The following is a 288,358-nucleotide window of genomic DNA, read 5'->3' as shown; positions in this document are numbered from 1 at the left end:
GGTTCATTTATGATGCGATTGTGATCTGAACCAACTACCAGGTGTTTGTTTCAAGTTTGAGCCAAAAAAAAGGTCCCGCAACCATCTATGCTTTGAATTTTGGGATGTAGTAAAGTACTATAGATGTTTAAAGGGCAGGATGGGCTAACAGCTATCAGATTCCAACAAATTCTCCATGTTCTCTAGCCCAGAATACAGCACCTTCTTCCCATGTTTACTGATGTTGTTTCCTACCCAGAAAGCTTAAGTATAATTTCATATATGTGTTTGTTTTTTAAAACCTCCTTTTTATATTCTATTCTTAGGTCTCAGCATATGGCCGAGACCGGCACCTGAGCCTGATTCTGTTGGAGGTTTCTTCCTGTTAAAGGGAGTTTTTCCTTCCCACTGTTGCCAAAATGCTTGCTCATAGTGGGTCATATGATTGTTGGGATTTTCTCTGTATGTGTTATTGTAGGGTCTACCTTACAATATAAAGTTCCTTGAGGCGACTGTTGTTGTGATTTGGCGCTGTATAAATAAAATTAAAATTGAGGTCTCCTTGACAGAATTTGAAAATTCCTGTACATTTTTCTCATTATTGCCATGTAGCTATAAAAGAGCAACTGATTTTCTACCACAGTTGCTCCAAGGTAGTAACACTTCAGCCAGTTTAATTTAACTCTCCCTTTGCCGTACACTTATGTTCGGTGTTGATCACAACCACAGTAAAACATCAGAACTAGGAATGAAATGGAGAAAAGCAACTGTTCCTTTAGGTGCGGTGCTGATGATTACAAAAGTATACTGATTCACTATGACAGTTCACTGCCATAGATACATTTGGAAAATAAGGCATTGTACGTAACATCAGAAAGAAAACTAAGAAAAACAACAAAAGAAAACAAGGGATATATTCATTTACTAGGCACTGTAAAGCAAGAGAATATTACATGTGATTCGACATTTACTAACCAAGCTAAATCAAGCAAAGCATCAGCCCAAGATTTCTGATTTGACTAGAAGCATTAACATACACTATATTCATGCTTAGCTGATGAGAGAAGCTGAAATCTGAGATGTGTGATACCTCTACTAGCAGCCAATTCTTGAATGTTTTTCCTCTTCTCCTTTTTGTGTGTGTATGATTATAGCTCCATTACTGTGGGAAGTTTGTGAGAAGAGTGGGTGAGAAGCAGCTGCAGCAACTTCAAACTAGATGCTGAGACGCTCAAGTTAGAAAATAAAAAATAATTTCCAATTCCAAAAAACATGCAATTTCTTTGCTGCCCTACATGAAAGGAAATGCAACATTGGGATAATGGAGAAAAGTTGGTCCAAAGAGTAAAAGCTACTCACTAACAAGCCATGCTAAATATGGGTTTTTAATTGCTGTTTTTGGATTTGAATCTTCACAGTTAGTTGCTTTATCCACTTCCACATTAACAAAGCAGCAACAGCTGAAGGACATTAGTGTGACTCAGGGTAAAAAAAAAAACACATGGATGCAACATAGCAGTTATTTGTACTTAACAGGATCCAGTTTAAGCATTTTGGGTTAGCAGGGGAATGAAATCCTGTTTCCATTGTCCTCAGTCTAACTCCAGGTTCTCTGGAAGTTTCATCATGTATCCATTAAGCTGTGCAGTTCCTCAAAACTCACAACAGTGACGTAAAACAACACAGGCAGAGTGAGTCTGGGTCACTGAGTCTCTTTCTTTGTACTGCAGTTACTGTAAGCATGACTAAATCCCTACCAGAGAGATACCAACAGTGAGTCCCTTTGGCCTGTCTTTGCAGGAACAATTCCCCAAAGCCTCGTACTCCTCGCCGTAGGCCTCAGACATGTGTAATTAGGTGTAAAATACAGCTGTGTGGAAGGTAGGGTGGGCCTGGGCCATGGTAACACCAAAGGGAGTCGAGGCTCAGGGCCGTAGAGCCTTGAGCTGCCATTGCACAGAGACAATTAGGTCTAAATGAAAAATTGATTTCCACTCATACTGAATGGATGTTAAAACAAAGCACGTAATAAATACCGTCTGGTGACAGGCAGGAGTGCTGGCCGCAGCAGACGAAGCCCCTTGTTAGCCTCGGCAGCGCCAGGTTATCGATCGCCTGTGGTGACAAAGGCGACTCTAAACGAGACCGAGAAGATATATAATTCAATAAACATATCACAGGCCTTTAGATTGAACGTGGCAACATGAGCGTACGGGTGCCACCTTAAATGTCCGAGGTGGTTAGTCTGTTGGTGGACTCTTGACAATTGATAGAGAGAACATTGTGCTTAAATGGATCAAAATATTAAATTATGCACTAAGACTGTGGTGTGTTGTGCAATGCATGATGACATGTATGAAGCTCCGCTGAGACTTGCTGAGATGCAGTCGCAATTCTGACGCTCCTTCCTCTACTGAGCCTGTGTGAAACTGGGTAACGTGGTCAGTCCAAAAATAGTGTTAAGTCATGTTTTGATATCTTTTCCTAGTAAGCTTTAGTTTGAATTACATAAGATTATGTGAAATATTTCAACCCAGGAGGCTGTGGCTACACTATGGCATAAAAATTCAATATTCTACTTGTCATGTGAATTATTTTATACAAACCTTCCAAAACAATTTACTTTTGACATGTGTGGATTGGAAAAAGGGTTTCCGTTTCTGTTTGGGGTTAAAATTAATACTGGAATGTTTAACTGCGAGCTAATCCTAATCTTGATTAGGTCATATTTAATTTTTTGAATACTGCAGAAATTTTGAATTTCCAGGATAGAAATGCAAATTTAAGCTCGACATCTTTTCAGTAATATGGAAATTTGACTCTTTAACCTTGTTAGACCCAACCCATCAAAAAATAGCCAGAAAATTCAGATTTTTTGAAACTGAGATGTTTATTAACCCTTATAACAAAATTCACAAAACTCTTTTTGCTATATCATGCTGTGTATGATATATTTTGATTATATATTTTTTGTATCGTATTTGGTACATTGGGCGTTTTTGGCAACTTCTTGTTAAAAACAATGTCAATTTTAGACAAAAAAGGAGTTTTGTCCATAACATTTTGAAATTATGGCAAGTATTGATCATGTTGATGAGATAGAGGTCTCAGAAACTCATGTATCAAATATGATACAAAAGGCATTATAGGGTTAAATGACTGCATCACCTGTTTTTAAATGTGTACAGGGGAGTCTGAAGCACACTGTCAGTATGAGAGCAGGTTAATGTACAGTAAGTTTAATAAAACATGTCTTTGGGCTACATATATTTATTTTCAATGAGGAAAATCTAATTATGAATAAATATATTCATGTAAAGAGTTGGAGAGATAGTAAACATCTCATAGGCTTAGAAAACAATGTATGTTGAATAAAGGGGAAAATGAAGTCCGTGCAATGTAACCATTGTTTTATCAGGTGGCATTTCTGTTTAATTATTCACTTTATAGAAAGACTGTGTTGGTAAAACTGAACAGTCCTTTTTAGGAGCCATTTGCCAGTGACTTTGAGGATTTCTCCCTTGAAGTAGTGGCAGAAGAGTCTTGTAGCATTGCTACATCACTTTCTGTTCACTTAATATACCCCACTAAATCAAGTGAGCATAGATCTCCAAAAGAGACAGAAGGAAGGACAGAGACTGTGAGAAAGGAAACAGACTAGACAGACGCAAAGTAAAGGATGGACCAAATGGAGATGGCAAAGATATGATGGGAAAAGAGGTAATTAGACAATGAGAAGGAAAATTAAAGAGCCTGACTGAAAGGTTTAAAAACTCTATACAAAGGAAGTGAAAGAGCTTCTGAATAATATTATCACACAGCTGCCTGCGTGTCAAGCAGTGAAAGATTGAGTGACAAAAAAACAGAATAAAATAGTGCTTAAACATAAACACGACAAACTGTGAACATTTTAGAGTTTAATTAGATTTTGATGGAAATAAACCAAAGGAAGTTCTCAAACAATGAAAAAAATGATGGTCTCAGTGAAGCTGAGACTGCATTTGTTGGCACATTATATGAGACATAAAAAAGTAAACAACAAAAACAATAATAAGAAAATGATAGAAATCCCCAAAGCCTTAGAAACATCACCTCATAACAGAATATAGAAGGCTTTGTATCTGCAGCACATTCATGGACTTAATTGCATATTTTGTTCCTCCACTTTAATCTGCTCCGCAGTGACAGTGCAGACTTAATAAAATTTACCTTTTTTTAGGGGCCTTTCCTCTGTCAGTTTGTGTTTGCCGTATTTGCTGTTTCTTATTAATTTATCTATTTTTTTTTTTTTTTTTGGGGGGGGGGGGGCGCCATTATTAAATATGTATGTTTTATACACAACATAATACAATGACTTTAATGTTCTATTTCTGACACACTACATTACAAAGCTACTCAAGAATTATGAAGGTGTTTTAGTTATTCAAACATTTCTCAGAAGCAGGAATTAGGCCTCATTGACCTGAGCCATGCAACCAGTTTTTTTGGCTTGTGCTTGAAAGGTTCAAGAGGCACAGAATGAAAGTCAAAGGCAACAAATGCCAAGTGCTGGTGCAACCATTTTTAAAGCCAGTGCATACATATATTCAACTCCCTGAAACTGGATACAAACATTTTTCTGCACTTCCAAAAAAACGACTGGAGAATGTTTGAGATTTATTTCTGTGCATATGTGTTTTGTATTAAAAATATGCACCCACTGTTTAACTCCTGTGCATAAAGTTTGCACTTGCACTCAGTGTTTTGCCATCAACAAGCCTTGACCTGCCCTGTTAAAGTTATAACTGAACCACCTGTGAACCAGTGCAGAGGCAATGCTGTCAGTTCAACAGAAAAACAGGAATGTACTTAGATTTAGCTCCTTGACGAACTAGATTAACTAGCTGTCCCAACATGATTATTAGTAACCATGACATTTGCTTTCCTTATTTAGCTGAAGCTTTAGCTGTTGGTACAATGCTGTGAAAAAGTATTTGCCCTCTTCCCGATTACTTTTTTTTGGTTTTGCATATTTCTCACACATTTCTGATCATCTAACAGATTTTATTATTAGACAAAGGTAACCCAAGTAAATGTAAAATTCAGTTTTTTAAACATGATTTAAAAAAACCTACCTGATCCTATCTGAAAAAGTATTGCTCCCTAAAACATTTTTGTATTTTTGTCCATTTTGTCTCATTATTGAATTGTGAACACGAACTGAGGCAAATGATTACTGTAGTTTTTTTAATGTTCTGGATTCTTTTGTGACCTCCTGGTTGAATTGTTGAGTCCATTTGTAGGAACATTTCCATTTGGATCTCACCATGGGTCGGAGAAGTCTCAGATCCTTAAAAATGACTTTATTATCATTTCCAGACTGATAAATGTCTTTGTCAGATTTTTCAATTCATGATGCACCAAATATTTTTAGTTGGTGGCAGGTCTAAAACTGCAGGCAGGCAGGCCAGTTCAGCAAATGGACTCTTCTCCTACAAACAATGTGCTGTAATAAATGCAATATTATGGTTTAGCATTAAGCAGTATGCAGTTTGATTTAAATCCATTGGCGTATTTCCAGTAACATTTTGAGTTCACTTGGGAAATCAGAAGAGATGATCACTGACAAAAATGCTTTGGATTCATGCTCATCTTTTAAGTAATGATTAAAGGTCAGCAGCTGTGATAAGTAGGATAAGCAAAAGAATAAAGATTGCCGAACTGAAGTTACTTATATTAAATGAAGACGCCTTAAGCCTTATTATTATTCATTCATAATAATAACAGTATAAACATCTTCAAAAAACTTACAAGCATTGCAACATGTTAGCCACACTGTTTGTAACACTATGTACTTCTTTTGAACATTAATCCATAAATTTTTATGTCCTGTGCCAAGAGATGTTTGTCTAAATAAAAATACATTCTTCCTCTAAACACCACACTGTATTAATTATTAAAAGTTCTCCCACATGCCATCTCTTGGGATGACGAGTCCCACAGTAAACCTACATGACAGTTCATTCATTAATGAGCTGGGAGGGGGTGGAGGGAGAGTTCCCAGCACCAGTGGAAGAAGCCAGAAATGCCCTTGGGACTAAATGACAGTAATAGTGAGTATAGCATGTTTGTGACAGAGACTGACAGACAGAACCATTGTGCATGGGAGAATGTACAAGATGGAAAACCCAATGACAGTTGGTCGTTATCCTAAAATAAGGTATATTTCTTTCAGAAAAAACAAACTTATCATTAAACCATTTTTTACATGTTCAGAGTCCTCAGTTCAGGTTTTCCAAGCTTTCACTGCCCTTTGTTTTCAAAGCATAATGCCACTTTTGGTGCTGGTATCTAAACCAATAAATCTAATTGCTACCCAATGACAGTAATTTGAACCATGATGTTGATAGAACGCTGGATCACCATGTTCTTGCCAAAGATGAAAATCCTGCATGTGGTAATTTGAGTGAAATCCTATCGATGTTTCTTCTGTCCCTCTGAAGTGCCAGGAAATTGTCAAACACGGTGCTTGTACTGTATATGATTGCAGCGATGCCTGAAATTAATTATAAAAAGGTTTTGATGGTGTCATGGGAAAAGGTATTTGATGTTGTTTTGTGGTTCCCTGCGTCGCATAAGCTGAGTGGATCGCATCATGGTTACGCTGAGATGTGTCTGAACATGTTATTTTGTTACCCGCAGGGCCAAAGGGGTGGGGTACTCTTGGATTCTTGCTAAATTCTGATAATGTGGGACAGTGCACAAAACAGTTTCTCAAGAATTACGATGTTTATTCAAAGTTCAGTTATATTTTCGATTCCAAGGAATTACAGTATACTGTAAAGAAGTGTATATTAAGTATGTTAACAGACACGTCAAAAATACAAGCAAACAATTCTTTTGATTTGCACTAATCATGATAGCTGGATTGCAGCAGCAACATCTCTGGAGACAGGAAGAATCATGTAGGTAACATGTCACGTGTGTTAATAAAAAAGGATGATCACCTTTTTTGCTTTCAGATTTGAAGAGCCTCTTTAAATTCAAAGGGTCTTTGTCTACAATTCTATGTAATTATAACATCTTTCAAATTCTAAATGATACAGTTCTGGTGAGTAGTGGTGGAGCATGTGTTGCTGTTTAACATTTTGTTGGTAATATTAAAGATGTGAATCTTCAAATTCTACCCACTATGGCTAACTCTAAGTCATACCTCTTAAATAAAAAATAATTCAATTACAGCTGGGGTGGACAAGGCTAAGCATCAGGCTTTCAAATGAATTAAAAGTCTGTCTTGGTCTAATAACAAGACCAAGACCAAAATAATAATAACAAGCAGCCAGTCCCAGAATTATAAATGGTAAAACTCAAATACAAGAGTAAAAATCAAGTATTTTTATGGAAATAAAAGCTTTTTAATAGCCAAATATTTTATGAATTGAAAAAAAAAGCCTTCAGTTTGAATCTTTGCAGATAAGACAGAAACAATACATATAACTCTATATTTATGATGCAATAATACATCTTTCGAATAGAGAACTGACATCAACACTTTAAACTAAGAAATATAATGACACATATGAGGACACATTACTTTTAATTTCATCTCATTTGGTAAACTAAACACAAATTGTTCATTAGAAACTGGCTTCACTTTTCTTTGCTTTTTTTCCTTGCTGAAAGTCTTAACAGCGTATATTGCTTTGAAATGCTACTTCCCTTTGGTGGTTTCTTGGTGATATCATTTCATCAAGGAACTTACTGTGATTTGCATGACAAAGTTTTATCTGGACGGTGAGCTATTCCTTTCCAATAAATGTTTTTGTGTCAGTGCCAAAAAGTTGACGCAGCATTTTCAGTTTGAGGAACATTTCATTACTCATCCAAGTGACTTCTTCAGTCTTAGGTAACTGCAGATTGACCTAACCTTATAAACAGTACAGTTGAATCATTCAGCTGATTATTGACCGGTAGAGATTCAGCTTTTATGGCTCTCAAATGGCTCCTCATTCAGAGGCTTTTTATTTTACCCTAATTTAGCAATTATGAATGGTTTGTGTGTTGGAAGGCCATATTTTTATGCACTTACTACTAGGGTGAACATACATGAGATTAAGGCCTGATCAAAAGTTTAACATTTTTTGTTCTCCACCCATATGGAAAAGAAATAGTAAAAACTTATATGTGATTACTCATGAAAGTGGCCACTTTCATGAGTAAATCATATAAGGATTACATGATTTACTCATGAAAGTGGCCACTTTCTCATTACTTTCATACATTGTTTTAGTAAGTATCCAAAACATACAAGTTTCATTATATAATTTTTCAAGGGCTCTTAAATCTGTTTTCACTCTTATATGCTTTTCATACAAGTTTCACACAAGACAGATACAAACTTTATAAGATTTATATATATTTTTTCCATATGGGCAGAAAAGAAAAATTAAAATAGAAATGGGTTTAGCTTCAGACAGCTCCTTATTTTACAAATTCTACTCTGAGCTTTTCAGTCACCAATATCATTGACATGCAGGTCCTTTTCTGTTTTTGCTTGTTATTTCACTTTTTTTCGACCCACTTGCATTTATAGCCCCCCTCTGTCGCTCTGTATCATTACTCTCCCTGGCTTTTACATAAAGGTATGATCCTAGTCTGTCTTTGAGGATGAGGAGATTTAAAGCACTGCGTTGCCCAATGCCCGCTTTTGATGGGAGTGGGCTTTTGCTGTTCGCTACAAAAAATTATCTCTTACTGCTGGCTCGTTTATGAATCACACATCACTATTGATTGAACATCCTGCCAGAGATTACCCTGTGCAAGTTACACCTAGTCTGTAGGTATTTACCTCAATAAATACAGTCTACCTATGGTAAATGGACTGGTTCTTGTACAGTGGGGCAAAAAAGTATTTAGTCAGCCACCGATTGTGCAAGTTCCCCCACTTAAAATGATGACAGAGGTCAGTAATTTGCACCAGAGGTACACTTCAACTGTGAGAGACAGAATGTGAAAAAAAAATCCATGAATCCACATGGTAGGATTTGTAAAGAATTTATTCGTAAATCAGGGTGGAAAATAAGTATTTGGTCACCTCAAACATGGAAAATCTCTGGCCCTCACAGACCTGTAACGTCTTCTGTAAGAAGCTTTTCTGTCCCCCACTCGTTACCTGTATGAATGGGACCTGTTTGAACTCATCATCTGTATAAAAGACACCTGTCCACAGCCTCAAACAGTCAGACTCCAAACTCCGCCATGGCCAAGACCAAAGAGCTTTCGAAGGACACCAGGAAAAGTATTGTAGACCTGCACCAGACTGGGAAGAGTGAATCTACAATAGGCAAGCAGCTTGGTGTGAAAAAATCAACTGTGGGAGCAATCATCAGAAAATGGAAGACATACAAGACCACTGATAATCTCCCTCGATCTGGGGCTCCACGCAAGACCCGTGGGGTCAAAATGATCATGAGAACGGTGAGCAAAGATCCCAGAACCACACGGGGGGACCTGGTGAATGACCTGCAGAGAGCTGGGACCAAAGTAACAAAGGTCACCATCAGTAACACACTACAACGGCAGGGAATCAAATCCCGCAGTGCCAGACGTGTTCCGCTGCTGAAGCCAGTGCATGTCCAGGCCCGTCTGAAGTTTGCCAGAGAGCACATGGATGATACAGCAGAGGATTGGGAGAATGTCATGTGGTCAGATGAAACCAAAGTAGAACTTTTTGGTATAAACTCAACTCGTCGTGTTTGGAGGAAGAAGAATACTGAGTTGCATCCCAAGAACACCATACCTACTGTGAAGCATGGGGGTGGAAACATCATGCTATGGGGCTGTTTTTCTGCCAAGGGGACAGGACGACTGATCCGTGTTAAGGACAGAATGAATGGGGCCATGTATCGTGAGATTTTGAGCCAAAACCTCCTTCAATCAGTGAGAACTTTGAAGATGAAACGAGGCTGGGTCTTCCAACATGACAATGATCCAAAACACACCGCCCGGGCAACAAAGGAGTGGCTCCGTAAGAAGCATTTGAAAGTCCTGGAGTGGCCTAGCCAGTCTCCAGACCTCAACCCCATAGAAAATCTGTGGCGGGAGTTGAAAGTCCGTGTTGCTCGGTGACAGCCCCAAAACATCACTGCTCTCGAGAAGATCTGCATGGAGGAATGGGTCAAAATACCAGCTACTGTGTGTGCAAACCTGGTAAAGACCTATAGTAAACGTTTGACCTCTGTTATTGCCAACAAAGGTTATGTTACAAAGTATTGAGTTGTATTTTTGTTATTGACCAAATACTTATTTTCCACCCTGATTTACCAATAAATTCTTTACAAATCCTACCATGTGGATTCATGGATTTTTTTTTCACATTCTGTCTCTCACAGTTGTAGTGTACCTCTGGTGCAAATTACTGACCTGTGTCATCATTTTAGGTGGGGGAACTTGCACAATCGGTGGCTGACTAAATACTTTTTTGCCCCACTGTATATACCTTTTCCATTCTACTTGAGCACTCAAATTTCACACCATCCATGGTTTTGTTATGTTTCTGCCACTGACTGATTTCTATCTTACATTCACACATATCACCAATTAATTGGCCAGCAACCACGGATTGAACCACCAACCTTCCAGTTACTGGATGAGGTGCTACCTCCTGAGCTACAGCCATCCCGAGACACATTGTCAGCAGTTTTGTTACCTACAACATCTCTGAGTTCCTGGCTTCAGCAACTGAAAATACTGCATCCTTATAAACAAATCGATTTTCTTGATTTCCTCGCTTTGAGCATGCATCAAGACATTTATGTCAGTGCTTTGACTGGAAATTCAAGTTCCTTCTAGAATGTAAATAATGTATTAATGCGTCTGAGAGATATGCTGGTGTGTTTAATGATATCAATTCAACGTGTACTTTCTAATTTTGTGACAGACACAGAGTTTTCATTGTGCATAGGCTCAGTGTTCACTGTCTAATCACTGCCAGCAACTTCCTAAGCCAAAAGCAAACATGACTATCAGCTGATGCATTGTGGGTTTATGGCAGAATCACAGGTTCAGTCTATTCAACAGCATCAACTCTTTTACTGTTATAAAATATTCACATATCTTAAATATGCATTGCTAACACTGAAAGTCTGTTTTACTCTTTAGAACATATAGGTTGTCTGATACTTTTTTATCTTAATGATATTAACATTTCCATAAGGTCTTCTCAGTACATGAGCTTTCTGCCCAGGAAGCCCTGATCAGATATTGTGGCATTCCAGATTCAGATTTCTGCCAATAGAGATGAGCTTTTCATATTGATAACTTCTGAAGAAATGGAGGTAGATGCTGAATCCATATTCATTGTTTGCCAACTAAAAAAGTAAAAAGTAAAATTCAAGTTAAACTTCATTCTAAAAAAACTCATCCTACTATCTGGGGTCTGCAAAGACCCCAGAGGCATATTATTTTGTCACAGGTGGGTTTTTTATGACTTTGTCGGTCATTCAATTCCTAATTGTGTGACTCCATAGTTTTCTTCTTCTTCTTCTTTTATTTTTTGCTTAGATTAGTGCTTATTTAAAAACACAAATGCTTTTGGATCCCAGTCAGGGCACGACCTGGTCATGGCTCATATGAAAATGAGTGTTGATAAGGCAATTACCCTCCAAGGAGTAAAGGAAACACGTCCGCTGATGTGACTGTGCAGGACTCAGCTCAGGAAGGTCTACTCAACAAAGGTGTTACCTTTGTTCCTATATCACACGCAGGAAGGTAGCAACAGCATGAGGTAAATTCATTGCCTGCAGTGTCTAACTAGCTGTTGTTGGTTTCAGAAATAGCTGGTCCCTGTAAAGCCATAGTGGGAGCTTGCTTCACACTGCCAGTAGTACAGTAAGTCAGACTGGACAGACAGGGCTACCATTTGTCACTAATACTGTTCATAATATTTATGAACAGTATTGGACAAATGAAAAAAAAAATATATATGATAAGAATAAGAATTTCTTGTTTAGGGTTCATGATGTCATCTCTGCTTTTTGTATATGATGTGATTTTATATGTATTATTGTAGGGTCTACCTTGCAATATAAAGCACTTTGAGGCAACGATTATTGTGTTTTGGTGCTGTATAAAAATTAAATTGAATTGAACAGAATTGGTTCTGTTGATTCATGACTTCCAGCTTGAACTGGGGTGGCTTGCAGCTGAGTCTGAGTTGAGATGAGAAGTGAGATCTCCAAATCTGTGGCTGTGGTTCCCAAAAATAGGAAGACTGCCCGCTGCAGACCGGGGGCAAGTTGGAGCACCAAGTGAAGCTCAGGGTCTTGTTCATGAGTGAGGGGTGAGTAGAGCAGGAGAGTGACAGAAAGACTGGTGTGACTGGTGTATCTGCTGTGATGAGGACCTCCTAGGCGAAGTGTATTGGGCCTATCCTAGGAGAGGTGATGAGGTATATGAACCAATGACTTTCCTTACCATTACCCTCTCGTTTATTATCTTATATATATTTCTTTTTTAATTGTTCACTTAAAAGATCCCATGTTTTCTAACATCCATTCAGGCTAAGGGAAATATAAAAAATCTCTTATTTACATTACAGTTGTTTTGCTCTTAATTTTTATTGAAATTCATCCTTCCACTAGTAGTAAAAAAATGTGGAAGCTATGCAAATAGTCATAGACAGATGCAGGGAAGTTGGGGGAAAAAAGGAAAATTAAAAATATGACTATGTACATGCATGTGCTGTGGAAATGTAGGTTGCAGGACATGGAGAAGCACTGACAGCACCAGTAGAAGAGCCTGCAGCACTCTTTACATGAATTGGATCACCTCACAAGTCTGCACAAGAGAACCAGTTTACATAATCAAAGCCAGGGAAAGCCCTGAAGGGAGAAATAGATTTGTTTCACACAGTGCAAATGATCTGCTTCTTTTTTCCCCTTATAGCTGATCATAAATGTACCCAAAGCATTAATTTGTCGAGATGCTGATGAAGAGGTATTGTTTAGATGCCTTCAATTTTCATGAGAGGTTCGCTGGCTAAGAGCTTGACGTCTGAAATATTCAAAGCATAATATTTTGTATTCATTAATTATTACATAGTCATTTAGCCTTGTATAATATTATATGGGTTTTGGATTGTTGTTGCACTCGTATACTGTATCTCAGACCTTTGCATTAGTACACCGTGCACACTAGATACTAGGTACACTTGAGTGCATGCAAGTTATTGTTCTCCTAAATCTAACGCCAACTGATCACCTATCAGAAATAATACTTACAATATGGTAGCTTCTTCACTTTCTGACTTACAACTTGCCAAGCCCCTGACTGCACATAATATTGGATTTCACTATAAAAAACACAAATTAACATTCATAAACACTAAATTAAGTCGCAACAAATGTAGTTTCTGTACTATAGCTAATAACTATAGCCTCTGTTTCCTAACTCGCTTTCTCATCTGTTACACAGCCAAAAAGAATAAAGTGTTTTTGACCATTATACGAGGCCCCCACCATACAGATATTCATAGTGCACTGCATGTAGCATTACATTAATCAGCTATGAAATTAGAAACACTTTGATAGTACTCCAAATTGAATTTAAGTGCAACTAATTTGGAAAAAATGGAACAATTATGCAGTCTGCAGGTTAAATGATTCCACTACGGGCCAAGCATAACATTGAACTTTGTTAACAAAAGGAGGAACGGCAGATTGAGTAAGCCAAATCTCATGCATGTCAGAGAAGCTGTGGCATGTTAGCTCATGCAATGTACTTTTCTTCCCCACAGCAACACCTCCTCTAGAGTTTCTCAGGAACAAGCAGGCACAGACAGACAGACCCACATTACACCATTGTTAATAACAGAAGCTGGAATCAGGCCATGGGAAAAATAAATCTGTAACACTTTATTGTAGCTGTACACCTGCCAGCCAGCATGTGCATGATATAATCATTCTAATTCTTATAAAGGGCATGTCTGGTCCAGTTTGGTCTGCATGTCTCATGTAGTGTAAGCAAACAGGGAATTACCCTACCAAGGAATAAAGTATGATTTGGATAAGACAGACTTTATCTGTCTAAAAATGTTTAGTAGGTCTTTTACGGGAAAATATAGGGCTTTACAAAATTGCTCACAATTTCCCCCCAGAAAAGTGGTGAGGCTATTTAGCTTAAGCAGTTAAATGACTTTAGAAAAATGTCTTAAATGCTGTATGGTTCAACTGTAAAAATAAAGGGAATGTTCAATCTTAAAACATTTTATAATGTGCTTTTTTTCAAAATTGCTAAATTACTAACCAGATATTAATACACAAATACATTTTATTTCAAAGTAAAATGTGTAAATGTATAATAATATAACAATGGAATCGGTTTTACATTTACTCAGCATTTTGCAGAGCTTTCTGTGAGTGACAGGTGAATATAGGTTCCTGGCCTAAAACTTGTCAGTTAAATGCTGTCAAGTAGCCTCAGGCTTAGGTAATGTCTCTGCAGGCAGTTGAAGTAGTAGAGCGAGAGTTTGAGAGTTGTGCTTAAAAATGTTTTGCTTATGTTCACTGTCTTCTGAAACTTTCAGCACTATGGGTCATTTTTCTTTGATTCGAAAAAAACTAAGATATGTTTTCGCTCAGGTAATCACAATAGAACACTAAAAATAACATCAAAGAAACACCCAATTCAGGCAAACAAGGGATTTAAGCATGACTTCTTAGCCACTGATACATCCTATGTGAGTGCTGCTGTAGCCAAGAAGATGTTAGCGAAGTTAGTTAAATTATTATTGACCTCCTAACTCGCTTGCTTTTTGCCAGCACTGATTAGCTATTCACAGGCTTATGTTCTACTGAGATAACTTTGATTTCTCGTCACAAAATCTGGCATGAGATTAAGCAAGCAAAACTGTCTGTTAGGCAACACGGCAGGAGTGAGTCATAGGTATGAGAAACTTCATGGTTTGTCTCGCAGCAGAAATGCCTTGTTTATCAGACCTGATTGCTAAATACACATGCCTGTCACCGTTCAAAGCATAGAATCACAGGTGTTTGGATATGCATGACATACCACTGCAGTGACGTGACTGAACAGTTTGGGTGCTCATGAGAACAGTGTTTACCTTACTACGGGACCAACTCCGCCCAGGCTTAGCATAGGCATTCATTTTGAATGACTTCTTCGGATGTCTCTGTACCATCTTATTTTAGCATGTTTGACAATAACGTGCTCTTGCTCTTCCTTTTTTATGATCACACAGTAATTATGCTAATTGACAAGTTTAGGTGTTCTACTCACATGTCTGCTGGATTCTTGGAACTTTTTCTGATAATCTGAATATGAATTCTTAGTACTTCCCTGTTTACCACAGCTATGGAATGCTTTAGCAAGGTATTCAGCTCTTTCAGGTAGAAGCTTTCACAGTAGAACCTATTCATGGAAAAGTCTTGTTCAGGGCAAGTGTAGACGAACTGCAGAGGAGAGTGATGTTGTCACAAAACCACAAGTTTCAGCGGTGGAACATTTTGTTTTTCCCAATTCAGAGAATCCCCTCCTTAAATCTAAGTTGTCTGAGCAACGTCTTAATGAAAGTATGTATGTAGTAACTGCTGTGTCTTTAGAGGACATTGTGACTTCTTTAAACCACCTTCTTGCTATAAATAAATAAATGGTCAGATAAAGATAGCAAACCTGAAACTACATGTCAATGGTTTGATGTGAACTTTGCATGTACCTTCATTCATGTACAAAAATCCCTTTTGGTGATCCCCTGAATTTTTCACCTACTGACACCATCTTATCAAAAAGCTTTATGCTAAACTTAGATGGCCAGCATGGTGCGATAGCTGAATTAACTGATAACAATTGCATATCATCACTTTTAATGTTGTTATTTTGAACTGGTTAGTAAAGCGTGATTTTATCTACACATTCACTGTTATGGAAAAACAAATTGTTTCTTGCAACTTGACACATGGAAGTCAGTAAAGTGAGTTTTATTCCTTTTGCCCCTGTTTTGGGCTCACTGTTTAGATAAGCTATCCTTGCAAGCTAGTAGCTGACTTAGTCTGTATGCTATATAGCGCTTCATAGCTACTTATTTGTACCTTACTTCAATTTAGTTTAGGAAAAATAATAATAATTCATGCGCACAATTGTTTTTCTATAGTTCCATCAGCATGAGCCAACCCTTCCAACTAAAATGTAAATTGTCAAGGCAATATCTTACTGGATTTGCAGGGACCCATATACTTGTGCAATCCATGCAAAGAAACATACCTCAGTTTCTCAACTTTCTGAACTACAAATGGCTTATCATTACTTAAAAGGACACTAACCTTCAAAAAAGAGCCATCTTTATTTAAAAGCAGCAAAATTTAACAGAAAAAAATTGCTCATGCAATATCAAGTATTGTTCTGTCTCTGCATGTGTGCTTCTTTAGCTATGTAAAATTTCCCACGTTTATTTAATGTGGGGGGTTTTGTATAATTATTAATTAACCTTCGAACCTTTTGTGTTCCATGAATTCCATCAGCATAATGAGTTGAAATGAATCATAATAAGATAATTAGTGCCCTGCGGATGTCTTTCTGTAAAGTCAAGAGTTATGGAATTGTTTTACCGAAAACGAAAATCTGGGTTTTCCATATGGAGGAGAGCAGAAAACCCACACATTCAAAAGGAGAGGAACAGCAATTATGTATATTTTATTTTTGTGCATGTCTTGGTGTAATTGAGTGGGTGTGCACTTGTGCATGTTTTCTGTGCATGTGTGCATCTGATTCCTAATTGATCCATGCTGGCAGAGGCACCTGTAAGAGATCCATCTCCTCCACAGGCGAGGGGGCCAAGCTCTGCAGCATCTCCCACACAGATGGACCTCGCAGTGGGCGACTGTCCATGCATACTCCCTGGCCCCTCACCAACGGATGGTGTATCACAGTGGGAACATCGTCACACATCAATCCAAATAAAGGCCTGGACGGCCTTAGCGATGACATTTAGATGCTGTGTATTGTTGGGTGAGAAAGGCGGGAGGTTTCTTTGGTGTGTTTGTTTTGGCTTTGGCGAAACAAGACTCATGTGCCAGTAATACCTTTTTTTCCCCATTGTGGGAGGGACTGCATGTGTAATTTTGTTTCTGCATGCATGTCAGAGCAGAAAATGACAATCCAGTTATACATAAGCCACACAAAAAGAACTCTACTTTTTACTGTTACTTTTAGTTATTTGAAGTATGTATTACACGTTATCTTGCTACTCATTAAAATGCTTGGTGCAACTTGTAAACTCATCCTACCTTCTAGTTTTATAAGAAGATTTTATAATTAGGAAATTTATACATTGTCAGTGAAGTAATGAGTTTTTCAGTAATTTATAATACTGATACTTTTTATCACTAATGCTTATTTATATAATTATTATTTGATCCCGTGCTGAATTTCTAAGTTCGTTCACTTGTAGAGAGTCTGTAATTTATATGGTTATTATTGTTATTTTAACGAGGAGGAACAGAATATTAACTAAAAATATGTTTATGTTGCATAAGTTATAAATTGATTTGCATGTCATTGAGTGAAATAATTATTTGATCCCTTACAACCCAGCCAGAAGTCTGGCTCGCACAGATTGGCTAGGTTCCCGATCTGACACACAAATTACATTTAATCATCAATCAAGCACAGATAATTCTGATGTTAACTCATTACAGAGCACACCTGTCTAGAAGATGAGTTTCTAAAGTTTCCAACCTCTTTACCACCATGGGCTAGATCAAAGAGCTGTCAAACAATTATAGAGACAAGATTATAGACCTACACAAGGTTGGAATGGGCTACAAAACCATCAGCAAGAAGCTTGGCAAAGCTTTCTAACACATTATGCCATAATGGAGTGAAATTTTGTAGCACCTGCAAGGTCCCCCTGCTCAAGAAGACACATGTATAGGTTTGTTTAGGCTCGAGCATCTCAATGATTCAGACAGTGCTTGGGAGAAAGTGTTGTGTGATGAAACCAACACTGAGTTATTTGGTATCAAATTGATCTGCTGTTTTTGGAGGAAGAGAAAAGCAAAGAACACCATTCCCACAATCAAACATGGAGGTAGAAACATTATGCCTTGGGCTGTTTCTCTGCTAAAGGCAGAGGACAACTTCGCTGCAGTGAGGGGTCGTGTACCATAAAATCTGAGACCTCCTTCTCTCAGCCAGAATATATAAGATGGACAGTGTTGGTGAGTAACGGAATGCATGTACCAGCGTTACATATTTAAAATACAAAGCGTGAGTAGGGGAGACCGGGGATAGTTGTAACATTTTTGACATTTCTGTCTGTAAATTGGAGCTTTTTTAAGGTAGTGGATTCAAAATGTAATGCAAAGTATTTACATGTCTCGGCTATTAAATAGTGCAGCTATTTTCTCTGCAGCACAATTACCCATTGCATGGTATGGTCTCAAACACAAAGAGTGAAATGTTACAATTAACCCCATAGTCTGGGTTAGTTGTAACATATCCTGGGGTGAAATGTAACACAATGAAATAAGGGTACTAACAAAGCATTAACATATAATCTTTGTTTATTCAACACATGAATGCACTTAGAGCCATTTATGTAGCTGTGTGTGTGTGTGACAGAATGCAGAAATCTAGCTTTTGAACATATTCCAACCCCCCAAAAAAGACAAGTTATGGAATTTTCTGCAACTGAATATTTCATTAATTTTGATTGGTCTTCCTTGAGTTTGGCCTCATTGGCTCAGTGGGCATTATAACCTACAACTCTTGCACCAATTTTGAACATAACAATGAAGCTGAAAAAAATGTAGTTGTTCACCAGCATCGCAATTCCATTACTTTTTATCATGGCTTACCTTGGTGTGGTTTGCAAAGTGCTTCAGAAAGATGAGGAAATCTGTTTCTTGCACCCATCCTGACTTATTTCCACTACCAGTAATTCCTACTCGTCCATTTCTGACACAGTGGCCTGCATAATGTATGTGTGGGAACACAAACAGTGGAGGAATTGTGTTGCCAATGGCATTAACCACATATACAAATGTGACCAGTGAACCTCTCTCTGCTGATGTTGTTGCCCCAACTTGTTTAATATAAGTTAAAGTAATAGTGTGGTAAGTTGTAACATCTGCATTATTGTTACAACTAACCCAGACTGTTGCTGTTACAACTGACCCAGACTCCTATAGCCATGAACTAGCTAACATTACAGCCAACGGCTAAAACATTAGCACTAAAGACCTACACAGAATATATCCCCATAGACATACAAATAACACAATTTAATTTTGATGAGTTTAACTGAAAAGCAAATAATGCTATTAGAAACTGAAATAAAGTAGAAAAACTTACTTTTTGGCATACAAATTACTTTTTTTCATGTTAAATTGTCTGTGTTTGACAAAATGTGCTGATTTTTCACATGTGACAGCAGAACTGAATTGGGCATGCACAGGATGAGTCACATCATTTGAAACTTAGCCCTGATTGGAGAAATTGGAAGTGTTACAACTGACCCACGTTACAACTATCCCCGGTCTCCCCTAACTGTATTCCGTTACAGTTAACATTGAAATAGGTGATAATTAGAATATAGTTACTTTGTTGAAATAAATGGATTGCACAGCAGTCTTTTCCTGTTTCATATGTTAGGCTATCCCCTCTCTAATTTTGGTAATTCCATGCAGTGCTGGAAACCCAAACAAAAAATGCAATAAGAGGCTCTAATGTAAGCATCTTGTTAATGTTGATGGCGTCAGCTACACAATGGACCCGGAGCCAAAAGAGCCAGCAGTGCACGGGCAGGAATGCATTTCTTACTTGGAAATTCTGACATCGCTTCACATTTAAAGAAGAAAGGGATGAGCAAAATCTGACCGTGCAATGCAAACTCTGTTTGCCAGCAACCAAGCTGCTCTCAGCTTCAAAAGACTCCGCCTCCAACCTAAAGAAACATCTGGAAGTCAGTTCTTTTTCTAAAAGCTAATGTTGGCCTCATTGCAAAAAGTGCAGCCTTACCTAATGTCCATCCTACTGTGACTCATTTTATAGTAAGATTAAAAAATCTAGTTGGTATTGCTTTCAGAGCTGCACATGATTATTTGCAGCTAGCAGGTTGTTAATGCTATCCATCAAGTCAAACAGTCTGCAGTCTATGAACTAACCTCAGCTAACGCCAGCTAACAATGTTAGCTTGGTGGCAAGTAGCCTACAGTAATAGCAATAAATCACACAGCAATAGCACATTCATGTAGTTGTAAAAAACATGACAATATATCAAGTAATCCAAAGTATCAAGTTCAGAATACTGTACTCACATTTAGTAACTTAACAGAATATGCTACAAACTACATTTTGGGCCATGTATTCTGTAATCTTTAGTGTAATACATTTTAAAAGTAACCTTTTCAACACTGACAATTACCTAAAACATACCACGAATGACTGGCTATAGAAGAAGCACATTAAGGTCACTGAGTGGCCTAGCCAGTGTCCAGACAACACTCCCATCTATGGAAGGAGCTGAAGCTTGAACTTGCCAAGAAACCCAAAGGATTCAGAGAGATTCCTCTTTCTGTAAAGAGGTTTGGGCTAAACCTCTTTACAGAAAGAGGGGCAATCGTGGCTCAAAAGTTGGCAGTTCGTCTTGTAACCGTAAGGTTGCCGGTTCGAGCCCATTGGGCAAGACACTTTACCCTACCGCCTACTGGTGTTGGCCAGAGGGGCCGATGGCGCGATATGGCAGCCTCGCTTCTGTCAGTCTGTCCCAGGGCAGCTGTGGCTACAACTGTAGCTGCCTCCACCAAATTCAAATTCAAATTTTATTTGTCACGTACACAGTCATACACAGTACGATATGTAGTGAAATGCTTGGACAACTGCTCGTGACCTAAAGAAAACAAAAAAGGAAAAGGCTATGAATAAGATAGGAAATAAATATGAAAAATTAAAAAGGGTAAATTTAACTAAGAAGGAATAAAATATAAATTAAGGTTAAAAATGAAATAACTGTACAACACAAATTAGAATGAAGGGTAAATTTAACTGGGAAGAATAAGATAAAATATATAAATTAGAGTTGAAAATAAAATAACTGTACAACAAAATACACAATATAGAACTATATAAGAATGTATGAAGAAATCTAAATATAAATAAATATATACACAATAACAGCAGCTGTACAAGTATTAACCGGAAATGAAGAATATAGTGACCAGTGTTGTGCAAAAAAACAATGTGTGCAAAAACAATTTCCAGAAAGTCCAGTGTGTGTGTAAGAACCATATGTGTGGGTCAGTACTGTGTGGTGGTGTGATTGAGAGACCGTATCGCCTGCGGGAAGAAGCTCCTCCTCAGTGTTGGTCTTCAGGGAGCGGAATCGCTTTCCTGACCTCAACAGAGAGAACAGTCTGTTGTTGGGATGGCTGAGGTCCTTCACGATCTTCCTGGCCTTGGTCCAGCACCGCCTGCTGTAGATTGAGTGCAGGTCAGGGAGCTCGGAGCGGATGGTGCGCTCAGCTGACCGCACAACCCTCTGTAGAGCTCGTCTGTCCTGCATGGTGCTGTTCCCGAACCAGGTTAAGATGTTTCCCGCCAAGATGCTCTCTATGGTGCACGAGTAAAAGTTCCTGAGCACCTTGGAGGGCAGTTGGAAGTCTCTCAAGCGTCTGAGGTGGTAGAGACGCTGTCGGGCCTTTTTCACCACGGTGTTGATGTGACAGGACCATGACAGGTCCTGCGTGATGTGAACTCCGAGGTATTTGAAGCTGTCCACTCTCTCCACTGGGCACTCGTTGATGACGGGGGTCTGGTAGTTCCTCTCCTGCTTAGTGCTGAAGTCCACTATCAGCTCCTTTGTCTTACTGACGTTTAGAAGGAGGTTGTTCCTCTGGCACCAGTTCTCCAGATTCCTAATCTCCTTCAGGTAGGCCGTCTCGTTGTTATCAGAGATCAGGCCCACCACGACGGTGTCGTCAGCAAACTTGATGATGGTGGTGGAGCTGGTAGTGGAGTACAGCAGGGGGCTCAGAACACACCCCTGGGGGGCTCCAGTGCTGAGAGTGGTGGAGGCTGAGACATGTCCGCCCATCCTTACTGCCTGTGGTCTGCCAGTTAGGAAGTTGGAGATCCACTGACACATAGATGAGCTGAGTCCCAGATGCTCCAGCTTGGTGGTGAGTGTGGAGGGAATTATGGTGTTAAATGCAGAGCTGTAGTCTATGAAGAGCATTTTAACATAATTCCCCCTTCTAGTGTCCAAGTGAGTGAGTGATGTGTGGAGGAGATGAGAGATGGCATCGTCTGTGGAACGATTTGGACGGTAAGCGAACTGTAGTGGGTCCAGTGTGTCTGGTAGTGAAGAAATGATGAAGTCTCTGACCAGGCGTTCAAAGCACTTCATCACTACTGAGGTGAGGGCTACAGGGCGATAGTCATTGAGAGAAGCAGGGTGGGGTTTCTTCGGGACAGGAACAATGATGGACTCTTTGAAGCATGTGGGGATCACCGACTGAGATAAAGAGATGTTGAATATCTCAGTGAACACAGGAGCTAGCTGGTATGCGCAGTCTCTTAGGATACGACCTGGGATGCCGTCTGGTCCTGCTGCTTTCCTGGTGTTCACTCTTTTGAAGGCTCTCCTTACTTCATGCTCGGAGATGACGAGCACGTTTCCGGTGCTGGCAGTATCTTCCTGTCTGCAGCCGTTAGCGCCGCCAACACTAGCATTGTTGGAGACCTTAGCTGCAGCCTCGAAGCGAGCATAGAAAGTGTTCAGCTCGTCTGCCAGAGTCACGGCCGCGTTCGTCATACCGGTTGTTGGTGCTTTATAGTCCGTTATTGTCCTTAGTCCCCGCCACAGGCTCCTAGAGTCACTCTGTTGGAGTTGTGACTCTAGTTTCCTCCCGTAGCGCTGCTTCGCCTCTTTCACCAGTGTGTGAATGTGAGAGTGAATAAATAGTGGAATTGTACAGCGCTTTGAGGTTCTCGAAAAGCGCTATATAAATGCAATCAATTATTATTATTATTATTATTAAAATCCCTTCTGAAATGTCTGAAATCTAGGTGATCAACTACAAGAAACATTTTGTCTTTGTGCTTGCCAACAAGGGTTTCTCACCAAGAACTAAATCATGTTTTCATTGAGAGAATACTCATTCATTCACTTGCAATGTAATGTATAATGTTTCTGGATTTTTGGTTGATATTCTGCCTCTCTCCATTAAAATGAAAGTGCCATAAAAACAGAGACTGTTGATTTCTTTGTAAGTGAGCAAACATACAAATTCAAAATCATCAACTGTATGATTTATACTTGTGTCCCAATAACAGTAGAGAAAATGGAATTTAATTACTACTCAAAGAATTACTAGGATTTTTCTAGGATTGCAACTTGTCTCGCTGTCAGCTGTTACTTAAAAAGATTTTTATTAAAAAAAGAACAAAACAGAGGTCTTATTGAGTTGTATCTGAACAATACAAAAAGAATCAACTATGGCAATAGTGGCCACATAATCAACAAATGTGAAAATAACAGAAATCCCAATTTTAGATGTACTATATTATCAAGCTGTTTAACTTTCCGTCCAGTGTTGACAGATCGCTCCACTAAATAGGTCTTATTTACCCAACTCATCTTACTTACTGTAAACTAAAAAAAAAAAGATGTGGAAAATGTAATTGCAAGGTCTATTTTTCTGTTGATAGATGAAAACCACAAATAGAAACTGTATGATAATATTTTTTCATTGGGTTCCACATTTTCCACAGCACCACGCAGCTCACTTTATCATGGGTGGCCCCTGTGGAGATCAGATCCTGGGTATGATATCGTTATCCCACATACTTTCCTTTCAACCCTCTCCCGAATTATTATTTTATACAGGAAAACAGCATATAACACTCTGAAATACGCTGTAGATACTATTGCACACTATAGAGCAGATATATTATATTTACCTCATTAACTTTTATACCTTCACTCATAAAATTCAAGCTTACACCCCACGAAGCCGAGTCTTCTGCCACAACACAGCAGGGTAATATCGCCGTCCGTGAAGGAAATGTGAGAGATAATGAGGTAAATATTGGATTGCTGCACCCACAGAGTAGTTGTTTTGGAACAAATGACTTGAATTATAACAATAACACTGGTTTGAAAGTGGCTTTAATTTATTTGGAAATGTTATTTAACTGTCAGTTAGTCTGGGAAAAGACAGAGATGGTAATGCTCCTATTTGGTGATCTTAAGTTTTCCATAACTATTTCGATTACCACTTCATACTACTCTATCAAGACTATTGGATTCTGTGTATGAAATTATTTAAGGTGAAATTCAAAGGTTTCAGCAAAACAAAAACCTGCAAAGACAAACCTCAAGATTGCAGTAAGGCTTTCATATCCTCCTGCAGTGTGGCTGTTGGAACACATAAGGACACATAGCTATAAGAAGAAATAGGGGGAGCAAATTAAAAATACATGTGGCATGCGTGAGGGAGTGAATGAATGAGCCGCCTCCTGTTATGTAATGCTGTGTTGTGTTCTGCAAAATATTGAGAAACTGCTTGCTTGGCGCTTGGAGTCCGGGCTTGAGACATTTTGCTGAAGTAAGACTCTGGAGCAATGTCTGTGTTTGTGTGTGTGTGTGTGCTACAGCCTCCTGGTTCAGTCTTAACCTTCCTGCCTTCTTGGGACCTTTTTGTGCCACTGCTATGTGTTAAATGGCTGCCATTTCCACTGTGTTCAGTGGAATATAACCAAACTTGCCACAGGATAGTTTTTACCTGTCAATGTTAATATTCCAGTGTGAATTCCTTAAATCAGCCTAAAATGGCTGAGCAGCAGAAATCCCCACACCCATCACCCTGGGGACCATTTTCTGCCCATTGACTTCCATTATAAACGCTATTTTTCAACCCCAAATTATCATCATATGATTTTATTTTTTCTTCTTTTCTTGGATGTCAATGAAGACTCAGGGCCTTGAAGTTTTAATTTTTAAATTGCAAAAAAAATGCAAAAAAAATAATGGCAGGTCAAAATGTATGTTGGTGCCAATCTTTGGTCCATCTAAAGGCCTACTTATAATGACAATCACATATTACTTCAACTGGTTTTTTGTGGAAATATTTAGTTTCGTTTTTTGGTTTTTGGGGCTTATAACACAGGGCGCTCATGTAATAACACTGGGATTTGAAGGGTTAAAACAACGAAAATATAATTAAAACTTTACATGAATATTTCAGGGAGAAGTAGTTTTACAAGGTTGGCTAATTTAAAGTGGAATAAAATATGGATATATGGTCTTTTTATGGCGTGGCTGAGAATGGTCCCTAGGGTGATGGGTGTGAGTTTTTTAAAGGATGGCAGGAGGGTTAAAGATCCAGCCTGATCGAATAAACAGAAAACCTAAGTAAGACGAGAAAAAAAAGAAGGAAAGATGGGGAAAAAGAGAGAAAGAGCTCAGACCTTTGAAATGTCTCGCAAGTAAGTAAGGTGCAGAATAACTGCCAATACCAGAAAGAGAAAAACAGATTAAAAGGAACTGAGACAGAGAGTGACAAAAAGAAAGAAGGAGTGTTACGTAACTTTGTCCTCAGGAAGCTCTGCCAAAATTTGGCTGGGCTTGCCAGACTACTACGACGACAGAGATTTTCTCATGGAACAGATTAAACAGCTCAAGCGGGAAACCAGCAGATGTATGATGGATCCCAGTTCTACAAACTCCCATAAATTGCAGCGAAACACCTCAGTAGACGTTGTATATACTGCCTGGGGACTGAGATATGCCAGCACAGTGACAGTGTAGCAAGTACGACGGTTTTACTTACAAACTGCATGTTGAGATAAAAAGGAGAGGGGTCTTTATATCACCTGAGTTTTGATTATCTACAATTTTAAACCTTTTAGTCCATTTTTAAGCTCATTTACTATAGACTCCTACTTATCTGGTGATTTGCAAATACGCTCTGCATGTGTGTGTGTGTGTGTGTGTGTGTGTGTGTGTGTGTGTGTGTGTGTGTGTGTGTGTGTGTGTGTGTTTCTTCTCAGATGGATTTCAAGGAAAAAAGGCCTTTCATTCAGATTCCAAGAAAACATCAAATGGGCAAGTCTGGTTTTGACAGTGACTAAATAGGGAATACCAAAATAGCCAGTTCCTGATTTCTGGAGGATGTACAGTTGTAAAGCAGAATTAAAAAGGGAACTTTTAATTAAAAGTGGTAGCTTGGCCTGTTCCCAGTGTGTAAAAATGAAAGCAAGAATACAGGGGAAATGAAACCAAGGCCAGATAAGGTGCAAAACACAAAGCTGCAAGTGGGATCTGTGATTATGTCAAAACCAGTTCCAAACATCTATCTTTAAACAGGACAGGAATCTTTCAGCATACCAAAAGGACACTTTGCATGCATCTCTGCAGTGTCAATGGAATCTGACAAATGGCACTGGCAATAGCTGTCGCTATATGTTGACGACATGTTGAATATTTGTGGCAGCTAGCTCAACAACTGTAGTCAAATGTTTCAGTTGTCATTCCAGTATGTGGAAGAGCTGAACCTGGCATTAGAAACAAAATGGAAACTATTCACAAATTTTCTTGTGGATTAACTATTCATTCGCTTACCACAGTTTCTGAATATATATATGTAGTCTTTGTATGAATAAGCTAATTAACAATGAACTCTCAAGCCTTATGTAGTGTTATGTAGTGCATAATTGATGTTGTCTGAGCTTGTACGCAGATTTTCTCGTACATAGATTTCAAAGAAAACAGGCCTCTCACTCAGATTCCAAGAAGAAAGCCTTCATATGGGCAAGTCTGGTTTTCACTGCGACTAAATGGGGAAAACCTGAACACACAACTCCAGCTCATGATTCCAGGAGGACAAGATTTTTCAAAGAGGCATAAAAGAAGTGACATTTCATTCAGCATTAGAAAAAGTGGTGCCTTGCACCTCTGTCTGTTCCTAGTGTGTAAAGGTGAAAGTAAGAAAGGAGGGAAAATGAACATAATCAGCCAATACAGTGAAGTCAGATAAAGGGAAGGACACAAAGCTCACAAATATGACTTGAAGCATAGTCGCCAGTGGAACATAGTAATGTGCAAAAGTCCTGAGCCACCCCTCATTTGCTTATATTTTGGCAAAAACCCAGTCTCGAGCAGGAGTTCTAAAGAAATTAAAATGATTTAGGTGTATTGTGCAGCGTGTCCTTTAAAAATCTAACTAAACTGGACAAGTGAGTCTTCGCTTGGTTGAAAAAAGGAGAAATGCATATATCTACAACAGATCAAAAGTATCTGAAAGTCATGTCTGTAACAAATTAAAATATATATATATAAGCAAAGACCTGACACAAGACCTGAGAGATCTTCTGAGTCTTCAACTGATACATCTGCTGTTCACTGAGGCATCATCAGAAATAGTCTCAGTGGAAGGGTAGCTGTTAAAAAGCCATTCTTATAGAAGATAAAGAAGGAGAAAAGGCTGATGTATGCCAAATTACGCATGAACTGGACTCAAAATCAATGGCAGCAGCTCCCATGGAATATTTTTTTTTTAAGTGATGCCTTACATTCCCTAATTACTCCCTGGAGAGAGTAATTTGTTACACATCTCTCACAGTTTTGCAATACTCTATAATATAGCATGGAAAGCACTGTAAGATAATTACCAGTCTACTATACAGACCTGAGGCTACAGACCCCCACACTGGCACAAATTCCTATGCTAATGAGGACAAACACAAGCTTTTTCTTTTGCTGTTTAACTGTTAACACAAAGCCACAGCTATGCTGAAAACAAGCCCAAAAAGCACTTTACTGCCACAGCGATTTTACTGTCAAGACAGGTACAAGCACAAATGGAGGCCGCAGTGCTTGTCTTCAGTTGCCGTACACTCAGCTTGAATATCATGCTGGGTACTTTGTTAGTTTTGTGTTAGCATGCTGTCTGTGCAGATGCTTGAAAAGAGCCTACGTGTTAGCGGCAGAGGAGTTGATTCTGTCTCCGATGCAGTTTACAGTTTGCCACCACATTCTCATCCTTTCAAGTTGTACAAAAAAAATAATAATGTCCACATCTCCCCTCCTCAAAAGTTGTAAACTGTTCCACCAATTAACTCCTCCCTGGATGCAGCTAATTATAACTGGTGTGGAACTTTTTATCTGCATATTGTGCATGATTGACTAGCCTTTGTAACATAAGTAACAACTGCAACATGGTAATATGACTGTAATGTGATTCCTCAATATAGTATGCTAATGCACTATATTATTGCATTACAGAAAGGATGTGGTTTAAAAAGGTAAAACAGATTATGTAGGTTGTTAGTTAAAAATAAAGAGAGAGCTAATAAAAGTGGCAATTTACAGATGTTATTTTTAATTAAAGACTAATTTGAGGAGTAGGAAGTATGATGCAGCCTGGATGATGACTTGACATGAAATTTGCTTTGAGGTAATTCATTTGCCATTACTTTATAACAACAACAAAAAGAGAGTGACATTTAAAAGTTTCCTTAATGCTTCACACTTGCCAGATCATGCCGCTCAGTCATGTGTGCATTGCTCTCTACCACGAACAAGTCAGCGCTCTCATTTACTGCCTAATTGGGCTCTCAGGGATAATGGCTTATTTGTTTGTTTCTGTTTGACCGTGAGCAATCAACAGTCTGTGGATGTTAAGAGTGTGTGCTTTCATTCTCCATCGCTGTATCTGCATGACCGGCTTTGTGTATTTATGTGTGTTTGACACGGCCCCTTTCCTCAATGTTAATGTCATGTGAATGAGGCAGATCTATGGCAGGTGCAAGAACAGCTTGAGGCTTGTGTCATTAGCCCACCACCGGTGTCACTCTGTCCTGTGCTGATCCAGCCTGGCACCTTTCATCCACCACATGCTGCTCACACACTTTTTTTTATGAAAGTCTGTATTCCCTGCAAAATGATTTAATGCCTCAAAGTGCCAGTCTCTGTAACTGTTGACTGGTTATAAATGAACTAGAGGCAGATTCCGTGGCGCCTGCTCTTTTCTTTGTTTTTAGCCAAGATTCATTCAAGCCTGGAATAAACGGCACTTCTGTCAGTGTGATTTAATTGTGCGCTGCGAGAGGTTGCAAAAACACGCATAAATTATTGGTGACAAAATTAAAAAGAAGTAGGGGTTGAATAAAGGCAAAAACACTTTGTCCTCCAGATGTAAAAGAAAGTGAGATGAACCCAGTAGGTGTTGAAACGTGTCATCTCGAGCGTTTGACACTTTTGAATGTGTGAGAAAAACATGAGTGGAGGTTTCGGAGTGGACCCGGAATTGGGACAGAGTGACAGACTGCCCCGGTAAGCCTTTGGCACTGTCGTCATGCTGCATTGTGGGTAACACTGCATGACACAACCACAGGAGTCGGAAAATGAATTTTCCACTGTGGACGCATGGCTTTGGGGTGATTAACAAGGTAAATGTTACTCAATACTAATTAACACTTATTGAAGCCCTTTAATGTGAATTTAATGTGAATTGCCATGAATGTTTAATTCTTGATCAAAGGAGCAAAATGAAACACCTCAGTGACTCAGTGGTTTCATTTGAAACAATTCATATGCACGATTACTAATGTGGTAATAAATCCAAATAAACTATTTCTCATCTTGAAAAATGTAATCTCGATAAGTTCTGTGAATATATAGACATATGTTTAACCTTTTTCATATAGTAAAGCTTTGTACGTAGGCACCTGTATTTTCAAAGCTCTGGCTTGTCATTCATAAAGTTCTGCACAATCCAACTTGACTCCTGCTGTGACATACAAGCTCAGTGCGCTGCAGGCAAAGTGGAAGAAACACGCAAAACTTTTACATCAGCAATCGTAGTACACCACAGGGCAGAAGCATTACAAGGAAAGGTCATATGGATTTTTTCTTTAGAAAAGGTATTGCATACCTTGTCAACTATATTCACATATAAATTTAAAAAATAGTAAATGATACTTTGGAAGTGGAAATTACATATCAACTATTTGGAAGTAGAGATGCATAAAGCTTCTAATTTTCCCCTTTTTTTCTTGAGATCTTTGTCAAGATACCAAAACCAAGACATGAATGTTTTGGGTTTTTGGGTTTTAATTCAAAACAGTGGTGATACTGTGTAAATTCATCTAATAAAATTGAAATATTGGTGGTATTTTATATTCCATTCACATTTTGCCCATTGTGTAGCGATGGTTCAGCTGGGTCATTGCTGTGGTGTCTTCACTGAAAAAATCCAAAAAATTAGACAAGCAATTGGTACATCAACAGCAGATCCAGGATATGTACTGTGTCCACCAAAAAACTGTTTAAACACCATGAAACAGTTTCAACCTATTAACAGCAAAGACCTGGAGGACATCTTAGGTCAACTGAACTCCTCCTCCTGCTGTTTAGATGTCCTGCCAACAAGTTTTTTCAAAAAGGTCTCAAAGACTTTAGAGTCAGACCTGTTACAGATCGTCAACTTTTCCTTAATGTCAGGTGTGTTTCCAGAACCACTAAAAACTGCTGTAATCAAACCTATACTGAAAAAGGACAATCTTGACAAGACACAAATGAACAACTACAGGCCGATCTCAAATCTCCCGTTTTTAAGTAAGATCATTGAAAAAGCAGTTTCCCAACAGCTCAGTTACTTCTTAAAACAGAATAATTGCTACGATGCCTTCCAGTCAGGTTTTAGACAGAACCACAGCACTGAAACCGCTCTGACCAAAGTGTTTAATGACATATGTCTGAATACAGACAGTGGAAAAATGTCAGTCCTAGTTTTACTGGATCTCAGTGCAGCATTTGATACAGTTGACCACAACATATTACTCAAACGACTGGAGAACTGGACAGGTCTTTCAGGAACTGTACTAAACTGGTTCAAAACATACGTAGAAAACAGGAAATACTTTGTATCAATAGGTAACTTCACATCTGAGCAGACAAGTATCACATGTGGAGTTCCCCAAGGTTCCATCTTGGGACCCCTTCTGTTTAACATCTACATGCTCCCACTGGCACAGATTATAAACAACAACAAAATAAACTATCACAGCTATGCAGATGACACACAAATATATATCACAATGTCACCAGGAGACCGAGGCCCTGTACAGGCTCTTGGTAAATGCATTGAGGAAATCAATGACTGGTTGTGCCACAATTTTCTCCAGCTAAACAAAAACAAAACTGAGGTAATAGTCTTTGGCGCCAAAGAAAAACGATTACAGGTCACCAGAGAACTTCAATCTATACATCTAAAAACCACAAACCAGGCGAGAAATTTGGGTGTAGTGATGGATGCAGACCTAAACTTAGAAAAACACATTAAGACAATAACAAAGTCAGCTTACTATCACCTCAAGAATATATCAAGGATAAAAGATCTGATGTCTCAACAGGACCTGGAAAAACTAGTCCATGCATTCATCTTTAGTAGGCTTGATTACTGTAACAGCATCTTTACAGGTCTACCTAAAAAATCAGTCAGACAACTACAGCTCATTCAGAACTCTGCTGCTCGAGTCCTCACTAAGACCAAAAAAGTGGACCACATCAGTCCAGCTCTGAGGTCCTTACACTGGCTGCCTGTCCGTCAGAGGATAGACTTTAAAGTTCTGATGCTGGCCTATAAAGCTCTGAATGGTTTAGGACCAAAATACATCAATGACCTCCTGACCCAGTATGAACCATCCAGATCCCTCAGGTCATCTGGATCCGGTCTTTTATCAGTTCCCAGAGTCAGAACCAGACACGGAGAAGCTGCATTCAGCTTTTATGCTCCTTATATCTGGAACAAACTCCCAGAAAGCCTCAGATCAGCTGAAACACTCAGTTTATTTAAATCCAGGTTGAAGACTCACCTGTTCTCAGCTGCATTTGAATAAAGCACCAAATCCACACTTTAAGCTTAAATTTCAAAACTTACATTTAACTACTGATTTTATCTACTGTTCTGATTTTATCTGTTTTGATTTTATATACTGTTGTTTGTTTGTTTGTTAATTAGTTAGTTAGTTTATTTGCTTGTTTTATTCAATTTTAAATCATGCTTTTTATTTGTTCTTGTTTCTAATGTCTCTGTAAAGCACTTTGAATCACCTTGTTGTTGAATTGTGCTATACAAATAAACTTGCCTTGCCTTGCCTTGCCTAAAGTAGCTGAAACACAGCAGAGCTTGTTTGTTGGACTGAGTGGCTCTGGGGAGTGCCCTGCTGCCACACTGGTTGCCCCAGTATACACTGGCCACACACACACACACACACACACACACACACACACACACACACACACAGAGAGAACAACCTACACACAAGCCTATGATCACAGCGTTCATTGTCAGCGTGAACCAGGGTGGCACAAACAAACACAAATTGGTTACCATTCTTGCAAGCGATCAAACACACACAAAAAGACATGCACACAAAATGCTCCCATCTGTAATTGCATTGACATACCAGCCCACATACTGAGAAACACACACACACACACACAATCCCCTGAGCCCAATATAGAGTCCATTACTTCGGAATGCCACACTGCTTTCCTCAAGACACGAGATGCACTCAGACTTCGCCGAACCTGACTGGGGTGAGTCACACAGGGCTCCGAGAAACCGACATGATTGCCTAGTTACCCGTGTGGCTACAGCAACTACATGTTTAAGGACAGAGTGACTCACAAATGCCCAAGATTACCCTGGCATTATAACCCACAGCTTGTGTAAATACAGGACTGTTATTCCTACTGAGTTCTCTCATTCAGTGTTTGCAGCGGAGTGATTCATACAGTAACAACACGTGACCAGAAGAGTGCAACTGCTCTGAATGGGGAAAGCATGCATTTACAGCGGACTCGGGGGGGGGAATTCCCAGTTAAATGGATTGCCAACTTCACTCTGCAGTATTTGTGAATATTCTGTTTAGATTATAAGTTGCAAGGAGGTTGCTCAGAGAGCTTGGTGATCTGGCAAAACTCATAGCAATACTCATCAGTGACACATAAGATAAATAACCTTCTTCTTTATAAAACAGCATGGCTGATCAAGGATCATTATGTCTACAGTTTAGGAGATAAGGAGGAAATACCACCAGGAGGATTTTCAGTGATCAGGGCTTTTAATAGGAAACGCCAAGTCAGCATAAAACGTTGCATAACTGAGAACGTTGAGGAAATCTCCTGAGCAAAGCTTAGCTTCTATTTTAAAAGTATATCACTATCTGACAAGGCTTCAAAAGGTATTCATAATTAAAATTGAAAAGAAGGGTAAAAATCACATATTTGAAACTGCAAAGACATCAAAATCACTAGTGAGTCTATAAAAGGCCTTTAAACCTCGTCAAGGGAATCCAGCACTGTTAAGGACCTAACGGTTAACTCTTTCATTTATTCCCTTGAGCTAAGCTGTGTAAGTGTTTTTGCAATTTAAAAAAAAAAAAAAAAAAAAAAGAGAATCAATTAAATTGTGGTGCAAACACGTTTTCAGAAGGAGTAGTCTGTCAGCTATTAGTCCTCTTCCTCAACAACCACGAGAGAGAGATGCTTGAACTTTAAAAACTGGCATCTTCATGCTTTGCCATCCCAACATCTATATATATTTTAAGAAAAACCTATATGCAACACACTGGGGAAGTCAGGAAGCAAAGAGTAAATGAATGGGGGTAACTGTGTGGATGGCTTCATTTACATATATTTTGAATATGACAGAGGATCTGTTTCTTTTTTGCCACTGCTACAAGGCAGCTTTTCAATATTTGCACATTGTCAAGGGACTCCACGACATTGTGGAGATGCCATGTTGCTACCAAATGATTCAGTCATACTGCAAATGACGTTATAGGTAAGCAAAGGACATTTATGTTTTTTATTGTGATCACATTGTTATCAACAAAATAAAATACTTTTCTTTTTGATTTTTTTTTATCTTTTGGTGCTTATTTTCCTCACAAGATCTGTTTTGCTTTGCATAAAAGGCATTTAGACAGGATATGGAATACCTTTGGGTGGGGGATAACCTTTAGAGTGGGAAATCTAGGTTACAGTGGGAAGGAAGGGGTCACATTCCTGTTTGTTTTCATTATGGGATGGCAGGCGCAGTAGAAATCTGAATAGGGATGGGTCGTGCAAGGTCCTCTGGGGTCATTCCCTCCCATCATCACATTCGCAGCTGCTGGGGCAGGGCTGCGTGGGAGGATGAGGGCAGAAGGAAAGTCTCCCATGATGTACACTCCTCGAGCCTGTTGGACTTGGAGTTGAATGTGAAAGACGAGGTGGTTCTGTTCAATCCCGCTGAATGTAGTTGAGTTAAAGCACTGTTATGTGGCTGCCTGGCATGAATGAATGAGTTTCAAAAAAAGGAACATCAATGGTCAGCCAGACTTCCTTGCATAAACAAAGGTTTAAATAAAACTCAGCAGCTTGAATGCACTGCTTCTGTAGACTCCGCATATAGAACAAAAGTGGGGCTCTTAAGCTGATGATTACTTTTGCCTTATTTGAGGTGTGTTTAAGCAGCATACTCCAATACCTCATTTCACAAGGAAATATGAGACTCAAAGTAAATATATCCAATAAAAACAAATTTGACAAAACTGGGACAAAAGTCAACCAACTGGCATGTGTTCCTTTCATTGAGTATCTTTCCACACTATCCAGTGTCTCCAGATCGCTGCCATATCCTCCACTATTTGTTCGTGTCCTTTGCATTTCACATTGACAGGGGATACGGCTGCTTCCTTCCTCTCATGAGCAACAGGATGTGTGCTACTTGGACAGTACGTGCAAGTTTTTGTGACCTACAAATCATTTTTAGCTCTGATTCCAAGTGGAAATGCCGTCACAGGTGCTATATGCTGGTAAATAGCAATGAGTAATAACTCTTTGCAGTTATTTTAATTTGGCCACACTGGATCAGCCTATTTAAGGTCAGGTGAGGACACTCCAAAACCTTAATTTCTGTTGGTTGCTCTTTTCTAACCATGCAAAGGTGGACTTGCTGCTTGTTTCAGAGCACTGTCCTGCTGCATAACCCGAGTGAGCTTGAGCTTCAGGGTGGGGACTAATGGCTGGACATTCTCCTTCAGGATTTTCCAGTAGGGAACAGAACTCATGATTTCATCAATTATGGCAAATCGTAGAGGTCCTGAAGCGGCTAAGCAATCCCAAACCATCACGCTAACACCACCATGTTTGACGTTCTTTTTATGAAATGCTCTGTCACTTTTATCCCAGACATAATGGGAAAATACACTTTTTCCCTTAATAAATGAAAAATCATCAGCTGCGGTTTGCATTTACTCTGGTCGTCTTTGTCTAATATTAAGATTTGTCTGTTGAGCTGAAAAGTGTGAAAAGAAACGTTTCTTTACTTTTTCACAGCACTGAATGTCTCATTTCATCTAAGTGTCATTTTAAAATTGTGGTATTGTGCAAAAGTATCTTGTAAGGACTTACTTAGGTTTAAGTTGCTAAACTAATGTATCTCCAAGTGTCCGAACCATTAACATAATTCCTTTAACAAGAAAAGCAATGGTGCAGTACAATATAAGCCATTATGGAAAAACTGCATTTTTTTTTATTACGTTACCGGGATTAACAGGCCCTATGCATATCTCATTCATATGATTCAGTCGTAAATTCCCAAGGCACTGTTTAGTCATTTTAAAACCAGCTCTCATCTTTTTTTCTGCTTTGTCAGGTAGAGATTTTGATGATTCGACTCATTAATTCAAGCCCCTCGCTAAGTGCTGGACTGGTAATGGAGATGAGGAACCAAACTGTGCCCATCTTTGAAATCTGTGGCACTATACTGTGGAAATGTAGCTTCATTATGGCGCAACATGCACTTAACTAGTGTTATTATAGCTGTCCATTGGTTAATATGATGTAGAAAAGCAGTGAAAGGACAACGGAGGGTTTTTGACAGCATGTGATAATAATCTGTCGACAGCTTGAAAACATCTGAAGAGATTGTTCTCAGTGCCAATATATGACAATCAACAGGTGTGTTCTTCGGTTTTATTCAATCACAACCAAAAGTTGAGGTTACTATTCAATAATAAGTCGTTGTTTTAATTTTAGACCATCAATCACACGCAAGAGTTAAATTCATCGATTCATATCTCACATTTTTCTCTGGGTGAAGCTGCTGTCTTATTCCACCAAGGATCAGCGTTCAATTTATCTCACTCCTGCTACAATTCAACAGAGGTGATAAATCTCCAGAGCTAAAGCAAAAGCTAAAACAACTGACCTCAGCGCTCATTGATAAGGGCTGTGCTCCTCTAAACGGAAATCAATACTTTATCTTTTACATTTTTTACATCACACACATTTAGCTGATCGTGTGGAAGGGATGCTTCTTTTTGTTCAGAGATGCTGAATTCTTCAGTTTCACTTTATTTCAGCAAGAAGATACACCCAGCTCCCTAAAATTCAGGCACATATGTACAACTAAAACAATGCAAACAACTAAATTATATGATTTTTTTTTCTGCAAAGAAAAATGTCTTTGACAACCACATTTGTAATGCATACAGGGAACAAACTTGTGACACTTTGGCTCCTGGTTAGTCTTTTTGCCATTTGATCACCCTGCTGCTCTATCAAATCTACAACAAAAGTACAGTGTTCAACTAGAGGATGCTTTTCGCAAGAGACCAAACCACAGAAATTCTGCACACTTCACAGCATATTGGTCAAGGTAAAGTGAAGAATTGTGTTTCTATGGAGTAACCGGTCATGAGATGAAGATGACTCACAGTCAGCTGTTGCTGTTTCCTCCTCAGCACTCTGGCTGCCATCAGCTATTCCTGTAAATGGCCCTTTGATTACAGGTGTGTGCACACAAACACACAAATTCAGATATGCACAAACACACACGCACGCACACACAAACAAACGTATGCATGAATGCATTCACCGACAGAGACTGGAATAAGTGCATTCATGCACCAGCGAACAGTTTTGTACACAGGTCAACACTCCTGTTACAGCAAATGCATGATTCCATTTTAGCTGAGCTAGAGCCCTACAGGATTACTATCTGCATCATCTTCTCTATAAATACAAGAGAGTAGAACAAGATTACAGTCCATAAATTATTAGTTGCACACACTGAAGAGAATTATATAGGCAAGCACAAGGGACGGGTTCTCCATAAGTGCATCTAACTGTGATGTAATCACTGTAATCAGAATGATCGACATTGCAACATTTAATAGAAATTAATAGAAAAAATGCAGTAGAAAACTCTAACCTGCAGTTTTCAGGCATTTGCAGATAAATTTCACTGTAGAGAGTTAACATCAGTTCTTAATCCTCGCATAGCATAACTGTATTAAGTCGCATTGCTGCTTCAGAGGTGCCATGTTTTTTGCCGTGTTTTGTTCTTTGACATGGCACAACCTGAAACAATGTGTATTGTTCATTAAAATAAAGCTTTGTGTCTGTTTACACACACACAAGAACTTTAATTTTTTGAAAAAGCTTAGAGTTAGTTGACACTGAACCCTTAGTTATGTTGCTAAAAGCTCAGGCTGCTGGAAGACCTCACATAATGCACTCAGCACTTATTCTCCACTTCCACCTTTTCACTCCCGGTGTGTTTTTACACCTTTATTAAGCATCATTAACTTTTATCGACTCTCTAATTTTGTGTTTTATCTCATTTGTTGTATCTCTATGCTCTGGTTTTTGTTATCTCTTTTCTCTAAGGCAGATCCTGCTAGTGATGTCTTTTCTCCTTACCCTTGCTTAACGCTTGCTTAACCAGTATACTGTACAACATTTAGCATCTTGAGCTTACTGATGGTGTGAACTCTCAAAATATAAATAAAACTGACGTGACTTGAATTAAATTCAGTTCAGTTTAGTTAAACTGGTTCATGCTATGTGTTACCACAAGTCTTATATGTCAGTGAAAACAAGCTTTACAACTTAACGTTCGTTTTATGCCACTCAGATGATCATGACATGGAGTGCAGGACGTTTTATTTCTCAGCCGCCAAGCTATGCATTATGGTTGCCCAAGGGCACATGTGGCCTATTCTTTTAACAAAAACAAAAGAAGCTGTTCACTGCTCAGTCAAGTCATACAAGGTTTCCAAATGACATCACACACTAATTAGCACATCAATACATTTGCTACACCACTTCTGTTTTTCCCAAGCTTGTAGAAGGCTGAGTGTATTGCAATTCGTCGGACACTACAGTCTTTCAGGTCAGCATCAACTGCACTAATTTGTTTTCAAAATGCTTTGGGACTCCACACAGGACTCCTAATGGTTGGCAAAGTGTTTGGAGCTCTCGCTTGTCCCTTTTAAAAATGATGTCACCAGCAACAAATTTACCAACACTTGACAACATCGCACTTTTTCTCACTTAAAAGCTTTTCATATATGCCATGCAAGACATATAGGCACTCACCGTCCCTATACATTTATCTGAGTCTTTCCAGCACCCTTTTCATCACGTCTTCTCTCAGATCATTGTTTTAATGCTCCCCTGGGTTTCTTGAATTAAATCAGACGTTCCAAGAAATGGTTAACATACTGTAGTCATTTAAATCTGACCTCGATGTATGAGAAGAACATGTGATGTGATCCTTGAATGAGATAATGCAGAGTCATGGCTCACCTTATGTACAGCTGACAGGTGGACATAGCTGAAGCAGAATTATTTCACCATGAAAATCTCTGTCATTGTTGCTCACATTTTATTACACTTGGGTGTGTGTTTATTTATTATACCTTGTATTATTATTGTAAAACCATATTGTGTCATTTGTGTAATGTCCCAGACCATTGTGATGTAAAGAGAGCTAAGTCAGATGCATTTTTAGGATGGTTAGGCTCAGCTTTAGAAATAAGGTGAGGATTTTCCTTCACTTTGGGCGACAGCTGAGGTGATTTGGGCTTCTCACCAGGATGTCTCCTGGACTCCTTCCTTTGGAGGGTTTCCAGGAGCGCTCAACTAGTGGGTGGCCACGAGGGTAGACCCAGAACTCGTAAGAGGGCCATCTGGCCTTTAAGTTTCACAGGATGATTTATTTACCTCATTTTTCAGTTTCATTGTGAGAAGAAAAGGGGGAAGTGAGGTTATGTTGTTATAAAGCCATTGAGTCAGTACATGCAGAAGTTTAGAGAGGATGAATGAGTCAACAAAAACAACGAATGAACATTTTTTCACCTTCCGAATGACACACAGTTGTTGTTTTTTTGGTTCTTTTTCCATCATGAGGTCTCCCTAACCTCAAACGCATGTTTGTTATTGTGTAGCCATAATGATGAAGAAGTACTGTTTGCTTCCTGTTTAAAAATGAAAAGACCGTGCACTGTTTCATAACCTGATCAGGATGTTTATTAATGTTGCCATGACAATGGGAATCCCCTATGTTAACCTAAACCCTTCCCCAGACCTAAATTAACAAAGTTTTTTTTGTTTTGATTTCTTGATGCTGTTGTTTGTGTGTGTGTGTTGGGGGGAGGTCCAACATTACACCTACATTGTAATGTTGGACTGCTGGGAACTGAAAAGCTTGTTCAAAAGCACTTTAAGAGCAGGTGTTGAAAAAGGGAAGAGCATGTCTGTTCTATCTCCTCAGGATTTACAGCAGTACTCCCATGAGATATTTTTCTCTTCTAAACACAGCAACTGTGAAACAGAATTCCACTCCCTTTAATGACAGAGGTCTTATGATTCTGATTCATCCACAGTGCATCAAAACCCAAGATCAATAGGACATGTGATGTAATGAACCAATTAAATTAACTCTGCTTGTTTTGCTGCAGTCACTCCACAGACTTTTGCTTATTGTGCCTGCTCCCTGCTTTTACATACTGTACTTTTCTTTCACTATGAATATCTTTGCATTTTGATTAGACTCAAGTAAAAGGCAGTTGGGGTGCTACACACTAAATGTGTTAGCAAAATCAAGTCCCTCATGCATCCAAATTGTAATTCCACTAAATGGCATACATTTGTGAGACTATCAATCAAAACCGCAGACACAACATGTGCGGCTTCTAAATCATTGTCATTTGTTATTATGCTATCTGACTTTTCTTTCCTAATGGCAACAACAAAACTTTTTAGCCTAATTGCAGCCATGGATTTCTAATCAGGCACCAGACGCTGTTTGCAAATTAAGAACTGGCCATTATCTGCTGTGCATAGAATTTTAGGACAGCTAATTAAAAGTGAGTGACCACTTTTTGGCATGCTTTCCAAATGCAGGATTTCAATTGTGTGTAGTGGATGCAAAACAGGCAATGGGTTGTTTTCTCTGCTTGATTCCTGTCATTGTCTATGGTTAGACTTTTAAAAAAGACCTGACTTTGTGGCCTGTGTCATGTACTGGCTGCTTATTCAGTTTGCAGCATGTGGTATGAATACAAAGTTGTGTTCTTAGCTGTTAGCTGTGTTAAAAGAAATGGCAGCATGTCTTATTGTCAATAAAATTATGTGTAAAATAAAATAATAATTATGGTGTAGACTGAAAAAATGGAAAACCCTTTGTTTTACATGTGATGTGATATTTTTGATAAATCGTTTCTGAACCAGTATTGTTTGCATCGTTTACGTAATTGCAAACCTGCCCAGTGTCGGGTAGGAAAGCCATTGTATATGAAGTGTTGAGACATAGGACAGATAAATATTCAAATACACACAGGATAGATGGCGTGATAGTATCTGTGCTGCTTGCCTGCATGCTGTTTATGCCCAATATTTTGTTGCTATGGATTCATCCTAACACAGATCAGCATCCCACGTGCACTGCAGCCAAGATAACTCATGGCAACTGTAATTATATGACTCGTTTTCTTTGCATCAGCGTCCACCACACAGAACAAAAAATTGGCAGGAATCTGATTTGATGACATATCTACAGAGACGATAAATATAGACTTCATGCAGGAAGTGCTTTTTTTGTTTGTTTTTTATGACAGCAAAAGTGTCACTTTAAAACGTTGTGACTGTACTGCATTCTTGGGACAACAGAATAGAATAGCTCTTTATTGTCAATGTACAATAAAGGGAAAAACATGCTCCATACAAGCCACAACTGCAATAACTAATGCAAGTCAAATGAAAATAATAATAATTTCCCCTCAATGAAAATGCATTTCTAACATAATTTGTATCCCTTTTTCATGCTACATGCAAATGATACATGAATATATTCAGTCTGCAGACAAAATCTGCTTATGCTGTGCTGCTGATGGAAACAGCGGGTCCAAGCTGTATTTAACAGAGAGAAGTTGCTTACAGCAGCATATTAAAAACAAACTGTGCATCCTTGGTAAAACAAAACAGAAACCATATGTAATACCAGTTAATATATAGTACCTAAGTAGTATAAATCAGGTCACAGATACATACTCCAAGTAAGCGGTCCCTAACCTTTTTTGCGCCACGGACCGGTTTAATGTCAGACAATATTTTCACGGACTGGCCTTAAGGTGTCGTGGATAAACACAACAAAATAAAATGATATGACAAAGACAAAAACTGTGGTATTTTGTAAAGATAATAATTAACGCGAATTCACTGTGTAATTGTGTAACTTCACTAGCAGCGTCCTCCTGAAATGCGTCAACAACATTGAGAGTAACATCCTCCTCTCTGCCCCTTAATGCTCTCTGGTCGCTATGGTAACGTGTAACTATTTATTTCAAAATAAGACACACAACTACAACACGGGAAAAGACCCAGGGAAACAGAGTTAACGATAAAAACCCTGAAAACCATAAATCTCACACCCGAGCCTCAACTCTTGCAGCCTGGTACCAAATGACTCACGGACCAGTACGTGGCCCAGGGTTTGGGCACCACTGCTCTAAGGTACTGGTATTTCCCTACCATCACTTACATTAAATATGATGTTAATACACAAGTTTAATCATCTCTCTATTCCTTAGAGATATATGCTTTTCTTGCTTCTCTATTTTCTTCATAACATCATCATTACAATTTCATCCTCTGGTACACTACTCATGTCCAATAATCTATTTTTTACTCTTGTTCCTCACAGTGACCTCTGCTATTGTTTCTTTCCCTGTTCAGGCAAACTTTCCAGCCAATTAGCATTCTCTTCAATGCATAGCATCATTAGCATCAAGCTAGGCACTGTTAGCTTTTTAAGAAAATTGCGTTCAGATGTGTCTTTGCACCTTCATCCAGACAGCCACAAACTGCTTACAAGTGTTACATTTTTATTCTGTGGTAGCTTAGCTTTGATTAATTCCATTTTATATACAGTGCTGTGAAAATGTATTTGAAACCTTCCTCTTTCGTATCATTTGCGTATTTCTCACACTTACATGTTCCACACCATCAAACAAGTGTTTATTTTAGACAAGGATTTTTATTTTTATTTTTTTAAATGGGATTTTGTTCACGGTATTAAGGGAATAAAGCTAGCCAAACCTACTTGGCTGTATGTGGAAAAAGTAATTGTTTCAATTACTTGAAATAAAATCTTGAATTAACTATGATTAACCTAATTTTCTGGGAAGCTGAGCTCAATTTCATTATTTCACTGATCACTGCCAGACCTGCTCAATCAGTAAATCACTTAAACACAACCTGATAAATTAAAGCAGGCTAAACAAACTAATGTAAAGAAACTCAAGAACAGATTGGAAACAAGTCATTGACATAAATCAGGTGGACTGATGAGACAAAAGTTGAACTTTTTGGAAGGTTTGAGTCCAGAAACAGAATTTCATCAAAAGAACCTTGTGCTAGAGTCAAATATCATGATGGTAGTGTGATGGTTTGGGGCTGTTCTGCTGCTTCAGAACCTTGCCATATTGATTCTGTTGTCTAACAGAAAATCCTAAAGGAGAATTTCTGGCTATTAATTTGCACCCTAAAGCTCAAACTACTTGGATTAGCTGGATGTGTGTATGATTTGGCATGGCTTTAAACAGGCTGTTCATGCTTGAAAACCCCTCAATGTGGTTGAATTAAAACAATTTTGCAAAGAAGAGTGGGTCAAAATCCATCTGCAGAAAAAGTGAAAGATTCATTGCCAGTTACAACACACATTTTATTGCAGTTCTTGCTGTCAAGGGTGGCACATCAAGTCAATGAGTTTGGGGAGCAATTAGGGGGTAATTACTTTATCACATATAGCCTTTTATGTTATGTGGCAAATATGCAAAAAATAAGGACTCACGAAGGGGGCAAATACTTTTTTCACAGCATTGTAAATGCATCTGTTGTGTGGAAACCTTCTTGTAACTTTTATCGTGCACATTTTAAACATCTTGGTATATTTGAGCTGAGGGTAAAGAAATGGGCCATAGTTTCTCATCACTTAATATTTAAGAGGTCAGTCTCCCATTCTCTAACTTCATTTTTCATATACGCATAAAAACATATAATGTTATAAAATTATGTAATAATAATCAGAGTGTTCTGACTTTATGGTTTGTAACATTGTAAATTCTCTGTTGTCCCAATTTACAGCCTGAAAGTTTTGCAGTGATGCTTCCCTTTAGTCATGTATGTCATGACAGAGCACCCATCCTAGTCTTATCTGTCCATAAAACCCACAGACTCATGCGAAAATGTGATGCTGCTGAGTGCTGCAAATGTGGCCACAGCCGAGAGCTCAACAAAAGAGACTCCGCTGTGGAGGCGCTCGACCGGGCCGATGTGCCAGACAATGGCACTCTGTTCCAAACATGTTGTTTGTCACATCGCCTGCCTTTAACTTGTCAATGCCACTGTTGTTCTGCTTAACTTTAACTTAATCTCGCATCTTATGTAATTCAGTATGAATTTTTGCTCAAATTTACTGTATACAGTATTCTAGGCACTCATAATCTTAATGATAGCTCAGTGTTAGTCATAGTGTTTGGAGTGATAGAGGACACATTCAAAGTGATTTAAGTATCAGTTAACCTTATTTGCTGACAGGATATGAGGAATCTGACTCCCTACTTAACAAAATAAAAGTCAAATTCTTGCACAAGCTATAGTTTCTATCAACTGTATTTCAAAACGTGGAAATTATCACCTGTGGGACTTTTTTTAATGAACTGAGTTTTTATGCAAACAACATAATAAAGCATGAAGCATAGCACACAAGGAGGACATAAATCTCATCATATACCAACTTGTACATGTATTAACACAGATTAATATTCATGTTTCTTTGATCTCTGGGAGGAGAGATGTGGGAAAGCAAAGCAATTTACATTCAAAGGAGTGAAAGAGGTAAATATATTTCTGGGAGTGTGCCAGAATGTATTTATAACGTGTCATTTTAGAGTAGAGGTATATTGCCGTCTTGCATTAGGAACTCTCACCATGCACCATGGGTGGCAACACTGTTTTTAACCTGTTCTACTTTCCCCCTTCTAGAGGAAATAAGTTGATGCGGTTTTACAAGCAACTACAGTCATACACTTTTTTCCTGCAAAAGCAGTACGCTCTTAAGAGAGCCACAGGTGACTGACATTAAAACGCACACATCCGCACACAGCGCCTGCCAATGTGCATCATTCCCAGCAAAATCTAACCTGTCCCTCACGCTATGCCTCAAGCTGCTGCCACTACAATAACCCGCACAGCATTATGTGAATAATCATCTTTATGGCAACTCTATTATAACTTAATAGCTTATTAAATTGTCTACACTGTCACAGAGAGACTCATAATAATGCTCATGGATCTCTGGGCAGCCATGAAAAGATGAAGTCTATCACATTTGTTTCACAGAGCACAGAAATTGATCAGGTTCTTGATGATCCCCCCGAGTCTGCAGACGCGTCTGAATATTGTTGTCATGAACTTGCGTTTTACAGGCAGGAGAGCAATTTTCTTTACAGACTTACGCTCGTATGATTCATAGCGCAACTCGCCAAGAGAACGAGAGTAACTAGTGCGTGTGTGAGGAAATAAAGATAGCCATGTCTATTTAGAGACGGACGCTTTTCCAGAGTCGAATCAGTAGAAAACTCAACTTCCTCGTTGTGGTAAGACAAGAGTCTCGCTTATATACGGTTCTAAAAATAGCGCTGATTTAGTCCAATGGGAGCCAGAGAGGCTTCTAGCTCTGCACCAATCACGGCACACAGGATGACTCTGCTCTCGCTCGTTATTGGTCGGAAGTGGTCTGGTAGGCCTTTGTAAAGTTCCTGCAAGCCCATTGGTAGACGTGCCGTAACGTAATGTAATCACATGGGGGTGGGTTTGCCTGTAATTTTGAATCGGGGGGGAAGTTTACAGTGCGCTGACGGACTTTTGCAGAGTTCGGTGTTGTGCGCTCACGCTCAAAACCTCCACTGGAAGTGCACGACTCCAGACTAGTATACATGCAAATACAGCTAAGACTCCAGCTTCTCTCTGAACACATCAGGCTTCGTTTCCTCACAAGCTTGAATTCGCTTATCCTTGTGGCTAAATCTCAGGAGTGAAATGGATGTCATCCCTATGTGTAGCATCTTCCAGGAGCTCCAAATTGTGCACGACACTGGATACTTTTCAGCTTTACCATCTCTGGAAGAGTATTGGCAGCAGGTAGGCTGACGACTGATTCCAAACACTCGATTCCTCAGTTTGACAGATAGTGCCACAGGCTCATGTGTGAAGTGCCAGCAGAGTGCGTAATTTCCAGAAACTTGTTTTAAGTGACAGCTGCGCGCCGACTGGCAAATGTCAGAGTAGTTTCATGTAATGTGAGCGCGCGTTTGATTCAGTAATGCAGCTAATATAAATTTATTTCTCAAAACTTGGTTTGCCTCCGGTTATAGGGGAAATGGTGCAAGTTCCCCTCGTGACAGATCAGTATTTTTTTAGTATGTTTGTAAAAATGCAGACTTATTACGTGTCTTCTTTAGTTTTTTGGCGCATTTCATAAAATATGCTTTAAATTAGTTGTACTTTTACAGTATTTTCTGGTGCTACGGCGCGCGCACAGTTGTTCAGTGGTGGTTTGCTCGTATTGTGGACTCAGGCATGCAGGTTATACAGGCACATCGGTTTGTGATAAATGAAAAACACGCCGTGTTGCAGATTTAGCGAGTGAATGGCGAGCCGTGCGCCTTTGCGCGTATCTCCTCCTCCTGACTTTCTCTCTGCCTGCCGCTCACTCCCTCTTGCTGTCACACGGACCCACACATACAAATGAGAGTGACAGACTGTCAGAAAGAGAGAGAATAAGAGAGAGGCTGGTTTCTATTGAACCGTTGCTCGACCAGGCGGCCGCCTGGTTGACAAAACAGTGGAGTTTTACACTGGTAGTGACGGGAAGGGTACAAGTCGCTTCTTGCTCAGATTGGGAAATGAATTGGCCTTACTCTTCAGTCTTCGCTGTCTCCCCGTCTATCAGATATGGCCGGGCTTCATTCCAAGTCGCCCTCTCAGGCATTTAAAGCTCGCCTGGGATTTATCCAGCACTGCTGACAAGAAACATATGAAGTCAATGCCTTCTTTTTCATTCCCAAGACACGAAGATTTTCCCATGATAGTCCTCTTTTAGAGAATATGAATATATATATATATATATATATATATATATATATATATATATATATATATATATATATATATATATATATATATACACACACACACACACACACACACACATATACACACACGAAAGGTGTTTGTAGTTGCTGCCTGGTACCTGTGGTTTAATTTTATTCCATCTCATCCTCCATCTCTAGATAAGCTTTATTTATTCAGTATGGTATTATTATAATATTTTAAAAATGTTGTTGGTGAGATTTGTCGTTCTTCCTTTATTTTAGCGTTTTGTCAAGTGATGCTTGTGCTGCCTGTAACCAGATCAGCCAAAGAGGGATAGTCCCCTCTCGGATAGTTTCATTTTCATTTTGACCCTATAAACTTCCAAGCAACTAGGAAAATGTCAATTTCTCTCTAAGGGAATAAATAGTTTTAGGAGGAGTTTGGAAAAAGTCCGAAAAATGTATTTGTCCCATGACCTCTTGGATCCAGGTTTCCTCAAGCTTTGGCTGCCACTGTTCCAGTCAGTTCTGTTATAATAACATTTGGCTGTAATTTTATATTTGCTTCATTAGGAAACTGCACAGGCCTGTTTGTGGCCTTCGTATCTGGCCTGTGCTTGCTGACTGCAGAGGGTTAAGGAAGTGCTCTCTCACTTCCTTTTCACAGAAAACAGGCCCACAATCCACAGTGGCTGTTGCAGTATTCATGCCAGGCTTTTTATGAACCCCCATGAACCAGACCTCCCTCCACTCAGTCCCTGGTGTGCTATGTTATTTCTAGCAATGCCTCCAAATGCATTATTAAATCCACATTATGTTGAATAATTGATAGATTTAAAAGATCTACAAGCACTTCCCTAACCCAATGGGGGGCTCTGTAGCATATGTAAATTTCATGACCAACCTCTGCACACACCTACACACATTCAAACCATGCCTGCGTTCGTGGGTAAGAGCACCTTGTTCTTGCAGTCTCTCAGAAGGAAATGTGGTGCTTGTAATCCTCCCTGATATGGGCTCAGAGAACACACTTAGAGTGTACTTGACTATCCTCTGCATAGGACATTGTGTCTTACTTCATTCCTGCAGGCAGAGAAGAAACAGGGCTGGTGATGTTACAGTGTCACAGCATACCCCCTTTTTTGCTGCTGCTTAGAATAAATACAGTGCAGAGGAGAATACCGGAGTCTTGTGTTTCCTGTAAAAACAAATGGTCTTTTTTGGTGGTTTTAAGGACTTTCAGGTTGAATGTAAGAGTTCTGTTACACGCCTTTGGCTCTGTGCTCCATTGAACTCATTTCTATCTTGTCTTTCATCTACACAGACATGTCTCGAGCTGGAGAGATACCTCCAGAGCGAGCCTTACGTCTCAGCCACAGACCTTAAATTTGAGACCCAGGAAGACTTGTGGAGCAAGCTGCTGCTTGCCTGCGGGGACAAGTCAAGTGAGTCGGACCCAAAGATCACCCACATTAAGGAGGAGGAAGACAATCAGGATAGCCAGAACCATGATGCTGGTGGTTTCAACTCCGATGCCAGCAGCGAGGCCTCGGACAGCTCAGAGGAGCTCTCCCCTACCCTCGACTTCACCTCCAGCTCTTTAACTGATATTCTGGCCGACAACGGCGATGACGTGGCCTCTGGCATCATCAGCACACCACCATCCTCACCTGAGCTCGGCAAGGAGGGCTCTGTAGCCCAGACGTGGATTGGGATACAGACAGTGATGCATTCAACAGGGAAAATAAGGGCTGGGGGCATGGAGAGGAGCCTGGAAAGGTCAGGTCTGACCAGCGGGGAGGCATCACCTGACGGGAGGAGGCGTGTGCACAGGTGTCACTTCAACGGATGCAGGAAGGTGTACACCAAGAGCTCGCACCTCAAAGCACACCAGCGGACACACACAGGTAAACTGGCCTGACAGTGAGCCTTTCAAAAGTGACGATAGCCGAGCTGAAGCGCTGAGTTATTGCTCAAAGTTCTGAAAAAAATACTCCCACATACTTTGAATAGTTTGTCAGGAGGAATGCCCTCAACTATGACCTAATTCACACAGAGGAACGTGACTTCATGCAGGGCAAAGGGAGGCGGGGAGTGCGTGAGAGAGGGAGAGAGACGCGAAGGGGAGGGATGTTCTTTTGTGGCCGAGTAGCACCCAGAGGATGTGGATCCTGAAAACAAATCAACAGTTCTCAGATTTCACCATGGGAAAAGCTTCCGAAACTCGCTCATTTGCATACAACTTCCCAAAAAAGAGAGAGAGAGAGAGAGAGAGAGAGAGAGAGTGAAACATTATGGGAATCTGACATTTGCACTGTTTTGTTAGAGGCTCAAATGTGAGCAGTTTCCCTTGTCACCTTTGACCTCTGCCAGGCTGTTTACAGCTTGGCCCTCCATTAGCAGAGGAAGTCACATTCCTAGCATCGTTCTCCAGCCACGTTAGCCACATGGTTAATGATGGTTAATGGTCTGTAGGACCATTAGGAACAGTCTCTATTTTTTTCATGTAGCTCGCCCCCTGTTACATAAGCCTTCTACTCTAACAGCTTCTTACAGCTGCATACCACAGCTCTTGAGGCCCACAAGGCACGAGGTTGTTTTTCTATTCATCTTACAGTAGTCAGCCTAATCTGCTAACCACCTGCACAGGATCATATTTATTTTACCTCCTGTACTGTAAATATTGGCTGTATATCTGAGAAATTGTAGTTTAAAATATTCATATTATGATTTAGAAATTCTTAACTCTCTGGTAAACCTGCAGAGGCTGCTTGAATAGCTAAGTAAATGCAAGGTTCTGAACTCAGATGAAAAATGACATGGCTGGCTTTAATATTTTGCTTTTCTTTACGTTCATTCTTGTAGGCGAGAAGCCTTACAGGTGTTCATGGGAAGGCTGCGAGTGGCGCTTTGCACGAAGCGATGAACTCACCAGACACTTCAGGAAGCACACTGGAGCAAAGCCATTTAAATGCAGTCACTGCGACAGGTGAGATGGTTTTTATTGTCATATGTCACCATGATTAGTCACATTTTTTTTTTGTTACAATAGCAAATGCCTCTCAAAACAAAGTGCTGTAAATTAATTTAACCCCTCTTCATAAGAACTACTCCCCTTCTTTATATTTTGAGTGCCAAGCATTTCTTTACTGACAAAGAAAGCAGCAAATTAGTTTATCAAAATGACATGCTAGTGGGAGGGATGAATGAAGGTTAAGGATGAAAATGGTTGAGGTCAAGGGGGTGGATAAAAAGAGTTGAGTACAATGGATGGGAGGAGTGTGATGAGACTGAACAGCGTGAAGTTTGGGTCTCTTCTACCAGGGCGCTATTTAAAACATCAGCCAAACCCATACAGACTGGGATAAGGGACTAGGTGGAAGGGGGAGGCATGAGCCCATTCTTTCAATCTATCACGTGTTCATGTTATATAGCACAGAGAGTAAGAGTAGTATCCAATACCAAACAAGCAGAATAAAATTGGCTGCGTAGCCATAGGTACTTTAATCTAAATGGAATCCAACAAGCATCTTTGGTGGGTGAAAAAGAAGCTTTATATTGTTTGTTTCACTGGTTTCACATGTTAACAAACCACCCCAGGGTTCTTGTGTTGATTAGCGTCTCGGATGGATGTGTGAACATTCTCCTTCAATTAAAAATGAGATTTTTCATTTCCTTTCCCTTCATCTCCTGCAGCCGAAGTGATAGCTTTGTTTATTACAGTGTTTCGGGGTTTTTTTGGTCTATTAACTGATTCAGTTGAATTTAGAAGCATTTTACTTAGTCATTGTAGCCTAGTTAGTTGTTAATATAAGCAACTTATTACCTTCAACAAGTTATAGTCATTTGTTTAGTTCTTCAGTTTAGTGGCTGGATCTGATGTTTTTCTTCTCTTCTTAGGTGTTTCTCCCGTTCTGACCACCTGGCGCTGCACATGAAGAGGCACATCTAAGATGGTCTTCATGTTGAGAGCTCTGAGGGATGATTCGGGTTAATTGTCCTGACCTGTGGAGATCAGCGAGGCCGGTGTGTCCTGGGAGCGTTAACAGGGGCACCGTCGTGTTCCAGTCAGTGGAAAAACATGAAGCAACGCAGGCTATTATTTGCACCATAGTTAGTGCCTCCAACACCTCGCTGTGGTGATTGCTCTTGAAAGGCTTTTATGGAGGAGCAGGAGGGCAAAAAGAGACTCCAATATGGGAAAGATCTAGGCTGGAGAAGATGGGAAGAGACTCTTCTGTATGGTGTTCAACGCTTTATTCCTGGAGAAATTTGGGACTCCAGGGGTTGGGGTGCCATTCCTCCACTGACAGTGTGTTTGCCTGTGCGCATGGGGACTGTGAGTGCCTGCAACTGGATGCCTGTGCTGGCTTTATGGAGTGGATGGAGCTTGCATTGTGGAACTGCGAGTGAATGACATAGCAAGGGTGATGTTATACTCGGGAGGTTTATTTTTCTTTTTGAGGGAGGGTTATGTGTTGTCTCTCTAAGAATGAATGCAAGCAAAAAGTTCTGTCTGTCATGACTGATTCTGTCAGCTGTGGAGAGGAGTAGGGGGGTAGTTTAGTGGGGCTGATTGGATAGAGATTGCCCCCTTTCTGCCTGGAGGTGAAACTACAGCTCCCTGTCTAAAAATGGGAGGTTGTTTTGTTTAGTGCAGCTATTAAATGTGCAATGTATTACGTAGCCTGTCTCAAAACATACACGCTATAAAGCTCATTTTGTTTTCCACTGTGTAAGCTTTGTATCTTAAAAGGAAAAAAACAAAAACAACAACAATTGTGCACAGTTATTGCCATTATATCAGAAGTTGCATGGGATCTGGGGATGTGTTGCTCACCTTATAGGACAACAAAATTCCATTCAAGAGCAGCTACCTTCATAATACTCAGTATCATAGTATTGTACAAAACACATAAGGCAGTCATTTTGTTTTGCCATATTTTTCTTTCATTCTCTTTATAAGTTGGGGATACCACTGTTTGCAAATATTTTGATTGTGGGATTTTTCTTCCTTTTTCTTCACTTTTGCTTTTCTCTTTTGTTCTGTCTGTAAATGCACTGTTGACCTTACCGATGCCTTATGTAAGTGGCCTTGTCCTGTTGAATAGATCACTCTGTTATACATACACACATACACCAAATGACCATTGCGAATGCAGTTGTGCGTTATTGAATAGCTTTATAAAGGCTCTGATCCATACAGTTGCACCTTTTGCCCTTTTCCCTTGCGACAAACTCCTCTAAACTCTTGAATATTAAAACAAAAGTAACTATATCAGCTTCATAATGACTGCCATTTACACGTCTGTGTTAAATATATCATAGATATTTCAGAACTAAATCATAGTCTTCAAAATTATCCAGATCTGAGACAGAATTGTGGAGAACTTGGAAAAGCAATTCACTTTTATATTGATTTACTACTATGTAGTATACGATTGCGTGGATGCACTTCAGATTAACTGTAACTTGCTGTCAAAGGTACAGAGTCTTGGAAGCACGTTCTCATGAAATGTTGTGTGGTCAGCCACCGAGAGTGGCAAATCAAGATTTACTGCAAAGGCAACATTTACATTGGGTCCATTATGTCAAGCATATACTCTCAAAAGCAAAGGATGACTCATTTAAAGTAGGCTAATGACCACATTCTCAGTCACGAGAGTGGTTTGATATTGGATGTTTCGGGAAGTCTCACCTCCAAGGTGAGTCAGTGTCTTTACTCAGTTCTAGTTTTAACAGCCCACAATCTGACTTTACGGTACAAAAAACCAGTCCAACCAGTTCAGCTGAGCTGTGTTTCAGAGCTAGAGGTCTGTGCTGGTAACCTAAGCTGAGACAAGGACAAGCTGTTTGTACCAACTTCACTATGTTCATGTTTCAACATGGGTAACATGACTTCGTCACACTTCTCAGTGAGCTGAAACAAAAAAAATCAGATGAGCGCACAAGTGGATAATCTCATGGCCACTTTCTCCACTTGTAGAAATATTTTGGCGCCGCTTTATTATACACAAAAATTATGACAGATGGAACATTTTAGAAAGAACATTCATTCATTCATCAGTTACTTAATGTCTCACTTTGTCAACATCACAGGTAGCCTTGTTAAAACTCAACACGTCTCCGGTGAACCTGTTGAACATTCATTTGTCTGCAATGTTATTTTTGTTTTTACACTGAGAAACACAAAGACATGTTACATTGTAAACTACGAGAATTTTGTAAGGAAGCTTCTATTTTGAACAGGTGTGGGACCAAAAACAAGTGCAGTGTGTTGTTTCCAAATGTGAACGATAAAAGGCTAAAGAATTATTGTAAAATAGATGCACTCCATACTCCTTTCATTTGCTTCTGTAACATCTTTGTTTTGATTTTTGGGAAAAAAAATAATAAAGTCAGAAAAAAAAATGTACATTTTAAAATGACATCAGTATCGCCTAGACCCGTGGCCTATCATGTTTAATAGAGAAAAAAAAGAAGAAAACAAGTACTTTCAGACGTGAATTGTTCTGGAAACTTGAATTGTAATAATTTTGAATTCTGGTGTTCACTAAGTATTACGTTTTTTTATTTGCCATGTCATTTTTTCCCCAACTTGACCTGCAAAGATGCCCTATCTTTAGCTAGAGAATCTTTATTGGATAAACATGGAAAATATGAGGCTCTATTTTTGTTCATTTTATGGCATAATGAAATTTTTTCATTTGAAATTGTTTTGTAAAATAGTTTCTGTATGAATGTATTTTTTATTGGAAAATGGATAAAAAGACTATTGGTTCTACACGTGTGTTTTTTGTCTTCCATTATTATTATTATCATTTAGAGATGGACCGATCCGATATTACGTATCGGTATCGGTCCGATACTGACCTAAATTACTGGATCGGATATCGGAGAAAAATAAAAAATGTAATCCGATCCATTAAATATCACGAAAGCACCTCACAAAACTTGCAACACGCCGTAACTCACCTCAGAACGTATGCATCACGTGATAGAGCAGCTGTGGCATGCAGGACCTGTCGGTGGTCTGGATAGCATGTGGAGCTTCGCTAGCAACCTGGCATTTCATCTCCGACAAAGTTATCCCCGAGAGAAGTAAAGCAAGTGTGTAAGTCCATCTCTGAATGTTTGTAAAGCATTCCCACGTTAAGCTTAACAAGCGACTGCCTCTCGCTCTCCTGCTGCTACTTCAATCGTGAAACTGCTTAAATCAGCTGATCGGCTTTTCTGTCGCGAGTCTGTCTCTCGTTTGTTTTTGGTCCACTTTGCGCCAGAAAGAGCAAACCAGCGGCTGAACAACAGCAGCACGTTTAAGCTTGATAAGCTGTTGTTAGAATTTATTTAATATTAATTTCTACTCCAGGATCTTTTTCTACGTAGCTGACGGCTGGTAACTGTGCAGGGGCGGATCTAGCAAAGTTTAGCCAGGGGGGCCGATAGGGCATTAACTGGGAAAAGGGGGCACAAAGACATACTTTTCTTTCTTATTCTCATTTAAAATGTCTAGCTTTTAATAAATAATTATCTGACACCCAAAGTTCTAATTTGATGTAAAATGAATAGAAGTCAATTACTGTACATAGTGACTATTAAGTCTAATATATATACCCTAGTAAGCTATAGTACTTTTTACTTTGGGAAGGTACCATCTGTGCAGTCTGCAATTTTGTTGAAGAAAGATGTTGAATCTATTTAATATTTCTTGAAAAATAATTGATTTCTGTGCATTTTTTTTCACACTGCATCAAATTAAGGTTGATTACGTCGATTAAGCATCATGAGGTGGAGCGTGAGGGGTGGTTCCCTATTTTTTATTTATTTAATTTTGTTGTTGCTGGGAGTTGGAACCCTATTAGTTAGGTTGCTTAATATTTACGCTAAGTACTCTTTAAAATACCAGAATAGTGAGGATGGTGTAGGTCTAAGTTTATTAGATTGATCAGTATTGCTGAACTATGAAATATTTTTTTTGTATACAGGTATAACAGAATAGCTTTAGTGTAGTTGTTGTTTTAAACTTGAGTATGAACTTGCAGACTTGCAAAATGCAGCAAGATATTTTAAAAAACAGTTTTGTTGATTAAAAAACACTATATCGGATTCATATCGGTATCGGCAGATATCCAAATTTATGATATCGGTATCGGACATAAAAAAGTGGTATCGTGCCATCTCTATTATCATTATCAGAAAGAAAGCGTTTACTGGATATTCAGCAGTGAATATCCAGGTGAACTATCGCACCGGGTCACACTGGCAGGGTTTCCGTGACTATAACCAGGATAAGCGCTTTTTAAAAACTTTTTACATTAAAATTTGAATTCTTATTCCAGTGGTTGTCAAACCTAAGCAAAAACATTGCATGGTGTTTGTTTCATCCCTAACTGGGTAGTTTTAGCAAACATTGCACAGGTAAATCTGTTTGGGACCATTTTCAGAGACAGAAAAATAAACACTAGTGGTCAGTGAGCCTTTAGGGTAGCAGTGCGGATATATGTGGGAAGGTGCCTACAGCCTTTCCATGAACACATACACACTAATATGTGTATGTGTTCATGGAAATGAAGGAACCAGTCACCCAGGGCTCATTCATGTGCTTTAAATAGCTTTGGAGAACAATCTGCTTGTTGTATTATCAACTCTCTGACTATACTTTTTCCACATCCAATCGTCTATGTGCTCATCTTTTCAGCATGCCACAGTACTGTGTCCTGTGTTTTTTTGAATAGATCTGAATCCAAAAACAGCCACTGTAATGCTCTACAGCCTAATAACATATATATATATATAATGTGTGTGTGTGTGTGTGTGTGTGTGTGTGTGTGTGTGTGCGCGCACACGCGCACACACACACACACACACACACACACACACACACACCTTTGCAAAAGCTTTTAAAACTTCACAGTGCATGGCTTTTGGCTCACAGTGTCCCGGACACCAATATTTCAGTGCTTCAGACAAGATGAATGGCCCACGTATATTTCAATATAGGATCATAATTCTTTTGGTAGAAAATAATTATACCCATACAGCAACATTTTCATTCAGGTAGTAGCTGCAGTTTTCTTGCTTTACCACAACCATTCAATGTGCACCTTTTATTAAAAACCATTTACCTGTCACTCTTAAACTTTGCATGTGATGCTGTGCTTACGTTAGCCCAAAGATCTCTCTGTAGGTTGCAGGCATCATTGGCATTATACGTAAACTCTTCACTAGATTTTACTCCCAACTTTCCTTCAGTCCTTGTTTTATTTTGGGAATTGATGGAGCATTAAGGCCCTGGAATAATTTTCACATCACACAAGCAGATATGCCAGGCTTTAGATTCACATATCCGTAACACACAGAATATCAGCAGGCACATCTTTTAATTGCAAGTTTAGCAGGGCAATGATGTATGTATAAAGAATACTTCAAACAAGTAGCACACAAAGGCCAACTAGACTGGGACCTCGACTTCATTAATAGGCCAGCTTGATATCTCTGACCAAAATAAGGAAAGTTATGTTTGCATACATTTTACTGGTAATACTTGACATGATTTTGCTGTAATTTGTAAAAAATAAATAAATAAATAAATACAAATTAAAGAGATAGTTTTAATAAAATGTTGTTACACATCCCAGATCGCTAGTTTTTTGTTACTGATTTAAATGTAGGAATGTCAAATAAACATTTTGTGCTCAGTGAGGGTATAGGACTCACTTACATGTCATCATGTTCTCAGATCTCAGCAATCCCTGAGTACAATGTTAACATAGGGCATAAACGCTGTTAGTCATAAGCTGTAACAAATAGGAATTGTAATAAACTTCAAATAGTCTTCACGATTCAATACTTGATAGATAAGCAGCCAGGATACTTGTTGCATGTGAAAATTTGGAGAAAAGGAGAAATATTTAATGGTCAGACCATTGAGATGAAAAGCTTAATCTAAGTTCCACATTAGAACAACGATTTGAGTTGTTTGAAGGAATGTGCATTGTGAGGGCAATCTGTTCCTCCTGCTCCAGCCAAGAGCGCAGAGTTTTCATCTTACACTCCAAGAAATTTATGCAAATTAAGTTGTGCCACAAACAAATCCCTGATAAGAGCTTTGCACACTACACAGACAAATAGCCTCTTCATCTCCGATTGCAAGCACAAAGTGCCTCAGCTTTAACACTGCTCCACCGAGCCTGCCATGCTCCATGCCCCAAAGCCCCTAAATAATTGAAGGACTCTCAAGAGGTTGTTTTATTATTTCTTCCTTTCATTTTAAAGATATATTTATTGGTATTCCAGTTCAAATCACCACAACAAAAGCTGTATAACACCATAAAATAAGTTTTTTTATTCAAATGAAACAAAACTGTGAAGATTAAATAAAGAATGATTATTTTTTTAATCCTGATATTAATAGATACAACGTCAAGGCCACAAGGCCAAATTTCAATAGTTTGCCGTTTCCAAGACTGATGGAATTGTTTTTGTGGTCGAGATGAAAAAAAATTGAATTAATTAAATATGCATAACTGCGACAGACTCAGATTGGCCTTATTTTCTTTCTCCAGATATATCAGACTTCCCGCTGTGTGTGCTATTAAAGACAAGCATGGTATGTTGGGCTGGTCAATTTAGTGGAGAAAGTGCATAATTTTCCCTGCAGGGGAACTTGTGTATACTTGAGAAAAATGTATGGAAATGTAAAATGGAAGGTAACCAGCCCTTTCCATTTACTTGTTAAGGATATTTGCACCAGAGCTGTGATAATGGGCAGTTTTTTTCAACATTATTCAGTAACTTTAAACTGAATCCCGGGGTTGAGCTTGTAACAATCAGACTCATGGGTGAGGTCACAGCTAGACACAGGCTGAAAATGAAGATAAAGGATAATATTGTCTGGAATGTAGACACTGGTGGTAAGTTTCCCAGAACAATCTAAAGATCTATGTGGTGATGGGGGAGTGGTTGAGTGAGCAAAAATATGCCTGAAGGATATTTAGATTGATTGGCCCATGGACGGTAGTCAGAAAACGATTGACGAGATAAGAGGACATAAGAATTTTTGAATGAGAAGAACTCTAACTGAATATGAAAGCATAAGTGAGCCGGAACAAGCAACACACTGTCAATAGTGGGAAAATGACAGAAGATAAGACCTGCAGTAAATCCACAGGTCTCTGTGCAAAATATTCATTGAACTGAATTAATAACCCTTAAACTTGTCCATGACATGACAGCTTTAACTGTTCAGTTTTACACCAGGCCTCCGGAACCACAGAAACATTATCCAAGTAAAGAAAAAAAAAAAACAAGCAATAAAAATCTGAGAGAGTGAATTTGGTGGTTTTTAAGCACCTCTACACTTCAACACAGCAGCTGTTCTGCCACTGGCATTCGGAGTAAGCGACAACTAAGCACTAGGATTTTAATAATGAGCCCAACTCCCCCCCCCCCCCCCCAGCGTAACTCCATACTATAAAATGTGAATAATCATCCAAAACTATGTGGTTATTTATGGTAAATGTTATTCTTCCATATGGCAACCACATGGTTACCTATTTTACTACAAACAACCCCCAATAACATTAGAATTAGCCTAAAAGAATCCACAGTTGTGTATGGCAAACGACCTGACCCCAGTTTCCCACTAACCTGAATTTCCAGACTAACCACAACAACGTGTCACTCTGGTATCTAGTCCTGCAGTAATTTAGCTCTGGTACCTCGGTTAGTCTATTGCAAAAGTGCCTATTGGGAATTGGCCAGTGTCTTGGTCACTGGTACTGCTGCTTGCAGTTTTCTCAGTATAATATGCCAACCACTGATCCAAAGTCATGCTTGACCCTGAGGGTTATCAAAATGTTGACATTAAGGCACTTTATATTGTACAATAATAATACAGAGAAAACATAAAGAGCCCCAAACCCTAACAGTTAGATAACACTCAATGAACAAGCGCTTTGGCAACAGTGGGATGGAAAAAATGTCTTTTAACGGGAGTAAATCTTCTGGCAGAACCAGGCTCAGGGACAGGCTTAGCAGTTAGTTAAAACCAGCACCAGTGTGAGAGGATAACCTTAAATCTTTCAATACATGACTCTAGGTAGAATTTAGCCTACAGCTGTATCTAATGATTTTTTTCCTGGTTATGCAAAGAAATGTGATTTCTTTTAAAGATGTTTTTAATACACAATTATCATAACAGTTCATTTGCTCAAACTAGATACCAAAACCACATGTCAATAAATCTCAATCTTCTAATCATTATTATCTCATTTCCACATTACTGCTTGTTATTAATAATAATAATGTCACTTGCCTGGGCCTCAAATTCAAAATGATTACAGTGATGCATACATTTATTTAAACACTACACTTCACAGCAGCCATTTTTGGAGCTGTACTCGAGGACTCAACCAATGTTAAAACAAATGTAAGGTTTGAGTCGAGCACTTTAAAGGTGCTTGACTCTAATGTAACCTTGCCATGGGTTCATGTCGACACTTGAATAATATTCAGCTTAGACTGTCACTGGTGGACATGCTTTTCACTGTGGGGTAAGGAGGATAACTGGTAGGATTTACAGTGTGCTAAAATGGACTGCTACATCAATCATACATGGCTGTTAAACTGAAATATAAAATGGATGAATGTTAACATTAGAGGGCATGTGGTTTCTTTTATACAGGCAACAAGTAAACAGTGTTCTTTTGATGGCAGAATGCTGGAGCAGAGCGTTATTGAGTGCGATATTGAATATATAAATATTCAATAGTATATATAAATAAAATTGAACTGAACTGAACTAATAGCCATCAAATGTCATTTAATGTTACCTGAAATCTTAATGTAAAATACTTCAAACTCTGCGCTACACTTGCTTTGGTTCTCAGCAATAAACCATAACAAAATACAGTGAATGCAAAGAATAAAGAGACATACAAATTACATTTATTAGTGAGACGATTTGCAAAGCAGACTTTAGTAATTCAAGGCCAGATTTCTCTAAATGAGCACATATACTCCTTTTAGATTTAGAGTCATTAACTGTGCACTCAGACGCTTCTTATGTTCACTCTCAATACCTACTGGGAATTTTAAGGATCTGATAAATATTTATTTAACACCAAATTTATGCACCTTACAGAACCTGTATCAGGTTAGATCAGGCAGGTTAGTTGCGGTTAGTTTCAACCTTAGCAAAGTGCAGTCAAGGATGCATTCATATTCACAGCTATCAGTGAAATGAATGAGAATATTCAAGGTCAACCAGGAGAACAAGCTCTTCCCTAGAGCAAGGCTTCACCTCATGCACATATGTATACATACACATCCATGCATATTCCTCCCCCTCTTCTAAGCTACAAGCTGTATGTCCTGTGGGGCTGAGGGGGGTTGCTTCTTGAACCAGAAGGAAAGTGGAGGTCAGCGACCCCACATTGGGATGGTAGTCTGTCAAGTCTTTGCCACCTGGAAACCTTTCATCTGGTTGTAATAATCAGACACAACGAGCTGAGACCAAGTCTTTCTTATTTTGTATGACACTTGCAAGAAATTTTAATGGAAATCCATTGATTTAATAAGAGTAACATTAATAGACTTAAGCAAAAATCAACATACAAGGTTTGTTCGGTTATTTTGTTGTGTTCATTGCTGAAACTATTCACTCTTTAAAAAAACATTATGTAGTAAATACTCTTTTTGGCTGATACTTTGATTAAATCATGTTGCTAATTAGAGAGTCTTTTGGAAGGCTGAACTGATTATGATTATTTGTGCTGGATGCTTTCATTAGAATATGACATCAGTAACTCCTAAGGGCACATCAGTGAACATGATGTGCAGAAAAAGCAAAAGACATACACAAGCAAGTCAGGACAACTAAATGAAGCAATATATATACATTCAGTATTTAACACAAATCTCCTGCATGGCAGTAAACCTGTTTGATCTTATGATCAGGTTTAAACAGGACTGGATAGTCTGGACTGTCCTTCAAGTGACGAAATCCATTGGGAGTGTCCTTAAGCTCTGAATACCCAGCAAACAGGTTTGCTGCACTGAAACTGATGTTGTGACAAGTAGATGTAGATGTCTGCAAGATTCCTGCTCAAAATCTGCTTACAAAATTTGTCTTTACTGATATATATGAAAACAAATCTAGCTTCACCATAATATTCTGCTTTGGGAAATTAGAGTTGGAAGACTGGAGGACTAGGGAAGTGACTGTCAGGTACAATGACAACAATAGTACACAAAGTAGTTTGTATGTTACTATAGATAGATAGCCTGTGATGATGACAGATACGATTCACACTTATGGTTAGTTACTTACTACCATGGTTGGGTAGCGGACTCAAAACCATAACCTTCTTACCACCACTTGCTGTATCCGTATCCTAGCTGTCATTGGGCTTTACACTGCCTTCCACCCTATGACAGCTGGGATAGGCGCCAAACCACCCCACGACCCTGAATTAGATAAGCAAATGGATGGATGGATGGATGGGTGGAAGACGGCCAGGACAAATATATCAAACAATGAATGAATCAATGAAAAAAAAAATCAATGCTTATCAACATAAGCTTTTATGTTTTTTTAAAAACACTACAAAATTCCTTATGAAAGTGAAAACAGCCTGACAAAAACTTGTTCCATGTGGAACTCAAGACAAATGTTTTCAAGGCTTTTTTCATGCTACATGTAAACTTAAGTTTCATTTTCATTCTCTGTTTGCTTTTGTTTTATTCATTGTTTGGTTAACTTAGGCAGAAAGAGTGGTTTGTATTAAAATTCTACTTTAGGAAACTCAATTTTCTACATTGCAAAGGTGAAGAGTGCCCTCAGAGCAGTCTCTAAAATATGTAATACAGGCATGTCCACTTAAAAAACATTAGTCTAGAAGGTTTTTTTTAAGTTGAGTGTTTTAAAACTCTACTGAATAGATCCCATGTGACAATTTCGTGAATTTATTATATTTGGGGCTGTTTTTTTATTTGAAAAAAGAGAACAGACTACATATTTGTTGAAAGCAATACCATTATGGCACTTTTGTTCCTCCATATATAATGTGGTAGTTTTCTCTTCACTTGTACAGACGGTGATGAACAGGTCTGGAGGTTTGAGGGGGCTGGGTCTCTAGCCAGACTCTGGGTATGGCGCCTGATGGATGGGCATTCCTCAGCCCCCACTCCATGCAACCACCCGCCAACCCTCTGACCTCCCACCCATCCTTCCCTTCCCCTACGCTCTCCTCCTGTAAGTGATGAACAAGCTCATTACTATGGCCTACTGATAAAAGGAGGCCATTATCTTTTCACTGTGCACTTTGAACTATGACAAAGGAATCTACTCCTCCCTGTCTCCTGCTTCTGGTTACGTAATACAGTCGTGGCATGTGAAATAGATGGCTTGGTTTCAGTGCTTTCAGCGCATCCCACACTGGTATCTTCTCCAACATACCACCATGGCCACATACCCACAATGCTAGCTTGTTAGTGAACCGAACCTTTAATGCTTCTATCATCAGCCTGTCATTTTATTTCTGAATATATTACATAATGTTAATATAGAACAAGCACTTGGTGTTTATTTATCTGCTCCTGTGTTGTTTTAAAATCCTTTCACCTGACCTAAAGACGCAAAAAACAAAGTAAGTATTGGGATTCTTCTGTGAAACAATGCAACGTGAAAGCGTGATTAGCAGCTGCATCAATGAATCTGTGAATGAGAGCTATTTTTGAGAGGTGAAGAGGGATGTTGTGTGATTTAATTGTTCTGTTTTTTTTATTTCAACCTTTTCAGGATATATATATAAAAAAAAGAGACTAATTGCTCCTCTCTTTTAAGTTATTTACCTTATTGCATTCATTTACCCAAATATACAACAACGCATGCTGTTATTTGAGAATTTCCTATTTTTTGGTTACCACCTTTTATCTGAAAATGAAGAGAAGACAAATGTTTTTCAGCTGTTTTGTAAAAAGTGAGCCCCTAATTTGTTTGGTAGTGTGATATTCATCTGCGCAATCTATATTAAAATTGAAACAAGTATTTGTCACAGTAATCTGCTTGGAAGTTTATCAATTACATGATCACAAAAGGATTTTAAAAAAGGAATAAATAATTAATGGAAACTGGTAAATGTCAGTGTTTAAAATATCACATTGTATCATATTATAAAATGTTGCCCAGTTTTTAATTAAGAAATATCTAAAATTGTCCCAGAGAGAGTCCTAGACTATGAATTAAATTAAAATCCTCATTGTAATTACTTCCAGCCCTTCCGTATGGTCAATGATGACATAATTTTTTCCCCAGACTAATTTCAAGAGCAGTATTCAGTAAATAGCAGTGGTAAAATGCATAAAAACAAATATGTTTGAACAATATAAGATACACATTTACACAGTGAACAATGTGCAATGCTTTATGGAATATGATTCTTTAGAAACAAACTGAATCCACAGCAATGGTATTCATTCATGTTTAATGCCTGCCAGCAACGCAGAACAGCTATGAAATGTTTGACTACAAACAAAATTAATAAAACATCTTCAACAAGGTTATAGGTTCCACTTTTGTAGAAGGCAGTACTCAACTTGCTTTTTAAATAAACAAAAATACGAATTTAATGGTTGTTTAAATGCTTTGTTTTGTCTCTAAAGCCAAACTACTGCCTGGAATTTAAGAATTCTGGGAGAAGCTCAAGAAGTGGAAGCTATTCTTTGCCAGCTTTCACTGCAGCAAAAAAGATGCAAACATGTCATAGTTTTAAGGATACGGCACTGTACTGAAAATACAGTTTTTCTTTTTTTAAAGAGTGTACACAGTGTTTTGGCAACAGACTGTGTCCTTGAAGACAGAGCTGTTGCACCCTGTTTGGCAGCAGGGTGCTGTTGTGTCCTTAAAGTAACCGTGAATGTCTTTGAGCAAAACAATGAATTCATTTACAGCATATCTACGTGCTTATTCCGCTTAACAACCACTAGAATTCAGTTTTTCAGCACATTAAAAAAGGAAGGCAACAAAGGGAAGCGCATCCATAGTTTTACTAATTCAGGGTAAAGTCAGTCGCTCAGCTTTTAAACCTCTAAAAGGTGAGTTTTTGATAAGTAAGCATAATATGTGCCCTGCATCCCAGTTCAAATCCTAAACTGTGTAAGTAACACACTGCACGCTCAGTTCAGGTAAAGCTTACTGTGAGTCCGAATGTAGAAAAATTGAAAACATCACATTTTGCGTGTCTTCATCAAGGTCGCAGCAACTTTTTTTCTCCTTGTTCACAAAAGGAATCCATAAACACACCCCAAATAACCACCGCAACCCAACACACACATACACAGGAACAACTCGCTCGTACGCACTCGCACCTCTTTCCCCGAAGGTTTGCAAAGCCCTGTTTGAATTCACCTATCACCATGACAACTTCTCTCTCTTTACTGGCTGTGCCCGTGGGAGGTTTTCGCCCAGCCTTTTCTAATTTCACACTGTGTGGATATCTCCATTCAGTAATTACAATCCCATCCATTCTCATTTTCCCTGTCCAGACAATGTGCCCTGGATATACAAAAAAAAATAAAAAATCTCTTGCCTGTGTACACACATATACACATATTAAACTTGCACGAACACACACAGTATAGACCCTGTGCTCATGGACACATATAGAAACAGAGGACGTGTGTGTGTGTGTGTTTGAGAGTGTGTGAAAAAGAGATAGAGGTAGAGAGACAGATGTGAACTGTCACAACTCCTAATTCGCCAACGCACACAATCACATACAAGAACATCACTCTAAAAATCCAATTACAAGCCAACCTCCAGTCTGTAAAGTTAGGCTCGTTTTTAAAAAGTTAATAATTGCAAAATAATAGCAACTCAAATCATTATGACTTGTCCTGCAAACAGAAATCAACAGATAACTAGTAATAGTAGATATTGAAAATAATTTAGCAGGGATGCATTACAGAGTGTGCCGATATAGGCGATAATGGAGACAAAGAACTTGACTGTGCTGATTACATTTTTTATACTTCTTTACCATGATATAAAGATGCATAAACTATGATAAGACACTATAGTGGAGAGGATATACTGTAGTTCATTGATACTTATTATAACACAGCAGCCAGCTTGGCATGGATACAGTACGTTAATGCATGTGTCACAAATGAAATTTTTGTTCTGCTTTTTTTAAATGATTGTAAAATAATCAGTAACACCAATGTTGGAAAGCTGAAAAAGCTACTTCGGTTGTCCAAAGTTACATATGCACAATACATAACAGATACCTAAAACACACATAAAAGGTTGGTCAAAACACAGATAACAACTGCTTTGTAAGTTTCACTGCCCTTGGTGGTTTGACACAGTTGTGTTATGAGATTTTTATTATCAGAGTTAACAATGGCCAGCTCTCCAGAATACCAGTACTTTACTGCACTCGCTTCCTAGTTTACCATATTCCATGCTGTACATTCTTTCCATGGTGTCTCTAGTGACCTCAGGTAAAGAGAGTTGAATGAAAAGGAGCTGATTAACAGGTACATGTATGTGATTTACTCTGTACATGGATGATGTTAAATGAACCTAACAGATAGTTAACAGCTGCATTCATTTTAGCACCTGGTGGCCATTTAGGCTAAATTACAGTTTTCTGTTGAAAAGGTTTATTTTATTATTTTTGTTTTTCAAATCAATTCGAGTTTGAGTGACATTTTAATTCCTTGTTTAAAAACTGCTTCTGATGTCACCAGCTTTGTGAACAGTTACCATGGTTACAGGTGTTAGTATCTATTGAGGTCAGTGTCTATGTCCCTCTGCTCTGCAGTAATTCAACATTACCACAACCATCTGTTCTCTCCACTGAAAGGATGGAACTTGTTACTGCATGATTCACTCACTTGCTTACTTAATAATTTTTCTCACAGTTAGATTTCTTTGGTGAAAATTTAGAGGCTTATTTAGTCACAGTGACTGCTGGAATTGGCTTAACAAAACAGTCAAGTGAATGTAGCAATAATGCTGCATCCACAATTTACATCAGCTTATCTTCGTTAAAAAAAAATATTAGGATGATGATAAACTGAAAAAGGAAACAACGTTTGCAGCTTCTTTTATAGCCACTCGAGGTTGGTGCCAAAAGTGAGTAATTTCCCATAGATGCCAATGATAAAATGCTCACCATTACATCAGAAATGAACTTGTTTACAGGCGGGTAGAAAGAAGTATTTTCAATGTCTCAAGCTAATCTTCCTGTAGCCTTTGATAACTCACACGTTTTAAGGCTTAAAGTTCTACATTATTAAAGGTGTGGCAATTAGGTCCCTACCTTGTAGGATAGGTATTACCTCATTAATCTAGTCTCTTATTATAGTATTTTATTTGAATGTTACTTAGCATTAATTACCAGGTATCTGATTCTGTGCACTGCACCTAGCTAAACAAGTTTGCTAGCTTTAGCTGCTATCTTAGCGTGCCTTCAAATACGAATACTTCCAGTTACATAATACTATGATGGTGATGACCCTAACGCTAAACTCGAGACTAAAATGACAGTCCACAAACTACTTAGTGATGTCATGGAGGCTTAGACTAAGCTGTAATCTGTGTTTGAGTTTATTTCATGAATTTGTTTCATACAAAAGCTAGTAATGCTAACTATATTATTAAATTTTAGACGATACATTGTGTACCTTTGAAAAGGATAACAGTAAGATAATAATTTTGTAAATATTTAGTTTTCCACATTCTTTTTGTGTTCAGTTTTGACAAAGAACATTTGCACATTAATTTATAACAACGCTTGTTGTGTTAGAAAATAAAAGTGATGAGTCACTGTATACTGTTGAGGTACTGAACACGTTGTTGGCAGATACAGCGGGTCATAACAACATGTTTTCACCTTACTAAGACAAAGTATGGTCTGAATTGTTGCAGTAATTTGTACATACACCAACAATTTTTTTTTCTGAATCTCAAATAAAATCGGAGCTTGATTAGATAGCTTTGTGTATAAATAGCATCCCACTTTCCGTGTGTATCATATGTCATACCAGCAGCTTTTAAGCTTTTCACAGGTTAATTACAGTGTAATATGGCACAGTTCAACATATAACAAAATACATTACCAAACTCATAGCAAGTCTAATAGATAACCTACATGTGTATTGATATATTCACACTCATGACTCAGCAGATAGTGCCTAACATACTGAAAGCTTGATTGTCTAACACCAGAGAGATTCAACACATTGATTTAAATGACAACATTACAGAAAACTTAAATGGAGTTCTTTTAAGAAGCTGCTAAGTTTCTACATGAAAAGAAGATAATGGAAAAAGTTTCTAAAATCCAATCTGAAGTTCATGTTTTCATGATTTGCAAACACTGGAGCACATGAGACCTCTATTTTGAGTTATGATGGGATCATATTGCAATGTCATTATTTTCCATTAGTGGGTCCTGCAGGCTCAAATCCCTATTCATCTCTTTGATATTCCCTAATAGTTTTTTTTGAATAAATTATTATCCTTTTATTCATCTATCTTTTACATGCTACGCCTATAATGGGCTACCTATAATTTTTGCACTTTTACCTTTTTTGAGTTAAGCATTAAATTCAAGTGCTTATATAGTTTATATGCTCAGATACTACACTTCAAAAAGAGGCATCTTCCTTACTCCAGATAACAAAAGGGGGAAGGATGTGACCTGAGTTTATCAGCTTATTTTACCAAGATCCCCTCACTTCTTGTTTATACTTTGGCTTGGCTGTTCTCAGGACTCCCAGGGGACTCACATTGCAACAAACCACAGAGCTACATGTAAACATTGGCCCGGCTTAACTTATGTTTACCACACAACTCTTTAGGTCATTGCTGCGTCCCCCACGTTGACTGTACAACAGATACCAACACTGAGAGACAAGGAAGGGTGGAGTTTAGTAAGAATTTGCTTTCATGAGGTCATTTTTTAGTGATTAGAGATTAACGTTGGTCATCAACTAATTTGATCTTAGACATGTTTTGCAACATTTTGAAGAGTATAAAAATATAAACAGTACACAATCCAACAATGGATGGAAAATGGATAGGCTATATTTTAAACGATATGATGGAGTTTAGTTTAGCAGATTAACACTGATGCAGATATAGGCTTTGCTACAGTTATGTTTCAAGCCACGTTCTGAATAAGAAATGGGCCGTAAACCACGGTGAATATGGACCATATTTGTTTTGGACAATTCTTAAAGAGGATTAATTTTGCTGAACTGCTGAAAGCTATTTATTGTTTACCTCTTATTGCAGGCTTAGTGCCATTAATCCAGCGTTGGTATTTCAACAATATTAAGTGGCCACTTGTTCTTAGAATTAAAGCAGCAGGTTTCAGTGACTACTTTTGAGTGTAAACAGTCAGGAAGCTAAAGTAAGTGTTTTGCAAGCAGCCTTAGTTGCTAAAGTTAGTCTTGATGTGCTGCACTGGAAGGTTTTCTGTCCTACATCGGAAAGGTTTCAGATTCCAGTGTCATATTTCAAAATGCTAGGTCTCACTGAGTGTCACATTTCCACCGCTGTGGGAACTTTTTGTGGATGTTGTTTAGCAGTAAACTATTCACGTTCATGCGCTAATGTAACCGGTGTGTTCCTGCGTTGTGTCTGACAATGAATGGTAAAAGAAAGAAAGACCTCCAAGTAATTAACTTGCCCGCTCCGGCTCCTCTCCCACAGAGGAATTGTAGAAACTGGCGCATTTATTTTTACATTAAACATAAAGTACAAACTTACATGGAACATATTCGACATAAAATAAAAAAATAAAAAAAAATCTGACATACCTGACAATGAAAGTTAAAAGAAAGAAAGACCTCCAAGTAATTAAATTGCCTGCTCCTGCTCCTACAACCAAATACAAACAGTAGGGAAGGGGGTTAGCTCAACCCACCAATTTCCAAGCTAGCTAGAATTATCTATTCATGCTAGCATAGACTGTGCCTATAACACATGTGGCACACATGTACTACACATTTACAGCATCTAGCAAAGACAGGCAAATATGTGTAATTATAACAATATATATTTTATGACCCAGTTACACTAACATTAAAACAACACCAAGTCTTTCAATTAAACATAATGGCCATTTGTCCTTATCCTCGAAAATTACCAAATCAAATGAACATTTCTAATTAGGAACACTTAGATTGGGAACAATTAAAAATTGAAGTATGAGTCTCATCTGAGACCACTTTTGTGTCTACTTCTGTTTTGGTTAGGTTCTATTAAATGAAAATGTTGATTTTCACGGTGCCAAATTCAACCTCATCTACAATTGCTGCCACCAGTTTACATTTCTACATTTTTATTTCTTTAAACATATGCTATAGAAACATTTCAGATTTCACAGGTATTTTTCATCATTAGTTTACTTTGAAAGATAATACAGAATCTTGACTTTTTGCTATCAAAAACTGAGCTATGGATATTGTTACCACTTAGCCCAAGCACAAGTTACAAGCATGAGAATGTGAAACTGCATTACCTTAATTTAGTAGAAACCTGCTAGAGAGAATGCAATTGGAAAATGTGGCCTTGTGAATTTATAACCGTTTTTCCATAAGAACAGTACCTTACTATTCCTACAGGGTCAAAAATTGTGATACAGTTGTTTGGCCTGGCAAATTATTAACCCTAGGCCATTCAGCATATAAAACACAAGCCTGAGTGACAAACACAGAGAGAAAAACTTGATTGTGCATGAAACCATGACACTTTTTGATATGTTTCCCACTCCAGACAATCCAAATATTTGGAACCCCCCCGCGCGCTCCAAAATTCCATACCAAAACAGTGTAAACAACATGTCATTTTCATGCCTTTTGATCATTGAGCTATTCTGAGCGAACCTCCTGAGGTTTTGCAACTGGGGGTACAACGTGCAGAGGCGATGCTCTGGTGTAACGACAAGCTGAGGTTTGTTTTTTTTTATCTCCTTTCTCTCTTTCACTTTTTAGGATTGAGGTTTTGAAAAGGAATAATAAAACAAGTGTCAGCTAATTGGCAAGAGGAGCACACTATGGTGGATAAAAAAAAAAAGAAAAGAAAAACTACAAAGTGACTCCACGAGGGAAAAGTAGAAAGCTACATAGTAAGCACACACACACACTAGGGCTGAACGATATATCGCATTTGCGATAATATCGCGACATGATCAAGTGCAATTTTCTAACCGCAAAGGCTGCGATTATACTCTGGACATGTCCAAATTCATGGGCTGCATCCTCCTGAGGCCGCATTTGTAGACCGATTACGTCACAGCGACGCGCCGAAGGCTGTCCAAATTACTACCATATCCCAGAATTCATAGCGCGGCCCAGCCAAACTCCAGTTTCCAGCAATGGCGGCCGCTACTAAGTTTTAAAATTACTCATACTAATCTTTCTGGGTCACAAAATAAACTTTTAACATATTTTCAGGCGAGAAAGTAGTTGTGTAAACATCAAATATCTGCTCGGTTTATCAAGATATCCCATATTTGCAAAAGTGCTTCGACGTTTTCAGAGGCGTCTGCTACCCACCAGCTCGACAGCTAGCCGGGAGCTCGAGGGTTACTGATGCGGCCGAGAACGGCACAACTCCCGGCACATCATTTTCAGATCACCGCGGAGTTTCGCTGCTCGGGTTAAACGTAATATATAAGTCACTTAGACAACCTAAAAATGTTATTGTTGGGCTTTTTTCAGTGTTTTGTTTGTTCGTGAGTAAATCGGTTTGGCTGAGATTAAAGTTATTAGATTAGATAAAATAAAACTTTATTAATCCCCCGGGTGGGTTCCTCCTTGGTTTTCACACAGCTGACTAAACGTCAAACAGAAAACTTATTAAACAGAAGTATGAGACAGTCGAGAATTTAGACCAGTGTCTGGTTATATTTTAGATAGCAAGAAGCAGACGGCCGAGTTTATTAAACTCCACCGAGACAGCGGTGACGCTAATCAGAACTAGACCGTCCAATTTCACGCCTTTAAATTTTAAAGGCGTGTTTGTGTGTGTGTTTATACAATTGCTATTATGTTTGCACTTTATGTGTAATGTTACTGACTGCAGAGATCAGTAAGATGTGTGTATTTTTTATTTATTAGTTTTATTTATTTAATATTATTTTTTAATTGAATGACTGTCTAGTAGTTCACAGATGTCGAAAAACTGAGTGTGGTAAAGCCACTGATTTTTTTTATGTATATTTCTGCAATCTGCACATTGTACTGACTTTCATTTTAATGTTTACACCAGGGTTCCTTGTCAGCACTTTATGCTCAGATGTTTGTAAGCTAAAAATAAACTATTGTGTATGTTCAAATATACTGTTGTGATTGAAGAAGTTAAATAAAAACGTCAGTCATCAATTCATGCATCACCTCATGTCATCATAACAGAGGTCTGTCTTCCAGGAAAGAACAGTTTAAAATTAATGTAATATAGTATTGGCCATACTATATGATGTATTGCTTGTCTTTGTTTAATAATACAGAAGACAAAGACCTTAAAAAATAATCGCATATCGCAATATTGGGGCAAAAAAAAAATCGCAATTAGATTATTTTCCATAATCGTTCAGCCCTAACACACACACACACACACACACACACACAGGTTTTAAAGGCATTCTCCTGTTGCGGAACAATCCCTAGTTGACTACTTTTATGCTTTCATTGTTAAATTTTTAATATTTTTGCCTTTTGTCTTGACACAGATAAATACAGTGCGTATTAATGCTACAATAAGTCTCCGTCTGAAGCATTTAACTTCGAGCGACAACCTAGACCTGATTCCAACTGTTACAGAAAAAGGTGGGAGGTGAGGTTTATTGCATTTGCACTCAGATAAACTATTAGTCACAGCAAGTTTATGGGAGAATGGAGACCTTCTGTCTCAGGGTCCAGTAAAGAAACATTAGTTAAAAGAAGTCAAGTTAAAACTTAATATCAGCAAGCTGGTAATATTTTGTAGTAATATCAGCAGTTCGCTTTCCACACATTTAAGTGGCTGCATCATATTCTCTGTCTTTAATTTGGTTTTCAGATTCTGATGAATCAGCAGTATAATGTTCATACATAAAGTGTTAAGTATAGAAGTTGAATATAACTTCTCCTTCTGTGTCTTCTGCTGATATTACACACTTTGTTTAATCCATATATACATTGCACAAAAAATTTAAAGCAACACATTTTAATCAGAGAGCAGGATAACTCAAACTTGAAGACTTCATGAGGGTCACCTGAGGGCCTGACATGCTTTAGTGGGCCCTGTGCTCACTGCCCAGCACCATAGAGCCCGACTGTCATCTGCCACCGAATACTAGAATTGTCCAGGCCACCATTGCCACCCTGTGCTGTTTACAGATGAGAGCAGGTTCAGCCTGAGCACATGCAACAGACATGAAAGGGTCTGGAGAAGCTGTAGAGAAGGTTATGGTGTCTGTAACATTGTTCAGCATTGTGGTTTGGTGGGTCAGTAACAGTCTGGAGGGATGCACAGATCTCTACAGGCTACATCATGGCACTCCTTACTGCCATTAGGTATGATGAAATCTCTGGACCCACTGTCAGTCTTGGGTTCCTCCTGGTGCACAGCAATGAGATGCAACCTCATGTGGCAGGAGTATGCAGTCAGTTCCTGGAGGCCCCCATGCTCACCTGACCTAAATCCCTCAGAACACTTACAAGACATCATGTTTCGGACCATCTGACACCACCAGTTTGCACCTCAGATTGTCCAGAAGCTTCTCGATGCCTTAGTCCAGAATTTGGAGATCATCAAAGCATCATTCACCATCTCATTGGGAACATGCCCAAACATAAAAACTACTAAGCACCCTTTTGATAGCTGCAATTACATTTATAATGACACTTTGCAATGACACTAGCCTAACTAGAGTTTTGGGGTGTTTTTTAATTCACTCCACTGAACGTTAATAATTTTAATTTCCCTCAAACAATGTGACATCCTTTTGTTCCTAACCCATTGCCTAGTCCATCCCATATGGAAAAGAAATATATAAAAATTATAAAGTTTGTATCTGTCTTGTGTGAAACTTGTATGAAAAGCATATAAGAGTGAAAACAGATATAAGATCCCTTGAAAAATGATATAATGAAACTTGTATGTTTTGGATACTTACTAAAACAATATATGAAAGTAATGAGATCTGATGTGTTTTCACGCTTTTTTTAAGGAGTATATTTTAGAAATGGGATGCTAGACTCCAAGATAGCTATTGTGGTATCTACAGGGAACTGCAATACCTAGCTGAAGAAAAAAAAAATCCAAGCCAAAAAACATTTCTCATAACAACTTGGCAGCAGGGAAAACAGAAGCCCAGCTGCAATTTAGCGGACATTCATATATTGCTCTGAAAGACAAATCAAGCCAGCGTTAAGTGAGGAGGCTGCAGCATGGCAAGCCTGACAGCTGTTTAGGGTGGTAAGTAAAATAGAAAACTGAGGCTGCTTTTAGTTTTTTTCTCTTTGGTTTTGGATGATTTAGCTCAAAACACGCCTTGAAACAACCACATGATATTTTTTTCTTCATCCTTTTCTTCATTTAAAATCTTTCTGCACAAAAGGAGGGCCAGTTTTTAATCTAATTTTATTTTTATAATGTACATTCATAGTCACATAGGGGCAAGCAGACAGATAAAATCCAAGCACAGACACACACACACACACACACACACACACACACACACACACAAATGGAGGTGTACTTATTTATGCACAAATGTGCAAACACATAAATCACTGACACATCAACCACACGCAAAAAGCTTTTCCACATTGTTCATTTCATGGGTGACACCAGCCATCACATAGTGGAGGACACATTTGCACTCTTTTACCATGCTAATAATATGCTATCATCAGGCCGAACGACAAATGCACCGCTCATGGCCATAATCTTGTCAGCTGTCTCACACGGTGGATGATGTGCAGACACTCAAAGCCATTTGGCATGTAAGCCTGAGATCCCACAGCCCCAGCTTAATTGGATTTTGAAATGCAGTGTGTGCATTCATCTGTGGGTGTATGCGCATATGCAGCGGTATTTCAGCACATCTGAGTGTTTTCATACATGTGCATCTGCACTCTCATCTGACACAAAATCACTGTCAGGTGAGAATCTTGTAAATTACATCTTTGCAGAAGCAGAGAAAAGCAGCCTTGATCTTAAACAGCTTGTGTTTTGAGTTTATCTAATTGGTTTTGAAAGGATGCCATCAGATCTGGCCATGCGACGCCTTTTCTCATAGATTGGTGAAGAACTAAATCTTGAACTTGAGTAAAAGAAGCAATAATGAGAAAGCATTCTGTGACAGCTAAAAACCATGCTTTCAAACTATAACTGTAGCTTATTACGAGTTATGCACATGCTTTCATTAGTTTATCCCTTTCCATCATTACTGACATTCACTATTTACCATGTTCATTCCATTACAAATTCCAGTGGATCTCTTAATTAAATCTGCTTCATTGCTGTCATTTATTTTTATAGGCAATTTCGTTCCTCTCTTTATTTAAAACTATAAATAATGAACAAAATAACAATCATTATCATTATCATTAAGCATGTTTGGAAACCCAAAACAGGAAAAATGAATTCCAATTAAACTTCCATATTTCTTGTGCATTGTGTTGTGTAAACCACTGTGCATGTATTTGTCTCTTTATATCTGGAGGCTGTTCATGGAAAGAGATCTTTTCTCTGAAAAAGTAGGTACAAGTATTGAGTGAGTTAAAAGGTGATCTTTTTTTTTTTTTTTTTTTTTTTTTTTTTTTACCTCGTGGTGTTCTGTCAGTAAGATTTCTTTCACAATAATTTAGAGAATTTCTTTCATAATAGTTCCAAGTGCTGCATCTGACCAGAGTCATACCCAGCTCTCAATATATCCATAAAGCTTACAGGATGACGCCTTAAGTCAGCTTTGAATGCAGTGGACATACATACTGTAGTTGTGATATCATATACGGGGCATATAAAAAAGGAAATTTGGTCCAACATTTTAGGTGCTGTCTCTCTCTCCCTGTCAGCTTTACTTCTGAAGGAAATGGTTCGGATAATGTGATTAAAATATATTATCATTCCCGGCAGAGGCACTGCTTGCCACCAGGCAAGGCAGGCAACGGCTTGGGCCCCCAGGCCAGCAGGGGGGCTCCCAGGGGCTGACAAACTTTAGACCACAGCACTGTTAATGTGCAAATGTTTACAAGTGACAAGAGCAGTTCTCCTTCTGGGATAAAAAAAAGAAAAAGAAAGCGGAAAAAAGGGAAAGATGTGAAAAGAGCAAGGCAGTGGTGAGTGGAACAGATAACAAGAATTCTTAAAATGAAAAAACAAGTTTTTTTTTTTTTTTTTAAATGTAATCTTATTAATGTGTTACTTTTATAAATATGTTATACTATATCACTTTATTATCATTTGGTATTAAGTTTCTGGTCACTTAAATTCATATGATTTATTTATTTTATTATTTATAACATGACAACAATGACCTCTGTGTCCCCACTAAGAATTGCTGCTGTTCCTGGCATAACTCTTGGAATCATCCTGCTGGTTTGGATGTTGTAACATTGCAGAGTTCACTGCTTTTAGCATTTAACAATACAACTAAAAACCAGTCCCACAAAAATAAACCTGTGATAAATCAGAAATATCCTTCAAGTATATGTAGAGACAAACTTTAAAGGGAGCAACCAAGGAAGGCTCGCTCAATTAGCTGGCTTGCAGATGCTCTGGCTTGGGTTCAAGTCCAACCTAAAGCCCTACTGCATCTCATCACCCACACTCTGCTCTGTCAAGCAAGGAAACAAAAACCTTGGAAAACAAATTACAAAACAAGAAATCCATCCATCCGTTCATCCATGCATCCAGTGAAAGGTTTCTGTTCTGGACACAGTTTGCATTTTACCTCACAAATAAAACTAATGTTCATATCTCTACTCCACATAAGGTTCCGACTGCTCAGCTGTCTTCTTCCTCTCTTCATATTAAAAACCAAAATTAGCTGATTGTTGCACAAGCGCTATAATCAGGTATTCATCTTTACTTTTCACCAGCCCTCATCACTTTTGTTGATCTATATATACACACACACCACCTCATCTCTGGGTGTAACCTCAGATTGAAGATTTCTACCTGGTCTCTTGTGTTAGTTGAGTCTGCCTCCTACTAAGCAGTTCACGTCATAATAATTTGGTATTTCTAATGGCTAAGATTATTAATGATCCACTGTGTCATTCAGATGAAAAAGCGCTTTTGGAAAAAAAGTGACATAGATGATGAGATGTTTATTGTAATATATAAATACATACATTTTATATTGTGAGAAACAACTAAGCACCATATAATGATTTTTCTTGGAATGTACTGGTGGAGTAACTCAAAGAACATATAGATAAATGAAGCAATAGAAGCTCTAAAATGTACTAAATTACAGTAAATGTAAATATATAGAATCTAAGTAAATGCTCCCAGGTACTTTGTACCTGTAAAAGCATGAAATCATCTAAATTGAAAGGAGCTGGCACACAAATGGCAGTGGGTGCTTTCACTTTCCTATTTCCCACGTGTCTGTGGTTGCTCTTGCATGCATGAAAGTTCATAAACCCTAAAATGAAAGGTATGAGATAGCTGGGTGAAAGATTGCTAGTGTGTGAGATAGAAGTGGCCGCTCCACTGCCTTTCAGAGAGACAAGGGAGCCAGCGTCTTGTCTATACTCACCCAAACCACCTTACCTGGTCTCGTCGGAATTCAGCGTCCCTGTTGACTCCAAACAGTAAAGTGTGTAAGTGAACCTATGGAAGGAGCCAAACTGATGACAGGTTTTCAGACCGTGATCATTCACAGTGTGGAGGAAGTGACTCTTTCTCTCAACTGTCAGGCAAGATTGAACGGTTTAAGGAAAAACTGTGGAGTCAGAAAGAAGAGGCAATACTCCACTTATTAAGGATCAAGAATAAGTTTTTAGACTGAGAACTCATATTTCTGCTGACTTTTGCAGACATCAGTAAATGTAAGAGGAAGGGAAGCAGACAGGGTAAAGTTTTCAGTCTGCCACATAGAAATAAAGTAGGTGGATGTTTCAATGGAATATTCAAACGGTTATGGAAAGTCTCGAAGTCGGCACAGCTGTAAAAATTAATTCATCACAAAGATTTTCTCTAATCCAAGGGGGGGAAAAAAAAGACAGAAATTCCCACAGACCGTTAACCATAAAATGTCATGCAAGTTTTTCACAGCCGCAGCGAGGCAGAAGTTTTCAGTCTTTTACAGTGAAAAGAAAAGAGGCAATCTGATGAATAGAATAGTTCATAAAACAGAAAGAAAAATGGCCTCGGAGCCAGTAAAGTCAATCTGGAGTAGTAAAAATGAACACAGCTGAGTAACAAATAATGTTTTTAAAGCATTGTTACGAAGCTGACTTCATAATCAGCAACTCCATTTGAGTGAGGGTACTGTGCTGCACTGAATAAAGGTTTGATGTTGTGCCAGTCGATAACTGTCTATAAAGGAACTGAAAGCTGACGATTTCATATAAAGGATGCTGTAATAGCTTAATTTAGCAGAATCTACATTTTCCTCCTGTATTACATGAAGTTATCAAGAAACTGTAAACAGAATAACAAGATGTAAACAGCTTATTGTGATTAGCAGCTTTGTTTCATTACTTGGTGGGTAGCCATTATAATTATAATGGTGGTTGGAGGACCAGTAAATTAAAAAATGAATATAAATTTAAACAAGTTTTGAATTCATGCTAAAGATGACTTCATGGTAGGCCTGTACCCTTTAAGAGTTCCCGGTAAACCCCGATTTATTTTAGTATTTTTAAAAATGTTTTCATTTCATTCTTATCCTAAAAACAGCTCAGTTTTCCATTGCAATACGTGGAACTGGTAGATTTCCAGGAAATGACAGATTATAGTTAAGTGTCTCTTCTTGCAGAAGTATTCAAACAGAAAGCACTGAAATATGGGAGGAGAGATAGTACTATAGATAGATCGAGGGATACAGGAAAGAGTGGGGGAGACAGAGTTTTCCCGACTTTCCTAGAAGCCATCTGTCTTTGTTTGAAGAGTATGACTGCTGTCAGGTTGCTGCGATAGAGACATAAACAAACAGGGGGATCACAGCTCCTTATCGCTGCTCATTTCTCCACCCTAACAAGACAAACACCAGCAATCCTGTCATGTTGACTGTGTACATGCATGTGCTAGGGCAGGAGGTTTATGTGTATGTGTTTGTTCATCTCGCTGTTTTGTGGTACAGTAAAGCTTGGCCAGAAAGAGGTGCATATTTTATGAAACATGATGCAAATCCAGAGAAATACGACTACAGGGCTAGCGGGTGCAGGCAACATTAGAAAATATTAATGTTGATTGTTGCAGCATTATATCCAGTTCATCTGACTTTACTTGATTGTTAGGATGTCTGACATAGCTGGGCACAAGTGTTTGTAACGGATCTAACTGGCAAGGGGAAAAAAAAAAAAGATACATTTACAGTCTCTTCAATAAGCAAATTTACAAGGACGCAACTTAAAATTGTCTTTTGATACTACAAAAGTTTTACATAGTAGAATTATGGTTGATATGACAATCAACAAATTATTGACAACGTGCAATTGCACATGACTTAGTGATTAAGAGGGTTAATGCCAACTTCTGTCCATGTTTATAACTGGAGGGAAAAAAGGAATCGCAGCTCATTGTGAGTGCATGTCGTTACTGTAGCAACCCAAAGTCAAACTTTCATAAGTCATGCATCCTTGCAAATAATACACAATCCAATCACAGCTGTGTGCAACATATTGCAGCATCTGCAGTCTTCCGTGAAGATGCAGGTTAATGACAAGCATTCCTGGTTTGGTGTCAAAACTGTCAGCTGTACATCATCAGTGTCTTGTAACACGGCGACACCTTTTTGCCTAACGAAAAGAAAGGCGAGAGCTTAAACAAGTGACGGCTCTCATGCCTTTCAAATGAATTTCAAATGAAACAAAACAAGCAAACAATATCATACAGCAAATTAAGCTAATGAAAGAAACTGGGATTATCAGGATTTAGTATTTGTGTGTGTCAGTATAAAGTCAAATATAATGAGACCTCATTCAGTCTCAGGTCTGCTCACTCACTGTAAAAGTGCACTGAGAGACCGCGTCATCTGCAATTCAAATGAGCAATTCACTGATTAGTTAACAGAGCCAAATATAGTCAAGTAATGACTGAAATGCAATTTCCATTCAATCAGTGCTTTTACTTATAATGACTGATATGGAACTCATATCAGCAAAGCAGCATAATGATAGAACTTTGTGCAAATACTTGCTTAAGCAAACACACATTTGACTCTGAATGTGAGATAATTGGCAAGATATGGGGGAAAATGTCTTTTGCTGCTGAGCCTAATTAGGGAGAGAACATTTTCATAGCTGCCAAACAACAGCAGACAAACCAAAGGTGCCCTATAAAGAATCTGTGGCTTCATTATAATGTGACATCTGATGGTGTGGGAGAGGAGGAACTGTGACAACACCAACATCCGAAGATCATGAATGCTAATGTAAAAGTTCTTTTACAGATGAAAACTTGTAAACGGGTAAAATCAATATGACAGGAACAAGGCTGTGGAGGATGCGTTGTGAAGATCAATACACTTGCTTTGATCTGTGGAAGGCAGTTCGCTGGAGTTTTGATGAAGCACCGGAGGTCAAAGGTTACTGTTGGCATTGATCACTAACAAATGAAGATCATCAGAGAGCCTTCCTGTTAGATCGATGATAAGTTTCTAAAGAGATGATTTATGGAGGACGTTTTTCTTATCAAAATAGCTATTCAAGGTGGGAGAAAGCAGGTGAGGTTTGTTGGCAGATTTTCCTTTCTATCTGAGGGTTAGCAGCTACATGCTGACAGCTTGTCGGGAGCATAAAAAGTAACTTTCCCAAAAAGCCATCATTTCATCTCTGAGGAGCGCATATAATAACTATTTACCTGGTTTTCAACCAAAAGTATTTTAGTCCATGATGCAGGTAGGTTGTGACAAATAATCAACATTTTTTGATACAGTAAGCGATTAGGTCAGTCAAAAAGCAAAAACACGAGCTAAAACAAAGACAAGTATTCGCACACTCATGTGCACCGATCATTTCTATGCAGATATTAATACATACTCACTAAAACATTTCCTGTGAGACATTTTACTTCAAGCAGCATCATATTCTAAAAAAGAAAAACAATCTGCATTTGTACATGCAGTAGGGCCTCTATGCATTTCTGCAAACTGAACAGCAGGAATGATGCCGAGGTATCACATCTCAGTCCTCAAAGCACTTTGCAACTTGGAAATAATTCAAACAAGCCTGTGCTCAGATGATGTTTTCTATATTTGTTGCAGAGGATAATGATGCTGTTATCACACTGTGTAACAATCTATCTCCATTTACTCTTTGCTCGGCAGTTGCTACTTCACTTTGCTTTCTAACGGTAGGAAAACACTTCAGGAACAAATGTGATAATCATGATTTGCACCAAGAATAGCTAATTAGATACTTCAATTTTTGCAGGTGAGGCAATAGTTAAGTTACTTACATGGATAATGACTTTGTCTACGTGTGAGAAAATTTCCTGCATAGCTCAAGACTAGCATTTTGACTTAATTTAAACTTTGCACAAAAAGCAGGGAAATTTGCGTTTGTTTATTATTTCTTTGTTGCTTCTTGACAATAAATCTTATACTGTTGGAAGCCTGTATATGAAGACTACAGTACAATGCAAACACTGCCGTCATAGCTGCACATTGATGACTGGCCTTTGTACACGGAAATGCAAATTCCCAGGGACACACAGTGACCTTGTCTTTATAAGGCCAGAGTTTGCTTTCAATGCCTTGTGGTCATTTGATTAATTGCAAATTTGATCAGAGAATTTTCATGACTAAACTAAAACTTGATCCAGCATACGAGTGCTGATTTGCTTGTAGGTCACAATGTGCACTTTATGAGGACTGCAAGGTAAGAGGATATAGTCCGAGTTAATTAATGACACAGCAGCCATTTTTTGTTTTTGCACCTTAGTTTTACCACTATCGTTACTTTTTTTCCTCTCCAACTGGTGACTTTAATTTTTGAACTATAAATAGGTGAATGTCAAGACTTCTGACATGATTATTAGGCTGTCTCTTATCATGTTATTCAACCTCTGTCCTGCTGTAATACATGGCTGGCCTGTTTTTAAACAACATTTCTAAACTGCCATTAATTAAAAGAGTGATTTATCTTTGCAGGGCAGAAACAGGCTGAGATAAAACCAAGTTTTGTGTCACACATATAGATGTTATGGTCTAATTTTCATTGAATTTTGATTCCTGTTTTGATCGGGTAGTGTCTTTCTTGTGTTTCTAACACTATTATTTCTCCCTCTGTATGTATGTATGTGTCTTTTCTGGTATCATGTTTAGTCTTCACAATTTGATGCACTGTGATAATTGTTTTTGTTGTGTTAGGGATGTGAATAGAGTTCAATTCCTTGGCAATGTTAGTCTGCTTGCATATCAATTCTGCTTATTGGTTCCAAATGCGCTTCAATCAGCTGTTTTAGGTATGTGTGCTGGAGAAAGTAATTGGTGGCGCAGCCTACAGTCTACAGCATGGATATGGACATTTTATTATATTTAATTGCATGAACAGACAAGAGAGTAATGGTAAAGTGGAAACAGGAGAGATACAGGGGAGGAAAAAAAAAAAGCACTATGCGGCTAACACAACTTTGGCTCTTTTCAAGCACTGGGACTGACAGCATGCTAATGCTAAGCTAGCCAGCAAGCCAGAGTAAGGTTAAAGCTAAGTGAACGCTAACCCCAGCCCAGCAGCCAGACCTGGAACAGGTAACAAAGAGTGATGAGCAGTGAGGCTACTGCCTCTGTTTCTATCCGACCATTTTTCTACAGTAGAAGTCACTTTGTGCTGGTTTTCATCTCTGCTTTGTGCTGTGGGCTTTGTGTTTATACTTAAATACTAAAAGAAGATCACATGCATGTTCTCATTAAAATACAGATTTGTATTGGTGCGTGGGACTGTAACCTATCTGTTATATAGTTAATGGTAATTATGAGAAAGTGCATTTCACGTCATTTTACGGAGAAACCTGAAAGTAATGCAAAGATTTGTATAACTAATTACTTACTCCAGGGACTAATTAAGTAATGTAATGAATTACTTTAAAAAAGGTTGTGTATAATACATTAATTTTGAGTAATGATCCCAACACTGAACACAAAAAGGGGAAATAACTCTAAAATGCACAAACATTTGACCACACAGAATGCAATTAATTTACACGAATTAATGTTTTTCGTATGCTGCTTAAATATGGTGATGACTCTCAAACAAGAGTGAATGAGAACCCAATGTGAAGCAATAAGGAGCTGAATCGATAAGTAATATCGATAATATGCGTAGAATGGGAGGCAGAGCGTTCAGCTTTCAGGTCCTTCTTCTGAGGAACCAGCTTCCAGTTTGGATTCACGAGACAGACACCATCTCTACTATTAAAATTTGACTTAAAACTTTGCTTTTTGATAAAGCATTTGGCCAGGGTTGGATCATGTGACCCTAAATCCTCCCTTAGTTATACGGCAAAAGGTGTAGGCTGGGGACTCCCATGATGCATTGTTTCTTCTTCAGCCACCTTTTTCATTCAGTATGTGTTTATACACCTCTCTGCATTTAATTATTAGTTATTCTTCATCTCTGGCTCTCTTCCATAGCATGTCTAGGACTTGACTAGGTAGATGGACGCCCCTCCCCTCTGCTGGAGGTTTTTTTTTTTTTCGTTTTCTATTAAAAGAGAGTTTTTCCTTCCCACTGTCACCAAAGCGCGTGCTCATAGGGGGTCATGTGACTGTTGGGGGTTTTTGTTGGGTCTTTACCTTACAACATAAAGCATCTTGAGGCAACTGTTGTGATTTGGCCCTATATAAATAAACTGAATTGAACTGATCATAAATTCTTATCAATTCTCATCCCTGGTTGTGCATCTTTGATTTTTACTTCCTGGTTTGTCTTCTTTCCTTTGTGATTGTCTGCTCTACCTTTGTTCTCATCTGTTGTTTAAACCTCTCTATCAGTATGCCCTGTCTGTACACCTGTGTAAAATTTAGGTAACTCATGCTTGTTATTTGGATGCCTGCTTCGTGTTCATTTTGTTAGTGTACGTTTTTGGATTTTGCATTAGCTGAAACTAAGCCTTGCTTTTTGTTATTTGATCTAGCTTGTAATCCTGCATGTGGTCCCCTCTGATTCCTGACCTGCTCCTATAAGCATTTGCTGTTGGACCTGAAGAATCAATTTACACTTAATTCATTGCATTGTTTCAGCTTATTAAATGTTAGCTTAACCTGCTGCATTTTTAAAAAATAAGGAATGATTTTGCACCCGAGTATGTGTGAGTACGGTCTTTGCTCAGGAGATTTTAATCTCACTTCGTTACATAGCTTGCATTTGATGCTCTTCCTCAAGTCACTTTAAAGTCCACACATTACTGTCCTTATAAAAAAAAAAAAAGTCACATTTAATGATCTCAGATTACATTATTATCAATGGGGGATATTCAGCAAATTGTAATACTAGAGATAAGCACCCTCAAAGCGCCCCTTGAAATGATGGAGCTCCAGTTTGAGAGTAGCTACCAATTGCCAAGTCACACAAGAATTAGAGGCACATCTTTCACATGAAAGAAAAAATATATATAAATGCATGGAAGCAGGGTAATTTTTCTGCCATCTGAGTCAAAACTGCATGATACAGATGTAAGATGTGCACAGTTAGCTTGTTCCCATACTTTTAGACTAAAAAGTGAGATGAAATTTTGCTAGCCTATAAACGCCACAGCAGAGGTAGCCTCCTTCAAGTGCAAATTTATTCTACTCTGTTCATCTACAGGCAGTGTGTAACCTAGGAGATCTGTTGGCATGTTTGTGAGCCTGAGTCAGTCAGTGATGTATGATCATCTCTTAAATATCACTTTTCTTTGAATCTGCATACTCTTCTCAAGGCTTTATCATTCTTGGAGTCCAAGAATGACTTGCAATCCAAGCATATTAAGACATTTCAGCTAGCTGATTCATGTATTTAAAAAACTGCGGCATGGAGAGTGATTCAACATTTTGGTCTATAGCAGTTAAATACCATACCTGTTATGATGGTGCTGTGTGGCAGGCAAGGCAGGACCCAAACACAGGACTCAGAGACAGGGGAATAAACTCCAAGAGGCAGCTTTATTGCTGTAGCAAAAAGAAGAAAAAACAAAATCCTCAAACACAAAAGCACTAACCAACAAAAACTCAGAAACTAGAAATAAACAACTAGGAAATTACCTCTAGTACTTTACCCAGGGAGACAGCAGGTTGAAGATTTAAACAGGATTACGAGGGGAAGGGCAGCAGGTGGGAACACAGGAGAAACAAATCAAACATAACGAGATGGGGTGACGCAAAAGTAAACACAATGCACGCAAGACCAGGACTACCAAAATAAAACAGGAAATACAACACAGAGACATAAAGTGAGGGACAGTGAGAGAGCAATGAGACAAGATGGGCTGAGGAGAACACAGATGAGACCAAGACAACCAGGACACAAAGGGGAACAAAACGAACAGGTAACTAGAAATTAGAATTAAATGATTAAACTAGAAAGTACAAGGAAACTAAACAATACCAAACAAAGACCAAGAAACACAAATCACTACAATGATAAGTAAACTAGGCCAAAAAAGTCCAAAAACATAGTATTTGCTTCAACCATATAATCGTGTTTGGTAGCGTTTGGAAAATTAAGTAATTGAAGGTTTGTAATTATAAAGAAATTATATCAAACAAATGTTAACATGCCGTCGATAGCAGTGTTCAGAGTAAATAAGTAAACCAATACTGTAATCATATTACATATATCTGCACATATCGTAGTAACGTAACATACAGTATTACCTGTTTAACCATCCATCAGTTTTCTTAGCTACTGTCCAGTTCACTGTCTCAGTGGGGCTCCAACCGATCCCAGCTGTAACTGGTGAGAGGCAGGATACGCTCTGCTCAGGTCACTGAGACAGACAGACAAACAATTACTTCCACTCACATTCACACTCACAGACCATTTTTATGGACTTTGGAAAGAAACTGGAATACATGCATGTACATTTCAGAAGAGCTGCAGCTGGCTTGCAATTTTGAACCAAGTACCTGGTTGCTGTTAGGTAACAGTGCAAACCACGGCATCATCATTCACCACCGCTGTTGTTGCATTTCATATGTGGGATATTTAGATCTGCAGTGATGTTCACTTATTTTGCTTATTGGTTGTGCAGAGATAGGGATTTTGGTAATTCAGCTAAGGAAAACACTATGGAGATAGTATGCTGATACTTGTAGGCAGTTCTTCAAACTTGATGACCGTAATCTTATTTCCAGACTCAAAAACAAAAAACACGAAAACTTTTTAGAAATTAGATAAAACTTTATTAATCCCTCGGGTGGGTTCCTCGGGAATTTTCTGCAATAACGCTCATTACAAAGTAGTTCTTTGTATATTATGACTTTCCATGACTTTCCAGGACAGGGACTAAGCTATAGCAGAAAATCAGCATGAACATCAAGATTACTAGTTGATTGCATGTTTCTGACAACATGCTTGCATGGATAATAGACAATATGTAGATGTGGGTATGCAAAGCTCTGTGTAGCGCTTGTGGACCTCCATGCCAGGATCTTTCCTGAGTTTTTCAAGTGACTAACAAGTTCCTGAAAGTTAACAAATGAGAACATTTGTTACCTATTTGTTTTTTATTTTTGTTTTTTTAAAGTGAGAACAAACATAACACTACTGCTTTTGATTAAAGCTCAAGTGCAATATTGCCAGAAAAAGTATTGAAACGTGGAAACACACTGTCAAAGGCACTCTGAAAGTTTCTCACAAATCAGCAGTTTTTCAGAAAGAGCCTTTTATACGTCTTTTTTCTGGAAACTGAAAGAGCTGCATCATCAGACGTCCTGTGTTTTGTTGGCTCAGCCTCCATCTCCCCCTGGCTGGCTGCCTCTGTCTTTGTCTCCACTGCTGCCTCATTGCTCCTCCTTTACTGGCCCATGAGCAGCAGGATGTATATCTTGATCTGGCTCATTGCCAGTTCCAGCCATCAGAGGAACCTCTTTTCTCTTTTCCTATTCCTGTTTAACTTATTTAGGGGCAAATAGTTGCTGGACAGGTATGGTATGAATGGACTAAATATCTCATTTCAATAAAGTAAATTGTCTACTTGGTTGTGAGTCTGCAGCATTTTAGCAGAACATAATACATGGCCTTAAAAGCAGTGACAGTAGTGGTCAGGGTGGTGGCTGCAGTTTCTGCTACTGCTTCCACTGTTTTCAGTGAAACAATGAAAACAATGACAAGGAGCAAAACTAACTTTAATATCTGATCATCCATCCACATAATCTTCTTAAAATTGATGCCAATGGAATAAATGGCTCATACACTAGTAAAATGACACTTTCACTGTTCCAAAATATTGCTTCTGGATGGTTCAAACCAGATGTAACAATCTTATTGAATTAACCAGTCACAGGGCTCCACCTGTGTCCACATCATACAAGGATACACACACAACCTGAAGGGAGAAGAGACCTCGGCCACAAATGTGAAGATACACATTACTGGAAGCCCATAATGAAAGGAATGAAAAGAAATGAATGAACAAAAAAATAAGCCGTAAGATCCTCAAATTTAATATTAATGATAAATGGAGGCTTCAATTTAGACATAAAATGCTACATAAATTGGTGTTAGCTTTCATTTGCTTTTGCCTTTTTATATTCATCTATTCCTTTATTTCCTTCTCTTCTTGTCCCATTGGTGTGAGGCTGGAAACTATCCCAGCTGTCACAAGACTGAGAAGGTACACTAAGTAATTGTAGCCAGTCCATCACAAGACAAACACAGAATAATTCATGGTCATAATTTGGAATCAACAGGTGAACATGCATGCCTTTCTTAGGTGAAAGAAAGCCAGATTTCCCAGAGACAGCCCATGCAGTCACAGAGAAAATCTGCAGTCTCCACACAGGAAATCCCCAGCCAGCAGGTTTGAACCAGGAACCTTCTTACCGTGAGGCAGCAGTGGTAACCACTGTACCATGCTTGTATGAATCCCTCTATTACAAGATTGATAAAAGGCCAAATCCTGGTGTCCATGTACGTCAATCTGCAACACACAGAGCCTTTTCATGAAAAATAAATAGTCCCCTTGATTCTAAGAGCCTCACTTCAATGGTATTTCCCAGCTGAAGGCAAGCCACATGAGTAGACCACATGACACCTTTTGAAGGATAACCCTAAAATTTTATAATGAATTTATGTTAAATGAATGGAGAAAGCAAAGAGAAAGGTCATTCCTCCACTTTCTTAATCGCTTTCCTAATTCAGCGTTACAGTGGGGACTAGAGCCTATCCCAGCTGACACTGGGCGAGAGATGGGGTACACCATGTACAAGGCACCAGTCAATCACAAGGTTAATACAGAGAGACAGACAATCTCGCATTTGTACCTAGCTGCACTCAATTTAGAATCACCAATTAACCTAACAAGCATGTCTTTGGACTGTAGGAGGAAGGAGTACCCACGGGGAACCGGGGAGATACAAAGAAAACATTACACCACAGTTTCAAACTAACGATTTATGAATTTATCTATTTTTTAAAATAATTTTGATATCTCTAATTGAAAATTAATTTATCTGAGTCATTTATTTATTCGTGTATTTATTTTTGATGTCCTCCAAAGGGTAGGAGTAGCACTGTGCATATGCTGGTAGGACTGGAGATTCAAATAAAGAGAACACCAACGTCACCCAGCAGGAGTCCCAGCAGCAGCTGTTCACTGCTTTCCTCTCATCTCAAAGGGAGTTTAGTGATAAACAAACAGACTCGCACATTTCCTTCCTTTTATAAAAAAAATGCTTTAAACTTGTCTTTAAATGTTTTGAAACCTTTATTGTTCATCGTACAAGAGCTCCAGTCAGTCACACGTGATGATATCGTAAACAAAAGCAAGAATTTTGCCAATTATCAGTCAGTATTTAAAAATGTCAGAGAATCGGCCACATCAGTGCACAAAAGAGAGAATGTACAATAACACACACATAAAAAAAAGATCTAAAATCAGTATTCTCTGTCTCTCTTGGACAACCAACAGAGTTTCATAGCAACCACGGCACCAGGAATTTACTGCTGTAAAACAAATCGCTCAACACACGTATTCGGTGAGATTTGGAAACTATAACTTGCTTTCGCATGCTTGTGTCTATTACGTACTGATGCTGTAATTACCGACAGACTTAGAACCGAGGCACAGAAAAACCTTTTGCCCTTCTGTGTATTCCAAAACATGAGCGCACGCACTTACAGCAGAATGCACACAATCATTTTTTTCCCCTTTCTTTTTCAGGCTGGAATTCATATCCTTCAGTGTTTTGCCTTGATACATAATGGAATGACACTGACATTTCCCCCGCCAGCTATTTCACGCACACATATCAACAAAACAATGCAAACAAAAGTAGTGTATCCTTGAAGCGCTATCTTGAGGCCAAGCAAACATTACGCACTCCCTTTCTCTAAAAACACCATTTGAATGTTGATTCTAGAGAGCTCTGAAAGCCACGGCTCCTTATTTTGGCCAGTTCTGTTCGCTGCATGTCCTCAAGATGAATGCAAAGAGGCCAGCTTTGTTGCTGCGTGTTTTATCTTGGGAAAATTCCTCGAAATGTTGAGAGCTGTTTATTAAAGTGACAATGATCAATAATGACTGATGTTGTAATTATAGGCCAATAGCAGCGCCGTTTGACACTGAATTTTAAGTAGGCTGCGAGGGGGAAAAAATGCTAAAATCTACTCCATCAAGAAAACATTCATCTCCTAGAGCATTTCTTTGTCTTATTAATCTTCATTTTGAGGACAGATGCATCTTATTATAATGCACTTTTATCATTGCTCAATGTTATACAACATGGAGCGTTAAAAAAACATTCAGTCCCAAGTTACTATTGCACCTGAAGCCAGTGCTGCGTGCTCGTTCAGTGCACACTCGTGGAAAAGTAAATTATGTATGTTGTTCTGTTCTAATTTCTCAACCTCCCTTCCCCTGTTTTCCTCGTAGTTCTGTTTGTTGTTGTTTTTTCACTGTAAAATGAATGGAAGATTTTTGTATCAGCCGGTACATCCAAGCTACTCGAGTGCTGGGCTTCCATGCCTGGTTTCAACGGGATTTGCCCTGTAAATACTGCAAATAGATGTGGAAGAATCCATTTTGACGAGTCTCTCATAAACACAGCCAGTGGGAAAAGGACCAGAGGAAAAAGGAAGAAGCATAGACATCACATAGCCCCTTGCCAAGGCTGGGCATTGAACTATGTTTGTTATTTTAGAAAAGCATTCAGCTGCTCTTGAATAGGCATGCAAAGATCAGCTATTTTTCAAATATAGTGTACTAAAGTATACTGAAAATATTCATAATGCATTACCTCAGTGATTTCTTTCATACGACATCTTTTGGAAAATATTTAATGACTCGATCTGTGGCATAAATGTGTGTTTTTCCTGGTTCGTGATCTATTGCTGCATTAGTTTGAGCTGTGTTACCAGGTGAAAGCCAATTTTCTTGTAATTATGACAGAAATTGGTCTTAGTTTGATTCACGTTTTAACTTTTAATTGATTAGATTTTTCTCTTTAAACTTAAAACTTAAATAAGATAAGATAAGATAAGATAAGATAACTCTTTATTGTCATTGCACAGTCATACATAGTACAGTAGTACAATGAAATTGGAAAAACTGTCCTACGTCGGCACTACATATAACACAACACGACACGATATGACACATCACAACGTAACAAACAACACAACACAGTATATTAACTTAGTATAAAAAAGAAGAATAAGTGTATGTGTATTGCACACTTTTTACTGTAGTTTTCATCTGGGACCCATTAGTTAGATTTTTTTAGGCTCACTCTGATTAGACATGATTAATCTTCTTCTATGATTTTATGACTGCAGTTACACGTTGCTCTCATCTGGTATCAAGAGAGGGAAATTATTTGTTCTCATGCAGTGTCACTGAACCCCAGCTTTCTGTAAAATAGTCACAGATTGTATATAAAAAAGGGATGTTGCTACAGCAATCTTACTTTCAGCATTCTGGGCATTTTTTTCTTGGATAATTATTAGCTAACACAGCATAGCATGCCATAATATCTGTTAAATAATACAATCATATTCCACCAACTAGGCCACTACTTACCAGTCATTTAAAGCAGTTCCTCTCATAATATTACTTAACTTTTAGACCAGGGGTCCCCAATCCCAGTCCACGAGGGCCAGTGTCCCTGCAGGTTTTAGATCTCACCTTGGGTCAACACACCTGAATCGCATGACTAGTTCATTACCAGGCCTCTGGAGAACTTCAAGACATGTTGAGAAGGTAATTTATCAATTTAAATCAGCTGTCATGGATCAAGGACACATCTAAAACCTGCAGGGACACCGGCCCTCGTGGACTGGGATTGGGGACCCCTGCTTTAGACCTTCATGTAATTTAAAGCAGTGACAAAATTACCATCTGGTGGGAATTAGCTATAAAAGACCAAAATCATTTTTTCTACTTCTCTCTAAATGGTTTAATTCTGCTGTAAAATTCAGCTTTTTAACATAAAGTGCTACGGGGACTGATTTGATTTTTGAGCCTTCTTAAGTGCAACTCAAAGATCTACAGATTTTGGCACATCCACGTCTGCTTCATTTGACTGTAACTGTCAGGGGCTGGATCTGTGACCCAGCGTTTTGTGTTATTTTGTATTGTTGATTTCTTTTGTTAATATTATATTAAAATCATGTGCTATTCTTAAGTTAAGGGTAGAGTTGAGTTATATTCTGTTACTTATGAGATAACGTTAAGTTCTAATATTATTATAATTATTATTATTATTATTATTAGTCTAGTCTTGGTTTTCTGTGCTTCCTCGTCTATGTAGGTTTCCCATCTGTCTCTCTCCTCTGTGTCCCTCTCTCCCTCTCTCTGTCCCATGTCACTCAGATCATGTCTCTCCATGTTTCCTGTTTTATTTTGAAAGTCTTTCTATGTTCATTGTGCTTAGTTTTACTTTTCCCTGTGGCGTCATGACTATTTGAGTCAGCTGTTTCCCCTTGTGGTTCCACTTCCCCTGATCACCTCCTGTGTGTATTAATCTGTGTTTTCGTTCAGTCTTTGTCAGGTTACCTCCGTCACGTCAAGTCCCATGTATTTCATGATTCTGCTCAGGTCGTATTCATGTTTCTTGTTCTCGTTATTCCTCATCACAGTTTCTTGCATGTTCCTGGGCAGAATCATGTTTATGTCTGTCACATTTATCATAGTTTAGTTTTCACAGTTTAGGTTTCAGTTTTGTGTCGCTCCTGTTCCCCTTTGCTTGATTTTTGTATTCATGTTTACCAGCTTTTTGTTTAACCTTAGTCCTGTCTGCTTCCCTGTCTACAATTGGGTCCTCCCTCAATAATAACACACTATTTTGAGTCTCTTCGTTTATTATTTCCAATATGCGCAATGTCTTACAAAAAATGTTTTTATATAATACCATAATATCATTGACAGCAGAGTGATCAATGCTTCTGTTCTCAGCAATAGTAATTTGATGTCTAGATAAATACAATATCTAGCTTTAATAGTGTTGCAAAACATGAATCAAAGAGGTAACTGATGAAATAGTTAAATGTTGATTAATATTATTTTTAAAAAATCGAATGATAAATTATCCTCAGCAATGCGCTGACCTTTTAAGCCTCAAAAATATTTAAGAAGCGACCGCTTTTCTTTCCAAGCTCCTTGTGAACCTTCACAGACTCAAAAACATTTCTTTAATCAAGAGGCTGCAGGTGTTTTTCCAAAGTCTGGATCTTCAGCGAGACTGGCTTTCGTTTGCATCCTCTGTTCTGTACTTGATGTAATATCTAATGGCTTAAGTAACATTTTAATGAAAACAAAAAAGGTGAGGCTAGATCAAGATCCCAAAAGTATAGCAAAGCCCTGATTTATTGATTGAAATATTACATCATGTTCCAATGATGGTGTGTTCAAAGCAGCAGAAAGAGATTTACAGACTGACACGTCATTTCAAAGGGTAAAAATCAATCTCTCATCTCATTTTTGTTAATTTAAAGCACAGATCTGGGTAGAGTGCCTTGCCTTGTCGAATTTAATATTTATTTTACTGTGAATCGTGCTCTCACTTTAATTTCTAAGTTCACTTTAAAATGATGACATCTGTTTGTTGCCTTGTTAGCCATCTGTGTTGCCACAAATTGTGACTCAGCATACAAGACACTGAAGACTACCGAAGAAAAAAAGCCTAGCAAAGAGTATTTTCCCCCAGAGAGTAGCTTTTATTTACAGAAAATCTCTATACAAGTAATTAGTTTCTTTTCTTTGGCTGAAGGTGTGATATTTACTGGAAGGTCTGTTTATCAGGGAGACTTCAAAACTTGACAGGGTGCCATTAGTTAAGCATTTTCTTTCAGCTGGATTTGAAAAAACTAAAACTGAGAGCCAGAGAATACCACAGTTATCCTTTTCATCATTAGAGGGGCTGAATGTCTGTTCAGAATGTGTCACGTTCTATTAATGTGACCCTGTCTGTCTAAAAAACTAATATGGTTATCCACAAATTTATATCTCTTGGTGACACAGATAACAACACCTAGTATTAAGGAGTCATTCATTGATGACTTTCTTCCATTAACTGTTGACATAGTTCAGTCTAGTCCAAAGTGATGGACCAACAAACCACACAAAGACTGAAACAGTAACACTGAATGCTGAGTTTTCAGGATCTGCTACCGTTATTGATGAAGATATACATTAATCATAGTATTTAAAGATGTGCAAGATACAGAATTTGCTTAAATGATTAACTTTATTCAAACATCAATCATATGAAGGTCATAAAAAGTGTGTATGTATGTGTCTGTGTGTACGACCAAGACTATGATTACATCCAAACAAAATCAAATTTCATGTTTCTTCGAGGCTGCCAAGTTCTAACCCTGCTGTGTGCAAATGCAAATGCACCACCAGTCACAGACCACAGGTGTGACAGTGGGATTACTTGCATGCCAAAAAGTACAATACTGTGCAAAAGTCTTAAACCACCCCTCATTTCTTTTATTTTGCTGGGAAAATAGGGAAAAAATACATTAAAAATAGTACATATGGTAAAAAGTGGAACTCCTATAATGTACTTGATCGCCATGTGATTAAGTGTACTCTCTGTCTTATCAAGAAACACATTCTAGTAAAACGATATTCTTATGCAGTACCCTGAATGTTGAAAAATCACATTTAAGTAGCACCCAGGGACTAAAACATGATGAAAGTTGGTCCTGGCCAAGCATCTGTATGTGATTGGTTGGTGGGAAGAATGCATTATATCTGTTCTTCCAGCAAAATAATAGTCTGGTCTAGCTTATACCTCAGATCTTCTCAGAAAACCCTCCAGAGAGGCTCTTCTCATTTGAGTATTCCTCTAATAAAACCCTTGAAATGGGATCTTCGGCAAGAAACAACATACCTCACTTAGAAAAACCTTGTTCTTGGAGTAAAACAGGGACAGCAGACTTCTGGTGGCAAGACGTGTACTCATGGGGCTCAATCAGGCTTAGTTTGATGCACTGCTGTGTGTTGCATTGTCGCAGTAGGGTAGGGTAGATAATCCAGACTTTTTTCTTTTTTTTTAAATCTCTTGATATGCATTGCTAGACTTTCAGTCAGATTTGAAAAGCATGCTATTTTCAGAGAACTACGTGTTGTTATGAAAAACATTTATCTCAGTATCTCAGATAATTCTTATGGCTCTAGAGCAGCTCTAACTCTGTTATTTTATGGTGTTTTGTCTTTATCAGATAACACACAATGGAGAGGGAGAGGAAATATGTGGCAGTAACAACCCCAGTGTCAACACTTTAACATGACTCTCACTGACTGTTATGTCACTATTTTCTCAGACAGGCATACAGCTGAATAAACACTTTGTGGCTACAGGTGAGTTTCACCAACATATTTATTTTGACATGTGACAGCAGGGTAAATCCCCAGAGCTACATCTGTGGGTGATGTTTGTTATTTATAGCCAGAAGAGACCATGAAACTGTGTTTTGTGTGTATGGAGAATATAGTGCGCTTGCTTTTTTTTTTTTTTAAATCACGACTTACACGGTGAAATTGTAACACTGTGTTTTGGGGGGCATTTTTTACCCCCCAAAAAGTAACTGCTTATTGTGTTAAGAAAATTAATACAAATTTAAAACTAACTTCTTCTGTCAGTACATACATTGGCTGTAGGGATCACAGACACCAGCTGGTCTGTGGGAATAATGACTATTTTGGCGAGATGCCAGTTTACAGAAGGATTTTACTGAAAACTCGGCAGACAGTTAAAGGACAAAATAAAGGATTCACTGGCTTGGCAACACTTCAGTGATGAAGTTGGTTATAAATCTTTTTTGAGTCATTTCAGTAAAAACTTTTTAAAACAACAGTTAATGCGCAGGATTGAAGGGATTGGAGAGTTTATAACTATAACAGTCAAAGGAATTTATTGAAATGTTTTGAAAAATGAATATAAAAACAGCGTATACGCCAAAACATACCATCGCATAAGCCCTGTTGTGACTGATTTTAAGTCCAGTTCTTGTTTAATTTAGCATATCTCAGCCTTTTCTCCCTGCTTCCATATTTGACAGTCATCCTTCCAATGAGACTCTTTCTGATGATTATTAAAGATATACTATATACCATATGCAGATATGGCAAGTTTTTGGCTAATAGCACTTTGGGAATCACCTTACTGGTGCAAGGGGACTCTTTTTTGTGCCCTTCAAATGATTAACTTTGGCATTTTTCTGTATTCAACTAAAGAAAGGTGAATAAATCATGTGTTTTTGCAACAGGTTGTCAGAAACACAGAATTTGTCATTTGTTCTTTTCCTGAGATGCAGGAACAACAGTGGATCATTTCTTGAGTTAAGTGTGTTTTTATGCTTAAATGAGTCATAGATCAGTGTTAATGGACTTGGTAGACAGCGAGTATTTGCTAGGATACACCTTGAACACCAGTGACAATGCCATTGTTAAGTAGCTAATAGTTTATTTATGTATTCATTCATTTTATGAATGAACAACAGATTGCATGCGTTGTTTAAACCTTTTATCACAGCAAGAAACTCTATTTTGCCAGTGCACAGGCAAATTGACCTCTCTTCCCTCTCTGTGATGCTGCTAAACCAGATTTCTATCAGTTGGTCAATGAAGATAAGGCTACTTCACACATAGCAACATCATGTCATCAAAGCACCAACACTAACCCTAACCTTAAAGTCTTGAATATACTCAGATATGCATATGGACAGGGACAGCTGGAGACCCAAGGGGCGAGTAATCAATTCACTTTTTTTTTAAATCCGCCACCTAGGCATCCGGACGTCCCATCTGATCATGAAATTTACATCACTCTTCATACTAGCAGATCCCAGCAGTTGTGCAAATGTGGAAAGTAATCAACTCGTAACTTCAAATCCCGCCATATGGTAACTTAATTGACTTTAATTTGCAACATATGAAAAAACATAAACAAAAATTTCAAAACAAACGATAACAACAAATAAGGCTTATAATACCCTCAGGCTGAAATTAAACATTTCCAAGTATTTAAATGAGTGTGCTGTAAAGGCTTAAGCTACTTACATTATAAACTTTCCTGCAGAAGATTTTAGAGTCGCTAACAAAGTGTAGTAACAGAAGTATGAAAGTTAAGAAACACGTTTCGTCTTCTCCTCTCTCAACCAGATCATATATGTGCTGTCTGTGTCTCGACTCTTTCAACATTCCTCCTGGCATAATTAGCTGTGTACCAGCCGATTTATTTCTAAAAATATAATATTTGGATCTTCATCTCCGATCACAAGCAGTTGAGTATAATTTTTTTCCAAACCACTAGTTTCAAGGTACTATACATTTAACAAAGAAGTTAGATATGTGATGGACAGTATCTAAATTTTAAAGAGATGTCACCTTTATTAAATTACGTCGACTGTCACTGACAACAGAAATGTAAAATATATTAACACATTTCCAAATACTGCCTCTTAAAGACCAGTTAAACTCCCTAAAATGGTTTAAATCTTAAACAATAGCATTTTTTGCAAAGTAGCAACAAGCTGCAAACCCACAACATTTTTTTTTAAACTAGCATACGACACCAACTGAGATTAGCATTCATCTTCAGTTGAGTATCATTATCTTGCTAAATGTGGTTTTTGGTAGTCAGTCTCTATTCTGGACTCCACCGTGTTTCACTGTTGCTGCATCTGATAGTGAGGTAAGCACAGTCAATTGGATACTTGAAATGAGTTTGAGAATGTTGGGATTCTAGTTAATTACAAATTTAATTAACTGTGATTACAAATACTAAGAAGAACACTTGAAAGACTTGTTGCTAACTACTCAAAGATTTTTTTTTTAAAAAGTGTACTTCCACCAGTACATCATTGCTGTAACATTAGTCTTTAAACAATCATATTGCATAATGCCATTATTAAACTGATATCCATAATTTAAAACCAAATTTCTCAGCTACCGAGGTGCAAGGCTGTTCTCTTTTCCTCTTGCTTTGTCTTGCTCTTCTTGCAGCTCCTCACCCCTCTGGGTAAACTCTTTATGGCTTTCTGACAGACATCACCTCTTGAGTCTTGCGTAACGTCCCGCTCTTTCCAGTTGGACTCCCTCACATCACCGTGATCATCAGCAGGCCCTCCTTGATCTTTATCGCAAATAGCCCCTTATCAGTCAAGAACTCCCTCATGAGGAATTCATCCTTTTTCATGCGCACCACTCGGTCGTAAAGGAATTCCAATAAGACTGCATAAATCAAGTCTAACGTGGCCCCATTCTCAAGGCTCCAACAGAATCAACATGAGCCTGGCGGTGAGCCTGAAAGAAGGAGCGTATTGTGAAGCAGTGCTTGTAAAAGGAGTTATTTGATTTGACTGGCCTGGCACAACCGGTGTGGTTATGTTCAACATTCTTTAGCTAATGGTCCATGTTACAGCTAGTCCGCTCTCAGGGGGGATTAGGAGGAGGTGGATCAAAAAATGGCAACACTTTGAAACAGCCTTATTCTGCTGTATCAACCTATGTGCTGACCTGTGAAAAAAATGGAGTTCAATATGTGCACAGCAGCACTGAGTGAGTGCACAGGATGAGTTGATGTGTGGCCACAGGGTGTGTGATTGTACAAGCACACTTTTCCTGAATGGATCATTACATTTTCCATTGGCTTATATACTAAAATAAAAGTGAGTTATTCTATCAAAATGTAAATGTACCTTTCTTTCTTGTTGCTTGTGGTCACTTTTCATTGGTTTCTAAATGAAAAGAATCGGTTAATTTGTTACAGAATCCAAAACATTAAATACAACCTGAAATCAAACAGCTTAAATAAAGCTAAATGAAAACAATATGACAAACAATGACATCAGTTATAGTCAGGGGTTATACTGGGAAACTGTTTTACTCTAAAACAATGTCTTAGTTCAACTTTAACCTTTCTTAGTGTGTAATATAAGGTTGAATAAATGCTTAATGAAATATTTATCTGATGAGGAGGAGGTTAATTTTTTAAAAATGGCAGCCGCACAGCCTCAGCTTGCAATTAAATTAGTCTAGGATAAACATACAATAACAAAAAAAGCTTCATTTTAATTATAATTCACCAAAAAGTAAAAGGGCAAGATGATCAATATTCATGTCTGGTAGAACAGTTTAACCTTTTACAGGATGCTATTTTTCTATTATGTAACATTAAAAATTACTCCATTTCATTCTGCCCTAACATATTCTGTATCAGCTTGTTATAGTTCTCTGTTAAAGGTAAAGTATGTTTTACCGAATAAGATAATCAGTCAGAAGAAACAAAGACGCCGTATCCAACATCATATGCATTACTTCCTTTTAAAAAGCCTGTCTATATAAGATATAGTGTAGGCAATACTGCTGGAGAATTTTTATACAAAGTAAAATTAAATCAATGTTTGGATCCACCCCATGAGTGATGACTGAGCAATTTGGGAGGGTAAAACATGCATCTTCAGATTTTTCTGAAGGACTATCTACTGTAACCACTGAAATCAACCTCTGCCAGTTTCAATAGAAACATTTAGGCCTCTAAGCCTTTTGAAGCATCAAATACAAGCATCACTCTAGCTTATTTCTTTCTATTGCATGTCTGCCAACAGCAATTTGACTTGTGTCACTTTCAGACATCATCCATTAGTTTTGTAGCACTTTGGCAGAGGCAGTATTAGATTTTGTGCAAACCCACACTGACAGTCTGAATGCAAGTGTAGGCAGCTGGCCAGCATCACTCATTGAGAGTAAAGGTTTGTGAAACACACCCATACTTTACTCACATGTAGTTCTCTCACAGCTATCATTTATCATTTAGACAAGTGTTTCAACACTTGATATAGAGCAGCAGGGCAGACGGAAGTCAGACCATTGAGCTGTTACACCACAGGCCAGAATACTCAACCACTGCACTCAGTGGATATATTTAAAGCTATTTGGAGAGCAAGTATCAAGCATCCACATTGAGCACTGCACAGTGAATATCCTAATATTCTCCAGTTACAATATCCAGTGGGTGGCACAAGCTGACACACTTCTTTCATCAAATAATAGTTTAGAAATTGACTAGCCTTAAATATTTGACTACACAGCAGGTGATTTAGATGCTGATTTGCTGCAGTACAGAGCATAAAGATTTCTCAGTGTCTGCTTCTTTAAAGAGTTGCAAAGCTTATCTTATATATTCCTGCAACCAGTTCCAGATCTTGCAAGTGAGAGCTGCTGAGAGAATCAACAGTCAACTTTCAGTTTTCCTATTTGGCAGGATTTTGTGTGAGAGCTGTATTTTAAACCAGCAATTCACAGACTTGCTGTCTTGTTTTTAAAATATAAAAAAAGTAAATAAATAGCATATAATAATATCCTCTTTGTCTATACAGCTTCAATCAAAAATCTCAGATGCTTTTTGGTTTCCTTTGTGAACACAAACCTGTAGGTTATGGAGTAAATTAAACTAGCTCCACCACAACGAACTAAACAATAAAATGTTACTGACTGATTATTTATTCACTACTTTACTACAACTGCTGCTACTAAATCTACAAACAGTCTCTCAGCAATCAAAACAGTCCAGAAAAACACATGTTGGGCAAAAAACAACTTTTAGATGGTGACCATCAAAATCGCTGTCCAGGGTGCTGAATCTATGGCAACTGAGGGGTTCTGATGTAAATATAATATAAAATGAAGCATCACTCTGAGATATTTGTATCAGCATGGGAAATTCACTCTTTAGAGGAACAGTAACATTTGCAATTTGCATAATGAATCTAATTTCTAATGGTAATAATATTCAGATCATGCATGAAGACAAACTCAATACTGTTTTACTTTGTTAAGTGTACGTATTATCAGTCAAATGTCTTTTCAAATTTAGTCAAACTAAATGGTTTGTGCCAATAATTCTTTCAGTGTAAAGTTGCCTGCTCTGCAACTCTATACTGCAACACAAACAAGTACTTTAAAAGAAGGTTTGTCATCATCAGTCAAAGATGATAAATTGCTGGTCCCAAAGCCAAACCCAATGCTTACAGAAGCAATACTGGTACAGTACATAGTCAGCCTTGAAGTAAAGACAGAGAGATATTGAGCTTTGTTTCACCACAGATTAAAAGTCCTATCATATCACAACAAAGCTAAAACTGAAAGTGACTTTCTAACTTCAGCACATGCATCTGCAGCAACGTGTACACTCAGAACAAGCCCTGGTCATGTGGGAGAGAATCATTTTGCAGGAAATATCCATTCATTTCACCACCTTTTCGAGTATCTTTGATATAGAAGCGTGTTCTAATCTTCTTTTAAAAACTAACGGGTCATGAAACTCGCTCAGCACATTAACCACAATGCATCTTTGTATTTAACACAGAGGCTTCATTCAGAAATTGATAAGAGCCAGCAGCTTTCCTGCTCAAGTGTCCTTGAACACAACACTTCCAACTACAAAAGTGACCTCTGCCCATTTTTTTCCCCTCAGGCACCCACGGAGTGTTACTCTGCACCGAGGAGAAAAACACCAGCAATGGCAGATAAGAAGCATTTCCCGACCAACACTCATGTACATCGAAGATAAACCTGACATTTGGTTACCCAGATGAATCATAGATGATAGTCTGGGACCGGCTCTTGAGTTCTCTGTGGGATTTTTGTATCTCCAAAGACCTGAGCTTATTATAGTGATGGATGGTGCATTAAACCATCTAAGATCAACTATTTTACGATAACATATCAACTCCTTTCATCCTTTCCTAAAGGTAAAGAATTAAAGGGATAAACTTTCTGAGGTTTTTTTTCCAACTTCTGTATGAAATTTGGCGAGCACGTTTGTTTAAAGTAAAAAACTGCACTTTTTGCCAGAACAAGATTGCAATCGTTGAAAAAAAACATGGAGATACAGACCTGGATAATTTAATAAGGTAAGTGCTTAAATGCAATTTATATATGCAAATATAAATGTTTATGCTTGATTAATAAGCTCATTTATATGAAGTCTTCATGGTATCATTTATAAAGTCTACATGAGTGATTAACAAAGTATTTAGATGCACATTTAAATATAGAAGGATGAAGATATGAGCTCATCATCTGTGAGTGTATTAATGGAAGTTTTAAAAATTCTTATTTTATAGAGTAATTTATGGTGAATTTAGAAAGTTACTAGTTGTTAGTTAACTGTTACTTGGTAGTTGTGTGAAGCATTTATAAATAAAAATTAAATGACTCTAACAAGTCAGCTATCTTCACAACAGAAAAAATGACACAGAAAAAGCACAAAGAGATACAGAGCATACAAATATTTGTTGCTGGATGCAAATACCTGATGTTTGCAGAACACTAAAATAAAGGTAGGACCAGATTCTAAATCCAAGTTTGTAAGATAACCTCAGCAGTTGTAGCCACGGGGTAGCTTAACTTCAATATACTGAAGATTCTTCATTGAAAATAAAATAGTATTAAGGTCACCACAAATTAGTAGTGAATATTTGACAGTGAGATTCAGAAACAAGTATAAACACTGTAAGTAAAGTGCCCATCATATTAAGCTGATAATGCAGGAAACGGTCTCTGGGATGTTTAAGAGCTTCACAATGGTTCAGGTTTAAGTAAGTCAGCGTCCAGTCAGGTTCAGTACCAAATTACCTTTTATGCGATAGAATGGTTTCGTTTTTAAATCTAATACAAAAATGATGACTTAGTATTAGCTTAGTTTAGCATTAACATAGTGAAAGCTGCTAAACATTTTTAAAGTGGAGAATAAATAAAACTGTGGAATTAAGTCAGCAAATATCCAAATTGTTACTTCCAGTATCCCATCACATAATTATGTGTATATAATCATTACACTGTTATGGAAGGACTTCATGCTCTGTATAGTTATTGTTAATTTTCAACCATTTTTATTCCTAGACTCTGCCAAAGTATCTCTGTGTAATTCAGACATCAAAAATAGTTCTCATTTATGTGATCCTGCACTTTGGTGCAACCCACTGTTCAGCCCGTAGCTGCCTTTCCTCTTCCTTTGACTCAGCTTTCATGTTGGCTGTACCCTTCAGTCATAAGATTTGAACAACAGATGGATGAGGCTGCTATGCTCACAGCTAGTGCTGTGAGTCTGAGATGACCATGTTTAATATTACTACTATGAGTATGTGAACTTATTACTTACACACATGCTGACCTAGTAAATTAAAACATTCTACATGTTTAATATATGCACCTACCATTTTAACAGTATGCATATGACAAGAAATATTTGACGCTTTTTTGTTTGTTTGTTTGGTTTTTGTCAATGAAAATAAACAAATGCTGCAGCACAAACAAATGAAAACATAAATCATATATGATGGTTTCATGTTTGATGATGTTTTAATTCTTTGACTTTAGGTTTCTATTGAGGTTTTATTGTTACTCTGAGTGTTAGTGTAAGTTTTGGATTCCTGTTTTGATTCATTATTCTAATAGTGAGTCTGGTTCCCTGTGATTTACTGATTTCTGTCTTCACTACATGAGTTGCAAGCAGTCTTGAAAGGTATCTTTTACTATATTGTTAGAGTACTAAACCTCAGAGTCCCAGTGGGCAGTTTACTGATCATTAGGCTATTTATCTACAAAGAAAACTTTTACCCCCTTTTTTAACTTGCCTCTATTTGTAACAGTTTCGGAAGGTTGTAGACAATGACATTTTTCTTGTTGCCGTTAAATCAGAAAGTATTTTTCTGTGTGGGAAGAGAAAAGCAAAGTGCGTATGTTAACATTAGAGAGATCTGTGGAAATGTAGTACAGTGGAACCCCGACTTACGAAATTAATTCGTTCCCACGGGTCTTTAAGTCGAAAATCTTCGTAAGTCAAAGCACCCATCGCGCCTTTTGAGTGAACGATAGGCTATAGGCTAATTGTTAACTGCAACAACAATACGTTCTTGAAGTGGAACAGCAAAACGTAAGTACGAAAGCCAAGGGGGTTGTCACATGATTCGGAAGACATTGTGGGCAATCTGGGTTAAGCCAATCAGAGCCAGCAGATTTTGTTACGCGGGCATTTTGCCGTAACACAGGCAGAAATATTGCCGTTAAGTGCCTTCGCAACTTGAATTTTTAGTTAAATGGGGTATTCGTAAGTTGGGGTTCCACTGTATATTGCCATTTGAGTGGAACCAGTACAGAATAAACGCGCATTGAAATACAATCACATTATACACACTATATGCTTTGTGAGAAGAAAAGTGGCCATATGTGCACTTCTTTCTTCTAACTTACACATTTTCACGTTCTGGATTGTGTTATCCCATGATCTATGACGATAACCATACATAGCAGTGCTCTGAAAAACAGAATGACATGTAATGGGCTCAGTAAACCTAAAATGAGGCTATAAAATGTGTCACCTAAGCATATCTGGGGGCAATACTTTAGCTTTTGGTTACTTTCCAAGAACTATGAGTCTTTTGTGAGCCTTTGCAGTTTCAAAATAATCAGGGGAACACTTTCAGGCCTGTCCTTGGAAACACTGATCGCACTCACTGGAATACACAAAAGTGATGAAACTAGATGTGTGAAGATGAACAAAGACAAGTTTGGGAGAACGTTTCAAACCGACTTCCATTCAAATCTGTCTTTGTAAAAACAGAAGCACCAAATAACCCATTTCACCATTTAAAAAGATTTTTCAGACATTCATGGAAATGCTCTTGACTTCCTCCTACATGTCTCCTGGCCTCTAACATAGCAGTGTGTCAGTGTGGCTGTTGGCAACCACTGTCCAAATATTGTGTGATGGCACTGGCTTGGTAAACTGCCTTTTAGAGACTTGAGAGAGGGGTCGAGCACAGTTTGAATGAATTCCCTCCCAGGCGTTTTGGATGTTGCAGTTTGATTGATGCCGTTTTTCAACTCTGTGAGGACCAGGGAATTGCATCACAAAGTGAGTGAATGGTGTCACCGTGACAACTGGTGTCTTATCTGTGTGTCCAGTGTGTCCTTTTTTATGCGGGTGGTTGGGTTTGCAAGTGTACATCGCCAGTCGAATGCCCATGCTTCTGAGTATGTGTGTTGGTGCGCTTACTCGTATTTCTGCACCAATGTGTATGTCTCTTTGTGTTTGCATCTATGTGTATGACTGTGAGGGGTTTGTGGGATATGCTAATGTAAATGCCCCTGATTTTACAGTCTGTGTATACATGTATGGATGTACTGTATGTGCAGACAGGAAGTGGGGGTTGGGGTAGAAATGGGTCATGCCTAATCAAGGAGAAAGACAACTCAATCAATGTCAGTTCTTGACAGATGATTAGCCAAACAATGATCTCTCCTGACATCTACTCATTCATTTGTAATCTGGTTTGCTCGCTGACTGAAGTGGGGGGGCATTGATCTGATCTGGAGATAAGTCACACACCGGATACAGTTGATTTTACAGTGTTTTCTCCTGGGTAAAGATTCCACATGCTCCATAAACCCGGCTGAAAGCATTTTACATTTGCATTACTGGAATTAAGCTGATGCTCTTTTCAGCTGCCAGTGAGTGAGTGCTGTGTTATGATAAGTGCAAATTAGTGGAAATTTAAAGGAACACATAGAGCCATGACAGATAGAAGGCTGCAAGGTAAGGAAATAAGAAAAGAAAGAAAATCAAAGACAGAGAAAATAATTTGCTGGCAAGATAGACAACACAACAGAGGAAACTGTGAGAGTATAGAAAATATTTATTATTAAATATCTACTTTGGTGATATTTTATTAGGTTTTCACTCAGCTGAATGTTTTACATGTAGTTGGAGTAAAGTGACTGTCATTCTCTCACTGAATAGTGTAAGAAACTATTTATCTGTTCACCTCTGAGATCTCAAATGAATTTATTTCTGGATTTCAAATGCATTTTTTTTTTGGTCAAACTTGAAGCAACCTTGTGTTCCACAAAGAGGCAAAGATGTGGTGTTCAGGGCTCTTTGTGTTTTCTACAAGATAACCAAAATGTAAATCACACCAACAACCCTTTAGGGCTCAGATCATCATGACATTCCTGACATGACTTATTCTTTTTCAAATCATTGTTTGGACTTCCAACTATGAGAGAGCTGAGTCCAGCACTGCTAGCTGTAATTTAATATTGCCCCATGGTTTGTCTTCTTTAAAAAAAGTTTTACTCTGCCATAATTTGTAGCCAAGATTTTTGTCATCCAGATGATTATATAAAATGCACAGCAGGTGACAAATGAAGGTTCCATCAGAAAGTCTTTTGACTTCATCTATCAAGAGGAAACTGCATGAACAGATCAGCACTTTTCTCCCAGTTCTTGACTCTGGATGTCATGTCAGCAAAGCACCGCCAACTGTGTCAGGGATTACACACTGCACGTGGCTGCTCAATGTCACAAATTCTTGACTGGCACTATTAGACCACCGTTATATTGGGCCTTGGACCTTTCCTCCCATCTCATATAACGCCCCTGCGCCACAACTCCCCAGGCTGGGCAGAAACACTATTTTTGGCCTCTGGGTTCTATGCTTGACATATTAATTATATAACAGCGGTACAAGCTCGCTTCTTGCTGCTCCATTTCTTTTCTGTGCCATAGTTTAGTGTTACACTCACTTTTTCTTTGTCAGCACACAGATCCCTACAAAGCTCCGTGTGGGTCTGTACTGATTTACATGTCCCCTGAGAGTAAAATCGAGTCTCTACCTATAAGTGCGCTGGCATACTTTGGCCTGTCAGCCCTCAGCTGTATATACACCTAATACTACAAGTAAGGCTTAATTCATTCATCAAAACTTTGAAAACATAAAAATGCTATCAGCACTCACACTAAGCCTCATTAATATAAATTATATGCAAATTGATCACTATCATGCATCATCTTGAAAGCTATACATGTAGCAATACCTTTGTATTTTTACAAGATAAACATGCGAATTGATGTATAGCAAAGCCGAAGGGCTGTGGGTGGTTTTCAGAAACAGCTGTGATGTGAAAAGTAGAAAATTGGACCATTTTACTCTTAGAAAATGGTGGGAGATTTCATAGAAAATTGCTGCACTTTTATCACTTGAGATAAGTGTCCCTGCATGTAGAAGCTGGCCGAAATCCATGCAGCTGAATATTTCTATATGTGGATATGTCTCTGTCATTGTGTGCGTTTTGCAAGAAGTGCACTTGTGGGCTCACATTTACTAGGTGCATTTGTTAGTGCACATGTGACAAAGTGCTTTTCTGTTTGGAAAACAAGACGATTTGTACTTTAATTTAATTTGACATTTACAAAGCAGTTGATGGTGTGTCACTGCCCTATTTCTCTGAACTAACACTAAAAACAGACATACCTCTGAAGCTGTTAGCAGCAGCGGCCCACTCTTTTTTTATTGGAAGAATTCATAGAATTCTGTTATTTGTTGTACCTCCAGGACTTTTTCTCAAACTTTGGTGTGAACTGGAAAATTCTTTTAAGTTATTACCAGCGTGTAGTGCGTGCAACCTTGGATACGGTTTGATTAATGCATGGTGATTGTGTGTCCTTAACTCATCTTCATCAGAGAACTATGATGAAAATGTTTAAGTCCCATGTAAAAAAAAAAAATTTTTGTATTAATTGCATCAATTTGAATGTATGTAGATTTATATACTACTATATTTGTATGTATATATGTGCCTCTCAGTGTATGCTTAGATTTTAGGATTTTCTACTCTATGCTCACATTCATGCTTGTCGCTGCATATTTAAGTGATGCATACAGCTCTATATGTGTGCACCTGAATGAATGCAATGTGTGAGGAAGTGTGTGTTTGAGATCCAGGTATTACTCGTGTTATGGGATCCTCGAAATATTTTTAGGGTCATTTGTGGATTTATTTTCCCTTTTGAGGAGGAAAACGTAGGTTATTTCTAAGACATGTTCCTGAGTGAGTGTTAATCAAGCATTTGGGGTTAAGGTTAGTGTGGGATTTGCCTCTGGACCTTTGCAAGGTGTTGTTATTGTTTTTTCCCTTGTAAAATTTTTAATTGGGGCCTTTTCCGGATTATTACAGAGACAGTAAACAGAAGCAGATTTTTGTGGAGTTTCCTGCCGATGAATGTCTTCCGTCTTTTCTCTGTGTAGTCCCTTGCTGCTTCTGGGAGTGTGCTCAAGGATTTCAGAGTGTTTGTTGAGCACCCTTACCACCTCCCTCACCCTCTACACCCTCGCCTCGCATCCTTCTTTTTTACCCGAAGGAGCAACAAGGACAAATTGATTCAAATTGAAGAAAAATTGAAGCAGTAGTTCATATTGGCTCTGTGGGCATTATTCAGTGGCTGTGATGCTTGTTTACTACTGGGTCACTTGATATTTTATGAGTTAAGCTGTTGCTACTCTGTGCATGAAATGATTTTTACACATGACCACACCAAGAAAGCAGTCCCCATCATATACACACTTTAAATCATATGTTGGCTGGAATATCAGAAGCCAAGCTGCGCCTTTCCATCACAGCTCCAAACGTTAGAACCAAGAAATTGTTGTAGAGTCGACCTTACGTTATAAAGCACCTTAAGGGGACTGTTGTTGTGATTTGGCGCTGTATAAATAAAATTGAATTGAATTGAACTGAACTGAACTGAATTGAATTACACATGATCCACAAGACTTTCATCTTTTTAGAGACCAGGGTTTTATGCCCATTTGTTATCAATAATTTCTTACTAGTTTCATATTATTTTTCGACTTTTAAGTTTCTTTTTCTGAAGAATTTATGTAGCGCCTTGAGGCAGCTGTTGTGCTGTGATTTGGTGCTGTATAAGTAAAATTGAACTGAATTTACTTTAATTTTCTTTACTCTGTGTGTTTAGCTTTTACAAACCAGCTGGCTGTGGATGTTTAGGAATTATCCTGACTGGGGTAAAATATGCACTTTCCTAACATTAACTATATTAGAAACTTCCTCTGTTTTGGGAGGGGTAATCACTCCATGTTATATATGATTGGTTGCCTGAAAACAAACAACAGTAAAAAAAAAAGAATATTAACAGCACATTTGGCTATTTTTCCAGCAGGGACATATGAAGATTTCTATCGACTTAATAAATGTATGGAAAACCTAATAATATTTACATATTAGTTTTTATTTAATTCCCTCTAGATCATTAAAAAAATATCTGACTCTTCAGCTTCAGTTAGGTTTGTCCTGAAAAGGAATTGGTGGGTAGAATATAAACCTGTTTACCTTTTCTCTAAGTGTATCTCAATGCAGCAGGAATTACTTATACATACAGTGATTGTCAGAATTACGGCAATGACCCGAAAGAAGATTTCTAAGATTAAAATAGCTTGAAGTTCAATTTGAAAATCATTGCAGTACTGATGTAACACACAATATGTTGCTTGATTAATGCTGGTTTAATCATCTGAAAGATATTAATCCTAAATAAGAAACAACACATCTCACTTTGAGCCTGTTTATGTGATTCACTAAGGCTGTATCACTATGTTTTACATAGTTATCAAACCTCAAGATGCATACAGAATTAAGCTAAAATTTTGGCACCTATGGATATATTTTAATGAATCCGTTTGAACTTTTATTGTGTTTGGAATGAAGGGTAAAATAAATTAAGATTTTCTTCCAAAGAGAACAAGAAAAACAATTTTGGTTTCTAATCTGTGAGTTTCAGCCTATTCTTCCAGATTTATTGTCATCTATTATATAAATTGCAGTTCTTAACCAGCAAACATTATTTGCTTTGCAAACTGATTCAGAATGATTTCTGTCACAAGACCACACATGATCTACTGATACTGTGTTCACCACCGTTCAATACCCATGAAGAATGTAATCTATTCCTATCTATTCAAAACTGAAAAGCAGCACTGAGGCACCCGGTCAAGGTTGAGGGGACCCCGCCCCTCCCTTCCCGCACAGAGAGGAACAAGCCAAAACAAAAGATTCTCATTATAAACAGACTGGAAGCAGCTGACTATTAGCAAAGACTTTCTGTTTGTGTGTGTTTGTGTGTGTCGCTTTGAATGAAAGAAAGCACAGAGGAGAAATAGACCATGTGTTTTCCTGTGTGCTCATGCAAGAGGGCAAATAATTGAATCTTATTACAGCGATGGAGACAGCTTGACATAGAGATGGTTGTTTATGTTATTATAGTAAATGCAGTATATGTGCACTATGAGTCTGCCTGTGTACCATTTGTTGTTTGTGTTGCTTACAAGTGAAAAAAAAACATTTCTGGGGTTTAAAAAGAACGTCAACCTTTTTTTTAACTGAGAAATGACTGGAACATATATAGCAGCTACACGTACAGTGCAATGCTGTTAAAAGGTTTGATTATTTAGATACCTTAAAAACCTGTGTGAAGAAATAGTGAACTTTGTATGGAGTTAATTAATATAAAAAGCAATTCGAAACCATCATCACCAGTGGTAAATGTTTCTAGGTGTGTATCTGTCATGGTCCTGGGTCGGTGACCCAGTGTTTTTGGTTATGTACTTTTACTTTTGATAGTTTTGTATTTTCTAGCATTTAGTGGTGTTCCCTCTGGTTGATGTCTTCCCTGCTTGTGCATTTCCTTAGTGTAGTAAGTCTCTGTGTTTTGTCCGCGTCTCTGAGTCTGTGTCATTACGTGTATGTGTTTCCTGTTTTACTTTGAAGGGCTCTGTCTTATGTCAGTGTGTTCTGTTTACGTTTCCCCTGCCTTGTCAGTTATCATGTATTCCAGGTGTGTTCCCCTCCTGTTTCCCATCCCCTGATTCCTGGCATGTGTATTTATAGTGTGTGTTACCGTGTCCTCGTTGCTGGTTCGTCTGTGTTGTTTCCCCTCGGTCTCCCTGCATGTATTTCCCCGGACCTCCCTGCACCGTCATTTCTGGTTTGTGTGTTAGTTTACCCAGTTTAGGTTTCAGTTTCATGTTCCTAGCGCCTTTGTTGTTTGCATTTTTGTTGTTAATAAACACTCACCTGCACCAGAGCTGCCGCCTTTTGGTCCTATATATATTCCACACGGCTTGCCCCCGCAAACCGTGACAGAACGAACCAGCCCTTTAAGTTTCAGCTTTGCAACCATACTCCCCCCGGAACCCAAAGACTTTGGTTTCCCGGACGCTGCCCGGCGGGTCCGTCTGCGGGGAGGAGACGCCAATCGCGCCGCAAGCGCGCCACCCCACAGCTGGACGTTCGGACTTCTAATTCGCCGGCTGTGCCACTCTCAGCCACTCCTGCCTCGCTGCCCGACTCGCCGGATGTGATCTTGCCCGGCCCGTCGGAGCCGTCTGCGGGGAGGAGACGCCAATCGCGCCGCAAGCGCGCCACACCACAGCTGGACGTTTGGACTTCTAATTCGCCGGCTGTGGTGAGTGAGGACTGTTTTCCATTTGCGGACTGTATGACGGTTCATTCAGGGGCGGTGTTCTGTGCGGCAGATGACTTTGTGAACAGCATATCACCTCCCCCGCAGCCACTCTCAGCCCAGTTAGCTCCCGCGCAGCCACTCTCAGCCCAGTTAGCTCCCCCGCAGCCTGTGCCACCCTCAGTTCAGTCTCCTGTGCCACCCTCAGTTCAGTCTCCTGTGCCACCCTCAGTTCAGTCTCCAGTGCCACCCTCAGTTCAGTCTCCTGTGCCACCCTCAGTTCAGTCTCCTGTGCCACCCTCAGTTCAGTCTCCTGTGCCACCCTCAGTTCAGTCTCCTGTGCCACCCTCAGTTCAGTCTCCTGTGCCACCCTCAGTTCAGTCTCCTGTGCCACCCTCAGTTCAGTCTCCTGTGCCGCCCTCAGTTCAGTCTCCTGTGCCGCCTGTAGCGCAGGCCCCAGTAGCTCCTGTGCCGCCTGTAGCGCAGGCCCCAGTAGCTCCAGTGCCGCCTGTAGCGCAGGCCCCAGTAGCTCCAGTGCCGCCTGTAGCGCAGGCCCCAGTAGCTCCAGTGCCGCCTGTAGCGCAGGCCCCAGTAGCTCCAGTGCCGCCTGTAGCGCAGGCCCCAGTAGCTCCAGTGCCGCCTGTAGCGCAGGCCCCAGTAGCTCCAGTGCCGCCTGTAGCGCAGGCCCCAGTAGCTCCAGTGCCGCCTGTAGCGCAGGCCCCAGTAGCTCCAGTGCCGCCTGTAGCGCAGGCCCCAGTAGCTCCAGTGCCGCCTGTAGCGCAGGCCCCAGTAGCTCCAGTGCCGCCTGTAGCGCAGGCCCCAGTAGCTCCAGTGCCGCCTGTAGCGCAGGCCCCAGTAGCTCCAGTGCCGCCTGTAGCGCAGGCCCCAGTAGCTCCAGTGCCGCCTGTAGCGCAGGCCCCAGTAGCTCCAGTGCCGCCTGTAGCGCAGGCCCCAGTAGCTCCAGTGCCGCCTGTAGCGCAGGCCCCAGTAGCTCCAGTGCCGCCTGTAGCGCAGGCCCCAGTAGCTCCAGTGCCGCCTGTAGCGCAGGCCCCAGTAGCTCCAGTGCCGCCTGTAGCGCAGGCCCCAGTAGCTCCAGTGCCGCCTGTAGCGCAGGCCCCAGTAGCTCCAGTGCCGCCTGTAGCGCAGGCCCCAGTATCATCGGCTTCACTCATTCACTCCGTGCAGGGAGAAAGTTTAATTTCACCTCAAGGTGCTTTTCCTGGTTCAGCCGCCATTGGCACTGTTTGCCGCTCCAGGGCTTCCCCAGAGGCTAGGTCCCAGTCCTCAGCTGATTCTGGACCCCTGGAGTTTAAGCAGCCACCCGAGGGACCGCTCCGGCCTTCGTCTCTTGTTTCCGCTGGAGGGTCCGACGGACCGCTCCGGCCTTTGTTTCCTGTTTCAGCTGGGGGGCCCGAGGAGCCCGTCCAGCAGCCTTCCTCGTCAGCTGGTGGTTCCGGAGAACCACACCAGCCTCATGCCTCGTCGGCTGGAGGGTCCGAGGGGCCCGTTCAGCCTCCTGTCTCCGCTGGAGGGTCCGAGGGGCCCGTTCAGCAACCTTCCTCGTCAGCTGGGCACCAGCACCATGCTACATCAGCTGGGGGGCCCGAGGAGCCCGTCCAGCAGCCTTCCTCGTCAGCTGGTGGTTCCGGAGAACCACACCAGCCTCATGCCTCGTCGGCTGGAGGGTCCGAGGGGCCCGTTCAGCCTCCTGTCTCCGCTGGAGGGTCCGAGGGGCCCGTTCAGCAACCTTCCTCGTCAGCTGGGCACCAGCACCATGCTACATCAGCTGGAGGGCCCGAGGAGCCCGTCCAGCCACCATCTGCTACGCCAGCTCCAGCCTGTGCTTCGTCAGCTGCAGCTCCAGCCTGTGCTTCGTCAGCTGCAGCTCCAGCCTGTGCTTCGTCAGCTGCAGCTCCAGCCTGTGCTTCGTCAGCTGCAGCTCCAGCCTGTGCTTCGTCAGCTGCAGCTCCAGCCTGTGCTTCGTCAGCTGCAGCCTCAGCCTGTGCTTCGTCAGCTGCAGCCTCAGCCTGTGCTTCGTCAGCTGCAGCCTCAGCCTGTGCTTCGTCAGCTGCAGCCTCAGCCTGTGCTTCGTCAGCTGCAGCCTCAGCCTGTGCTTCGTCAGCTGCAGCCTCAGCCTGTGCTTCGTCAGCTGCAGCCTCATCAGAGTCTTCGTCCTCGTCTGGTCCGGCCTCATCAGAGTCTTCGTCCTCGTCTGGTCCGGCCTCATCAGAGTCTTCGTCCTCGTCTGGTCCGGCCTCATCAGAGTCTTCGTCCTCGTCTGGTCCGGCCTCATCAGAGTCTTCGTCCTCGTCTGGTCCTGCCTCTGCTTCAGCGTCGCCTGGTCCTGTGCCCTCCAAGCCTCGGCCGGTGCGCCTGACACTTGGGCGCCGCCGCTGCCTTCCGCGCGGCCGGCCCCCGGACCGCCATCGCCTGAGTGGCCGCCGCTGCCTTCCGCGCGGCCGGCCCCCGGACCGCCATCGCCTGAGTGGCCGCCGTTGCCGTCCGCACGGCCGGCCTCCCGAACCGTATCCACGTCACCGCCGTTGCCGTCCGCACGGTCGGCCCCCCGAACTGTTTTGGACTCCTGTGCTGTCGGCCCCCTGGCCGGCCCCCCCCGAACCGTTTTGGACTCCTGTGCTGTCGGCCCCCTGGCCGGCCCCCTGAACTGTTTTGGACTCCTGTGCTGTCGGCCCCCTGGACTCTTCTGTTTTGGACTGTTTTTTTTTTTTTCCTGTGTTTTGGTGTGCTTCGTTTCTTTTGGTTTTGGGCTCGTTTTTTTGTTTTTGGTCTTTTGGCCTTCTGGTGCTCCGGTTTTGTTTTGCTTCGGGCCCTCCTTCCTGGGCCCCCGCCGCCCGCCCTGGTCGGGTTGTTTTCTGTTTTTTCTGGCTGTTTTTGTTTCTTGTTGGGCTGTCTGGAGCCAGCCTTTGGGGGGGGGGGGTACTGTCATGGTCCTGGGTCGGTGACCCAGTGTTTTTGGTTATGTACTTTTACTTTTGATAGTTTTGTATTTTCTAGCATTTAGTGGTGTTCCCTCTGGTTGATGTCTTCCCTGCTTGTGCATTTCCTTAGTGTAGTAAGTCTCTGTGTTTTGTCCGCGTCTCTGAGTCTGTGTCATTACGTGTATGTGTTTCCTGTTTTACTTTGAAGGGCTCTGTCTTATGTCAGTGTGTTCTGTTTACGTTTCCCCTGCCTTGTCAGTTATCATGTATTCCAGGTGTGTTCCCCTCCTGTTTCCCATCCCCTGATTCCTGGCATGTGTATTTATAGTGTGTGTTACCGTGTCCTCGTTGCTGGTTCGTCTGTGTTGTTTCCCCTCGGTCTCCCTGCATGTATTTCCCCGGACCTCCCTGCACCGTCATTTCTGGTTTGTGTGTTAGTTTACCCAGTTTAGGTTTCAGTTTCATGTTCCTAGCGCCTTTGTTGTTTGCATTTTTGTTGTTAATAAACACTCACCTGCACCAGAGCTGCCGCCTTTTGGTCCTATATATATTCCACACGGCTTGCCCCCGCAAACCGTGACAGTATCAGTGCTGAAATATCGTTGGGTCTACTGAAAATTAATTGAAAGTTAATGGGAATAATTCCTTGAATCATTCACTTTGACTAACGTGGTCCATTTTTTCAACAGAATGTGTTGTTTCTTTTGCAAATGTTGCATTTTTAAATGATTAAACTCTATTTAAATTCCACCAGTTTAAAAGATGAGAATGGGGGGGGGGAGGGAATTGCCCACGAGCATTGCTGTGCAGAAAATCCACCGTTAAGCTAAACATAGTGGATTTCCCTGAACTTACTCTGTGAGGTATCATCATGCTCTCACCACACTTGTCAAAAGCTGGATAAGAAGTGGTTCAAACTTAAAATATGGTCAGCAGAATTCACTTTCTTTGGCTCTAGAGAAGATGAGCTGCACTGAAAGGGGGGGGGACTACCCCCACTGGTATATTATTGAAGCTGCAGAACATTTTGGCTGGAAATCATATTACCTGATAAAATTAACAAATCATTGTCTAGCTTTAGCACATGTTGCAAAGGAAAACACAAATTGACATTAATTCCTCACATTTGACTCTGACCAAATTTACACTGCAAAAACTATCTACATAAAATATCTAGCATTAGAATCAAGACAAAGCAGTCTGTCCTAATTGCCAGAAGCACTTTTGAGTGTGCTTTTGATAAGTTTCAGTATTAATAAATCGAGCACTGAGCAGTGAAATGCATTTGTAAAACTCTCTCTGTCTACAGACAGAGAAACTCTATATGTAAGATAAATTAAATTAGAATAGAATCAGGTTTGTGTCTTAAAACCTGATTCTAAAAAGTTATAAACATGGTTTATTACTCCAAGCTCATTTTCACAACTTGTCGCAGGCAACCGGTCTGATCAGTTGTACTACAAATATGTCATCCGTCAGACCACATCATATTAACCCCTTAAATCACAGTTTCAAGCTCCAGGCATCGAGGTCCTGCATGTTTTAGATGAGTCCTTGATCCAACACAGCTGATTTAAACGGCTAAGTTACCTCCTCAACATGTCTTGAAGTTCTCCAGAAGCCTGATAATGATCATTTGATTCAGGTGTGCTGAAACAGGGTGATATCTAAAACCTGCAGGACACTGGCCTTCGAGGCCTGGAGTTCAACACCTCTGCCTTAAATGCATGAGTGACTGAACCCTACTGTCACGGTCTGGCTGGCAGACCGTGGGGGATGTTGGAGAAAGGACCCAAACGCTGGACTTAGTGGAATGAGCAGTGGGTTTATTTACAGTGAGGTAAATGTACACCACACAATAAATCTCCAAAGTGCTCCCTCGACTCCCGTGACGTGTCTTCTCCTAAGTGCCGGTATCTCGTGCTCTCTGACCCTGTGCCTTCGCACCCCCGTGTGTCTTGCAGTCCTGTGTTCCGCTGTCCTCCTGAGGAAAAACAACAGACATAGCCGTTATGGCACCAACTCCAGCAGGCATACACTGAACAGCACTTTAAACACTGACATGGAGTCTAACTCAACAATCCTGCACCAGAGGAAGCTCAATCGCACTGTTAAGTAGCTCTCCCGACGAGCAGGTGTGTGAGAACCTAGGCATGACCGGCAGCCGGCAGGGCCACGCCCATCAGGCCTGCAGGTGGCTGTCCATCATCCTTCAGCCACACCCGCAGACACCCACCCGTACACACACCAGCATGGAACACAAGAGCACAGTGCAGCAAACATACATCCAATACAATAATAATAATAATAATAATAATAATGGTCCACACTGTTCACGGACCCCGAGTCCCCGGAACCGGGTCCGTGACACCTACACTCTTCCAATAAGTGGGTCAAAAATGACCCATGAGTTTTTATGCTACTTTTGTCATTTTGCTTAAGAATAATCATTTGTATTATATTTTGTATTATATTTATATAATATATTTTATATTTAATCTTTTAAATATTTAGTATTTTTCACTTTTTTAATACTTTTAACATTTTGAAAACAAAATTAGGAAAGAAAAAATTACACAACACCAATAGAAAAATGTCAACATTCATATTGTGTGCATGTGTATGAGAGAGAGAGTATATGCATGTGTGTGAAACAAAAACTTCCTCTCTCTTTTCGTGCCTTGTCTCCTCGCTGTATGGAATTGTGACAAACTACCTGTATCTGGCTGTAATCCCCGCTCACATATACATTGCATTTCCCACACCGGCTGCCTACTTTACGAGCTTGATTACTTGGATCTGAAATCTTGCTGTCTTTAGTCTGTCCTGTCTGCTTTTTCCTGTGGCTGAGTTGTGTCTTTGGTCACCACGTACCTTCCCATTGGTTCATGATCAGGGTTGGTTTGGATCAGGATCATATGTGGTTTGGCAACCCTCTTTTGAGAGCTCAGTGAGGAAGACCTATCATGTACTGGTGATACTGTTTTTGAGTTCAGGGTGGTGAGCTGTGAAAGGTGTAGGCATTCAAGGTGGCAATGCCAAGATGTACCACAGCATCAAAGGCCTCCTCTATGTTTTACACTTGCAGGTGTAAGTGTCAACCATCTGGTCCATGGTGTCTACATCCTTTGGTCTTGTTGTAGGATGTTATTTTTTCCTTTCTGGTATTTCATCTACCATTTGTTGTGATACATCGTGCTCAGAAGTACAGCAGCTATTCCTTTCTTTTTGACATAGCTGACCATGGTAATGCTGCCGCTGAATCCAAGCTAACCCTAACCCTCATCATAGGAGGGATGTCTGCCTTGTTCTATTGTAGAGTCTCCACAACAGTGTCTCCAGAAGACAATGCGCAAGAGACACACTGCAGAAAAAGTTGTCTGTGATAATGTTGCATCTTGTCTTTTTGAATCTGACAATGTTTCCCCCAGATTCTGATCTGATCTTTATGTCATACTTGACGGGCTTGTCTGGCATGTACTGTAGAAGTTTGAACCTCCCCCTGATCACTGAAGATGAACCAGTAACAACTTCTTAAAGGTTACACTCTTTGTGGTCTACAAAATATGTATTACAGATATTCACGGTTGATAAGAGGCAAAGGTTCCCATAAAAATTCATAGGAAATAAATGCTGACCATTTTTGACCCACTTATGGAAGCTTGGGGTTAATAATGCAAAAACTACAATATTATAAAATGTATAAAAAGTTAAGTCAAAAGTTTGAATTGCATGGTATCAAGAACCTGTTTTTTGAGGAATGGTTGGATCATGAAACGGTAAAACCTTTTCATTAATTAGATATGGCAAGAAAACAATCTCACCAGGTCATTTTTGACCCACTTATGCATGTAAGGGTTAATCATATTGGGACTGACAGCAAAGACTCATTTTAATTAAATATCAATACTGGTGCAGTGACCCATGTCCAGCACCCAAAGGAAAAGAGGTCCACTTGATAAGAGCCTTCTCATCTTACCAAAAAATCCTGAAAAGTGTTCACGTATTTCCTAGGATGGAGACAAGTTAATCGCCACTCTGTGTTCTCAAGAGCTCCTCATTCACTGACACCTATCTTGTCATGGTCCTGGGCCATGTTGGCCCAGCATTCTGTTTTCATGCGTCTTGTATTTTTCTTTATTTATGCCTTGGTTCCCAGGTTGTCCTGTTAAAATGTTCCTTATTTGATTACCCCTGTGTGCCCCTCTGTGTATCTGTGAGCCCTCATTTCCCCTCCTTGTGTTTCATTCAATGTTTTCCCCAGCCCGTTATGTCTGTTCTCTCTCTCTCCTCCTGTCTGCACCTCTGTGTACTTCCTGTTTTACTTTGACAGTCTCCCGTCAGTGTTGTGTTTACTCCTGCCGTGTCCCGTTATGATTATCTGTATCAGCTGTGTTCCCCGTGTGCTTCCACTTCCCTCGTTAACCCTCCATGTATTTATGTGCATGTCTCCCTCAGTTCAGTGTTGCGTGGTCAATGTCTCCTCCCCGAACCTGTGTGCCTTTCTGTGTCCCCTCGGTCCTTAGTTTAGTTTTGCCGGTTTAGTTCTGTTTCTTTGTAAGGCCTGCAATAAAGCAGTGATTTTCAGTTCAGCTCGTGTCTCCGTGAGTTTTGCGTTTGGGTCCTCATCTACCTTCACACAGCTAGTTCATGACATATCTTCCTCTACTGAACTCTATCCCTCAGTTTATCCATCCTGATTTCTCTCCCTCCAATCTGTCACTGTCCATCTTCCTCTATCTCACTTCCTTTACCATTCTTAGTATCCCTCACCTCCTGTATTTCCCTTCCTCTCTTTCAACCCACTACTTTCTGTGTTTCTTCTCCTCACAGCTAGTGTCCAACCATGAAAACGATATACTGCCTCTGAAGATGAAGTCAGCTTTTATCTGTGAAAGGAGACATTAGAAATTTACTAAGTCTTCACCCCCTGCCTTCCAGAGTCTTTCAGTCTTGAATCTCTGTTTCTATTTTAAGACTTCCTTCTTCACAATGAGTAAAGGGCAATCACCTATCATATTTCCTGCTTACATTCTTCATGCCCAGTGTATTTTAGGCTGCATTGCCTGCTGCTGTCTCCCCTCTCATTTAGATTTACCACCACGGATATGCTTGTAAAAGCCAGTCTTTTTCAAAGAAAACATACTGTGCTGTCCCTGTCAGATTGTGGATAACTGTAGTTTTGTCCTTTTCCATGTACATTTAAAAATGAGAAACGTTCAAGCCTTGTAGACTTTCCTAACGTTATTTACTCATCTTCTACCACAATGAACAAAACTACAGCCTCCTTACTAACATTATAAACATTCTTAATATTTCCCAGGGTTACTCATATAGTCATTTTATTGATAATAAATGAGTTGATATAAGAAATGCATGCTATGTGTAGGCAAATCCATGTTGGCGATGATTTTGCAAGATGTTGTAAAGAGCTGTGAAAGTGCACCTTGGATTTAAGTGTGCATGTACGTGTGTATAATAACAGAGGAAGGGATGGATGTTGAAAAATGTGCACATTAGAAATCTTTAGTGTCTTATACATGAGTATCACTCTGCCATAAATCAACTAGGAAGGTGAACATGCTCGATTTCCCTGAACTGATTTTATGTAATCTTTATGCTTCCCACTACAGTGTACTTGCCAAGAAGCCAGTGGTTCAGCCTTAAAATATGGTCAACAGGTGAGTTGTTTTGGACCAAGTATATATAGATCAGTGTATTCATAACTCATAAAAGCATCTATTTTACAAAATAAATTGCTTGACTTTGGGACAAATGAGCAGATGAGTAGTTGAAATGGAAATCTTTTGATTATTTACATTTCACACTACACATGAAGGATCTACTGGTAAAACAAAACAGGTACATTCATATTAATGAGGAGAAAACCATAATGTCAGTGCTATCACTTAGTATTCCTGCTCTTTGCACTAACCACCCCTTCCACACCCTCTGCAGCTGTTACTGTTCGTCCCTGAGTCTCAGTCTTTGGAAGATGTTTCATGGATAAGCTCATTAACCTTCGGTCAAGAGGGAGCCTCTTTGGGGCTGTTGCTTACTACAAAAAAACCCCAATCAAATATTTGTTACACACAGTGCAGTCAACGATAAACTCGAGCCAATTATTATCTTTGTTTCTCCCCCACGGGGCCCCAGTGGCCTGACCTAACCTGAGATGGGAGAGGGTTGGAAGTATTACATCGTGTATGCATTGGCCAAAGAGAGGGTTTGGGGAGTGCACAGAACAGCATGTCAAATGCCCCTTGGGGGAAGAAAAACAAAAAATATCAACCACTCAGGGCTCCTGTCACCATAAAAACATCACGAGCTAATCTTAGTTCGTGATGGGTTTTTTTTTCCTGTTACCATAAGAGCAAGCTTGCCACTAACTATTAAGATGCCACTCCACATAACGGACCGTTGCCATAGAAACAAGCAATAAAGGAGTCTGGGAGAATGAGTCCTGTGGGGGAGAGTGCAAGCGAGGTTGTGCTCAAGGTCGTGTTTGCACTGACCCCCGCGGCCTTGTTACAATACAATATACGACCCATTTATGTCTCCATCTACTGTTGCGACTGACCTTGGTGTTTATGAGGCTTCTGCAACACAAAAAGGCCATCATACAATTGGCCTGATTCATGTGACATGTCGGCTAAACAACGGGCTTGTTACCCCAAACACACCCGCCTCGCTACCTCATAGTGGTTCCTATATAACTGCTCACTAAGATATATAAGCTCGAAGCTCAAGGCGTTATTTTGACAGGTAGATTTAGTTACCTGTTACGATCGATGCAAGCTGCTGTACCAGTTAACAGATGTAGTACTTTATATGTTGGTGACATTTCCCAAAATGACATTATAGATTTTATGAAGCTCTATCCACCTTATTGGAGTTTTTCATATTAACTTTCTATTAAAAGTATAAAACATATTATAAATCATCACTCCCTGTTTATCTGTCACACTTTCCTTTGATGCCTAAATCCTTTCCCATCCTTTTGACTGGTGCCTCAGTGATTTTAGAAGTGTTAGGTTGTGTATAAACCATTTCCTGTGACCGAGGAAGAAGGAGATGAAAGACCAGCAACACCAGACGTTCAAAAAACAGCAAACATCAGTGTTTCCTTTTGTTATTGCTTCTCGTCTGAGTTCAGCGTCTGCTTCCTCGACGCCTGTGGAGACTCGGCTGTTGTCGGTTACTTCAGCCTCGGGGAGGATGACAGCTCGTCAAGATGAGTGACAAGTGTGCATCTAACAATACACTCAAGTCAGAGTGTTAAATAATGAAATAATTAAAATAAATAGTTGTTTTCAGAGTACAAGACACTTAAGAATGTATTACTGCGGCATCTGTCTTCATCATACTTATGCCATGTTGAATAGCTGAGCCCAACCTTTGGTCATTTAGAAAGTATTCATTTTTCAAAATGCATTTCATTCATTTATCTATGGAAGAGAAATTTAACAGGAAAAATCATTTGTCTGCAAAGCTGTTTAAGTTTTCAAACGCGAGGATGAAGCTTCAATGGTGTGCATACTGACTGCAGGAAGATTTAAAGTCAGCCTGTTTGTGTGACTAAATAACAGTCTCATAACCTTTTGGCTGTCTCATTCAGTTTCCACTTATATACAAGTTTTTACCTTGATATATTGTGTCAATCTAGGAAATTAAGTTAACGTGTGCTTAAAAGGAAAAGCCAAACCAATGGTAATCTGGTTTTGTCTCCACTGGTTTCAGAACACTAATTATTGGAAGTCAAAGTTTTTCCTGTTTTAGGCTCTGACATGCTGCCAGGTGGTGTAAACTACTTCATCTCTGCCACAGACAGTCATTGATACCAACCAGTCATCGCTAGTTGATATAAAACAGTGCTACTGTTGCTAGAGACACCACATTTTAAGTGTATCCGTCCATCTATTATCTTTCAGCTTATGTGAAGTCAGGTTATGGTAGCAGCAAGTTAAGCAGGATATTACAGACATCCATTTTGTCAGCAATGTGTGTGAGTTCCTCTTGAGGGGTTTCCCAGGTGCTCCCAAGCGGAGCTCTATAATCTGTCTCTGTGTGCGACAGAGCCCCATTGCTCAGAGCCTGGCCACCGGTTGCTCACCAGTGAGCACCACTCAAAGGTCTGACTGCAGGAAAGGGAGGATGTTCCTATTCCAGGCAAAGTGCTGTATGTCTGATTATTTCAGTTGTTGGCTTGTTTTGAATCACTCTTCCTCTGGCCCCAGCCTTGGGAGATGCCACCATAAGATCGCAGACAAAACAGCACTCCGGTTCACAGGGACACACAAATCCCTCCTCCACAGCAAACCACTGATCAGTTCAGTTTATCAGTTAACTTCCTATGAAGTGCTTGTATTTGAAATTGCAAATACACTTCAGACGCATAAAAAGAAGCGTCTCTAAAATGAAGCCAGTCTCATTTGGCAGCCTTTATATTAACATGAATAAAATTTGTGGTTATGGTTTAAGGTTTGTGCAAACAATATGAATATCGTCGTAAAACAAGAAATATTCCCTTTAATATCGGGCACTTCATGCTTGGGGAATAGATTTCTGCCACTGATGTGCAAAGTGTACTTTATGATGTTGAATTTGATGATTAAACTGGTGAAAAAACATTTAAAAATCGTTCCCTGAACATATCAGGGAAGTAGTTTTGATTCAACTTTTCTTGGCAGGTTTAGAAGCTGTTTATTCAGTAGCTTGGCAAATAAATTCTCTCCATATATGCCTTTTTTGTGTTTCTCTGAACACACACACAGAAACGCATCCTCCCACTCACAACCACACACTTTCTGACTTCATTTTCTCCTCTGGCATACTTAATGTTTCTTTATTTCCAATAAAAAATCTTATATTGATTGCTTTAGTTTTGTGTTTTTATTGGTTTGAATTGAACTCATTTTCCTTTATGATTTTCAGCAATTTAGTTTTCCATTTTGATCCCCAGTTTACGTCTCCCTAAGCCTGACGTTCCAACATTTTTCCAGCATTCCCCCTGAGGTTGTGGCACAGTATGGGTCCCAGCTGCATGGATCAAGTGTTAGTGCATCTCGCCTTTGCCATCAAAACCTCATAAGCCGTAGACATCTCTGGTTGCTGAGCATGAGGATATATGTTGTATTTACACAGAGAAAGAGCAATGTGGTGATTTAAAAAGAAAGAAAAACACACACACACACACTAATATACACACGAACAAACTGCACACAAGATGACAACGCTTCATTTGGAAATTCAAAAGCCACATTCAGAGCGGGGAGATGTTTGAGCTCGCGTGTCATTTTGTATGAATAATTCCTTTTATTTGATTATGCACTTTCAAAAGTTGGCTCTTTTGATCAAAACGGTGTCAGACTGTTCTCAGGTGCGGCTGTGTCCTTGTAGCGTTGCATTTTATGGGATGCCGTATTTGAGTTCTGTTCGAAAATGCTTTAAATTCACTCTGGGGAAACATACATAAAAGTTTTCATCTTCCACATTTCTAAAGCACGGAGAATCTGTTTTGTAAAAGTGTAAAGCTGCCAGGGTCACACTGTCCTGTTAACTTTTTATTTCTTTTGACCTTATTTGCTACATCTGGGTAAGAAGCACAATTTGCTGATTCGATTATTGGATCGAGTCAACAAGCTTTGTTCTTGCAAGTGCCCTTCAGCAAGACGTACCAGAAAATGCTGATTGTTTGGGTGTGAATGTATGAGAAACAAAGTACTGTAGTGTGGTTTCTTTGTGCTTTAAATATTGAAATATCATCTATGGATGAAGCTTTAAAAGTGGGGAATGTTTTAATAGCATTATATATAAAATGAAGGCTTAAAATTAGCAGTTAAGATCTTAAAGTAATCAAGCAGTGTTACCTCCTCAGTGTCTGTTGGTAAACAAAGGCATTTTAAGGGTAGTTGCGGATTGGTTTTACTTCCGGACCCTTCAAGAAATGTTCATCTTCTTAATACAGTCTATTAAAAAGACTAGAACTGCTTTCAGAAATAATCACCATTTATAGTGAGAAGCTGAAAATGCACACAGTTCTAAGCATGCAGAATCACAGCCACATGGTGTGAATGGGGAGCAGAAGGTTGGTTGTTTTGGTTGTAATAATTTACAGAAGGACGGGTTATGAAGAAGTAAATGTGAGAGTCTGCATCCTTGTTTTCAGATTCTCTGTTTTGCCCTTTCTACATGTCACTACTAATACTAGCTCCTGAATATGTTCACACTGGAAGACATTCTTATTAAAGGTCAGTTTTCACTGAGTTAAAGCTATGTTTGCATGTGCATGAGGCCTTATCACAGCCCCGATGGACAGGAGCATTCATACAATCGAGTTTGGTAGCACAAGCAATCTGACATTTGTGAATTCTGTTGGTAAATTAAAATCAAGTACACTAGAAATTCCCTTTTTAAATTCTGGGAATCTACTTTGTGGCTCTTAATAAATTGAGAAAATAAAAGGACAATTTCTCAGCCTTTAATGTTTTCCAGTGGACTTCAATGGCTCTGTTGTCCCTTGATTGACGGGACAGAAGTACTTTAGCGTTACTCTGGTTTTGATGATCACCTAAAACACAGTAATAGCAATAGTTCTATAAGTATCTAAATAATGTTATGTTTTCAAATGCAGAGCAGCACTGAGATGTTTAGTGTTTTTTTAATTACTGTTAATGTTGTCCTGACCTCTCGTGCCAAATATTGATACATTTTTTTTCATTGACGTAGCGTAAATAAATGAGATGCTGTGAGACCATTTTTCTTCATAGACTTGATAGAAATCCTTTCCATTCATTCAACAGTCTTCTCGTCTTAACAACACAAAATGAAGAAAGAAAGAGAACATGCTGCAATTATCAGACGACAAGCATGTTGATGATAAGCTACTTAGTAATCAGGGCCTCTTAATATGTATTTATTGGAAGCTAATAGACTGTGGGCTCATGAATATGCAACCATTAGCAGGTAATTGCTAATTAATTAGCTTTGCACACTCATCCAATTAGAGAAATATGAGGCCATTAAGGAATAACAGATCAGTCGTTAGTGTCAAATATGCAAATAAATGTTTACTCATTAGGGGGAAATCTATCCAAGTAAAATTATGGGGTAGTGTTGGGAGTTTTTGTCCAACTTGGCAGAATGAATAAAAGATTAAATTGCCTTAAAGCCAAAACAAAAGTGTAAGTATCCATTTTGGAGATGTTTTGCTTCCTGAAGTCATTAGTTAGTATTTCAAAAAACTTCTTTCCTCCATAATAAAGATCCAATAGTTTTAAAGCTAAATGTTAGCTTGACTGATTACTTGTATTAATCATTAATTTGCTTAAATTTCATGCCCAATTCTTTTTGTTATGTTTTCTTCCAGTGGGGTATATCTCAATTTACAGTGTAGCTCTTCATCTGCTTTCAAAGACAGCTCGGCTGTGGGCTGCTGCACAGTGCAGCACTGAACTTTTAACAAAACCTGAATAGGGTTTCTCATTTTATTCTGCACGAGCTAAGACAAAAATACTTCTGAGCTCCGGCTGCTGCAGGAGACGCAGGGAGAAAAGGAAAAGCAAGGTTTGGCTCAGTGAAAATGTGACAGACAGAGAAGTTTTTGTTTCAGTGAACGGCTTCGATACGGTTTTTAGGTTCTGCTGCTGCACACATACTGTAAGTTATTTTTTTTCTGCAGTCAAAAAAGAAGGAAAATTGATATTGAGTGTCGTTACAGTGCTGAGATTTCATGCTCAGTTCCTTCTTTTAGTCACATATGAGTAATATTTAATTAAATAATAGATCAAAAATTCTAATTTTTTCAGAAAATGTGAGCATCTATAAAATAAGCTTTTTTTTTCTTCTATTAATAAGGAAGATGATGTAAATTCATCTGAAGGAATTCCAGATTTTCCAGATAACTATTACAAAAAACACATCAGACAAAAAATAGTATTTAAAGTGTTTTGACATGCTTTCATTGTGACAGCAAACTATTGCTATGACTTGTAAAATTACTGTCAGCAGATCCTCTTCGGATTTCAAATATTTTTGCCCAGCTAACAATAAATGCCACACTAAGGTGCTGTGTAGATAGATATATACAGCACATGCTAGGAGACATGCTAGGACACCCTGTTGCTACAAGTTACTATCGCATGGCAACAAGATCACAACTTAATTAGGCATGTGAGTAAGATATTAAAGTCATGGCCATGAGTTAAGAAGGTGTGAGCATGAGGTATACAGTCATGAAAAACCTTTATTATTGCATGGCCATTCTTTATTATTGGGTCAAACGTCACCAAGACACTGAGAGATGTTGTGATTCTATCCTACAGTAATAAGAAGAAGAAGAAGAAGAAGAAATTCCAGCCATCCATTCGCTTCTGCTTATCCTTTTCATTGTCACAGGAGGGCTGGAGCCTATCGCAGCTGTCTTGGGGCAAGAGGCAGCGTACACCCTGGACAGTTCACCAGTCTGAGCAGAGCTAACACATAGACACAGACAAGCATTCGCGCTCACATAATAATAATAATAATAATAATAATAATAATAATAATAAGAAGAAGAAGAAGAAGAAGAAGAAGAAACATACCTTGTTGACATCTGAAAGAGACAAAGAACAATAACATCCTAAAAGCCATAGACAATAGAAAACTGCTCATTCACCAAATATATTTATCTTGGCTTCATATTGTGTCTCAGAGTCAAATGGAAATGCCCATACATGCATTTGTTTCATCACACCTTGATTATTGTAATTCATTATTCCTTTGTCTGAGCAAAGAATCCCTAGAAACGACCCAGAATGCTGCTGCGAGGCTGGTCCTCTAAAAAATCTCATGTAGCATCAGTACTGTTCTCTTTACACTGGCTCCAGTAAAATTTTAGGGTTGAGTTTAGGATTTTGGTGATCATTTTCAAAGCTCTTCACGGTCAGATGCTATATTAATGAACGACTTAATCCACATGTACCTGCTTGGGCCCTGAGGTCATCTGATCAATGTTTTTTGGCTGTACCTCGGTCTGGGTTAAAGACAAAAGGAGACTGTGCTGTTGAAGTCGTGCCTCTCAAGTTGTGTAATTCACCTCCACTGAACTTTAGATCTGTACATGTTGGTGATACTTTTAAAAAGAAGCTTAAGACACACCTGTGTAGGATTATCCATTTGTACAGTTTAAAAAATAATAAAGGTAATTACTTACTTCAGAAGACCAATCCCATGAACGTGTAGGTCCGTAAGGCGACACAAGATCAGATAAGTAACTTTGTGCTTATTTTGTAAGTCATGTATATAATTTACAGTTAGTATCAGATTTTGGTTTGTAGTCATGTTATGAATGCTTGACAATCACTGAAACAGTTTAAATGTTCACATTGATGCTTATAAAAACACTGGTCACTGTAATGTACTGTGTGTAAATAGCGTGCCACCTCTGGGCACATTTTATCAGATTCAATTGAGTCATATGCAAAGAAGTAAGGGTCACTGTTAAGATCAGGATATTAAAAAAGCACACATACATTGTCATAACATTCTGTGTTATTAAATAAGCCAAATATTCAACTTGATGTGCCACCGTTTTGGTCATTATCCAGAATTTTGTCTACACATGTTTCATATCTAGCCATGCATTATATTAGCCATATGGAACTTGCCTGTTGTACTGAGTAAACAACTGTTTCCCTATCATGTAGCTGTGTAAGTCTCAGACAGAGATTAGTTATAACATTTCCACACCTTATTAACTTGCAGCTTCCATTTAATTATCTCATTATCATGCATTACTGGCTCATGATCACTAGTTATTGATCTTTGGGGTTCACATTGGCAGTGTGGACGCACAAGGCTGATTTTTGTTGTTGATGTTTATTTGTTGTTTTTTTATTTTCACCACCAACACGGAGCTAATTGTTTCTTATTTTTTATTTCAGTTTAAAATGACGCAGCTGTTTCTGAACAGAGATTAAAACTATTTAATGAACCAGCCAGCTCATGTTCTACAGTAACAAAGTTGCCTCCAAGTGAAGGTCAGTGATGTGTAAAAGAAATAACAAAAGTTTGTTCTCAAGGAAAAAGCTCCTGGTACACACACAGATTTATGAAACCAGCTTAATGTTTAGACAGTTAAAAGGCAAAAGGACAAAGATGTGTGTGAGGGGTGAGTGATGGAAACAGATTGCTTTATTCCCTTGTGAGCATGATTAATTAAAATCATGGCATCAGAGCATTCGGGCTGAACTAAATTATAATAAAGAAAATAAAGATTTTAACAAATTTGATAATAAATAACAATGACTGCAATAATAAATGACCTGGAAACGCGAGACAACTCGTTGTAAACTAACTGATATTGATCTAAACATTTATGTTTATGAACACATCTGCAGCAGATTTAAATCAGTGATCATTTCCAGAATGCATGAACATGTAACTGTTATTCCTTGTAGAAAAAACAAGCATGGTGTCTTGTCATTTTGGTTTATTCTGTACTTATCATTTAGAATTTCACTGTAATTTAGTTTTCTGGTCATATGAAGTATAGTCTGGCAGCCAGCTGGCCAAGTGGACGAGCCATTTACCAGTTAGCTAGTTGGTTCAGACAGATTTAGATAATTAGCAGCACATGTGACAGAGTTCTGGCTCAAACCATTGATTTGGCGCGACTAATGCATGAGCAATCATGCCATAGGACACTTGGGGGACAATCTATTCTGATTTCTGGCTTTTTGTTGTTTTTAATATATAGGCTGTCAATATATGCACAGGTTTTTAGGTTAACAGCATGCACACACCTTTAAAATCACTGACTTTTGATTAATTTGTTAGTCATACATAGAAATATCATATAGCTATGTTTGAAAACAAAGAACAATAAAACAACAAAATCAGCTGGGGCTCTTCCTAAATTGGTGCTAAATTCTGAAACAAAAGTAGGATTGTATCGATTGTAACCATATAAAGAGAGCAACAAGATCAACAAACTTCAGCAATCTGAGCCTCGGCATACAAATAAAGCTTCAGCACATCTATAAATTAACCCTGACATTTCACTGTGACCTAAAATAAAAATAACATTAAGATTTCTTTCTGGCTTTTCCACATTTTTCTTCTTTTTTGTGGTAAGGAGGAGAAATGTAAGACTCTCCTTTCCCTCTGACGCATTGAAAACTAAATGAATGTATTCTTTCTTCAAAGCATTATGTAAATGACGACACTCTCAGGATAGGGTTCCTTGAGGACCCGCTGCAGTAGTAGTTGCAGCGGTGCTGAGAGTTTGCTGTTTATATATTTCTTTTCCTTTTTTGCCGTTATCTTCATAGCTGTGGCAAACGCCCTGTAGTTCTGTCGTGTAAAAAAAGGCCAAAGAAATTTATGCCTTTAATCAGGGAAGTTGCGTGGCCTTGGAGAGATGTTACACTGTGACACTGTGCAAGTCACCCCCACTGCTAGCACATTGTGCCCTACGTGTGTGGGTTGGTTGAAGGAGTGTGTTCACTGTGGTCTCAAGTGTCATCTTAGGAAGAAGAAAATGGCAGACAGTAAAGGAAAAATGTTGTAAACGCTCCTGGAAATGTAGTTTCTCATGAGCAGTGATGCCCATACAGCAAAGTGGAATAAAGACCACCAGAAGGAGAGAAGAACACAGAGTGCCTCAGAGTTTTAGTTTAATTTACATTCTCTTTAGCCACAACAGAAGACAGCACTCACCATCTTTACCAGAATACATTTCATGGTGTGCGTGTCTGTGTGTGTGTGTGTGAGTGTCCACTGTGATAGCTAAAACTGACACATTCCACAGACCAATTTAGAGGCATGTTTATCTCCACTTAATGAATTTAAGTCCTGAATTCCATCTATTCCTCATCTAAACTGGTTTTCACCAGCTCATGGGAAAAACCCTTCTTCAGTCATCAGACTTTTTTCTGACTCCTGCTTGTTGATGGGTATGTACTGAAACCCACAAATGATTTCACAGCTCGTTTGTGGAAATGATCTGTCTGCGGCTGCTAGAGGACAGGCTGATGAGATTGCTGAGTGTAAACCCCATTAGGCTACAAAACGTTGCAGACCTGTGTTTGGTAACAAACACCTGACTCCATCAACCCCTTTCCCAAGAAAGTCTATAATTATAATAATAATGATGATGCTGATATGAAAGTTTTTAATGTTATTTGACCACTCCAGATAATAAGAAGTACTTTAACAGTAATGCCACTGAGGTTCAAAGGTATATTTTTTTTCATAGTACGGCATAGTATGTTCCATCTATCAAACTGGAGGCAAAGGTTTTATTACCAGTACTACATACAGGCAGTGGGACCTTGACACCATGTCTAACCACCAGCCTATATTTTTGCAGCCTCTAGTTGAAAATAGCTACTTATTTTCTCCGTATTTCGTATTATATGTGCTAAACATGAACTAATCCATAATTTTTTTGTAAGTATTTCACATTTTGCTGTGAGACCTTTCTTTCTTACGCTACAAGCTACAAAAAAGAAACTAAAACACATGCAGATCAAGCAGAATTTAGTCATATTTTTCTTCCTAAATCTGATTAAATGCATGTGAACATACAGCAGAAGACTGTGACATCTTTTAACGTAAGGACTATCAATTGCATAGCAACTATGTAACATCAGTCGAATGAACAAAATAAAATGCTGATTCTTGTTTTTTATGTGAAGCTTAATCAAATAAATTACACACTAGTCAATTTTCCTACTTTGTTGTTACTTTGAAACATTCTACGACAAAAGCAATATGCATATGTTTAGATTCTAAATGATTTGATACAGACACTAAAGTATAACCACCTTTTAATTATCATCAACCCACCAGCCAATGGCAGAGTCTTGTTTGTACACCTATTACCTATTACACATTTAATGCTAGATAATCTGTGTTTTGTCAACTGAGCTGAATTAATCAGAAAATTTCCCTCCGGCCTAAACAAGAAAAAAAAAACTCAAAAAGAAAAGTACAGAAAAACATTCAGACGGAGCATTGTCACTGACTTTATGTCATGCTGTGCTTGTGTTGTCGGTTTATTTGTTTGTAGTGTTTATGAATCTGACATCAGTGTACAGTAGAAATGTTCTTGTAAATCTTTAAATGCCAATATTAACTGACAAAAAAAGAGAGACAGAAACAGGACGGCTGTGAAGTTGAATATGCCGTTTTATCTATCTTTAATGTGTGTGTTTATTTATTTACTGATTAAGTTTTTTTCACTGTGCATAACTGTAATATCATATTTGTTTTATCTGATAGGTCTGTGTTTCAAAAGAATGGAAAGAGAGCGGAGTTGAAAATACAGATAATGATTTTCTTTTTCCTGTAAAATGTTTAGTTATCATATTTATGAAATTATTTTCTGATATATTAAAAAGAGGATGAGAGAGAGACAAAGAGACAAGATGTGAGATATAAAGAGAGATGCGATGATCTCATCAGGAATGATCTCATCGGTGTATATCCATGGAGACTATGTGGGTGTATGTGTGTCAGACTGACTGGGTGACTCCTAAGGGGGAGTTAGGGGGAGGTCAGGCATTGAAGGAAGGGAGTTGCCTTGTCTCTTGTCTCTCCCTTTGCTTCACCAACCCCCAAACATACACACACACACATAACCCCACATTTACACACTCACACACAGAGTGCGCTTTTGTGTTTGACTTTGATCCCTCGCTGTTGTCAACATCTAAAAAGTCTACTGTCAGTCGGAGCAATGCAGTGTACAGCTGAAGAAAAGGTACTCGTGTGTAGAGATGACAACAGGAAATGTGGGGGTAGTATGCTTCTTCACGCTGTAGATATTTAATCAAGTAAATGACTAATTATGAAAAAAGTTAAATGACAGTGATGGGCTAAAGCAAATGTGAATTTTCAGAAATATTTTGAGTCTTAAAAATTTTAAATTTGTGCAGCCTGCTCACATGATATATGAAAGGTAATTACTTTAATTTGAAGCTGTGTTGCCCCCCTTCTAATATATCTATTAAAAATGGTGAGGAGAGCAGATTTTAAATTGTTTTTTCCCACATTTTTGGCAGCTCCTTCATTAGGCCTAAATGTGAAAAGATGAGGAAAAGAGACTGCCCCGTATTGGAAGGATGACAAACTTTCTGTCATTTTCTCCTTAAAAGTAACCAATTAATAATCCAGACATGCTCTACTGGAGCAGATCATTTAGATTAGAAGTTCTTTTCCTTATAGATAGCCACACGTGATGCATTTTATAAGCATCACCCAAGAAGAATGGCAGTACTAACTAAATTTGAGAGTATGTCCGTTGACAGTGTTATTTTACTTTTAATCCTGCGTTCTTCTCCAATAAGAGCTGATGGACAGGCTTCAAGAATCAAAGTGGTTTTGATCATTCTCTGTAGCTTTCATTTCTCTGGAATTACTCCAGTATCAATTGCGTAGGTTGTTTTTTAAAAAAAAACACACAAGGGAAAATTGTAGAGAGACAGGAGATTTGGTTTGAAACCAAATTATATCAAATCATTGGCTCTTAAAGTAAATTTGCTTTGATTTTACTATCTACCCAAAAGTTAATGATGGATATACAAAAGTGTATGGCGTAGTGCTGGAGCTGGAAAGGAGGAGGGTAAACTCCTCAAACGAAAAGCTTGTTCAAGGCAGAAATCCCATAATTGCATGATTTTATTGATTCTACGCAAGATAATGAGCTCTGATGAAACTGAGACTTAACATCGGGGTATTTCTGTAGATACAGCAGCAAAGAAATCCAGCTTCACACACTAGCTGTTTCAAGCCAAGAAACAATTATAATTTTAATGCATTTGCACGATGTACTGAGACTAAGAATCTCTACACAGTTGCAGTTGTTGAACAGAAGCCATGCCCAGAAATACAGAGAAACTGTCTTTCTGCGGCTTCTAGACGTCACTGGCTGAAACTAAAAAGCAGTCTTTGTTTATGAGCTCATTTAGTCTTTTTCTTGTTGCTTGCATCAGTGCAGAGTGGTTTGGAGGAAATCAAGGACGTCTCTTTCAATCTATGTTCTGTCATTTGTGTGAGGTTAAAGCTGATTCAGTTCAACACAGAAAGACTCTTCAAACATTTAGTCCTTTAAAAAGACAGCGAAACACAGAGAAACCTTCACCGTCTTTAAATTAGATGTTAATAATAATAACTTACATCGATGCATGGATAAAAGTATTCGTCTTCACCTCCACCTTAATTAGCTTAACTTTTAAACCTGCAGTGATAAACACAGAGCAGGTGTGAAAAGCCATGATAGCACACGTTGTTAACATTTCAAAAATATACAAAGATGTGTTTAGTCTTTGGCAGACTCTTAGTCAGAAAAACCACAATAAGTGTTTTGCTTTTTCTCCAAATGTCTTTTGGGTTTTACACAAACACTTTCGACATGACTGTGGTTTGCCAGTCTCAACATTCATCTAAGATTAGTCTAATGCTATTGCCGTTTCACAAACACAAGCCAGTTATTCATATTTCTTTTACTTCTTTTTTTTTTTGCTAGTACATACTACCCACTCTTTGTAAGTACACCTGTACAACTGATTGTTAACACAAATAGTCAATCACACAATCACACAGCAGAAATTCAGTTCACTTAAGCATGTAGACAAGGTCAAAACAAGTTCAAATTGAACACCAGAATGGGGAAAGAAATGTGCCAGACAAGGTGGAATGAGTACTTCTGAAAATGGCTTGAGAAAGAGAAAATATCCAGTGAGTAGCAGTTCTCTAAACAAAAATGCCTTGTTGATATCAGATGGAGAATGGCTAGACTGCTTTGAGCTCATAGACAGGCAGCTAAGAAGAGAAAACCGCAGCTTCAATTCGCACCAAAACTGGACAATAAAAGAGAAAAAAAGGTACCTGCTCTGATGAGTGTCGATTTCTGTTGCAACAGTTGGATGATAGGGTCACAATTTGCCATAAAACAACATGAAAGCATGGATCCATCCTGCCTGTATCAATGGCTCATGCTGGTAGTGGTGGTGTAATGGTGTGGGGAATATTTTCTCGCTACAGTTTAGGCCTTTTGCTTCCAGACAAGATTGTTTAAATGCCACAGCCCACCTGAATATCTACTTGACTCCTAAAGCAAGTATATACCGTTATACTCCCAAAACTCAATCTTACAGTTGAAAAGTGCAATTATCTGATAAAGAATATGGCTTGCTGTGACGCAAATTGAACTAACAGCATCTGACACCCTGGAATGAGAACGTATTGTCTGTACCTAAACAGAAATCTCTATCTCTCAAATGAAACGCAATGATGTGAGTTAGCATCAAGTCACCACGTAAAACAAAAGATCTAATTTTTTCCTGAGACCAGGCTACGCACCCAAAAACAAGACTGCTGTATCATGTGAAGGAACCAGGGGCGTGAAGACGTATTATTTGTATACTGTACATCAGAGCTGTAGGTGACAAACTACCTGCAAAGTTTTTGACAGCTCATAAAATGAAGTGGTAGCAAAACTATCAGCTAAATATTTCAACATGTTCACTTTGTCAATGATGTCTTGTAAATATTTGATTCTTGGATTCATTTCACTGTCTTCTCTATGAGAGAAGAGTTCAGAAGACGCAGGTATTCAGCCTAAAGAAGAAGAAAAAACAACCAGAGGGCAAAGCAGATCAGGCATCTTTGTATAAGTTTGTCTGCGTGCGTGTGTGCATGTGTGTGTTTAACCTAAAAGACAAATGAAGAGGATTAAATATAATAAGCAGGTGGAGGACAGAATGTTCAGACAAGCTTGATGTGAGTTTCCAGCACTGGGAAAGAAGCGCTGTCTAATCTTTCTGGGACAATTTGATTGCTTTTTATTTAATTATTCAGTGAATTACTTTATTCTATACTCAACAGTTAGACCAAAACATTTACAAAAATAGAAAAAGCTTTTGGTGTGTGTTTTTAAAAAAAAGGATCTTTTTTATTACCACAGTTGCACGTTTTTATCTTTCAGCATATGTTCAGGCAGAGCGGTGCACAAGGTGATAGCATACATATAAGAGTAAAGAGGCTCAAAGGGTCTGATTAGGCATTAAAGCAAAGCATTATGGGGTGGATACAAGGATCCAGTATTACTAAAATGAAACTGTGGAACCTCAGAGACAAACAGCGCACTATTCTTCCCAGAGTGCAACCTCATGTCACACTAACTTGTCTGTTTGCACTCTCATGGCCTCGGGCTGGATACTTCAGAATGAGCACAGAGCCGTGTGTGTGTGTGTGTGTGTGTGTGTGTGTGTGTGTGTGTGTGTGTGTGTGTGTGTGTGTGTGTGTGTGTGTGTGTGTAATACAGATTAAGGTCAATAGCAGTGCACACCTGACCTCCCTACAGCTGAGCCTTGTAGAATATCATGGTGCCCCGTGCTGTTATATAATGTAAAAATGACTGACTCTCGTTATTACACCACTCCATCAGGGACATACAAGAGTGTTTATTTTGTATTAATTTTTTTCTGCAAGTCTCTTCTTGTTTTTCCCATAAGATTGTATTGTATTGTATTGTATTGTATTGTATCTTTATTTATTTCAGACATAATAAAACAAACAACCAAAAAACAAAAAAAACAATATATACTCGTCTACATGTACTTTCGTTTACGGATACGAATATATGTGTAGATATACACACACACACGTATTTGTACAGACAAGCAAAAAAGAAATATAATAAAAATAAAACACATTCGTCTAACATGAAATAACAATTGTTTGGTCTGAAAAGGAGTAGGAAGAAGTATACACATACTTATTAACTCCTACCCCTGCTCAACATCTTATTAATCCCACATATTTACCTAATTCCCATGGACATATCTCCTAAGATATGTCCATGCTGTTGGCAAGAAACAACATAATATTATAAACACCAAAAGATTTAATGACATACAAACAATATATACATATTTTTACATAAACCACCCTTTGACAGTGCAGCTTGAAGAAATAAAATATACATCATATCATGCCATGTTATTTGTTGATGTGCACTGATGTTTAATTAACAAACTAATTCAACAAAGCTGACTGTTAAATGCAGCATCCTTATCCCACAAAAACTGGAAATGGAGAAGGTTCCCCTTCAAAGTAAAAGCTGTGCCTCAATGCTGGAACCTTCTCCACTTACAGTTTGTGCCACATTTTCCATTTTTCAGTAGCTGGCTAGGGAATACATTTTTCCCGAGCAACAGGTGGTTGCCAGGGGGTCACTGACCGGTCTGAAGAAGGTTGACGTAACTGGGACTTTAGCAACCATTTTCCCAGCAACTGCAACCTCCAGCAATCGCTCCCACCCAGCTAGGGAATACTCATTTTTCCCTGACCAGTGACTGCCAGATGGTGGTGAATCAGTCCCCAGACCTGTGTGACTGGAGTCTTATTTACTTGACCCCGATGGTCACATGTCCAGAAGGGTTGAAAAGTGATTTTTAGATCATTTGATTGGAGGTCTTGTTGCTTCTGTCTTTCTCTATTTGCAGACTATTTTCGGAGGTGTCCTAATGTTGAAAATAACAACTAAAGTAATGGATTTGCTGCTGTGACTGTGCACATATGTCCTGATAAATTGCTCTCTGACATATATTTGCATTATGGTGCCACATTATTATGACAGCTTCTGTGCATAATCTGTGTTTTAAAACCTTTTATAGCAATCATCTAACAAAGACTTTCACACTCAGAAAATCTCTTGAGGATCTGACTTCATTTTTTTCCTTTTTTTCCTTACCAGAGAACAAAACGCTCAGCTCCCCATCAGTGATTCTGGTGATTTAGTACGCTAATTCAAGGTTTAACCAGTGCTGGATCACAAAAAGTTTGTTGGACTAATTTAAATGCTACTCTACCACTGCAACTGTAATCCTCACACTCCATTAAAAACATGAAATCAATGTTTTCACCTAATTCTGCAGTGTTTCGTGTAAATTATAGGTCCTCCTCAGTCTTTTGAGACAGTAAGACATTGTTGTGTTTTTGATTAAATTTCTACTGCAAGTCGTCATCTAAGTGACTGAAATGCCAAAACACACAATCTTTTTCACTTTTTTTAAACATTTGTTAGAGCTGCTAACTGAAGTAACTTTAAATCCGACACTAGAAAAGATCTGTAAATACATCACATCCTTTTCATCTGAAGCTCAGTAAAGAGGTGATCCCCGCTAAGTTTTCACCAGCCAAAAGCTAAATATATGTTGGGTTTAAAAGTCCATTAAAGAAACTGTAAAGTAACCCTAATTTGAAGTGAGTAAAGAGGGGGAGGGTAGATGGACTTCAAGGCTGTCTTAGCTTCCCCATCCACTCGTGTTGGCAGCTAACTGGAGTAATTGGTATGTGGATGAGACAATGATCAAATGAAACCTTCACACCTCCATCACACTTAATGAAAGCTCAACAAGCAAATACAGAACTGCCAGATCCTTTGTAGTCCCTCCACTGTGAGAGTATATGTGTTTTAATGTGTCTTTTTTTCAATATATACACTCCTTGTTTGTGTGTCTCCGAGTGTATGTGTAGCTGCTCAGATCCACTGTGATTGCTTGAGTTATTTTTAAGGCAATTATTTTGGTTTTTGGCAGCGTCAGTCAATCCGGCATTATCCAGACTGACACAGATTGCATTCAGATAAGTCATCTAATGGCACAGATATAATAAGTCAATGCTGAGACAATTTTTTAGATTTCCGCTGTTTGTGTGTGTACGTGTTTGCTTTTTTGGCTTAGTTTTTGAGGCAATATAACACCTCAAGGGTATTGAATTCAATTATCTACAAAATTATAGAGGAAAACAAAATTCACAATGTGTGTATTTCATGGAAAAGTAATTATTCTAGTCTCTTGGGAGTTTAGACAAAGAACAATCCTCAGCATCCTTCTAACACTGTTACTGCTGCTGCTTGTCGGTCTGTGTATGTGTCTGGAGAGCCGGGAAGTAGGAAATGGGGTTGAAAACATTGTTGGCAGTGGGTTATCACATCCTCAGCTTGTGTCAGTCATGTAATCATTGTTTTTACATTTGAGATATTTGTGTTATTCTTCCAAATAAAAAGAAAAAAAACAGAAAAAAAACATATAGTAAGTGTTTATGACTTGTATGTCTCATTTAATCTCTTATTCGTGCCTTTTTTGCATTTTGCACATGAAATTTAATTAGCAGAGACAGGATGAATCGTGTACACACAATATTGTTGGTGAGAAAACATCAAAAAGGGCATTTAGTTAAATAACTGAACAAGTACAGTATCACATATAATATGTATTTACTGTTTCTTGGTTGACAGCAGTAAAGATAATCATTTTAATTAATTTCGTTAGAGCAACATCTCATTTACAATGATGCCTGATAAAACAAAAAAATACAATTAATTAAGGACACAAGATTTAGGTAGAACAAGCAAATCAGTTTAAACAGCTTCAAACAGAAGCCAACAGAATCATCATTATGAATTTTAATTAATTGAATGTTACAGAGAAATTTGTTTGGGGCGTTTTGTAAGAGTTCTGGTTGGTCAGAACATGGGAACTAAAAATAGTTCTCCCACGCTCAGTACAAACTTGAGCAACTTGCCAGGCCCTGGACCAATTTGGGTATGGACCAGCGCACCAGTCCAACACATTTATGAGGTCAGCTTTCCTTTCAGGGACCTAGAGATCCATTTGTGATTGGAAGTTTGCATATACTCCTGATGTATATGTAATTATATTATAGAAAATTAAAAATAAATGTAAACTTCTGCACCAAATGTTTTGGGGGCACAGATATGGGACCTACATGCCACAGGACGTTTGCAGCTTACCCTTTGAGTGCAGTGACGTGTAACGTGGGACAGGTTTGTTGCACCGATAGATGCTACACCCTGAGCCATTTTTCACAGTACGATTCAGTTTGTTCTTCTCAAGAATCCACACTGTTCCCAGTAGAGCAATGTGGAACGATGTGAACAATGTTTTCACTTCAGCTGTCACTGGTTGTAAGACTAATCACAAGTTGAAAACCCTTAAAGCAGGTATCTTGAATTTAAAAGCATTTTCAGTCTTTTAAGCCTGACCTTGTGGGCAAAAGGTTGTTCTGTAATAAAAAAAATGAAAGTTCAACATAACAATAAATAGTTTTCTAACCATTTAACCATGTTTCAAACAGCAGTTCAACTACAAGTTACCAAACAAAGTATAAAAAGGCAATTTGAGCTGTAAAGTCTGTCAGCCCAAAAAACTTGGTTATTAGGGTTTGTGCCAGCTCTACTGTATGACTCAACCCAACATCAGTGCTTAAGCTTTGTTAACATTAAATGTTGACTTGATTGAGGTTCAACAATATTCCTTCAGGTTCTCAAACTCTTGTTGAAGTGTGAAAAAATTCACTCTTACACTTCTTATTTCATCGTCAACGATGAAAAAAGATCCAAAACTTTACTGTTCTCCTTGCTTGTGTTGTACCGCGCAACATAAATGTGAATATACTGCATACAAAAAAGTAGTGAGCAAATAAAAGAAAATGATTTGGTAAAGCATTTATTGAACATTGGATTATTTTGTTATTGCAAACAGTCAGCTGTGTTTGAAAGTTTGGCTTCTATTTATTTTTTGCCAACAGATGTTTTTATCTGTGACTTGAATGCAATCACCACTTGATGAAGGTGTAGATGTGAAAGCTGCAGACTGCATGGGGCCACATTATCTTTTTGTGATACATGCTTTGTTCCTGCTTGACTCGTTTGACCCTCGTCTTTTAAAAAACATCGCTCAGTCAACCGCTGCTTCTCCAGAGGGACTAAAGGCACCAATAACCAGTGCGATGTTGCAGTTGTCACACTTTCTGTCTGTCTGTTGAAATGTGAAATGCTCGTTTCCGTGTGTTAACACATAGGTTTGTTTCTACATGCCTGATCCAACTTGCTTGTGCCTCATACAGCTTAAGAATTAACTCTTTCACGCTACCATCTGTTTCTCAAACTTGCTCCCAGTGTAGACATGTGTTCAGTGTCACGTACTGTTGCTCCTGCGGTGAGAAAGTCTCACAGCACCCCACTCTGTGGAGGCAGTGTGGAATATGCAAAAACAAGTTCTGGCTACAAACTGGATGAATTGTTGGAAGACACATGAAAAACATGTGACATCTGTTTGAAATTTTGAATTCCCTGATATTTGTTTTCTTAGAAGGAGGCGCTGTATACGCAGCATTTTTTTTTTTTGTTGTAATGAGGCATCCTGGTGAGATTACATTAAAGATTAACTCTGATGTCATTGTGTAGTTACCATAAATTAGTAATGGCTCCATGTTGTAGACTACTGATCACTCCCAGTTTCACACCAGGGGTGCTATTCTCTGAAACAAAGACTACGACTAACAGTCACTTATCACCTCATTTCATCTCCCAGAACAAGAATGAACATAGTGGAAGTAATTTTTCTGTCAGCGTTTCCACTATTTATCATCATCATAAACTCAAAGCTGAGTTAGCTCTCTTAGTGCAATTTGGGTGCTTGGCAGGTTCAAATACTTCCTATTTTAACTGCAGCCATTTAAAAGACTGTCTTTGCAAACTCCAGCTGCATTGCAAAATTGTGACTTCAACCAATACGTTGCAATGATTCTTGAAACTTCTTTATTTACTAGCATTTTATAGCAAATAAATTCACCAAAAAATATGAATTTATGAAACTGGTATTTATTAGTAATAGCAATCAACAATAAATATAATTGGGGTTAAAAAATTATTCATATGATTTGCCTTCTTTTTAACTTTAAGGCATGGAAATATAAATATTTGCCTTTTTTTTTTTGCTCTTTCCTAATTTATTGCTCTTAATTTCACCTCAGCATGAGAATGAGCATATCACTAGTCTCACACACACACACAGCATGTGGACAGGAGCTGCTGGGACATATGACGTGAGCTAACATTAAAAGAGCTGGCGACAGCATTTTACAGTTTGCAGTAAAGGCTTCCAAACTAGAGAAACACCAATCATAAACATTCAAGAACTAACACCACAGTCATGGGTGAACTGAGTTTGCTCAACTCACTGGCCTACAGTTTGCAAACAGCAAACACATAATAAATGAATCGGCCATAGAGCCACCTTTCTGAGTCAGGATCAGATCAATATCTGATCCAAATACAGGATCCATGCATATATTCAGTTTTGCCAGTCCATTTTCTTACTTGCCTCTCTACTTGTTCTTAAATCATTGGTTTTATTGGTTGTCTGTAGTACTTTATGTTCTTTATTTTTGCAAGTTCAGTCAAGTTATCCTTTTTTAGCTGACTGTCAACTGTAATGTGTGTTTTGTTTCTAATCTGTAACGTTTTTATATCCAGCCTCTTTGAAATAAGCCAAATTTATTTTAATTTTATATTGAAATAAAAACAGAAATACATTTGTAACTATTCTTTTTTTCTACCTAAAATACTGCTGAATAAATTACCATGTAACTGCATCGCAGTCGAATGATAAAGCTCTTTTTTCTCTTGAGAGGTGCTTTCACATGAATATGTGAACACATCATGAAATTGCTCAAAGCTAAACTATTATAAGCAAAAATCATCACAGACATGTGTGTCATTATGATGCATTAGCTACAGTATGTCAACAAAGTATTGGTTGTCACTGAGATGATACTGAAATTAAATTATCACAGTAGGTGTCTGGAATGAACAGACTGAAAAATAAATTACATATCACTGTTGACAAAATTGTCACTGTTTTTTCTAAGTTCCTGTGTGCAATTTAAACAGTGGGAAAGCCATGGCTCATTGGCTGTCTGCATTCAGTGTCCTGTAGTCCAGCTGCCTTTTCTTCCTTTCCCGTTCCCATGTTAATTTCCGTGTTTTATCCTTTTGTCTCCCTACTCTGTCTACTGTATGTCTACTACATACAGAGAGTTTAGGCTGTGTTGAAGAATAAAGGTGGTCATACAAATATCAAATATAATTCTGCTTATGTGTTTCCATGCGCATTTACATATGTTTCTATAAATCTCTGTACCTATTTCCATTTTTCCTACCGAATATGAATCTGTAGATTAAGACATTTGCGCAGGACTGAATAAAGCAGTATATTTAAGACATGGTAAGTAAATCCAAATACTGGATACAGTATACAAATTACAGATTGAGGCATTTATGCGATCGTGGCTCAAGAGTTGGCAGTTCGTCTTGCAATCGGAAGGTTGCCGGTTCGAGCCCCGGCTCCGACTGTCTCGATCGTTGTGTACTTGGGCAAGACACTTCACCCTTTGCCTACTGGTGGTGGTCAGAGGGCCCAGTGGCGCCAGTGTCCGGCAGCCTCGCCTCTGTCAGTGCTCCCCAGGGCAGCTGTGGCTACAATGTAGCTTGCCATCACCAGTGTGTGAATGGGTGAATGACTGTATGTAGTGTAAAGCGCTATACAAATACAGGCCATTTACCATTTATAATATGAATTTTTAGGCTTTTGAGTCTGTTGGGGCCTGTTAGCAATGATTCATATATCCTAGTAATCAATGCTTTGTCACTAGTAGAAAGCTACTAGCAGTTGCAAATGATAAGAAATGGCAAACAAAGGGGGTTTAAGTGCAAGTTATTTAAAATGTAGTTTTCTGTCCTGATGTTCAGCACTAGTTTTTTTTAAGTAGTTCCATATCATATGGGTATAATGGCACACTATGGGAATTTTCTTGATTCATTAGAGCTACCAAGAAGTGCAAGCGACCTGTAATCTCATTATGGATGATATAATTTCATCAACAATTACTACTGAAAGTTTATTTATATTAACAGATGTTCAAGTGTTTTCTTAAAATAATCATTCCCCTTTGTAAGAATGTCTTATTGCAAAAAAACTGGCAAGATATCAAAGATTTATCTCAATTCATGCCAATAGAAAAGAAGTGTACATTAAGAGATAGAGAAGTAAAACCAGTCAGTTGTAGAGTTTCTGACAGGCAAGAGATGGAGACTATGATGGAGCTGCATGAGTTTACATGTGTGTACGTGAGTGTGTGAACACTCCCTCATGGGAGTTTCCCTCCCCACTCAGCAGTAATGAGCTGTGCAGGCAGCATTTTGCTTATAGGCCCATAAACAATGCACTTATTAAGATGGAAGCTGCCGCGGGCAAACAAGGCTAATTCGGCGACATATGCATGGAATGAGCTCTTTCGTAGGAGTCTGTGTGTCTTTGGGTGCGTGTCTGCGTGTGGGGAGGTGGATTCTAAGTCAGTCAGGTTGTACACGGAGACAAAATGATGATAGACAAAAAAGGCTGGAGAGGATTTGCACCCAAGAGATTCTGAAATGGGAGCTGTTTGAGAGAGCAAAGGGGCAACAGAAAGCGAGATGTACAGAATGAGAGACTTTAAGAAAGATAGAGGTAGAAAAGTAAAGCCCCAGAACAGAGACGCTGGTGGAGTCTGGAAGATTGGAGGAGGGAGAGAACGGTAAAACGGAATGAACGGCGCAGAGTAAAAGAAAGATTTGGCTATCGAGACAGAAAAAGAAAGTGGGAACGCAGACAGACGGAGATTAAAATAGAGAGCGAGTGAGTCAGACGTGGAAAGAGGGACAGAAGGGAAGACTGACTCATAAAGATAAAGAGAAAAAGTGAAACAGAAAAAGTGACACAAAGACGATGAGAGAGCAAAAATAGAGAGAGGGAGAAAAAGTCTCTGGGAAATTCCATGGAGTAGAAGTAAAAGCAAAAGGCAAAAGCAGAAAGGGAGGGAAAGGACGGAGATGGAGCAAGAACTCTAATGACTTTGTTTTCAATTAAACGGTTGAAAAAGAAAGAGATAGAGAAAGATTTTTGTTTTAGCTTAGCCTATTTCAGACATTAAAAAAGAAGAAGAGGAAAAACATCAGAAACAATAGCTCTTCCTATTAAATATCTTGACTCTTAAAATATGTTCATATACTTCCTCAGTAAGGAATGAAAATGTCGCGGCATTGGGTCACTGTGTTTTTTGGTTTAAGTTATACTCTTTGAATTATGGTTTGTATTATATGGCGTCTGTCATGTTTTCACATCTCTGTGTCAAATCTGCATCTTTGCAAATGTCTCGTGCTTCCTGTTTTATTTTGATAGTCCTTGTCCTTTGCTTCCTTTGTCTCATTATGTCTGATTTGTCTCAGCTGTGTTCCCACCTGTTCTCCATCCTCTCGTTGACCTGCCTGTGTATTTATGCCCTGTGTCTTCCACTGTTTGTTGCTGGTTTGTCTGTCTGTCTCCTGCTGAATTTCTCCGGGTTCCATGTTTCGTCTCGCTGGTCTTCATGTTCTGTTTTTTCCTATCTCAAGTTTTTATATTTCATGTTTTAAGTCCCAGACATTTTGTTCCTTTGTATTATTTTCGTACCTTTCCCCAGTTCAGATTTTTCTTAGTTTTAGTCGCTGCCATGCTCTGCCTTTGTTTGTATTTTGTTCCCCCACTTTAAATGAAACTAATGCACAGTTACTCATTCATCAGTGCCTGCACTTGGGTCCACACTCCTCACCACTGCATTGGCACTCGTGACACAAAGGTTGGGACATGTTTATGACAAACATTTGATAAGATATCTATCTTGGAAGTCTAAGGAAAATTCTAAATGCATCTTGAAAAGCCACATGCAGTTTTTTCCGTATGGCTTTACTGTAATTACACTAAAAAGAGGTACAATAGGCTTGAAAAAGGGCCACTTTAACATCATGTGTGCACATGTAAAATTCACGTGCCATCATATTAGCTTGCATGTACAGCTTACAACACTGTCGGTTCACATCATCATCACAAAGATCACTTCTTAAGATATGACCTAAGTCATTTCACTTTGCTCACCACATCTAATACTTGGTCTGGTAATTAAAAATAAGTGAAACACATTCAGTGATTTTCCTTTGTCAGTTTAAAATCAACAAAGAGTTAGTTAAGAAAGAGAAAACAACCCACACAAACTGAAAAAAATTCATGCAAATCTACTGTAAAGAAGACCAAAAAAAATCATTTCTTATGAGACTTTGCAGGAAAGAGTTTTCAAAACTACGTGGAGTTCAAATCTTTTAGTTGTTTAATTATTTATGGACCATTGGGTCGGTAGTGTATGAGTAATTGTGAATGATTTTGCATAAATGAAGTAATTTCTCTTATGCCTCATGTAAATTGTCAAGCATTAAGACATAGAATCTTTGATTAGACAGATGATATGATGAGAAAGTTCTTCATGGCAAAGTACACATTCATAGCTCTAAAAAATACCGTATTTATGAGCATTAGTTGATATTTCCATCAGTAATCAGTGTGGCAGAGGTTTTGCAAATTATAATACTCCTGTAACTTTGTTGGGTGGGAGTGGGATTACCTCAGTGGCCAGCTCTGCGAGAGACAGGAGAGATGGAGGTATGCTCTGAAGAAAAGAGGAATGAAAGTCAGAAGAGCAAGACGTGTGTAAATGAGAGGGAAGCATGTGTAACAGTGAAGATGCAAGGAAAGTAGTGAGAGTAGCTGGGGTCAACCATCCAAAGCAACAGAGCACCAAAAAAAGTAAAGAAGAGCGTGTAGGTGGAGTAGGTGGAGACAAGTGTCAGAAGAAGAAATAAATGATTTGTATGAGCAAGAGTGAAGGGGAAGATAGTGAAGCCTGCTACGGTGTATTATTTGAAGACAATGGCATTGAGAAAAAGACAATGCAAATCTTGAGGTGGCAGAATTGAAGATGTTAATATTTCATTGGCAAAGATCCACTTGGACAAGATTAGAAATGAGAACCAGTATCAGACAGACAGCTCAGGTCGAGTGGTTTAGAGACAACATTAGAGAGGAAAGACTGAAAGACATGTACAGAGGAGTAATAGTGGATGCAAGTTTGCTGCAATGTCCGCACACAAAATGACTGGCAAGTGGTTTTCCACTTGTGAAAAATATGCTCACAGTAGAATGATGGAGTTCAAATGTTTGAAAATTACCCTTTGATGAGGAGAATCAAAGGCCTTTAAGTCTGATTATTGCTGATGTTGATATTGGCAAACTCTGATATGTCTTCTTGTAGTTCATTTGAGGTTGTATTTGTTGAATTTAAGACCCGCTAAGGACCATATTATTTTTATTATGTGCTCATAGAATTGAAAGAGGGTGTTTTTTTTGGTTTTTTTTACCATCCACGCTTCAAGCAGTCAGAAAGGTTTTTAAAAAAAAAGCCCGTATAGTATAAAAACATATATATTGACATCGGCGTAACTTTGTGCTGAACACTGGGGGGGTCAAGATCTCTGTCTAAATAAATAAATAAATCTGGGTAAATTCCCAGATGATTAAACATGCAACTATTTTACTGGTAATAACTGAAATGAGTAAAGAAAATCAACAGCCTATTTATGCAAGATAATACATCATTTTATTGGGGGGGGGTATATTGGTTGGGTCTGATCATTGGGGGGGGGGGGGGGGGGGAGAGAGAATTACGTCCCTGTATATTGAGGCTAAAACTCTGTGCATTGATTTGGGAGGAGTGAACATGAATAAATAACACAAACAAGCTTAAAGCTGGCACAAATGAGCCTGTATGTAAAAGTCCTCTGACTCATCTCAGGGCCCTGTTAGCCAGGGTTTTCTTCCCCCTCAAGGCAGAGCTCAACTGGACTTAATAGTGTCTGTATTTGTTTTTGCATGCTCTTGTATGTTTCTGTGAACAACTGTCCAACAGAGTCAAATTGGTCAAACGGAATTTTTTCTCTTTTTAAGCACTGAAATGTCATGGGAGAGTCATTTGCATCTGCTGCATGAGATAGCTTCATGTTGCCAACTACTGAGTGGTTCAAGGCAAAAGTGTATGTGTGCGTGTGTCTGTATGTTGGTTTTTGTTTGATTGTGTGTTCATCTACTACACTCAGCGACACACACTTCAATGTATGCAATAAATGATGCCAAGTTGTTTACTTATATTGAATATCTGTCTTGTGTTGACGTTCCATCTCAGTTATGCAGACCCACTCAGAGACTAAGAAATATGAAAATGCTTCTCCACTCGCTTTCGTTGTGAACAGCTTCATACAAACAAGCACATATTGACACTTCAGCCACATGCATGCCCACTTGTGTAAACACCTGTGTACACACAAACACAAGCACACTGCTGCAGATTTTTTATGTTTGCTTACTTGGACAAACATAATCTAATATGCAAATGCATTCACACATGCAAATGCACAAGAGGTAACTCACTATGCTCTCACTGACGGGCACACGCAGTGAGTCCATGCAGCACACAAGTATCACTGAAAATACATGTGCAGCCACATACACAAAGAAGGCACTCACAAACTATTTACTCTATGACACATTCATGCACATGCTGTTGCTGCCATATGCTATCTGTCTCTCTCGCACACATACGCGCTGAGTGAGAAGACAGACCATCCTCTCTCCAACACATTCACATGTGCAGTCGCCAAGCTTGTTTCCATGGAAACCTGAGGGGCAAGGTGCTAATGAAAGACTTTGTGATTGTGTAACCGTCAAAAAATGTTCACCTGTACCTGCATCCACAGCAGCGCGATGAACACAAAGTTCAGGGCTTGAATTCATGCAGGAAAAGGGAAAACTGTGGCATCATTACATGATGGGTGATTGATAGGTTTGTAGCTTGAACCCATCCGCTGGAACGTTGAAGACAATATAATTACACTGCTAAGCAAGACACAAATAGGCAAAGTTCTTCATGTTACTCGTGCACGGGAGAGACCGGACAGAGCGCCGTCCCTTCGCTTGACCCCAGTTGCTCTCGTCCGTCCTCCCGTAACACTGTCCTTTTATTGAGGTTACATGAATATGCATAGGTTCATTAACATACGACGTCTACATACAAACAAAGAGTACCTTGCCTGTGTGTGTGTGTGTGTGTGTGTGTTGCTGATCAAAGGGTCAAACATCCTTGGTCAGGAAGAGGGTAGACTAGACCCCCCCCGGTGAGGAAGTCCAGCAGTTCATCTAAACAGAAAAGCACTTAGACTAGAACAGACGTAGCTACGTTAATCCTACCATAAAACAATTAAAACAAGATGCGACCTCTTCCCGTGCTCCCAGGATGTAGGTGTGCATTCTAGTGTGGAATGCACACCAAGCCTCTGTAGCCTGTTAAAGATCACACAACTTATCACTACACAATTGATTATACACCTCTAAGCATCTATGGTTAAATATTTCTAAGCATAAATAACAATCAACAATACAAACTCTAACAGTGATTCTGCAAATTAGTTATAAGTAAACAAGTACTGTGGCGATCTTTGTATGACAGCAGCTGATTTAAGCAAGCCTGTGAGACTTTTTCCTGAACAGCTGCCAGTATGTGACAAGTGCCCATAGATTTAGTTTAGAATGTTGATTGCGCTGATTGTCAGTCATTTGAGAAGCTTGAAGCATGATTTCTTACATTTTCTTTCCTCCAGGCAGCAATTTGCTTTCAGCAAGATTTTCATTAAACTTTTTTGCAACTAGGTTTTTCCTTGTTTGGCTCTCTTCATGCAATATATGAAAGACAAACAAGTGACTGGCTTTAAAATGTTCACTGCATGATTTTTTTCCAACTGATATGAAGTCTGACCAACAGCACAACCAATGCACATCTGAACTAATAATCAAGGCTGCGATTTCCACTCCATCCCAGGTCGCTCTGTTAATGCAAACCACCAGACTGTTAATTTTGTAGCCTGTGTGTCAATTTAATGGGCACCACGTTAGTCATGCATTTGGCCACAATATTCATCTGGGAGAAAAAAAAAAATTCAGATTAAAAAATGCACAAGTTTGGGAACGGCCAATAAATCTATCTGAAAGCTAAAGGCATTCTATGTTTGTATTTGCACCTGCAAAAACTTAAAAAACAAACAAACAGTCATTTAAAACATCAAATTTACAAGGCTGTGGACCCAAAACCCTGTTTCTTTTAAAAGATGATTTGAAAAAAGCTGTATCTGAAATTTTTGTAAGATTGTCTTTATATTCCACCATCAAGCATATCAAGTGTAGGAAAAAACTTCACACAAACATTCACTGGAATCAAATGTAACCTGACATTCCGGCATTAGCTCGGGTTCAAATCGGTGTTTTTGACTGAAATTGACAATTTGAGATTTGTTTTTGTGACATTTTACTGCCTGCAGCACAGGCTTTTCTCTTTTTTTATGTAATTCTTCCTACTATTTTTCCTTTCCCTCTTACTGTCTACTGGGCCAGTTGTCAAGGTTTTATGTGTCGAGAAATAGACACATACAGTGTGGGAAACCTCACATTGGGGACAGCGAGAGTTAGTCACGCCTGATGAGAGGTCTGTCAACTTTTCCTGCTTAATGTATTATTGCAGGTCAAGCTGACTCTTCACTGCTGGCCAAAACCACTCCTGGGCTACCCTCGGGACATGTCTCATTGTTCCCATGGGGGTCGTTCACCACTCAGTCCAAGATTCAAATTACCCCTATTCTCACTGTAACAATACGGTTTTCATGAAGTTGATACCTGTGGTACTGACAAATAATAATACATTAAAAACAATTGCTGTTTGTGGTGTGCAAAATGGCCATAGCGTGTGCACACAGCATGTTGAAAACAAAAATATAGATCAAGAAAACATTTTGCACATAACTCTTGTGTAACTACTGTAAACCATTTACATCTACCTCAAACCACAAGTGTCAATATTGTGGATAATTTTTCCATAGACAAAACATAGGCTCTGTGGGAAATAAAAGTTTGATACCTTTTGATGAGCAAATTAATCTCCACAAATGGATTAAACAAATTTTGTGTAAATGCAAAGTAAAACCAAAGCGCTGATGTTAGGCAACAAGTAGCCATAACCACATGTGGTATTATGATATTAGTCCTTTAAATGGCTGATAATTAAATTTTTTTGAAAATGGAATGTTTATTGAACCCTATGACAAAATTTTAAAAAAGTAAAATCTTAATATGCATGATTTTTTTATTACATACATTTTGATCATGCTGATGATGTAGAAGTCTCGAAAACACACAAAAACTCCCATATCAAATATGATACACTTGACATTACTGGATTAAACAGATGACTGATGTTATACATATCACCTGGTTTTAATGTTTTAATGTGGGTAATCACTGTAAGCGATTGATCATGATCATATAATCCCCCCGCCGTGGTTCATCCCCACTGGGCTCAGATCTTCCAGTTTTAGAAAAACACATTGTTAAATTGTTCTACTAATGTGTGGAAAAGCAGAAGTGCTGAAAACTAAGGTTGCATCTCTTTTACTAAATGCTTTTTGTGCCTTTCTCCATAATTCTGCTTTATTTTTTGTCAATTTCCATAACCATGGAGACAATATGCATGACTGTTTTCATTCTTATATTTGGTAAATCCTGTGTCTTTCTTCGCTCACAACTCTTATTGCACCATCTTAATTCCTTAGGAAAGTAAATTCTAATTTCTTTTTTCCTGTGCAGGCTTCAGCTGTGGAGGAAGGTGCCCGAGGAAGCTGTGAAACCCTTCAGCCTAATTTTTTTCACATATTTTTCCAGGTGAGTGAGCGTCAAGAGAGATAAGGCTGTCACAGTTTCCCTGCAGACTGAAGCACAGGGAGCACATCTCAAACAGTGGGACGACTGGCCAACAGCGATAGCCAGCCAACATGTCCGTGAGACGGGTGAGGTGGTGGAGGTAGGGGAAAGCAAGGAGAGACGCATCAAAAACTTGGCACACTTTCACAGCAACTGAGGCACTCGGCAGACGTATCTGTGACAGAGCCGGCGTAATTGTTTTGCTTCCAGACAAGGTTCACTTTGTTGTCAGAGCAGAGGAAGAAAAAAAAAGATGACTGATGGAACTAAGTAGTGAGTGATGGTGAATTTGAATGAGAGGAAGCCTCTCAATCTACTAACTGGAAGGCTGAAATCTGGTATTAACAGCCATTTGTTCTCACAATACAAGGGCTTGTTGAGGAAACACTCTCGGCTCAGAGAAAATGAGCATCCAAACACTGTATGAATCCTTATGCATTTTGTGTTTGAGAGCCACAATAAGAAAAATTCAGACAAATTAAGGAACTTATTGTCGATTTCAATGAAAAGTATTTGACTCAAGAGTATTTATGGATAAATTATATTTAATCAATACAGACGTTCCCTGCCTTATGTGTTGAAAGAAAGTCAGTCAAGTCGGTCTAGATACTACTTGTCGTATCTGCCACTGAGCCATAGTTGAACTTTATCCTCGTCCTTAAAACTTTATCTTTACCCTTATAGCAAACCAAGCTTTAATCTCAAGTGGTCCTCTGAAACGAGGACAGACCAAAATATTTCCACACTCACAAGGTCTATTACTTAAATCAGTACATGCATGTGTCTTTTTTTCCTGCTTGCGCTCAAGCACACATGGACACCTCAAACCTCTCTCTATGCACATCACTGCACACACTCCTCTCACACACTTACACGTATATTTCCCCATGCAATTCCACACCGTGCACTCGGTGCCGTCGGGCCTAATAAACGTTCTCCAAGTTAATTATGCGTGCCGCCTATTATGTGGCCATCCTGGTCACAGCCAACATGTGTAATTTTTCCCGACGTTTATGAATGGAGGCCAACAGCCCACCAGAGGCTCGTGGGAAGCAGGTGGCTGCTGGACAGTGGCTCACAACGAGTGACAGGGGGCTTGTTCAGACTTAGCAGCACTTTGAAATGGTCAGATGCAAGGGCCACGGGTTTCATCTCCAAATCAGAAGGGCACTTCCTCCAATGTCACATTTTAGAGGGCAAAAGTAGAAGTAAATGTTTCAGCTTCCAAACTTTCTAAGGGAAGTTTTACCATATTACATCGACAGCTGGTACAGTATATACTCTGAGTGAATCACTTTGGCTGGTAACCATTTGTCAGTTCACCATTACTTTGTGCAGTCGAGTATGAAAGGGGTAATTTTCTGCCTTGTTATTTAAAAAGCGGGGTGTGTGATCTGTTTCTAGTTTAGCCTGACCCACAGAATCTGTAAACGGCAGAGAGGCCAGATATGTCAGAGCTGTAAATGCAAATGTTAATAGAAGTCAAACACTAAAACCTGCAGAACTTTTTCTTTTCATTGCAGTAGTCAAATTTGTGCCATGCAACCCAAGTTTTAAAGAAGTGATCCAAGAGTTAAAGTGCACACTTGTGCAGAAATCCATGCCCAGATATCACCAAAAACTGAAAGACAAAAGCAAACTGCCTTCATATGTAAAAGGACTGCAATTGAGGTCAAGCACTGTAACTTGACTCTGTCTCTGTACAAGACAATCACATAATCAGCTGCTCAAAATTTGTGATTTATTTGATTTTCTAGGAGAATAATTACTTTTTTTACATTTTATTTTACTCATGAACCTGTTTACATTTGACCAACAACAGTTGTTTACTGTATTTATGCTTTTCTAAACTGACGCATTTATTTTTTAATGAGCAAACAATGCTGCTTTGAATCTGCAGCCTACAAATTATTATTTTGGTTCAGTCTCACTCCTCTCACAAACCCGCTTTACACAACCTGCTCAACACCAAACAGCAGACGTGCACAGCAATCGCCAAGAAAACATCTAACAAGTCAAAAGTCAGATGATTTTTTTCATGAGTTGCTGGAGATTTAACTGATGGCCAGATGCACAAGTTTAAATGAATGCTAATGTTGTTCTGTGTCTGATTAATGTTTAAAATAGCAAGTTTTGCTGACACATTCTGCTGCCTCTGGTCAAACAATAAATCACTGCTGCTTTAAACAGCAACTTTTAATGAAACGGCAAGGCGTTGTTTGTCTGTGCTCTAAGGCAATGCAAGCGTTGTGTGCTTCAATCCATGTCCCACTGCAAAATAATAAAATACAATAAAATAAAATGCAGTACCGTAAAGATTTTTACCGCACACATTTGTGTTTTAGTTATGGTGCCTCATGTATCCCATTTATAACCAGCAGCTGCTGCTAGGGCAGAAAAATTAAGCCAACACACAAGTGCCAAAAAGCTGTTTCCAAAAGTGAGTCAGCCTCCACAGACTCCCATATTATAATGGTCAGCTTTGTTAATGAAATTATAATGTTTACAACCTGGTAAGACACTTCTTTGGTTTGGGTTGTACTGAGTATTGAACTTGTTTGTAACTCACCCATTTGGAATAGAGTCTGTTGGGCCTAATACCAGCTAACTTGAGCTATTGCGTTTAAGTCATTTTAGGCTTTTTCCATTAACTGAATTATCTTACAAATGACATAGCTTTTTGTGTGATAGTCTGCTCCTCAGTTTTTAACCATTCCAACTTGTCAGAGAGGCAATAGATAAAGAGCTATTAAGGCTTTAATTCCAGGGGCCATGAGCCAGTGATCCCTGGAATTAAATTATATATGCCACATGTTCACTATAAATCTTACAATAGTGCCTGCCTTACAATTTCTACTCATATACTGCTAGCTCAAATTATGTCAGGATTACCATTAAAAAAGCAAACTTTTTCAGAAGGATGGTAGAGAACACTAAACCAAGGGAGCGTGTATTCCGCTTTTTTCAGCTCCGTCTGTATTTTCCCAAGTTGCAAGTTGCTGTGGCATAAAGTTACCAATGATGCACAGTGGATGAACAGATTTTCTCAATTGTACTGTTTATTCTTTGATGTATATGATACATGAAGCACCTGTGAATCAGTTGGGCTGCTCCCCAGCCTCCCCACTTTTATATTCGTTTCATGGGTGCACCAATATAGAGCTCACGCATGAGGATTTACATCATGCCTGTAACATCCACTTCATTCCTCAATACAACAACCAACAACTCCTCCCTCATGTGTTTGTATTTAAAAAGCTCTCCATGCACTTCTCCATTCTTGAAGGATGTCTCTGGTTTGTTTTCTGATCCCTTTTTTAACAGTGAAGTGTCGGTACTAAAATAATTTCCACAAGAGAAGTAAAGAGATGTGCAGATGTGCCTGTGTTGCGCTGGTTAATTGATATTTCTCTTCTAAGGCTGAATGTCTCAAGAGTTTTAAAAAAAAGAAAGAGTAAAGCCACTTTGCCACCTCTGAAGTGCAGCGTTGTCACAAGGATGTAGGGAGGGGTAAATGTGAACTCTGCTGTGAATTTAGAGATTCTGCCGGATAGGACGCCTCACCCACGCATCACCCATTTACACCTGTCACAAAGCAGAGATGGCAACAGAGAGGGCTGGAGTGCTGTTGAGTACAAAGTGAGGCAGTGAAGGAATGAAAAACCCTGAGAGGCAGATGTGTGCTGAGCGTATGTGGTTGAGGGAAGCTGCGGGTTTTTTGACTCTGGATACCATTTTGGTTGCTGAACACCAGCACCACACTATTTGGTCTTCCAAAGAGGTGCACTGTGGCAGAATTACTGCATATTGCCTCTGACAGTGATAACGACTCGGTGCATATTGGGATTATACTACTGTGTGAAGTCTTGGCATCCAGCCTATTAAATATGCATGAATGTTTGAAATGAATTTTGGAGGATCCCACTCCTCACCACCCGTACCCCCCTCCTGCCCCCTCCCCTTCATTGTCAAACTATATAATCATATTCCTGTCTATTAAAATTCAGATGCATAATTTAAACATATGACAACAACAGGCTGAAAGAGAAGCTTTCTGTTCTGCAGCTGGCAGCAAGGTTGCTTTTGATGAGCGGCGCATGCTAAATTGACATTGTTGTGGCAAAAAAAAAAAAAAGCAAAAGAAAACAATAAAAGAAAAACAATCCTCCAAAATTTTCCCCCATGTGAAATTTGACGGCACTACTTCAAAAGTGTGACACAGAAACATATTGACAGATATGAAATATTCAGCAAGGTTACAGCGAGGCTGCACCAGGTGGAAGCACAGCCTTGCGTCGGCAAGCACCTGTCAATCTGTGGTTGTTTCACTCAGTTATATTTAAGTTAATAACTTTATCTGTATGATAGTTCTTTAGAACCAATTCTACTGAGACAGAAATGTAGTCTAAATTTTAACAAACGGAAAAATGATTTACAGGTTCAAACTAAACATTACTCGGTTTAGGGTGCAGGTGGAGCTTGACAGGGACAGCAGATGAATAAAATGAAAGTTGGTTTTTGGCCCTTCAAAGACCGTTACTAGAGAAAATATGACCAAAAAAAATAGAATATTATAAATGAAAGAGAAAATAATAAAATAAATAATAAAATAAATAATTATTTAAATAAATAAATAATAAATAAAATAAATGATACTGAAAATGAATAGAAAGAAAACTGAAACAGTTTTAAAAATGTCAAAATAATGGTTAATGTCTGTTAATGTTATAGAGGTTAAAATTAATTTAATCTGTCAAGCCACCCCAGCTCCTTCTTTTCATGCTGTGTTTCTTTGAGGAGTACCTGAAACTTTACCTACTAAGTATTTAGTAGGTAGTTGCTAATTTTTATGCCATTTAGTGCTTTGTAGCTACCTGGGGATGCTGAGTAATATCATGGATTACCATATAAATAGTGCACAATTTCTGGTACATTTCACTTATCATAATTGCACATTTTCCACTTTTCCTGTTTTATTACATAACATGAAAACAGCAAAAATGAAAACAGTGTGTGACTATTTCATGATTCGGTTGATTGATTGTACAATTGAAATGGATATGTGAGAGAGATCCTGACAATAAGACTGGAAAACTGGCCCGGCTTTGTATATTTGTACGCTTTTCTAGTCCCTAAGGACCCCAAAGCGATTTACACATCCAGTCATCCACCCATTCACACACTGGTGATGGTAAGCTACATTGTAGCCACAGCCACCCTGGGGCGCACTGACAGAGGCAAGGCTGCTGGACACTGGCGCCACCGGGCCCTCTGACCACCACCAGTAGGCAACGGGTGAAGTGTCTTGCCCAAGGACACAACGACCGAGACTGTCCAAGCCGGGGCTCGAACTGGCAACCTTCCGATTACAAGGCGAACTCCCAACTCTTGAGCCACGATCGCCCCCAAAAACTAAAAGGGAGTGAAAAGCTGCACAGAAACGCCCAGTAATGGACAAAAGATTTCACACCACAAATGGCTCATTATACATTCCTTATAAGTCAAAGTGTAAATACATTTGCCTGGAGGAGACGCTTCCCTGATCTCCACATTGAGGTCCCCACACTGGGCTGACATGAATACAGTGACATTCAATCCTTTTAATAAGATCTTTAGGCTGAAAACAACAGACTACTGGGTGTAACACCTAAACTAGATAAACATAGATAGATATAGATAGCAGTTCCTTACCATGACAACAGATGAAAAGAGGAAAGATTTGAATCAGTCTGTGTCAGTGCAGACTGAATCATATACATGCACATATGGAGAAGGAGACAAGCTGGATGTGTGTGTGTGTGTGTGTGTGTGTGTGTGTGTGTGTGTGTGTGTGTGTGTGTGTGAGAGAGAGAGAGAGAGAGTGTGAAACAGAGAGAGAGAGAGAGAGAGAGAGAGAGAGAGAGAGAAATTCTGAGAGACTGAGAGGGTGCAAGCTTGAAAGTGAATGCAGAAATTGGAGATATAGCTGTGGGTGGAGGGCAAACTAACTTTGAACATTCATTGCAGTGAAGTTATTATCCATCCTCTCTAGAGGTCACAGCCAAGGCTGCTGGAAAGGCTCCTCAAACAGGAAAAACTCCTACATACTGAACTCACAGGGCACAATATGAGCCTTTGCTTATTCCCCAGACCATAAAGAAAATGTTCTTTAGATATAGATGGAAAAATGGATAGGTATGACTTTGTGTCTGACGGTCTTATTTGATGTGTGACAACAACATTAAAGGTGGAATAATGTGGGGGGCTGTTTGTCTGTCTGTCTTGAAAAAAGACACCTGTCATCTCCTGATTGCTCAGTTTTTATAGTTTAATCATCACGATTCCAAACTTCTTGGCTATTTTGCTAAAAGAAGACCAGCATCCAGTACTGCCATGGCAGGTATGTTGAGACATACACACTAAAATATGCTCAGGATCTGTTCAAGAAACCAGAAAAAAAATATCCCAAGTCAAACCTTCAAACTCCCAATTAAGCTTTTGGAGGATAAACAGAAACAAACTGAAATTGCAGAAGCTCCAAACCACAAGCCACACAACCCAAAGGATCTGCTGCCAGTTTCTCAGTGTCAGACTCCAAATGATATCCCCATGCCTTGTTTTGAGCCTTGAATTATTTCTGTAAATTGCATCTTAAATATATATTTTCTGTTTCATTATTTTACACTTATGCAAAATCAAGGCTAAGTAGGGTATTTCATACCTTATTCCCAGTGATGCTTTCCAGGTTCTCCCTGAGGATCCTGAGACGTTTCCAGGTTAGGTTCTGGGTTGTTTTCCCAGTTGGGCACCCCTGGAAAACCTCCAAAGGGAGGTGCTCAGGAGGCATTCTAATTTAATGCTCAGACTACCTCTGCTCACTCCTTTCTATATGAAGCAGCAGCTTTATTCTACATGTCTGATCTCCTCACTGTAAACAGTTCATCTAAGGCTAAACTCTGCCACCCTACAAAGGATGCTCATTTTGCCACTTGTATTTGCATCCTTATTCTTTTAATAATTACCCAGCACGTGGAATTATGTGTCTGTATTTCTCACGTTTCATCATTCTTAAATAAAATCTCAATTCTTACATGATACATGAATTCTCCTGCTTGGGGCAGCTTCCTCCTATAACCCAGATCAAGCAGTCCAGAAGCAAACCACTGCCAAAAAACCTGAACATCATTGCTCTCAACTTTGTTTTTTATTTGCCCTTTTCAAGCTGTTGAATTATATTAACTATTATATGATAAGTGAAAAGATACTAGTCAAATTAAACTGCATTGAAATTTGTATAGACAACATAAAGTTGTCAGCGTAAAATTTTCAGGCATTTCACCTATGTTTCAGGTGATCTTTCTGTTATTTTGCAAATATTGTTTTATGGGGATTTGAATCAATCCCATTCAAAAGCAGCACAGTGGCAGTTCACACCCCCGCTGAGAGGTTAATAGGAGCCAGCAAACAGCTCAATACTCAACCCACCTTGTTTAACACCTGAACAAGAGAATTCTTAGCCAATAATGTTTTCAACCAATGTGTGATTGATTTCACTTTTCATCTAGACACAATGTGTGGTGTTCAGCTGGCTACACTGCTTGTGTAAGTGTGATGTTTTACCTTTTTGGAACCTTTTTTTAATACACTCCAAATAGGAAGCAGGAAAGCCTCAGGCTGTGTGTCAGGAGAGCCGCCATACTCTGAGGTAAGCAGGCGAGGGCCTTTCCACAAAATCCATTTATGTTAGTGTCAAACACTGCTTTAGATTTAATTTTGTAAGTTTAAGACCAAAAAAGTTAATTAAAAATTTCTTTTTTTTAAAATCACTTTACTTCACACAGAAACCTTGTAGGAAATTGGCCTTATACAAAGTGAAAATGGGAGAAATCTTCATAAAATCAATATTCGGTTTGTCTATCCTTCACTTTTCTAACTGCGTAAATTCTCCCTGGTACATTTTTCTGTAGCTACTGTAGTGTATTTTTCCAGTTGGTTGTTCTGTTGCTTTAACCTGTTTTGGTGTATCTAATGTTTACCCAGGTTACCTCGATGATGTTTATATCAGTGGTCTACTTTATGACTCTGGATCAATTCTATTTTTCACGTTACAGAATGAATTTGAGACTCATCAGTTGCAGAATAAATGAATTGTATCTTAAATATTTCAGCCTTTATGCGCTGTGCTACAAGGGTCTGTGTATCACACAAAGTTCACACAAAGTCAGCATTACCAATAAAAAAAACGATTAAAGCAGGAAATTATTGTGTTGCATGTTTCTTCTTTGCTCTTTTGTCTGTCTGTGTAGTGTAGTGTTATGGCCAGATAACAACATAAGTGTGATCCATCCTCGCCATATCACACATTTGGTACAGTTTGATAATGATTTATTTACAATATGTTAATTCATTATTTGACACTAAAAAGGAGCTGGTTATAACTTCGGGGTGGACTTAATGCAAAAACAACAAACAAAAGGAGCCTATCTCGAGGATTTACCAAACTTACCTAATGAAAAGAATCAAACCAAATGACAACAACTTACCTCTCTAACTAAGAAAAACAGGAGAAAACTATAATCATACAAAAAAGGCAGTCCACCCCTACAAACTCCTGTATATAATGAACAGTATTGAGCATGTTTGCAAGAGTTGAGGATGAATGAATGGCAGTCCATGGCCACGTCATTGTATAAGTAATTTCCAGCTAGTTAGCCTATCCCTATAGTCGGTCCTCTGGATCCACCAATCACGGAGAGGCACCTGCACACTCGGATTTGCATATTAGACAACACTATGACAGCGGTTGTGACACTAGTAAAGCAAAATTTACGTTGTAGATCCAAAATACGAAGACATTTTTAGCTGTTGCGGGTCAAGGTCAAAGTGGATATAGATAAGTTGGTAAAATGTATTTTGAATATCATATACAAACCACTTTCAAAAGTAGCTTAAAAATATTTTTTTATAAAAGCACCTTAACTTCTATCACACTCTACATAAAGCCCTTAAAATATGTTAAAACAGGAACTTTAGGTTTTATTATTATTATTATTAGTCGTAGTAGCATTAGTTACTGGGCTTTGTAGGCTGTAGTTAAGGGAGTGGAGATTATAGCAATTTGTGCACTTCTGTCTATATATGCACTTTCTTTGTGTATTTGTCTATGCACTTTATGTATCCACACATTCAGTGCTGCCTGTTCCCCTAGAGTCTCTGCTCAATAAGTTGGCAGCAAATGCAAAAACCTGCAAGATCAAAAGGAATATCACCCCACTAATTCAACTTCAGATCAGAGAAAGATCTTCGAATTAAGCACAAGGTTTTGAAGTAAATGCTGTTTTGCCACCACGTTTCATTTATTTTCAGCTCCAGCATCCTAATTGGCCCCAGAGGTGAAGAGGAAAGTGGATGGGATGGGAGTGCAGACCCAGGGCCAACTATCCATCTAAAATGTACACTAATGAAAAGGTCTGGGGAGAAATTGACATTTCAGTGCAAAAAGAGCAAAGCCTTGTAAGATCGGCCAGTGTCCAAGCAAAGAGCGTTGTGGGACCGGGAGCAAGTCAATACTTCAAATCATGCAGGTATTAATTAGACTCTTCACGAGCAATTTTGATACCTTTTAACACAAAATTTGCAGAGATGCATTTGACCAATATTAAAAATGCAGAACATCTGCTCCTTTTATCCTACATCATCACCTGCATGAGAAACTGCAATGAGGACACAAATCCCAGGAGGCAGCAGGCTTGTTCAGTTTGAACATTTAAATTGTTGCTCTTTCCTGGCTCACTGTGTTTTACAGAAGCAGCACACGCACTGACGCCTGGCATCAAATCATTCGGTGCTTTAATACGTGTTGTTATGCAGTTGGAAATGGCTTCATTCCAAATCAGTTTAATTTCTGGGAGACAAAAAGCATTGCTGGGTATTGTTCAGTATGTGAAAATTACACATTCCCATTTTTCTAAAATAGTGGGTTATTTCATATACACCCATCCGGACCAGTATTACCTGGTACAACAGTGTTTTACAGCTGAAATGAAGGAGAAAGCTCAGCTTCCCAAAGATGTGGTGAGCTTAAAGTAAACAACCCACGATAATTTATTTTGTCAAATTAAAATTTTATCCATCAAAGTTAAAAATGATTGGTCATCCCACAGTCATATCATTAAGTACAGCAACTTTAAAAACTAACTTTAATGATTTCTTTCTCTAAATCATTAACATGTTTAGTAGACCCCTTTCCTACAAGACTGTTCAGTGAAGTATTACCATTAATTAATGCTGCAGTTTCAAATATGATCAATATCTCTCTCTCAACAGGATATGTACGACAGGCTTTCAGGGTGGCTGTAATTAAACCACTTCTTTACTTAGACCAATCTTCAGCCTTCTCATTTCAAGAATTCTTGGAGGAGTCTTTCTCAAACAGTTAACTGAATGTTTTACCACAAAGATTATAAAACACTATTGGGCTTTTAAAAATGTGCTGTGATGGTTTAAATGATATTTATCTGATAGTTTACAAGAGGGGTCTTCTTTACACACAAATGTTAGTCATGGAGTTCCACAGGGTTCTGTGCAATCTGTGGTTTGGTCCCTGGTATGCCAAATATCCTTTGGCAAGATACTGTGTGCTCTAGGAGAGTAGTTCTACATAAGAATCACACAATTTACTGCTTCCACAAATCAACTATTTAAAATACACATAAGTCATAAAGATCTCAGTTTCTTTCCTACATTTCATGCAAAGCTACTAAAGGGAACAACTAAGCTGTAGTGCCTCTTCACCTCACTGTACAATACCTTGTGCAATACTTTTTGTAAATAGTCAACAGTGCAATAGACTCAATACTTGAAATGTGCAATTCACTTGTATTTTTATTTTTTATTCCTATTTATTCTATTTATCCCCTTTGTATATTTTATTTATATTTGTCTCTGTATTTATGTGTGTGTGTGTGTGTGTGTGTGTGTGTGTGTGTGTGTGTGTGTGTGTGTGTGTGTGTGTGTGTGTGTGTGTGTATATATATATATATAACAATTCTGTAACTGTAACTTCGGTCGTTGCTGTGCTTTTTTTTGGAAGTCGAATTTCCCAGAGGAACCCACCCGAGGGATTAATAAAGTTCTATCTTATCTTATCTTATCTTATCTTATCTTATCTTATCTTAAGCTGTCATATTTGTCTTAAAAATCTTAGAAACATGATGTCTAACTAGATGGATGGCATTAACTTGGTCTCCAGTAACACTGTGATCGAGAGTCATTTTGATCAGGATTGTGTCCTTCAGAGTGCACATTAACCAAACATGTCTTTTTTCATCTGTGCAATATGCATCTGTCTAAAAATCCTGTTAGAGTGATGCTGAATACAAGTTTGTGCATCTATTGCTTCTAGACTGGACTACTTTAATTCATTATTACAAGGTTGTTCTATAAGTTCCCTAAAAAGCTTCCAGTTAATCCAAAACACTGCAGTAAAAGAATCGATAGGGACAAGAAAGAGAGATCGTATTTGTCTTGTATTAACTTCTATTCATGGGCTCCCTGTTGAGTCCAGAATTTAATTTAAAATCCCTCTTCTCACAAAGTCTTGAATCCTCAGGCCCCATAATATTATCATATTATCCCAAGTATCATATTATCATGGTATCACATTATCCCAACACAGCACTTTGCTCTCAGACCGCAGCTGGCTGCCCCTCCTTAAGTGTGGTTCTCTTGGAGGTTTCTTCCTGTTAAGAGGTAGTTTTTCCTTCCCACTGTCACAGAGTTGTTACTCATAAGTTATTGTTTGTTTGGCTTTTCTCCAGAATAATGTAGGTTTTGTGCCATCGAATATAAAGCCCCTTGAGGCAACTGTGATTGTGGTTTGGCGCTATATAATTAAACCTGAATGAAATACCTGACCTTTATTTGGCCTTCATGACAAGAGTGAAAAAACTGTACGGGTATGATAAACCCCAGAACGGACGTGACAGGTAACTGAATGGTGACCACACACGAATGGTTGCTGCATCATGTGAACAGAATGTGATTAGAACCTGTAATCCCAAAACAAGATTAAAATTTAGATGACTATACAATGATAACCCAGCTTATCGCTCTTGGTTGGAACATTTTGGTCCAGACTAAGCTATCTTACCTGCTATCAGATGTCAGCTATCAGACATTCCCATCAGTCTCAGCCGCTTTTTTGTTTTTAATGCTAGTTCTTTGGTAGATATGAGCAACATTTACTTTGCATACAGTGGCAGAAGGCTGTTGGAAGACTGCTAGATTATTATTGATATATACTTAGCCAGAGCATTACTTTGCATCTATAGGTCTTTCACTTGTATGACAGCACCTTTATTTGCTGGTGCTTGGATATATTTAGTGATCACAGTAGTTGTTCTCTTTTTTCACTTTGCATGCTTGTAAATTTGAAAATTTGAAGAAGAACATCCTTTGTAAAAGGCTACATGCAACATACTAAATATGCTCACCATGTTAAAAATGTAGTTATCTCTATATCTAAGAACAGCCTCTTCCTGTTGTCTGCTGTCTTATCCTCCAAAACAGAAATTGTTTTTAAAAAAGCAACTTAGATTTGCAGATTAATTTAATGTAAAGGTAAAATACAGTTCAGGGCAGTGATGTCAAACTCATTTTATATCACAGGCCACAAATATGTGCATGCTTATGCGTGAAATGGCTTTGATGCTGTGCAGTTTATGAGAATTAAATTACATGGCCAGCTCCGTACTCACGCAGAACTCATGTGTGTGATGATTGACATGTTTTTGTGAAACCTTAGAAAACATTCATCTTCCTCTATAGCAGCAATTACCTTTATGTGATTTTGTATGATAGGACTCATACAGTGGTCAAGTATTTTAATTCACACCAAGCGTGCTGGATCAGATAGAGATCAGAGCTCTGTGCAGGAAAATTAAGTTCCAACCAAAGTGGAGGCAGATATTAGTACATGGAGCTGTTGTTGCACAGAAGGATGTTGTCATGTTGAAACAGGGAAAAATCTTTTCTATATTTAAAAGAAAAAAGCAAAGTTCAAGTGAAATCCAGACCCTTTCCAATACAGACTGGACTGTCTATATTCATAGTGAACGTAACAGAGAGTAGACGGTTGTTTATGAAATAAAAGAAACATTCATGTACAGGAAAATGTTGTTGGACAACAAAGCTCTGAGGCTGAAATAAGGAAGCGCATGAGAAGCTGAAGGTTTTGTTTTCTATTTGACACTGATGGGTCGCCTAAGCCTGGATGAACCAGCGTCTGGCCAGTCCAGACATTTATAAAATCCTGTGGATTACATGGAGGAAAAAACACATCAGCAGCAACATACTACTCACTCTCCTGACAACATTTCATCCTGTGTAGAGAAATATGATTGTTCCATTACCTAAAGTATGCTTTGGAAACTGAATTGTTGTTTGTGTGCCATATTGTCAAATCTATCTTCTTTCCATGCTTTCAAAACCCTGGTTTTTATAGCTTGACCGCATGTATTTATTACTTTATTTAAATAAGGGCTTTTAGAGGAGTAGGGGTATAGAGCTTGCTCAAGCTAACAGAGGCCTATGTAATCCTTCAGTTGACCTTAAAGTCACCATGAAATGAAAAGTGACTTTGTAGACTTGTTTGCTACTTTTCCGCTCTTCTACAGTAAATCCCTTATAAGAACACATAGCAAAATTTGAGCGTAAGTTTATTTTCATTTTTTTTTTGTTATCGCATCAGAAACACATAAAAAGTTGCTTGAGTTCTCTTTCATAGACTGCTTGATTGATCCACTCCTCCATTAGCCCTTCTTCAAAACTTTGCGTAAGCATGATCATAACAAATTAACAAGGCAAGAGGCATGCAGCCGAAATGTTTTTCTTCTCCTGTAGATTAAAGATTGATGGTTTGAACATTAAAAAAAGGCTTTAATTCAAAATTTGAAAGAAAAAACAGAAATGTTTTAGACCCATTGACACCATGTCCACTTTTACAAATTCTTAAAACATTGTTAAACTTCACTGAGATCATGTTACCTCATGGCTACATTTTACTTCTCTTGTAATCGTTTTTGCCTGTTTCCCGGTAGTTTACCTTTTTAACCCTTGTTTGTGTGATCAAGGTTTGTTTTGGGTTTTTTTTTAGTAATAATGAACAGGCACTAACAGACTGGAGCCAGCTACCGCACTGAAAGATGCTCCTGCTTTTTCAAAAGCCCCTCCTGCTTGCTTACCAAGGCCTTCTCTTTATGCTGCTGGAAAATCTCCCACATGCTGTCAGTGCAACACAAGAGATGACCGTGGGTGCCTCAAAAGATATTCAAAAGAAAGAAAGAACGAAAGAAAGAAGGAAAAAAGAAAAAAAGGCTGTTGGCTGTTGCTGCCAATAGACGCAGATTGATTTTTGCATAGAAGAAACAAGAAGCTGGGGAGTCTGTGTAATGAGAAATAGCTACCTTTTCTAATCCCATAGGATACCATTGTGATTCTGCAGCATCACTTCAAGGTTTCTAATAAATATATCACACCTGTATAACCTTTCTAACACATCGTTTTAGGGTATCTAATGCAGAGGCTTGCATTTCTTTTTTTCACTTTTAACATACATTGTATCTGGTGCAGTTGTGAATAGGAATGAAAAGAAAAACTGAACAACTGTCGTCAGGGTGCCAAATGGTGAGGGGTGAGCAAAAACGAAGGTTTAGTTTGTGACATTACTTTGTGTTGCATCACTGTATCCATTTTTTTTCCTTAAGAAAGTACAAATCAATAAATTAATGTATGCATCTACATGAGTCTGCAAAGAACCTAAAGTGAGATAGAGCTTTAGTCCAGAATACAGTTTCAAGTATATGTACACTCTATTTATATAGGCTATAGAGCACTGGCAACTTTACAGTTCTTTTTTTTTTTTTTACTGTGAAACTACTGAAGAAGAAATACTCTGTAATTTAGAAAAAAATTAAATGAACCTAAAGCAGATAGAGCATGGTGATGAAATATTTCTAATCCTGCAGCCAGCTCAGACTTGGATTTAAGTGCAAAAAACTCTCTGCATGTCAATGATCGAAAGGAATTTTAACACAGTTGTAAGGCACAACAGACCGTTAATCAGTCGCACAACTGTCATGATGATTTTTTTAAGAAAAAAAAGATTAATAGTCTGCTATAAAGTAACTTAATCGTTATTTTGACAAAGATGAACATAACAGAGATTATTTAGGTCTATTCGTGTTCAAGCTTTCTCCTGCAGTGAAACCATTTTGCAATTTCATGGCAAACATGACAGCAACATAGGTTTAAAAACTGTGTTTTAATATATACATTAATATTGTTTGAAATAAATATTGGGTCAGATTGTGTATGCACTGCTTGAAAGCAAAATTGTACATTTGCATTTTTAATCACAGTTTACCTTTTTGAAATGAGTGCTACAAAAAAAGGGGGGTGGGGATAAAACTAATACAAACGTGCTCGAAGAGAATTATCTTTTGTCAAATTAATGCGATCTTATGCTGACATCTGCTGGAGGTTGTTTGTAACTGCATTAAATATAAATTTGTACTGTATTTGTGTTTTGTTTTTAAAGTTTAATAAACTTTTAGAGAGCGGAATGACGTTATTTAGATTGTTGTTCTTTACAAATTGTAACAAAATTAAAGTCCCTAATTAGATCGTTTTTAAATGTCCTTCAAAAAAACCCTCTAGTCACCGTTTAGTAACTTCGGAGACCTTACATTGCTTAACCAATTGTAGCTCCTCTTCTTCAACGTTGACCAATCACAAACAGGGACGCTTCGAGGTGAATGTTCAGCTTTCCGCGTGGTAAAAACTGCTCAGTCGGTAACTGTAGAATTGCAGTGCTGTAGGATCGGTGAAATCGAGCAGAAACCTGTTGTCAGATCTGCGACGCGCGCCGGTGTCGCAGCCATTTTTACGTGTACGTTCCCATTCAACGACAACGGCACCGCTACACACGGCATGTTAGGTAGCAGACGGCACAGGATGCTCAGTCAAATAATGACAATTAACCCGTAGGAGTGTGTGTAAGTTTAAAACTGGGCACTTTAAGGGTAGGGGTAGTAACTTAATTTAGTAACAATGTTTCGACAGACGAAGTCAGTGTTCCAGAAACTTCGATACTTAAGGTGAGTTTTCCAAGACGTCCTGAAGCTAACCGTTAATTAGGGAATTTTGTGTGTGTGTTTTGTCGACTCTGTCTAGACAGAAAGACAGTGTTAACCTTGATGTGTAGTTCAAATATTGTTACTTTATATACAATAGTAGAAACAAGACTGATGAAAAAGCTGATGCAATCAATGATGAGAACCTATGGCTTCAGAGTTAGCGTTACTGTTTATAGCCAGTAATCAGTTATTATTGCTTTAGGAGCTGTAGTAGAGGTTAAATGTCTGCATTTTGTTCCAGTGACGGGTAACGATAGCTAATTTAGGGTTTGATAAAGGCTTTCTATGAGCCGGCACAGGTGTTGTACCATTTCAAGTCATTCTGAGATTTGTTGTGATTAGTATTTGCCTGTGGTCCCAACTGGAAATTGTCTTACTAGACTCTTACCTGGGTGGGCATGTCTGAAAAGACATGGTGGATATGGTCAAAAAGTCCCAAAAAAGTGCAATAGTGCTCAAAAGTCTTGAGTCATCCCTCATTTCTTTATAGTTTTTTTTTTTCCAAGTAACTATACCTTCTTGGCATTTTTAATGTTTCTTGAGCAGTAGTTCTCCAGGCTTTCTGACGGTCATTCAGAGTTTTTCTTTGGGCATTGGCTTTCAGTCCAGCCCTTTAACCTCAACATTTTCAGAGGAACATCATAACTGAAACTTTGGCATCTACTGTAAACCACAATAACCATTATTAAATTATGTATTATGATTATTTTGTATGATATATTTTATATTCTTTGTAAAAATACCTACTAAACTTTGCACTCCTTTTTTTTCTTTAAGTTTCAATGGACAGCAGCACACATGGAGGCTGAAGAGCACTTCAGCCAGAGAGAGAGCCCTTCAGTACCAACCGGGGCAGAAGATCCACGGCTTTACGGTCAAAGAAGTAGGAACACTTTAAATTTTGGCTTGACTCTGTTAGGTGACATTAATGCAGTATAACTAAGTTATGTGGGGTTAGCTTGTAAAATATTTTAAGACGTGTTTCAAAAATGTGGAACTGTTCTCTACAGGTAAATGTGAGAGATCTGTTGTGACATTTCTTTTATTGTTGACTGAACTTCCATTTATCTTGCTGTGAGCTATGATCCTTTATGAACCTGCTCTCAAACCATTTGTGATCAAAGCTACTAATTCTGTTCCTTCCCAGGTTGTAGCGGTCCCTGACCTGTTTCTCACAGCAGTGAAGCTGACGCACGATAAAACTGGAGCTCAGTATCTGCATGCAGCACGGGATGACTCCAACAACCTCTTCAGGTTAGCGTTGTGGGGCTTTTTTGTTTGTTTGTTTTGCTCAAGTCATAACAAAACTATATAAAAACAATCTAGCCTTTTAAAAATACTTAAAGTCTCTCTCCCTTAGTGTCCAGTTCAGGACGACCCCCATGGACAGCACAGGGGTACCACACATCCTGGAGCATACAGTGCTGTGTGGATCTGAGAAATATCCCTGCAGAGACCCCTTCTTCAAGATGCTCAATAGGTCGCTGTCCACCTTCATGAATGCATTCACAGGTATGGAAGCATAACTTGGACGTCAATTGACTGTGTGACCTACAAGTCCACGAGAGAAAAGCTGTGAAAGCTTGTTCATTAGTCATGTAAATTCTTGCACTGTAATGTGTTTACATTTGGATTTTTATATTTATTCTTAATTTATGTTATTTATGCTTTTTATATTTACTTATTGCGTTAAGTAATAACAATGAGTGTTTCCATGCACCAAATAAAGTTAATTCTCAGAAGTGCAAGCTAAGTGGTTATTTAATCAAAAACCAGTCATTATTTTATCATTCAGCTTCAAAAGAAAATGAAAGGTATTCTAAATGATTGTTGGTTATTTCTCACATTTCTGATGAGACCTTTCCCATTATTGATAAACAGCCAGTGACTACACCATGTATCCGTTCTCAACCCAAAATGGGAAGGACTTCCAGAATCTTCTATCGGTGTATCTGGATGCAGTTTTTTTTCCTTGTTTACGAGAGCAGGATTTCTGGTGAGTTTAGATCATCGTTACGTATTTACATTTACGAGTGTAACTGCAATTAAGTTTGTACTGCAATCAAGTGCAAAACGGTAAACAAGTTTTATTTTCAGATATGATGCCGTTATTGTGGCACTTCAGTGATGAGAAGTATAGATTGTGTGTCCGATCTGTTCTCTCTGATGAAATGAAGATAGCTGAGGGGTGAACTACAAAGTTAGATTAAAGTCAATCAGCCTTATTAAGCTATTAAAGTCTGAGGTTTCTGTGTCAGCAAAGTGGCGTTATTTATCTGGCTAAATCAGCATGAATCACCAAGTTTTAGTTTGAAGTCGTCCAGAAGTGCCATGTTTTCAACAATTCTTTTATTTACAGCATGTTTTAGGTACAATGTAGAGTCTGTGCTTGGACAATATGTTTCATATGTACAAGCTGATAAAGTGTACCGTACAAAAATCACTTAAAGAAGTTAAAGAAGGGCAAACTGTATGAGACATTGTTTGATCTGAAGACAAACTGAAGTGATTTGGGCGGTTCCTTTGTTAGACTGTGGGACAGTAAACTTTGATGTTTAAATGTATTCAGTTTAAAGTTTCAGATTTCTTTTGTGCTGTCGACACCTGAGAAATAAAACAGCAGCGCGACTTCACTCAGTGTTAAATTTAAAATCTTAATTTTGTCGCTCTATGTGATGAAACCTCTGCAGCAGTAATCTCTTATTCTCTTTACAACAAGGTTACATTTTACTGTTAATTCTTGGTTCGTTACAGATTTTTAATTACCAGTTGTCGTCATCATCATCATCATCATCATCACCTCTCTGGTTGAACTTGGTGTCACTCAGTGATTATTTTGTTCAGTCGTATGTCTCATGAAACCCTAGTTTTTATGTGAGCACAGGCAGAATCAGGAAGCCCAGCTTCAAAGATAAAACCAATAACCACCAATATAATACCTGTTATCACCGACTGGGGTTTTAGGTTTTTTGTTGAGCCAGCTAAGAAAGCCTGGCTGTCTGATCTGATTGTCTGTGGTTTATTTTCCAGGCAGGAAGGCTGGAGGCTGGAGAATGAAGACCCCACAGATAACAACTCCCCTCTAATGTTTAAAGGAGTGGTGTTTAATGAAATGAAGGGTGCTTTTGTAAGTTGACACAGCCACAAAGCTTCTAAATGTATAGAATATAATATTTTCATAAATGCTCTTTTTTCCCCACCTCGGGTACTTTTCGGTTACAAACTCTCCATCAAATGCAAAGTAAACAACTCTTTTTTTTTATTTATTTATTTTTTCAATTTATTTTTTCATACTTAAGAGAAATACTTTACTTTCATATGACTTTTTCTTTCTTTCTTTTTTTTTAAAAAAATCAATAAAAACTGCTTGAGGCAGTTCACACTTACAGAAGCCTTTAACGACTGCATAACTTTAAAAAAAAAGAAAAGAAGAAGAATAAGAAAAAAAGCAGGAAAGTTGGTTTGCCTGCTGCAAACCAACTTTAAGCTTTTTCATTTATAAAAACAGAAAATGTTTGTAATAAATGTTTAGTTTAGAATAATGTTTCTTGCTGTGTGTACTTACAGTCAGAAAATGAGCGTCTGTACGCCCAGCACCTCCAGAACAAACTGTATCCTGACCATACCTACTCTGTGGTGTCAGGGGGAGAACCTCTGGCCATTCCTGACCTTACATGGGAGCAACTTAAACAATTCCATGCCACACACTACCATCCCAGCAACGCAAGGTAAATAGGCACATGCATAAATCATCCAGAGTTACTGTAAGAATATGACTAGGGATGGGTACCGGTGTCACATAAACGGTAGTAACCAGACCAAAAAGCAGCGCACATTTCGGTGCTTTATTTCGGTGCTTTTTTTTCCTGAGCTGTGATACACTTCTAGCCAATAATTTTACGTTTCCGAGGATAGTAGGCGGGTCCAGGTACGTACGTTCTTTTAGAGCAGAGCTACAGATTAAAAATGCCCAAGGCGAAGCGGTCAAAAGTCTGGCTGTACTTCACAGCAAAATATGCAAACTCAGCAGCCTGCAACAAGTGCTTTAAGCTGATACTGTGATACTGTCAAAGGAGGTAACTCCTCAAATCCGATGAAACACCTGGCGACGCATAGCGGGTTTTTTTTAAAAGCCCAGAAATGCGCCGTATGATAGCTTGCTGCGAGACCTCACACCGAGCACATCTACTGTGCGTGGGTTGCCAGTTATCGGACCTGGAGTTAGCAATATCCCCCAAAAACACGAAGAGGAGAGTCCTGGCCCCTAGCCCTGTCAGTGTAGCAGAAATGATGACGGATGATGATGCAGCAGCAGCCGTTCTTCTCTGCGTGAGTAGCTTAATGTTGTTCGCGTGTGATTTACGTTGAGTAGGCTAACCACGTTATTACATTAATGCATGTAAGGTGAACTAGCAAACATCATCATAGCTACATGCGGCTGTCCTCTTGTTTGATGGCAGATACTCCCTTCACCCTGGCCAAAAAGGCTAAAATGACCAAAGAAAAAGTGGAAAACAGTTAAACATGAGAGGTTTAGGACAAAGTTTGTGTTTTTTCCCATTGATTAAGCACTGCTTCCAGCCAAGAGTGATACCATATATGCCCCATAGCTGCAGAAAAGGCTAACATTGTTATCTTTTTACAAAAAACCAGCTGAACATGAGAGGTTTTTGGACCAATTTTGTGTTCTCCAGTCTTTAAGCACCGGTTTGAGCACCGGCACCGTTTCAAAAGTACCGATTTGGCACCGGTATCGGATAAAACCTAAACGATACCCATCCCTAAATATGACTAATTATGGTTGAAGCGTTTTGGGGTTGTTTTGTAAAATAAATGTGAACTGGGAACATTAGAATATCTTGCCCTATAAACAAACGAGATTTTTGTTTTTAAATGTTTTCTTACATCTAGGTTCTTCACTTATGGAGATTTGCCTTTAGAACCTCATCTGAAGCAGATTCAAGAAGAAGCTTTGTCCAAGTTTGCCTGCATCGACCCGAAAACAGAAGTTCCTTCTCAGCCACGTTGGACCAGTCCTGTAAGCTCACATTAAGCGTGTCTCTGCTGCAGTGTGTTGGAGTGATAATCTATTTTGCCTTGAATCAGATAAACAAAGTTCTGTTTCTTTTATCATTTCAAAGAATGCTTTTAGTTGCTACAAAAGGTAGTTGAATATTTGATTTGTGAATATTTGTTTTTCTCCCAGAAAGAGGACCATGTGACTTGCAGTCCTGATCCTCTGGCTCCAGATCCAAACAAGCAGAACACAGTGTGTGTGAGCTATCTGCTGGGAGAGTAAGATTATATCATTTATTTCCTGCTGTGTCCTGTAGAGATATCTGCTAAAAATCAGTTCAACATGAGATGTAACCCCACATACTTCTTCCTCTTTTAGAGTTGATCTTTTTTTTTTAAATTTCAATTAGGTTGTTTTATATAGTCCTTTTTGTAGATAATTTTTCAAGAGCCATTTTAACCCATAAGAACCCACTGTGACACAGTGCTTCACACATTAAGGAAAGTTCCTGTTAAAGTTTCAACATTGACTCTCCCATAGTGTTCCTGACAGTAAAAATGGGTGTTTTTTTTTTCTTATTGTTGTTTTTCTCTTTAGCATCACTGATGCATTTGAAGGACTCACTCTCAGCCTGCTGTCTTCTCTGATGATCTCTGGGCCAAACTCTCCCTTCTACAAATCTCTCATCGAACCCAAACTGGGAACAGACTTCTCTTCTGTTGTTGGGTATGTGTGCAGGCGTTATAACATCCACATCAAACCTTTAATTTCACCAGTTTTGTTGGAAGTTTAATAACTGATGCATACAGTTTGGGTCTGTATACCTACTTACTCTTCACAAATTCTCTTACCACTTGTTACGCAAGAATTCCATTTAAGCATCCATAACCTGCATGTACTTGTGGAGTATTGATACAAGTGTTGCATCCTGCAGATATGATGGCAGCACCAAAGAGGCGTCGTTCAGTATCGGACTGCAGGGAGTTGATGAGGAGGATATAGAGAGAGTGAAGCAGATCATCAGCCAAACCATCGATAAAATTATAGAGTAAGTTCCCTGATCAAGTCTCCTCTCTTGTCAAAATTTCCTTCTTTGGCGTAACAAACTAAAGCCTATACAGCAACTGTTATCTTGCACTTTATGTAGCAGATTTTAAAAATGTAGGAAAACAAATAAAACATTGTATGCTGGAATCAATTTTTCAATTTTTTACTGGGCAAAATAAAAGTCATGGGTCTTTCTAATGTTTTTGTTTTGTTTTTTGAGTGTGTTCACGAATTGGTTAAGCATTTAGTTCCATTGGTGAGCAGTGAGAGGAGGCACAGCTTTGCCACTTATAAGTTACAATTTACAAAATATGACAGACTTGTTGTATTTACTGAAAAACCAATATTTCTGTAACATTTATACCTCAGGACTTTTACTTTCTCTGCACAGAGTGAGCGACAGAATACAGCAGGATCTTTACTGTAGGGTTTAAAGCATATGTATGACTTAAGATTTAATTGTTGAAAAAAGCTAAAACAGGAAAGAAGGAAGAAGCCAAAGAATAATTTTCACACTTGTCATTTAACAAAGGAATGGCTTTGAGGAGAGAAGGATTGAGGCTCTTATCCATAAGCTTGAGATCCAGATTAAACATCAGACCACAAACTTCGGCCTGTCTCTGGCCTCGGTGAGTTTACTGTTGTTTATCTGTGACCTTTATTTTGTTTTTACAGCTACAAGGGCACTTGTAGTTGTAAAAACATACCGCCTACGTCCAAGTATGGCTTTGCAGTGCTGTGTTTATTAGTGTGTGTTCATTTTGCATAAAACCTCACATTGAATGTTTGTTTCCCCTGTTTTTTCGTTTAAATTCTGTACAAATCAAGAATGTGAATTTAACTGTTGTTATTTTTTGGGAGGCTGTCTTTGGTACAGTGTTTAAGAGTTTTATATATTATAAGGTGTAAATAATCCTAGTAAATTCCTCACCAAAACCTTTATTCATCTTATGTTATTAGTACATAGCTTCATCGTGGAACCATGATGGGGACCCGGTGGAGCTGCTGCAGATCAGTGACAGTGTTGCCAAGTTCAGACAAGCCCTGAAGGAAAACCCTCGCTTTCTCCAGGAGAAAGTCAGGCAATACTTTAAGGTGATTTAAGCACATAGTGTTTGAAATATTTTTTGTTTGTATGTCTTCATTAAATTATGTTACTTACAGGTTCAGAGCTTTACTATTTAACATTGTTGGGAAGATAAATTGCACAGTTACAGGCTGAGAGTATAATAAAATACTTTGTTTCATAGTTGACAGTTTATTTCTTATGTTGTAGTATCAAAAAACATTTCCTGAGTCCTTTCGTGAAACAAATGAAAAAACATATAACATAAATATATAAATGCTTTAACAAGGATAATGCAGAGCAGGTATTTGCTAACAAAGGATGCCACCTCGGATTAATTGTCATTGACTGGTTTTTAGGAGAACACACACCGACTGACTCTGTCAATGAGCCCAGAGGAGTCCTACCTGGAGAAACAGGCCAAAGCTGAGGAGGAGAAACTTCAGAAGAAAATCGAGGTTCTTTCTGACAGCGACAGAAAGCAGATCTATGAGAAAGGTAACATTTGAACTGCCAGAAGATTGATCACTCGTGGGTGTAATCTGTTAAACTGAATATTACCGACCTGAAGCATTGTATATTAAGACAGGTCTGCATTCAGTAGATGTTAGTATAATGTGATTTTTCTTCTCGGAAAGGTCTGGAGCTGCTGGCTGCTCAGAGTCAAACCCAGGATGTCTCCTGCCTGCCAGCACTCAAAGTGTCCGACATCGAGCCAACGATACCCATCACTCCTGTTCAAATAAGCACTGCAGGTGTGAGTCTATGCTGATTTACAAAGAGCGTGTGACGAAAACTGTTGTCTTATATAAACTGTATATAGAGCACTTTCTCATTCTTCATAGGAGGCGTTCCGGTCCAGTACTGTGAGCAGCCCACCAATGGTTTGGTGTACTTCAGAGCTTTGTGTAATCTCAACACCCTTCCAGAGGACCTCAAGGTTTTCGTCCCGCTCTTCTGCAGTGTTATTACCAAGTGAGTAACCTGTTGGTCTGCAAGACCAGAACAAGATGAATCTGAAATGCGGTGCTTACTAGCAAGGATTAGCGCTCAGGAGTCCTGGTAAATGTCTCTTCCTGCTGATACATCATTCTTTAAATACTTTTAAATATTTCCAAATGAAATACTTATCAAGTTTTCTGGATTACTTTGTGCTGATTAATACTACAGACTGAAGCTGATCTTTGAATTCTTTTTCAGCTTTGAATATTTATTTTATTTTCAAATGTTATTTGAAAACCAGTTTAGCACTGAGCTGGTAATCTCTTCTGGGTTTTCTGGTTTACCTGTTAATATTTGGTGTTGACTCATGTGAACACAGTCTTTGGGGACTAGGGATGGGTATCGTTTAGGTTTTATCCGATACCGGTGCCAAATCGGTACTTTTGAAACGGTGCCGGTGCTCAAACGGTGCTCAAACCGGTGCTTAAAGAATGGAGAACACAAAATTGGTCCAAAAACCTCTCATGTTCAGCTGTTTTTTTGTAAAAAAATAACAATGTTAGCCTTTTCTGCAGCTATGGGGCATATATGGTATCACTCTTGGCTGGAAGCAGTGCTTAAACAATGGAAAAAACACAAACTTTGTCCTAAACCTCTCATCTTTAACTGTTTTCCACTTTTTCTTTGGTCATTTTAGCCTTTTTGGCCAGGGTGAAGGGAGTATCTGCCATCAAACAAGAAGACAGCCGCATGTAGCTATGATGATGTTTGCTAGTTCACCTTACATGCATTAATGTAATAACGTGGTTAGCCTACTAAACGTAAATCACACAAGAACAACATTAAGCTACTCACGCAGAGAAGAACGGCTGCTGCTGCCATCAAATACGGCGCATTTCTCGGCTTTTAAAAAAACGCTATGCGTCGCCAGGTGTTTCATGAGATTTGAGGTGTTACCTCCTTTGACAGTATCACAGTATCAGCTTAAAGCACTTGTTGCTGCTGAGTTTGCATATTTTGCTGTGAAGTACAGCCAGACTTTTAACCGCTTCGCCTTGGACATTTTTAATCTGTAGCTCTGCGCTAACAGAACGTACGTACCTGGCCCCGCCTACTATTCTCGGAAACGTAAAACGATTGGCTAAAAGTGTATCACAGCTCAGGAAAAAAAAAGCACCGAAATGTGCGCTGCTTTTCGGTGGTTACTACCGTTTATGTCAGAACGGACACCGGTACCCATCCCTATTGGGGACCTTAATAAGGTAAGTGTGCTGTGGTGTAATCACAGTGGAAAACATAAAAAAAGATTAGGTTGTTGAAAAAAAATTATCAGACTGTGATGCAATGCCAAATGGATTGCACAATGGAGTATTAAAGATTTTTCAAATGTCTGTTTGTGTGTCCGCATATGTTTGTCTGTTTAATTAGGATGGGCTGTGGAGCTCTGGACTATAGGCAGCAGGCCCAGCAGATGGAGCTGAGGACAGGGGGCATGTCTGTTTCCACTCAGGTCATCACTGACTGCAACGAGCTGGATACATATGAGCAGGTCAGTGCCAGCTAAGTGTGTTTTAAGCCAATAACACCTTTCTATCTGTGATCATTGCTGTGTGCAAAATGCAAAACAGAAAGTAGCTTTCAGCTTGATTCCTTGTGTTTTTACACAGTGCACAGTGGCATGAACTGAATCTGTTGGCCTCTCTGAAAAGAAATAACAAATGAAAAATAATAATAAATAATCAAATAATTCATGAAGGATAGAATTAAACTTTAGACCAAGACTTTATCTCTAAAGACACTTCAGTGAGCTCTTAGCACTTCCTTTCTGTGGTTGAACATCTGGATCTCTACCTTCTGTTTCAGGGTATCCTCTTATCTTCTTCGTGCCTGGAGAGGAATCTTCCTCACATGTTTCAGTTGTGGAGCGACATATTCAACAGGTAACTCCTCCCAGCTTTTTACATTTTCCACTGCTAGCGACACCAACAGATGGAACTGTCAGTTAATGGGTCTTATTTTGTCGTTTAGTCCTCACTTTGATGACGAGGAGCGCCTGAGGGTGCTGGTGATGCAGTCAGCACAGGAGTTGGCCAATAGTATCGCATACTCAGGTCACCTGTATGCTATGACTCGGGCGGGTCGTCACCTCACTCCAGCTGGAGACCTCCAGGAGACTTTTGGTGGGATGGAACAGGTATCTTTGTACATTTTAATAAAGGCTTAACCTTTCAGAAAAATCCAGCTATCCGCAAAGCTGCTTTGCTTGTTTATTTGTTTGTTTTATATTTTCTTCTAATTATCCGGGGCCGGGTTGTGGAGGTAGCAGCCTAGGCAGAGATCCTCAGACCTCCCTCTCCCCGGACACCTCTTCTAGCATGTCCGGGGGAACACAAAGGTGTCCCCAGGCCAGCTGAGAGATATAATTTCACCAGTGTGTCCCAGTGGGACATAGGTGGTTGAGGCATCTGACTCAGGGAACCACCTCAACTGGCTTCTTTCAATGTGGAAGTGTATTGGCTATAGTCTGAGTCACCCTTCGGAGAAAGTTCATGTCTGCCGCTTGTATTTGCAATCTTGTTCTTTCAGTTATTAGCCAAAGCTCGTGACCATAGGCGAGTGTAGGGATGTAGATCAACCAGTAAATTAAGAGCTTTGCTTTTATGTTCAGCTCTCTTCACCTCGACTGACCGGTACTGTGTCCACATCACTAAGTACTTACTAAGTACTGCCTCCAAAGTCCCACCGGCTAACAAAGCCGGATAGGATTCCTTCTTCAACCTAATGGTTCCCTCCACCTCAGGTGTCCACCATCTGGTTCGGGGGTTACCACCACCACAGGCACCAACCACCTTGTAGCTGCAGCTCAGTGCAATGGACCATGTTCAGGCAATCATCAGCCTGCGGACTACAGATGACAGTCAGGACCTATTTCCTGTCTTGAAGGCGCCAGGAACAAATCCTCTCATCCACCAGAAAAACCCCAACATATTGGCAGCAAGCTGAGGGGATACTTAGATACCCACCCCAGCTTACTGCCTCTCACCAAGGGCAACTCCAGACTCAGACAGATTCAAGCCCCTCTCCAGGAGACTGGTTCAACACCAAGCCATGCATTTTCGGGGCCAGGCCCGCCCAGGCCTCATGAACTAAGTCCCAGCAACTAGGCGCTCGCCCTCAGGCACGCTCCCCGGGCCTGGTTCCAAACTCCATCCAACAGTGTCTTGTGTCAAAGAAAATGTACTGTATGTTTAAAATCACTATTCATGTTATTTTAAATTTCTGCAACAAAGGGTAGAGATGTGATGGTGTCAATACTTTGGAACCAATACTTCATCTTCTAACAACAGGTTACGTTTATGAAGAGAACAGCTGCGATGGCAGACCTCAGCCAAATCATCCGAACGTTACCCAGGCTCAAAATACACCTTTTCAACCCAAACAACATGAGGTGGGTCCATAATACACCTGCTATATGTAGACTTTATCTTTATTTCACTGTAAATAATGAACTATAAAATAGTGAAATATCAGGCACTCAACGCATCTTATTTTAAATGTGTCCATATAGATGTGCAATCAACTCAACTCCAGAGAAAGTATCTGATGCAGCGGCACACTTGGAGGGTTTTATAAAGGATGTGGCTAAGAACAGAAAGGAACGCAAACCTGTCAGACCAAATATTATTGAGGTGAAGTTGAACAGGGAAAACAAAATATGTGTAAATGAATTAATTCATTGTTATAATCAATCCAATTTTTTTTTTTTTTTTTAATCTTTGTGTTTATTGCAGAAGCCGATAAACCCTCTGGATGACAATGGCCCACGAAGAAAACTAATATCAGTAGGTTTAATAGTTACATTTTTCTTTATTTCTTTCTTAATCCACTGATCAATTTTTGAAGAATTGTTTTGTTACAATTAACATCTTCATAATTCAATAAGTAATCCATTTCTGATTTAGAATTAAATTAATTTGCGGTTTTACATTTTTCAGGAGCCAACCTTCCATCCATGTCCAATGAAGACTTTCTTTCAGATGCCTTTCCCTGTCAACTTTGTCAGTGAGAGTATTCGCGCAGTGCCCTTCTCCCACAAGGACTATGCCAGGTAACGATATCATTACATCCTGCTAGCAGCAGGTAAATAACTGTAACACAGTTTATGGCGGCTTTAGTGTGTTCTTTTACTTAATTTTACTGAAAATGTGTTGCTTTTTTTTTTCTCAGTTATGCATTTGTAATAACTGCATGCAGTAAACACTTTCTCTTTACTCCTTCATTAGTTTGTGCATCTTAGCCAGGATGATGACAGCAAAGTTTCTTCATGGAGAGATCCGTGAGAAAGGCGGAGCTTATGGAGGCGGGGCCAAGATAGGAGGAGGCCTGTTCACCTTTTACTCTTACAGGTGGGTAGAAGTTCAATACAAAGGTTTACTGTGTATCAATAGGGAAGGAAGGCAGGAAACATTGAAAGTTCAAATTATGATAAGAATTTCGGAGAGTTTTGACCTCATGTGTTGTCTCTTCTGTGTCCAAGGGATCCAAACACAGTGCAGACATTATCTGCTTTTGGTAACGGTATCGAGTGGGCAAAGTCAGGAAAGTTCACCCAGCAAGACATCGACGAAGCCAAACTGTCAGTCTTCTCAGCGGTGGACTCACCTGTGGCCCCCGCAGACAAAGGTGAGGTGCCATCTGAGTGATGAGAGGTTCCCTGAAAGCAGCTGCCTGGATCAGTTTACATCAAACCTTTAAAGGATTTTAACACATTCTGTCCTTGCATGAGAATGAATCTGTAAATATTCAAAAAGGCTTCATAATAGAGTAAATTTTGTGTGTGTTTATGCATCTGTACAGAACTTTGCCTTCAGACTCTCACAGCCAGTGTGGTGCACATGCTACCTTCCCCCATCTTTAACTATTTTGCATCATTTTAGACTTGAAGTAATAATATACAGTTGAATTTATAGAGCGAATGGATCCCTTAGCTGAAGCTGTAATTTCAGCATTCTTTATGTTCTGATGCAAAGCTTGTGACTCTGTCTTTGGTGCAGGCATGGGTCAGTTCCTCAGTGGGGTCACGGACGAGATGAAGCAGAGTCACAGACAAAGACTCTTTGCTGTTGACCATAAAAACCTAGTGGATGTGGCTGAAAGGTAAAACTGACCAATCCTGCAAAATGCAATTTGTCAAGATGCTGCTGTTTATTTACAACAAGTAGAGCTTTCTTATGCCCGCAAAATAATCCCTCGTTTTTTTCTGCAGGTACCTCAGTGCTGGTCAGAAGACGTGTGGCGTTGCCATTCTGGGCCCAGAGAATGACGTTATTAAAAAAGATCCTTCATGGATTATAAAATAGGACTGTCAGTAGATATTTTCAAAGTGGTCATCCAAAGAACAAGTGTTATCTCAGAAATGTTTTAAATGGTGGCAAAAAGAAAGCTGAACCGCACAAAAGAAAGAGGAAGAAAGTTACCTAATCAGTGTCTGCCATTTGAAATACTTGTATGACTGCCTATTCATATTCTGTTATGTACATATTAGAATTAAATGCTGCATCATGACATTGGAATACAAAATCTGTCATTGGTGAGTCATTAAAACACTTTATTCCTGGGGGAAAGAAATTAGTTTCCCCAAATATTGACTTAATTGGTCCAGTATTTAAGATATTTGTGTAATATTTCTGCCTGGGCTCAAATACTTTAAAGGTAGTTTTAACAGTAGGCAGTGGGCAGCACAGTGGCTAGTAGGGCTGCTCAATTAATCGAATTTTAATCACGATTACGATCTGGGCTTTCAACGATCATTAAAAATGACTGAGCCGATTATTAGACCCTCCCTCATGCTTTACTCTCGCGCTGCTCCGTGTGGTAAGTCAAGCGCACTGCTCTGCATTTCGAACACGCGTCACAACAATTAAGAGGACCCGAGGGAAGCTCGGAAAGCTAAGCAGAAGTTATTTGGAGAGGAGAGTGACTGCCGTTGGTTGAAAAGAGGTAAAAAAAAAAAAAACTTCAGTGGTGTGGAAACATTATGGGTTGGCGGAGTTAGACGTGGATCAAGTAGACAGTGTGTAAACTTTGCTACGATGTAGTAGCTGCACCACAGAGCAACACTGCAAAGTTGACTAAACATAGATGTTTACATTTTTCATTTATTTCTTATATTGCAAACATTTGCACTGTTATCAGTATTTGCACACTATTTTATATTATTTTTTAAAGTCATTATTCAATACATTGTTATTGTTAACCCTTTAAAGCCGGTCAGAGCAGCACACTCCGTTTTGCGTAACTATTTTTAAATCCCTGTAGAACCTGAACCGCTAAGCTAGCGCAATAATTTGTTTTGCATATGAAACCGGAGGAGTTGTACTTACATCTTATGCCATCAGCTTGTCCTCGGTCACGGTTTCCTTCCACATAAAGCTTTGCAAAAATTGCATAAAAAGCGCTTGCAGGAACAAAAACATAATATTCCAGAAACACGCTTTGCCGATCCATCAGCTGTTCCTAACACTTCCCACTTTGAAAAAGATGTCAACTCGAACTATCGCATTTCCTGCCCGAAACCGGAAGTGATGTCATTTTTGCGGAAAATGTAGTTTTTTACTTGTAGGCCTTAAGTAAAAAACTATACTATACTATACTTATACTAGTGTTTTTATAAGTCATGTTTGACTCTATACTTTTCTGAATAGTTGCTGGGATGCTTAGAACTCGAATTGCACAGCTGGAAATAGTTTATTTTGATGCACCTGCTGTTTTCTTTGCAAATTTGCATCATAGGATTGTTTTTTTTGTTTTTCCTGCAGTATATAAAAATTGCTGTATCTCCAAAATAAAACTATGAAGACACTCAAAATAAATTTCCTGTTGTTGTAAACTATTTTTTGCAACTTTTTTGTATTTAAAGTTTTGAGGGATAAACCTCTTAAATTTCTCCAAGTAGAAATATATGTAAACAAAACAAAAACGATTTTCAATTTTTTTGTAGTTTATTGCACTTGTTTGCAATTAATGTAGTTACTATGGACTTAATGCATACATATTATTAAAATATGGGCTATAACAGTTGTATTGATGTATAGCAACTTGAAATGCTCCCACAAATGGCACTACAGCATGTACAAAAAAAATAATATAAGCTCTGGCGGACTTGGTTCTATGGTAGGTCTTAAAGGGTTAAATAAATATCGTCAAATAATCGTGATCTCAATTTCAGTGAAAATAATCGTGATTATCATTTTTGCCATAATCGAGCAGCCCTAGTGGCTAGCACTGTTGCCGCACAGCAAGAAGGTTCTGCGTTCAATTTCACCATCAGGCCGGGGTCTTTCTGTGTGGAGTTTGCATGTTCTCCCCGTGTCTGCGTGGGTTCCCTCCGGGTACTCCGGCTTCCTCCCACCGTCCAAAGACATGCAGCTTGTGGGGATAGGTTAATTGGAAAATCCAAATTGCCACTAGGTGTGAATATGAGTGTGAATGGTTGTCTGTCGTTGTGTGTTAGCCCTGCGACAGACTGGCGACCTGTCCAGGGTGTACCCTGTCTCTCGCCCCATGACAGCTGGGATAGGCTCCAGCACCCCCCGCGACCCTGAAAAGGATAAGCGGAAGCGAATGGATGTATGGTCTCGTTCCACAATCAGTGTCCCCATTGTCCTGGTAATTTACTGTTTTTTACAGAATTACTTCCTGCCAGAGTACTTGAACCTAAGTAAATCTCATGGTTCTGCTAGTTACTGCTTTACCAAGATGGCTGCAGATATTTTGAAGCCCCTGTCTAAATGAATGGATAGAAGTTATACTGGTGCCTGTGTGAAGTTACACAACATTACGGTTTAATTTATGACTCAATCCAACAATCAACATCTCAGGCTCCTCCCATCAAACAAATACAAAGAGCCAGCCACATAAAAGTGAGATACAATAACACAAAACAGTTAGAGTTTCAACACAATAAATGCTTTATTACTCTGTGAAAGAACACGTCACACTGCCAGCACATAAATGTTGCGTAGTCTCAGACACTCTCCGTCTCACTGAGGAGCTACAGCAACAGCCAATTGGACCCTACTTACAGATAACCACTACAAGATGCCAGACACAACGCCCAGGGTGGATACAAAAAGCAAAGGCAACAACACAACAAACACACAATTAGCAGGTGACAGGACACACAACCAGCTCGTCCCAAAACCCCCAGAAGAAAAACATCCTTCAAGTTTCAACATTTTATAATCAACCTGGCCAACATGCTGAAAGCATGTGATCCTCGTGAAATATATTCTCTCTGTATAAGCAGCTTTAGGGGGTCGTATTAAATATGGGGCTCAAAGTGCAGTACAAGGTAAAGGTGACAAAAGCCGGATTTCAGCCAAGCTGTGTTTACACAACATTTGCTCAGCTACATATCTTCAAGTAATAAAATTAGATATAGCTACTCTTTAGGAGATAAAATCTAAATACTTATACAGTACATAATGAACAGGGTCCATATATGTGTGTTTACTTATATAATACTTTTAGGGATCTATAAAATAAAATATTAGCGCTGCTAGGAAGTTCACACTACTTAATAAAATCTCAAATCCCATGACCCATAATATAGAATCCCTTCTGAAAAGTGCCGTGACTTTACCATTCAATAGAGCTTTTAAAATAACCTATCTTTTATAATCTACCTTAACGTATTTGCAGTCAGTCAGCAGCTGATCAGTCAGTGAGTGAGTAGCCGTCACTGTTTTGTGAAGCTGTTGTCCTGTTGAAGTGAAGCTCTGCGTGTGGAAGTGAGGCGGTTCAGATGGCCGTTGAGGTGTTGCTGTCTTTGGGTCGGACCCGCGTCACGTGTTCCAGCTGCCCGGAGTCGGACACGTCATAGCTTGTCTTATACTTGGCCAGGATTTTCATTAGAGGACGGAGCTTCAGCCACCACTGCTCCTTAGGGATCCTGTGACTGAAAGTAGAGAATAGACGAATGTTCTCTACACTATTTCTTAACCACAGAGATCTTAAAAGCAAGATTAAAACAAAAAGCCTGGGACCGCTGCTTCAGAGAATTTTAAGGGAATTGGGTCAGAATATTTTCCAGGTTTGTTCTTAATAATCTGGTTCAGATGCATTAGCACTACCTTTTGTTTTTAACTATGTTAAAGATCTGCAAATGGTCCTCTAAAACATTTTTCCTCTCACACAGTAAGTAAGCTCAGCTTGTGAGCTTACTTACTCAGGGTTGTGAGCTGCACTGCTACAGATATTAAACAATCTTCTTACACAAAGTCTGTCTCGTCCCGGAGCTGCGCCACAGGCTGAAAGACCAGAGATCTGCGACGCATCCCCAGCAGGCATGCGGTGTCCTCCGAGTTCGCAAACACTCTCCCTGCAACGAAGAGAAGCATCAGCTTTTGTAACTGAGGCAAAGCAATTTCACACCTAAATGTTCTGCATCCTCGCTGGAATCAAGTGTCACATTTATGTGCTTGCCTCCTTTGTAGGACTCCTTGAGTGTCCGGGTGATCCACTGCATGGCTTTGGCTGCAATTTTGGTACCAAAGTTTCTGTCAAAGGGAGATGGAGCTCCTCCCTGACATGGAAAAAAAGTCATATTTATTCAAAATAAGGGCATTACATATAAAATATCACAAGTCTAGTATCTAAAATAATGTTAAGTGCACTTTTCTGTTACACTATAACTCTTAATTTTGATCACTTACAATCACTAGTTTAGCAACATAACTCTACACAGTAATGTCTGCAATATCTCCCAGATAGACAGGATGGATGGATAAAGGATAGCAGATATTTTGTGGATTTGGCTCCTTGCATCACAGATTGTCATCATTGCTGATAAACATATCAAGCACAGCATCGCGTTCATTCTTTTGTGCACGTGGCCAACCTGCTGCATGTGACCGAGGATGTTCTTCCTGCAGTCGAACACTCCTCGCCCTTCCTCAGAGTAAAGCTGGTAGATGAAATCTGTGGTGAAGTTCTCGTTGCAGTTCTCATTTCTAAAACACAGCACAAGGGCAACAGGCCGGTTAAGGGATCGCTTCACCAAATAACAAGTGCTCCCTTAAAAGAAGATGGTCTAAACAATGCCTGAACCCATTTATCAACTAACAGAGGACACAGAGTCACCAGGCTGCTAAGTCTCCACACACCAGCGTTCATATACCCTTCATCCAGGCTCTGCTTTTCACTGCATGCATGCATAGAGATGCTGTGATGCACCACTATGTTTGAGGGCATCTTAAAATAATGAAATTATGCAGGCACACAATGTCACCTGCACTCGGTTCAAAATACAACGTTTGTCCTATTTCCACAGACCTCGGTCCTGCTGGGAGCAATTTCCAACAGCATGGTGGTGCAGTGGACTAAAATAACCTCAATAGAGGACATGAAATAAAGTGTAAGGTTAATCAAAAATCTTTTATTTGCCAAAATGGTTTTATATACATAATTGAGAAACACTTATTTACAAATAACGCACTGCAGATGACATTTAAAAATAGAGCATTTTGCATTTTTTGTTCATCGCAGATGTACGCACAGGTCCGTACAATAAATCCCACAGGCTTGTGTAAGGTAATGCATCTAAATGTAACTTTAAAGAATGAAGGTGTTTAGCCTCACCTGAGCACCAGTCCCCTCTGGATGCTCGTCTTCATCTTCTCTGTCAGATGCTCCACGTTGGCCTGAAAACACAGAGTCTCTCACATTAAACCTGCAAGAGCAACTCTCACTCTTCAGTCTCTCATTGCAGAGTGAAGAGCTGCAGGTAACATTTACACCACCATGGGGCGCCATATCTTGTCTTTTACCCAGCTGGTGAGCCCAAGAGGGTTAATGCAACAGAAATGCAGGTTTACGACACCACACACATGCGCTTTTTACTGCTTCTCATTGTGATCACTGAAAAAGTGTTTGTTTGTTTTATTACCTATTCATGCATTTTTATGGTTGAAATTCTTTGTGACACGTACTAGTTATAGTTCATATGCAAAGGCAGACTTCTAAAAAACTAAATTGTGCACTGCGCCCAGACTTTTTAAAAAGAAAATTAGTTTGACAAAATTTACAGAGCATAAAGAACTCAACATTGTTAGATTAAAATTAAGTAAAACATACACAGACAAAATAAATAAAAAGACAATTAATATTAAAAGTGTATGTAACAGGAACATTGTAAACAATAATAGTCCTGACGTCTCTAATCTCCCTGACCTGATCTGTGTTGATGAGATCTGTCTGTCATTGAATGACTGATGCAGCTCAGAGGTTATTAATAAGTTGCTTCATGTGCACTGCTATAATCTGGGTCACCTGCACAGCCCTGAAACATCCAGGCAGAGGCACTGATTGACTAACGGAAGCTTCTGCACTGCACTGCGATCAGTCTGCTCCACTACTGCTAAGGATGGAAATGTGCAATGTAGTGAAAGGTATTAGGCTCATTTCCAGCTCTATGTTGCTTATTCTGAACTCTTGATTCATAATCCAGTGCAGGGTTGGCTGGAAGTCTGTGTTAGCCCTGCAACAGAAGAAAGTGGACGGATGCCCTGACTTTTCAAAACAAGCCATTTTTAGCCAACTTTCTTCTAACTGGCTGCCTGTCGTAGACAGAAAGCTTGAACATTACGTGGGTGGGGCTCAGTTGTGTGGCTGAGATGACCATATTAGGAATTTCTGTTCTTATTGACATCATACAGAGCCCAAAAATAAAAAAGCCATGTTAAACGGAGGATTAGGAGCAGTTTGAATCCTGAATGTTTATGCTGTTGCCCTCATAAATGGTGTTACCAATAAAATCCAGTCATGAAACATACAAAAAATAAATTAAATGGAACTCAAAAAGGACTTGACAGGAATCATGGCTATAAGAGTCATCGAGAGAGTAAAAGGTCTTGGTATTTTCTGATGATGAGAGGAGACATGAAAATAAGGCATTTTCTGTTGGATACAGACTTTTTCTCTCTAACCTGAAGGTCACGGATGTCAAATGGCTCCTCGTAGATGTAGACAGTGTCGGCGCCTGCAGCCAGACCACCCACGGTGGCCAGGTAGCCACAGTAGCCCCCCATTGTCTCAATGATGAACACTCGCCGCTTGGTGCCGCTAGCTGACTGTTTGATGCGATCACATGTCTGATTCACACACACATAAAACAGTATACAATCATTAAACAAGAAAAATATGTTCACGCAGAGAGCATGCAAATGCAAAACACACTGTACACACAAGTAGAGCTGACAGGAATATTTTATTTATCCTGATAATATAAGAAGGATTTGTGAGAAAACATCTGAGCTTTTTGATTGTGGGTGAAAACTGGTAAATATGATTTGATTTGATTTGATATACCTTTATTAGTCCCAAAATATGTCATATATGTCATCACTTTGTAAAATAAAATTAAAAAGAAAAGATACCTGCATCAGCTCTACTTTAAAGTACATAAAATAGCTGAGTGTCCTTAGAGATGCACAGATTGACTCAGTAACTCAGTCCAGTCATTTATTTTACAGCCTGTCATACCACACTGAAACTAATTTATCTGATTGTTTAACGTGGCAGTCGACTGGCTGCATGTGGACAGACCAGGGCATGAGGCTAAAAACGTGCTTATTTCTTCAGACATCTTATCATCAGTTTTGTAAGTGGAGGATTTATTAAATGCAAATATTTTCAGGATGTACAGAACATTTGCAGCAAAAGAGTTACTCTGCTGTGATTTTATTTCAGGCCTCGCCCAGTTCAGGTGAAACTAGACGGTATGCAAATGATTATGACACCCCTGATGTAGACGGTCGCGGACTGAGGCTACATCCACACTAGCCCGGACAGATTTGAAAACGGTGTTTTCGTCTGACAACGCTCTGCGTCCACACTAGCGTTTTCAGTCGTTTTCACAGAGTTCTGCGTCCACATTGAAACGGCCGAAAACGCTTACGTCCCAGTACTGTGCATGCGTGAAACGCAAGAAGATTCGACCTGCCTCATTTCTGCCGCTTATGTACTTTTCGGCTCTTTGAAACGTCGAATGTTGAGGAAAAGCACCGAGTTTTTTAAATGGACTAACAATGAGGTGGAGTTGTTGCTGCGAGTAACACAAAAGTACAAAGTTGAAAAAGCAAGTGAGAGTTAAAGAATTTGAAGAAAATCTATCTGGAGCAGGTACAAACTGATATTAATCTTTAAAAATTCAGAGCAAACAAAACAACTGCTGTATAATGCCCTCCGCTATCTTAGTTTACTTGGTCACATGACTGCATCATATGACTAACATGCGTTTTTGCTGTCCATACTGCAACGCCAAAGCACCCTTTCCAAATGTATGCATTTTCGAGAGCGTTTTCAAACCGCTGCGTTTTCCATCAGCGAAAACGCCTTCTCAGTGTGGACGGGAGGCCAAAACGGAGAAAAAACGATGCGCATTAGTGTGGACTTTTAGCCTGAGAGGGTTTTTTTCTTCCCAAGAATAAATAAAGAACAAAGGAGACTGTAAAGAACTGGTAAATTTACCATCAGAGTCAACCTGTGTGTCCCTTTAGTCTAATCAGATGATTTCAGGCTTCCAGATGAGGTGTCCTTTCCTATTTACCTTCTCAAAAACACTCTTATTTTAAAGTCTTGTTAGTTGGCTTCACCCATCTGGTACCAAATGCACAAGAGGCCAGAAATAATCAACACAGTCAGTAAAACACAGGAACAGTCACTGACATGCATCGTACTCACTGACACTCGGGTTTTACTTCTGTTTACTCATTCCTCTCTTAAAGTTTTAGTAGATGAATTGGAGTGCATAGTTCAAATGACTGCACCTTGCAGGACTGGATCCAGTTAACCAAGTCTTTGCTGTACTTTCTTTGCCCTCTTTGCCTTGTTTTTGTACATAATGAATAAATAATAAAGTACATTCTCTACATCCTCCTGGATGGTAACGGAAGATAATAAAATCGTCATATTTCAAATACAACAAACCAATATTAATGCACGAGGCACATAAGCAACATCTGCTGTTGTGCTGATCGAGCGGTCTTTATTTTAGGATTTGTGTGAACAACAACAGTTTTGACACTTTTAAACCCAATTTTTATTAACGGTAACACTTCAGCATATCTGTAGCTCTTAATATCTCCCCTCATCTCGTTTGCTGGGCCCTTACCTCCACAATGGCGTTGAGGGATGTATCAGCTCCAAGACTGAGGTCAGTGCCAGGCACATTGTTACTAATGGTGGCAGGCAATATGCACATCGGGATGCAAAACTCCGCGTAGTCAGCCCGGGCCACATACAGCTGCAGAATGGACTCAAAGGCCTGATGACGGTAGCCGTAATATGGAGTTAGACCACTAGGGGGAAGACTACACATCTAAAAATGCCAGTGTGCCCTTTAGTGGCTGCTTCATGGTGCCCAGTGACTCCCTTGTCTTGTATCCTTCATTATCATGATAGCTAAAGCTGTTTGTTAATCAAATGCCAAGTTGCAATATCCCCGTGGATGGATGGATACTTTATAAAACACCATTGAATGCACTTTTCTGTTTCATACTAGCAGCTTTTTAAAACATAAACAGCCCAGCCCATATTTGTCTGATCTGTCAGGTTTTAATGTTGGAAAGGAGTGTCTGTGATGTAAAGATAAACCCATTACTGCACAGACAATCATCAGCATGAAATCACTAAGGTGTTCCTTCTCATCCTGACAGGAAAAGCTTGTTACCATGAACTTCTGAATAGTTTTAATTTGACATGACATATAATTCTTTAAAGATGGTCTACTATACACTGTACAATATTTACAAACCCCAAATTGTTTGAAATTATAACCTGCTGCAACCTTTAGGGTTAGCATTTTAAAAGGAAGGATACAAGACAAAGAAGTAACTTTAACTCCAATGAGACCATGAATATGCAGCTCTGCGTGTGTGTGCATGTGTGTTTGTGTGTGTGTCCTGTAGTGTGTGCAACTGGCTGGCTCTCTCCAGGAGTTGGGGGGACTTTGGCTTCTCATTGGCTGAGAGTAAATGGAATGAGGAAGAGGGGTTGCATCGTGGTTGACATGTAACGGTGTCGACGCGACGAGGTGAGACTCCAGAGGCAGTCGGGCAACGTTTCCTTTTATGTTCAAGAAGCAAAGAGGACGTTTTTTTTATTTCTATTTGGTTTTTTTGTTTTGTCTGAAGACAAGAAAGGCTTTCTCAGATAAGAACAATAGGAACTACGATGTAGACCACAATCAGTTATGCAGCAAACAAACTTACTTCCCAAACGCAAACAGTGTTCCCGTTAGACTGAACCTTCCTGCTGTCTAGTTATCTGCCTTTTACAAAACACAAAGAAGACCGCATGAACACGCCAGGGTCACGCACCAAGAGCATGCCACAACACACCACTGCATGCCCTAACACTTACCTGGGACCTCTGCTGACCAGCCCGCATCCAGCAGCAAGTGTTTTCTACTGTACTTCATGCTGATTATTAACAGTCTAATGTCTGCATCAGCTAAACTGAGCTGAGTTATTTGGCATAGTATGCGTTGCCTGTCCTAACTGTAAGGTCTTGTTTCTATTATCTTACGGTTGTGTTTATGTGAAAGCAGTAAGCCTGTACTTTCCATTTAGTTCTGCAAAAACACAAGTTTGGTTGTTAAGCGGGAGGCCAGTGTTTACACAAAACATTACAGAGCACTAGCACTGAGTGCTTCTTAAAATGTCTCTGTCATGTGACCTGAGTTTCAGTTAGTGAAACTACGGCACTTCAAAGTGAAAACTTGAAGTTAAAAATCTTACCCAGGCACAGCTGATTTCATTTCAGAGGGAACCAATGAGCAGGTCAGAATTTCAAATATTTGTTTTTTAATCTGGCTTTTTTGTCACTACTCCTAAACTGCCAAAGTTCAATTAATGGCAGCTCTAAGCCCATGCACAAGATTAAGAACCAATTTTTGACAATTTATACTAAATAAGAAACAATAACAATAATATATTTTCAATTTCTGAATTTAAACTAGAAAACAAATGGATCCTGTAAAAAGATCTAAACTGTCTTGACGTGTGAACTAAATCTGACCTACTGCTTGTTAATGCAAGGATGCGAGCTGGCAATCAGCAAATCCCGAACTCTGAGATGTGTTAAGTCTGCATGTGTGTTAAGTCTAGAAACACACACACATACATTCTCTCTAGCCCAGCCACACTTACGTCAGTAATGGCATTCAGAGCAGTGTCTGAACCAATGCTGAGGTCTGAACCGGGTATATTATTGGAGACGGTGGCCGGGACCATAACCATGGGCACACAGAACTCCTCATATTTGTCCCGTGCAGCAGCGAGTTCCAGTAATCCCACGTAGGCCTGCAGTAGTGAGAGCCAGCGTCTTAGTGGTCATTGAGTATGTACACACAAGTGGGGGAAAAGTGAAGAGCTCTCATCCCCAGGACTTTGAAGGTGCAGTGGACAAGAGGACACAGGTGAGTTTTGAGGGAAAAAACATGACAGGAAGAGCTGGGAACTTACTGGAGATAGCAAAGGTGTGTCCAAAATCCATACTACACTCGAGAAGAAGATATTATCTACTATAAAATGGAGTATAGTCCACTAATTGATTCATGGGCTAGCACCAAACGCTGAGCATTGCACAGCTTTGATTTTGTCGAATGGAAATCAAATGTTTCACTTTATTCACCAACTTCTGCAAGATGTTTCATTTCTTCATCAGCTACAGCAGGAGCTAGGTACTACTGTAAAAAAGAATCACTGCATTACTAAAAGTGGCTTAAGATAACATTAACTTTTACTTCTATTGTTATATATTGATTAAAGCTAAAATTTTAGCCAATCATAACTATGATACATGCAAACTAATAATCTGAACATGTTTGCTTTAGGAATCATAAGTTAACTTGTGGTGGGTGTGAAGGAGGAGGCGGCTTTGAGGTGGGAGGGATCTGCTGATGAGAGATGGAGCTCAAGAAATGGAGTATGAAATGAAAATTCAGTGATGGGATGAAGAAACGTCTGTGAGGAATGTACTGTTAGGAGAAGCCAAGGGGAGAGAGCCAGGCCAATCATGACGGGCAGTGAGACACACACAGGAAGTCAATGTTGCAGCTCCTCACATAAAAGGACAAAGACAGAGACAACGTTCATTTTTGGCCAAGCTACCAAAGTCAAAAACCTTTTCTTTTAAATGGCATGGTTGAATTGTTAAAGTTCTTTGTTAAAATAAAAGTTTTATGCTGGTTTCATTTAATCTCTCGATTGGACAAAGAGCTTGAAAAGCATCAAAATACCATAAACATCCATTTCAATGTCATTAAATCTATCTATATACATGCTGGCTTTGCAGCTTGGCCAACAGTTCATACTGACACATGGACAGACAGGGAGAGAGCCTTAAAAATTTAAATATGTCTTCATTATATTTTGAAAAAATATTAATATAGAAAATGTGTTTTGCAAATTTAAAATGTCAAATTGGGTAAATTGGTGAGAAACAAATGGACCAGAAAATGCTGAGCAATACAACACATGGCAATCGTAAAATGCTGGTGGGAGACGGTGCTTGATGATGCTGATACAATAAGGTTAGCCATTTTACATTACACAATAACTCTGCTTTTACAATATCAGTAGCTTTTTTTAATGAAACAATAGCTGAATTTAAGATTTTTTACTCATTGTATTTTTCTAAATGATAAAAAATGGTCAGAGATACAATATTGATAAAATGTGATTACAAACAAAATGCTTTAATTTGCAATAACCAGGAAAGGTTGTACATACCTCAAACCCTCCGACCACAAGCAGAGCATTGATGTTATGAATCCTCATCTGCTCAGCGATCTTATCCAGATGTTTTCCTGGAAGAGTTCTGACACATAAAAAATGATTAGTCATTAAAAAGGCAAAGGGGATAACACTTTATCATGTACATTTAATGTTAAAGCATTTAACCTTCCTCTTGTGTTAGCTTTCTGTTATTATCTTTTATGTTAATGGATAGTTTTGTGTCTTAAATCAACCAAAAAGTTCCCTCAAAACAGTGGTTTATCATTCAAATTGTTTGTAATCTTGTTAGGCTTCCTTATCCATGAAAAGATGGGTTTTAATATTTTTCCTGTGGCCCTCAGGCTCTTTCTTTTTGCAGCACACCTCTCATTTTCATTCCGAAACTATAGCAAATTAAACTCAAGAGATTAAAAAAAACTTGTAGCAATGTAACGTAACATATCTCTGAAATAAATCGGTTTCATTTATTTTTTATGTCAATATTATTAACTATAATAACATTCCTGTGTAATTCTATCAATTCGATGCACAGAATTACACAGCCCGTGATGCTGCTTTTTGCATCCAAGGCTGCCCAGATGTTCATTTACTCTCACCTCTGCCTTTGTGTTGAACATTGATGGAAAGAGCTCCACCCATCTCTCCCAGACATCCCTAATGGGAGCATGCGTGTCAGGTTTGCTCTAGGATCTATCTATCTATCTGTTGTAAAATCTGAGGACTCTTGATATCATTCAAAAGGTCTGAGTGACATTTTTGCCTGGAAAATATGCCTGCCTGTCGATGCTTCCCACATACCATCAGTGGTCTCATTGCTGGATCTGTACACTCCAGCAAGTAGAACACCAGTATAGGCTTCCAGGTATTCCATGTAAATATCATCCTAAATGTAGCCATGGAGTTTTCTTGCTTCAAAGTTTGTCACAGCAACAATGTGTTTCTTTGGTGAAAATGGCAGAAACCCATCAAGTTGTCACTTATTCTTGTCACGCAAACCTGGAACTCACAGAGTCATTTTGATGACATTTGCAGCAGTTGGCCTGCCATGTAAGGCAGGAGGTACTCCAATCCAAGAGATGTTACCACTTTCTTTTTACTCCGGGAAGGAGGCAAAAAGGTGAAGAAGCCCCTAACTTCTCTCTGACAGTGTTAGTGAGCTCACAGTATGTTTACGATTTCAGTTTTGGCTCTAATTATTGTTTTAAGATGTTATATTATAACAGAGTTGAAACCGACTGTAACAATACAATGGTCATAATTTCCACCAGAACATTTTCTAATTTTGTTTTCATGTTTGTTTAAATAGAGGTTCCTGACAAAGTCAGAAAGCCTTGATGCAATAAACAAGTTTAAATGGCACCTTTATGCATAAAAACCTAAAAATGGGTCAGTGCCAACCTTAACCTCGTTTTTAACCTTCCTCATCAAGAGGAAACTTAAAAATGATGTAGGCTTATAATAACAGGTATATAATAAAGCAGCAGATTACCTTTTTGTCCCTAGCAGTGACCCACCCTGGCCAGTCCAACCACCAACATCTCCCCATTTGATCTCCTTAATCTGATAAAAGAGAAAGGCAGCTCATTTGTATCGCAACAAAACAAATTAATGCATGGCAGAAAAGGTTCACAGATCTCACTGGGACTATTACAAAAAGCAATCTACCAGATAAACACTCCCTTGAAAATTATTGTGTCAGTGTCTGAATTATCAAAAACATCAGAGATAGAGTTTCTGCTTTTTAAATGCATCCGCACACAGCACCAGCACAGCATTGAGAGGAACTACAATGTCAAGTACAAGTCAAGAACATCATGATACACCAGCCCCAGCCCACTTCCCATGGAAAGGAAATACGACTGTCCTGATGACAACATCGGAGGCAGCTTACCTAGGATGAGGAGAAAAAAAGGACCAGGCTGTTGCTCAGTGGTTCATATTACTCTCTGTAAGCACATTTTTCATTTCATTTGGATATTAAGATCTTAAAATATTAAGGCTGAGTTGAAAGGCACTGAATCAAAGTTATTTGAAGTCCAGTGTGGAGTTTCTGTAGTCTGTGATGTGTCATGTTGTCAGCAAGTGTTGGTGATGATTGATCCACTGTTTTTACAAAGTACCTGCCCATTGTATCCAAACTATCAAATGATTTGCTGACAATGTTATTACTCAGCTTGACTTTTCAGTGAACTCTTCTGGCTTGAACCCTACAGAGAATCTATCAAAGCAACCTGGGCTTCAAAAACACCTCAGCGTTGCCACCCCCATGCCACACTGACGCAGCAGTTCACGATAAAAGAGCCCCAACCAACCACTGAGAGTACAACCATAGTTTTCAGAATTTAGACATTTCTGTATGTCAATTCTTGCTTTTGATTGAACTTAGGAAATGTTCTAATAATTTGAACTACTGGATTGAAGTCTTGAAATAATTAACATGTAATGAATATAGATGTTTACTTTTTTTTTAATTAAATTATAAACAATAAAGACTTTCATGACATTTGCATTTTTGTAAGATGCACTGTAAAAAAAATTGTAATATAAAACTATTTTACTGTGTATTTTACAGTTTTGTACTGTTCTTCTAGAATATTAAATTCACCTAAATAGACTGTGATTTTACATTTCAAATGTAAATTAACATAAAATCACTGTAAATGTAATAAAACATAATTTTCTTCCTTTTTGAATGTATTTGTCTGTACATATGCATATTTAGATTGTTAAAATACATTCACTAATGCATCATATTTTCACAAATATTTGTTCATTATTTGAAAGATTGAAATGTTCAAATAAATAAAAATCAAATAATTATTATTATTGTTATTTAGGGCGATCGTGGCTCAAGAGTTGGCAGTTTGTCTTGTAATCAGGAGGTTGCTGGTTTGAGCCCCGGCTTGGACACTCTTGGTTGTTGTGTCCTTGGGCAAGACACTTCACCTACCACCTACTGGTGATGGCCAGAGAGGAATTATAAAGTGGAATTGTAAAGTGCTTTGAGGGTCTCATAAAGCACTGCATGAATGCAGTCTGTTATTATTTAAACCAACAATAACTGTATATTTCTGTACATTTAAGTATTATGATTCATTTTGCCACATTCATTGACCTTGTTTATAGGTAATTTCATTGTTTAATCACATTAAATTGTTCCTAATTTAATGTTTAAAGGCACGTGAAAAAGGCAAAATCCCATGTGAAATTAGGGCAACAAACTGTATTGTCATTACTGAAAATAACCGTATTTTCATGGGAAAGTTATTTTCTGTTATTTTCTGATATTATTTTGGCGCCCCAGCTGCCAGACTATTACTGTTTTTTTAGGATTTCTTTTTCAATCACTGTGATACTTAGTGGGGTTATTAGTCAGGGACCCCAGCTTCACTTTTCAACCAATCTAATCCTTCAAAATCAGGATTTTGTCTCATGTCTAATGAAAGGTACAATAGTGTGTCATCAGAATAGAAATTGTAACTTATATTCGGTTTTTCAATAACATACGGTATGAAGAGAAAGCCCAATAACAGATATCCGTGGAACTCTATATTTGTACATAGTTGTCTGAATGACAATTATGTACATTGAATCTCACCTGTCCTTTGTAGAATCCCTCGAAGCCATCGTTTACAGCAAACATTTTGTGGCCTTCGGTGATTCCCACTCTGACAGCAGAACGAACAGCAGCATTCATACCTGCTGCTGGAGCACCGACGTTCATTACTGCCACATTAAAGGAGCTCTGTGGGTGATACACAGCACCAATCACACTCATGTAACACTCAGTACTAACCTTACAGTAGGGGAAGCAGAACCCCATGGTACTGTGATATGTGGTAGCACCCTTAAGCTTTTTCAAATTTTAAACCAAATTCATACTTTAGGCCCAACTCCTATATTTAGTGTACGAACACAGAATATATCTATGAGCAGCTTTTACCGGCAATGCAGTCATGCCATTAATTCCATGGCATGAGGCAAACTGGACAAAAACTGGACTGAAATGGTTCAGTTTGGACGTCATGGAGCCATAATCACGGCTTCATCTGTCATCAGGAGAGACTCTGCCTCACACAGCAGCAGGCAGTGATAGCCTTTCATGCATGAGCCACATGCTGCTAAAAGACGCAGTGAAGTAGTAGCTACTTTGTCATGACAGCCACTGAAAATATCAACAGTCAAATGAATATTTTCCCAAAATTTTTTAGCAGTTTTCTTGCCATTCAGTCTTGAATCATTTGGCCAACTTTAGAGGGGATCTTATTACAAAGTCAAACTCGGGTTCATGTGGTCCACATTGCAAAATGCAATATGGATACACCCAACAACACAGAATGCATTATGCTGTGCTCCAATAATAGACTGAGCCCGTAATGTTCTTGTTTTCAATTGGGTTAATGGCACATATAAATATGACGTGAAGTACCTCAAAACGGACAGGCTTCCAACTCTCTCTCAATAAATGCTTAATACCAAATCTCACACAGTTTGCTTTGTTTTTGAAGTCTAGCAAGCACAAGTGGAATCAAACTACAACGCCCGGTAAGGTCAGACAGAAATGTGTCTGCAGAAACTATACCAGCATCAAAAACTGCCAAGAATCAAACCTTGGTTTTTGAAGCCTTATCAGATTATGTTTACTTTCTGTTTAATCAAATACAATTTCTTCATCATTTTTCAAAGATTGAAAAATCTTTGGCTGCTGCATACAGACAGCACTAAACAGTTGGAGAACATAGGCATGCTGAGATAAAAAAGAAGATTATAAAAAACAAATATTCAACAGATGAAAGCTTTACGTTTAACAACCACTAACCATCTTTGAATAAAACAAAGAGCTTGGAGCCTGTCCAGTTTGAGTTGAGAGTCAGCGAAAACACATCTATAAAGGAGACTACTTCAGAGCGATTTGAAGCAGATCACACCCTCATTGCCATTATCCCTGACAGCAGGGCTGGTCGGAGTCCTGCACTGCAGCGCTAATGCACCTCTTTGCATGTCTACATTTCTAATTCCAAGCATCCAAGCAGAGCCATGAGGAAATAAGCAAAGGCAGACAGAACGACAGGTGAAGAGCACTGACGCTGTCCTTTTGTGGCACCATTTTACAACAACTAAAATAAAGTGGATATTAGTTCTAGACTTGGTAAGAAACTAAAATCCACACATATTTATCTCAGCATTGGGAAGATTATTAGAAGCCAAAGGGAATAAGATGGTCAAACTAACTGCAAAGCAGCTCCTTGTATGACCTACACCTGCAGAAGCTTCAGACGCTGATCAAAAGCCTGCTCAGCTGCCCCATTTTCACTCATCACATACATCAATCTGCTCTTCATCCCCCGCCTCCTCCTCTCCCTCAGGATGGACAGTTATAGAAAGACAGACTGTGTTAGTGTCACAAAAAGACTGCAGCACCCACAATACACCTGACCAGGAAATACCTTATGCTAATGTACAATTCTCAGAGCAGCTGGTGGAAAGACACATTTGGAGAATAAACATGGTAATTATTATTTTACTGGTTTAATTAAATTATTTTAGCTGTTAATATTTGAGAGTGATAATACTTACATTTGGAAGTTCAGAATCTGCCTTCCGAAATGAGAGGAGTCGGTAAGTGCTCAGATTGTTTTCGAAGCTCCTGCAGATGGAAAAAAAGTTAAACAATGTGGAAAATCCAATATGAATTCTGGTCTGTAAATGCAGCAGGGCAAACATTTAGAGTAATTAAGAGATCAATGTTAACACAGATAAGCAGGAAGTGGGATGCTGTCAAACCGCAAAACGTACTATACACAACTTCTGTGCTGTGTATAGTGTCAGACATCATGTGCAACATTCGAACCAGTGCTCCTGGCATGAGCAACATTTAAGCACTTTATGTATTTTTTAATCTTCCAATATGTCGATTGGTTATATATAAACATAACAAATCCTACAGGTGTTTAATCATGTCAGCGTAGTGGAATTTTACAAATACCTGCCACGCAGTCTGACCGCCTCATCAAATTTCTTCTCATCCATGGCCTTCTGTACTTCTTGAGTCTGATGACAAAAAAAACAGGGCATTTTTTTCTGGTGAGGCAGTGCTGCCTGCTAACTGTATTGCATGTAAATAGTGTCTGGAGTTATGGGAAACTCAAAGCACCTGTGATCCAAGCACTATAGTTGCTCCAGTCTCACGGCATGAAAGCCAGTCCATATTTTATCTCTTCTTGAATACCAGCTACATCCCTTTAGTACGTTTATTTTAAGACCTCTTTCTTTGCAAGAATAAAAATGTAAAAAATCAATGAATAAACAATTTTGTCAACTATATAGTTTTTGAGGCAAACGTAATAGCAACCTTTGTTGCTTAAAGAGACTCTCAAGCTTTTGTAGTTATTTTAGGTCATTTTTAAAATTAATCTTCACATCTTTATTTTTTTTTCCAGGAATCAAGTTCATATTTTTCTTTTGAATAAAAATTAATCTTTCACTGTTTGATTTGTAAACTGCTTTGTTTCTTCTGTGGAGCTTCACAGTGTGCAACCCAGCAATTCACCCAGAAAATAAATGTTTTCAAATTATTTTATATCTTCTTGCATTAAGCTGGTAAATGCTAAATGTCAAGGTTTGTTGAGGTTTGTGAAGACATTTCACCTTTCATCCAAGAGACTTTTTCAGTTCTGAAACAACTGGTAGAGAGACTTAGGTAACAAACCCCTACTGGGGGCTGTCCCTTTTGAGGAGAACCTGACGGTTGTAGACCCATTATTGTTCATGTGGGTTGTTACATAATCTGCAGTATAGAATAATAGAGCCAAGGTGTGAAAAAGGTGAGGCCCAATTTCCTTAAATAGGTAAAACCTCTGTAAGACCCTGCCCCACCCCCACCATCATGTGAACTATTGTGGTACCTTGAGGTGGGAGTGGGGGTTGAAATTACCTCTGTGCCAGGTGTTTTATAACTGAAGTAGAAAAATGTGTTTACATTTTCACAAACCTGAAGAGATCATTTATCTTCTTATTCAAACTCTCCAGACTACCATTGACTGAGAACATACACAGGCCTGTTTAATCTCTTAATTTTATCTGCTTTGTTAATGTTGTAGGCTGACTGTGGATTCTATCAGATTAGTTGTCTTTATTTAAGTTTTTTGTTTTTTATGATGGACTGTCTGACTGAATAACATATTGTGAGATAAAGAAGAACTCACAGAAAAGTGACTAGCCAGAAATTTGATACAGCTCTTTAATGTTTTACATTTTACAAAGCGGTAAAAAAAGTCTAATATATCATTGTTTCATGTTCCGTTTTAGAATTGGATTTTATTCCAATTTCTCTATTATAAAATTTAATGTTGTTTCAGATTTTCTCCCTGAAAAATCAGATACTGTTCTAGTGGTTCCCATCACATAAAATTAAAAGGTTGTGGGTTCAAGTCCCACCAGGGTCGCTAATTTAAAGGGGAGAACTTTATTGAAGGTTCCTGCTACACAAAAATCTTAGTTTTTGACCATCTCGATTGTAGTCATCCAAACAAATTGCTTTCTACAACTGAAAATGTGTTACTACCACCAGGAAATGAAAGCCTCAAGTTTACAAAGCACAGAATCCACACTACTTGTAGTAGCATATGGCTCTCCTTTAAATACAGTTGAGTTTGCTGTTGATGTAATTTTCAAGGTTTGCGTTCCACCAGAATCACTAACTCAAGAGGGTTTTTATTTCCCTTGAATTCTTTGCAAGGCAGAGAAGATTCAGGTTGCACACAAATGCGCATCTGAACAGTAGGTACTCAGAATGGGGTTTCTAGGCACGTTCACATCACCAACGTGAGTTCTACGCCACATTCTGGGTCATCAAGTGCAGAATTTGTAGGCTCTGTGGCGCAATGGATAGCGCGTTGGACTTCTAGTGGATCCTTTCAGATGCAATTCAAAGGTTGTGGGTTCGAGTCCCACCAGAGTCGCTAATTTAAAGGGGAGAACTTTATTGAAGGTTCCTGCTACACAAAAAATTTAGTTTCTGACAAGCTCGATTGTAGTCATCTAAACAAAGTGCTTTGGTCAACTGAAAATCTGTTACTACCACCAGGAAATGAAAGCCTCAAGTTTACAAAGCACAGAATCCACACTACTTGTAGTAGCATATGGCTGTCATTTAAATACAGTTGAGTTTGCTGTTGATGTAATTTTCTAGGTTTGCGTTCCACCAGAATCACTAACTCAAGAGGGTTTTTATTTCCCTTGAATTCTTTGCAAAGCAGAGAAGATTCAGGTTGCACACAAATGCGCATCTGAACAGTAGGTACTCAGAATGGGGTTTCTAGGGACATTCACATCACCTACGTGAATTCTACGCCACATTCTGGGTCATCAAGGCTAGAATTTGTAGGCTCTGTGGCGCAATGGATAGCGTGTTCGACTTCTAGTGGAGTCCATCATATGCAATTCAAAGGTTGTGGGTTTGAGTCCCACCAGAGTCGCTAATTTAAAGGGGAGAACTTTATTGAAGGTTCCTGCTACACAAAAATCTTAGTTTCTGACCATCTCGATTGTAGTCATCTAAACAAAGTGCTTTGGTCAACTGAAAATCTGTTACTACCACCAGGAAATGAAAGCCTCAAGTTTACAAAGCACAGAATCCACACTACTTGTAGTAGCATATGGCTCTCCCTTAAATACAGTTGAGTTTGCTGTTGATGTAATTTTCTAGGTTTGCGTTCCACCAGAATCACTAACTCAAGAGGGTTTTTATTTCCCTTGAATTCTTTGCAAAGCAGAGAAGATTCAGGTTGCACACAAATGCGTATCTGAACAGTAGGTACTCAGAATGGAGTTTCTAGGGATGTTCACATCACCTAAGTGAATTCTACGCCACATTCTGGGTCATCAAGTCCAGAATTTGTGGGCTCTGTGGTGCAATGGATAGCGCGTTGGACTTCTAGAGGATCCTTTCAGATGCAATTCAAAGGTTGTGGGTTCAAGTCCCACCAGAGTCACTAATTTAAAGGAGAGAACTTTATTGAAGGTTCCTGCTACACAAAAATCTTAGTTCCTGACCAGCTCGATTGTAGTCATCTAAACAAAGTGCTTTGGTCAACTGAAAATGTGTTACTACCACCAGGAAATGAAAGCCTCAAGTTTACAAAGCACAGAATCCACACTACTTGTAGTAGCATATGGCTCTCCCTTAAATACAGTTGAGTTTGCTGTTGATGTAATTTTCTAGGTTTGTGTTCCACCAGAATCACTAACTCAAGAGGGTTTTTATTTCCCTTGAATTCTTTGCAAAGCAGAGAAGATTCAGGTTGCACACAAATGCGCATCTGAACAGTAGGTACTCAGAATGGGGTTTCTAGGGACATTCACATCACCTACGTGAATTCTACGCCACATTCTGGGTAATAAAGACCAGACTTGGGAGGCTCTGTGGCGCAATGGATAGCGCATTGGACTTCTAGTGGATTCCATCAGATGTATTTCAAAGGTTGTGGGTTCAAGTCCCACCAGAGACACTAATTTAAAAGGAAGAACTTTATTGAAGGTTCCTGCTACAAAAAAATCTTAGTTTCTGACCATCTCGATTGTAGTCATCTAAACAAAGTGCTTTGGTCAACTGAAAATCTGTTACTACCACCAGGAAATGAAAGCCTCAAGTTTACAAAGCACAGAATCCACACTACTTGTAGTAGCATATTGCTGTCATTTAAATACAGTTGAGTTTGCTGTTGATGTAATTTTCTAGGTTTGCGTTCCACCAGAATCACTAACTCAAGAGGGTTTTTATTTCCCTTGAATTCTTTGCAAAGCAGAGAAGATTCAGGTTGCACACAAATGCGCATCTGAACAGTAGGTACTCAGAATGGGGTTTCTAGGGACATTCACATCACCTACGTGAATTCTACGCCACATTCTTGGTCATCAAGTGCAGAATTTGAAGGCTCTGTGGCGCAATGGATAGCGCATTGGACTTCTAGTGGATCCTTTCAGATGCAATTCAAAGGTTGTGGGTTCAAGTCCCACCAGAGTCGCTAATTTAAAGGGGAGAACTTTATTGAAGGTTCCTGCTACACAAAAAATTTAGTTTCTGACAAGCTAGATTGTAGTCATCTAAACAAAGTGCTTTGGTCAACTGAAAATCTGTTACTACCACAAGGAAATGAAAGCCTCAAGTTTACAAAGCACAGAATCCACACTACTTGTATTAGCATATGGCTCTCCCTTAAATACAGTTGAGTTTGCTGTTGATGTAATTTTCTAGGTTTGCGTTCCACCAGAATCACTAACTCAAGAGGGTTTTTATTTCCCTTGAATTCTTTGCAAAGCAGAGAAGATTCAGGTTGCACACAAATGCGCATCTGAACAGTAGGTACTCAGAATGGGGTTTCTAGGGATGTTCACATCACCTACGTGAATTCTACGCCACATTCTGGGTAATAAAGAACAGAATTAGTAGGCTCTGTGGCGCAATGGATAGCGCGTTGGACTTCTAGTGGATCCTTTCAAATGCAATTCAAAGGTTGTGGGTTCAAGTCCCACCAGAGTCGCTAATTTAAAGGGGAGAACTTTATTGAAGGTTCCTGCTACACAAAAATCTTTGTTTCTGACCATCTCGATTGTAGTCATCTAAACAAAGTCCTTTGGTCAACTGAAAATGTGTTACTATCACAAGGAAATGAAAGCCTCAAGTTTACAAAGCACAGAATCCACACTACTTGTAGTAGCATATTGCTGTCATTTAAATACAGTTGAGTTTGCTGTTGATGTAATTTTCTAGGTTTGCGTTCCACCAGAATCACTAACTCAAGAGGGTTTTTATTTCCCTTGAATTCTTTGCAAAGCAGAGAAGATTCAGGTTGCACACAAATGCGCATCTGAAGAGTAGGTACTCAGAATGGAGTTTCTAGAGACGTTCAAATCACCTAAGTGAATTCTACGCCACATTCTGGGTCATCAAGTCCAGAATTTGTGGGCTCTGTGGCGCAATGGATAGCGCGTTGGACTTCTAGTTGATCCTTTCAGATGCAATTCAAAGGTTGTGGGTTCAAGTCCCACCAGAGTCGCTAATTTAAAGGGGAGAACTTTATTGAAGGTTCCTGCTACACAAAAATCTTAGTTTCTGACCAGCTCGATTGTAGCAGGGCTCTAGAGTGCGACCAATTTGGTCGCAAATGCGACCAAATTTCTCCATGGTGCGACTAATAAAAAATACTTGGTTGCACCGGTGCGACCAAGTAAAAAAAATACTTGGTCGCACCGGTGCAACCAAGTATTTTCTCGGAAAAAAAGTTTCAGCAACCCTGAAAGTCTCCGTGTGTTCAACAACAGGCACACATTATGCCCATGTCGTGTTCAGTTCAAACCAATCAGAGATACTCAGAGGCGGGGACCTCTGTGATTGGCCGTGGTCCAGATATTCCTGCAGACCTACTTGTGTTTACGTTTGAAAGTGCGGGCAGATAGAGAAGGGTGAGTAGCCCAGGTCAGAAGTGTATGAAGTTGGTATTGAGAAAATATGAAAAGAACAATTGATAACTTTTTCGTTAAGTTAAGGCCTGATCAGTCCAAAATTCTGAGCCAGCGCTCTGACACGGAGCCATCAACCTCTCCGTTTTTGTCAAACACTGGTCCGGAGACGGCATCAGAAAATGAGCCACATACGATCGACTCCCAGCCGGAGTCCACTGAAAGTAAAAGTGAGAAAATGTATAGATTTCGAATCGAGTGGCTTGACCAGTTTCCCTGGCTAAGATACAGCCAAGCTGACAATATGATGCACTGCATTTATTGTCGCGAGTGTGGAAAGACCATGGCCGGCAACACAGCATTTGTCACTGGTGCTAATACGTTTCGAATTGAAACGCTGAAAAAGCATACAGCATCGAGAAGACACATTATATGCCGCGATAAATGCTCTGCCAAAATGTCCCCGCTCCCCACTGCCTTTCAGCGGCAGGCAGGAGTAAACAGGTCATCGGAGGAGGCCGAGATGATCATTAAGTTTAACATTGCCTACAATATTGCAAAAGAAGAAGTTCCGTTTACTAAGTTCAAGTCAGAAATAACTCTTCACAGGAAAAATGGCTTGGACATAAACCCCACATACAGCAATGATGTTGCGTGCGCCCAGTTTATAGGCGTAATCGCTGACACACTGAAAAAAAAGACGTCAGTGGAAATTGCGAACAGTACATACATGGCCTTCCTGATCGATGGAGACACAGACATCGCCACAAAAGAATGTGTCATTGTGTACGCTCGTATCTTGCAAAAAGGAAGACCAGCGAATATACTGATTGGACACATTGAGGTCCAGCATGCCCATGCCCAAGGTAAGCCATGTCATGTCACGTAGCCTATGTATATGATTAATAATATTACGTCGTGTTACTGAATTAACCATATCTAGCATGTTCTTATCATTGAAAATTAAACATAGCAATAATACATGAATATAGAAACTCAAACTGAAAAAGACTGCATTGTAAACTCTTGATCTGATAAGTAAATGGTATTTTTTTTTAATTTGTTTAGGAATTTATGCTGCCTCAAAGAAAGCATTTGCTGCTCTTGGGGACCAGTGCAGTAACTGGTTGGATAAAATCATTGCTATGGGGGCTGATGGAGCTGCTGTTAATTTGGGCAGCAAAGGGGGTGTCAAGTTAATCATTTTGAAAGGTTGTTAGTTAATCATTTACAAATCAAAAAAAACGTGAACATGTAAAACTGCGGTGTTAAGTAATGCAGTTTAAAAATTTGGGTACGCCTAACTTTTGTGCTTGTACGCCTAAATTTTGTGCTGGTGCGCCTAAATTTTATTTTTAGGCGCACCAGTGCAACCATGGCAAAAAGTTAGTCTAGAGCCCTGTGTAGTCATCTAAACAAAGTCCTTTGGTCAACTGAAAATCTGTTACTACCACCAGGAAATGAAAGCCTCAAGTTTACAAAGCACAGAATCCACACTACTTGTAGTAGCATATGCCTGTCATTTAAATACAGTTGAGTTTGCTGTTGATGTAATTTTCTAGGTTTGCGTTCCACCAGAATCACTAACTCAAGAGGGTTTTTATTTCCCTTGAATTCTTTGCAAAGCAGAGAAGATTCAGGTTGCACACAAATGCGCATCTGAACAGTAGGTACTCAGAATGGGGTTTCTAGGGACATTCACATCACCTACGTGAATTCTACGCCACATTCTGGGTCATCAAGTCCAGAATTTGAAGGCTCTGTGGCGCAATGGATAGCGCGTTGGACTTCTAGTGGATCCTTTCAGATGCAATTCAAAGGTTGTGGGTTCAAGTCCCACCAGAGTCGCTAATTTAAATGGGAGAACTTTATTGAAGGTTCCTGCTACACAAAAAATTTAGTTTCTGACAAGCTCGATTGTAGTCATCTAAACAAAGTCCTTTGGTCAACTGAAAATGTGTTACTACCACCAGGAAATGAAAGCCTCAAGTTTACAAAGCACAGAATCCACACTACTTGTAGTAGCATATGGCTGTCATTTAAATACAGTTGAGTTTGCTGTTGATGTAATTTTCAAGGTTTGCGTTCCACCAGAATCACTAACTCAAGAGGGTTTTTATTTCCCTTGAATTCTTTGCAAAGCAGAGAAGATTCAGGTTGCACACAAATGCGCATCTGAACAGTAGGTACTCAGAATGGGGTTTCTAGGGATGTTCACATCACCTACGTGAATTCTACGCCACATTCTGGGTAATAAAGAACAGAATTAGTAGGCTCTGTGGCGCAATGGATAGCGCGTTGGACTTCTAGTGGATTCCATCAGATGTAATTCAAAGGTTGTGGGTTCGAGTCCCACCAGAGTCGCTAATTTAAAGGGGAGAACTTTATTGAAGGTTCCTGCTACACAAAAATCTTTGTTTCTGACCATCTCGATTGTAGTCATCTAAACAAAGTGCTTTGGTCAACTGAAAATGTGTTACTACCACCAGGAAATGAAAGCCTCAAGTTTACAAAGCACAGAATCCACACTACTTGTAGTAGCATATTGCTGTCATTTAAATACAGTTGAGTTTGCTGTTGATGTAATTTTCTAGGTTTGCGTTCCACCAGAATCACTAACTCAAGAGGGTTTTTATTTCCCTTGAATTCTTTGCAAAGCAGAGAAGATTCAGGTTGCACACAAATGCGCATCTGAAGAGTAGGTACTCAGAATGGAGTTTCTAGGGACGTTCAAATCACCTAAGTGAATTCTACGCCACATTCTGGGTCATCAAGTCCAGAATTTGTGGGCTCTGTGGCGCAATGGATAGCGCGTTGGACTTCTAGTTGATCCTTTCAGATGCAATTCAAAGGTTGTGGGTTCAAGTCCCACCAGAGTCGCTAATTTAAAGGGGAGAACTTTATTGAAGGTTCCTGCTACACAAAAATCTTAGTTTCTGACCAGCTCGATTGTAGTCATCTAAACAAAGTGCTTTGGTCAACTGAAAATCTGTTACTACCACCAGGAAATGAAAGCCTCAAGTTTACAAAGCACAGAATCCACACTACTTGTAGTAGCATATTGCTGTCATTTAAATACAGTTGAGTTTGCTGTTGATGTAATTTTCTAGGTTTGCGTTCCACCAGAATCACTAACTCAAGAGGGTTTTTATTTCCCTTGAATTCTTTGCAAAGCAGAGAAGATTCAGGTTGCACACAAATGCGCATCTGAACAGTAGGTACTCAGAATGGGGTTTCTAGGGACATTCACATCACCTACGTGAATTCTACGCCACATTCTGGGTCATCAAGTCCAGAATTTGAAGGCTCTGTGGCGCAATGGATAGCGCGTTGGACTTCTAGTGGATCCTTTCAGATGCAATTCAAAGGTTGTGGGTTCAAGTCCCACCAGAGTCGCTAATTTAAATGGGAGAACTTTATTGAAGGTTCCTGCTACACAAAAAATTTAGTTTCTGACAAGCTCGATTGTAGTCATCTAAACAAAGTCCTTTGGTCAACTGAAAATGTGTTACTACCACCAGGAAATGAAAGCCTCAAGTTTACAAAGCACAGAATCCACACTACTTGTAGTAGCATATGGCTGTCATTTAAATACAGTTGAGTTTGCTGTTGATGTAATTTTCAAGGTTTGCGTTCCACCAGAATCACTAACTCAAGAGGGTTTTTATTTCCCTTGAATTCTTTGCAAAGCAGAGAAGATTCAGGTTGCACACAAATGCGCATCTGAACAGTAGGTACTCAGAATGGGGTTTCTAGGGATGTTCACATCACCTACGTGAATTCTACGCCACATTCTGGGTAATAAAGAACAGAATTAGTAGGCTCTGTGGCGCAATGGATAGCGCGTTGGACTTCTAGTGGATTCCATCAGATGTAATTCAAAGGTTGTGGGTTCGAGTCCCACCAGAGTCGCTAATTTAAAGGGGAGAACTTTATTGAAGGTTCCTGCTACACAAAAATCTTTGTTTCTGACCATCTCGATTGTAGTCATCTAAACAAAGTGCTTTGGTCAACTGAAAATGTGTTACTACCACCAGGAAATGAAAGCCTCAAGTTTACAAAGCACAGAATCCACACTACTTGTAGTAGCATATTGCTGTCATTTAAATACAGTTGAGTTTGCTGTTGATGTAATTTTCTAGGTTTGCGTTCCACCAGAATCACTAACTCAAGAGGGTTTTTATTTCCCTTGAATTCTTTGCAAAGCAGAGAAGATTCAGGTTGCACACAAATGCGCATCTGAAGAGTAGGTACTCAGAATGGAGTTTCTAGGGACGTTCAAATCACCTAAGTGAATTCTACGCCACATTCTGGGTCATCAAGTCCAGAATTTGTGGGCTCTGTGGCGCAATGGATAGCGCGTTGGACTTCTAGTTGATCCTTTCAGATGCAATTCAAAGGTTGTGGGTTCAAGTCCCACCAGAGTCGCTAATTTAAAGGGGAGAACTTTATTGAAGGTTCCTGCTACACAAAAATCTTAGTTTCTGACCAGCTCGATTGTAGTCATCTAAACAAAGTGCTTTGGTCAACTGAAAATCTGTTACTACCACCAGGAAAATAAACCCTCAAGTTTACAAAGCACAGAATCCACACTACTTGTAGTAGCATATGCCTGTCATTTAAATACAGTTGAGTTTGCTGTTGATGTAATTTTCTAGGTTTGCGTTCCACCAGAATCACTAACTCAAGAGGGTTTTTATTTCCCTTGAATTCTTTGCAAAGCAGAGAAGATTCAGGTTGCACACAAATGCGCATCTGAACAGTAGGTACTCAGAATGGGGTTTCTAGGGACGTTCACATCACCAACGTGAGTTCTACGCCACATTCTGGGTCATCAAGTGCAGAATTTGTAGGCTCTGTGGCACAATGGATAGCACGTTGGACTTCTAGTGGATCCTTTCAGATGCAATTCAAAGGTTGTGGGTTCAAGTCCCACCAGAGTCACTAATTTAAAGGGGAGAACTTTATTGAAGGTTCCTGCTACACAAAAAATTTAGTTTCTGACAAGCTCGATTGTAGTCATCTAAACAAAGTGCTTTGGTCAACTGAAAATGTGTTACTACCACCAGGAAATGAAAGCCTCAAGTTTACAAAGCACAGAATCCACACTACTTGTAGTAGCATATGGCTCTCCCTTAAATACAGTTGAGTTTGCTGTTGATGTAATTTTCTAGGTTTGCGTTCCACCAGAATCACTAACTCAAGAGGGTTTTTATTTCCCTTGAATTCTTTGCAAAGCAGAGAAGATTCAGGTTGCACACAAATGCGTATCTGAACAGTAGGTACTCAGAATGGGGTTTCTAGGGATGTTCACATCACCTAAGTGAATTCTACGCCACATTCTGGGTCATCAAGTCCAGAATTTGTGGGCTCTGTGGCGCAATGGATAGCGCGTTGGACTTCTAGTGGATCCTTTCAGATGCAATTCAAAGGTTGTGGGTTCCAGTCCCACCAGAGTCACTAATTTAAAGGAGAGAACTTTATTTAAGGTTCCTGCTACACAAAAATCTTAGTTCCTGACCAGCTCGATTGTAGTCACCTAAACAAAGTGCTTTGGTCAACTGAAAATCTGTTACTACCACCAGGAAATGAAAGCCTCAAGTTTACAAAGCACAGAATCCACACTACTTGTAGTAGCATATGGCTCTCCCTTAAATACAGTTGAGTTTGCTGTTGATGTAATTTTCTAGGTTTGTGTTCCACCAGAATCACTAACTCAAGAGGGTTTTTATTTCCCTTGAATTCTTTGCAAAGCAGAGAAGATTCAGGTTGCACACAAATGCGCATCTGAACAGTAGGTACTCAGAATGGGGTTTCTAGGGACATTCACATCACCTACGTGAATTCTACGCCACATTCTTGGTCATCAAGGCCAGAACTTGAAGGCTCTGTGGCGCAATGGATAGCGCATTGGACTTCTAGTGGATCCTTTCAGATGCAATTCAAAGGTTGTGGGTTCAAGTCCCACCAGAGTCGCTAATTTAAAGGGGAGAACTTTATTGAAGGTTCCTGCTACACAAAAAATTTAGTTTCTGACAAGCTAGATTGTAGTCATCTAAACAAAGTCCTTTGGTCAACTGAAAATGTGTTACTACCACAAGGAAATGAAAGCCTCAAGTTTACAAAGCACAGAATCCACACTACTTGTAGTAGCATATGGCTCTCCCTTAAATACAGTTGAGTTTGCTGTTGATGTAATTTTCTAGGTTTGCGTTCCACCAGAATCACTAACTCAAGAGGGTTTTTATTTCCCTTGAATTCTTTGCAAAGCAGAGAAGATTCAGGTTGCACACAAATGCGCATCTGAAGAGTAGGTACTCAGAATGGGGTTTCTAGGGATGTTCACATCACCTAAGTGAATTCTACGCCACATTCTGGGTAATAAAGACAAGAATTAGTAGGCTCTGTGGCGCAATGGATAGCGCGTTGGACTTCTAGTGGATCCTTTCAGATGCAATTCAAAGGTTGTGGGTTCAAGTCCCACCAGAGTCGCTAATTTAAAGGGGAGAACTTTATTGAAGGTTCCTGCTACACAAAAAATTTAGTTTCTGACAAGCTCGATTGTAGTCATCTAAACAAAGTGCTTTGGTCAACTGAAAATGTGTTACTACCACAAGGAAATGAAAGCCTCAAGTTTACAAAGCACAGAATCCACACTACTTGTAGTAGCATATGGCTCTCCCTTAAATACAGTTGAGTTTGCTGTTGATGTAATTTTCTAGGTTTGCGTTCCACCAGAATCACTAACTCAAGAGGGTTTTTATTTCCCTTGAATTCTTTGCAAAGAAGAGAAGATTCAGGTTGCACACAAATGCGCATCTGAACAGTAGGTACTCAGAATGGGGTTTCTAGGGACATTCACATCACCTACGTGAATTCTACGCCACATTCTGGGTCATCAAGGCCAAAATTTGTAGGCTCTGTGGTGCAATGGATAGGGCGTTGGACTTCTAGTGGATTCCATCAGATGTAATTCAAAGGTTGTGGGTTCAAGTCCCACCAGAATCACTAATTTAAAGGGGAGAACTTTATTGAAGGTTCCTGCTACACAAAAATCTAAGTTTTTGACCATCTCGATTGTAGTCATCTAAACAAAGTGCTTTGGTCAACTGAAAATGTGTTACTACCACCAGGAAATGAAAGCCTCAAGTTTACTAAGCACAGAATCCACAGCACAGAACCTTGAACAAGGGGAAAACCTTGTTCAAGGTTCCTGCTACACCAAAATCTCAGTTTTTTTCCAGCATGAATTTAGTCATTCATTGGGCTTTGTGTATTGTACTTCTAGTGGTTCCCTTCAGATGCAATTCAAAAATTCAAGTTCCACCAGAGTCGCCTTTACACATAATTCTGTGTGACTCCTGCTACGAAAGAAGATTAGGACAAGTGAAAAGACCAATATAACTTGAGGCTTTTGTTGTATTTTTGTTTTCCAAAATTCATCTCTTTCTAAATTCTAGCCACATCTCTTCAACAAAACAGTTTCCTCTACTGGAAAGATTCTGATTCTGATGATGGACCTTTGACCTTTATTATAAAACCTAACAATCTCATATCTGTCTCTAAAACAAACATACTTACCATCTGAACACACTCCATAAGTGGCAGTCGAACAGCCTGGTTGCCAACCAGAGACACGACGCAGGCCGGGGTGTTTGCAGATGCCTCCAGTAATGCTAGCACTGCCTCCACACCCATGCGGCTTGCCTGCAAAGATTAAAGTTCATTCAGAGGGAAGTAATGAGCACAGAACTTTTTTTTTTTTTTTACTTTCACCAATCCATGATATGAGTCTTATTTATTGATTGCTATTTACCAGGATTCTGTCAAACGCTGAGGGTGTTCCACCTCTCTGCACATGGCCCAAGATAGTAACCCTGGTGTCAAAACCCAGGCAGCGCACTACCAGCTGGTTTTGAATAGTAAACATGAATTATTAGTTGGCATAAAGGGCTTAAAAATATATGCCATTCCAGTTAAATACAATATATCTATAAAAAATATTTAGGATTTCACTTTAAAAAATTCCAAATTTCTGAAGACTGTGATCATATTTCTACTAAATATGTAGTGTCAATGTAATATTATATAAAGCAGGATTATATAGCATCTTAAAAATAAACAAGAACATTCGTAGGAACATGCAATAACAAGAAAAGACATGCCAAAAGAAAAAAATAAGAAGGAGAAATCATGCAAAACATCTCCTGTCATGTAATACACATGCAAAGTGAACAGGCATAAAGCAAAATACAGGGTGCAAAGAGAACCGTACAGCTCATCCATAAATGGTTCATAAATGGATATATGAACATTTGTGTAAAAAAGAACGAAATACAACAGCATACAGGACACGAAATGGTGTGTTCCCATGGTGAAGGAAACCAACATCCAAACCACGAAAGACAGTGGCCCATGCTTCTGAGGGAGAATTTGTGGCTCCGTGTATCGGCCAGGCTTCGTGACCGTACTTACATCCTTGATATAATCGGGGGTTATTGATTTGTTGTGGCGATCTATGGCACCCTCGGCTACAATAATAATGTTCAGCCTTTTCTTATCAGCACGATTCTAGAGGGATATAAACAAGCAAAGGCAGTTTAAAACATGACAGAAAATGTTTTGCATTGCCAAAAGCTGGAACCAGTAACGTAGGATAAGTCTGAGCGCTAATTACTGAGAGACCTTTGCGTTTCCAAAGAGCACCAACAGGTTGCCCTTCATCAGCAGACATTTGCCACAATTTGGGAGAAGCTTCATATGTGAAGTTAACTGGTCATGAAAAGCAGTGTGCTGTAGAGATACATCAATAATTTACTTATACTATTGCTGTTAGCCAGCAGGGTTAGTTTAAAGTTGACTGCAGAACCTTCTTTTATTTACAGCTCAGTTTACATGCAGTGTTCACATATTTGGTCCTTTCTCATAAAACATTTCTAAAAGACAATTTTGAATTTGTTGAAAACTTTAAATTTAGGAATTTCTTTTTGTTTGGTAGGCTTTCTCTTTGCTCTTTGCTGTAATTTGGCTGAAATATACATTTAGTGCCATCAACAGTCAATCAGCTGCACTACAGGGTACACTTTATAACACCATATTTCCCTTTTATTTAAAAACTTTTTAAGACATCAGATCATTTTAAACTGTATTTATTCTTTTTAAACTGTATTGCTTTTTGCACTGCAGAGGCTGGTGAGAAACAGTATTTCGTTTCAGGCTGGGTAACACAATATGAAATGACAATAAACTTCTTGAGTTTTGAGTCATTCAATGTCAGTGTCTACTGAGCTAAAGAAACCATGACACCGAAACATGAATGTCTATAATATCACAATGAAACCTTTCCTATGTGTGTGGCATGTGGCAAATGTTTGGATTCAAAACAGAAAGGTTGCTCTGCTGTAGCTTTTCATTTTCATGTTTATATCCACCAGCTGGTCCAGCTTCTGGTTCCCCTCTGTGTCAGTCTGAAACACAGCTCTACTCACATCCTTTACAAAATCAGAGGTAATGTGTTGTCCTTGTCGGTCAGTTGCGCCTTCAGCAACTATGATAATGTTCAACCTGGAACCTCGAGATCGAATCTGGACAATAACAAGAATACTAACCATATGAGACTGACTGGAAAATAAAAAAAACAAAACAATGTTCTTCAGGTCTTCAAATGGTCTGTGATAAACATTAGAATAGTCTTGTGTTTATGTGGTGGCCACATTGGACTGGCAAAGAGTCAAGATGTAATCGAAAGCTCGTGGGGTTGACGGCCACAAGAGTCAGGCTCTACCATATAACTTTCTTAACTAACTGCCATTACAAAACCCAATTTCCTGAGCTACTATTGTTAATGTATGAACAGACTTGAACTGAAAGCAACAGTGACTCAAGCAGACTCTGTGGTACAATGGATAGCGCATTGGATTTCTAGCTAGATCATGTCAGATGCAATTCAAAGTGTGTGGGTTCAAATCCCACCAGAGCCACTTTATTAAAGTGTGTGGAGAACCTTTGTTATAGACCAAGTGCTGCTACATCTTAGCTACTGGCCAGTGTGATTTTAGTCATCCCAGCACGAAGCATCTTGATCAACTGGGACTGTGTAACCACCAAACTGGTTAGTTATTCAGGTTCACTAAACACAGAATGAACTTTAATGGTAGCCTTTCATGTGTTGCCAGTTGGCAGTTGAGCTCTAATTCAAAGTTTGTAGGTCTTAATCCCATCAGAGGCTGCCATTCAAGGGCCTGTTTTTCTCCAATTCTTCTGCCATTTAGTTTTCAGTCATAACTGCTTTTATGGACTCTAATTTCCAGCTTGAAATTAAATTGAAGTTTACTTATAGGAAGGTTTAAGATTACAATCGAATGATTTGGAGATTCTGGGTTGAGTTTTGCAGGTTTGCTTAATGACCCAACAGCCAGCATTCAGCAGGCTTTGTGGCGCAATGGATAGAGCATTAGACTTCTAATGATTTTCTTCAGATGCAATTCAAAGCTTGTGGGTTCAAGTGCCAACAGAGTCACTTTATTACAGGGGAAAACTATAAAGATTCTCATTATACAAAAAATCTCAAAGGAAACATTAAACTTTCTACTTTAGATGCTTAAAATTAAATCCATGAAAAGGCAGCATGTGAGTCAAGCTGAAACGTGTAAAAATAGAAGCCCTTGTGGCACAACTAATAGTTAAACAGTTCAAATGTGAGTTCGATTTTATAGTGAACGTCGAATTTGAGGGACTCCTGCTTTACTGTGGATATCTGGGGAAGTTTAAAGATGTCTGCTTCCACACACAAGTCACAATTCTGTGGCAAAGACTGGATGAAAACTGGAGAATGGTCCCCTCAGAGCATTGTGAGAAACTGGTAAAATTCTGTGAGTGCTGATGTCCTGACGTACATCAAAGCAAGCACTTCTACACATTATACTAAGTTCTGACAGCTGTAACCTTCCAATATGTCATTTATAAGTTTCTTTATTGTGACAGGGATTACTGTTCTCACTTTTTACACTGTATTTTCAAGAAAATAAAGATTTTTGCTTAATTATTCTAACATATTTTCTGTCATGTAAATCTTTATTAGAAACTTGCTTAGCTAAATTACTTCTGTCCTCCTAGCCAAAGACAGAAAACTATCCACTCTAATTAAAACATAAGCTACTACAGTGAAAACAGTGTGTGTGTATGTGTGTGTTTGTCACCTCGGACAGTTTCTGACACATGTTGTCTTCCCATCCATCTTCAGGAGGCATTTCTGGGATAAAAACCCAGTCTGCTCCACATGCCAGGGCGCTGACCAGGGCCAGATATCTGCACACATACACAATTTATAAAATCATACATTTCAGCTCTCACTAAAGACAGTTCTTTTAGTCTCTTGCTACACTGAAATCTCACTAAAGCCAGAATGCACTCCACTCACTAACCTTATCAGTAGGCCTAAACAGCAGGCTCTGTGGCATAATGGACAGCCCATTGGACTTCCAGTCAACGTGCAATGCAATTCAAAGGTTGTGGGTTCGATTCCGAACAGAGTCGATTTTTCGCCTGTTGTCAATGCTAAATTTTCTGGACCATGGTACATACAATGTATCTGCATAAAATACTACTTTGACATTTTAGCTGGAGTCTGACTCACTTGTCGGTATTTGAACATTCCACATTTATCATTCGACATTTTCAAAGTCTTAAATATGCTTTCTAAAGAATTTGATTACAAGCATATGATTTTGTGGCCACTAAGACTAAGTGGATGTCACGCAATATTATGTATATGTGTGTGTGGAATAAAAGATGCCTACCCGCAGTGTCTCCCCATGACCTCCAGGACAAACGTCCTCTGGTGGCTATAAAAAAAAAACAGAAATAATGTCAAAAACAAACAAAAAAAGAGCATTTATGCTGAAACTCAGTGGGTTGATCTAAATTTGTTCAGTAGAGGGGGAACTCCAACCTTTACCCTACACTGAAGCATGTAAAAAAAAAACACAGTTTATATCTTTTCTATTAAGACCTCTCTCAGAAATTGTTCACCTCTGGGCAGTGGTCATGATGGCGTCCACCACCTCAATGATCCGATGCAGGGCCGAGTCGGTGCCAATGGTCATGTCAGTGCCGCAGAAGTCATTGTCGATGGAGCCAACCATACCGACGATGTGGAGCTCGGAGTTTCTCTGGGTCGCTTCCTCATCGATCAAACCTAAACAAAAAACAAGGAGGGAGAAAGTTTCCCTTTAAACTTGTAAAAGCAGGGAAGCCTGGTGTTAAAGTTAAAAACAAAACCTCCTGTTGTGAGGAGTCACCTTGCTGCAGGAGCTCCTCCAACAGGCTGCTCCATTCCTCCCTGAACAGGTTGGCCCCAGTCAAGCTTCCGTCTCCACCAATCACACACAGGTTGGTGATGTCACGCTGCACAAGGTTGTGTGCAGCTTTCAGGCGGCCCTCATGAGTACGGAAATCTTTGCAGCGGGCACTCCCGATGACAGTTCCACCCTAAAGTAAACGAACATTACAATAACCTGTCATGATTTTCTTCATTTTTTAAATTTTTTAAAGATTCTTTTGGCTTCTTTTTAGGACATTGTGTCCTCTTAGACTGTATTTTTTCCAGTATCGCTGACCTACGAGATCTTTTATCCCCACTGTTCACTCATCAGTGAAAAGGTCTCCTTGAAATGGTAATGGTAAATGGCCTGCATTTGTATAGCGCTTTTCTAGTCCATAGGACCCCAAAGCGCTTTACACTACATTCAGTCATTCACCCATTCACACACACATTCACACACTGGCAATGGCAAGCTACTTCAGTATCATCAAGCTGCAAGCTAAAAGCATTATTGCCTGTGTCCCTTTGAGTAAAAGTCACTCATGTCCACTATGACAACACGTACCAGCATAAGTACTACAAAGGTTTTCTTACCAAACACTTTTAATGATGCTAAAATGTCTACAGTATTTACAACACACAGTATTTTTCTCAAAGCAGACTGAGTTTGTTTCACTGTTTACAGCCCATTAAGAAGAAATGTGCGGTGTGTGTGAGCTGAACACTGATCTGCTCACCACTTGCAGCATGCTGGAGACGCTTTCCCACTTCGCCTCTTTGATGTTGTCTCCACCGTCCACCATCCCCTGGTAACCCTGAGAAGAGCAATCAGTGTGACAGACATTCACCGGATTGTTGATAACTTGGCAAAAGCTGAAAAAAGTTTTATTTTTTAACTGACAAATGAAGGACAGTGCTCGGTATTTTTAAATTGAACCAAAACTCAATAGGAACTTGAAGACAACCCTGTGGGTCAGGTTGAGCTTTTTTAGGGAACTGCTGTGTTGTGTTCAGGGATTAAAACTGCGAGGCGATGGTCCCAAACCAAAATAAAAGCACTGTGGCACTCAGCTGTTATTACTCACAGCCCAGTGGTTATTTGAAGCTGATGGGGACATGACAGTGTGGCAAGTGAAGGATGAAGCCTGCCCTTTGTAATCCAATTATATCTACACTGAGACCAGATCACGTCTGTCTGCCCCCGTCGTTCATGGCATCATGTCGAGTTAAAATTGCACATACTGTACATCCTCAGGCATTCAATATCAATGACTTTGAGAGACTCAGGAAAGAAGGAGTTACTACAGTTACTATCACTATCAAATCATTATTTCCATCGGCAGCACGTTTAAGTTCAAATACTGTTACAGTAGGTGTGATCTGTGATAGAGCCCAAACAGTAGGCGGCACTTGTCAAAGTAAAATTCACATGAATGCCAGAGCTCAAGGTTTTCCAGTAGAAAATTTATGATCCAGTGGTTTTATGTTGGAGCTGGTCAGAGTACATACTGTATCCAAATCCATGCCCTTGCTTCCAGTAGGTTAAAAACACAAAACGAGCCCATAGTGGGTTCAAATTTCCATGTGGACACAGTTTTAAGTGTCAATACACTCCACTTCAATCAAATGTTCACACACAGACACTCCAAGGGCACCACTTTCATTTTAGTGTGACAAGTGTGGAGGCCAAAAAGACAAAAACAAGGTCACTACCTGTAAAGGGATTAATGGGGAGATCTTAATGACTGAAAAACAAAGGCTTAACGACCAGAGCCATAAACAATGACTGTAGTCAGTGTGGCTGATTTAAGGTAATCTTTTCAAAATAGCACCTAAACAGCATGAAGTGAGGTGAGAAATGCTTAAATCTGTTGGAACAGAACAGCTTTCACAGAACAGCTTAAGGAGACAAAAATGAAGTGGTGGGCTGCCAACACTGTGCAGTTTTTGATATTTATGTGTACAGAGGTTTTTGCAGCTACACTTGGGTGAATTTGAGTGAACAAAATATAATTTGTTTTGCAACAACAGGCAGTAACAGCACAATGACTTGTCTGTGGCATGTTTGCGTTTCTCTTCATGAAACCTGATTTGACACAATGTGGTGAATTTACACCAAAGATTACATCTATGCAACCCTGTAGATGCGATGCATTTAACCCCAATAGAAAAATAAAACAATGAAATTCACATTTTCAGTTTTGAGACTTTGCAGCCACCTGAATGACTCCTTAAGGTCAAATTCAGTTACAAAAGCAGAGCAACATGCAGTCTTGAGTCCTGCTGGCTGTATCACAGACAATCACAGCTCGATAAAAAAGACTCGTCAGTTCTAATTTAGTTCACCGTGTGATGTGACAGACACTGCAGACTCTCCTGGGGCTATGTCTAAAGCCTGAGTCATGCCTCACCTCATGGATGAAGTAGACCTTTGCTCCCACATAGATGCCCATCCGCACGGCAGCCCGGACAGCTGCATTCATACCTGGAAATAGAGAAAAAAAGAGTTTGGGGTTGATACAGAAACAAACAGTGTTTCTCACATATCATGTTTGACAGGTTGGGAAATTAACCATGTCCGTCTGCGGTAAACTGCGAGCCTACCCAGGTTCTTTTTCATGCTGACAAATTGGTCTTAAAGATATTTTTGGTGTCAGCTAATGAAGAACCGCCATGTTTATTAAAACTGCAGCGCAGCGACTAGCAGCAGTTTGACCTTTTCAGAGGATGTGGGAGACACAGAAACTGGAGGTAGAAAGTAGTTAATGTCGGTCTTATTCTAAGGTGCTTTTGACATTTAAGAAATTAGATCTGTCAGTGAACTAAATAAACGATGTTTCCATAAATGTGATTGTATAAGCAGCAGCACAAACAGGGCGTGGCAGAAAGCTAGACAGACCAGCAGATAACAGGAGCGGTAAACGCCATCGAAAAAACAGGGAGACAGGGAGAGGAGACTGCAAGTGAGAATCCCTCTGAGGATTTTGTGTCAAAACATAGAAGGGTCTGAAAGAGCACTTAGTGAAATTAGAGACAGAACAAAACATAAACCTTGAGCTAAGTCTGGTGTCACAGTGAAGGTGCAGTTTTACATCACCGAAGACTCCCATAAAAGCACGATGACGAGAAATATCTGATGTGTAAAAACGCTGAGAGAAGGAATAAAGGTGGTATTGATGTTACTTTGATTCTGTGTCGCAACCTGCATACAGAATAAGAGCTGTAATAAAACTTTAATGATCCTAACGCTAGGTGTAATAAGAGAACCTGAAAAAAAGAAACAAGCTCTACGTATCAGCCTGGGCTGAAAATAACAAATCCATCTTCCACTGTTTCATCTTTGAATTTTGACTTATCAGTGAACTGATTATTTACCAAATTAAAGGTAAGATAAGCTAAGATAGACTTTATTTGTCTCAGAAATGGGTAATTTACAATTATCTTATCTTATCTTAATAATAAACAGTTTTAAGTTATTCTGAAAAAGACATCCAATCAACAAGACGCTGAATCAGCTGACTCTTGGCTTTTTATGCCATTAACACGTGAAGTGGCTGAATCATTATCGTAATTGCTATTGATTATTTCTTCTTTCCATCAGCTAATCAATCAATCTAATAGGGTCAGTGCATAGCAATTAATAAAGAGCACAGAGAACATAGATGACTGGTAAAAAAAGAAAAGGTCACTTTAAAAATTCAAAATAGGGATAAAGAATTAATTAGCCATTTATGGAAAAGCATTGGAATGACGAGCATGTTAGATCTCAGTGAGCCCAGTTTGGTGAGGCATTGCATGCATCCCAGAATTTAGCCCAGCAAGCACAAGCTAGCACGCTCTGCCAACTTAACCACCTCGCCAAATTTCTTCCCACACCACATGGAGTAAACAACCCATCCCTTTTACTGGCCCTTGTCTGCAGAATGCGTATGGGATGGGTCTACTCCTTGGATGACTATGTCACGATTTTGGCATTACTACAAGAGCTCAATTCACTAAGCTTGGCAGAGCCAGCGGGGCCATGGCAAAGGGCCAGAGCGAAACAACAAAGGCTTAGCTGGGGGAAACAAAGTTGAACATGAACTCTTCTGGAAAGGCATTGCAATCAGTCAAATGTGTGCAATCATACATTTTTTGCAGATAACTATAAACAAAGTTTTCTGTTTACCTTGCAATGATTGCAACAGACAGAAATAATGGTTTAAGTGGCAGCCACTGCATGGGCAATCAGCTTTAGATAGAGAAGCACTGATGAACAGGCTGACATCAGCCTTGTTGACTGATATCAGGCTATTAGCAAATAAGATAACAGTGTCAGTGTCAGTGGCTAATATCGATCTCTCAAGTCACATCATTTTGTGTTTGATGAATGTTCAAATATAATTTGGTAAACAAAGCAAACTAATAAAATAAACGTATTAATAATGTATAAAAATACTGTATCTCAAAACTATCATATGCAGGAAGACTTTAACTGATCAAGCACACACATCCATACATATGCAATAATACAATATGCAATAACACTAAGTGCAATAATCCTTTCTGTCATCGTTGTATTTTTACTCAGTTGTATATAGTATTTGTATTTATATTCTATTTTTATCTTATTGTATATTTATTTTATTTTATTCTACTGTATATAGTATTTTATTTTATTCTATTCTGTACAGTTGTGTACTGTATTTATTCTTATTGTATTCTAATTTTTGCCTCATAACTTTTGCACTGTCCACTTCCTGCTGTGACAAAACAAATTTCCCACGTGTGGGACTAATAAAGGTTATCTTATCTTATCTTATCTTATCTTAATTCAGACAAGGACTGTTTGTATTAATGAGGGGTTTTCAAGGGTTTCTTATGATCCAAATATTCATAAACTCACTTTTCTGTCAGTGGATGACTCAATAAATCAATAGCTGCCTGCAATTTTCTGATAAGAGACTAAAAATATCTCTTTTCTAATCTTTGTTTTTGTTTTCCTCACTTCTCTTATTTATGATCATTAACTACCTCTTTTATGTAAAATAATTAATTATCTTGCCCTTTACCAAAACTACTCCTGCTGACCTAGAGGAAGTAGCAACAGCATTATAAGGCAGGTGACATCTAAGACAAATGCACTACGGGGTGGGGGTTGGGTGGGGGAGTCACCGTGCTGTCAGCACTCGTTAGCAAACACTGAACAGGCTGAAACCACATCCAGGCCTCCATACTGTGTTTCTTTTTGTGTTGGAGCTAGTGTTGCTAATAGACCTGCAAAGTGCTGATTGGTCAGAGGGGACCTGGCAAATGAGTAAAATTGAGCTGAATTGTGTGATACTATAATTGAGTTTTACAAAATTAGAAAGAAAAAAATAATAAGGATTTCACAGACAGATAAGAGTGATCAGCGACCGTGAGTACATCTCATTTATCATCTCATGTATGTGTGTGTGAGTGTGTGTGTCGTGTCCCAGCTGAGCTCTTGGATTAAATCACAAATCATGAAATGCTGTTAGTATTTCCTCCCAGACTGCTGCAATGACTAAACATCTCCAGCTCAGTCTGGGCATGTATTCTCCGCAGCGGTCGGGAAATCTGCCTTGGCAAAAATTTGTCATTGCACATGAAGCACCGATGTTCCTGTGAGTTCAGAAAACTGTAAAGTTTGCTAAATGAAAGTCTGAAAAATAGCCTGAAATATTTCACAAAACTACCGATTGTTTCTGCTTTTAAGAAAGAGGGAATTTTTATTAAGTAACACTAAAAGAGGCCTATCAGCCATATTTCTAGCTCTGTGTTTTTTTTTCTTAGTCTCTATTAGAAACGCTTTGCTTCAATTACAGTTTACATATTCTTTATATGGCTTAATCTGAACCTTGGTGAAGATCCTCAGTTCATCCACTGTCTGAAACACAGAAGGTTTGACTGGAAATAAGGAAAAGCATAAAGATCCTCTTTAATGATTCTTAAAACGTTAGCATTACACTGTCTTACATTATAACAGTACCATGCAGTTACAGTTCATTTCTTTGGTTTGTATTTGTTTTGTATTTTTTAATTTTTAATGTCTGGGTAGTAAAAATATACACATTCAGAAGAAATGTTAAATGGAACCAGTGCTCATAGACATCAGAAACTTTGTCCACATGTGATTATTATATCACAACAAACCTAATTATTCTTGGTGACAATGGCAAGCGGGGAAAAAACCTCCTTAAAGACACTCGAGGCTGTTAAAGGCTTCCACTGCAGAGAGATTCTCCAGGAAAGGCATTCAAAAGCTAGTCCTGCTATCGTTTGACCCTGGTGAGTGGGACTGTGTGCGCATCATTTTCACGCCCCGGGAACAATGTCCAAGTGTAGTTATAATTAAATCTCAGCTGCTGCCAGGAGTATGCGCTCCTACACATAGTTCCTACAGAGGCTGGCTCTATTACATTCTACACAGGTGCTCATGTGCTGCCTTCTGCTGCAGAGACAACTGAGAAACGAAATATTCATCCACTCATAGAGGAGCCTATAGGCACCGTGTGTTATGTAACAGCCTGGCTCAAAGGCAACAATGGCTCTGCTGCTGCACTGCACGCATAGAGCCGATACTACACTCCAATATCGATATATAGAAGTCCAATAAATACACTCTAGTGCTGTTTCTGGAACATCACATGAATGAATGGTGACGCTATTAGACACATAAAAATACCAAAATCACTGTTTCACCTTTTTTTTTTAAAAAAATGTTCCACTTATATTAGGCTGTCGTCATAGAACCTAATTTTACGGATAAAATGACATCCACACACAGTAACAGTAACTTATTTACGTTTCCTTTGCACATTGCACATCACAGCACACCAGCTCGCCCTCACGTAGGCGACTCAACCCTTCGTGACTTCCGGATGACTACAGTGACTCAAGGACAAAGGAAGTCACTGCAGGTCTCTTTCAAAATTAAGGCCCTGCTGCGGAAAGGGGAGGGGAAACCCTTTACTGTGAAAGGTTACGCCGGAAGACGAGTAATTTAGTCTGGCTTCTTCACGGTGGTCCTCCTCACGACTCATCTTCAGTGACACAATACGTGTATTTCTGCTGAAACATGACCCTTTTTTTAAATGAGGGGAAGTTGCAAAAATCATAGTTAATATAAAGAAATAAGATGACATTTAATGGCGTTGTCAACTTTTGCCTGAACCGATAAATTATAGGGATTTTAATGATAACAATAATAAGAATAAGAATAAGAATTTCCATCACGAGCTGTGGACTTCATGCTTTTCCACCAAAAGCAGTGGCGAAACCTGACTGAGTGCACACCACAGTGTATAGCACTGTCAGCTTTGGGCTGCTGTTTACATCATACGTGTGCCATTGGACGCGCACAGGGACGCAGGACACAGGCAATCAATACAGGAACACAGTCCATATAGATTCTGCAGTGGTGCAGAATGCATGATAAGGAGAGCGACTCCCCACGTAAGAGGATTCAATTATTTAATTACCGCGAACACTTGTTGATTTCGTTGCAGCTTTCCAAACTGGCCCCCTCATCCCTGCTGCATATCTTTTTCCAGCAGGTCGTGATTACTACTACTATTTCATACCTCCTCAAGCGGTTATAAATAGTCTACTGCAGCATCCATGGAAAAATGTGTAAGACAAGGGTTTCAGAGCAGCTGTTGCGTAATAGTCGCTGTGATTTGCTTAATACCTTGTAAATAATGGGTATCAAGAAAAAATAAATATATACAAGGCAAATAAAATGCATTATTTATTTTTTCATGTAATTATGCACCTTGATTGACCACCACGCTTTTTGACAAGCTTGGAGGGGATACATCCATTGTCGGACAGGCCTCTAGCTAACATATTTCTCCAAATCTCCACAAAGAGGTAGGGAGTAAAATTAACCCTACAACCAGACTATGGGAAGAACCGCTTATACTTAAAGTAGCCTAACTCTGGCAGTGCGTGCCACTACCACGTCAGCCTCAGTAAACACGTCTGATAGCATATTTTAAGAGAGGAGTTTATTCTCCTGGTGCTTTCTCGGCAGCACTTTTACGCGAAATTATCTATTTTCATTAGGGCAGGAGCGCCGTCCGATAATGGAACCTCACTAAGTTACCTTGGGCATCTCCGCCGCTGGTCAACACTGCGATGGATTTACCAGCGCCGGATAGATTCTCAAAGAATTTCCGGGTGTCCTGTCGCTTTGGTGCCGATGCGCCAGCCATCTCTGTCTCCTTGGCCCCCGTCACCTGTTAAATAAAAATGTTAGATTTACTCTTCTACAAGCAGCGACCAGTAATACTGTCAATAACCGTGACAGGGGAACTACTGGAGGACTGCAGTGGTTACCGCCCTCTTTCTCATCATACACACCCCCTCTGCAGAGGTCCTACATTTAGTGAGGTGAGTCACTGCATGGCGGTTTCGGTGGCGCAGTGGGGTCAAGTGTCAAGTTCTGGGGTCAAAACGAGGCCATTTGGCCTTTCAAAGAGCGAAACTGCCCTGAAGCCATTAATTGCTCAGCCCTTTCACTGAAATCCATCCAGCCTTCCTGTGTGGTGATGAGTCACAGTGAAAATGCGCAGGAAGTTAAGTTTTTCTACATCTAAATCATTATGACAAATTATTACTTTGTTACAGAAATTTGAAGGTTTTGTGCCTTTCGCTGATCTGCAGTTTATATAATGTTTACAGCTTGTACCTAAAAGAGTGGCCAGTGAGTCTGTCTTTATGATTCTCCTAATTCTTCATGCATGGAAGATGCTAAAAAAGATGCTGGACACAATCCTTTTGGTTCAAATTGACACGATAGCATCACACAGTTACTGCTGATTTATAGACACCCAAACAATGCTTATCTCTGTTCCAACACATCCCAAAGGCGCTCTATTGAATCTGGTCATGGGTACACTGTGAGTTGGACATGATCACCAACAATATTCTAGTAGGTTGTGTCATTTACACAATGCTCAGTTGATACTAAGGGGCCAAAACATATCATTACAACACCACCATTAATACAAGAATACAAGGCAGAAATAATCCATGCTTTCATGTTGTGAAAGTCAAATTGTGCTGTACCAAGCAAAAGTAGAAATCCTGATACATCAGACCAGGGAATGTTTTTTTCCCATTCATCTGTTGTTGGGTTGAGCCCACGTCGGGCTGTTGGAGGCCTTAAAAAGAGTGAAAATTGCCATGAAGCCATTAATTGCTCGACCCTTTCACTGAAATTCAACAACAAATATGTTTCATGAAAAACCTCAGATATAGTGTGTTTGTTTGTTGTAGCATCAGGACACACCCAACCAAACATTATTATTTCATTGACTGACTTGTCTTAATATTACAACCTTTAAATAAATAACGAGTAACCCAGTGTTCCTCATTTCTCAAACTTATTTCCAGGATTCTCAAGCAACTTAAAGAAGTCCAGACGCTTTTCTTTCCAAGCTCCTTAGGGTGGCTGTAGCTCAGGTGGCAGAGCAAGTCAGCCACTAATCAGAAGGTCGGTGGTTCGATCCCAGGCTGCCTCCGGGCTGCATGTCAAATATCCTTGGGCAAGATACTAACCCCATGTTTGCCTACTGGTGGTGGTCAGAGGGCCCGGTGGCCCCTGTGTCCGGCAGCCTCTCCTCTGTCAGTGCGCCCCAGGGAAGCTGTGGCTACAATGTAGCTTGCCATCGCCAGTGTGTGAATGGGTGAATGACTGAACGTAGTGTAAAGCGCTTTGGGGTCCTATGGACTAGAAAAGCGCTATACAAATGCAGGCCATTTACAACGAGTAACCCGTTTATAAATGCTATATTTTTTTTGTGGCATTAACTGGGACGCTGTAACAACCCAACATAAATTATTCAACTTAAATTCTGCTCTTAAAAGCTCATTTCCACTTTACTGTCTGGGAGAAACAGCAGAGTGATGCATCGTCGCTTTTTTCCTCCCTTCTTTGGCGCTCGCGAGCCGCTCTTAGAAACCAAAGCCAAAGCCAGTCTGTCTGACTGACAGCTTGGTCCACCAATAGGAACCCAGATCACGTCCCATGGAAAATTCCAACCAATTATAGCCAGGAATATGCGCCTTCATTCGGGAAATAAGAGACTTTGAGCAATAATTCATAAATTCCTTTGTAATCCAAACACTAAAAACGTGGAGTATTACAAAAGCGTGAACATTTTACATAACGTAACACCAGCAGATTAGATTATTAGAAGAGAAAATATCTAACGGCAGCACCAGAGAATAAACAGTTACAAATCCTGTCGTTGCTTAATATTCTCATGTCATCCTATAGGAGCCGTGTTTTTTAAGGATCATTCCCTACATCATCATTTTGAATTTCAGACATTTGGAAATAACAAAAATATTTCTAATCCAATCATAAAAACGCTGCAGATAGAATTGGTGACCTTTCACGAATCCCATGACCTTGAGTAATCCTCTGTATGCTATAGGCTTTATCTACTCAAGCCCCACGTGACTTCTCACACTTGTTGCCAGCCACATTTCATAATATTAGATTCATGACAAAAACATTTATCTGAAGGTATGCTGGAGCAGTGTTCATATCTATACTGGTGGACAGAAGGCAGTGCCTGCTGCTGCCTGATTAGATTTGAAGGGCCACACAGAGTGCACCGGTCTCTGGACCAGTTCCAAGTTTCCCTGTGCAGAAAACAAAAGAGCCTTACGAAGGCAGGGTGTGTGTGCCGTTGTGACATTTTTGCTGTTCCTCACTTGTCCGAACTTAAATAGGGAACCACTCTGGATGCCACATGATTCTCGGATGTGTCACACAGTTGCACGGCCAAACTATTTCCTGTGTTACCCTCAGCATGTCAGATATACGAGAATAAACAAACTGCAAACTGAAACTAAAAACTGACACTTTAAAAGTAAATGTCAGTGGAATTTTAACAGTGTCTGATCATTGATTAGTGGGGTGTGCGGGGCTCGGGGGAAGGGGAATTTTCCCAGGATATTAACAGGTGAGGAGAAAGGTCTTTGGGCCATGGAAAGGGATCATAAGTCAGCACTATTTCAAGGCACTTCGGGTATCCATCAATCATGCAGAGGCTACGCACCACCCACATTTTAAAGCACATTTATCCCACATAACTTACATTTATTAACGTTTTGTTGTGGTGTTAAGGTTAAATATAAAGTATATAAAGACTGGGATTCCCTGGGACCGCACAAGTCACTTTATGGATGAAATTGAAACAAAGACACAGCTCAGTTCAGTAAAAATAATTTATTTACAGTGGCATGAATCATAAATTAACAAGCAGCATTGGCAAAAGCAACATTAGAGTCGACAGCTTGCATAAAAATGTGTGAACGTCCGGACTTCTACATAAGAAAATAATTAATGAACTGTATGCACTGGACTGTGTCACAGCTGAGATGTTAAATCACAGTAGAGAGGGTACTTCAAATAGCGATGAGAAAAATATTCTTCGACACATGCATTCTCCTTCTGTTTTGCTCTAATTTACCACTGCGTAGTTATCAGGATGTCAGACACATTTCATAAGTGGAAAGAAAGAACCCAAGAAAATCAGAGCAAGTAACTTCCTTAAATGACTCTTAGAGGGGAAGTGAGTCAATTTACTGACATTAGAGAAGAAAGGGGAGGCAAAAATGTGTTAGGGTTGACCCAGAAGCTTTACTCAGGGGTTATTTTACCAGTGACAGAGATTACTCTTCCACTGGTTCTTTTAAACATCCCCAAAACTTAAAACCCACAAGAAGTAAGACGTTTCTTGCATGACCAAGGTCGCGTAAGTACATTTAAAACACGTGACTTTGGCGCCACCTTCTGGTAGAATCACAAAATACATCCATAACAGACCAGTTGATCCTGTCTCAACCTTTTGAATCAAAATAAAAAGAAAGAAAAATATATAATGGCCATAATTACAAAGAAGGTAAAATCACATCAAATATTAAACTATCTTAAATGAACAAAAAAACCCCTCAATTTAGTTAAATGGTAAAAAAAAAAAAAGGATCTTAGATTTCTTATATTACCCTCATATATAAGAATAAGTTTATCCAAAAGGGAAATTCATATGTCTGACGTATGTCATCTGGTATATGACTGTTCTATTACAGAGGTTATCGATTCCTGTTCTGATTCCCAGGGTTTAAATTATGCTGGTGTCTCTTATTTACAGGTAAGGTGTCCTTTGGTGTCTGATGCATGGCTTTATGTCATCAGGGCCACTGACCGGTCACTTCCAACATGTGAAGGGTGCGTTTTAACAGAAACCACAATCTTTTTTCTAAAGCTAACTGAAAAAACAACCAAACATAACTAAATAGTTTTTAGTGGCTAAATCCTATCGAGCAGTCTTTAGTGGCTATGTCTAAACCAGTGAATGAAAGCCAAATTTCAAAGACAAAACAAACAGCAGGGGAAAACAAGTCCTGACACAAACCCCGATCTGCAGGCTGACAAACATGCATTTTGTAAAATTGTACATTTTGTGCGTAAAGCTGAAACACAGGTGGTGCTATGTAAAACCCCCAAGATGGGAACTCTTCACACTGAGCCTCCACCCCAAATATTTCTCAAGCACAGAGAACTGAAAAGTGTCAGATCTTATAAAGCGGAAGTTAAAATTTGCCCAATTTCAGACTAAATCGTTCTCACACTACTGTTTGTGCTGAGACAATTTCAAAAACAATGACAGCTTTTTCTTTTTGGGGGGGAAGTTGAAGATAAAGTTGCTAAAAAGTAAGCTCGGTGTGAACAGATACTCATATGGAAACTTAACACTTCCGACAAATCATTCGAAATAATATCCAGTTCCACAAGTAGGTTTTTGTTTTGTTTTTTTAATATTGGCAAATATTGAACTTTGTCAGCTATGAAAGGCAGAAATGATGCCTTTCTTGAATAGAAACATGGCCCTGCATTAGAATTACTTCAGTAATTCTTGGGCCACAGTAGCTCAATGTGCTTAACTGGGCGTGCTAAAAATGTAAAAAACACTTAATACCCATTAAAACCAAAAACAATGTTAGTCAGGTTAGATACCAGTACAGTGCAACCATAAATAACCATTTTGTTCTGAGTGACAACCTGTGCAGGCTCACGTCACACGAGGAAATCAAACATTAGCAGTTACTGTAGGTGGTCGTTCATCCCTCAACGTGTGACATTCGGATACTCATGGCTTACAGTTCATCATCAGTTCATCAACATTTTTGGGGCTAAAAAGTTAGGATGTGGAAACAAAGTGAGAAGCGCTACAGTGAAATTCATTTCAGTGTTACAGTGTGTATTTTCACATACTCTCAATCATATTGTCATTGTTAGAGTATCAGATCATATACAGACCAAGAAGTCTAGAAACACATGTTGCCAGTTACAGTCAGTTTTGTTCACAATTACAAGCTCACACGCACGAAACAGCACCTAAATGAACAGTACCTTGCAAAGTGATTGAATCAAAATGGAAAATAAAAGTCCAGTCTATAGAAATTTAGATTGAAAACATTATAACTTTGTGAAACGGACAAAGTAATTTAGCTCTAGTTCTTCATTTACGTAAGGATTTATCCTTGGCGCAAAAAATGTTTGCATTGTTTACCAATACATACAGTATGGAGACTTAAAGATGACAACTTTAACCACAGAAACCCAACCCAAGATTCAGCTACACACCTGCAGTGCAAGACACATTCTGGCAGGCTACAAGGTCGCGATCTTGAAGGGTCATTTCAGAATGAGCTGCAGTAGCGTCGAGATTTTTTCTTTTTTTACTTTTACACATTTTTCTTTTCATTTAGAGGCAAAGCTGCATTAGAGGCAGAAATAAGCTCACTGGTTAAATCTCAGCGGGGAAAAGTATTTCTGACAAGAATGGTCTGAAAAAAGTAATGTGCTCAAAATAACAATAGCGTTATTTTCAATGCTAATGCTAACATTTAGCCACGTGACACCATTCTAATTTAAGATGTTATAACGCTAATACTGGCCAATTGGTTTTTTTTGTACCAAAACCCTTGTTAGTCCAGGAAAACAAAGTTACTGAAAACTAAGATCTTAAAGCTAGAAAAAGAAATTATTATTATTGCTACTTAAGTGGAAAGCTAAATAGGTTAGCTAGTTTGTCAAAATAGCTTTAGGATTCTAGCAATAGCTTGTGATTTTGTAGCTGGGAAAGCTAAAGGGCTAGCCTGCAAACAGGGCAGAAAAGTGAATAAACTTTCACTTTAAGTGCTTCTTTAGCTTCATCTACTGATGCTCATTTAACCAACAAAATATTTCTGCTCTCATTTTTTGTTGAACTAAACTCCGAGCTGCTGCTTTACAATACCACTTGGGGCAAAAAAGGATATTAAAAATCTATGTACACTATCTATACACATTCACTTTCATTCAAAAAGTCATTAAATGGGGAGACAGGTCCCCTGTAACTACAGCAGTTGAAATATATTAATTTTAAATCGACATCAACATGTACCATTTGAGAGAATTTTTTTATTCTTGATATTCTTGATTGTTTTCTTTTGTTTTTTGTCATAGAAAGAATCTCTAAATCTTCTTTAAAACTATAAATAACCATAAAATATCTTTCATAAACCTTCTCATTGTCATTTTCACTTAGGCTCCAAAACCGAACCATAAAAGATATAATCCAGAGGCTTCATTTATACTCATCATCCTGCCACTTATGTTTCAGTTTCACACACGCACACACAAGAAACTTAATCCATCATAGTTACCTCAGAGACTCATAAAAAACTCTGGTAATACACTGATCTGACCAGAGGACATTCAAACAGCAAACACTGTGTGTGTGACTGTGTTAACTTGGGCAACTTGGGACCAATAACCTCCACACAAATTTTAATTCAGCAAGTTGCAAATTACCTATTTTTTTAAATGGTGCTCTATGTAGCATTTTCATTATAGACAAGCTTCTTCTCTTTTTGGACATGTTTAGTACTTGCCCCCAATTTAAGGAAGTATAATAAAAAGTGAAAATTACAGCATGACTTTGCATTTTTTTAACTAAAGTGTCAAAATGTGCAAGGAATAAGTTTGTTGCTTGCTCTATCCAACTCCAGCTCAACAAAGCATGCTGAAAAATGCTAGAGGTGGAGAAGTTTACCTCGTTTCTTGATGGCAATTCAAATAATATCTCCTAATGAACCCTGAATGTGCTACCGGTGTCTGATTACATACTATTACTGTTGAAACCCTCACAACATCCGTTTTAATTGTAGAGGAAATCCGGGGATATTTCAGGAAAACTGAATATCATAGGTATTGAAATCAATTTTAAGATGTAAAGGTTGTAGAAATACAACCTTTACGCCTGTTTACAGCTGTATGTGCTTTTCTTTCCCTCCTTGTAAATTTACGTCCCCCCAAAAACGCACACACACTCACATTTTCTCATTTCTAGATATAACCTCCTTATCCAAACTTCTTTTTAAACTATAAGAAAAACAAAGCTTGAAAACCTTTTTAAAAATGCTACACAGAACACCTTTCAGTACTTTTATTAACTATTTTTTAGAAAAATTCTGTTTTAAAAGTCCTCTTAAGTGTTTGATTACTGTGAATACAGTGTTTGATTTGACTACAGCTTACAGATACATACCACATGTTGATTAGCTGATATCAATCAAAGAATAAGTTACATTGAAAACCTAAAAACCACAAATAGCTGGGGGTTTTCAGGATTATCCTCATGTTGGGCATTTGCTGTCAGGATGGTTCAGATGGCAGTTTACCTGTAATGTCAGACTTTTTCTTGCATAAAATGTTAAGCAATGACTAAACCCACTGTGAATGTAGTCCTGAAGTTTGCACATGTCTCAGTTGTCCTCACGCTATAGAGCCTCTGAGTTGCCTGGTGTGACAGAGGGGCAGTGTTCTCATCAAGTCCTTCATACGTCTCTGTGAGCTGAGCTGAATGGGTGTCAGTGTTTTTGCATGGATTCCCTCACTGCTCGTCTCAACTGCAGCCTGGGGTCAGCAAAAATTCTGTAGAAGACAGAAAATCATCAAGGTAATTTAAATTACAGTCACTCTGATAACAAAGAACTGAACTGAGTTTTCTGCACTCATAAGTGGTTTCCAAGTGCTGATTACAAAAGATCAATAAAAGGGTAACAAATGATGTATCAGTTTAATAAACAAGGACCATCTGATCATTTGAATGCTTTCAACATTTTAAGATCTCTACTTGTTCTGGGGGAAGAACTTCAAATGCATTTCAATTTAAGTCTTTATGTTATTACAGACTTTTACTCCACAGAATCAAAACCAATCATGTAACCAAAAACAAAACAAAAACTGATTTTTCACCCACACCTTATATCTCATTTTCAGCCATTAAAGGCTTCCAGTGCACATTTTAAACACAAATTAATGAATTTAAATCTAAAGACTGAAAGCGGGGCAATACCAAGCTAAGGATGGCAAAATCTGAGCCTAGAGTTAAACCATTATTTTTATAGTGTAGTGATGGGTGCACTTTTAAGCAACAGTGTACAGCCACATCACAGAGCATTTCCACCTATAGCATGCATTTCCCAGCAACCTGCAGCAATTACTGTGTATTACACCCTATGTTTTGTTACGTTTTACAACACTGTGCCTGTGCTAGTATTACAGAAACATCCGTGCAAATAGGATACGAAGATGTTTTGAAGAAGTGCATTACTTACAGAACTGGATTCACCCTCTTGAGTCAGCATGTCAATCCCTGTTATCTGTTCCAGGATAAGGCTGCTTTCATTGCCCTGCAAATTCATAGTGAACAACCACAATTACAGCTTCTGCATGTGTGACAAAACAACATAAAAAGAATTAGGTGTGACAATGTAAGCTTGTATGAAGCACCTGTTCTGTATTCATAGAGGCCATGGAGCTCATCTGTCCAGACATTGGGTTCATGCCATTATTGCCCATGGCAAGGTTCATGTTGTTGTTGCCACTGTACATTCCTCCACCGGGTTGTGTGGAGTAGTGAGACTGAGACTGTTGGGGGTAGACACTGAAAGAAGACAAGCTGAGTCAAAAAGGATAAAAAGAATTCTAAAAATAAAGAAAAATAAACTAAAATGACTGAGACCTATTATGCTTTTCCTTATTCTCTGCCATGTGTGCATCTTTAAAATAGCTACTCTTTGTTCTATATGTCAGCAATTAGTGTGGATATCCCTAATTTGGAAACAATAACAATTATAATAATATTTAGGAACACACAGCTCTGACTTTGAGGACAGAAACCATCTCATCAGCTGTTCAAGCCTTCGGTTTCCTCAGGACAGCCAATCAGAAGTAAGCTGGACTAACATTACAAAGGCGCTAATACTGCTAGTTTTGGACAACAGAAGGCCAAAACAAGCCCCCAAATAAGGATTACTACTGTGAATATGCAAATCTACTCTTGTAAAAGCCAATAACAGAAATACTCAGCTGTAAATAAACACAACATTTCAAAAGCATTTGCACATAATACCTGTTGCTGCTGGTGATGTTGGCAGGCTGAGACCATCCGTTGAGGTCGGCACTAGGCTGGTAGCTGGGAGGTCCTCCCTGGTTCGGACCCTGGTGTTGGGTTTGGGGTGGACCTTGGTTTTGCTGCAACATAGGGCTCTGACCCTGCCCCATTCTGGGGGACAGCAAGGGGCTCTGCGGCGTGGTGGCCCCGCATGGAAAACAGGACACTGGATCCTGGTGTTGCTGCTGCTGCTGCTGGCTCATTCCTGCACGTCAGAGTGTCATAGACAGTTACAATAACACAAGTAAAAACTAAGACTTTATAATAATTTTCAGATGGTGGTAATCTGGACTAGTTAGACCCCAACATTATATGAAGATCTTACCAAAAGGATAAAGTGAATTTGAGACAAATGAGAATGACCTTTCCTCTGAGACTCAGAGAAAAGTTTTTTACAGTATCTGAAAAATCATCAAAATCTTTGATTCACCAATGAGAGAGCCCTATAACTGAAAGACCAACCAGAAATGGAAAGAAAAAAGGCCCAAACTCACCAACAGCTAGATTGTTAATAAATTAAATTCACACAAAATACTCATGTCGTATTGTCCTCACTTCAGAAGATCTTTTTTGTTAAATGAAATTCATTTACTTCAGTTCTGACAGCACTGACAGAACTTTTACAAGCCACCCCACCCCTTGTGATTGGTTTACGACAGTTACAATAAAACAATCACAGAAAAAAAAATCGACTTCCTTGTTCTTTTAAGTAATAATAAGAAAATAATTTTGCTTCTGTGTTGATTAGCACAGAAAAAAAAGACAGCAGAAGGAAAAAACTAATCATGCAGCCTCCACCAACACCCAGTCATGAAAAAAGAAAAAAAAGACCGCCACCACAAAAAAAAGTAAAAAGAACTACAGCACATCTTCCATGAAGCACACACAGACCACTGAGATGCTGTTGCTGTGCTCTCATCATATACCTGCACTGCTGAAGTGGAAGGGACTGTGGTGTGATGGCGGACTCATTACACCTCTGTATTGCCCTCCCACATTTCCCATCATGCCCTGACTAGCCAGATGATGGCTGGGGGAGTGAGGGGAGGAGAAGGGGCTGGAGGAGCTTGGATGAGGAGGAGAGGGCAGGCCTGTACCGTAGCTGGAGGCCGAGTAGGGGAACTGCTGCGGGTTGCCCTGCGGGAGCCGTGGGTTGGTACCACCCATGGGCATTGGCGTAGGAGCAGCGCCCCCAGTGGGCATATTGGGTGGCATGTTGATGCCCTGAGTGCGCATCATCATGGCACGCTGCTGCTGCATGTGCTGCTGCTGCTGTTGTTGGCGTTGGCGTAGGTGGTTGGTGAGGTACTCGCGCTGCCGCTGGGCCATCATCTCAGAGTTGAGGGTTCCCTGCAGGAGGAGATGCACATTTAGGCAAGGAGCAAAAAGGGGAAATGATTTGTGCTGATAATATTTAGCATGTGTTTACAAGAGAATAAAGTGTTCGTGCAGGCAAACCGACCTGGTTTGGTACATTAGACCGTAGAGGTAGATTCATGTTGGAGACTCCACCCATCTGGTTCACCATTGGCTGTCGGTTCTAGAGAGAAGGCAGAGCAGCCCGGAATTAAAAAAAATATGATATTGCAATTTTGCCCTTAATAAATGCCTTAAAATACATTCAATGCATATGATTAACTGATGTGCACAAGTACTGAAGCACTGATCTGGGTGTTTGTAAAAGTTTTGCAGTTTTGCATTCACCTGCAACCCATTTAAAGAAAAAAAAAAAGAATTAAAATCACATTTTTGATTCAGATGGGTTTTGAAAAAAAGTTTTCTTCTATAAATAAACTTCACTGTCTCTCTGCTGGCACAATAAATGTAAAGCGGGAAGTGTAAAAGTCGTGCCACACATCTGAACAAACTGCTAATTGCTGCTAATTTCAGTGACGTTTAAGGGACAAAGCGTTTTGCCTTGACTCTCCACCAGGTGGCAGCCTGGACCAAAACACCAGCTGTGTCTTTGTTGGCGTAGACAAAATTTAAGACAAAACAAAAACTGAAAATCTAGATAAGCTCAACATTTATGTAGTAATACAAACACAATAAAAAAAATAAAAGTGTTTCACATAGAGAAATTAGACAACAACAGCTTTTCAAAGAGAAATCCTAACGTGTTACCAGCTAATAGTATAAGGTATGTGTATGAATTTGTCTGTGCATATTTTGCCGTTTCAGCTGTCAACTGTCTAAGCAACAAAAAAATGCCGATTAAGCCAGAAAGCTGGAAAACATTTGTGCTTTTCTAGCTGCTGCAGTTCAAACTCAGTGAACCCTGTTGGCTCAGAGGCATCTTTTGTAATCAGATTTTTCTTTTTCAAAATGGTAATGAGGTTTCATGCTTGAATGAAACATCAATGCCTGGTTTGCCAGGATTCATGACTGAATCATATGAAACAGTTTGTAGTTACAGAAAGGAAAAGATTTGTTTCTGTGATCGTACTTAGGTGACATTAAGGGATGGACATGACTATAAATATATGTAACTGACTGTCTGCAAAGCAACTGATGTCCTTTTAAACCCGGTGACTGCTGGGGTCAACAACAACAACGGTCAATCACAATCACTGTACTGAATTTCCATAAAAGCGTTGCTTTACAAGACAAACTTTACTTGAAATTTTTATTTGCTCCAACCACCAGTTGCATGCAGCAATAATTGCTGGCTTTTTTAAGCAACAAAGAGAATCAGAAAGAAAAAAGAACCAAATGGAGGAACTTGTTACATTAGCCAGGTCACATCTTTGAATTTAATCTAATCTTCATGCTGAGTAACTAATTATAATTGTCCTTATATCCATTTCTGTCAGAAAAACTGGATTGATATTTCATCTGCAGTACTTTATCTTTAGTAGTATGGCTCTGTTCTGGGACCTCGCTGCACTTTGACATGGGATGGCAAGGCAAGACTAAGGCAAGAACAGCAGCAATAACCCCCTCCCCAGAACTGAGCAAGCACCAGTGAGAACAGGCATAATATCGACTATGTCAGAAATAGCATGAAAAGGATGAAGCTGGGTTGCAAAGTGGTTTGCAGAGGCAGAAGAAACTGTATGCAGGATGACACAGCTTAGAAAGGACACCCTAAGAAGGATGTGCTTTCCAAGAAAGGATCAGCACTGCCAGCTGCACTCTGCCCACCTGCCAAAACTAATGCCATGTTCAGCTTTTTGTTAAGCACTATTAGCTACAAGTAACGCCTACACAACCTGTAACTGCTCTGTCATCAAGCATTGAGCACAACCAACACTGTAATACAGTATTGCAACATCAATGTTATATTGTGTACAGTAAAACGTCTGGAAATCTGGAAAAAATAAAAGAGTGAAATTCAAATATTTGGCGCCACCTACCAGCTGAGCCTGGAGTCTGTGCTGCAGCTGAAGCCTCAGGTTATTGGGCTGTGGGGGCATCATAGGATTAGGCCCCCCTGGTCGTATGCCAGCCTGCCTCGGCCCTGCACCTCCAGGCATTCTCATCATTGGGGGATAACATGTGTGCGGCATTCTCTGAGCCCCCATGTGGCTTCCCATAGATTGGCCGTGATAACCACCATCAGGAGGCATGCCACCATAACTTGCCTGACCTGCATAGTGTTGACTGTAGAGAGGAGGCTTCATGCCAGCTGCTGGGTCCGAGGAGCCCAGGTACTGGTCCTGGTCTGGCAGATGACCCTGTAGAGTGGTGAAAAGTGCTTCACATGTTATTTACCAAAACTCCAAAACAGGTTATATGTTTAGCATAGAGTGGCTTAAAGGAGCTCACCTGTCCTGCCAATGTGGGGATTCCCAGCATTTTGTCAATCTCCTCTAGACCCTCGTAGTCCTTTAGCACCGAACACAACTGGTTCAGTAGAGTGCCTTCATCTGGCTGGCCCTCAGACCCTGTGCCGCAACACCCCATGCCATCCTCCTGGGGGACACTGTATGGTGGCCTGGAAGGTAAGTTGGCATTATTATCAAACTAGATTCAGTGCTTCATTTTCTGCTTATGATGACTCTTCTCTTATGCCATACCTGCTTGGATTTCCATAATGATCCATCATCATTCGGTCTGGCCAAGGAGCAGTCTGATTAGGTGGAGCCTGCTGCTGAGGGTAAGGAGGCGTTGCCATGTCCAACTCTGCAGGGGAAAAATACACAGAATATCAGAAACAGCGTAGAATTCAAGGAGAGAAGAGTTTCTGTTATTTGCCCATTTTCTCTTACCGTTGCTCATCATCTGCATATTAACCATGGCTCTGGATCCAGATGGAACACTGCCTCTTGCAGGGAGTGCAGCATTCATGTTGGGAACCATACGACCAGGTCCAACTCCCTGGCCCATTACTGGGCCTGCAGAGCCCCCCATGGGCCTCTGGGGACTCCAACCTTGCTGCATGGAGCCACGCATTCCTGTTATGGGGAAAAGATTCATTCAAAGGTTATTTAGTATTATATATGTATTTGTATATATGTGTATATATGTATTTGACATACATATTTGCTATATAGCCAGAAATACACCTCAAAGTTATATCTTGTTCTGCCTCACCTGTGTTAGTCATTGCAGCTTGGTTAGCCATGCCCGCGTGGGGTCCCATCATGCCTTGTTGCTGCTGCTGTTGCATTAAGTGGTATGGGCTACTGTTCCTGTGCTGAGGAGGGAAAGGCCTGTTGGTGTGAGGGGAGGGGCCCATGCTGCTGTCAAGAGACATGCTCCTTATTGGAGGACCACCTTGAACTGGATGGCTGGGCCTGGGACCATTAAAGCCTGCTAGGAGGAAAAACAGTATTTTTTATTCCCCATACAGTACTGTACATATTTAGAGACAATCTGAAGATTTTCTCAATATTTAGCAAGTTCAAGATGTTGGAATGGTGTAATTCAGTCAAACACAAACACTGTGTTGCAGACGTACTTGCGGGGACGATGGGAGGGAAGGGTCTGTGCTGGGTGGGCGGGCTGCCGCTGTCTTTCATCTGCAGAATGTCAGAGATGATGGTCTGTTTGTCGACAGAGGAGGCAGGTGGCACAGAAGAGGAAGAGGATGACGAGGGATCAGCACCCCTGGTCGGTGGTTGACTGGGGAACAGCGGCTGCTGCTCCTGGCCACCACTTTGCAGGTTATCCAACAGGTCCTCGAGCTCATTGGTCTGAGACCAGCCACAGGGAAAAAACAGGATTAATAAATAGATTATTTATAGGATAAAATGACATAAAACACATTTTACATCACATGACAGTAGCACCAGTGTGCCACATTGCTGCATTACATCCAAACATACGTTGTAACATTATTTTCAGTGAAGGGCTGTTGACATTTAGGGAACTGAATAATGAAAAAAATGCATGCTTTCATGTGACAATGTGCAGAAATAGGGTTCGAAAGTAGATGTAACATCATGTGGTTTCATGTCTTTTTTCCATATGCTGTGGTAATCCTGGCATGCCACTAAAACTAGTTCATAATTCAAACAACGTATGTCACTATACGGTTGCCTCTGGCCATTTGGTTGATGAAGAGAGGAGGAGCTAAAAATAAACTGCTGGTGCTAATGAGGTCATGTGTGATGTACAGTAAGTCCCAATCACAGCTCTGTTTAACACCAAGAGAACACACACACAGATACAGAGTGAAAGGTGAAAACAGAATGGCCACACACCAAAGGAAACACTAGTAAAAAAGAAAAAAAATGTGTAAATGAAAAAATATATTTATTTTTATTATTTCAGAAGTTCAGCTGTTCATAACATTGTAATAGGACCCTGCTTTATAACTCGTGGTCTTGCTAGCTGTTAGCATGGTGCTCATATGTAATATAGTACTGCTAATAGGTGTGCCTCTATTCTCCGAAAGACTGAACTTCAGTCATTTTCCATTGGCCACTTCCTGTAGCTTACTTTTACCATAAATGCACCTGCCTTGTCAATAAGCAACAATCTGAACTGAATACAGATTTACTAACTAACCAATAACAGCAGGATAGAGGGTTACGACACTGAAACCAATGATGTGTTTGGGTTTAGCAATTTTTAACCACTTGAAGGAAACCACATACATAATATTAATGTGGGCAAATGATTACATGTTGATGCTAAAAATTGCGGGTGTCTGCTATTAGCCTAAACTTTAAGCAGTCGGTGTTACAGTAGGTCTGCCATGAGATCAAGCCTTAATTTCCATTGGTCAACAGACCCAGCTCCTGACTCACTAGCTGTACTTCATTGGACAAGTTTTGGTAGCTGTTAATCACCACACGTCGGCAACACCCCACCGTATGAGCTGTTTTGGAGATTCTCTAGTCTTATACATCTAATATGAAAAATCTACTGAAGTTATAGTTTATTTTAGCATACATCTAATTAACCTGGATCCAATAGGCATAAGGAAACAGGAGGTGAACTGTGAGGAGGATTTCTCTGTAGTCTCTCAGATCTTTACACTTGATAAATTCAAAAACCAACTGCTCACTTTCTTCCTGGCACATCACACCCCTGAACAGGTGTCAATATAATAACCAAACTCCATATCAATATCATATGTCAGAGGATTTATGGTTGGTCAGTTTACATATCCCTGATAAGTCATAAAGTGTGTCTATAAAAGGAGGATGTGCTTCTCCAGTGCCAGTTAAACCTGGAGTCATTCTAATAGCCAGAAGAGGACAAGTCCTGTTAACAAAAACAAACATTTCCTTAATGAGGTCAGCCATTGTGGTGTCAACAGCTATTTCTAAATACTCAGTGGAGCAAGTTAACTTAGTCAGTTATCATCAAATGTATGGCAAAATACACAACACGTAGTGTAAGATTTAGGGCGTGGCTATTTTGTGATTGCTAAGGTGTACAGTATTCCTAATTTTTTTCAGTTAGTTCCACCATCTGCTCATAACATGTAGTTTAAAAACAGATTACAGTGACAATGAGGCTCATCTCGAGGCTTAAAAATGGAGTCTCCAAATTTGTGGGTGACATCACTGTGTCCATCTTTTCAATACAGTCTAAGTGATGAGCCACAGAATTGTTAAAGCATGTTTAAACAAACTGTCAGGTTCAGTTCAGGTCTAGTGACACATGCTCACCAGAGATGGATAGACTTTGACCATTGTTTCAAGGTCCACTGACAGATGTTCATCCACTGAGATAAAGTTTTCATATGTAATATTTATTCTGATGATGCCCATTTGGTTCCTGGAATAAATGTTTAAAAAATGTTCATGGGATTTAACATTATTTAAAAAAAAATTCAACCCTCCAAATCTAACAAATCTATAAAGTTTTCTATTAACTGGTGGCAGACATCATGGTTTATTCTTCTAGGATGCTGTGATGTGCACACATATGGATATTTTTAAACATTCAGGCACACCACACATGCAGCCGTGCACACTTATACAAATGCACGCAAACACACCTACATGTGTGCTGATCCATAGCAACACAACTCCTCTGCTGTTCCTGCAAGATATGCCTCAAACACAGTAAGTAAACTTTCCCAGCGAAACTGCAACTCTGCGCACACACACACACACACACACACACACACACACAGACACCACACAGGAGACCTGTGCAGTGTTTTTGAAATCTCATTCCCATACAGTATTGGTTTCCCTTGTTCTTCGCTCACACACACTGACTCACACATATGCCTAAGCCTTTAAACAGTACTCCTCTGCTTTCTTTGCCAGGGCATCTTGTGTTTCTGGGAGCGTGGGGGGCTGTCTAAAGAGGAACTCAACACGGATCTCACAGAACAAACGAGCATCACCGACCACATTTCTTACTTTTAGGTGTTCATGTGAACCTTAAGCAATTACAAAGATTTGTTAACAATACAGTTTTCCCAAGAAATTGAATCATCTATTAAAACAGATGTAGCGTTATGTGTTGCTTAGACAATGATGCATCTCAGTGCTTATTTTGAGGGATTCAGGGCTCCCTGTGTAGTTAGTAAAAACTCCTAATACTGAGGCCTCTGATTGTGTAGCATTTGTAACAATGACTATGACTTAAAAGTGCTGTTTTCTTAGTATTTTTAAATTGACTAAGTTTGGAGGGAGCAAGAATTAATCAGCAATGTGCTCGTTGTAAATGAGAAACAGCTGATGACTTTGATGTTACATGTAGTAAAGACATCATATTGTAGCAGGAAGCTACGACAACTACTACTGAAACGTGAAAGCTGTAATATTTAAGGCTATTTTATGTAACAAAGGAACTGAAAATACATGGAAATAATTGAGCTTCACCACCTGAAACCTAAAAAAAAAGCATTTAAAAACTAAACGGAACTGAACCGAGCACACAGGGCAAACAAAAAACAAGCTGACGCTACCAAACCAGTAGTTAATAAATCTGCCTGATAAATTACTGACCTGTGGCTCCATGTTAAAGCCTGTTTCTGGTTTCTCAGTCTTAACGCTGGAGAGCTTCAGTCCTTCACCAGGTTCTATCTTGATGGCTTTATCCAGGATGCTGTTATCATCCCTGTCCAGGAGATAGCGAAGCAATGCATTGTCCTTCTTTTTGGGGCTCCCTGGCTCCTGTTTTGTGGAGAGTTCACCTAGAGCGGTCATGCTGTCCCCGGAGGCCGACTCTGGACCAATGGGATCTTTTCCGGTTGCTTCAGCTGTTAGTTTGGCCAACTCCACGGGCGAGGTGCTGTTTTGCAGCAACCTGTGAAGAATTTTATGTTTCTCCTTTAAAGAGGTGGAGTGGTTGTTATGTCCCACCCCACCTACACCACCAAGCTGGTCCTTACAGATCTGGTCATCTCCGAAAGCACCCGTTGGTGAGCAGGGATCAGAGGGCTCCAACTTGGTGGTGAGCAGCTGGAGCAGCTTGGTATGGCCTTTGGTGTTCAGAAGTTGGTTTGGCGCATCACTAAGGTCACCCAGACTCTCCCGGTCACCATCTCTTCCCTCCCCCTGATCACCTTCCTGGTTCTGGGATGTCAAAAGGTCTTGCTCCTGAAAAGTTCCAAATAGGTCAACCTCTAAGCTTATATTGTTCTTGGCTTTTTGGCTACCGGGGTTGGAGCTGTGAAGAGGGCTCTGAAGGCCGACTGGTTTTCTGTCAGGGGACTCTGGGTGCTGTCCTTCACTGAGTCCCTGGGAAATCCTGTGGCCCTGGCTGAGAGCCTGCAGTGCGCTAAGAGAGTTAAACCCTTGGTTGGTTCCTGTGCTGCTGCACACAGGGGCTGGCGATCGGAGGCTGGCTGCAGGAGAGAAAGAGCCAGGGGGGTGCTGGGGGAGATGCGGACTACTACAGCTGCTGCTGCTAGCTGGCATGCTGGGGCTCTGGCGATGACGAGGAGACAACATGGCACCTTGGGCCCCTGAGGTGATACTGGGGCTTCCCAAGGCTAAAGGGCTGCCCAGCTTTTGTGCATGGCTATTTCCCTGAGGCGTAGGCGCTCGCCCTGACATAGCTCCATAACCACGTCCAAGGTTGCCAGAGGCTGTGGCAGCGTAGTGTGTGTTGCTGGTGACACTGGCGTCAGGGGAAGGAGAAGACACACTCATACTGGTTGGGGTCATTGGTTTGGCCATAGCCTGACTGGCAGATGTGTCTGCAGTCATGCTGCCGTTTTCCCTGGATGAAAAAGAAGACAGTCAAGAATGAGACCTATTCAGTTATGTGCTGTCAGTATGTAGATATGCAGACTCAGTGTGTATGCTGAGCTGATAAAGCTTGACAAAACATAAGGGATAAAACCTACAAGCCACATGTCACACAGTTATACATAAAAGAGATGAAAATAAAGATTTAACGTGAAGCAGGCTCTATTATAATGATATAAACGTCCAAATAAAATTCTATTATACCACCTACGGTTATTGTGTGCAATCCATCATCCCTGGGAGATTCCACTGACCAACACTTTCTAGTGACCAGTGTCTTTTGAATTTTGCACAATGTGTTTGCATTCAAATATAGACCCCTTCCTTCCTGCTGCATGTATTTTTCTTTTTGGAGTGTCATCTTGGGGAGAACTGTTTTCTCGAATGGCTGAAAAGGAAGTCGGTGTGTTGGTGCCTTAGTATCCTGCACCTTGCCCTTTTTCATGTTAAACATTTGCCTGGTGAAGACGTAGTAGAGTTGATATGCTTTTTCTTGAATCACACTCAAATACAGCTTTTGCAGATGAAAAAAAATTATATTATTGTATCTTCAAAGATGCCCATTCAATCACATCTTATCCAGTTAGATTTGTCAGTGGTGATGGTATAAACAGAAAGGCAACGAACTTTGATTCTGAGTTTCAGAGCCTACAGACTGAGGCATCAGTCTTTTAGTCCAAAGTCCAAAACATTCTGGAATAAGTGATAACGATGTCACATGTAAGGATTAAGTAGAGTACACCATAAAGTAAAACAACCAGAGCAGGTCTGCGAGTATACACAAGTGAGAAAACATCATAGTAACAAGGGACAGAGGGAGTAACTGTAACAGAGGGAGACTTTCAAACATCAATCAGCTTCAGCTCCACCAAACACACAAAGCTCTCATTGTGCTGAATTCTAGTGCAATAATTTTCAATGTGAAACTTGTGGAAGTAAAAAGGGCAAGTTCTCGCCATTGATCCACAAACACTCTGGGTAACAGTCCTGGCATTGTTTTCTGACCACTGTCCAAACCCAGACTTTGAGCATTCGTATCAGCACTTGGATGTTGGTAGAGTCGCAATCCTTCCCTGTGGAGGGAAGGAGGAATGAGGGCACTGTGGACTGGTAGTTCTTGTGTGACTTTTGGCTTTAACATACGATGACAACTCTGTATAAGAGACTCTCTGTTTACAATGCAAACTACAGAACCAAATGAGGAAGAAAATGGCCAAAATTGTTAGGGAATGTAAAAAAAACACAAAAGTACATCTTTTTCTTTAACTAAAATAAGTATGTCGCTTTTTCTGAATGGATGAAGGCAATTTGGGGAAAGAATTTGGTTTGAATAAGGAAGAGAGAAACTTGGCACTTGGATGGAGTTAAGTGGCAGCTGCAAGGGTGATCAGAAGATTCATAAACAAGAAATCATATGACTTAACTCCTCAAATCTAAAGGTTTTCTATGACTGGAGGACAGATATGAAGCTTAATCTGGAAAGACTCTCCCATTCTTGATTTTAGCATTTTGGGTGCCACCATCAGACCTTTTTGGACAAAAAGGTGGAATATCAGCAAGTCTGGTTGCTGGTGTTATCTGTGCAGCACAGATACAGATGTTAAGTAACACATTAATGAAATACAAGAATTCCACTCACCAAAAGAAGAAATGACATACTTGGACAGGACTTTTTAATCTTTAAACCAGCAGAGAGCCAAGCTAACTGCTTTAAAATCCTTTGAAGGGCACTTTTGAGGCCCCAGCAGGCCCATTGTTGTTTGCTGTGTGAGTATACTGTGTTGCTCTCTTCTCTGTCTTAGGTAACGCCTATCTCTCTGCGGAGCCAGTGAGTAGCACTCAGCAATCAGGCCTGGGAGTACTTAAGCTGGGGAAGATGAGCTTTTCAGGGAAGAGTCCTTTGTCTCTGCAGCATTTGAGTGGTGTGCACAATGCACAGGCACAAACAGAGCAGGTCAAACAAGAGGTCTGGTTCAGAGATTTAATTTGCGGAGATGGAGCCACATGGTTAATGATACAAATTTTAAACCTACAATTTAAACAGGTGATTTATTTTTTAAATGGTCATGCTCCTATATTTGTTATGAAAGAGGAAATTAGCTATAGAGACCAAAAGTAATTTATGTACCAGATGTACCAATCAAGTATATTTCTGCTGTAAATTAGGCTTTTAAGTAGTCATTTGAACAACTTATGTTGTTCAAATGACTAGTCTTATGTGTGTGACATAATTGTCACTTGTTCTGACCATATATTTTTACAATTGGTTGTAGTTACACATTTACTACAACTTGTCAATGTTTTTTTGTTGGAATTAGAACAAGATAAACCTTAGCGCTAAACCTTACATTGATTGTCTTAAATCTAAAAGAAATATTTCATGGCAAGAAACTCAAAATCTTTTGTGTGAAAAATGCAACATATCTTCTTTTCCGCAAACAAAAATAATTTAATGAAACATAAAGGGCACTGGGTCTCGTGTAGTGAACACAAAGGAAAAGAAAGAGTGAGTGGTACCTCTGCAGGACATGGAGGGACATGTATAGCTGTGGTTCATTTGTTGCTGAAGATCGGACCAGTTTGCTCTTAGTGTGCGCTGAGACGATGGTGCCGTCAGCCAGGGAGAATCGGTAAAGAGGGCTGAGCGCATGGCTGTTTCTCAACACTGGAAGGGAACCAACAAAAAAAAAAAATCAGGTTTCATCATTATATGAATGATAAATACTGAGTATAACTGGTAGAGGGAAATAATTTCTGGTAGCAGAGGTAACAAAAAAAATACAGAAAAGCGTAGCTGTTGTGGAGTGGCGGTGCAGTGGTTAGTAGAATTACCAAAAAAAGTCCTGGGTTCAAATCCAGACTGGGGCCTTTTTGTGTTGTTATTTGTGTGTCTGAAGACGTGCATGGGTCAGGCTATTTGGCGATTCCAAATTGTAGGTGTGAGTGTTAATGGTTGTCTATCTGTATGTTTAGTCCTGTGACTAATCCTGCTGGCAGTTTAAAGCACCACTGCAACCCAAAATTGGATAAGTACAAATAGACCAATAGTTATCATTGTTGGATATTTATGATAATAAAATGTACCTTTGGCAGAAAATGTTATTTCCTAAGATTTAAACACAGACAACTCAAACTTTCTATTAAGTAAAATGAACATGTCCTTGCTTAAAATGACTAATTTATGAACTATGAAGACCATTTTCCGTTGCTTATCCCCACTTACAACCTGGAGCTGTATAAGTGGAAGGAAGCAGATGGATGAATGTGAAGAAAACTGTTTTACCCTCTTGATGGTGCTTTTTGGCGAAGGACATTTCCCCTTCATTCTGCAGGTGGAACCTCTGAATGCACCGTCGAACCAGGTCCTCCCAGCCTGGCTTCATGGATGCCCGCAGCTGACTAGTATCCAGTGACGTGATCTTACCTGAATCGGTAAAATATGACATTGATATTTGCAGATTACTAGTCATGTTTTAGAATATGCATCAAAATACATATAGACCCAAAGATGGAACCGCAACATCTGTGGATTTCACAGATGCAGCCAAAATATTCTGTCTGCTCTTATTTTCTTCCAATAGAAATTATTTCATCATTTGCTACCTAAAATTTGCTTTTAGAAGCTATCAAAATTTTTGGTGGTGGTCAGATTCCACACCAGCACAGCAATGGTGAAAGCCATGTCTTTGAGTAGGACAGTAGCATCATTTCCAGGCTGACTTGAAGCTGTTTCAGATACTAACAACATATTCTTATTGTATTTTATGCTGGCAAGCTACCACAGATCATACAGCATATTAACCCAGGACCTAGCCCTGCGGATGTACCTTGAAGATCCTGGCGTGTGGTGAAGCTCTCATACGTGGGCATCACAGGTCTCTCTTTGACAGGGGCTCTTCTTGCCACACAGATGAGACATGACTGGAAATCTGCAAAATTGAAAAATAAACAGGTTACATTATAGAATAAGTCCTGCTTCTAATGCAACAGGGACTGCGAATGAAAGGCTCTTATAGCTTTAGTAACCTTCGATAGTGAAGCACCGCAAAATATAATGTAGTCAATACAGCGTCGGTGAATGTGTGAAAAACTGAATGTTATAAACATCTAAAAACTGGAATGTGTTAAACTGTACAGGTGTATGTAATAGTGTGACTCCCAGGTGTATCTTCATCCCCTCGGCTGGGGCATCATACCTCCTACCCACATCATTCTACCAGCCTAGATCGAATACTAAAGCAGCTTCAGCTTTACTCTCAGCAGTTTTGTTAACCCTGTCTGTTCCACAACCTTAACATCAAACACACCCACAGCTTCACCTCAGCACTGAAATCAAACAGGACAACTGTGACCTCACCCCCGACATTGATGTCAGCACTAGTCTCAGTCAGAGTCAATCTACACATCAACCTAAATCTCAACCTGCAGCCTTCACTCCGTCCACCAGATATCCTCCTCTTGACGTGGGAGACACTGGCACAATATCTGGTTGTCAGACATCTAAAATTAGATTGGCAGACAGATTCTTTTCCCTAATGTGCATGTGTGTGTGATTAGATTAGATGGGAAGATGACAAAGTGCCACACACTAATTAGTCTCTTCCAGTGGATGGGAGGGAAAATAGAGAGAAGTGATGATGGAAGGAGGACAGGACACAAGAGACTGGGAGACCCAGGATGGTAAGAGTGATAGGAAAGTGACAGAAAGTCGTCAAGACACAGACTGGGTGGTGGAGAAAAAAAAAAAGGAAATGACAGTGTAAAAGAAGTGCACACAAGTGAAAGGGCCAAAGTCACTCTACTACATGGTGAGAAATAACAAAAAACGGGACCAAATCAGCAGAGACAGAAGAAGACATAAAGACGGGGACTGCAAATAGGAAGCGAGGAATAAAGGCATGACAGAGTGAAGATGGAAAATGAGCGGGTGAATCTGAGAAAATAAAAGAAGAAAAATAAAAGGACAGAAAAGAGTGACAAAAAACACAAGTATACTGGCATAAGGAGAGACAATACCTTCCCCCTCTTCTCTGATTGACTTGGGTTCAGAGACAGCAAAACACTGCATGGTCTCATACTTCTGCTGCGCCGCCTCCTGCTGATCCGAGGTCAGCCGGGCTTCACCGTCAGCATGAGGGTTGATCAACATGCGACAGTTAAAGGTGTGGCTGTTCCTGTTGGACGAATCGCGATGATTGACTGAGAGACAGGGAGAGATGCCAAAACAAAGAGGAGACATCGTGAGCATGTTAAATTTCCAACATAAACACTGCAGCATCAAACAAATTCGATATAAGATAAAAAAGCTACAAGAAAAGCTCATTTCACAAAACAGTAAATGCTCCCAACAGTAAGCTACTAGCCACAACCCATTACAAAACATGAAAAATGATCTAAACCAATCACTTTTTCTGCTTTCTATCAACATGGCCGAGTTGTAAGATAAAAAGAAAGTGAAGATTCTCTCAGTGCTGCCAAAGTCAATAACTTTCTCACCCAGGCTCTTGGGCAGGAGGTTCTTGATGAACTCGGTGTGATCTCCAACATGCAGCACGCTGTAGACGCTGGTGTTCATCAGCTCCTCCTGCTGGTAGCGCAAATACTGGCTGACATTCTCCGACACAAACACTATGTTGCCTTCCATGTTGACAACAAAGAAGAAGCCGTCCAGGGCCTGAAGGTGGATGTGAAGACAGGATGAAAGAGAGAGAATAGAGAGCCAACAGAAAACATGAAGGGGAAGAAAGGGAAAATGGGAAGAAGACAAATTGGGAGAGACTCACGTTACTCAGTTAAAGTTTAGATGGATATCTACTACAAATAAATGCTAATATTCTCAAATACCGAGCATGATTCGAGGCACCACAGCACATCCCAGTGACCGCCGTGTGATTTTCTGTGTATTTTTTCTTTCATTTTCCACCTTAATGCACAGACTGTGATTTTTTTCCTTTAGCACACCCATGTTTACACAAAGGTATCCTGACACCGGTGCAGAATAGAATATAATGGAAAAAAGATGTTGCTTGAATTCTGTTTATCTTACAGACTCCAGGCCGACACCTCGGTGCGCGTTGCTGCTGGTGAACGCTATATATAGCCTGTGTGTATGTGTGGTCAGGCTCCGCTCCTCCTTTTCTAATCTGGCTTTTCACAAAGGTATTTATACCTCACCGGGTCCCATGTTATACGTTGCCACATACCCGTGCATACACACACTCACACTCAAGTAGGTTGGATGACTGCATTAGAGTTTGTCACAGAAACTCTTATCACTCTGTGTCGCTGCAGGAAGATGCTCTAAATTGTCAACATACATGAAATATTTGCAGCCATAATGAGGTCAGATCTCCTTTTTTAGCATTTGCATTTTTGCCCTATTTCAACTGCTGTGACGATAGCATCAGAAACCAGTGAGAAGCTCTCATAATCATTGTCACAGTACATAAATTTATGAAGCACTAGATTAGTGAATTGAAACTATTCACTTGTCCTCAGTTTTGGCAGCAGCAGCAAAAGCAGTAATCCTTTTTGGTTTTACCATCGTGCCTACAAATACAGTGGGGCAAAAAAGTATTTAGTCAGCCACCGATTGTGCAAGTTCCCCCACTTAAAATGATGACAGAGGTCAGTAATTTGCACCAGAGGTACACTTCAACTGTGAGAGACAGAATGTGAAAAAAAAATCCATGAATTCACATGGTAGGATTTGTAAAGAATTTATTCGTAAATTAGGGTGGAAAATAAGTATTTGGTCACCTCAAACATGGAAAATCTCTGGCTCTCACAGACCTGTAACGTCTTCTGTAAGAAGCTTTTTTGTCCCCCACTTGTTACCTGTATGAATGGCACCTGTTTGAACTCATCATCTGTATAAAAGACACCTGTCCACAGCCTCAAACAGTCAGACTCCAAACTCCGCCATGGCCAAGACCAAAGAGCTTTCGAAGGACACCAGGAAAAGTATTGTAGACCTGCACCAGACTGGGAAGACTGAATCTACAACAGGCAAGCAGCTTGGTGTGAAAAAATCAACTTCGGGAGCAATCATCAGAAAATGGAAGACATACAAGACCACTGATAATCTCCCACGATCTGGGGCTCCACGCAAGATCTCATCCCGTGGGGTCAAAATGATCATGAGAATGGTGAGCAAAGATCCCAGAACCACACGGGGGGACCTGGTGAATGACCTGCAGAGAGCTGGGACCAAAGTAACAAAGGTCACCATCAGTAACACACTACAACGGCAGGGAATCAAATCCCGCAGTGCCAGACGTGTTCCGCTGCTGAAGCCAGTGCATGTCCAGGCCCGTCTGAAGTTTGCCAGAGAGCACATGGATGATACAGCAGAGGATTGGGAGAATGTCATGTGGTCAGATGAAACCAAAGTAGAACTTTTTGGTATAAACTCAACTCGTCGTGTTTGGAGGAAGAAGAATACTGAGTTGCATCCCAAGAACACCATACCTACTGTGAAGCATGGGGGTGGAAACATCATGCTATGGGGCTGTTTTTCTGCCAAGGGGACAGGACGACTGATCCGTGTTAAGGACAGAATGAATGGGGCCATGTATCGTGATATTTTGAGCCAAAACCTCCTTCCATCAGTGAGAACTTTGAAGATGAAACGAGGCTGGGTCTTCCAACATGACAATGATCCAAAACACACCGCCCGGGCAACAAAGGAGTGGCTCCGTAAGAAGCATTTGAAAGTCCTGGAGTGGCCTAGCCAGTCTCCAGACCTCAACCCCATAGAAAATCTGTGGCGGGAGTTGAAAGTCCGTGTTGCTCGGCGACAGCCCCAAAACATCACTGCTCTCGAGAAGATCTGCATGGAGGAATGGGCCAAAATACCAGCTACTGTGTGTGCAAACCTGGTAAGGACCTATAGTAAACGTTTGACCTCTGTTATTGCCAACAAAGGTTATGTTACAAAGTATTGAGTTGTATTTTTGTTATTGACCAAATACTTATTTTCCACCCTGATTTACGAATAAATTCTTTACAAATCCTACCATGTGGATTCATGGATTTTTTTTTCACATTCTGTCTCTCACAGTTGAAGTGTACCTCTGGTGCAAATTACTGACCTCTGTCATCATTTTAAGTGGGGGAACTTGCACAATCGGTGGCTGACTAAATACTTTTTTGCCCCACTGTAGCTTGTTTTGATTATTACTGATATGACTGTCATTTTTTCCCCCAACACATGTATTGTAGCCACAAACTGTTGGTTGAACCCACCTCCAGCATCATGGGCCCAAGAGTGTCTTTATCAATAACACCTTGGCCTGTGGACGAGACGTCTGCTTGCTGCACCTCCTCTGCATCGGCCACCGGAGCCTTTTCTGTAACAGACATGACAAAATTTCATCTCCGAGTCAAGAAAGATCTTCTTGTTCAATGGTTTCAACGCAAGGCTGTAACGACTTGAGATTTGCACTCCTCGATGTTACTGTGGGCAAAAAATCCGTAGAAAATCATAGTTATCTTCAGTATACACTTACTGTGACACACCTAATCAATATTAAAAGTATTGATAAGGTAATAACAATAATAAAAATAGCCTACATTCCTTTACCATCCAACAGGGAACAGATCAAGAAAAAAACTGCACGAAACATTTGAAGTTATTTAATGAAGGCATGACTCATTGATGATGGAGCATGTCAGCAGCATCAAAAGGAAAGCTTGTTTCCAATGAACCAGCTCACTGTATGTGTATCAGAGAAATATGCTCATTTTCTTGGAAAACTATCTTGTCAGACCGAAGCTTTCACTGTAGCTCTCCCTCTTAGTGGGTATTTTATTTTCACAGAAAACACTGACAGTATTGTTTTTGTGATGATGAAGCCTTCAGGCAAACACACACCCACTCAGAGACTGTTTTTTTATGTACACCAAGACCTTTCACACATTACATTCTTTGGCTAGTCCTTACTCTAACCTTGTGCTTATATAAACTCTAAACCAATCTTCCAGCAGCACGATCCTGTGTAGGTTTCAGTGGTGGGGATGTCGCGGGCAGCAGGTATCACTACTCTAATGCCTTCTACATTTTACACTTTCGTAGCCATACTAGAGGCCAGTCTCCACTCTCCTCCCTGGTTGTACCACTGGACTGTTAAGCCTCCCATGGCCCCATTAGACCACATAGCTGACATTCCTGTTGTGGGACCGGAGCTGTACAGAGTCATCAGCCTTAAACCCTGTCACAGAGAGCCTGGGGTGGCTCTGCAGTGCACGTTGGAGGGTATTACAATAATACTCAGCATTTTTTTTTAAATCAATAAATATGTTACACTCCAGTTGACACGATCAATTTATGCACTCAGGTTTGGACCCCAAAGCCCCAATTTGCACGAAGAAGCAAAAGAGTTATTCTGCATACCACTGCCTATAAATTAAGCTTACATAATCAAAATAACTTTCAAGCTAAACATCACAGCAAAAACACTCAATACTAGCAGTCAAACTTGCATATTAACAGCTGTGTACTATACATAATGCAGTATGCAGTATTGACGAACGCACAGCTCATTAGATCTAAACAGCTTTATTCAAGCCAACACCTTAAGCAGCAGTTTGAATAATGAGACAACTTCAGCTAAACAAAGCAGGGTGGGGAAAAATCCATCTCCCATCAAGTGGGTGAGATTCCATTTTTCTAAATGAATATAAAATGTCTAATATATGGTTATATACGTTTTACATTAAACAAAGCAGGCTGCAAAAATGTGTCAGAATAGAAAAGAACAGTTTTCTTTATGGATTTGAGTGAGAACCAAGGACACGGCACACTCATATGGTAGTGCACGCTCACTACACAAATACTCATCATCTAGAATTTTACCCTGCAGTAAGTGTAAATATGAGCTGTGAGCCAAAGAGCATAAACACACACCTTGTCGCCTGACTATCATGAATGGGTACGTACAATGCTATTTTCTCACCTGTTTGTTTCTGTGAGCTTTCCATCAGGTGACATGTGACATGTTTTTTTGTCTGAATTCATAACTTTTGTGTGAAATCGACCTCAGCAGGTCAAAAAGATGCAGACAATAGTGGCTCTCTGAAGTTGACCAGGCAGCTGTGTGTATTATCTGTTTGTATGTGTGTGTGCGTGTGTGTGCTTATTCAGCTGTTGTTTTCAAATGCAAACTGCGCCATGACACATGGACACCAAGTGGCTGACCACAGGAACTAAAAGAGAAGGGGGGCCATGAGAAAATGAGTGATGAAGCCAGCAAAGATAAGAGATAAAGATATGGGCAAGAGAGACAAATGGAAGTACAGAGATAAGACAGAGGCTGTGTAGGAGACATGAAAGATACAACAGGTTAACAGAAAGAGGAAAGGAAAATATAGAAAATAACAGAAGAATAAAAGAGTGTATAAAACAAGACAAACAAAGAAGAAAGAAGAAAATACAAGGAAGAAAAAAGGATAAAAAAGAACAGAAATGAAAGGACAAACACATGAAAAAGAAGATAAAAGGATGAGGAAAAAGAGTGGGTAAAGCAAGCTCGGGAGGGAAAGAAAAGAGGAGAAAGACGAGGATAAGGAAGGATAAAATTACATCAAGGTTGAAAGAGTGAATAAACAAAAGGGAGAAAAGAAGAGAAGAAAAACATGAAGAAAATGACTGAAAGGAATTAAAGTAGACTGAGGAAGGGTAAAAAAGGAGATAAGGACATAAAAGAATTAAAAAGGAAAGGAAAGGAAAGCAAAGGAAAAGAAAGAACCTGGTAGGATGAAGAAATGAGGGAAGAAGTGATGATGAAAAATGTGGCGTTAAAGTGAAATGACACTGTAAAAAGGGGGACTCGTGTTTTAAAAAAGCAACGGGTGAAGACTGAGATGTGGTGAGAAAAGTTGGGAGATAAAGGAAGAGGGCTAAAGGGAAGACGTGCAGGAGCTGAGGAAATCGTGAGACTGTGATGAAGGCAGGTCTGCCCGCTTTCCTCTGAAGACTCACATCATGTTGGTCAGTGTTACATAACAGCCCTGCCTCTGTCTGTCTGTCTCACCATCATCACACACACACATTGTCATTATTGAGTCTGTGTTTACACTCACATTTCCTCTCTCCGCATCGGTCTGTCGAGTCTACTGCAGGTCCTAGAAGATGGGGACTTACATGCAGGACGGAGCCAGAGTTTTTGTTTTTCAAGACTTAGGTGTTAAAGTTATGCTAAAAGACAGTTTTGTGCTGACAGTTGTCATTAGTGTGGTTTCCTTTTGTACAGTTAAACACGTAAGAAGAGCAGAAAGCCATTTCAATAATTACATGTTCAGTTTATGTGCTTGCAGCACTTAAGTTGTTACAGACTTAATATTATTTATGCTTCTTCACTTCCAATGTCAACGCTTTCCTCAGGCAATTGTTCCATGTTTGTGACTGTGAAAACATGAATAGACTCTCTTTGATTATGAAACTGTCATCTGAGAGTTTGATCTTCCTTGAACTTCCTGCTTTCGTTAGAAGGTGAAATTTTCTCAACTTATCTGGACTCATTAAAATAGATTGCTGAACAGATTCTCTCTTAGGCACTTCCAGGCACTGGTTTTCACCAAAAGGAGTAGTTGTTATTCTTAAAACATTTATTATTACACTTGTATAATACAATTTCTGCTAACATGGTCTTTTTCATAACTGTCCTCATCATATTCTTCTTCAGGGCTTCTATCAGTAGTCTCTAAAGTAACTCCTACCAAGTCAGGGAGTTTTTTTGGGGATGTTAGGAGTTCGTTTTTTTTAATGTGTATAAACTGGAGTCGTAATTAAGGCAGATGAAACTATTCAGCACGTGTGCGAGTTAACTTTGAGGTTAACTGTGATTTGGTACTTTTCTTCACAACAGGAACATCTTTTGCTAGAAATTCTCCATCGATTGTAGTGTTGTACTTACTTTGGAGATATTGTGACTTTTTGTAAATTTCTGTAATTGTAAAACTGGTTAACGACCAAAAAGATAAAAACGGAAATGCTGACAAGTCAAAAAACGAGTGTGTGGCTTTGCTTGCCCTTGTTAATGAGCTGTTCATCATGACTCAGCTAGCTATCGGCTTTTCTTGCCTTCAGTCATTAATTATAAATGCTAGCAGGCTGGCTTTAGGGATAAACTGTCTATCTGACAGTGGCACTGCCATCTTGACCACCACTGAATGGAACTGTCACAGGAGGATAGATTCTAATGGCTTTGGTAATGGCCAGACTTTCCCCCAGCTCCACCAGCAGTTAGTTTTGACTATTTGACTGTTGTTTGTAATTACGTTGGGGGATCCCCTGCCTTTTCCTCTTATTTGTAAATGTACATTTGAGAAGTTTTACGGACAAACACCCTGAACGCTGGCAAATCAAAAACATCTGGGTGTCTTTGGTTTTCCAAGCACAAGTGCCAAAGCACATTTATTAACATTTAGTTATTATTATTACACAAGAGCATATCCTCACCCTGCTCCTTGATCTGCCTGATCTGCTTCACCGTCTCCTTGAGGATGGCACATTTGTCCGGCTTGACGTTAAGGTCGTCCATGTCGTTGATGTTGGCAAAGATCAGCTCTGCCAGTTCCTCGATGTACTTGTTTTCCTGCTCCCGGTTTCTCCTCTCAGTGCTCCTCTTAGGGCTGGAGGATAAGGAGGGAAATGACGACATCATTGAAAGAAATTAATGAAGTCAAAACCACAATAACTGCAACGGTGCTGCGCTGTATGATAATATAGCTGTGATATAACAGCCGAGGACTTTGCTGCACCGTGCAGTAATCTTACACTGAGTTTCCAAAAATGTTTCTACATATCCGAGAGTTACTCGCGTGCTCTCCATACTGACTACTTCTCTTTTCGGAGACAAAGAGACACTTAGTAAAATTAAGTTCTTAACCTCCGACGCAACATCAGTGTGTCCTCATTATAGTCTGCAGCGTACCATCAAACAACAGTTCATTCAGTCAACTTGTGGTATCCAAAGATGCTGCAGCAGCATTTTTCTATAGTGACCCACATTAATCACTCCCTTTTCTTCTTAATGAGCCATAAACTATCATGCCATTTATAACTACTTACTTATTTATTTAATAATGTGTCAAAAATCTAACCAACCAAAATGAGGAGCTATATAATTAATAATCAAGTGTTCTATAAGGAAGTAATAAGGCTTTAGTTCTGATTAATTGTTATTGTCATTTATGTATTACAGTGTATCATGAGGCTGTGTGGTGGATAAAGGTTTTACCTGGGCCCCAGGAGGTCTGACTGACAGTCCTTCCTCTTCAGAGAGTCTCCCCCTCTGGGGGGCTCTGGGGTGTCCCCCCTCCCACTACTCATCTTCAGCAGATATCAGCACCTGGAGGCAGAAAAGCAAACCCGTGCAGATTGTAGTTAGAGTTTGGTGTTTAGCGTGCTTATTGTTACATATAAAATTGGTAAATAATGCGTACATATAGCCCTCTGGAGTGTACAGGTGGATGCTGGGGTTATTGAGGAATTGAAGAAGACTGGGATGAGAATTTAGACCGAGTATGCTCTCCATATGACACGAGGAATGTGAGACACGTTATGAGTGCATGTAGTGGTGCAGATGGAGCTGCCTGCCTGGAGAACTGTGGCTTGAAGGCTTAACTTCATTTAAAATCACCATAAAATAAAACATAAGTTACATGTTTTGGCATAAACAGCAACTATCAAATATAAAGGTACAACAGTATAATAACCACGGACTTGTTTAAGCAATACAAAGGTAGATCAGTTACTGGAGCTGCCTGTCATAATATTTAAATTCTCACAGCAAGAGTACAAGCCTGAAAACTATAGAGTCCTTTGGACATTTATGTGTTCATGATTTCAAACGTATCCAAAGTGTTTACAGTAAATCTCAATAAACAAAGACATAACCTCGATGCGCCAGATTGAAGCAGCACAAGTGCAGCTGAACACCGTGGACACTAAATCCTTAAAAACTGACGGTGAAGAGTGCTCGTCTCACTCCTTGATGAACTTCACTTCATTATTTATAGGCAAAAGTTAATGCGCTGAAGATGTACACACACTGCATTTTGTATAATGAGGGAGTGCGCTCGTGACTCCCGAACACAATGTGCTATTGTAAAGTGCCCGCAGGCAATGTGGGAGGCCCAGTGGGAATACAGTAGGTGTCAATAATTACTTCAGTTAGAAACAGCTAATTCATGTAGGCATTCACTGTTCTTACATGAACATTTATGGTGTTTGAGTCAAAGGCATTCAGTAGCAGTCATAATGACGACAGCCAAGTTGTTTAAAGAATATTTTTGTCATCTTGAAAGAATTGGGTAAGACCGAAAAGAAGCAAAGTATAGACAGGTGGAAAGGCATTTAAATTAAACACTTCTTGGCAGGGAAAGTTACACCATATGGTCACCTCATGTGGCTAGACCTACAAAACACTGCTTACAAAACCCTTGTTGGTCTAACATGGTCAACTCTCTGATTTCTCCCTCAGTTTTACTTTAAATTACTCAAATTGCAGATGTGTGTTATGGTAGCTGTTTGGCGCTTAGTTCTGTTTTCCAAGAAACGGTTAAAAATTGCTTCAGGTTCAGGCCTTTCAAAGGACTGGCGTGTCCTTTTTTGTTAATATAACACAGGTTTGGAGTTGAGGTAATAAAAAGGACATACTGATTACAAATTGACAGAATAGATGTGACAAACATCTGTTATCTTTAACAATCATTTGCAGATGAGACAGACTCCAACAGTTACAAGCAGGAGCAGAGGCAGTGTCTGTTAGGACAGTCGGGCTTTAAGGCCTTTCAACGGGCCAGCCCATCACCTGACTATTACATAACAGGCCGTCAGAGGGGCTGATACTGTGCAGATAAAGGCAGGATAGAGGGATAAAGGAAAGAAAAACAGCAGGGAGGGAGATGGAGAGTAAAGAGAGACAAAAAGAAAGAAACCTATAAAGGAAGAAATAAATAAGGGCCTGCAGAAACATTTTCTCACACAGCCTTCAAGCTGGCAAGTGTAAGTGTTGCAGAATAATACAAGTGGAAATGTATGGGGTAACAGGAGGAAGAAAATAGGAGGAGGAGCATCTGCTGTTCTGAATTAGCAGGCTTGAGGAAGGAGGAAAATATATCCCTATTACACCAAGAGAGCAGAAAATTATCAATAATGTGATTTAAAAAAAAAAAAAGTAATTAAAAAAAAAAAATGAGACAGTCAGTTTTTGCCAAGTGGTGTCTTTGGCTGTGGATGTGGTGATAGTTCCCACAATGCAAAGAGAGCCCTTGTTAATGAGCTGTTATCATTGTGATTCAGCTAGCTATCAACTTTTCGTGCCATCAGCCAATTTTTAGAAAAGCTAGCAGGCTGGCTTTAGGAATAAAATGTCTGTCTGACAGTGGCACTGCCATCTTGACAACCACTGAATGAATTTGTCTCAAAAGGACTGATTATAATGACTTTGTTTATGGCCAGACTTTCCCTCCAGCTACACCAGCAGTTCCTTTGAACCGTTCAACTTCTGTTTTGTAATTACTTTGTAATTACTCTTCCATCTACTACTACCAACATGCTAGACTACATATAGCATTGTACCTGCTAAATATCAGTGTGCTAGCAATGTGACCATTCGACTGTCCTGTTATTAGGCTACAAGCACCACCAGAGCTGTGGATCCTTAGCCGTCCTATGATTTGTATAAATGTGGAGGAAGAAACACACATATACACTGCAAAGTTATTAAAAATAGAACGACATTAACGTCCCTACTGTAGGTTACATGATGACACTTAATGGTGGGTGATGGTTGCTGATTGATGACTAGAATATAATTAAAAGAGCAGGTCCACGTGAAATACAGAAGATTTCAGCAGTGATGAGGGTCATGGTGAGAGACAAACATCTCTGTCCACTTGGCCACCGTAATTACCCTTTCTAATGCCTTCCCATACACAGGCATTAGACTGAGAACACGCGTCATGTCTGGTAGCCAGTAAGTTAAAAATATAACTTAGACTACTTTTTTTGGTCAGGTCAACCATGAGAAAGCAAACAGTCTAATAAACAAAACAGGAATTTGAAATTTTGTGCTGCCTTCTGAGTCAAAGCAGCTTTTTGATATCTTTTCTGAACATGAAGCAGTTCAAAGAAAATCTATTACCCATTTTGGCTCCTGCTGACTTACATCATTAAATTATTGAATTGGGGGTCAACAACTTTGTTTTTTTTTTGCTTTCGTTGCATCTGTCGTTTGATGGAAGATAGTTTATTAGCTCTCTATAGTATCAATGGCATCTTTGTTCCCTTTTCAGCGTTATAGGTCTTCATTTTCAACTCACTTTCATTTATATAAAGCCAAATTACAATAGTCACCTCAAAAAACCCACCAATCAGATCACCCCCTATTAGCCAGCACTTGGCGACAGTGGGAGGGGGAAGGAAGAACTCCCTTTTAACAGGGAGAACCTGCAGCAGAACCAGGCTCTGGGAGTGGCAGACATCTGCCATGGCCAGATGGAACCAGAGATTAATAATACCTGATGAATAAATACTCTGTGGTTTATAAACTCAGAGTGAAAAAAGGTGAGCGAAGCAGAAACACACAGTGCATCATGGGAAGCCCCCAGGAGCCCAGGCCTATTGCAGAAAACCTAAGGGAAGATTCCAGGTGACGTGATCTAGCCCTAACTACAAAAAAGGATAGTTTTAAGTCTAATCTTAAAAGAAGTGAGGGTGAGGCTGGTTCCACAGAAGAATGGCCCAAAAGCTGAAGGTACTGCCTCCCACTTTACTTTTAAATATCCCACAAGTAAGCCAACAGTCGTAGAACAAAGTGCTCTACTGGGAAGGTGCGGTAACATGAGGTCTTTAGGATAAGATGGGGCCTAAAAATTCAAGACCTTGTATGTGAGGAGAAGGATTTTAAGTTTCTAAATTTGACTCTAGATTTAACAGGGAGCCAGTGTAGAGGAGCTCATATGGGAAAACGTTTATACTTTCTAGTTCCTGTCAGTACTCAGCAGCTGATTTAAAGTTAGCAAAATATGTTTGCAAAGCTAACACAAATTGATGCCAAGTTGATCAACTCTCACGTGGCATATGCAAATGAACAGAAAGTCATTTGACAATACCCACTTCTTTCCTAATAGTGTAATCAGCATCCTAATAAACAAGGAAATTACAACGTGTGAGTTAATTACTTGATTGTCAATCATTGCTGGAGATATTTAAATTTAAACATCAAGTACCAAAACTAACCTTCCACCCTCGAGCTGTGCAAGACATCCATTTACTTGGATTAAGTAGGAAAAAAAGGAAACACCTCTCTAAAAGTTAATTAAACAAAGGTTAGCGACGTCAAGTGTGATGTTAGTTTCAAAACAAAGAGTCTTATTATGTTCAGCGGACGGTGAAGTTAACGTTATCATCACGAGAGTCCAGCACGCTAACCTCAAAAGTTGATGAAAGCCTCGCTTAAAGATTCAGTCAATCAGAGAAAGGTACACACACACACACACACACGCACGCACGCACGCACGCACGCACACACACGCACGCACACACAAAGTCACTTTACTCCTCACAATCAGCTTCACTAAAATACTTCAATCAATGTCTGAAGTACATACACATGTCCAAATCCACAAGAACATCCATGAGACATGTGGCATAAAAACACAGAAAGACACACACACACAAACACACACGTGCACACAATGAATTAACACTAATGTAGCCTGCGACAAAAGCCTTTACCCCGCTCAGCCCGATACTAATGCAATCAGAGGAGCCAAGAGCTTCGCAAAGTGAAGCCATTTAAAAACAATTTGAGAAGCAGAGAAGAGCCAGGGCCAGAGGGTCAAACCAGCCATTAAGAAATTAAAGCTGAGGATTGATCACTGCCTGCTTAAGTGGACCCTGTCTCCAGTAGAAACCACGGCTCCTCAGTTTCTTTGTTTTCAGTTTGTGGGGATGGGGGTTACAGAGGTGAGTGCAGGGTGAAGCTTTCACTTATGTGTTTTTGTTGTTTACTTCCCTTACTTATTTTTAAAGAAGAGGAAACGGACACATCTGTAGTCTCTGTTTAGTTTGAACAAAACACTGGGTTTAAATCTCTATGTCTGCAATCAGATGAGTGGATCAGGGGCATTATCATTTAGTTAATACAAACTACCTTTGCGGCCTTCAGCTTTCCAGGAATTTCCCCATAATTCCCACTGTGCAACAGAGGTATAGAGCATGTAGGTATTGGATTGCAACCACATGGAAATCAGGTGGGAAGAAAAAAAGATGAGCGATAGCACACCCGACTCCCATTTAGAAGTAAACAAAAATAGCACACTGAGTAAAAACCTCTGGAAAATCTGTTACTACTGTAAATTAGAGATAATTACAAGACCTGTTGTTCAGCAGGGAATGGCTGGGAAGTCAGGAGGATGCCACAATCACCATATGCATGACAGACCTACTCTGACCAAATGATAGTTGTCATGGAAGTAAAACGCACTACGGATTGTTATTAAGGTAATGAGTCATCCCCAGGCTTTAGTGTGCAGACTAATTGAGGTTTTCAGCGTGTAACAAAAAAAAAAGAAAAAATAACAACGACCACGCAGTCTTATGCAATGACTGACAGCACAAAATTAAAGCTAATGTGGTTTTTTGTTTGTTTTTTTGCAGGAATAGTGGAAAACCTGCATGTTTATTCTTAATGTCCTAATACATTTACTGTGCAAATGTCAGAGTTTTTATCCCCAGAAATTAATTGAGTCCGTCAGTTAATGTTACGCACAATTTAGCTCGCCGTGGGTGGCTGCTCTATTGAAGCTCCTCCTGGAGATCTTTGCATTTTGTGAAAAGGTTTTACATCTTACTATAATGATCATAAAGTATGCATGCATCACTCCTCCCAGACACATTAATCCATCCGGATTCAATTCATTTCATGTATAAAGCGCCAAAACACAAAAAGAGTCACCTCAAGGATGAATAATTAACATATATATGTGTAATTTCATACATTTGCGAAGCATATAAGCATGGTAGGTAGTACTATTAGTAGTTATTATACTCTCTCTTATAGTACACCTTCAAAAAGGTTGATGACAAAGGATGATATTTAAGACTTTACACAAACCTTTGACCCTGAATCCTCCCTTAGTTACGCTGCAGTAGGTCTAGGGTGCTGGGGGCTTCCCATGATGCACCGAGTGTTTCTTTTTTACTCACGATATGTTTATTCACCACTCTGCATTTAATCATTAGTTATTATTCATCTCTGGCTCTCTTCCACAGCGTGTCTTCATCCTAACTTCCTCCCAACTGGTTGCAGCACATGGCCGCCCCTCCCTGAGCCTGGTTCTGCCGGAGGTTTCTTCCTGTTAAAAGGGTGTTTTTCCTTCCTACTGTCACCAAAGTGCTTGCTTAAAGGAGTCAAATGATTGTTGGGGTTTTCTCTGTTTTCTCTGTATTATTGTAGGGTCTTTACCTCACAATATAAAAATGCCTTGAGCCAATGTCTTCCTGATTTGGTGTTACATAAAACTGAATTTAATTTACTTTTTATTCCTTGCAGATCAATATTAAATTTTATTTTCAAACCTCTAGAAATGAAAAAAATAAATAAAACCGAATAATTATTTTTATGAATGCAACCTGTGAAGAGGAGTCACAGCTACAAATGCAGTACAGTCCACTATAATAGAAGACTAGTACTTCAGTGCCTTGTTTCCCTACTACTGCTAGTGCAAAAACAAAGAACAAAATGATAAAAATCAGGATCAATTTAGCAATCAGACACCAGTGGGCTTGACAGAGGTATTTGGTAGTAAGGACCCTCCTCCCTTTGGTGTCTGTAAACTGTTAAGGCTGTTGTCTAAAAGCCAGAAAACCCACAAACATAAAGTAGATTTAATACCCTGCTGTAGCTGGATTAAGAACACTGGCTTCTCCCACACTGAAAGGCCTGCGACATATGCACAGTGAGCGTGTTTGTGTATGTGGCTTTCTACGTGTTGGCGTGTCCACGTCAACAAGTCCAATCTCTTTATGTACATCTCGGCTGTTTGGTGCCACGGTGATGCTGAGCAGGTGACTCTATGGTTGGCTCTTCTCCAGTTACTGGTGACAATTTGTATTGTGCATATCTAGCTTTATTTCTCTGAGTAGCTACAATATTTGCTTTCAATAACTATTTAGTCATTTCAAGTAACCACTACCTTAAATGACCAAATAGCTTTTGATTTACTAGAAAGAGTCGCCACAAAGAGAAAGACAGCAGTGGATGAACTGGTACAGCTGCTTTCTTTTTTGACGCCTGAGGCTCGTTGGAGCCGAGTCAGCAAATATTCAAACAATATTAGACTTTCCAGTAGGCTGTTTAACTGAGCTAACACAAATCAGCACTAACACCAGTTACCAGTTAGACTACACATATGTGCCAAAAAGGATAGATTCTACAACACGGCTTAAGGATGATAACACACAGGTGCTCTGCTGAGCTTTGCAGATGCACACATACTGCTGCCACTTAGGGAAATGGCCATGATACATGGAATAACCGGTTATGTGGGCTATTCTTGTTCATGTTTGTTCTTTTGTTGGTCATTAGCTTTGCTGCATTGTAGTCTAAAGTCATAATATACAAAAATGTATTTGTAGTGTAATGAAACTAAATGTCAAAAACTATATAAACTGTCCATCTTTCTTGCTTGTTGCACCTTTGTGTGTTAAACTCTGTTGTCGTTCCTTTTCTTGCTCCACTAACCTCTCAGAAAAGAAGCATTTGAGAGCATAAGACCATATGAAAAAAAAACCCTAATGCGTGTCAACAAATAAGAAGAAAACAAACCTAATTAGATTGATGTTAAATTTCAGTCCAGTAATGATTAATGATTAAACAAACTCTGTTTTGTTTGTTTCCTCAACATAAATCATATGTGACATATGTATATTTGATACAGATGTCACACTAAGCCTTATTTAAGAAGAGCTTTTTTATTTCCTGCTTATATCAAGCCTTTCATCTTAATTGGATAGTCCATAGCATAGCTAACATTACGACACACATGGATATAGCTAAAGAGCTGTTCAAACAATTTAGGTCATAATACTATCCTACACCTCAATCAACATCCTGTTGGAAGACCAAACGAAATCATCCAACAGCATCGTCTTCACAGCTCCAACATGTCAGTAAATCTTTAGTTTAATTCAATAAATATGATCGTTTGTTGGTATAGCTAATTGACCTCTTGCAAAATATTTCCTCATGAAAGGGAACAAGAAATTGAAAAATTATGAAATTTTCTCTTTTGTTTTCTTTTTGTAATTCTTCTTTTTCTTCTTTTAACATCAAAAAATCTGTACATCAAAGATTTGAAATCCCAGAACAGATGTTGCACCTCAAGAACAAGAGGAAAAAACACTATGAAAGGCTTTGAGAGGGTTGCACAGTCTGACTTCCACTTCAGCTTTCACAGTGTTGTTTCTTTCCAGTGTATCCATTACGCCCATGCAAATTTGACACGAGTATACGTCTATCCCTACAGCCGGTTTTCCACCTGAACACACAGGAGTTTCTCAGCCAATCAAGCCCGTCAAACATTTGGTCACAGTTACCTCTCTTGCCACCTGGTTGCCCAGACCTTCTTTTATTGAAGTGTCAAAGTTTCCAAAGACTTTTTGACGCTGTTGTGTTGGAATGAAAAGCAAATGCCTTTCTGTGTGCTGAGAAGTGAGTCCCCGTAAAAACCAAGCTGTACAAACTGGCTCACTTCAACCAGCACTCCTTTTTTTTTGTCTAAATAATCACCCCCACCACCATAGCTCAGCCACCTTAGCTCAGTCTTCTTTCTGTTCCCCTTTTTTTTTTTTTTTTTGCCATCTTCAACGTCATCACATCAACTTGAGAAAAATCTTGTTGTTACTAATAGATTACAATTAGAATGATCCGATCAAATTTGAACTAGAGTTAAATAGCAAATTATCTGCACATCTCTGTCTCTATAATTCTCCCAAAGTTAGAAAAGGGAACAAGAGGCAAAACAAGCAGAAACTCAACTGTATTGACAGAAACCCAAGAAAATCAGCTGAGTGAAAGATGATCTGATGCAAGTGCCGTGCAGAAATGCCAGAGTAATTATCATAGCATCAAAATGGAGGGACATTAAAAATAATAACTCTAAATAAACTGTTCACAGATGGCTTGTTAGCTGGCTAGATAGCCAGCAGCTGCTCATTACTCGGCATGTGCAGCTTCATGTAATGTGAGAGCGTGATCGATTATAGACAGGAATCAATAACATTGAACATGCCTGCCTGGATGCTAACTCAATTGCGAGTGCATACACACGCATACGCACACACACACTAATGCACACTCACTAAAACACAAACAAAAACGCCATGCTTCTACATGGACAAACATGATGATAATCACACACACACACACACATACACACACAAAAGAGTTTCTGCTGTAAACACTGAAACTGAGCGGCTGCTTAACAGCACAGAACAAAAACATCGGGGCCGCCTCGGCACTGCAGTTTAGGAAAGACACCAAAGGAGAACTTATGTTCCTCTAATGTGCAGAATCATCCTACATGCATTAAAAACAAACACAAAACATAAAAGTGGTGCTTGTCGAGACACAGACGGAAATAAAGTGATTGTTTTATGTCATCATGAAATCTGGACTCCTAAATATGATTTCTGCCTCTTCTCAGCTCAAGTTTCAAGTTCACAGTACAGGGCCGGTGGTTTGAAACTCTTCTGAAAAGCCATTCAAAGCTCTTTTGATCTTTCAGTATACTGTAGTGTAATACTGCTTTGGTTGTACAGCACCTTTCATGCAACATGTGCGGCACTAAAAAAATGAGGATGCAGGTTTGATGAAAGAGCAAACAAGTAACGATAACAATTACACAACACACAAAGGCATTTTGTCATAACAGTTTGTGACAGGAGAAGCCCTGCTTTTAATGGGTGTTTAAATGTTTAAATCACTAATATCATCAAGTAGGATATTAGCTGAAAATGAGGGAGCATCTCCAGTTCTCATTTTTGGTGTGATTTTGGCTACCCAGCAGTAGAAAGGACACAAGGCAGTGGCTGGTCCTAAGCCTTTGAGCAAGGTGACTTTTAAAAGAATCAATTCTGAGAGATAAGGGAGCCAGTACAGTGTTCCCAGGTCTGGAGTGATGTGGTCCCTCTTCATTGTATAACATATGCAGAATTCAAGACAAACCTTACCACTTTTATCCAATTTAAACACTGTGCTAAACACTAAAATGCTGCTTTCTTTGCAGTTAGCAGTAAATCCCTTTTTATGACATGGGAAGACACCACAGCTCATATCAGACATGATTAGACGAATTCACCGGTGAGGTAGGCAACTTTAAAAAAGCCACACAAAGTGAAAGCAAAAACTCCTAGATAGAGATAGCAGAGGAGTTTCACGTTGTTCTACTGGCCCAGAGGTCAAACTCCACCTTCAGCTCCCTGAGTGACTTATCAGCAGAAGCAGCTAGTGTCTGTGTGAAAATTAACATGCAGTCACAGCCCAGTGACCCCATGAAACGCCAGCTGTTTGCATTGTGCTTCAGAAAGTTGTCTTTCAAAGTTTAACCTCTAAGATTGCTCAAGTTTGGCGCTGGTATGTGTGCCTTTGTGAGAAAAGCAGTCATGGATTTTTCAAACGTGGATCGCTGTGCTCACTTGGAAACGAAACATTCTGGTACACTAAAGATTTATTTAAGTGTTCCTCTACTGAAATTTAATATCCTGTGTAAAAACTGCCGTTGGGAATTAGTTAAAATGATTAAAACTGAACTGACACCTCACTAGCTAAGAATATTAACAAGTCCACCCCTTTTTTTCCCTTTAACTGCGAGCTTGTCATTACGAAACTGAGCATTTGCAAAGCGACTTCACAAACCTGTGAATTTTACACTCGGCCAACTTGCTGCTTTCTGGGTGAGTTTTACCAACAGTTGTTATTGAAGCGCAGAAAACTGAGTAAACAGTTGGCTGGTTAGACCTCAGGTGACAGAGCAGCTTCGGGCCTGCTGACTGTGCACTCTGCGTGTGTGGCCAGTCATTCATAACCACTCCCATTGCAACATGCACACACACGCTCGCACACACGCTCGCACACACAAAACCACAACAATACATGACAGCTCAAAGTCCAAGTATGACTGGGATAGTCACACCTACTGTGAGCATCAGAGCTCATCATTGTGGGCTAATAAAGAAACATGGGGATAACATAATATAAAGTTAATTTCTGTCATTCACATTAAATAAACATTAGCTCAGATATGTCCAATCAAAGCATGAGTGACTGACAGGTGCTTTAAAGCGGGACATAACTTCTGATTGATTCAAGTTAACAAGAAGTAGCTGACGACACTGCTAAACATTGCTTCTGTTTAATGTCATCATCTGAGACATATGGAAAAAAAGAGTGTGTTCTTAAATATAGTGTGTCAACCAACCTTATAGACTTTGCCTTTTAATCTGCTGTCAGCATGAAACAGAACGAAGCAGATCAGAGTCTGAGCATTGCTTACCTTTGCTTTGGTTAAAACAGTCCATAACAGGTCCAGAGCCGGCTAAACATCCCATGCCGGCCGGGCAAACACACTGGTTTTCACAGCATACACACACACACACACGCACAACCATACACTCGTTTTGTATTTCCCCTCGCTTCTCTGTGAGATTATTCCTGTGTGTGTGTGTGTGTGTGTCTGTGTGTATGTGTGTGTCATCTGCCTCTAATGACAGCTGACAAACTACATGCCGCAAATCCTCTCTCTCTCACTCCCTCCCTCCCCCTTGCTCTCTCTCTCCCCCTCTCTCGCTTGTTTTCCCCTCCCCCCATCACGTAGAAACACACACATACACACACTCCTCCCTGTCTCCTCCCACAACACAGGAACACACTCCTCCCTCCTCTCGCTCACAATCGTTCTAGGCACTGGATGATTTACATGGCCTATTGTTCTGTAATTCTGGATGGCTTTTATTATTTTAAAAAAATACACTAATCATTACCGTCTATGACATTTGTTACAAAACAGTCAAAGTACAAAATGTGTTACTTTATCACTAGTTGCAACACTTTTCACAAACTTGCAATGCTTACATGCAGATGTTCAAAAAACTGCAAATATTTGGCAAAATGAGAAATGTGAGTGCTGTCAGAATTTACGGGTGCCTGAATATTTCTGTCTATTTTTGGCGAACAAGAAGAACAAAAAAATAAATACATACATACATTTTCTATTATTCAAACTTGCGCACAACTTTCAAAACTGAAGCAGAAAGAGATGTCTGTCAGAAACAGTGAAGCCAGTGAGTGACAGAGAAAGACTATTACATTCAGCACTTGCATAATAAGCATTGTCCCTGCTTGTATAATAAGCCCTACATGAAGGGAGATGGCAAAAACACAGACACACACACAAGTGAAATGAGTCACAGAAAAAAGAGACAAACACACACTAAGAGGTAATTTTACAAATGGCTAAAGCTCTAAGAGCTTTGCGCACACATACAGCTACCCCATACTCGCACAAAAATTGCTAGGTTAACTGTCACCCTCGCTTAAAACATACGGTCCTTCTGTGTTTTCACTTTCCATGTTCTTATGTCAGGATGTCCCTGTTTTGCTTTATGAGCTGTTGTGGTTTCTATGAACTGCTGTAAATAATGTCTGACGGTGTTCCTTACCTTTGATCCAGTGATGCTCCTTTTGGTTTAGTTTCATGTTTTAAGTTTTAATGATCCCAACCAAATGTTCAGATGGTTGTTTTTTTTAAGAGCTTAAAGTTTAAGCTCACAGTGGCAGAATGATGAGTGCTGTGAAACTGAAAACTTTGGGGTTTTGTTTTCTTTTTTTGCATTTTCTACTCTGCAAGTTGCCGTGTTAGAAGGCGATTATACTCTGACGTGCAAAAGTGGATGAGTAGTCCTGTTATAGTGCTGTGAAAGTACCCTTAAGTCCGGTTGAAGGGTACATGTGTAGCACAACGAATAAACTTGAATCTAATCTTAAAGGACTTGAACTCCATCACAAATACACTGACTGAGGAATGACCTTTGAACTTCTCCTGCAAATGTACTTTTCCCGATGCCATGGCACTGATATTTGGCCATGCAATATGCTATTTAATTATATTTGGTTATAGAAAATCAAACAAGAGTGCCGTTACAGTACAATGGTCTACCATTGTCACTGGCCAATATCATCACTGCTAATGTCAGTATATTGGCAAGTAAGTAGGAATTTAACTTGGTCAGTGGTCAATATATCTGATGTAACGCCCCAGTTTTGCACCGGATAAATGATGTTGGATGGTGTGATGAAGGGGTGAAACACAGGCCAGTTGTGTTGTTAAAACAGAGATTTGCTTCCCTTAGCACAAAACCAAACATACAAACCAAAAAAAACTCAAATAAAATTCAGTGTTTTATAGAATCTGTGCATCTGCATGTTGAACTCCACTGCATCCCTAAATAAATTTTTTTTCTGTATCACTTGCATTGTAATTTAACATATATATGTACTGATATATGCTATATTTGTATTGCATCCTATTGTAATACAGCAAAACACTATCTTAACATAAAGATTCTGCTTACCTGATTTGCAAAGCATCATGGGTAAACATCCATAAAGATATGGCAACATCATTCAGTTATCTCTGTGAGACACATGAAACAAAAACAAAGATAAATGTTAAGTTTGTGTTTGAAAGGTTGGGCCGAAACAGATTTCTTAAATAGCAATGTGTCTGACAGCTGATCCTAGAATCTGCACAATCTTTGTTTCTTTGCTTGTCTTTTAAAAATAGTTTTTTCGTTAATAACATTTCTTTCAGCCTTTTATTACTATGTTTACTGTGTCTATTACTATGTAATACTTTGAAAACAGGATCCCAGATTGAAGGACCATAAAATGTATGCATGTCATCTTGTTCGTAGAAATACAGACACGTGGACAATGAATTATTGCATGTATAATGAACAGCTTAGGCACAAACTGAGAAAAATTGTAAGAAACTGGAAATGGCCAAAAATCAACGCAACATTAGCCAAGTTGGCGAAGCTTTTTATCCCTAATACAGATGAAGCTCTTAAGACACTGGATCATTCTCATAGCGCAAATTAGCATACGTCAATGTATTTTGTGTGACTATGAAGATGTAAACGGAGATGTGTCTTTCAAAATCCAGTGTTTATAAAATAATGTTTAGTCTCCAGGCTCACAGGTATAACAACCCCAGTGACATCATCAGGTTATTTTCTCAGAAACATAAAGCGTATTTTCACAGGATGAGAACTTCCCAAAACTAGTAATGTAACTTTAATATTAAACAATAAAGGCATACAAACACAAACACTGATGAGACATTCCCGTAAGTACTGAGTGAACGTTTTTTGACATCATATTGAGTTGCTAAAGTGCATGAATAATTATCACTTTCCAGGCATGAGACACACTTAAGTGAGACACATCACTTCATTTTACCACAAGAGTCAACCCATCATCAAGTACAGATGCAGGGCACGCCTAGATCAAATGTGTAAGAGTGTGTGCTTGCTAAATATGCTGCCGTCTTTTACAGGGTAAAATCATTTAGCAGAATTTAACCTTAATCATCACCCACCAGTTATGCTGGAAATCGCACTCCTGCCCACAATAACAAGGATACCTGCAGCTTTTCCCAGACAATGACCCTGCCTGGGAGGAAGATTCCGAGAGCTCGGAGGCCTTTTTCACACCGTGAGGTTGACCTGGAACAGTATGGTGCTGCTCCAGGTTCATCGAGTTCCCACTGGCTTTGGTTCATATTCAAGAAACATCCTATTTTATGAAACAACTGGTCTCCTTTTATTTGAACAGCTGAAGTGTAGTGGAAATCTACTTAAATCCCTCCCTAACGATCAGATATTTCAGAACCATTTTACAGCGTGCCCTTTCATTTTCATGTTGCAGACAACTATGTGCGTGTGTGTAAAGTCCAAAGTGTAGGTCACATGTCCTGCTGCTGTGGAAAGACAGAAAGAGCCTACCTGTTTACTGGATTTCAGTCACCCTCCCTCACATATATATCTGTTGTAATCAAGTAAAAACTCATTTTTTTCAGGAACTATTATGCATCACATACTCTCTGTGTTGAATCACATCCTCTTCCCCCCTCAGTGTTAAAAGGGATGGCAAATTAAAGGAAAACCCCACACTGTGGGTTTGAGTGACGATTTACCATCTCGTGCCCTAAGAATTCAACACAGAAGCGACACGTCCAGTGCAACAGCATAACAGACCTGCAAAATCCTCCGACTGTAGAAGTGAAGCGTTCAGTATTTTTCCATAATTTTCTGTACATCTTTACCAAAAGTCCTTGACAAGAACTGTTACTGTGACTTTGTTCTTTTCCACTTCTGACATAGTAGTAAATAAGTTATAAATATAATTTCACTAATACTGAGGTTTGGGGCTATGAACATTCACGTACTTATGTTTAAACAAATTCAGCGTTCGATGCAGGAAGCTGAAACTTGTTTTCCCTTAGAGACATAATGTGAAGCATCAAACAAAAGAATATGTCACAAAATAGGAATAAAGGCTGATGCGGCCACAGGGATGTACTGATCCAATATCAGACTGATCCGGACTCAAAAAGCTGACAGCTGGGCCAATCTATGCAATTCAAGCCTATGTTGTTGTGTGTTTAATAAAGTATGAATCAGTAGCAATGCACTGCTAGCAGGAGAGCTAACATAGCTCTCTCTCACTTGCTCTTGCACTCTCCCTCTTGCAATGTTCAGTCTAACACTTATTGGGAAATATTTATTTCACATACATTAACATAACACATTTTGTCAACTTGATTAATATTATTTCACCTCGCCTGCCTCTTGTCAGCTCCATGTAAACACATGTGTGCATGTGCATCTGTGTTTGTGTGTAGGTGCACTCACGGCGAGACTGAGAGCAGCGAAAGGAGAAACTAGTATGAAATGAAAGCTGTGGGCAGGGAAGATTCTAAATCTGAGCTGAAATGAAACTAGTGCAAAAAAGATTAGGCGAATAACATACACACTTTTTACTTTTATTTTAGATTGAATTCATCTTGGTTGTCTTGTCATTTATTACTAGACTTAATAAGCCTGTTACAATTTGTTTTACAAAGTCTGGAAAGCGAAAGCCAAGCCTGACATTGCCTTGCAGATAAAAGAGCAATTCCCAATTGCTTCCTCGTAGTAAAAGAATACAGTCCAGTCATTTAACTGGTATCAGTACTCGGTATCCGCATGCATTGCTCACTGTGGGCATGGACAGGGTTGACCAACCAGTTTTAAAAACATTATGATGTGTATAATGCAATATGTTGCAGCTTGAAAGTTTAACAAGTTAAAATAGATGAAATAAATGGAAGAGTCAAACCTACCAAATCGAGATCGTTAGCACAGTGGTAATGTGTTGCATGCTTGTGGTGTGTGTGTGTGTGTGTGTGTGTGTAGTTACTGTAATCAAGAACACCAAATGAAAAGTACTAAAAAGAAGAAGTTATTTTTTTTGGTCAGTGGCCAAATCTGAAACATCTGCTTGCTCTTCCCCCCGATTTGTTCACTGTTACTTAGTGTGTGTGTGTGTGTGTGTGTGTGTGTGTGTGTGTGTGTGTGTGTGTGTGTGTGTGTGTGTGTGTGTGTGTGCGTGTGCGTGTGCGTGTGGCAGCAGCATTCTCAGTCAGTTGGACACAGCACACTCAAACCACACTGCACTTTAACATGCACCTGCCACCACTGAGATAGCTGTGCGTGTGTGTGCATTTGTCAGTTTGTGTGTGCATCAGAGTGTGTCAGTGTCTGTGGAGGAAAGATGGACAGCTGATCTCTACCCAACTCCTTTGTGAATTGCACAAGCACACATGCAAGCACAAATGTTCTTCCTGCGCACATGCACGATGACAGAAAAATCCTGTGGCTGTCACCCAGCCCACTTTGTGCACTGCAAACTTAGGTACTGCAAAGGGTACATTTTTGTCAGTCATTTTACCCAGGACCTCAAGTAGAACAAACCAAGACAGTAAGATGCACACTGAAGCACCAGTAAAATACAGATTAACCAGTTGGACTGTTTTCTCCCTTTCGGAAACAGCCTTTTCTCAAAGGAAAGAACATGCAAATAATTTCTAAAGGCTGTTTTAAAAAAATAAACAATGGGCCCCCAAAGTGACTTGAACTTTGCTTTCAGCAAAAACAAAGAAACACATATTTGCACCTACAGAGTCATGGCAATTGTGTAAAGACCAAACTTTGTAGTTAGCAATGGAGGGTTACACTGTTAATTATTTGCATAATAGACATTGTGGTAACCAAGCACGCACATACACACTGACATGCACACATTCACACACACACACACACACACACACACACACACACACACACACACACACACACACACACACTGAGTGTCTGTTAGATAGAGAGAGGGAAGAGTGAGAGGGAGCTACAGAAAGTCAATGAGAGCCACACAGAGAGACGGCCTACTTCCTGACTGTGATTAATTTCTGTTACTAAGCAGCTCTATGGTAACACAGACATCCACAGCTACACCGAGCTCAGAGCTGGTTTACAGTATACAGCCTATGCGTCTAACACATTACACAAGTTAGACGCATAGGCTGATAATCCTGGCCAGTAACGCAAAATATATAATCCCATATAAGATGTGCAAAAACAGCCCATCTGCAATTTGCAATGTTCACAATTATGCATCAAATTTCTTGTGAAACTGTGAGATTCCGCCCATGTCTTATAATGTTATGTGAAACATATGACTAATTTGTGAATATGAACAAAAGCACCCACAGTCATTCAGGGAGGTTAGCATGTCAACTAATTACAAATTCTGCTCAATCATTCATCTTAAGACTGCACAAAAATTACCCTTAAGCCACAAATGACTTAAGTAACTCTTAAAAATGACAAGTTTTTCAAAAGCAGCCCTGTCATCTGCTTTTACTCTTAATCTAATTATTCTCTCTCAGCCACAGATGTGATGCTAAACCAAAACACAAGAAGCTCAGCTTTGATGACCTCTCTTTGATCACATGTGGACAAAAGGATATTTATAAACTTTTAAAATTTTTCAGTTATTTCCTGAATTTAATAACTTGTCATTACGTGACTTTGATTCATCTCCAGAGTCTCATGGTGAGAATAGGATCGGAGTAACAAATGGACATCAGAATGGACTTAATCAAGCCATAATATGCATTTTGGCCATAGTGCTGCTTAACCTCTTTACTGTCATCTTTGCAGCAATGGTCTGTCACCAAAAGGCTGTGATGAACAACACAATTAGCTCTGGCCATGGCCTGCGTTTGTTCTGCAAAAGCCTGTTATGCTATTAGCTTGTATTATCCAGCTGGAAGCCTGTGGAGTCTCTCTCTCTCTCTCTCTCTCTCTCTCTGTAACACAGCTCTGCTGTCATAGTGCTGGAGAATTACAGCCGCCATCAGCTCCAGCTAACCAAATTAGCACTTGTTATGCAACCTGCTACACTTGGCTCACGGGTCTACTGCTTCAACCCTGCACAGCTTTCCATATGGTTTGCACATAGGAAGGCAAGTTAGCTTTGCAGCCTGCTCCTCAGCTGAGTGGCAACATGCTGGTTTATTGCTTTGTTTAAGCACTTTAATCTGCTATATGTATCCCTTATATGCAACAGACGTTTACTGTAAAACTAAGACTTTCTGCCACGACAACACAACAGCTGAGAGAGAGTGAATTCAAAGCCAGAAACTCAAATCATGTGAGGCTGCATGCTGCGCTTTCATAGCCAGCTGCAGTCTTCAGTGTTTATAAAAAAAAATGAGAAAAAAATGACTGTAAATGTATCTGCCAGAAGGTGTCTTGATACTTGCTAGTTTTAAAATTTGACTTTCACTGTCTCACTGTAGCATATGTGGTTTAAGCAAGTCAAACTGAAGACTTTTAAGACTTTTTTCTGCCACTTTAAATACCACTTTCAAATTAAATCTAAGAGTAAACTGGTGATGGAAAACTGTGTTTAGAAGGACAAATCTTTCCACATTTATTAGTTCAAATTACAGTATTCATTTGGATTTAGGCATATTTCCCAAATTAGTCAATAATGAATCTAAGAAAAAATAAAAATAGAAACATAAATCTTGCCTGAGATGCTATTCATTCATCCCAAGTTTGAAAGAGCCTCAACAAAAGTGTATTTTAAGTGGTAAGCATTACTGATTGCTCTCTTTGCTATTCTTAAATCAGTTGTCAAAACCACTGCAAAAAAACAGATCTAAAGGGTTCATTAAAGTACTGGCTTTTAAGCATAGTCCACAAATTTACAATCGAGTTAATGTCAGGGCTTTGGGAAGGCCATTCCAGAAGCCCAACATCAGCCTCCTTTATCCATTCCAAAACCAGTTCTTATGTGTTTGGGATCATTGTCCTATTGGACCACCGAAGTTTCCACCATCTAGCAGCTGATTTGAGGTGAAATTGATTAATTTTGAGCTAGTCCTCCTTCTTCAGTATTGCATGCCCTTTGTGCAATGTATCATTGGAAGAACATTTGGCTTGTCCATGTACAGCTGCAGTTGAAGGTGTTGATTTTGGAGCAGTGGTTTCTTTTTTTGCCCTGCACCCTCTCTACCCAGGCAGGTTTGAACCTTGCTGAATCCTAAAATGTTTCTGAACATCCTCCCTCTCATCTGAGGTCAACAGTTTAGGTCTTTTTCCCGACATCGGCAAAGTGGTGGCATATCAGAACCACTTGCATTTACGTAAATTATTTGAACCGATCATCCCAGAATCTGCGTTTGGAAACACTTGAATAAATCTACAGTTCTCCTTCTTAGAACCTCACTGAGTTCCTTAGACTTTTTCATTGTTCTATATTGGTTGAACCAGTGAGTTGTGTCAAACAAATGTTTTCTTATGCTGCCAAAGAGAAACTAGCAGTTGTAGTCAACTTAAAAGACATTAGAGAACCTTCAGCACAACTGATTAAAAATGTTTTATGTATGCATGTTTATATTTGTATGTGCCTGTATGTGTACTTTTGACCATGTTTAAACCAGACAAAATCCAAAATAAATTTAAACTTGTGGACCCAATTCTAATTTTTAAAGTTGGCAAAGGTGTATGCTGAATAAAAAAATCTTGAAACAGACAAAGAACCGTTCAGAAAAGTCATAAAAAGCCTCAAGTTACCATCATGAATACATGTAAACTTCCACAACTGTGCCCTGGCTAACACTGTAGCTTACAGTACTAAAATGAGTACTATGATAGCACTATCATATACCAACAACAAGGGGAAAGGGCTACATTTTTGAAGTGATTCCAAGATTTAGCTGAAGCAAATATGAGGCTTTAGCAAGTATAAATCTAAGTATGCACAAATTAAAAAACAATAGTATTGGATGAGTCTAAAAGACTTCCTATCATTCAGATACATGACAAACAAAAAGATTTCATTTAAATTGTAGGCGGTCTGAGCTTACGTCAGGTTTTGATGTAATCATTTACAATACAAACAATTATTAATTAACTAAATAATTCTTAATGCTTCTTAATGGTGTTGACCACACTGTCTTATAATCATGGCCACAGTCACAAGTATCATGATATATGATACTTATTTGACATATGATAAGTATCATCTTATCATATGTCAAAGTACAGTAGAGTCTTTTAAAATTTTTCGAAGAAACACATTGGTGATTTATGATGACGATGACTGATCAAACTTTCCAGTCCACGAGTATTTTATTTTAGGTACACATACGGTAAATAAGGGAATATGAATGAAAGCCCCTCCTGTTGTTGTGTGCAGTCACCATGTCAAGAAATTACAAAATACTTGTGGTTTTTGCTGCAATCTATTCTTTGTCTGAATTTCGAATTAAGATCATATTTGAGTCATAAGCAACAGACTGACTTGCTCCCCTAACAATAACAAGAATTTTTCAGCCGTTGCTCTGCATCTCCCAAGAACAGCTTTTCTTTGTACAACTATCCTTAACTTTCAGATGCCTCATAGCATGCCTTAGGTCTCATGGTTTTACTATAACCGCGAGAAAAAACAAACAAAAAACAAAACAAGTGTTTCCAGTATATCTATAATAAGTATGTATACTTTTTGCAAGAATAGCTACAAGTGCTTCGCCTTGGCTAGTATCTGAGCAATGATGTGTTGCTGTTGTTGTATTAGAGCTCCTCTCCTCAGTTCTCTCAGCTCCTGTCATTAGGATAAAATATGATCACATTTTAAAAATATGATTCAAATGTTTTGATGTATCTGAAACTTTAAGTCCTTTAAATCATAATCGTGGCAAATTATTAAACACATCTAGCCTTTAGAAGTATTAGCCTTTTAAAATAAACAGGTGGTAGACCAAAAAACTTTGAGTCTGTATTAAGCCGCTATTGTGGTTGACACATTAGTCATTGTTCATTCAAACTGCGACACATGCTGACCCATGCATCCAAAATAGAATAGGAATAGAAAACAATTTTTCAGTGCAGGAGCACAGAAATTTCCAGATGGCACTGAGGGAAACTGTGGAAATAATTTAGTTGAGAAAGTTGAGATAGTCTACCCAAAACTGAAAAACCTCCATGATTGCTTTTTCAGTCCATCAGTGATGAAACAATTTTTTATTTTTTTTATTTTTTGGAGTTAAGAAACTTTTCATTTGGAAAATGGCTGGCCCACACGTCAAATGCCACTATAAATGAGTAAAGGTGATGTCATAGTTCATGGAAGCCACAACCAGAAAGTTATGTAGGGATCATACTACATTATCTATCTGGAGATCTGCAAACACCACAGAGAAGGGTTATACTTTTATAGAAATTAGCCTCAAAGACGCATGGGTAATCGATAGTGCAGTCTCTTACATGAAAGCCCAAATGGTCCCAAAGGCAGGCACGTTAATGAACACTCATGTGAAAAATATAGTTTTCACAGGGCTCTATGCAGGCCTTGTACTTTAGGATTTAACATGCTAACTGACGCCTGCAGAGTCTAGGATGTAGCCCTTGTGTTTCTTGCAGTTTCTCTGAGCACTGGGAAATTCCAGCATTGTGCTAAACACCTAAAATGAAGCATATTTTATTAGCAGCATCTGGCTGCTATTTACCCTCTTAATTCATATGGAACCAGTAAGCATGGACCCAAAAGCATCCTTTTTTACATGACTTCTTGTCACTCAGGCCGAGGAAGGCCTTCATATACTTGTCAGTGTGGAATCTACAATACCTGCATCAATCAGTGTTATGTCTATTGTCAGGGTGCTGCTGCTCCCATCGTGTATGCACTGTATCTGAATGTTGCAGAACAAAGCCATATCACTACATACTGCCAAATGCTGTAGAAGGAAAAGGAGACCTATTTTTCACTACAGCTCTCCATTTTGCACTGGTTTATATAGTACCCTTATCAAGGCTTTTCACTGTTTACATTAAGGTCAAATAAAATAATATGGTTGGACAAAAATAAATAAAAGGAGAACTTTGTTAAATAACCTACTGAATGTGTCAACAGAGATGATAAAAACCAGTGAATTGGCTAGCTGATATCAGCTGATATTAGCTTATCGCAGATATAAAGTATTGGCGTATGTCACATCTAGCACGATAAGAAAGAACTAATTTAGAAACTGTGTAACAATTACAAAGATTGTACAAAATAGGCTGCCTTAAACATTTTGCAATCTAAAGCATCGTCTCTTACTTATTCAAGATAACTTAAAAAATGCGCATGAGCCAATACATCGTCTGACCTTTTAAACGCTCATATATGAAGTCTATTCTAAGACTCTTTTATGTTACTTCCTATTATTCAGTAATGTTTAAGGAGATAATTTGTATTCAAATCTGCAAGTCAATGCACTTTGATTTAGAAGTAAAACGTATGTTATCATCAGATACTGTAACAATATCCTGCAGATTCATTTTGCTGAGGGAATATTACAGTGATTATGGTTTTCAGGCACCACAGGAAGCTTTCAGGGGAGTCAGTGACGTGTGTGTGTGTGTGTGTGTGTGTGTGTGTGTGTGTGTGTGTGTGTGTGTGTGGTTAATTAGAGCACTTGGTCTCAGGAGGATCAGACCTGGAAGGCGACTGTCTCTGCTACGTGACAGAAAGCCAGGGGCAGAGTGTGTCTGATAAGTTGGTGGCAGAGAGAGGAGACAGACATAAACAAACACAGATAAGTCGACAAGCATGCACACACCCACACATACACCCCTTGGTAAATACTAGTAGATGTACAGATGAACCAGTTGTGCTGGTATTTAAATACCCCCCTAAATCATTCCCAAATTAACAATATCAGCTTGTGGGTGAGAAACACTGAAGGCAACGTTTGCTCTTAAGTAGATACGGAACCCAGTGCTCACCACCTGAATTTGCTACAGCTACAATTTTGGCATGTTTATTTTATAGTCTGTCACTACTTTCACGTCTATATCTGATTTAATTCACTCACATTAAATTAGGACTAGATTTATTTTAAATCCAAGACCAGGATAACATCAGGGATTGATGGCTATGATTTAAATGTGTGAATCTATTTCCTTGCTGTCCCAGGATAAAACGTCATAGAAAACAAACTGAGGAGAAATGCACAGTCAAGCCTTGCCCTTCCTCCTTCTCCTGCTGCTGCCGTCATTGGTCAGGACATTATTTGAGCCCTCATGTGGTTTAGTGAATTCAAGCCACTAAGGATCCCTCATTGGGCAGGCTGCCAAATTTGTGTTAAGATCTTGGACTTAAGTACATTCCTGCACTTTGCTGCAGCACTATAAGGTAGTTTTGGCATTGAACATTGTATTGTAATGTGCTAGAATTTAATCAGACAAGACACTACTCTGTAACTGTAATGAAAATGTTACAAAAACACAGAGCAAACAGATAGAGGTGAATCCCTGACTAAAACAAAGCATGCACAGTATTTTGTGCTGCCTAACTGTTTCTATGCATAAATAGCATAATGCCTCTTAACCCCTTAGAGAGAAAAAAGGTACAAAAAGAAGGGTTAAACAGAACCTGAACACTTGGCCTACATGTTGCAATCCCTTTCAAAGTTCAGTTTTGGGTGCCGGGAAGAGCAAATAAGCCTAAAAGAGCCCAAAAAAAAATCATAAGCCCAGCCCTCAAAGATAACATTTCCAGAGGAATCAGATGGCACCTGTCACGTAGGCAAACTGTCAGGTTTCCTGTAGTAAGATACCTGCACAATAGCAAACACAGAGAAACCAGCACAACAGCAAATAAAGACAAATTCTTATGCCTGCATTTAAAAAGGCCCACCTCACTGCAAGACAATACGTTCTGGGCTGTGAGTGTTTATTTTCAGCGTAAACCTGCACGACATGTTTTTGTCACAGCCGCACTCCTCATTCTATGCTGTCCTGTTAGCATACATACACATGCTATGTAGTCCAAAAAGGAGCAATCTGCTGAATATATAAGAGGGATGATTGTAATATCTCAAACTTGGCCACTCTAAAGTGCAAATCATTTGGCTTTTGCTTTGCAAATTGGCTTTTAACAGCATACACATATAACAAAGGAAAAGCAAAAGTGAAAGCACTCTCAAGGATCATATATCGTGAAAAAAAGACGCAAGTTTGATGTAAATATCCCTCATTTCCTAAACGCCTGGTCTCAAATCACACAACGCCCTTCTTGACAAACCAGCAGACGTCCTCCCATCTTTACAGAGTATAGCCTGTTATGACTTTAAATACATTAAAAAAAATGATGACGATAATAATGTCAGTAGTTTCTATCCATCTACCAGTCTCTAATGGATTTTCACCTACGACTATTCCCACTGGACTAAAACGATAATATCACTTGAAATAACATGTTCTTTCAGATAATTAGCCTTTTTATTATTGTTTGTTTGCAGCTTCAAACCTGAAAAAAAAAAACACATTCTGGAGAGATAAGCATCCCCTCACAACACAGTAGAGCTAGCTGATAAACTTTGTCAAATTAGATGGAAGAAAAGGAAAAGACACTTGTTTTTTAATTATTAAAAATCTATTATTAACAGCCATTTAAACTGTGACGTCATTCTACTAAATGCTGGAATTATACCATCATGAAATAACATAAGTTATGAACTACCTACAATTGTATCTTTAAACTGAATTAACAACAAAAACATGGAAATTTTAATATATTGAAGAACACTAGCTCTCTGGACCTCTGATAGCATCCTATAGAGGTATCCCAGCAATTTCTATGGGTTAAACATTTTTTCTTCTAACATTTCCATTATGGTCTTTGTTTATGGGTTAATTATAGTGAAATAAGTATTTGAGGGACTTGGGTACATGGCTGTGAACTGCTTCACTGTAGCTGATATGTTAGTTTCAGGCTTGAAACTTGAAACAAAAGCAGAAAATTTTATTTCCTGATGGCAGTTAGACCACCACAACCAGCTGCTACATGTACACACTTTAAAATGTATCTTGTGGGTTGACTTTGCTTTTAACAACTTGTTTTAATTTGGTAAAGTGCCACAAATTCTAAACAATTACTTAGCATGTATTAACAGAAGTGTTTTTATGAGAAAAGGACATAAAAGTTGTTTTATAAGTCTGAACATTAAACAAATATTAGATCTGTGTTCTGTATTTCCAAAAATAAAATAATTTATGTGGGCCCGCTGCAGAATTTCAGCCAATTTCTGTTCAATGGGATTAGTAATAGGAAGTGGAACAGCTCTTTTAGAGCGTCTCTGGTTTTACTTTGAAACTACAAACCGGAAGTGTATGCTTGCGTTTGTTTTGCTTGACGCCTGAGTTGCTTGAGGAAGTCAAAGCGATATGAACCAGTGTGAGAATATCATAAAACGTTCACAGTTAAACAATTATATGTCTGTCTTAATCTGATAAACCCATCTGTGATCAACGAGGGTTTAATTATGGGTGGTTACATGAAACTTTAACAGGAGCAACAAGCGAGCACTGAACGCTTGTGGCTACAGCGGAGGTTCACATAAACCAGCAGTTGTCGCTTCTCTCGATCAGGAAGAGGGGATTTAAACAGCTAACCGTTAAAAGTTAAACGGCGAAGTCCTGGTTGGGATATTTGTGCCGTTGTAACACGGTTGCTTAAACATCTTAAACAAACAGCAGAGCCAATCTGCGTTCACTTCTTCTGCCGAACATTTGAACCCTAGTCGTGGATTTGGCAGGTTACCAACGGAAATTAGCATTTTTATCCACCGAGCTAGTTTCGCCCGAAACCCCGTTTCAGTAGTGATAGCTGTCAATCAGCCGATTTGGCCGATAAACACAGCGAAGTATACTCGCCGTCAGACCCGGTTCGTGAACACGGATGAATGACCTGCGCGTTTAAATACTGGACGAACATAACGTTATTTCCTGTAATCAACTAATTAACCCTGTGGTATATTTTCACTACCCAATAAAAATGTAGAACCGCCATGAAGGAAAACAAAAAAACATGAAACAACAACAACAAATGCACATCATTTTAGTATAGAACTCGATTTAAATTAGTGGACACTTTGCACGAGCCCTTACGTTAATACGTGTTTTTGGAGGTGGGACTAACGGGAGAAGTGGGGGTCAAGAGAATGACGGGAAACTTACCTGAGAGTTTGGGAGACCGTGGGTGCCTGACGTGCGGGATGTCGTCGGGGAGATGTCGGTCAGCGGGACGGAGCGGCAGCGGCGTCCTGGACCGGAGCCGCCATGTTCATCTGGCTCAGAGGCTCCTCGGCTCGGCTGTTTATCTTTACCAGTAGACCCCCCTCCTCCGTCTCCACCGCCACCACCCCCACCTCCACTCATCTCATTACCACACGGCAGAGCTGGGTGTCTCTGCAGTTCGCCCTTTCTCAGCCTCACTCGTGCACGCAAACTCCCGTCAGCTAGTTATTCAAAGGGAAAACTGAACTAAAAGCCCTGAATGCAATTTTTATTTCTATTTTATTTGTGAGATAGTTTGTGACTTTTTGTTTTGTCAGTTCTGACTGCGATAAAAGAAAAGTAAACCACCAAAATAAGACACCCATATAAAGTCCCTTTTTTCTTTTTCGTTATGGGAACATTCACATTTATAGAACAAATGGTGAACGACGTATGATACTTTTAAAAACGCAGTTTCAGCAATATGTTGTATTACGTGTGCATTGCAGTTTAACGCAGATGTGCAAATAATTAATTAAGACGTATTTATAAAGCGCATTTAAACAGCTGTATAAGACAACAGAAAGTTAATATAACCTAAATTACAAATTAATATAAAAAATGGGGGTGGCCAAAATATAAAACAAGATAACAACCGGCCGTCACAGTCATAGTCAACAGATTAGGAATTCCACCATCTTTGATGCAACTCAGAAAGTCCCATAATCCTAAAGTTTGAGACCAGAACAGGTGACATGAAGTAAGAGTTCTTGGAATTAAACAGCTGTAGTATTTTAATCTATAATTAGAACTTTGTTGACAGTGACTCACCAGGTATTGCAGTGCGAAATTATGAATAACTTGACTGAAATTTTAAAACTTTGCAAACAATCCAGTGAGCAAGATCGGTTCTTTCTTGCAGGCTGGTTCTGCCCCCCTTGTTTGACACCGCTGCTTCCAGATATAGTATGTAGGGTGTAGTTAGTAACTTACAAAATATTTTCCTGTAGTCTCTTAAATACATGTTCTCCCTTTGCCAATACTTAGTGAATGCCATAAACATGCTCATACAGTTCTAAGATTTAGACGCTCTGACAGTGGCCTATATATATGAAAGTGTATTTCACAAATTAAACCTACAATTATATTTCTGTCCACAAAACACCGTATAGGTGTTAGGTGTCCATCAAATGTCCTGCATTAGTTATGCACTGTAGTTTTTTTTAGTGTAAGGTGAGAGATTTTCAGTAAAGACACAACTGAATCCCAAATGAGCAAAATGTTGAAAAGGGAAACATGGAGGTCCATGTACATAATTCACTCACAGTTTAATTTTAACCTTTTTTTTCACAGTATTCCAACGCATATTTACATATAATATTTTTTTAAAACAAGTTTCTAAAAAACTAGAACAATTATAATGCAAATTATTGTAACTGACCATGGTACGATGAATTTTGCCATAAAATTAAGAGATACTGCCACCTAGCGACTGACTGTGTGTGTGCAGCATTTCCAGTGCAAAGTTTAGAGATTCATTAACATGACTGAAAAGACAGACGGCTTAAAGTTCGCAAAGGGAGAAAACAGCTGGATATAAAATATAAATATATTTCTGTACACATCACTATTTAGATTTCTCATTGTGTCACGGTCAACAGTCTGGGAAAGCACCAAAATGTTTTATTTTCCCCAGTTCCCATTCCCATACACACACTTTATGCTTTATTTGACAAATCTTTCTTAACCGAGTGCCTGCATAAAAAAATTCTATACCCAGAAACAGCTGAACAGTTAAGCAATGAATTTCCTTTTACCCACATGAAACCTTTCTTGAGATATTGCAATAACACACCTGTGATAGGGAAGTGCCAGCCTCATAAATAACAACTCAATGACAAATGTTATGAGATTATTTACTTTCTGGGCTTCATTATATACAAAACTCAGTAAAATAAAGTACAGTACATTCATTTTATACTGTATAAATCCTACTCATCCCACTTACATGACAAGAAAGTATTGTTAAATGGAAGACAATGCTGACAATTATTTTTAAATCAACACAAAAAGCTCACTTTAACAGCCTCAACTCAAAAAAAGAAGACATAGAATCAGTTAAGCAGTTTTAATTGGGGGGGGGGGGGGGGGGGAGTGTTAGGGGATGAGGTTATTCTTCATGCGGCCACAGGCGGCTGACCTTGAGGCAAATTTTAGCCTTGTTTAACTATAACACAGGCTGCAGCTCAGTCCTGGTGAGTCCCTTTGTTTTCTGTGCCTTGTGTGTTTTGAGTTGTGAAATATCTGAAGCAACGGGTGTGACTAATACAACAGATTTTTCCTCTAGAACATTTCTCAATCAGCACTGGTGTACAGCACAAACATAGCGCTGAAAGCAATCATCTCGCATTCAAAAATCATTAGCTGTTGATCTTGAAAATCCCAGCCCAACGCTCCATTTCATCTCACTGTCAGTGGACGTCACAGATTGCTCTTCCATTTGCTGCTCTGTGAAGATTCGTTCACTGCGGGAAAGAAAGGTTTACATTTGTGTCACAGCCAAATTTTCTAAATGACAGCAGCACAGTTATAATTAACCTGCAGTCCTAAAGTATAGTAACTAAAACTACCAACTCACAGTCGTATACCTCTGCTCACCATGCATGTTGAAGTTTACAACCTGTCTATTCAGACTCATCAGTTACAGGACAGAAATTGGTTTCATGAGGTCACAGTTACCTTGAACTTTGACCACTGATTTCTTATCAGTTCATCTATGAGTCTAAGAGAACACGTATCTCTGATATAATCATGTTCCTCCCTCCCTAGATATTCCTGATATATCACGTTCGAAAGAATAGGATGGATGTGAAGTCACAAAGACTTTGATCTTTGGTCACCAAAATCTAATCAGGCCTTCTTTGAGTCCAAGCAAACCTTTGTACCAAATGAGCAGAAATTTCCCAGCAGCAACAAAGAGCTGCTGCCAGAGCTGAGGCATTAAAAAAAACAACATGGTGAGATACGTCTATTTTGTTGGATCATATTTAAATCATTACAGTATCTGCTGGAACTTATTTGTAAAGGAAGTAAATGAGACCATACCCAGACTGATTCTGCCTTCTTTCTCCAGCTTCTTTAAGTGATGAACCAGGTTCACATTAGCTGCTTGGTGCAGGTGTTTAGGTGTGTCCTGAGAGAAAAGCAACACAAGTTTCAGTGTCATTTTTTTGTGATCCAGCCTCAAAACAGATCAGTCTGTATGGGATCAGGCCAAGGTCAAAGTCAATTGTATAGCACATGCTAAACCACCAGAGCTGAGAAAAGTGCTTCACAGGCAGCCAATAATAAAACAGAAACATTTCAAGAAACCGTTTAATTCTGCATTTAATTCCGAGTTATTATTAATCTCTCTCTTTTTAAGTCTATTTCTTGTAATATTGTTGATCATCTGATTAGCAGAAACAAATGCTCTGCAATGAGTGTGAACATCGACAAGATCAGACAAGTACAACAGTGCCAGCCCATTTAGAATGTAATCAGAAGGGATTAGATTGCTTCCATGGTCAAAGATGGTAGAATTACTGGTAGAAGTCTACCCAGTCTACCTTTGACAACAAGCTGGAAACAGCATCAAAGGAAAAGAAGGTTTTTCCTGACCTTGTACACAATCTTGACAAGCTCCATGGAACTGAAAGGCTTTCCTGCTCCATCCTGAATGGCTGCCAGGATCTGTTGTTCTCTTTGGTCCCTGTGACTGATGTAGTGTCTGATCTTAGAGCCAGCATCCTGAACCACAGGTCCGTGGCCTGCACAGAGAACAGCAGCAGCAAGCTTTTTCTCCAGTCATCGGAAAGACTTTGTTAAATGAATGCACGTCAGAGAGGCAGAACTCAAAGAAGCACAGCCGGTAGCTCTGAAACAAGTAAAGTCGATCAACGGACAATTTATTGGCAGCTATTTTGAAAATAAGGTAAATATTCACTGGTTTAAAAATAAAAAAAGAATTATTCGTGGCGTTTCGGTGAGTGAATAGGTGCGGATCTTAGAAGTGGAAGTCATAGAGTAACTTATAACAATGTCATGAAACACTCCTCGCAATAAATATGGAAAAACAATTCACCATTATCTAATATAATGGAGACGATGATCTGTGATACAGCATGGTATCTGCAGAATGGTGTATCAAACTAGACTTACCTACATTTTTTTATTAAAATATACATTTCTCACTGGTGTAGTGATGATGTACCACATTGTGTGATTGTGTGCAAACAGGTTGAGGGGGGGGAAAAAAACATTATCCAGAGGGTTTTTTAAGAAATAAAACAGAGGGCCAAGCATCAGCGTATCCTTGCTCACCAGGGTAGATGAGGTCAGCCTCCGAGTCCAGCAGGATTTGCAGAGATTTCATGTAGTCGTAGAGGTCTTCAAACACGGCCGTGCCCTCGCCCAGGATGCAGTCTCCAGAGAAGATAGCCCGCTCCTCCTCCAGCACCAAGGCCATGTGGTCATCAGTATGGCCCGGAGTGAAAAGCACTCTGGGAAAAAGAAATGGCTCTCTGCTCAATTGTCTGATTGTAGATTCAGACAAAAGCCATGTCAGTGTGCAGAATGATAATAACCATAACTAAAGGAATATTAACAAATTTTATTTTTTGTTGGTACTGCAGCAGATTTCATGATATTGGTTTGTATATTTTCACCCTGAAAAAGTCTTTGAGCTATTGTTCTTCTGTGTATATTATGACAGATGTATTTTTAATGCTCTTTTATAAATTCACAACGTGTAAAAACTGAACTGACTTGAGTGTGGCTCCCTCCGTCTCAACAACATCTCCATCTTTTAGGTAATTGTAGTCTTTGCTTCCTGCTGTCTCTCTTGCTTTGTTGGAGCGAGGCAGTTTGCTGACTCGGACCTCAGAACCTGCAAGATAAAAAAAACCCTAAGAAATGAATACTGACTCACTGAGTCTCTAAGCCAAAAAAGTACAGGCAGTTTTTGATTCACTAAACTAATAACAGATTTTTCATTAGAAGGTGGCTTTTAGATAGATTTCACGATTACAGTAATGCTGAACGGTGAAGTAACCCAACTATACCCACACATTCAGGGGCTCACCAGTTATGTCCCTGCAGATATCTTCTACTCCACCTGTGTGGTCGTGATGCCAGTGTGTGACGATGATCTCCTGGATGCTGGTGCTGAACTGCTTCAGTGCCTGTTTCAGGCTGCTGATGTATTCAGGCACAGCAGGTTCCCCCGTGTCTATCAGCACCCGTCTGGAATATAATTGCTCATTATATATTCACCCAAAGGGTTTTAAAGGTAACTATGCATATTCATATATTCCAACTCTACCGATGAGTACTCCATTGTTCTGTCTTATAGTTGGCTATTGTTTTATAGCTGTTTTATTCACATTACAGAGAACTAAGCGCTCCTTTTCACTGCAAATGTAGTCTACTATTTTTGTTAAATATTACTCCAAACTATTATTATTTATTATATTGAGTATATGCCGAAGAAACAAAAAGACCCTGGCAATTAATTTCACACTTTCAGCTTTGTTCCATCTGTCACCTTTATTATCCAGAAGCGCGAAAATGCTCAAGTTAAAAGATTTTAAATGGAATTTGGCATTAGCGCCCATTTCTACAAGCTAAGACATTGCACGGAAAAGGAGTGTCAAGTTTTTGGCCAGCTAGTCCCTTTCAAATACACATGAGCTAAACAGACAACACATTTACTCATGTTTCCTTTTGGGAAAATGATAAACGTCACTACTGGCTCGACTAGAGTCACCTTTTGCCTGTGCCGACCAGGTAAGTGTTGGTTCCCTGCAGAGTCATCGGTCCCGGGTTACAGCCCAAAACCCGAACCACTCTAGCAGACAACTGCTCTATGCGAGGAATAATGGCGCTCATAGCTCCAGCTGGCGTGAAGTTATCAACAGTACAAAATAACAAAACATACAGAAGTAAAAGTTCAGGAGAATCTCATACAGGATATAAAACTTGTTTACTTCCTGTACGTACTAAGGAAGATTTCAAAATAAAAGTCTTGAGCTCGCTCATCCGCGTCAGTGTTTTGACACGATCCTCTATCACCCATTTTAAATGTGTCACTTAAAGCTTGCTGTCAGTACTGCTGTGCGTTTTATCTTATGTTCTTTTTCACATTATTATTGTAACTTTATTTCATGCTGTACTTTACAGTATATCTTTTCAATTCGAAACTGACTGGGTAAACCTATCGCATCTTTACATCTCCCACCACATCTGACTGACTCACATTTTCACACGTGTACTTTTGATAGGCATGTGTGGATTGTGGGGAAAAAGGTTTCTGTGGTTTTACTGCTCTTTGTTGTCTTTGTTGTTAATGTCTTTGTCACTACACAGCATTTTCGTGTCACTTTCTTAGATATTTTGCAGGTTAAAACAAGGACCTTCTTTTCTTTGGGTCAGTACTGCTTGAGCCCATTCAACAAACAACCCATGTATATTAGTGCCATATATGAACATAACCCAG

The 288,358-nt window shown here is 39.4% G+C and overlaps 5 protein-coding genes and 16 non-coding genes across 28 annotated transcripts; 18 read left to right on the top strand and 3 right to left on the bottom strand.

Moving 5' to 3' along the window:
• The first annotated feature begins 45,243 nt into the window (after nucleotides 1-45,243).
• On the top strand, nucleotides 45,244-52,972 carry LOC146612992 (Krueppel-like factor 6). The gene is made up of 4 exons (XM_085377270.1): nucleotides 45,244-45,520; nucleotides 47,798-48,380; nucleotides 49,339-49,462; nucleotides 50,374-52,972. Exons 1-4 carry the CDS (start codon nucleotides 45,419-45,421, stop codon nucleotides 50,423-50,425), a joined length of 861 nt encoding a protein of 286 aa, XP_085233396.1. The 5' UTR covers nucleotides 45,244-45,418; the 3' UTR covers nucleotides 50,426-52,972.
• A 112,116-nt stretch (nucleotides 52,973-165,088) lies between these two features.
• pitrm1 (pitrilysin metallopeptidase 1) lies at nucleotides 165,089-178,929 on the top strand. Its single transcript, XM_085377720.1, has 27 exons — nucleotides 165,089-165,263; nucleotides 166,080-166,185; nucleotides 166,450-166,556; nucleotides 166,663-166,814; nucleotides 167,184-167,298; nucleotides 168,333-168,429; nucleotides 168,870-169,030; nucleotides 170,214-170,340; nucleotides 170,509-170,597; nucleotides 170,917-171,045; nucleotides 171,254-171,367; nucleotides 171,899-171,995; nucleotides 172,327-172,461; nucleotides 172,792-172,930; nucleotides 173,071-173,187; nucleotides 173,278-173,407; nucleotides 174,803-174,923; nucleotides 175,238-175,314; nucleotides 175,403-175,568; nucleotides 176,722-176,822; nucleotides 176,943-177,063; nucleotides 177,166-177,216; nucleotides 177,370-177,482; nucleotides 177,658-177,780; nucleotides 177,912-178,057; nucleotides 178,429-178,531; nucleotides 178,641-178,929. The coding sequence occupies exons 1-27, from the start codon at nucleotides 165,217-165,219 to the stop codon at nucleotides 178,732-178,734; spliced, it is 3,078 nt and encodes a 1,025-aa protein (XP_085233846.1). The 5' UTR covers nucleotides 165,089-165,216; the 3' UTR covers nucleotides 178,735-178,929.
• A 3,061-nt stretch (nucleotides 178,930-181,990) lies between these two features.
• On the bottom strand, nucleotides 181,991-223,249 carry LOC146612974 (ATP-dependent 6-phosphofructokinase, platelet type-like). Of its 4 annotated transcripts, XM_085378676.1 has the most exons (23): nucleotides 223,068-223,249; nucleotides 217,369-217,442; nucleotides 215,695-215,772; nucleotides 214,935-215,124; nucleotides 214,666-214,831; nucleotides 214,434-214,478; nucleotides 213,834-213,942; nucleotides 211,111-211,206; nucleotides 210,452-210,544; nucleotides 210,217-210,342; nucleotides 197,162-197,226; nucleotides 196,753-196,822; nucleotides 194,774-194,920; nucleotides 192,665-192,735; nucleotides 191,170-191,257; nucleotides 189,586-189,738; nucleotides 187,548-187,700; nucleotides 185,362-185,526; nucleotides 184,016-184,077; nucleotides 183,276-183,387; nucleotides 182,861-182,960; nucleotides 182,651-182,756; nucleotides 181,991-182,333 (listed from the first exon to the last, which is right to left on the bottom strand). In XM_085378676.1, exons 1-23 carry the CDS (start codon nucleotides 223,174-223,176, stop codon nucleotides 182,177-182,179), a joined length of 2,535 nt encoding a protein of 844 aa, XP_085234802.1. In that variant the 5' UTR covers nucleotides 223,177-223,249; the 3' UTR covers nucleotides 181,991-182,176. The 4 variants fall into 4 exon arrangements, with proteins under 4 accessions (XP_085234802.1, XP_085234803.1, XP_085234799.1 ...); XM_085378677.1 differs by lacking the exons at nucleotides 187,548-187,700; nucleotides 211,111-211,206 and adding an exon at nucleotides 212,124-212,219; XM_085378673.1 differs by lacking the exons at nucleotides 189,586-189,738; nucleotides 211,111-211,206 and adding an exon at nucleotides 212,124-212,219.
• Nucleotides 199,045-199,136, top strand: trnar-ucu (transfer RNA arginine (anticodon UCU)). Its single transcript is given in 2 exon segments — nucleotides 199,045-199,081; nucleotides 199,101-199,136. It is a non-coding gene; the product is annotated as a tRNA-Arg (tRNA).
• On the top strand, nucleotides 200,077-200,168 carry trnar-ucu (transfer RNA arginine (anticodon UCU)). The gene is given in 2 exon segments: nucleotides 200,077-200,113; nucleotides 200,133-200,168. It is a non-coding gene; the product is annotated as a tRNA-Arg (tRNA).
• Nucleotides 200,593-200,684, top strand: trnar-ucu (transfer RNA arginine (anticodon UCU)). The gene is given in 2 exon segments: nucleotides 200,593-200,629; nucleotides 200,649-200,684. It is a non-coding gene; the product is annotated as a tRNA-Arg (tRNA).
• trnar-ucu (transfer RNA arginine (anticodon UCU)) lies at nucleotides 201,109-201,200 on the top strand. The gene is given in 2 exon segments: nucleotides 201,109-201,145; nucleotides 201,165-201,200. It is a non-coding gene; the product is annotated as a tRNA-Arg (tRNA).
• On the top strand, nucleotides 201,625-201,716 carry trnar-ucu (transfer RNA arginine (anticodon UCU)). The gene is given in 2 exon segments: nucleotides 201,625-201,661; nucleotides 201,681-201,716. It is a non-coding gene; the product is annotated as a tRNA-Arg (tRNA).
• On the top strand, nucleotides 202,141-202,232 carry trnar-ucu (transfer RNA arginine (anticodon UCU)). The gene is given in 2 exon segments: nucleotides 202,141-202,177; nucleotides 202,197-202,232. It is a non-coding gene; the product is annotated as a tRNA-Arg (tRNA).
• On the top strand, nucleotides 204,392-204,483 carry trnar-ucu (transfer RNA arginine (anticodon UCU)). The gene is given in 2 exon segments: nucleotides 204,392-204,428; nucleotides 204,448-204,483. It is a non-coding gene; the product is annotated as a tRNA-Arg (tRNA).
• trnar-ucu (transfer RNA arginine (anticodon UCU)) lies at nucleotides 204,908-204,999 on the top strand. Its single transcript is given in 2 exon segments — nucleotides 204,908-204,944; nucleotides 204,964-204,999. It is a non-coding gene; the product is annotated as a tRNA-Arg (tRNA).
• On the top strand, nucleotides 205,424-205,515 carry trnar-ucu (transfer RNA arginine (anticodon UCU)). The gene is given in 2 exon segments: nucleotides 205,424-205,460; nucleotides 205,480-205,515. It is a non-coding gene; the product is annotated as a tRNA-Arg (tRNA).
• On the top strand, nucleotides 205,940-206,031 carry trnar-ucu (transfer RNA arginine (anticodon UCU)). The gene is given in 2 exon segments: nucleotides 205,940-205,976; nucleotides 205,996-206,031. It is a non-coding gene; the product is annotated as a tRNA-Arg (tRNA).
• trnar-ucu (transfer RNA arginine (anticodon UCU)) lies at nucleotides 206,456-206,547 on the top strand. The gene is given in 2 exon segments: nucleotides 206,456-206,492; nucleotides 206,512-206,547. It is a non-coding gene; the product is annotated as a tRNA-Arg (tRNA).
• trnar-ucu (transfer RNA arginine (anticodon UCU)) lies at nucleotides 206,972-207,063 on the top strand. Its single transcript is given in 2 exon segments — nucleotides 206,972-207,008; nucleotides 207,028-207,063. It is a non-coding gene; the product is annotated as a tRNA-Arg (tRNA).
• Nucleotides 207,488-207,579, top strand: trnar-ucu (transfer RNA arginine (anticodon UCU)). The gene is given in 2 exon segments: nucleotides 207,488-207,524; nucleotides 207,544-207,579. It is a non-coding gene; the product is annotated as a tRNA-Arg (tRNA).
• Nucleotides 208,004-208,095, top strand: trnar-ucu (transfer RNA arginine (anticodon UCU)). Its single transcript is given in 2 exon segments — nucleotides 208,004-208,040; nucleotides 208,060-208,095. It is a non-coding gene; the product is annotated as a tRNA-Arg (tRNA).
• Nucleotides 208,520-208,611, top strand: trnar-ucu (transfer RNA arginine (anticodon UCU)). Its single transcript is given in 2 exon segments — nucleotides 208,520-208,556; nucleotides 208,576-208,611. It is a non-coding gene; the product is annotated as a tRNA-Arg (tRNA).
• On the top strand, nucleotides 209,036-209,127 carry trnar-ucu (transfer RNA arginine (anticodon UCU)). Its single transcript is given in 2 exon segments — nucleotides 209,036-209,072; nucleotides 209,092-209,127. It is a non-coding gene; the product is annotated as a tRNA-Arg (tRNA).
• A 6,307-nt stretch (nucleotides 223,250-229,556) lies between the features above and the next one.
• Nucleotides 229,557-281,912, bottom strand: LOC146612973 (nuclear receptor coactivator 2-like). Of its 5 annotated transcripts, none has more exons than XM_085377021.1 (23): nucleotides 281,785-281,912; nucleotides 268,741-268,802; nucleotides 255,338-255,448; nucleotides 254,557-254,729; nucleotides 250,344-250,447; nucleotides 247,593-247,770; nucleotides 247,113-247,295; nucleotides 245,924-246,025; nucleotides 245,380-245,520; nucleotides 244,614-244,761; nucleotides 240,849-242,067; nucleotides 237,389-237,623; nucleotides 237,022-237,243; nucleotides 236,697-236,882; nucleotides 236,505-236,610; nucleotides 236,254-236,422; nucleotides 235,842-236,162; nucleotides 233,948-234,025; nucleotides 233,412-233,835; nucleotides 232,444-232,690; nucleotides 231,822-231,975; nucleotides 231,647-231,721; nucleotides 229,557-230,960 (listed from the first exon to the last, which is right to left on the bottom strand). In XM_085377021.1, exons 3-23 carry the CDS (start codon nucleotides 255,427-255,429, stop codon nucleotides 230,949-230,951), a joined length of 4,569 nt encoding a protein of 1,522 aa, XP_085233147.1. In that variant the 5' UTR covers nucleotides 255,430-255,448; nucleotides 268,741-268,802; nucleotides 281,785-281,912; the 3' UTR covers nucleotides 229,557-230,948. The 5 variants fall into 5 exon arrangements, with proteins under 5 accessions (XP_085233147.1, XP_085233151.1, XP_085233150.1 ...); XM_085377025.1 differs by having other exon boundaries at nucleotides 233,583-233,835; XM_085377024.1 differs by having other exon boundaries at nucleotides 237,022-237,240.
• A 2,092-nt stretch (nucleotides 281,913-284,004) lies between these two features.
• On the bottom strand, nucleotides 284,005-287,828 carry lactb2 (lactamase, beta 2). Its single transcript, XM_085378261.1, has 7 exons — nucleotides 287,630-287,828; nucleotides 286,946-287,106; nucleotides 286,630-286,750; nucleotides 286,186-286,364; nucleotides 285,484-285,632; nucleotides 284,929-285,016; nucleotides 284,005-284,348 (listed from the first exon to the last, which is right to left on the bottom strand). The coding sequence occupies exons 1-7, from the start codon at nucleotides 287,749-287,751 to the stop codon at nucleotides 284,305-284,307; spliced, it is 864 nt and encodes a 287-aa protein (XP_085234387.1). The 5' UTR covers nucleotides 287,752-287,828; the 3' UTR covers nucleotides 284,005-284,304.
• Nucleotides 287,829-288,358: the final 530 nt, after the last annotated feature.

Source organism: Diplotaxodon limnothrissa, linkage group LG18, assembly GCF_057381915.1.
Source record: "Diplotaxodon limnothrissa isolate DT_005_m linkage group LG18, D_limnothrissa_male_GT1.1, whole genome shotgun sequence".
NCBI lineage: Eukaryota > Metazoa > Chordata > Actinopteri > Cichliformes > Cichlidae > Diplotaxodon > Diplotaxodon limnothrissa.
The sequence above is the reverse complement of the archived record's forward strand: the minus strand, read 5'-3'. Positions and strand labels throughout refer to the sequence as shown.

Excerpts from the sequence above, each read along its gene's own strand:
- LOC146612973 (XM_085377021.1), bottom strand. The coding sequence starts at position 255,429 with ATGAGTAGTGGGAGGGGGGACACCCCAGAGCCCCCCAGAGGGGGAGAC. Across the intron at positions 247,296-247,592 it reads CCTCCTGCCCAAGAGCCTGG|TCAATCATCGCGATTCGTCC; the intron begins GTGAGAAAGTTA and ends CCTGTCTCTCAG. Across the intron at positions 246,026-247,112 it reads AATCAGAGAAGAGGGGGAAG|ATTTCCAGTCATGTCTCATC; the intron begins GTATTGTCTCTC and ends TCAATTTTGCAG.
- lactb2 (XM_085378261.1), bottom strand. The coding sequence starts at position 287,751 with ATGAGCGCCATTATTCCTCGCATAGAGCAGTTGTCTGCTAGAGTGGTT. Across the intron at positions 286,751-286,945 it reads TATCTGCAGGGACATAACTG|GTTCTGAGGTCCGAGTCAGC; the intron begins GTGAGCCCCTGA and ends TTTATCTTGCAG. Across the intron at positions 285,633-286,185 it reads GGCTGACCTCATCTACCCTG|GCCACGGACCTGTGGTTCAG; the intron begins GTGAGCAAGGAT and ends TTCTCTGTGCAG.
- pitrm1 (XM_085377720.1), top strand. The coding sequence starts at position 165,217 with ATGTTTCGACAGACGAAGTCAGTGTTCCAGAAACTTCGATACTTAAG. Across the intron at positions 172,931-173,070 it reads AAAGCAGATCTATGAGAAAG|GTCTGGAGCTGCTGGCTGCT; the intron begins GTAACATTTGAA and ends CTTCTCGGAAAG. Across the intron at positions 175,569-176,721 it reads CTTTTGGTGGGATGGAACAG|GTTACGTTTATGAAGAGAAC; the intron begins GTATCTTTGTAC and ends TTCTAACAACAG.
- LOC146612992 (XM_085377270.1), top strand. The coding sequence starts at position 45,419 with ATGGATGTCATCCCTATGTGTAGCATCTTCCAGGAGCTCCAAATTGTG. Across the intron at positions 45,521-47,797 it reads TGGAAGAGTATTGGCAGCAG|ACATGTCTCGAGCTGGAGAG; the intron begins GTAGGCTGACGA and ends TCATCTACACAG. Across the intron at positions 49,463-50,373 it reads AAATGCAGTCACTGCGACAG|GTGTTTCTCCCGTTCTGACC; the intron begins GTGAGATGGTTT and ends TTCTCTTCTTAG.
- LOC146612974 (XM_085378676.1), bottom strand. The coding sequence starts at position 223,176 with ATGGCTGGCGCATCGGCACCAAAGCGACAGGACACCCGGAAATTCTTT. Across the intron at positions 192,736-194,773 it reads AGGGATTCTACAAAGGACAG|ATTAAGGAGATCAAATGGGG; the intron begins GTGAGATTCAAT and ends CTCTTTTATCAG. Across the intron at positions 185,527-187,547 it reads CCCTCAACGCCATTGTGGAG|ACATGTGATCGCATCAAACA; the intron begins GTAAGGGCCCAG and ends TGTGTGAATCAG.